The sequence below is a fragment of the Megalobrama amblycephala genome, linkage group LG13 (assembly GCF_018812025.1).
Source record: "Megalobrama amblycephala isolate DHTTF-2021 linkage group LG13, ASM1881202v1, whole genome shotgun sequence".
Taxonomy (NCBI): Eukaryota; Metazoa; Chordata; class Actinopteri; order Cypriniformes; family Xenocyprididae; genus Megalobrama; species Megalobrama amblycephala.
The window spans coordinates 20,634,159-20,889,621 of record NC_063056.1 but is presented as its reverse complement, the minus strand read 5'-3'; the positions used below and the strand labels follow the sequence as shown (position 1 = coordinate 20,889,621).

The window sequence follows — 255,463 nt, the reverse complement described above, 5'->3', positions numbered from 1 at the left end:
GACCTCTTTTAATCATGTGGTGATCTACCCGGTGTAATAATGAATAATTTATTTTGTTCCAACTGTAACAATTTTTATTAAGAAATAAAAAATAACTAGTACCACAGAATTATGACAAACATCGCGTGAGATGGGTATAGCACACAGCGGAAATTCATTTAAAATTTCGTATTTTTTTTATTTCGAGTTTTATTTCATTGTTTATTATTTCATTATTTTTAAATTCATTTTGTTAAAACTGTAGTTTTAAAATAGTTATGTTCAAAGCATCGTTTCCCGTTGTTTTTAATTCCTGTGTAAATGCATTTATGAGTCATTCTACGAAACGGGTGCCATTTCCACTTTGCACTTTTCAAAATTTTCATTAAGAGCAAACTTTTTTTTAAACAAACATACAACTTGAAAGATATGTTAATCCTCCAAAAAACACATTTTCCCACCTCAGGCACAAAATCTTTAATAACATTATCCTTTTTATTTAGGCAAGACAGCCATTCTTGTACCACCCCGTTACGGACAAAATGTATGCCATTGGAGTAGTAAAAGAAGAAATAGATTTTTAAAATCTAATGTTTTCCTAAAAGTAAAATGTCCTTTTTTTTTGGAAACCATCAATAGAAAGTCTGTAATTTATTTTTATTTTTTTTATTCTTAGATTTTTAATCTTGAAATATGAATTTGACCTTTCAATGGCCTCATTGTTTGTACTGAAATAATGAATTCACTGAAAAAATACAAATAAAGTTAAATTGATCTGATTAGTCCACACAACAAGAACATAATTCAACATTAATTTATGTACTATTTCATTTTCTTTCCATAAACTTTTAACAAAATGACCCTGTGACGGGGTGGTAAATGTGACGGGGTGGTATGGACAAAGTGTATCTCTATATGATCTGCTGGTTTTAAAATTTAAAAACTGGGGGAGGGGAGACATTCAAATTGAGTAAAAAGTGTGTGAGTGATATAGTGAGTGAGTGAATGAGTGAATTAATGAACCAAACAGTGTTGCCAAGTCTGCGTTTTTCCCGCAAAATTGGGCTAGGCTACTTTTACACTGTTGCCGCGGGTTGTTTTTCATGTCCACGGGTTGAAGTGAGCCCAAAAAACATGCTATTTAGCCCTTGGAATGCACATTTTACCACAGGAACCCAGCCAAAAAGAAAACGTTTTACCCCCAAGAATGTGATTTTTATCGAGGGACATTTTGAGATGAAATTTACCACCCCGTCACATACCACCCCGTCACAAAAATGTGACGGGGTGGTAAATTTCATCACAAAATGTCCACAAATCTCCCATGTGGTCAAGTTTCTCACCTAGCATACATGCATTCAATCTGAAATTTAATTTTCTTTGTATTAATAATGTGAAAAAATGAATAAAAAACAGTTTTCCCTATCTATTTTGCGTGACGGGGTGGTAAGTTTAAGCTTGACGGGCTCTGCCTAACATGAAAAAGCAACAAATAAACAATGTAAAAAAAATGTACATAGTTGCCTTCTTTTGTTCTTGGTGGCTATAAGGCTCAAATGATGTCACTTAGGCTTTGTGATGTCATTTAAAGGAACAGAGCATTATTTAAGGATAAAATAAGTTAGTGTGACGGGGTGGTAAGTCAAACTGAGGGACACGCACAAATCATAAAATATTTACAAAAAAAATAAGGTTTATTGTGAATAAGTATATCTTGTGTAAACAGGGACACACATATAATCCTGAAAATAGTATATGTTTGAAAAAAATATATGACTTATTTGGTGATATTTTAGATGCAAATGTCATGTTGGTTAACACGGACATGTGAAATTGGCTATATAATAATGAAAATTAATTAAAAATAGTATGCTAATCTTCAAAAAAAGCATTTTATCATACATCATGTTAAAAAGAACACTTGAATTAATGACCTTAAGCTTTGGAAACAGACTTTGGGACATTTTTTGTGCCTTATGCATCTGATCAAACGTTGCGGACCCAAATGGCACCCGTTTCGTAGAATGACTCTTGCCGCTTCAGAGAAGCATTAAACACTCTGTGTAAATGCACATTTTTTGTGATTTTATGCCGCTTCATGGTTGGTTTCTAAATCGAGGGAACGAATTAGTAAGTCGTGCGCATGATTTATTTATTTTTTTTCCCTCTTTCCCTCTTCATGTCATGTGCGAGGCTCCGTACCATTCAAAGACGCTGTGAAAGAAAACTTGTGCGCTGTAAGTGTGTGCGCGGCGGGCACGCATCGACGTCACTTTCCCGCCAGAACGCGCTCCCTCAACTCGACTGAATGGCAAAAGAACCTGCTGCATGACTGATTTAATAGGGGAAACTGAGAAAACACAAGTAAAACAAACGATTACACTAAAGGTAGGGCTTGAAAGTGTTTCTTACTTGTCAAATAAACCTAATCCATGGATATTGACATGCAGCCAGGAGTCGTGTTTCCTGACATTTATATGTGCCTGATTTCGATGCTGGGGAAATAAAGCAAATCTGCCTGTGAATATTTTCTATAACTACAATTTAGGTAGGTTTAAATCCGAGTAATCATAGTAATCCGAGTAATCTTATATCAATGTTATATATATCGTCATATTGTCCAGCTCTAAAACATAGTTTTATAGTATAGTTCTTGTCAGTGTTTATTTTAAAACACACAATTATGCAGAATATAACATGGAAAATATTTCATATAACAATACAATATATACGGTATGAATTTACCTCAAAATCCAACATTTTGACACAAAATGATAACTGCAAAGTGCTAACACATGTTTCTCTGCTGGAGTCCAGCTGTTTCTGTGAGTTCCAGTGATCCATTTGCTTTTTTTTTTCTGTAGCTTTCGGCAGTCTATAAATATATACCTCAGGTTTTGTGTCAAAGCTATTTGTGCAGTCAACCGCAAAGCTCTTTTACGTTTTGGATGTGTTTTGTGTGTTTTTCGCGGCATTCACGCTGAAAACCAATGCTGCTGCTCAGTTTTTGCCACTCAGTGGGCGTGGCCGCAGTCGTAACGGTCGACGGTGACGTCACGTGCATACCCTCTATCGCAGCGCGTGAGTTCTCTTCCACAGCGTCTTGTGAATTAAAGCCTCTCAGACTGCACTTGAGTAGGCCTACTGAATTATCTTTAGTGTCCTCTTGAGCAAATACACACAAAATTATGCCAAAATGCCCATTTTCGACAAGTATCCACATAAACACAGTCTTAACTGAACGTAAACAGTTATCGTATGTGTGTGTCATTATAACGAATCCGTGCTTTAAACAGTCATATACCTTCTGTTTATAATGTTAATCAAACACCAAAAGAAAAAGAGATAATCACTCACTGCTCTTCATAACTTTTATAGTATCTGTGTAGCCTATATTTACTTAATACAATAAAACAGTTTTCACAAGTAGGCCTACCGTAAAATCTTTAATTTGTATCTTTTTTTCTGTTGTATTTATTTGTGCTATTGCTTGTAATTTGAGAATTGTGACATTTCACTGGTATCTAAAATGTTGGTATAGTAAGGTTACGGTCAAAAACAACTAAAGCAATAACTATTTATTTAGGCAAGGCCAGTGAATGTTTTGGCAGGACAAATAAATATCTAATCTAAAAAATAGTGAGTTGTTGAATGATATAATGACAATTTTCTGTTAGTCAAACAGTAGCCTACATACTGATTTGAAGTGTACTGCAGAAAGACTGGTATCATCAATATATTATTTAAAAAAAAATTGTATTGACTCAGTACCAATTTAAGTACCAGTAGGCTATTTTTTAATTTACTATATAGTAATATAGTGGTGCCGATTTAAAGAGGCACCATTTAGGCGATGATCACTGAGGGCTAAGCCCCCTGAAGATCAAATCCTAGAACCGCCCCTGATAGGCCGATCATTTCGCCTTTTAAGACTTCAGTGTATCGTCAGGAGCCATCGTCATGTTTTTTTGAATCTCAAAGTGACTGCACCCATTGACTTCCATTATATGAATCACAGAGGACCACGGTTTCAGCTAAAAATCTTCTTTGGCCTGCGGGTGAGTAAATTAACAGCAAATTAAATTTTTTGGGTGAACTATCCCTTTACGTGTTACTTAAAAATATCTTGCTGTATCAAAAGTATTGGATGTATGTAGTGACATTATTTTACCAAAGTCAGGAGCCAGTCATTGAGATAAGATTAGAAGTGTTGGTCAGAGTCGCCCTTACATTTACAGCTACAATATTGAGTATTCAGTATTTCATTGCCAACATTATTATTCAGTAGGTAGAAACTGATTTCAGCTGTCTATATACGAAGCAATGGGATTGCCACTCAACATCCAGTAGACCTCAATAAGTTTCCTTCAGCCATGAAAAGTCATAAAATTACAGGATTACTAGAGGGAACATTTCTAAGGGCTAAGAAACAGAGACTATGTGGGTAAAACTGAGATACTGTAAGTTAAAGTAATAAAAGAGAGAGCTAGAGAGAAAAAGACAGAGAGAGGGGAATAGAAATTTCAGAGGAGCCCAGGGGTTGATGTTGTTCAACACCTTGTAAGAAGATAGTCCCATGCCCATGGCTTTAGCCCTATTTTGCATGAATTAGGTTGTCAAGGCCTGGAAGAGGCAATCCGATTCTGTTCATCATTCTGAGATTATTTCCAGTTGTCTCTGAAAGCCACAGGCAGGACCGTTTGAAAGAGTCGCATATTAAACCTGCACCAAAGGGGAGGAGCTGAAAGGCAGGAGCAGACTCTTTTTTTTTTTTTTTGAATGGCTCTTCTGACAACGTAATTTGCATTCTGTAATTAACTGTCTCTCCTGCTCAACCCCCCACCCCCACCCCACCATTTCTTCACCATTCTTGCCCCCCCCCCTTCAGCACCAGAGGTTAGTGCATGACAGTTCCAAGTCTGTGAATTAGGTCTGTGTTGCCCCGGTAACAGGTCTTTATCAAAGACCAACACACTGAAGTAGGAGGAAAGCTGATGTCTAAACGAAGAGGGTTTTTTGTGTGTGTGCGTTTTTTCAGTGTGCACAAAATGCTACTCCAAAAAGCATGGATAAATGCGATGCAATTTCAGAAAATATGAAATAATTATAGATGAAAGTAATAATAAAATTTGAAAATGTGTTCCAAAATAGATGATCAAAAACATATATATGGATGGATATAGTGACATTATTTTTTTCCCACGTCTGAATAATATTTCGATAATCGTTCATTACCATGTAATTATTTGATACCATCACTTTATTGTACCATGGTCACCGTGATTTTGCCAAGACATGTTCCAGGATCAACATTTTTTGTAACAACATTCCTGTCAGAAAATTTAGTCCTATAACCCTATCCCTACCCCTAAACCTAACCCTACCCATAACATCCTTAAATGGGACCTGTAATGCCCCTTTTACAAGTTGTAATATAAGTCTCTGGTGTCCCCAGAATGTGTCTGTGAAGTTTCAGCTCAAAATACCCTACAGATAATTTATTATAGCTTGTCAAATTTGCCCCTGTTTGGGTGGGACCAAAAACACAGTTTTTGTGTGTGTCCCTTTAAATGCAAATGAGCTGCTGCTCCTGGCCTGCTTTCCAAAGGAGGTGGAGCTTTTACAAGCTTGTGCTTCGGTTGCTCAACAACAACAAAGCTGGAGAATCTCACACAGCCAAAATGACGATTGTCAGTAACGATGTTCAATCTCCCAAAATATCTCACTTTGAATTGAACTTTGAGCATCATAACTTTGCAAATGTTGTTTATGCTCTAACAGCAACATTACACACTAACTAAATGTTAAAAAACTGAATTCATACTGAAATCATAATCAACCACCCCTTTAAATTCAGAGGGAAATGGTAGGTGAATAACACTGATGTAGAAGCACCTAACTCTGATTGTGAGCCTAAACTTGACATCAACTGTAAACTTGTCCCTCAAATCTGATTGATTGAATGATTGGAATGTTGATCCAGGAAAACATGTTGTACCTGTATTTGATAACTTATTGGTTTGGTAAAGCATTGGAGTCAAATGCTGTGAATTCAGCTTTCCTGACAAAGCACACTATATCATAAGCCTGAGAGCTCTATTGTGAACGCACACATGTCAAGTGCAGTTCTGACACTCATTTGAATACAATCAACTTCGCTGTGATTTCAGTCAGAGGCGACGGCTGTTTTAGAGCAATGTTAAATTGTGTATTTACGTCTCGCTCTTATTCAGGGCGAAGTGTTATTCAGCGGTTTAAGTGGATATGGATCCCTGTGTTTCACACACATTTCCTCTGAAGTAAAATCAATAGAATTACATGAGCATAGAGCTCCAAACACCATTCATTGTGGATCCTTGCGATAGGCACACAGACTTAAGTATGCGTCACGAGTGAGTCGCCACTGGAGTCTTCAGAAAACTCGGAAGACTTTAAAACAAAAAGATATAACAGCTTAAAGAGGGAGGGAATTCCAATTACCCCCCTCTGCTGACATCTATCACAAACCCCTGTTTTCTTAATTGTACAAGACAGGCTGCTCTGAACTAAAAATGAATCAAAGAGATCAACACATTTATTTTAAATTAGAAATCCATGCAGGCACACATGAATTTGTAATTACTTATGCTAATACTCTGGTGACAGAGGGAGGACACTGAGAAGAGACAGCCTGACAGAGGTGGTACAGATGGATAGATGGATGGATGGATCAAAAGAGAATGAATGGTAGCCTATCACTCAAAAATAAAAATTCTGTCATTATTTAATCACCCCCATGTCATTCTAAAGTTTTATATAATGAAAGTAAATGAGGACTGAAGTTGTCAAACTTCAAAATGACAAAAAAAAAAAAAACCCATAAATGCAGACCAAGTTGATATTACAAGTTTTCTGAAGCCTTAAGCTTTGTGAGGAGAACGGACTGAAATTGAAGCCATTGACATATTTTTTAGTGCTCTTTGGCCTGTTATGAGAGCTCATAAGAGACATAGGGAGTTATGAATGAATCATGCTTTTTAAAGGGGACCTATTATGCTCATTTTTACAAGATGTAATTTAAGTCTCAGGTGTCCCCAGAATGTGTCTGTGAAGTTTCAGCTTAAAATACCTCACAGATCATTTACAGTAGTGATCAGAATTATTGGCACCCTTGGTAAATATGATCAAAGATGACTATAAAAATAAATCTGCATTGTTTATCCTTTTGATCTTTAATTCATTAAATTAGCAAAAAATCTAATCTTTCATTGAAGGAAAAGAATTGAAAGTGGGGGGAAAATCACATTATGAAATAAATGGTTTTCTCCAAAACATGTTGGCCACAATTATTGGCACCCTTTTATTCAGTGCTTTTTGCAACCTCCTTTTGCCAAGGTAACAGCTCTGAGTTTTCTCCTATAATGCCTGACAAGTTTGGAGAACACCTGACGAGATCGGAGACCATTCCTTCATACAGAATCTCTCCAGATCCTTCAGATTCCCAGCTCCATGTTGGTGCTTCTTCTCTTCAGTTCACTCCACTCATTTTCTTTAGGGTTCAGGTCAGGGGACCGTGGCAGAAGCTTCATTTTGTGCTCAGTGACACATTTTTGTGTTGGTTTTGATGTTCGTTTTGGATCATTGTCCTGATGGAAGCTCCAACCATGGCCCATTATTAGATTTCTAGCAGAAGCGGCCAGGGTTTTATTTTTTTTTTATCTGTTGGTATTTCATAGAATCCATGAAGCCATGTATCTGAACAAGATGTCCAGGACCTCCAGCAGAAAAATAGGCTCACAGCATTAAAGATCCAACAGTATATTTAACCGTGGGCATGGGGTACTTTTTATCCATGTGTGCACCAAACCCATCTGGTGGGTTTGCTGCCAAAAAGCTCTTTTTTAGTTTCATCTGACCATAGAAGTCGGTCCCATTTGAAGTTCCAGTCTTGCCTAACAACTGAATATACTGGAGATTGATTCTGGATGAGAGCAGAGGATTTTTCTTGAAACCCTCCCGAGCAACTTGTGGTGATGTAGGTGCTGTTTGATCATTTTTTTTAGGCTATATGAGACTCGAGACTCAACTAATCTCTGCAATTCTTCAGCTGTGATCCTTGGAGCGTCTTTGGCCACTCAAACTTTCCTTCTCACCGCGCATTAGGACGATTTAGACACAAGTCCTCTTCCAGGCAGATTTGTAACATCTTTAGTTGATTGGAACTTCTTAATTATTGCCCTGATGGTGGAAATGGGGATTTTCAGTGCTTTAGCTATTTTCTTACAGCTACTTTCTATTTTGTGTTTCCTCATGTTTGTACTCCTGTGGAACAGCAAGTCATGGCTGGACAATTTCATGTTCATGATCACCCTGGTGTGATAATTTTTTTTAAAATATGAATGGGAATATACTTCAGAGATATTTTACTCATAAATATTCTAGGGGTGCCAATAATTGTGGCCAACATGTTTTGAAGAAAAACATTTATTTCATAATGTGATTTTCCCCCAACTTTCAATTCTTTTCCTTCAATGAAAGATTCGATTTTTGCTAATTTTATGAATTAAAGATCAAAAGGATAAACAATGCAGATTTATTTTTATAGTCATCTTTGATTAGTTATATTTACCAAGGGTAATATAATAATTCTGATGACCACTGTATAAATCCATGTTGTAAATACCCATTTCTGACTACAGTCAAGAACAGGCTGTTTTTTTATGCATGTGCCTGTAAATGCAAATGAGCTGCTGTGCCCCGCCCCCTCTCTACAATCACACTTCCTGCCTCATTCAGATTCCCTGCCAAATATTAACAAGACATTTACTTGGTTTTGATTATCATCTATATCACAATCACTCACACGGATAGCATAGTTCTTCTTTCATCACTAAAGTTTATTATTTCCACGCGTATTTCAGTTTAAACATCAAATAGATCATTTTCTGACACAGACAGCTGGCTGTCAGACGTCAAGTCTCGCGAGTAACTTCTCTTTCACATTTTTTGTTTTGTTTAAACTGTCAAATACACACAAGGTTCTGTCAAAAATACACATTTCACATAAACACAGTCAGTTATGTCTGTGAAAGTAAATAGCAGGCAACGTTACAGAAATCGTATGTGTATATTAGATCTGTGGTGCATTCCCTTCGAAAAATAAAACGAATCCACTGCGTTCAGCAACTCAGATGTAGGTAAATGAAGACTGTTATGTTCACTCTTACATCCAACAACAAAACATCTCAATTACTTACCAGACATTGTTGTCACTACAGCTGCTCGAGCACGGAGAAAATGGCAGACAGCATACAGCTCGCTGAGGGCAGAAACTATTGCTGCATTCGAAATCACGTATTGTTAAGTAGGTAGTACATTTGAATTTAAATTTACTTCCCGACCATTGAAAAAGTATGTTCTGTATAGTACGAATGCATGTAGTATGAATGAATTCGGACGTACTACTTCTGCCATGTTGTTTTTGTTGCATGAGTTTTGCATAATAGGTCCCCTTTAAACAAATCTTTTCAATGAATCAGTTAATTCAGTTAACAAAACCAGTTTGGGGCCTGTCCCAATACCCACTCTTGCGGTCTTGACCACTTGATAGCACATGCACACAACAGAATTAAATGCACAAGACTGTTCCAGGTCTGAATAATGCCAGGTAACACTTTATTTTGATGGTCCAATTTAGACATTCTACTAATTCTGTCAGGACCACTACTGTCAAAGGCAGCATACAGTTTGGATTGGCGGTATGGTTCCATTCTGGGCAAGAATTTCCTGCCCATCCATGCAGCCTAGATAAGAGCAAAGAGATCAGTGATAACCCCCCTTAGGGTAAACAGAACATAAACAACATAAATGTATTGCAGATATCATTAATGTTCAATAATTTAATGTACAGCGTAATTCAAGAAAAAATAGTCTGATTCGACAAGGAATAAGGCCAAATCCTGACTGGACGATAGGAGGAGCTGGGGATGGAGAAGGGTAATTAGCTCTTGAGCAACGTGATAAAGCTGCTGGTAATACTGAATGGACCTTATATTATATGCTGTGATAGGCATCATATTCCTATATGTAGACATGAATCAGCTGAGAGTCAGCTGATGCGAGCTTGACTGACGTGACCTGCCAGAACTAACGCTACGCTTGATCTATAAGTAACTTTGCAACTATGTCAACTAACTCTCATTGGAGTATTAGTAGACTGTTAGTAGATTGTTAGGGTTAGGTGTTAGGCTTCGGGTTAGAAGAATAAGTTGATGTAATTGCAAAGTTATATTAACTTATAGTTAAGTAGAATGTCTGCTGAATATAAGCTAACACTTTATTTTGATGCTCCCCCAACAGACATAACTGACAAACAATACTTTGTCAACATATTCTTCTAACCCAAAGCCTAACATCTAACCCTATCAGTCTACTAATACTCTAATGAGAGTTATGTAGTTGCAAAGTTACTTGTAGTTAGTAGAATGTCTAAAGCAGACCATTTAATTAAATTGTAACCTAATGCCAAAGCTCAGTGCTCTTAACCAACACTCAATCCACACTATCGCTAATATTGCCTCATAGTGCTATTTGAGGCTATATCCCATCAAACCACCCACCCCCCAAACCAAAGGTTTGAAATGATACTGTATAAAAGTGAGTAAATAATCACAGAACTTATAGTTTTGGATGAAATAACACTTTAAATGAACCAGTCGAACACGCAAGCCTGGAGTCTCTTTCTGCATGGCCCCTCTAGAGAACCGGAGCCATTGAGTGGTAATTACTGTTATCTGCCACTTGTTTTATTAACACGTGTCCTCAAAGAATGGAGTTCAACTGCGACGCCATGTGGGCCGATGCCCAGTTTGATAGGTCTGCAGGAAGAAATAATTATTATGAGGAAAGCTCTTGTTATTCCATATAAAGAGGGCTTTACGTGGAAACACCCACGTGGACCCTCACAATGCTTGAGGCATTTTGGCTAATGGAAGGATAGAAAGTATTAAACAGCACGAGAAGATGGAGAAGATATGTGGGGGAGGTGAAAAGGGAGAGTGAGAGAGAACAGGCCAGAACAAGAGAGAAAGAGATGACTTTGGGAAGAAGTTTTAGGTGCAGACAGAGTGTTTTAAAAAAGAATCCACAATAAAAAAAGTAAGACAGAGGGAGGGGTAAAAACAAGGACATACTGGGTCTTGTCTGTGCCAACAGCTAGTAATTACACGCCAATCATCCACCCCAAGGACAGCATGGGAATTAACTAAGCAGAGAAATTGTGGAAAAAAATTCAATTAAAAATTGAATTAATAAACTGCTTTGGCTTTCCGGACTGGTGTAAGTGGTTTTGAGGGAATTGGACAGAATGGAATCCTTTACCTGTGAAACACAGAGTGAAAGTGCATAAAATGTGTATGTGCACCTAACAGTTTCAATCTCAACAAAATATGTTTGAAAATGTTTGTTGACAGGGTTAGGGTTAGAGAACTGAAGTTTAAAGGGATAGTTCACCCAAAATAATTCTGTCATTAAATACAGTGGCATGAAAAAGTATGTGAACCCCTTGCAGAATCTGTGAAAATGAGAATTATTTTAATAAAATAAGAGGGATAATAAAAATGCATGTTATTTTTTGTTTAGTACTGTCCTGAGTAAGATATTTTACATAAAAGATGTTTGCATTTAGTTCACAAGACAAAACAATAGCTGAATTTATTAAAATAATCCCATTCATAAGTATGTGAACCATTGATTCTCAATACTGTGTGTGGTTACCTGATGATCCACGACTGTTTTTATGTTTTGTGATGGTTGTTCATGAGTCTCTTGTTTGTCCTGAGCAGTTAAACTGAGTTCTGTTCTTCAGAAAATTCCTCCAGCTCCTGCAGATTCATCAGTTTTCAAGCATTTTTGCATATTTGAACCCTTTCCAACAGTGGCTCTATGATTTTGAGATTCATCTTTTCACTCTGAGGACAACTGAGGGACTCAAACTCAACTATTAAAAAAGGTTCAAACATTCACTGATGCTCCAGAAGGAAACACAATGCATTAAGAGCCGAGGGGTGAAAACTTTTGAATTCAAATATCAAGGTAAATTGTACGTAATTTTTCTGCCGGGAAACATGCAAGTATCTTCTGTTGCTTCCGAAGGGCAGTACTAAATGAAAAACAATGATATTTAAACAAAATAAGAAAAATTGTGACATCTTCATCCTGTTCAAAAGTTTTCACACCCCGACTCTTAATGCATCGTGTTTCCTTCTGGGGCATCAGTGAATGTTTGAACCTTTTTTAATAGTTGTGTTTGATGTCCTCAGTATGAAAACACAGATCTCAAAATCCTACAGTCACTGCTGGAAAGGGTTCAAATATGCAAAAATGCTTGAAAACTGATGAATCTGCAGGAGCTGGAGGAACAGAGCTCAGTTTAACTGCTCAGGACAAACAAGAGACTCATGAACAACCATCACAAAACATAAAAACAGTCGTGGATCATCAGGTAACCACACACAGTATTGAGATTCAATGGTTCACATACTTATGAATGGGGTTATTTTAATAAATTCAGCTATTGTTTTGTCTTGTGAACTAAATGCAAACATCTTTTATGTAAAATATCTTACTCAGGACAGTACTAAACAAAAAATAACATGCATTTTTTATTATCCCTCTTATTTTATTAAAATAATTCTCATTTTCACAGATTCTGCAAGGGGTTCACATACTTTTTCATGCCACTGTATACTCACCCTCATGTCGTTCCAAACCAGTAAGACTTTTGTTCATATTCGGAACACAAATTAAGATCTTTTTGATAAAATCTGAGAGCATACTGTCCCTCCGTTGATGGCTATGCAACAACCACTTTGATGCTTCAAAAAGTTCATGAAGAGAATGTAAAAAAAAACTCTTCATTTTAGTCACAATAAAATGGATTAAAACGATTTTAAAATGAATTTGAATTTTTTTTTTTTTTTTTTTTTATAAAATTAAAGAACATTTTTTGTTAAAAGACAAAAACTATGAAAAAACAGCACTAGGTGATGAAAGAGTCAGCTGCATTACCCTGGTGTAATATGCACCTCAGTTACCTGCTGCGAGTAAACAGTAAAAAAATATGTATTTGATAGCAGCAAGGGCCATCTTTCCACTTAAAAGCATTATTAACCACCTAATTGGCCGATAATTAAAGCATTGTTTGTTTGGCACTTTCGTGAGTGCTAATACTGACCCAGTTTAATGATTAATGGCTTCATAATTTACATTCTACAAGTGTAATTATTTCCTCTCCACCTTCATTATTGCTGCCATGTTAATGGCATGCTTCTCGCCTGAGGGTATTCCCTCAAACAAAAAGGAGGTCCAAACTCATTTGGCATCCAATGCTGCATCTGCATGTCCTTGACAAAGGCAACTACTCTTTCCCAACATCTCAAATAAATATATCACCTAATCATGCACATTATTATAGAATGTCCTCTAGCATACGTTCCAGGAATTGATGCGGGTCAAACAGCAGGAATTGGTGTGGAAAAGGCTTCAAATACACCAGGACACTCTTTCTAGCACCTTTAATTGTGGAAGTAGATTTGTAGATGTAATAACTGCTCTATCATTGTGCTAATCCTGCACCCAGAGTCTCTGTCGGCCCCCCAGCGAAGGCTTGACAGAGAAATTAGTTGCTGCTGCACTGAGTAACTGTTGGGTGTGTATTAAAGCATTTAAAATCAATGCTGACAGTTTAATCTCAGCATTTGATATAACTCCATTGCAAGAGAGAAAATAATGAATTTATGAATTTGATTTTTACAGTGAGATATTGTGACACAAAACGGTTTTACTCAATTGCTGGTATGAGGGTGTGTTTAAATACATTGCAATCAGCAGTCATCTCGGCAAACAAAACAAAAAAAGAAAATCTCACTTTTAATAGTTTAAATTCAATCTTTGACTGTTCAAAGATTATGCAAATAAATATTGTAATGGAATACAGCACTCACTTTTAATTATTCTGTACAAATATTTGCATAATGTAGCTCCTTTAAATCTGTAAAAGAAAATCGACAGTAACTAAATGTATTTAAACAATATTAATAATAACGTGAGAAGGGTCTGTAAAAGAAATCTGGTCCTTAAATCTGTTTAATTCCTTTTATATCCAGCTTTTCAAAATAACCTTTTTAAAGCTGTCAAATAAGAACATATTATGAGTATGTACCTCAAAATAGAAACATCAATGTCTCTGCTTAATGTCAGGATTTTTTTTTCTACATATTCGTGCACTCAGGACCCGGACAAACACAAAGACCACTCTAATGACATGTCTGTCTAGCTTACAGCAAGACTGCTTCACCCGTGTCAAAGTGCGCTTCGCAAAGCCTGAGGTTTAACTACTCCAATGATGACTAATTATGTTGTCAAACAGTCATGAAAGTCATAGTAAGTGAGTGTGTAAAGTTCAGGACATACAGGAACATTTAAAGGGATAGTTTGCCCCAAAATTAAAATTCTGTCATCATTTACTCACACTTTCTGTCTTCTGTGTTACACAAAGGGTTGATTTCTATGTTTTAGTACCTAAAACATAAAAAAGTCATAATGAATCAATCTTTTGACAGAGTCAAAATGTTACAAGAATGAAGTTGTAAAATTATGACTTCCTGCTAACACTTTACAAAAGATGCACTAATATGCATTAATTCATGCTTAACTAATGCACAGATAATCTCGTGTTAATGTGTGACTCATGAAGATAAAACATTTATCGTATGCTAGAGGATAAAACATTTATTAATGATTACTGCATCAGCAACTAATAAAGATTCTACAGTGGGGATCGAAAGTTTGGGCACCCCAGGTAAAAATTTGTATTAATGTGCATAAAGAAGCCAAGAAAAGATGGAAAAATCTCCAAAAGGCATCAAATTACAGATTAGACATTCTTATAATATGTCAAAAAAAGTTAGATTTTATTTCCATCATTTACACTTTCAAAAATAACAGAAAACAAAAAAAAATGGTGTCTGCAAAAGTTTGGGCACCCTGCAGAGTTAATACCTTGTACTGCCCCCTTTGGCAAGTATCACAGCTTGTAAACGCTTTTTGTAGCCAGCCAAGAGTCTTTCGATTCTTGTTTGAGGTATCTTCGCCCATTCTTCCTTACAAAAGTCTTCCAGTTCTTTGAGATTTCTGGGCTGTCTGTCACGCACTGCTCTTTTAAGGTCTATCCATAGATTTTCAATTATGTTGAGGTCAGGAGATTGTGAAGGCCATGGCAAAACCTTCAGTTTACGCCTCTTGATGTAATCCACCATGGATTTTGAGGTGTGTTTAGGATCATTATCCATTTGTAGAAGCCATCCTCTCTTTAACTTCAGCTTTTTCACAGATGGCATCAAGTTAGCGTCCAAAATTTACTGAAATTTTATTGAATCCATTTTTCCTTCTACTTGTGAAATGTTCCCTGTGCCACTGGCTGCAATACAACCCCAAAGCATGATTGATCCACCCCCATGCTTAACAGTTGGACAGAGGTTCTTTTTATTAAATTCTGTGCCCTTTCTTCTCCAAATGTACCTTTTTCTCATTCCAGCCAAAAAGTTCTATTTTAACCTCATCGGTCCACAGAACTTGTTTCCAAAATGCATCAGGCTTGTCTATATGTTCATTTGCAAACTTCATACGCTGTTTTTTGTGGACGTAGAAGAGGTTTTCTTCTGATGACTCTTCCATGAAGACCATATTTGTACAAGTTTCTCTTTATAGTGGAGGGATCGTGCAGTCAAACGTGGGTTTTGACTTGCTTTTCTCACAATCCTGCAAGCTCTTCTGTCTGATATTTTTTTTTGGTCTTCCAGATCTTGCTTTAACTTCCACTGTTCCTGATGACTGTCATTTCTTAATTACATTCCGAACAGAGGATATTGGCATCTGAAAATGCTTTGCTATCTTCTTATAGCCTTCTCCTGCTTTGTGAGCGTCAACTATTTTCAGTTTCAGTTTTCTAGACAACTGCTTAGAAGAATCCATGGTGCTGATTGTTGGGGCAAGGTCAGATGAGTCTGGGCATTTAAAACCTTTGAGATTGACATCACCTGGTCTTTCCAGACGATGATTGAGAACAATCCATGACACTGTCAGGTCTTAACTTTCCAAAGGGGGTGGTGCATGCTATAAACTCTGCAGGGTGCCCAAACTTTTGCAGACGCCATTTTTTTGTTTTCTGTTATTTTGAAAGTGTAAATGATGGAGCGAACGCGACCTGTTTACATAAAAGCTTTAACATTATGCATCCTCGTACTGTACTATCGAGTTTATACTGAATGGACATTTCAGACTATAAAGGTAAGAATGAAACGGTCTCTTCTTCGCTCAAATTGTCACTTTTTCTGTCAGCATTTGACATTTTTCCTCTCAAACACTGAATTTACTGTTTATATACAATGTTCAGTGTTTCTATGACTGATTGTCCAGAGCAGGAAAATATGAGTATGCGATTGGTTGTTTGTTGTTAAGCATAGCTGTAACATTCCAACACTGCATCATTTCACACTGTACAAGTTTGGCACCGCAATGCAGGGTTAACACCGCAAAAGTGGTGCTAATTAACCCTGCTCCGGAGGGTAAACCGCAGTGCTAACCCCGCTTCTAAATTACAAGTGTTAAACATTCCTTTACCCGGTATAAAAGTGCCTTAAAAGCGGTGTTTAGAACAAAGATAACCCGGGGTTAAGACCTGTAATGCTGCCTGAATCATAATTACGCACTGTTCGTTGTTGGCCAGAGGAGAACTGGCCCCTTCGTCTGAGCCTGGTTTCTCCCAAGGTTTTTTTCTCCATTTTGTCACCTGTTGGAGTTTGGGCTCCTTGCCGCTGTCGCCTTTTGGCCTGCTTAGTTGGGGACACTTGATATTCAACAATGTTTTTGATCTGCCTGCATTGACACCATATTTACAAATGAATGAATCAATACTGAACTTACTTAAGCTGGACATTGACACCATTTTCTTCTAGAGCTGCTGTGCAGCCAAAATTATTTGCCAGTTATCACTGTATAGCTGCTTTGACACAATCTGCATTGTAAAAAAGTGCTATATAAATAAAGGTGATGACTTAAGCACAGTGTGAAAATCCCTCTATAGTATTAACTAATAGTGTAAATTAATGTGTTAATTACCACAATGGGTCGAAGTCATGTATTGTATATTAACTTCCAGTTGTCTGCTTTAATTAATCATTAGCTAATGATTTCTAAAGGTATCATTATGTTACGACTTTACTTGTTGAGGCACATGACTGTTAACTAATAGTTAAGTAATATGTCATTTTGGTTTTGACATCCAAGCAATGGATTTCAGTTACCAGCCATCTACAACCAGAATTCCACTGTGTCCAGATTAACTTTATTGTTCATGGTACAGGAAAATGTCAGGTTAAGCTTGAGGTCTAGGATTCAAAGGCAGAACACTGAGACCATGTGTCTGGGTATGCTATTTTGTAACACTGTGTTTAGACCAGACAAAGACAATAGAACACATTATAATCTTGATGTGGTGCAACGCTACACAACACAACAAAATCCCAACAGTAACTGATGCCACAATCTATTTCTGACGTATTCCAAACTTTTGCGCTACTTCTGTTATGAAGGAGGACAAATGGACTTGCAATGGTCTGTCATGTCCATAGTAGACAGCTGTTGCGGCATGACGCGAAAATGGTCACGTCCAGTTTAAACGTGGAGTAACAGAGGTCAGTAGTTCAGATTCTGGTGTGCTGATATTTGTGTGCAGCCCAACTTACCTATCCTTCAAACACATTTTCTGACATTACATTCACTGCATGTGCAATTGACCCACAGACCTTTAGTAGGGATGCCAAAACCCATAATCAATTTCATGCATTAATCATTTCATATAAGGCCTATTACTATTATTCTCGAAACAGACAAGTTTATTTTGAAATCTTTTTCTTTTTTCCCACATTTACTTATCACTAAATGCTGGACTACATGACCATTTCCTAGTTTTTTAGCACCGATTTGTAGTCTGGAGGAGTCAGTGCTAGTTGCTCCAAGTCATAGCCAGTCTGCAGATTTTAGGCAGTTGGAGTTGACATTTCACAGACAGATTTCTGTTTTATTTTTAACTTCAGACTACGAATCCATCCAGTCGGAGGACAACAAACATGTTTAACATTTTGAGGCGATTGTAGAACACACATTGTTTTCATTTGTCATATATCTCCAACCAATGAGGCACATGTTTCTGTTTGAGATTGTTTGTTCTTGTGTGCTTTATTTCTACTCAGATTTCAACAGTGGTGTAGTGTATTCCACCACTTTTCCTAAAAAATGTCACTTTTTCATTCAAATCCACAAAAAAAAAAAAATCTTCTTGATTTAAGCAAGAGAATAAAATGTAATTAAATATTTCTTCACAGCACAGTTGGTATTAAAAACCTGCTGATGATGCTGATGATTACCTGCAGTCAATAACCAGGGGAAGTACTTCAGGGGGGGCTGTTTTTGGCCACTAAAATCAGTTGCGCTCGACATACCTTGCTTTCACCACTGAGCAAGTGCTCTGAATGGTTCTGTAACTTTAATTATGTGATTCCTACCCTAGGCTGTGCTGCAAGCATATTCTTTATATCTGTGCTCCTTTTATTTGGCATCTGAACAGATTGTTCACTCCTGATGCACTGGCTGATGTTCACTTCACTGTACGTTCTGTCATTGCTCCACTGAGAGAGTGTCACAAATGCAATTTTGCATTGAATCCAGTGATGTGCTGCAGGCATATCGACCTCGACCCTGTTAATTTACCACTGGGGATGTTGAACAGGGAAAGAAGGGAACTCTATGCAACAGACTGAAGATGATTCCTGCCAACACTAGCTGTTCACACTCTGTAATAGAGTCATCAGTGATTTCGAGAAATTAATTAAAGAAAAAAAACAGGCTTCAGATGCAATTGAAGTGCACTGAACGAGTTTTCAAGAGCTACAGCTCTTCAGATGTCATCAATATTTCTGCTTCATTCATCTCAGGGAATAACTAACACACAATGTGCTCTATGTCAGATAAAATTTATTCCAGCTTTGCGAGTAAACATGAATTCAGCATTGGTTCTGTGGTGGTAATACAGAGTTTTTTTGTATGTGTGTGTGGTTTAATTTGCGGGCAAAGCTCAGCAACTCTTTTTATGTACAAGGCTTTTAATGTTCAAATGCAGCTCAAATTGAGTTTCTTTTCCTGCCAGCAAACAGTTACGAATAGGGTGTTCAATAGAGACAAAGGCACCCGAAAAGGTCCTTCTTAAGGGACTAAAAACACTTCATTAACTTGTATTTGCATGACTAACTCCTTTCATGTGTCGTCTGATTGTCACAAGACCAACAGACTGTAGGCAGTTCATTCCTCACAATTACTTCTCATAAAGCCGCTGAGACATCAGAGGGGGAGTCTCCTCAAGAAATGGCCTTTAAGATTGCTTAAAATAAACTTCGAAATCACACGAAATGACTTATAGAACAACTGTCAAAAGCTTTTACATTTTTAAGACTATATGAATGATGTAAAGCAAAAATTATGGATGTCAGAAGGTTAAAAGTAATCAAATTTTGACATGCTGAATATTCAAATTAATCATCAATATTTACTGAGAAACATCTCTATATAACATCTCTAGTTATGAATCCAAAAAAAGTTTTTTAACTATACTTCCAGTGGAGGAAACATGTTGCATTTATTTGCATATTGTTTATTATATAACTGAAACATTTACTTTGCTACATTTTACGCTGAGGATCTGGAAGTATTATAGTCTTGTTCTTTTTCTTACAACTGGCCTGTAGTGATCAACTTAATTTGACCTCATTTGACTTCACAATAAATGTTTTATATACATGAGAACCCTATGTGACCGACACATTAAACATGTCCTCTGTGGAAGTTCTGCAACTAGTCAGTTCTGGCGTTTTGTAAACACGCCCACCTTTGGGACAGACCAATCAAGCCCTGCGGCTGGGGGCGGAGTTACCGGGTGAGCCATTTCTTCTGCAATCAGAGTCCTGTTTTCTCTTCCTCCACCAGCACCCCCATTCTGTTGATGTGTGAAATGAGCAAGGGTCTTATCTCTTAGAAACACACCACTGAGCCAGAGGAGACACAAGCGAGAGAGAGACAGCGCGGGAGGGGTGAGGGCAGAGAGCGAGGGAGAGGGAGCGTTTGAGAGTGTAGTTGCCCACGTGGGCTGCACACTAATAGGCCACGTTTGGTATGCCACAGGCCACACGTTTATTTTCAACGGCGGGCAGTGCTAATCCAGCCGAGTATGAGCTCCATACTGCAGACGTGAGCCGAACGTACTGAAACGTTCGAGTGAAGTCCCGAGACACCGTTTTTTCACCCCAGCGCTGATCATTTTCGTCTGCGAGGTGGTAATTTTGATAGTTCAAGGGCTAGAAGTAATCGAAGAGGGCATTCTTTTGTGCTTTCGGAGTGAAATACCTTCAATGGCAGAGTCTGCTGAGTGAGACGCAGAGAAGTAGAAGGGGGGAAAGCAATAGGGCATCTGTGTGAAAGAGAAAATCGAGTGAACTGTAAGGGTCTCTGAGTGGGACATGGTTTTTATTACCACAAATCTTTTTCGCTTCAGCCGCTGCTGTCCAGTGATGTCTGTCTACTGTGTCTCGACTGAGAAAATTGCTTCCTTTTTCATGACAAACTTGATTGCTTCTCAATAAAGGGCTATCAGAAGTGTTGCTTCAGAAACAAAAACATATACACGTTTGGGGCTAAAAGCTTAAATGTTGAAAAAAAATGTTTTGAAAGAACAACTGAAGTGATTATTAGCAATTTAACATAACTTTTGGAGTAATAAAGTGGCAAAATACAAGGTCAGACTTACTTTGAGTGAATCTTCTGTGGTTGGATTTGTTTGTCATAGTAAAAGCCATGAAAACCAGTGCCAATGATACTGTGCTTCAGAAATCACTTAGCCTACCTTTATGAGTATGTCGACATACATAGACTCAAGACTGAGACAAATGTGCCTGAAAATAGAACAGAAGAAAAATATTGATGTTTTAAAAGGCTAAATATAAAGCATATAGTATTAGAAACATGTTTTTCATGCATATTTCTGCCAACCAACAGAGAGTCAAGGCTCTACGCACTGTATTTTAGATATGTCATTTGAATTTTTCAAGATACCAATTATCTTTTCCTCCCCGGGTATTCTTAATGCAGGTGTTAGAGCTCAGCCAGCAGACGTCAGAGCTAACCTGGTTCTGCGTGGGAGCGGCGAAGTTCTACTAGTATCGTCATTATGCGTTAGCATGGTATCAGGGCAGAACGCCCACACTGGATATGAAGTGAATATGGAAAAAAACTCATCCACAGATGGCCCATAAAATGAGAGCATATCATTATTACCATACCAACATCTCTATATATAGAAAAACAAAGAAGGAACTTTTCACTTTTCAAGAGGTCTTTTGGCTCATCCTTGATTTAATATGCAGTCAGATGTTGTAATGTCTAAAGCATCTGACTGACTGTATAAGAAATCTTTCAATTAAGTTACTTAATTGTCACATGTAGATTTCAAGGTTTAAAAAAAGAAAAGAAAAGAAAGAAAATCAGTGATTCATTCAGTTTGGCATAATCATGTTGAAATGCTGTTGGATTTGAAGTCCTTCAAAGATAAATAAATCCAGTGAATGGAAACCGCAGTGATTCACTTCAGTCACATATTCTCAGAATCAAGAATGTGTTGATGCCACGCATATTTGCTTACTTTATAAAGTGAGTCATAATGGAAAAACAAAAGCCTTTATCGAGAGTTATTTTGGACTAACAACGTAGGCAGTCTGATCATTTTGATAATTGAGTCTGTCTCCAATAAAACTTGGTAAAATGATGTGGATTGTTTTTGTTCACTAAATGAAGATGTGCTGCCATCTGGTGGTCCAGAATGAAGTTTCCTATGATATTGTTAGAACTCACAGATTTACACCCACACACTAACCATGTCTTTACCACTACAGTGGCAATTACACTAATGGGGCAATTTACAAGCCAGTCATCCTCAACATCATTGACAAAGCAGGTTTGGTTAATGTCACCACTGACATGGGCAGCTCTAACCAGGCATTGTGGAAAGCCTTAGTGAACCACAAAAAAACATCTGCCCCACATCCAGCAAGACCAGACAGGAGGCGATACTTCATGCCAGATGTCCCACATCTAGTGAAGAACTTGAAGAGTGCCTTAGTTTGTGGACAGCTTACAGGAATGGCAAGCTCCACCAGTCTGGTCATCGATCCACTAAGCCGCCGAAAACAAAGAAACACCCGCAGCACAGAGACACATGTCACTTTTGTTTAGGGGGGAAAAAAGAAACAAAGGAAAGTATTATTAAAGTTAAATTAAGATAATGTAAAATTAAATGTAAAAAAAAAAAAAAAAATGATGCTGGTACAATAAGAAAACGGTAATGTTCAAAATCTTTATTTATAATCAAATATAAATAAAACAAATAATCAAAGCCAGGCTGCAATTCCAACTCCAAAATATAGTCTATGTTTACATTTCTTTATGCACAAGGAACTGATGGATTTAAGTTTTTCTGGGAAATTAAATGAAAATATTTGTTATTTCCACATTCCTCAGTTCCTATGGGAGTCTAGGGGAGTGTCGTAATTCTGTTTTTCAACAGCTTTGGAAAAAAACTAAGTAAAAATAAGAAGAAACATGGTTATTTCAATGAAAATACATCAAATATGAAGTGTCACACAGGGGAGGCTGAAGACCTGAAGCAGGCAATTATACTGCCCTGTTGTTCCTGATGCGCCCAGTAGGGGGAGGAGGATAAAAGGTGAAATAACATCATTCGACACTCGAAACTTACACAACTTGTTGTAAATTTGAATATAAGCGTTACATTAATAAGATAGTGTAATGATCTGCACTACGGATTAAAATATTTGCAGATAATTCACTGTTGTTCTTCCTACAGGAGACAACTGAATTGAGTGTTTTTGTGAAATGAAAATTAATAATACACAAAGTTGGATTAAGATTTCCACATGAGACCCAGGAAAAAAAGGTTTTTGAATAGTATTTTTCATTACATTGTTTAGAGCATAATAAACAAATTTAAAAATATTATATTATAAATATATTTTTTTGTAAAATATTTTTAAAATATATTTTTCTGCATAATATTTTATATTATGCTATGTCCTCTGTAGTAAACACCAGGACTCAGTTGTTTAAAAAATAAAAAGACATTTTTTTTTCCATTTACCAATCAATTTTTAGGTTTCAGGATTTTTTTTTAAAACAAACTTTGTATAAAGCTGATCTCAACTATGTTACCAAATGTATAACGGAATGAATTGATATGCCATTTTACTTAATGCAATGCGGGTAAAATGGCCATAAATGTGTATTCCCATTCAATATATGTATCACGGTATAGTTTGCATATTAATGTGTTCTTGGAGCAACATGTAATGAAAAAATATATAATGGGAGTAATAATTGGCATCATTTTAATCATTTTAATCTACTCTGTTGATTTATTGCAAACAATTTGAAGCTTAGTCAGATTTAAATGATTAAAAATTGTATCATATTTCCATAAGAGTGCTAAATTTGATCACCAATGTCAGTCATTTATAAAGACCAATGAGTTGTTGTTGTTGTTGCCATGTTGAAACCTCCAAACATTTGGTATCTCTGAATGTGCTCTTTACAGGACATCCAAACTTAAAACTGTGACATGTATGGCGTCAGAAAAATTCACTAAAATATAATGTCTACTACAGTGGACAAAAGTCTATTCCTGGGTCCCAGGAGGATATGATCTACTTTAGCCTATTTATATTCACTGTAGGTTTTCATCTATGACTGTATTAATTTCAATTAATACAGGTGGAGCTGGGGAAGGTGGAGGCTTTGTGAAAGGGCGCTGCAACTACAGCAAATGCTAACAAAGTATTTGAAGGTTGAGCACACAAGTTCATTGGTTACTGATACAGCAGAAACCAATCAGCTGTGACCTAAAGAGAATGATGTGATTGAGCAGGTTGAGTTAAAGGATTAGTTCACTTTAAAATGAAAATTACCCCAAGCTTTACTCATCCTCAAGCCATCCTAGATGTATATGACTTTCTTCTTTCTGATGAACACAATCAGAATTATATTAATAAATATCCTGACGCATCCAGTCTTTATAATGGCAGTGAATGGGACCAGTGGGTATGAAGCTCAAGAAAGTGCATCCATACATCATACACATATTCCACGCGGCTCCAGGGGGTTAATAAAGGCCTTCTGAAGTGAAGCGATGCATTTGTTTAAGAAAAATATCCATATTTAAACAGTTTTAAAGTAAAATATCTAGCTTCTGCCAGACCACCTTCCGTATTCAACTTACGAAGAAACTGTAAAACTCTTGCAGTTCAAAATGCTATGCTTCCTTATTCAGTTGCAACTAAAGTTCAAATCATTCACACGTGCACACCTGAAGTCGTGTGCGTGAGCAGAGCACGTGAGCCACATCAAATATGAACACATTTATTGAACAGTTACAAACTTAATTTTGACGTTTAATACATGAGATTTATTCTTTCTGAACAGTTATTCTTATTATTATTATAATCCGTGGAATTATTAGTGTCCAAAATCCTCATTATTCTTAACTGAGCAAAAGTTGAAACATTTAAAGCATGAAGAAATAGAACAGTTAAAAAAATTCTAGGTATAATTCTGTTTGGGAAATAACTATTTTGTTACAATCATTGTAATTTGTACAATGATTGACTACATTAATGTGAAGGAAATTATACGAGGTAACCCATTTTATCCCCCAATTTTCCCAGCTAACTGATCACATGTATTTGATTCCTTGAATATGAAAAAAATTTTTTTATTAAATTTATTTAAACACAGAAGAACATATTGCTTTTCTGTACTCAGGTAAGAATTAATGGCGTTTATACTATCAAGTAATCAACTGCTTTAAAGTAAATAGATTCATACTTATAATCTGCAAACTATGTAATGTTCACTTCGGTACTATTTTTACATTCAAGTGCTGAATTTTCACAACTATTCCCCCAACAAATCATCAAAAAAGTTATTTTCAAATATTTTCAATTTTATCAGATTTGGTACACTCGGTGTTAAATACAACATATTTTTTATGATTTTATTTAGGTACCTTGTTTAGAATATATATTCCCAGCCAACATTAAATCATCTTCACTCAACAATGTCTTCAAAATTTTCGCACGATACGCTGTTTTTTTACGGTTGTGGCAACCACAGTTAGATGCTACGTCGTGCATTCGTCATCTTCAAGCGCCAACTAACACGCGCGTAGACAACAATCGTTAAGCAAGATGCTTGTTTTCCAGCGTTCCTAATGAAAAATGTGTGAAACAGCTTTTTCGTTGAGTCTTCAGGAGCGCATGCAGCGTTTGCAGCGTTTGCAGGAGCTCACAGACTTCACAGAGAGTTGTCAAGCCGAACTCAGGGATTTGTTTGACTCGCTGGGATGGAGTCAGGAATTAGATACACATGCAGTTCAGGTAGAGAAACAACAGCCAAACACAAAACTATCAAGAAAATGACTTATTTTGCAGTGAATGGATTTGTGATTCATTGTAGCCTTTGTGTTGATGGCCCTGAATCAATTTTATATCCGCTTACCACGGTACCACCTTCCGCCAAAAAATATCACACATTACTGTCATTTGTATTACTGCAAATTAATAATAAACTGTATGGAAAACTTGATTTTTATCTAAATCATCAAAATTATTATTACATATTATCTTACTACTCGTAGAAATAAAATTTAAATTGTCTTTAATTCTCTAAGGGATATTACTTAAGGGTGAGTAAATGATGAAAGAATTTTTTTTTTTTTTTTTTGAATTAACCCTTTAATGCTTCATATAAATTATTATATACATACAATTGGTTACTGTGGACACATTTTGTAAGGATAAATCTGTAAAATACTTGGCACCTGCTTACCTCTCTTGTGATTTGAAAGTTTTAAATACCTGTGTTGACTTCTGATTTGTCAGATGGAAGTGTGTCCATTCGATCCAAACCACACCGTACCGCGGGACAGGATGGAGAAACACAAAGCCGCCTGTCAGCTCAGTCAGCTGGGATACTCTAAAGCAGAGCAGGTGAATAATGAACAACCTTTAGGACAATTACAGCAAAAAGTCTTGTGATTTACTTAATCTCTTATTGGATAATATGAACATTTTACTTTTTTTTTCTGTCATCTTTTTCAGGCTGAAATGTTTGATCCTTCAGTGTACTATGAGAAAGCAAACATTCCTCCATTACCATGGGTGAGTTTGTTTTTGACTTTGTGAAAGACCTTTCCCACAACCATTTAATTTTAAGGTCTTAAAGAGCTTTGCAAGGCTGTTCACAGTTGTGTGATATTGACTGATATCACTTTCAGACAAAGACACATTTCACCAAGTAATTCTGCAGACCCGGGAAAATGCTCCTCACGTGAGCTCGGCAGGACTCAACACTCAAAGTAAGTATTAGACAAAGTCTAGACAGTGATTGGGTCATTTCAGCACTTATCAGGATAATAAGCAATATGGCTCATTTAAAATTGTGTGTGCCAGAATGTGTGTATCAATGATATCCATGCCTTTCTTTATTTTTTCCAAATATTTTCAACTTGTATCTGTGTTCTTTGTTTTTTTCCCCAGTAACAGGGGTGAGTATTAAAGGAAGTCTGGTCTAGACAATTTTCCACTCATACTTGCTGTATCCTTTGGCTCAATATCCTTTTAAAGGCTTGGTCCTTAACATTGTTTGATAGAAGTTTTTTTTTTCACGCAGGTACACAATAGTCAAACATTCATAAATTGCATAGGACCAAAAAAATGCAGAAATCTATAGGTCCATTTGTCCCATTACATGTTGGGAGTGTCTTTGTGACTCACTAGTTCTGCAGTGGATTTACTTTTTGCAGACTGGTCAATTAAAATGTTATTCAGAAACACGTCCCTGAAATAAACACACATTGACAACGAATCTTCATATTCAATGTTGCTGTTTTTTTGTATTTTATTTTAACTGTTTACTAATAATTGTGATTTTTGTGTAAAATCTGTTCTATTTTTGTAGGTGACACATCTACAGATCTCCCTGACATACCTCAGAATCATAAGCGGGCATTATGTGACCTCACTGCGGCAGAACGAATGGCCGTCTATGATCATGTGATACAAGAAGCCAGTCAACAGAGTGCAAAGAGAGAATCCAACAATGAGGATCTTTATGTAGATCTTGTTGCAAAGCTTAAAAAAGGTAATTCACAGTCAGACCCATTATATCACCATTCATTATGGGTCAAATTAAGGGGAAATATGTCTCCAAGGCATTATGAATTTATAAAGGCAAAATGAAAGTTCTGTCATTAATTACTCATCCTCATGTCATTCCAAACCCATGAGTTCTTTATTCATCTTCAAATCACAAATGAAGATATTTTTAATAAAATCTGAGTGATTTCTGTCATGCATTGTAAGTCTGTTCACCAAAAACTCAGACAGTGTAAGTGTAAGCGTTTCATAAAAAATCAATTCTCAGTCTGTGTAATTATGGCAGTTACCTATTAAATGACGGCCAGCAAATACATTTACACATCTGTAAAATGTCAGAACATAGTAACTTTGGGCTGGGAAGTGTTTTAAATATGTGGCTGGGGCTCACTGAACCCAGAGGTGGAGCTGCACCACAAGACCCACTCAGCCCTGAGGCAGAGATACACCATGGGGCTCACTGAGCCTTGAAGTGGAGCTGCATCACAGGGCCCAACCACAGCTGATTCACATAAGAACTAAGTTGCTCCAAACTTAGAGAAAATCTCATGAATGCCTCCACTTTTAAGGGCTTCACTACCAAGTACCTCACATATACTGTATACCAATTACTTGATAATATCTGGTTGATATAAGTAAAGAATGATGTTTTATTTGAAATCCATTCTATAGGGGAGCAACAGAGTGGGCCAAAGTCTCATCTGGAGGTTTTGGCTGAGATGAGGGACTACAGGAGGCGCAGACAATCTTACAGAGCGAAAAATGTTCACATCACCAAGAAGTCTTACACAGAGGTCTGTGATTTGTGTTTGTTTTTGCTCTAGGAGGACGTTAATCTACTTACCCACAAAACATATTTATATTTCACGTCAATATGTATGTTCTTACTGTAGGTTGCCTTCGAATTGAGTGTAAATTTCTTCACATTGTGGATGTCTTGAGAGCCATAGAGAATATTCTGCATAATTTTATGCTTTTTCCTACCTTTTCCAGGTAATTCGGGAGGTTATTGACATCCACTCTGGAGAACTAGGCAGGATTTGGCAGGAAGTGAAGGATGAGGAGTCCAGAGCATCACAGCCGTCATCTCACAGGTCACATGTCTGATTTTGGTACAGCAAATCTCTTTCATCCCTGACAGAAGCAGCACAGATTGACTAATATTGATTTTATGTTGGTTTTTTGTTACAGAGGAGCATCTGAGAAAGGCCGCTCCGCATCCGTTGAGTCACGTGAGTCTCGTATCAGCTCCAGAGATGAGCATGGGCATAAACAGCACCGCAAACGCAGCCGCAGTCGTAGTCGCAGTCGCAAGTGCAGTCGAGAGAGAAAACACAAGAGTAAGAGGTAAGGCTGACACTAACACTGACCTAAACAACATTAAAAGCATTTTAACTAATAATCAGAACTTAATTTATCCATCAGTCCATCATTCTTAAATTCTTGTTGTGCATTTTCAAAGTTCAGCTTGAACAATCCATCATAGTGTCATTTCGCTATTTTACACTCAAAGTTTGTGATGAACTGACTATATTATTCTCTCCTTTTGTTTTGTCATCAGAGATTCACATTCTCCAGATGTGGAGAGACATCACAAGAAAAAGAAGAAGAAAAATAAGTCTTAAAATTTGACTAATTTAACACATCACATATGAACCTGCTGTTTTGATTTTGAGTTTTATTTAGGGTTTTTAATTTTATTTCATTTTCAATTTTGTCCTCTTCAGTGTTTTTTATTTTTTATTGGATGATATGCTACAATAAAATGTGAATAAAATGTTATAAATGTGAATTAGAAAATGTTTCAAATATTTGTTTGTGCATTTCTTGCATTTTTTTATGTCCATGCCATGATAGATCTTCATATACAATACCGATACAATACGTTTTTTTTAATGATTTTGAAAGAAATGTCTTGTTTACCAAGGCTGCTTTTATTTGATCAAAAAATACAGTAAAACAGTAATACTGTAAAATATCATTATAATTTAAAAGAACTATTTTCTCTTTGAATGCATTTTAAAATGTAATTTATTCCTGTGATTGCAAAGCTATTACTCCAGTCTTTAGTGTCACTACATCCTTCAGAAATCATTCTAACATGCTGATTTGGTGCTCAAGAAACCTTAATATAACCTTTCATTCTTTGATGAATAGAAAACAATCTCTGGTTACTTATGTAACCCTGGTTCCCTGAATAGGGAACGAGACGCTGCGTCGATATTCCCAAGAAAGGGAACGTCTCAGGTTACTTATGTAACCCTGGTTCCCTGAATAGGGAACGAGACACTGCGTCAATGTTCCCATGAAAGGAAACTCAAAAGAACAGAATTTATTTGAAATAGAAATCGTTAGTAACACTGTAAATAGCTTTACTTGAACTTTTAATCAAATTAATGCATCCTTGCTAAATAAAAGTTTTCAGTTCATTCCCTGAACCTTATTACGGAAGCCCTGAACTGCATGGTGGGGAGGGAAAAAAGAAAAGAACTTATCTCGTTATTTCGAGATATTCAGAATCTCTGATAATGTGAAAAATTTTAAAATAAGAGAGATCATACAAAATACATGTTATTTTGTTATTTAGTACTGTCCAGATTAAGATATTTTACATAAAAGATGTTTACTTATAATTCACAAGACAAAAAAATAGCTGAATTTATTAGAATGACCTCATTCAAAAGTTTGTGAACCATTGATTCTTAATACTGTATGTGGTTACCTGGATGATCCACTACTGTTTTTTTTGTTTGTTTGTTTGTTTGTTTTGTGATAGTTCTTCAGGAGTCTCTTGTTTGTTCTGAGCAGTTAATCTGAGCTCTGTTCTTCAGAAAAATCCTCCATGTCCTGCAAATTCTTTGATTTTCCAAAAACTTTTTGACTCAAACACAACTATTAAAAAAAGGTTCAAACATTCACTGATGCTCCAGAAGGAAATACAATGCATTAAGAGCATGCCAGGCATGCATTCATTCCAGGGTAACCATTATTGAGGTTAAATTTATGTAGCCCATAAACGCTACATTTTGTAATATATACCCCATAAATACCCTATAGGCATTTATTCTATGTAGTTTTCATAACACTGGATATTCTACTAATTCATACTTTTCTGCTAATCCATACTTCTAATACGTGGCCTAATAATTAACTTATTTAGCAATTACATAGCTATAGAGTTTTGTGCTAATTGCCAGTATTGCTCTTTCAGCCAGCTTCATAGTTTATCTGTTAACTTTTCACAAACCTATAATGGAGTGTCTATTTACAGTAAGTGCAAATAGCGTCCCTTGTTGACAAACGCTATTTACACTAGTTCCAATGTCTGGTTGGGCCACTCAAGTTTAAAAAGGGATGGCGGAAATTCATTGTCTTCAGTGTCGCAACAGTAGTGCCTATTACTGATGTACAGGAGAGTTCTTGGAACATCAGAATATCGTTAGGGGAATTGTAAGATCAACAGATCCTCAGATACTTTGATCTCCTGAGATATGGACAGCACAAACGCATACAGCCATTTGTCTCCACACCCCTCAGCGTGAAGTTGCGGGAAGGCTTCTTTCCATCCTGTCCTTCCTTCACATTTGCTCTTCTCCCCCACTTCCTTCCCTTTACACATTCTTCCCATCACTCAGTTCACTTAAAAAGATTATATACAAATTATAATGTTCTGTCAATGCAAATGAATCATGTTTGGTATCGTTTGAAATGTCTCAGTGCAACTGGTACAATGGTCTCGTCTACATAAAAGTAAACCAAAGGTATTAAAGGTTTTAAGAGTTTTAGAGATACTTTGGTTGCAACCATGGGTGTGCCTCTTTCCCAGGGTCTTTCATCTAAATTACCTCCTGTTCCACAGCAAGGTGCGAACCCCTGAGGTCTGTGACCCTAGTCAATGCAAATTCTGATTGTAAGTTCATGCCCCACATTGGGGGATGTTTTGTCTTGGTCTGAGTATTTAAAGAAATGTTGCAAAAGGCTCAAGGCGCTTCTGTATTCAGACGTGCCCTCATTGCTGGGTGTCTAGGACACTCAGCAGTGTGTATTTTCCTAATGTCAGGTATGCATCTTACTCTATTTCTGAGCATTTGATGTTTGGTATTGATCACCTTTGAATTGATTATGTAATTGGCAGGATACATTTACCTGACTAATAAATTGTCACATTTGATTTATTCTGACTTACTCTGAAATTATTGACTTCAGTAGATTACGATGTATCCATTGTTACCGCAAATCTGCGTCAGGTTAGTAACGACTAAAGTCCAGTTGAGTGGAGCATAAGGGCACACTAACTGTGATTTTAGAGCTCCGACTAACACTTGGCACTAGTTCAAGTGTACTTAGACTGTAAAGGCTAAAAAGGGAATTCCGTTTAGGACAACTAATCGACCAACCTAAATAGGGTGAGCCTTACCTCTGTTTATTGTAATGTTACTCTAGCTAAGTGTACATGAGAAATCATGGCATAACCAAACCAAAGCTACTATAAGAGAAGTAATATTGGTCGGCTTACCTGTAGTAGTGGTTATGACCTCTGACTAGAGTTAGTGTTACTTTAACTCACAAAGAAGGCCCGCCCAATCGGCCAATGGCGGTTTCCCACCGGGCGGGAAGGTTTCTTGCGCGTTCCGTCTTTTCAGCGTGGCAAAGTAGTTTAATTCCAAATAATCTTTTATCTGACTCCATGTTATTATGACCTCGAATTTAGTTTAGAATGTCAATTGATTATTGGTCATTTGTATAATAATTTAGCTTTACATTTGAATATTCTATTTAACTCTTTACTCTTATTATACTCGTTCATTCGGTTCTCAGTGTCGCACAGGGTCCTCGCACTGGCCATTCATTAATATGCGGGCCCACGATCACAAACTCGTCAGTCTTGGTCACTAGACAGAGGTAATTGACCATACTAATAGAGTGCCGCTCTCATGCTTGCTTTCTCTAAAAGTATTTGTGTAGTCCCCATAGTTCTGTATACACTTGAATTAAAGTAACACTAACTCTAGTCAGAGGTCATAACCACTACTACAGGTAAGCCGACCAATATTACTTCTCTTATAGTAGCTTTGGTTTGGTTATGCCATGATTTCTCATGTACACTTAGCTAGAGTAACATTACAATAAACAGAGGTAAGGCTCACCCTATTTAGGTTGGTCGATTAGTTGTCCTAAACGGAATTCCCTTTTTAGCCTTTACAGTCTAAGTACACTTGAACTAGTGCCAAGTGTTAGTCGGAGCTCTAAAATCACAGTTAGTGTGCCCTTATGCTCCACTCAACTGGACTTTAGTCCGTTACTAACCTGACGCAGATTTGCGGTAACAATGGATACATCGTAATCTACTGAAGTCAATAATTTCAGAGTAAGTCAGAATAAATCAAATGTGACAATTTATTAGTCAGGTAAATGTATCCTGCCAATTACATAATCAATTCAAAGGTGATCAATACCAAACATCAAATGCTCAGAAATAGAGTAAGATGCATACCTGACATTAGGAAAATACACACTGCTGAGTGTCCTAGACACCCAGCAATGAGGGCACGTCTGAATACAGAAGCGCCTTGAGCCTTTTGCAACATTTCTTTAAATACTCAGACCAAGACAAAACATCCCCCAATGTGGGGCATGAACTTACAATCAGAATTTGCATTGACTAGGGTCACAGACCTCAGGGGTTCGCACCTTGCTGTGGAACAGGAGGTAATTTAGATGAAAGACCCTGGGAAAGAGGCACACCCATGGTTGCAACCAAAGTATCTCTAAAACTCTTAAAACCTTTAATACCTTTGGTTTACTTTTATGTAGACGAGACCATTGTACCAGTTGCACTGAGACATTTCAAACGATACCAAACATGATTCATTTGCATTGACAGAACATTATAATTTGTATATAATCTTTTTAAGTGAACTGAGTGATGGGAAGAATGTGTAAAGGGAAGGAAGTGGGGGAGAAGAGCAAATGTGAAGGAAGGACAGGATGGAAAGAAGCCTTCCCGCAACTTCAACCTGAGGGATGTGGAGACAAATGGCTGTATGCGTTTGTGCTGTCCATATCTCAGGAGATCAAAGTATCTGAGGATCTGTTGATCTTACAGAATGTTAGTATAACGTTAGAATAACTGACATACAGAATTACTGACATACAGGAAAGTTCTTGGAACATTAGAATATAGTTAGGGGAACGTTAGTATAATGTTAGGGGAACGTTATAATGCTATAATAACGTTAGGAGAATGTTAGAATTACGTTATAGGAATGTTAAAATAACGTTAGAGGATTGTTATAATAATGATAAGGGAATGTTATAAAAACATTATGGGGAATGTTATGACGTTAGGGGAACTTTAAAATAATATTAGAATAATTTTAGAATAACATTAGGGGAACTTTATAATAACGTTAGGGGAATGTTAGAATAACGTTAGGGGAACATTAAAATAACGTTAGAATAATGTTAGAATAACGTTAGGGGTAGGTTAGAATAACGTTAAGGGAATGTTAAAATAACATTAGGGGAACGTTAAAATAACGTTAGAATAATGTTAGAATAAAGTTAAGTTAACATTATAATAACGATAGGGGAATGTTAGAATAACGTTAGGAGAACGTTAGAATTATGTTATAGGAACATTATAATAACATTAGGGGAATGTTATAATAACGTTAGGGGAATGTTAGAATAACGTTAGGGGAACATTAGAATAACATTAAGGGAAAAACACATGCCACTTGATTGACATGCCTCATTTGAATTTGATTTATCATTTGCAGTGTCAGTTTGAGCATTTGATTTGCCTTTTGCGGTGTCGATTTGAGCATTTGATTTAGGCTATCATTTTGATTTCCCATTTTCGATGTTGGTTTGAGCATTTGATATATAATTTGAGCATTTGATTTATGATTTGAGCATTGAATTATATATTTAATTATGACAGGTTTATATTGGGTTGATAATGAAAATTAAAAATCAAATACAAATTAGTTTTAAGTTGATTTTTGGTACAGTTCATGCTTCCCCGAATGAGGAAATGAAATTGCATTTGAGCATTTGATATATCATTTGAGCAGCTGTTTTGAAACTTTGATTTATTAGGCTATTTTATCATTTTAAGCATTTGAATTTTTATTTTAATTTTGTTAGGAAAAAACTTCCATAGTTACTTTTAAAAGTAATGCATTAAAGTAATGTGTTGTGTTACTTTTTCTCATCTTGGCTAGGCTGTTTGTTTGTTTGTTTGTTTGTTTTTATTAAAACAAAAAAGTTCTGTTTTTGTCCAATGTAAAGGCCCTTTCACACCAAAAATGAAATGAATAAGCCTCAGGCTGAAGGAAATGCAAACTCACACCTGTACAGTAGAGGACACAGTTCAAACAAACAAGCCTTTCGGCTGCTGCCATTCTGGAATACAGAAGAATACGACGCAGGAGTAGAATAAATGAGTGAATATATGCTCACTTTTAGTCTAGATGAACTAGTCTCGAATAACCATCATGTTTACACACAATGCCTCTGCACTCACAATTTCTCTAAACATGGGGACAGAAAAGCTGTCAGTCAGTAAATGGGAAAACAAAGTAACTTGTGTTACTTATTTGAAAAAGTAACTCTGATGTTGTAAATTTAAAAGTAATGTGATACATGTTGTTACTTGAAAAAAGTAACCTGATTACATAACTCGCGTTACTTGTAATGCGTTACCTCAACACCGTTGAACAGTAGTATATTATCGGCAGCCAGTATAATCATATGCTAGTCTAAGGTAAGTGATGTAGCTGTATAATTAGGGAGAGCTCTACATTTTGACTAAGTTGGTTCACATGAGCCTCACATTTGTTTTAACCTGATTTTTATTCAGCTGTTCATTGGATATTTTCAGTTCCACTTTCTGTTGTTAAGAGAGAATAACCACCCGATATGGATTTTGAGAAATCTGTTACATCAGTGGCACATTTTTCCAAGTAGGTCAAAAGGCCATTGAAAATCACAGTCACAGCTTGCAATTCAGGTTTACTGATTATAGTAGTGAACCATGTACAACAAAAATTGAATGTAATAAATTGTAATTAATGTCATAGATTAAAGAATAGTGATGTCTCTCTGATAGGAATATTATTTTACAGTGCCTTTATTCCTCACTACTCTCTGTGTAGTGGAGGAGTGTGTTTGTTTGGGGAAGGCTCAGGTATTTCTCACCCAGATGAGGAGAGTTGGGAGCCTGGGAGATTCTGGTGAGGGACCAGGAGGTCTGTTGGTCTGTCTCAGCACAGGGGGGACCAGCATCGCACGCAAGGAGGCAGAATGCTTTGAGGACCACTGCAGCTCCTCATTGAAACAGTGCTCTCTGCGTTCTCTAAAAACCCCTTGACTGAGCTAATCCAAGAGATCAGAGCTCTGTGTCTGTAAAGCACCTGGAAACCTGAGCAGGAGGCTGCTGGCCATGGGAGCCTCCAGGGTGAAGGTAAGATGAGGATGGGTTACTAAAATGTAGGGGGAATTCAGAGGAGAATCATACTCATTTGAGACATGCAAAGCAGGAATCAAATAAGCTTTATTTATGCTTATTCGGTTGTTCAGATCATATGCTTTGGCGATATACAGTAGTTTTGTTGTAGGGTTCATATTGGTTGGTTTCAAGGACAGTCTTATTATTGAAAGCAAACAAATTGTGGGTCACTGAGGAGAATTCATTTTCACAATGCTTTCATCTATTTGGACTGTTATGTTTTTCATTATAATCTATCTTTCAGACATAGTGTGCTTATTTTTTAGCTAAGACTGTTAAATGGTACCACGTGCATAGAGATATCACAGGCTACAGAAAGAGTTTGATGTGCTTTTATGGGTCTTTACGAAATGTAGTTAGTTTTGTATTCCTTAATGCGTGCCGTCAACAACCTATTATTTTGGTTACTTGGCCTATCAGACCAGTATAAATCATGTTACATGAATACTCTGATTTTAGTACAATTATTCAGTAATTATTTACTACAATTATTTGGTAGTAGTTAAAGGCCAGTTTCAGATTTTAAGATAATGAAAATGTGTATGTATCACCCTTACAGCACCTCACTGTCCCAGAGGGCCTGTGGGTTGGTGAGGAATCCAATGCTTCGGCCCTATGAACCATTAGCTCTGCTCCATTACTCTTTTAGGTTGTGGAGAATTAGAAGAAATTAAACCGATATGCAAACTGTACAAGACATGGCTTTCTTAGTGTTTCTTTGGTCTTTGCCTTCCTTCTATATGTTTCAAGTGTTAAAAAAATGTTTCTGGTACTTACGTTGACTGTTACCATGGATATATTTTTCAATGTCAATGCATCTTTTTAAAACTGAGCCTTTTTCTTCTTCTCCTTCTTTGCAATTCACTTAAATAGACCTGAAGTGAGATACATTCTCAAAAGAATATTCCATTTAGTCCCTGGGTTAATGTGAGTTCATATGAACTGAGTAGTATACACTACCATTCAAAAGAAATCATTCTTATAAGCTGATTTGGTGATCAAGAAACATTTTTTATTATTATCAATGTTATCACAGTTGTGCTGCTAGTAGAAGGTTCAAAAGAACAGCATTTTATAAGGAATATTATAAATATATTTATTGTCAATTTTGGTAAATTTATTTGTGTCCTTGCCAAATAAAAAAAAAAAATCAACATATTGATACCAAACAAGAAGGTTGTGTATAATAATTATGCTAGAAACATTCCAATTTTTGCCTGTAACTTAATCCTGTTGGTTATCTGCCATTTAACAAGTGACCTGAAAAAAAGTCATTTGAATCTTTACATAAGCATTTTGTGTTTGTTGGAAAGGTCAAAGGTCACATGCTGTGTACTGTATGCCCGGAGACAAGCATGCAGTACTGCTGTCTCAGAGAGAGAGAAAGAGAGAGATTTTACAGACTATTAAGGGTGAAAAGAAAATGGGCCTTTCAACAGTCCAGTCTGGAATGTGAGAGCAGCATGAGAACTGTGATGCAATGCAGCATTCAGAGGACCTGATTGAAATCACCCATAGACCATTCATTTTATATTTACATACTGTATGTTCTTGGCTGAATATTTTACTCTATAAATTGCTATTACTTGAGCATGCAACTGACGAACAAACAACAGATAAATAAAAACTGATACTGACATGTCTAACACGTGATAAAAATCTAGATATCAGTTTGATATCTGTACTTCTCTGTTTTTTTAGGGAGTTTTGAATACGTACTCTATTTAACAATGACCACTAGAGGGAGTTATATACTGTATACAACAACAACATCCTTTGAGCTCTTACTAAAAGGGGGTCACATGTCTCTCAACATGATTTAAATACTATAATTATGTGAAAATAATCAATTACTACTTCTATATAATATATATATATATATATATATATATATATATATATATATATATATATGTGTGTGTGTGTGTGTTATTTCTATATATATATATATATATATATATATATATATATATGTGTGTTATTTCTATATATATATATATATATATATATATATATATATATATATATATATATATATATATATATATATATATATATATAACATTTTGGTGTCATTTTAACCAACTGATAACTTATAACTGTCTGTTTTAGTTGATAAGTTGGTCTTGATTTTTAAAAAATCATATATATATATATATATATATATATATATATATATATATATATATATATATATATATGTGTGTGTGTGTGTGTGTAATAGATTTTCTTATATTAAAAAAATCATGTTCCATGACCTCATTGGTGACATTTGAGCTGATCACATGAGGAAGTGTAAAATAGGAAGAAGGGTAATTTAAGCACAGAGGCGTTAAAACATAATAAAAAAAATAATAATAAAAACAGGCCTGCTTCAGTTACTGCATATATCCACAGAACAGAAGTCATGTAAATTAAAATTACTTTTAGCAAAGTGGAAACACCACTTGTAAATAAGGTGATAGTGGCAAGGAAAAAACCCAGTTGAAGGAAAAAACCTTTAGTGAAACCACATCATTAGGGGAGACCTCCTTGCACTGGCACAGCTGGTAAAATTATAACTATAATGACAGATCACTGTTCTAGATGTACACAGCTCATCAGTATTTGTTTTTTGTTTTTTATTTGTTTGTGAATCCATTTGTAACACATTAAATAAATTATGTTATTATATTATATGGTAAATCTTTCTTTTAGTGTCCTTGTTACACATGTTACATGTAGTTACTGAAGTAATAACTATAAATGATGCATAATTACATGCAACTAACCCTAAACCAAGCCCCAATCCTAACCCTAACCCTATAGTAAGTTAATTATTATTACACAGTACTTAAATGTGTAATTTCACTGTAACACGGACTCCATAAAATAAAGTGTAACCTATTAAATGAACTATAACACATTTGACATATTTAGAGTTGCCACCATGATGTGTTACTGTAACAAATTCCTATGCATTTGTTTGATTTGTTTATGTCAGGTATGGGCTGTGTCATTCAGCTCTGTGTTCCTGTTGTGTGTCCTGCATGCTCAGGCCCAGCAAGATTATTCTGGTTTACAATCAGGTGAGACAACCACATCACAAACATGCTTACATCTGTATAACTATGTATAAATAGCCAATAAAACATTAAAATGGCAGATTATTTTTTCTCTCTTTTTCAATCACAGGAGAAGAACACATGTATGAAGGCTCCTTAGTTGATCGATATGATGAACATTCTGGATACACTCACAGTGGTAAATAAGATGTTACTATTCACACTACAAAAACATAAAGAATCCCCTAAAATGAAACCTTAGTAGTCATGCTGTATCAAGTGAAAGTGAAAGTGATGTGTAGCCACACACACGGCGCAGGGGGCAGCCATTTTTGCTGCGGCGCCCGGGGAGTGATTGGGGGGGTTAGGTGCCTTGCTCAAGGGCACCTCAGTTGTGGGTAATGAGAGTGGAAGAGAGCGCTGTTCATTCACTCCCCCCACTTACATTTCCTGTCGGTACTGAGACTCAAACCTTACAAGGTTACAAGTCTGACTCTCTAACCATTTGGCCACAACTGCCCCATCCCCTATTTTTATTTTGATATTCACTTTTCAACAACGTTCAACCATCTTCTGTAAGTTGAACATTAATTACTGGTGTTGCGATAAAATGCAAATTTATAAAAAACAATAAAATATTTTCATAATTGGACACAAGTCATGAATCTCACAAATTGGTACATCATAGTATTTTAATTAATGCACAAACTATGCGTCATTTACCTTACGGAAGAGGATTAGGGCCAAGCAATAATAAAAAAATAAAACCATCTCGAGATTAAAGTTGTTAAATTTCGAGAAAAAAGTCAAGATAAAATGTTGAGAATAAAGTCATTAAATTACGAGAAAAAAGTCGTTAAATTACGAGAACAAATTCATTAAATTATGAGAAAAATGTTGTTAAATTTCGAGAAAAAAGTCGAGATAAAATGTTGAGAATAAAGTCATTAAATTATGAGAATAAAGTCATTAAATTACGAGAAAAAAGTTGTTAAATTACGAGAACAAATTCGTTAAATTATGAAAAAAATGACGTTAAATTTCGAGAAAAAAAGTCAAGATAAAATGTTGAGAATAAAGTCATTAAATTATGACTCGAAATTTAACAAGTTTTCTCGTAATTTAACGAGTTTATTCTCAACATTTTATCTCGACTTTTTTCTCGAAATTTAACAACTTTAATCTCGAGATGGTTTTATTTTTTTATTATTGCTTGGCCCTAATCCTCTTCTGTATTTACTTTATGCAATATAAATATAATTGAAATAAAAAATACAAAATAATTTATTACAATGTCCTATTTTTTTTGTAACAAAATATTAGGCATTTCATAGATTCTTACGTTTATTCACTTAAATATTATATTATATTAAATTATATTATATTATGGTAACACTTTACAATAAGGTCCCATTAGTTATAATATATATCATTAACTAACAATGAGCAATACATTTGTTAAATGTTTAAATTAATTTTAAATAAAATTAATTCATGCTTTATAAATATTTGTCATTGTTAGTTTATGGTAACTAGTTTAATTTACTAATGTTAGCAAAAGAAGCCTTATTTTAAAGTGTTTAAATGAAATGAAATGAATTAAATAAATAAATAAATAAATAAAAAAATTAAAGGTCTATTTTTATACCTATTAGACTATTAATCACCATTATGTGTTTTATACCAATATATCCAGCAGACTGCAGTCAGGAGTAATAGGTGCCTCAGTGTCTTTTATCTGCTTCCTCAGTTGAATATCCTGCAGAGTCCAAACGCAGCAATGAAGATGAGCACTCAGCATCTGGCTTCGACCCCTATGCGCCTGCAGCCACCCTGGTCACCATGATCACTGAGGAAACATACCCGTATGCCACAGCCGTGGATTCTTTTGATTACGCCAAAGAGGATAAAACCTTAATAACACAGGTGCCATATGGAGGAGATGCTGAGCTGGGGCAGGAGGGACCCACCGAATGCGACTGTGAAGCAGGAGAGCCGGGATTTGGAGGCTTCGCTGGACCCAAGGTTGATTATTGCCATGCCTTCAAATTTGAAGGTTTGTTTTCTTTTAAAGTATAACGCGTTCTTCAATTTGATTATGTTTGCTTTATAGGGTTCTAGGGGTCTGCAAGGCAAACAGGGGTTCCCTGGGGTCCAAGGAAGGGAGGTAAGAGCAAAAAAAATCAGATAATATTATGTAACATTAAATAACCAATGTAAAAGCAAGCACACAAACTGGATGTAATTTTATTAGGGTTACAAAGGAACCAAAGGAGTGAGAGGAAGAGGAGGAGACACCGGCCCTGAGGTGAGTGACAGAGGAAACACTTGTTGAATCTGTATCCTGTTCAGAGTACCATGAGTTTTTCAAAGCATGCAGTTGGCAAATAACTGGCTCACCTCAACAATCTTATTTGCCTTCTGTTTAGGGCGACTCTGGGCCTGATGGAGAGGACGGTGCATCTGGTTTCTCTGGTGCAATTGTGAGCCGAGACTTTTGAAAAACTTTACCATTACCTACATTATTTTGTGTTTAATTGGTAATTCTGGAAGAGTCTCTAATATGTAGTTTTCTTGCTCTTTTTCATAGGGTCTTCCCGGGTTACCAGGGGACCCAGGTGAAACTGGCCTATCTGGAATAAAGGTAATGCAGTGTTAAAAGGAATAAGTTGAGTTTACTTAGAGAACCTGTGGAAATGCATTGCCTCAAATTTTACAAGCAAATTAGTTAATCATTTTTGAGTTGATAAAGCTTACTAAGATTATTATTTTATTTAGTTATTATAGATATTTTTTTATATATAATTTAGATATTATGGCTTGCATTCATAATTGTGATTGAAATTGAGTTTGTTTGTGTCATGCAGGGTGATGTCGGAATAGAGGGTCCTCGTGGAGGACTGGGTCTCCCTGGAAAGACTGTGAGCAAAAAAGCATTTTCAGTCTCCACATTACTTTGAATGTTTTTTATTTCAGTCAGTGATGTTGATCACATAGCTGAGATGGTCCTGGCCTCCATCTTATAAATCAAAGCAGCATCTGTGTAGTCTAGTTAATGCATCTTGTTATCATATAACAGATTCCTGACAAAATCTCAGATTTGTCTATGAAATTAATCTGACATAATATTTTTCTGACTGACTACAGGGTCCTGTTGGCCCAAAAGGTAAATCAGGAAAACCAGGAGGTAAAGGTGTTAAGGTGGGTCACTTTACTCTTTTACAAATGTTATGTGGTGTACTTGCTGAAATGTAGCGACCAGAAGGTGACCAGACAGTTGCTGGTTCAAGGCCTGTAAGAAGCAGGTCAACATTTTCAATGTAATTGCTAATAATTATTTTGCTAATATGATCATGATTTCAGCTACCAATAAGAGTACTGAAAGAAAAATGAAAAGGAAATTAAAAAGAGCTCTAGGGCAGTGGTGCCCAAACCGGGGTACGCGTACTGTATCCACATATCTACATCTTTATCCACATAAGCAGCATGCGTATCAGAGCAATCGTTATGGTGCACTGCATGCTTGAGGGAGGCCCAACTCGCAAAGTTGGATCGTAAAGCACTAAGGGGTTCCCCTCCCCCCCCAAGGGATCCAAACGGAACGTGGGGGACAGCCCCAACCGCTTCCGCTACCTCACACTGGGTTCCACCCCATGCTTGGGATGGCGCTGGCGCTCTTCGATACAGAAACATACCCTATGTGAGTTCTTGTTTCTATAATGTTCATAATATATATACAAGAAAATGCATTTTTCCCAAATATCCACACAACTGCAAATGTGAGATTGATTTTATACAAGTTAAATAAAAAAGTTAATATTAAGTGATGTACGTTGTAAACACAGTATTGCCCTATTTTACAATTAAATAATAGTTCCAATGAAAGTCTGCAACACACAGCAGTGTTTCGTTAGGGACAGAATCTGCGGCTTTGAACAAATAGGGAGAGTCAATGATTCAATGATTCATTCTTAAATACAGACACTTGCTTCGTTATTGAATTTATGAGCGAATGACTCGCTGACAGTGACTTGCCGTCTACAGTCAGTCAATCTCATAACATTATTTATCCCATTGTATTGGCATTCCTGCCACCTATGAGCAGCATTAAAGAGTGTTTAAATACACCTAGATGCAGCTTGTGGCACTGCAGTGTGAAGATGGCTTTTGTTGATACTGATTACATTTGATTGAAATTGATTTAGTTTCATTTAATTTTCGTTATACAGCTGTACAATGACAATAAAGGTTTTCTATTCTATTCTATTTATTGATTTATTTATTATATTAATAATTAAAATAATGGAATTTTCAGAATATGACAAAACTTTATACATTTAATTGGGTTAGGAAAAAATGCACCTCAAGATCAATTTAAGGGGGCAAATATTGTCCCTTAATTGAAAAGGTGTGATTGCAGTCTGGGTGGAAGACATGGGGTACACAGAAGGATGTTAAATGCCTCAGGGGTTATACCATTCTAAAAAGTTTGGCAACCACTGCTCTAGGGGGACAGTCAAAAATCTAATGCTAAATGAATAAGTAAAGATTTATTTTTATATGCCGTTAATAGTCAGTTAATAGTCATAAATTTATGAGAAGTGCTTCCCTATTCTGATTAAGTGTCAATGTCACAAGTTTCATTTCCCATTGCGTGTGTGGGGGAGTTTTTCTGTTCGGTTTGTTTGTCTGTCTCTCTCTCGCTCTCTCTCACTCTATTTTTGCATTTGATATATCAACTGTGGAACTATATGTGGGTACTAGTTGACATGACATTTCAAGCAAACACAGCAATGCCGTGCTATTATGTATCATGTAGATATAAAACTGAGCTTCAACCAGCGGCGGTTCTAGGCCATTTTTAGGTGGGTTTTAGCCATAGACTGTAAAAAAATATGGACGTAGTGTCCGTGACGTCACCCATAGAGTTCTGAACAGCAGTTTTGAAGCGAAAATGAGGCCGCTGCCATCTTAGCTGCGCGTCACCGCACTTCACTCCCGGATAACTGAAAATGGGCAAAGAGGCGGGACGTGGTTGGAGCCCATGATGTGACTGGTTGCTGAAACCACGCCCGCCTAGCTCGACGTGACCATGTTAGCAGGAGCTATCTATCTTACTATCTAAAATATTAATGAAGATCACAATATCATTATGCTGCGTTCACACCAAACGCGAATAGAGCGTCAAATTCGCGTCTACCGCGTCTAGTTTGCCGCTTGAACATTTTGAATGCATTCGCGCGTCTAGAGCGAAATAGACGCGCGTAAAAAACAAGCGTTTGAAGCGAAATTGTCGCGCGTCCGAGGCGAAATCCGCTTCTTGTGGGAGAGGCAAGACAAGACGGTTGTCTGTTTGCAAGATGGCTGATGTTGATCGTGCGTTCATCGAGAGAGCTACCGCTTTGTATTTGCTCTGGAGAGCAGAACAGCGGCGTAGAGGTCTGTGTCGCGGGAAGGCACGATAAACGTGTACGTGACTCAAAAGTGAAATGTGTATTTACAACTTACCAGGTAGCCCAGTCTCCTCACCGACACTCTTCCAAGCGAGGTCCTTTTTATTCCTGTCTGAAGTATGAACTTGTGTCATAAATCTCTGGGTGACTGCTCACTGATAATATCAGTCGTTCCTCCATTTTGAATGAGTGACTCCGGGCGGGCCTGCCGCCACAGCAGCAAGCAGGCTCCTGATTAGTTAACGCGGCGCGAATTTACGCCAAAGTTCAAATTTTTCAACTCGGGCGTCAGACGCGAATTCGCGTCAAACGCTAAATGCACAAAAAGCACCATTCGCGCGTAACGCTCAATTCGCGTCATTCTCGCGAACTAGACGCGCGAATGAGGCGAATTCGCGTCTTCCGCGCCGCGCTAAACGCCTCATTCGCGCCGCGAGACCTCCAGACGCGCGTAAACGCGTCTTTACATTGACTTAACATTGAAATCATTCGCGCCAGACGCTCTATTCGCGTTTGGTGTGAACACAGCATTAGAAAGTACTAAAGCTTTACTGTCAATTTACGGTGTTTTTATTTTATTTTTTTCTATTATATAGATGCTCCAACACCAGTAATTAATTTGTATTGGGTGTGCAAATAACACGAAAAATCAAACGGAACTTCATACCTTTATAATGAAATAGAGATCGCGAGATGAATCCAATCTGTGGCACTTGGGTAAAATGTCCATTGCAAAACAAAAAAAACAGTACTTTTTTTGTCCACGAAAGCGTTAAATCCATGAAATATTGATATATTATCCATTGTTTGCATCACATTTCTTCTTAATGATCTGCTCTCCATCATCGTTCTTCAAGAAATAATGCAATCTGAGCAGCCTTTATGTTGTAAAACTGTGTGTGATCGTATCTAACAAACAAATGAGCCGTGTCCAAAGTATAATTTTTCAAAATAGTGCAGCAGTTTTAGAGTTGTGCAAGAGTTTTATATCCTCCTGCTATTGTCATTGTAGTAAATCTCAGGAACTTTTAGCCAATGCCAATCCAACAACGTGTGTTCTGTTCCGCATGCGAGCACATCAGTCTCGACTATTAATGCAGCAAGCCATATTTTATAATTGTATTAAAAAAGAGAGAGAAAAAAGCACAAATACGGCTGAGATGGCAAATTCAGCGGCTGGAATTAGTTGAGGTAACATGACGGCTCACAGACAGCAGCGGCAATCTACCTGTCACTCAAGTGACCACGCCCTTAATTATGCAGAACTGTAAGGCTTAGTATAATTTAAACGGTTGAGTTATAAAAAAATTCACCCCCCTCAGAGTTGTCATGAAGGGCAAAATTAACTATACAGATCAAAAACACAATTTGAACCAGACTGTAAACATGTTTTTTTCTGCTGTAAACTTGGCCAATTTAACATGGGACTCAATGAGATTCTGCTCTCTTCTGCAGCCTGTCCCTAGCGGCCAGTCGATGAATCGCAGTTTAAGTCACTTCCGTATCGGCTTCACGAGAAACTGGGGGAGGTTGCCGCTTGGTTTTAGCCCCCCTATCTGTCGTCTCAGCCCCCCTAAAACTATCCGCTTGTTAAGTCGTGACGTAAGGAACGCCATTTCTGGGTCCAAGCCTTAAAGCCGGGGACACACCTAACGATTAGATGAAACATTCTAAGACTGAACTGAACACACATACCAATTGTTTCCTTCGACTGGAGCCGATTTATAGCTATATTTACACATGGAATTTGAACACCGTCTGTAATCGCAGACTGAACGCAACTGGCTCTGACTGGACGCGTTTGAGCGTGATCAGTCATAAGTATCAATTTACATACATAATCGGCCGTTACAATTGTTAAGTGTGTGCGCGGCTTAACTCGTTTTACTTGAGAATGCCATCGACGGCCATTTATGAGAGCTATTTATTAAAATTAAATATCAAACATTTTAAAAAAGTAAAACATTTTAAATACAGTCTACACAACAGTCTACATGCTCACAGCGTCACAGACATTAATATTTTATAAAGGATGAATCACTGTCTGGCCATCTGGAATTTTAGTATGGAGATAAAGGTTATGATTATATATTTTTTGTAGTATATTAGTATATTTTTTGTATATTAGCACCATTTGTTGTTTTTCTTGTGGTATGATTTTCTTGTGGTATGGACCCGGAAGGGCTGCCGCGTGAAGTCAGACTTAACAACCAAATAATCACCTATCTGAATGATTGGGCTAGTGCTGCTTCCTCAATAAAGTTTATTGTTTTCATGTGTTTTTAAGTCTTGTAAGTTTAAACATTCAAGTGAATTTAAGCCATTCAATAAAAAGACACTGTGAAAGAAAACTCTTTTGAAAGAAAAGTTCTCTTTCACAGCATCTTGTGATTGAAAGCCGCCTCTCAGACAGCATTGGCGTACCGGGTTATCTTTTGCGTCTTCTTGAGCAAATACACACAGATTTATGCCATAATGCCAGTTTTGACGAGTATCCACATTAACACAGTCTTAACTGCACGTAAACAGTTATATTGTGTGTGTCATTATAACGGATCTGTGCATTAGGCGTTAAAGTGACAGTCATATACCTTCTGTTTCAATAATGTTAATCAAACAACAAAAGAAAAAGAGATAATCACTCACTGCGTGGTACTCTCGGCTCGGTTCGGTTCGGCACGGCACGGTACGCTTTACTTTCAGTTTGCTTTTCCAATGCAGTTTAGTACCGCTTCAAAGTGGGTGGGATTATGATCATATAGTTGCGCTGCCTCTACTGCTGCTCTTGGATCTGCTCCTCGGTTACCAACAAGTCTGCACATCGTCTGCTGACCACGATACAGCCATTTCTTTTTTCAAGTTGCGTGCGACGGTCATTTAAAGCAAGTCGTTTTGCGAACAAATGATACTGCGGTGGGTGTTACCAAGCGGCAACCTCCCCCTTTCTCTCGTGAAGCCAATACGGAAGTAACTTAAACTGCGATTCATCGACTGGCCGCTAGGGACAGGCTCCAAAAGAGAGCAGAATCTCATAGAGTCCCATGTTAAATTGGCCAAGTTTATAGCAGAAAAAAACATGTTTACAAGTTGGTTCAAATTGTGGTTTTGGTCTATACTGCTATTTTTGCCCTTCATGACAACTCTGAGGGGGGTGAATTTTTTTATAACTTATCCGTTTAAATTATATTAAGCCTTGAAGTTCTGCATAATTAAGGGCGTGGTCACTTGAGTGACAGGTAGATTACGCTGCTGTCTGTGAGCCGTCGTTACCTCAGCTGCCGCTGAATTTGGCATCTCAGCCGTTTTTGTGCTTTTTTTTCTCGATTATTTTATACAATTATAAAATATGGCTTGCTGCATAATATTCGAGACTGATGTGTGTCTGTGTAGATGTGCATGCATGGGGAAGAGACAGAACACACGTTGTTGGATCGTGGCATTGGCTGAAAGTTTTGATTGTGAGATTTACTACAATGACAATGGCAGGAGGATATCAAAATCCGACAGCAATGCTTGGATATTATAACTAAAACTGCTGCACTATTTTGAAAAAAGTATACTTTGGACACAGGCACATTTGTTTGTTAGATACGATCGTATACAGTTTTACAACATATAGGCTGCTCAGATTGCATCCTTTCTTGAAGAACGATGACAGAGAGCAGATCATTCAGAAGAAATGTGAAATGTTTTTTTGTTTTGCAATGGACACTCATATTTTACCCAAGTGCCACAGATTGGATTCATCTCGCGATCTCTATTTCATTATAAAGGTATGAAGTCCCATTTGATTTTCCATGTTGTTATTTGCACACCCAACACTACTGGTGTTGGAGCATCTATATCTTAAAGAAACACCATAGATTGACAGTAAACCTTTAGAACTTTCTGATGATAAAACTTATCTTCATTATTAATTTAGATAGTATCTAGATATATAGCTCCTTTGCTTGCTAACATGGTCACGACTCACGTCGAGCTAGGCGGGCGTGGTTTCAGCAACCGTCACATCAGCTCAAACCACCTCCCCGCCTCTTTGGCCATTTTCAGTTATCCGGGAGTGACGTGCGGTGACGCGCAGCTAAGATGGCAGCGGCCTCATTTTCGCTTCAAAACTGCTGTTCAGAACTCTATGGGTGACGTCACGGACGCTACGTCCATATTTTTTTACAGTCTATGGGTGTTACTAACTTTAAATCTAGCGAGTTTGGTGTGTCATGTTTCAAATCCAATGATGCTGGTAGTGACGATTCTCTCTGACCAATCAGTGATCTGCAGTGTTTACACGTCACATTTAGTATCGGTATGGCACTCTTGGAACCTCAACCCAGGTGGTACTGTTTAAGCGAGCCATACCATCCCGTAAAACAAAACAAAACAAAACAAAAACGAAAGAAATAACTTTATTTATTTAGGCAAGGCCAGTGAATGTTTTGGCAGGGCAAATAAATATCTAATCTAAAAAAATGTTTTTTTTTGTTTTTTTTTAATTTAGTGTTTAGCCCTGAGTTCATATTTTTGTTTTTTAGCTAGTTAATAGGGATACTTGTTAATAATAATGATATGATGACAATTTTCTGTTAGTCAAACAGTAGCCTACATACTGATTTGAAGTGTACTGCAGAAAGAATGGTATCATCAATATACCAATTTTTTTTTTTTTTAATTATTGACCAATTTAAGTACCAGTAGGCTGGTTTTGACTTACTATATAGTAGCCTAATAGAGTGGTGCCGATTTAAAGAGGCACCATTTAGGCGATGGTCCTTTGCTGCAGATTCTCACTGAGGGCTAAGCCCCCCTAAAGATCAAATCCTACACCTGATCCAGTTAATCAAGTCCTTCATGATTATTTGAAAACTAAAATGTGTGTTGGAGCAGGTTTGGGACTAAACTCTGTAGGACTGCGGCCCTCCAGGAGCTGAGTTTGGCACCCCTGATCTAAAACATATTAATATTTAATTTAAAAATCCCAGTTGATCTGTCCAGACTTGTCTTGAAACTTTAAATAAAAAAGTACTAAGGAATCTCCACATCTCTCAACAGGGTTCCGTTGGTAAAACAGGAAAACAGGGTCCTGAGGGACGACAGGGACAGAAGGTCAGCAACAAGACTTACGGGCATATCTAATTCATAGACTAGTCATTATTAGTCTTTATTACACCTATAATTACTACTGCTGACTAAACCTTCATTCCCTCTTTGCCTCATCAGGGTCAGATGGGAGCACCTGGATTCTCAGGAGACCATGGAGAGCAGGGTTACTTGGTGAGTAAACACTCATAACCTTTCTCTTTCTTACATTTAAAAATTCCCTGTAGTAATCTCTATATACCACTATTTTTTTATCGTGTTATTAGGGTTATACAGGAGTTCCAGGAGACCGTGGGGTGACAGGACCAAAGGTCAGTTTTATGATGGTTAACATACAGTAACTAAGAGAGACATTAACACAGTGGAATTCCCCCTTATCTTGTCTAGTTTTTCTTTTTCTTTTTTTTAATATTTGGAATTTTCTATTAACAAACACTTCATTTTTGACACAGTTCCAACTAAAAGCTTTTTCTTGAATCGGTACTTGGTGATTGACGTGTTATTACAGTAGGAAAAATTTTCTTTCTGTCTGCTATCATCTTCAGGGTGCTAAAGGTACAGGTGGCTTGCCAGGAAGTGATGGGGAGCCGGGAGAAGATGTGAGTAGCAAACTGTTACTGTAACTGGGGGGGGGGGGGGGGGGGGGCTTTCTGAAGTACTGAAGTACTTTGTTTCTGAACTAATAATAATAATGATAGTAATAATATATTTTCCAGGGTCCTCTAGGTGTACCAGGAGTTGTGGGGATGCCCGGGCCTTTTGGACCCAAGGTAACAGGAAAAAAGAATAAGAATAAGAAAAAATATATATATTTTTTTTCAGTTGTAAATAAATAACTTCAAATTTTAATGTTTAAGTCAACGTGCCACTTGCCATTTCTCTGTAATTATTTGTGAAATTTACGATATCAATTTCTAAGTTAAAACTGTTTCAAAGGAAAATTTGCAAAAAATTTGCAAAAAATTTGTAAATTTCCTTCTTCCTCTCCTCAGGGTTTGAAAGGTGATCGTGGTCTGAGGGGGCCATCTGGAAGAGTAGGAAGTGTGGTAAGATGATTTTGGCCCATATTACACTTCCCTAATATTTCAAATGCTCGTGACACAAACAGAAACCATGAGAAGCAAAAACAAGAGAGGTTAATCTGTTGACTGACATGTGATCTTTTCTAGATCAAAACAAAAGCCACCTTATTATTCTGTTGGAAGATACCATATTATTTGTTGGAAGATGGAAATTACCAAAAATCTAGATTATCTGGTTATATTGGTTTAACAGTAATCCAGAGGGGAAAGTACCTAAAAGGTGGGGGATTTACCAGACTGTACTCTAGTCCCGCGACTGAAAGTGAAACTACAGTCAGTCTGTAGGGCTACTAGATTCTATTTTTACCTTCAGCAGTTTCACTACTTTTAATTTGCTTCCTGAAACAGCAGTGAAGGCATGTTTACTTCTCAGGTTATCTGGATTTTCCCTTCAGTATTTTCCCTAGGAACATTAGACTCTACTATGCTAAGCATAGCATGTACATTATAAAAGGCAATAAAAGATTATTCATTTGTATGAAACAAAAAACACAAAGCTTCAAGTGGAACTGTAAACATTGTTCAATACTGTATGTTTTGGAACATCCACTTGGATTTCTTCCCTATCAAAAAGAGCAAGCAAGTTTGAGATTTTATTTGAATCTCTTTACATTCTCTTCATAGGGTCCACAAGGAGACAGTGGGGATGCAGGAGTTCCGGGGAAACCTGGGCCAAAAGGCTTGCCTGGGCCCACAGTATGCTACTATTTTTAGTTTCTGAATGATTAACCTGTCTATTAATTAAATGCTTAGTTTCACTATTTGTGACCCTGGAACACAAAACCAGTCGGGGTCATTTTTAAAAAAAAATTGAGATATATACATCATCTGTTCAAAGCTGAATAAATAAGCTTTCTATTAATGTAATGATCTGTTAGGATAGGACAATATTTGGCCGAGATACAACTATTTGAAAATCTGGAATCTGAGGGTGCAAAAAAATCTAAATATTGAGAAAATCGCCTTTAAAGTTGTCCAAATGAAGTCCTTAGCCATGCATATTCACTCACAAATTTTTATTTTTATATTATGTTTACGGTAGAAAATTTACAAAATATCATCATGGAACATGATCTTTACTTAATATCCTAATGATTTTTGGCATAAAAGAAAAATCGATAATTTTGACCCATACAATGTATTGTTGGCTATTGCTACAAATATACCCGTGTGACCTATGACTGGTTTTGTGGTCCAGGGTAACATTTGTTGCTTTCCAAGTCTGATTGATGACACATGATTACAACGACACTTAGAACAGGGGCTGTTAGTTTAAAAAATTCCAAAATTATTATCAAATATTCTGATCTACAGGGTGCCAAAGGGGAAACAGGACCAGATGGTGAAAAGGTAATATAAAAAGCATATAATATCAGTATAATATTAGCCACAGACTGTTTATAGGCATTAGATGAAATGATGATGTCACTATTAAAGTGATTTATTTGGAATTAATTATTTATTGATTTTATTGAATTCATGACTCTCTTAGGGGACACAAGGACGAAAAGGAGGGAAAGGTGCTAAAGGAGATAAGGTATCAGCCGTCACAGTTTCTCTTCCTGTTTCCATTACACTAGCCATGGTTTTTATTTTAACCACAATTTCGTCATTGTTTTACTTCACAGGGAGATGCTGGATCTCGCGGTGACAAAGGCCAGGTTTGTCATCACTGTTGAGTGAAACTATTTTACGTCAGAGATGTGGAACAGTGGTTGTCCACAAGCTCATGACGTACAAGGATGCAGGTTTGAATCCGGATTGCATTGTTTCTCCACAGTATTTCCTCTCAATTTTCACTATCCTTTTTAATAAAAGTAAAAAAAATCCTGATAATAATAATAAGTTAAAAAATAATAGTAATAAAATATATATGATTTTATATAATTGTCTTTTTTTTTTTTTGAAACAGTAATAGTGTGAAATATTATTACAATATGAAATAACTGTTTTCTATTTTAAAATGTAATTTATTCATGTGGTAGCAAATGTGAATTTTCAGCATCATTACTTCAGTCTTTAGTGTCACATAAATCATTCTATCATTCTATCATGCTGTTTTGCTCAAGAAACATTTCATATTATTATCAATGTTGAAAACTATGGAGGCCCTAAAGGGACATGGTGGTTGGAAAAATAAAAAGTCTTACAAATGTTTTGCATTCCTGTCATGCGTGTTTTCAGGATTATTTGATGAATAGAAAGTTCAAATTAACAGAGATTTTTTGTTTGTCACACTTTAAAAACTTTGTGTCACTTTAATGTAGTAAAAGGTATTTAAAAAAAAAAGTATAAAAAATTTGTCACTTCAAGTAAAAGATTTGTCTTATGTGTAGCGTGGAGTGAAGGGTCGTTTCGGCCGCGACGGGCTTGTTGGTCCCATTGGACCTCCAGGTCTTCCAGGTCCCAGAGGAGATGAAGGACCTAGAGGAGACCTGGGAGGGAAAGGACAGAGTGGGCCGAAAGGAGAGCCAGGTGAACCTGTGCGTATCATCATGATTATTTAAAGAAAGAAAGAAACATTGGGTAATTTTGGAAAAGTGTTTACGCCTGAACGCAGAAAACATATTTGTACAACTCGCTCTTTGCAGGGTCCAGGACTGACGGATGAGCAGATATTGCAGCTGTGTCAAGGTGTGGTCACTGCTCAGATCTCCCAGTATGCTGCATCTATACGTGCCAAATGCGTACAGGGCTGTCCGATCAACAACCGTACCCTCATCGGACCCCCAGGTGTCACAGGACCCTCAGGAAGTCCAGGCAAACCAGTGAGCTGATATATGAGTTGCCACAAATCTGTCATATGAAAGCATATAAAATAAATAAATAACACTGCATTTCATTCAGGGTAAAGCAGGAAAGGCAGGTGCTAAAGGAGAAAGAGGCCCTCAAGGCATGAAAGGTGTAGAGGGCCAGAAAGGAGCTCCAGGCGACAGAGGTACTGCGCCGACATCACTATTAAAAGTGTTTTAACTTAACAAAAAAGCAGTTTATGCATACAGATGAGCTCTCTGTGTTTTTCTCAAGGTACTAAAGGTCAGAAAGGACAGAGAGGTGATGCTGGCAAAGGTCTTCCAGGGCATGATGGCCACCAAGGCCTCAGAGGTAAGATATTTTTCTGTCTGCTGTTATTTCAGGGTGTTTTCACACCTGGTTCACTTAGAACAGTGGTTCCCAAACCTGTCCTGGAGGACCCCCAGCACTGCACATTTTGGATGTCTCTCTCATCTAACACACCTGATTCAACTCATCAACTCATCATTAGTAGAAACTGCAAGACCTGAAGTAGGCGTTTCAGATAAGGGCGACATACAAAATGTGCAATGCTGTGGGTCCTTCAAGGACAGGTTTGGGAATCACTGACTTAGAAGGTTTGTTTTGGAAAATGGAGTTTTCACCCTTAGCTTAGTTCATTTCGGATTATATGAACATGCTTGGATCTGCACCAAATCAGTCGGGTTGAGACCACCTTGTTCAGACGATCTCAGAACTATTATTATGGATTGAAGTGTGATTACTATGTTCATATAAAACTAAACAAACTGGGGGGCTAAGAAAGCAATCTGACTGGACAGACCAATGTATATACACTGATGAGCCGAAACATTATGACCAACTCACAGTTGAAGCCATGTCAAGGTTAAGGTCTGGGTTGATCAGATGGTAAGTGAACACTCAATTCTCGTAGTCAGTGTGTTGGAAAATGACCTGAGAGACTGAAAATGACCTGTCCGAACTGGACAAGATGTGGGAAGATGACAGCTGGTGGAGGGAGTGTGATGCTCTGGGCCAAGGGTAGGCACGTTCGGTCCTAGAGAGTCACTGCCCTGCAGAGTTTAGCTCCAACCCTGAAAAAAAAACCTTCAGCTGCCTATAGCCTTAGTGTGGCGACCAGGGCGGGCAAGAGCCGTGAGGGAACGGTGCGAGGCCGGTGGTGCGAGAGTTAACGAGCTCCACCTGGGATGCGCACCGGCCTTGAGTCTCTCACGGAGGAGCTCCGGAAGCATAAAAGGAGGAGCGACGACAGTGAAGGATGAGAGAGGACCAGGCCTGGACTTTAATTTATGTTTTATTATGTTTGTGTGGCCGGCAGACGTCCGCGAGGGTCTGCTGGCATTACTTTCATTTTGTATTTGTTTATTTTAAATTAAAGTTTTGTTGGACGTTCGCCGGTTCCCGCCTCCTTCTTCCCATACTTACGAACTCTGTTACACTTAGTAATCCTGAAGAGCTTGATTAGCTTGTTCAGGTGTGTTTGATTAAGGTTGGAGCTAAACTCAGCAGGACAGCGGCTCTCTAGGCCCGAACTTGCCTACCCCTGCTCTGGGCAATGTTCTGCAGGGAAACCCTGGATCTGGCCATTCATGCGGACATCAATTTGTTATTTGCCTATTTACCTAAATGTTGCAAACTAGGTACACTCCTTCATAGCAATGGTATTCCCTGATGGCAGTGGCTTCTTTCTGTAGGATAATGCACCCTGCCACATGTACGGTAATGGTTTTAGGAACATGAGATCAAGCTGTTGTGCTAGCTTCCAAATTCCCCAGATCTCAATCTGATTGAGATTGTGGATATCAGTCAGATTGAGAGTAGGATGTGCTGAAGCAACAAGTCCAATCAACTGCAGCTCCACCTCACGATTTACGGGACTTGAAGGATATGCTGCTAGTGTCTTGGGGCTAGATACCACAGGACACCTTCAGATGTCTTGTAGAATCCATGGTTCGGCAGGTCTCCTCTGTTTTGTTTGGCACATGAAGGACCAACATCACATTAGAAGTGGTCATAATGTTTTGACTCATTGCTGTATGTACGCTTTGGTACTCTTTGAAATGTTGCCTTTATATAAGTGAACCGAACCGAGAAGTAAATGCAACATTGTTTGTTAAATTGTTATAAAGCAAATGATCTACAGGACAGCTCCCTCAATAATGGTGGATTGGATGTAGACTCAGTAACTTCAGTGTATTTTTTTCAAACAGGACTGCCAGGCCATCCAGCAGAACCTAAAGATGGCCTTGAGGGGCCACAAGGACCTCGTGGGTTTCCCGGGCCTGTGGGTCAGCCTGGCATGGCTGGTGATGCAGGAATACCTGGCGTGTGCGAGGCGCGAGACTGCAGCATTCATGCGCCTGTAGTGCGCAAAGAGATGGGATTGGTCAAAGGCCCCCTCAGCCAGGCCTGATAACAGGATAGATTGTGATTGACCTGGGACAGAAGGGCCTTTCCAGCAGAGACCATGGGTGCCATGGGTGCCTTTCTGCACCCAACCATACTGTTGGATGCAGACTGGAGTCAAGACAGACTGGAGTCAAGACTTGGAGATCAAGTTTCTATGGGTTTTGTTTTACTAGTTTGATTCTTTGAAGGCCTCAAATGAAACTACACAAATGAATACAACCAGCACTTTTGCTTTCATTCAACAATGTTTTGGTTTCATTATGTATACAGTACAGACATGTAAATAATTGTGTAAAGCATCTTAAATATACATCTACTGTGTCCTGAAATATCATGTTTTATTTTCTCTAAAAACAATCCTTAAATTATTTAGACAATGCAGTTATTTTGCCCAGTAGCTTCAGGGAAATATTTCTTTCCCATTTGAATCAAGCTGAATTAAAGATAATTTTTTTGTAAACAGTGTATGATTGAGTGACGTGACTGTAGAGAAACTACAAAATTTTCTGATCAGTGTTCAAGCCATTATCAAACATTTTTGAATGACTGTAAAATCCATTTAGGGAAATACTTTCTCTGATGTTGTAGTCCATTCTGATTAATGTATTGTGGACAAAATGCATTCGTTTATAGAAATAATGTTTATTCACATCACTAAACATTTAATTATCTGCAAATTCTATAATCTTCAATGTAAAAACGGACAGTTTCAAATTCCTAAACACGTACATTAAAGTAGTATTGCTACATATAACTTTGCAATGTGTTTAATTTGGTTCTTATGGTCTTGTTTTATACAGTGGCCCTAAATAATATTTGAACAGGTTTAGCCAAAATTAAAAACATTTAAAATGTATAAGTATAAAACAAGTTATCAAAACAAGCAGCATTTATTTTAAAGATATATAGCATAACATTTTACAAAATGACAAATTTGTAAAAAAAAAAATAAAAATAATGATAATAAAAATTATAAAAAAGAGCACATTTAGAACATTTTGTACAAATAATACTTTCATTTGAATTTTTGTTTTATGTATCAGTCCAGTGACACACAGTTTAAAAAAAAAAAAAAAAAAAAAAAAAAAAAAAACTAGCAATGAAACAATCATCAGAGGTAGATATGAAGAATAAAAAAACAAAGATATATTAATTTAATACTTTGCTGTTCCTCATTTTTGTGGGCAGCTTAAAAAATTCTGAGGATGAGACATCAAACCTAAATTAATTGTTTTCATGTGTCTCCATTAACACAGCTATAAATGTGTAAAAAAAAAAAAAAAAAAGTGGCAAGTATCACAGTTATATTAAAAAAGGTCAGAGGGTGAGACATCAAACCCAAATGTGTTTTCATGAGTCTCCACTTACACAAATTAGTGTGCAAAAAAAAAGTTTTATCACATTAGTTATAATAATAAAGGTCAAAAAAGTGAGACATCAAACCAACAAAGTGTTTTCATTTGTCTCCATTTACACTTAGCTATAATAAACGTGTAAATAAAAGTATTAAGTATCACTTAGATACTATTATAGGATTTATTAATATTTTGAATTGGTGTTTATTTTTATATTTTCTACTTTTATTTAAGATTTTTGTATGTGTCTATATAGTTTTTAAATAATTTTAATTGTAGTTATTTTAGTACATTAAGTTAAACTTGCTTTCTTGGCAACTAGCTGAAATGAAATGTGTAATTTTTTATATATATTTTATTTCATTTCGGATAACGGTTATTTTATTTCAAGTAACAAAAGGTTTTAGTTAACTGTAATACTCTGGACAAACCATCTATAAAGTTGATTAATAAATAGTTGATATATAAATATAATTAATAGTTCCTATTAGGGATGCACCGATCGGCCGATTATATCCTGCCAATCAAAAAGGGGGTGGAAAAAGAAACAGTGTCATAATAAATGGCGCTTTGAATCTCTTAAATTTGACATGACAGACTGTTCTACCATCTCAGTTCATGCTGCAGTTATAGTACGAAAAAACATGCATGATCAAAAGGTATGTTGACAACTTACCGAAATGTATCATGTCTCATGTCAAATGTATCATGTCTCAAACAATGATCACTCAATCATTGTTTCAACCGCGTAAAGAAGTCTAAAACAGCTTGTGAGCAATGTCACTTAACATTGCATTTACCTCAGGAAAGTCATCCAATGTTCAGTTTATATTGCTATAAAGAGAGGAGCTTATTTACTGTTAATAATATGTGTATGTTTGAAAATATGAGCAATTAAGAGAAGCGTTTATGAGAACTACCTTATGTGCAACTTTTTGAAGAAAAAAAAATAGCAGCTGAATATAATAGTGCGGTTGTTAAATTTTAACTTATAATATTAATGTATCAAATAAGAGGGTTCCCTGTATTAGTTGAGTGAGATTTTTTTTCCTTAAGAAAACTCAAACTATCAGTATCAGCAGATATCATTTTAAATAATGGGTTATCTGTGGAGAAATTTAATATTGGTGCATCTCCAATTCCTATGCTATATACAAATTTGAATCTGTGCCATAATAACGTTAAAAAGACTGTAAAAAGCTCAAGAGAATCTCTGCTGAAGGCTCTCTTCATCCCTGCCTCTGTTGTTTTTGTATGCACATCCAGCACCTAGAAGACATGCAATGGCTATGACCAGCAAGGCAATGGTCAGGAAAATACCTAAAAAAAAAAGACAACAAACAGAGAATCCTCTGAAATGAAACCAAAAATATTTCTGTACTAAACAGTACTATTGACTGTAGTGCCCCTCCACCCCACACATACAAACACACACAGTGCTTTTTTTTTTTTTTTTTTTACCGATGTGACCTCTCTTCATAGGGTTGTGCAGTGATTGAGGGACCGGGACCATTATGCCTAAACCAAAACAACAACAATAAACAAAAATTGGTGTAAAAACATTACATTGACAATAAACAATATATTATTAATAGAAAATAAACTTACCATAAAAATGTATACGTTGTTCCGTCAAATAATCCTTTACAATTTAAAGAGACACAAATGCCGGTTAATGTGCTATTTAAATGCGGATTCATAAAAGACATGACCTGTAGCGCACAGAAAATGACTCACTCTTGTGCATATTACAGCCAGGGTGATATTGACACATTCAGTCAGTATGATTCTCCCAGCGAACAACTCTTTACATGGACTGTGACACTCGGGGGTGGATCTCACAAACGTTCCAATGGACTAAAGGAAACCACATAAAGGTCAAGTGAGCTGCAGAGTATTTTATATATAGACTCTAATACTGAACTTCAATCAATTCTTCATTCTACTCACATGTTCCTGTGCAGACCAATACTGATCACAGTCTGGGTTTTCCATTGCATATTCAGATTTTACATGGTGTAATTCTTGCGTGCAGTTGTAGTTTTGTGTTGCCTCTGTGACTGTAGTCCACACTGAGGGAAGAGAGGAATAAGATATGTCATCCCTTTAATCTAGAATAATTTAATCACAACCTTATATTTATAAAGTCATTTTATGCTAACTTTTCTACATAGTGAAGAAAGAAGGCTTATCCAGGTCTTATATATACACATACATACATATGTGTGTATATATATATATATATATATATATATATATATATATATATATATATATATATATATATATATATATATATATATATATATATAGCATTCTAATATATAGAATATGTTTCTGTGGTATAAAGTGGCTAAAATGGCTACAAGGTTTAAAATTACCATGTAAACAATAAAAGGTGCTTAATCACAACATTAAGTAACGGAGGAAATTTAATCGAAAGTTATATATATGTGTGTGTGTGTGTGTGTGTGTGTGTGTGTGTGTGTGTGTGTGTGTGTGTACATACATACGTATAGTAGTCAACATTTGAAGTGGATCCACTTCAAATGCTGACTACTGCATATGCAGTAGTAGTCAACATTTGAAGTATTCTACACATAAAATTGAAACTGCCGCGTAAATAGGCTACTCAAACAACATTACGTAATGGGGGAGATCCCAAAAGGGGATTTTCCAAGTGATTCGTTTAATAGTATGTTGTCTATCAAACATCTTTTTAAACATTAACTTCATGCATAATTTAACAAGATTAAGATGCATTGTTATTGTAAATTAAGAAGTTTCGAAGAAACATGTTTCAGCGTTTCTCACAGTTGAACTGGCGCAATGGTAAGAAAAAAAAAGAGAGACAGACAGAATTACAATCTAGAAACTGATGACAAAACATTATATGTGCATGTAAATAAATAAATAAATAACACCAAGCATTTATCGGCTTGTGCCTACATTAACGCGAATGGACTGTGAAAATAAACAATGCATTTCGTTTCATTTCGTTATCGCACTAAGTTTTTAATAACTTCAAGATTCATCGATTAAATTCGAGATAATATGTGAAGCGATGAAGCTTTGCATGTAACATATCTTACCAGGCCAAACAAAGAACGATAGTGATATTAAACCCACGTAAACTTCTTTGCTCCTCATCGCTTGGCTGTTATCCTTTTGGCAGGTGGCAAACAATGATGAAATTATCACACCATAGACTAACGCACATCGTGGTTCCGGGTTTGAAGCACAACAGACCTAACACTTTCTCTTCAGAGCACCGTCATCGCGAGGGATTTCCCCAACTTCCCCAAAAGTCATGTATAAAGAGCATGTAAGGAGACTCATAGCCTATAAAAGCGGCGTGTCGACACCAAGCTGCTATAGCCAGAACCATGAAATATTTATCGGAATTCATCTTATGTCTTGTAACTTTCGGTAAGCCTCCACCCATGTTCCCGAGAGTGTTTTCACGCAGACTCTGTTGATCCAGGTTGACATTAGTTCTTTTATTTACAGCTGTGGTGGAGGGTGTAAAGCCTGATATTGTCGTAATCACCGGTGAGGACGCCGTGTTGCCATGTGCGGCGAAATCAAAGGAGGGAGTCCAGTATCGCTCGGTGATATGGTACAAGGTAAAGTTCAACATTTGTATGTATTTTATTGAGAACCTTGTGTTTTTGTCCTCACATCTTCTTGTTTACTGGATGTTCGTTTTGCTTAAAAAACGCTAAAAAAAAAAAAAAAAAAAAGATTCAAAAATACAAAAAAGATTCACTTGAATAAACTAAAATAAATTTAATTGTACATTTTTAAAAATCATTAAGCAGTTGATCAGTTTATTATTAATACTGGAAAAACTTTACTGAATTTTAGAAACATTAAGACAATATTTGAAAATGTATTCTGCCAAATAAAGATCAATGTGATATGTAGCCTATATAGTGATTGTGTACATTATAGGTTATTCAAGGTGCATTGAAAGTACTTGCTTTTACATTTTTGTAAGGGTACTTGGTACAAATTAGTCTCTATATGTGTTTAGCTACTTGATAGATTTATTGTTTTAAATGATGTCATGTTTAACTTAATGAATTAAACTTCTGTTTTACAGGTTGCTGAAGGGCCTTCCCGAACGTTAACTGGTCTTGTAATGAAAAGACTAACTGAAAACGATGGCAAAGTGCAAAAATATAAAGGTGTCGAACGAGAGGTTGAGCTGCTTGAGAGCACAAAGAGCCTTATTCTGTCTAATGTAACTGCAGAAGACAGTGGAATATACAGCTGCTTTCTGTCTGCTCCTCTTGGACATCAGAACCAGGAAGGCAAAATTATTCTGAATGTTAATGGTAAGTGTGGGGATTTATAATGGCCACACAGAAAGTATTTATACACTTAAGCTTAAAAACATAATTTTCCATAGCTTTTAGAATCAAAATTAAGTTCACTGGGTTGATTTAGCACATTATTTAAAGCTGTAGTTCATCTAAATGCAATAACATTCACACGTTTAATCTTCCACTGTATCTACTGTATTCTTCAACAGCAATAGGCAATGAATGATGAAAGTGGACAAACTAACAATTTGATGTTGATGTGTTTTGTATTTTCAGAGTATCATACAGTTGAGCAAAATGAATATAATAAAGGTGATTACCAAAACACAATACATGTTATGGCTTTCGCAGTCCTCGGTGTGGCATTCCTGATGTTTTGCATAAGCTATGTAAGTAATTTGTTCGTTTGATTTAATATGTAATGTATCTATATACTTTGAGTCAAGATATTATGCATGTATTTTTAAGATATTTACCAGAGACATGTTTATCTCAGGTTTGTTCAAGAAGTATATTCCAAAGCAACAAGAAGCTCTCAAAAGACTCTTTGCTGAAAATGCCACATCAAGGCAAGAACTTGATTGTCACCAAGCATTTGGATTGCAAGACTTTACCTGAAGTGTTTGTGTGATGGTAAACCAGAGTTCATGGGGCGGTGCTCAGTAGGTCAAACTAAGCTTTGTGTACAGGACACAGATGGTCGATAGAGCTCATGCTGAAGAAGACCACTGGCAGATACAGGGGAAGTGGCATGTTACATGCTACTTAACCTACTTGATAAGCTGGTAGATGGTCACTGTGCAAAGAGTGAGGAAAGCAAGCGCAAAGGTTTCAGCATCATCAACATCTTTTGAAAAATGAATCTTTACGTAATGAAACAGTCAGTGAGACCAAGAGAAATATTCTGCATTAGAATTGTGGTTGCTTGTTTGTGAATGTGACCACCATGGAAGTGGAGAAGGACTGACCAAAATACAGAGCACGTTTGAATGCTGTGCTGTTATCAATGTTATTGTCTGGTATGCTTACAGATTTTCTACTAAGTTCTCACAATACAGCTGGTAAATACTGTATATTTTCAAATGACTTTTGAAATCATGTTTTCAATTCCGTCATTCTGTCATAGAAAAGCACAAAAAAAAAACTACCTCATATGATAATGGATTTATTTAAAAATTCATTCGTTTTATTTCTATTTTATCTTTATGATACGAAGTTATTGTATGTTAATGCATATTGAATATAGAATAAAATGTATGAAAAAAGTATAAATGTTATTCCTCCTTTTTTGTTAAATTTCTGTTAAGACTGCACATCTATGAAGTCAAAATCTAAATACAGTACTTTAACTGTCAGCACTCAAGAGCAGAGTTTTCAATTGGCTTTTTATTAATAATAAAATAAAACAAAATAAATCAAAACTACCATAGGGAAAACAGACTAGCAAGGCAGTGCTAGACAAGCAGGGCAAGGAAGGACAGGACAGGATACAGTAACACCTAACGGGAAAAACATCCACAACAAACTGGAACAGGACAGAACAAAGGAAGAATAAATAGGGAAGGAAATCGGGAGGGTAACAAGGGAGAGCAGGTGGGGCACATAAACCAATAATCGGGTAACGAGGGTGGGCCAAAGACTAGAGACTGACAGAAGAGCACATGGCACACAGAAACAAACAAAAATTTACAAAAGATACATGCAAACTAAAATGACAGAAGCCATGTGCTCACACAATCACTCAAAACATGACAGAAGGACACAGGACAGCCACTAAAATTCATGTGCTCCAACAGAAAACAGTACACAGGACAGAAGAGCACATGACAAATCAACACCACCAAATGTCATGTGCTCCAACAGAAAACAACTCAAAGGACAGAAGAGCACATGACAAATTGATGCCACTAAAAGCCATGTGCTCAACAGAAAATAACACACAGGACAGAAGAGCACATGGCAGACATACACCTCATCTGCCATGAAACAAAAGTGTCAGGATCCAGACACTATAAGAGAGCTCACAACCCCAAAGCCGTACGCTCACACAAGGACAAGACAAACATATGAGTGTCAGGATCCTGTCACCAATCTAATGCTGCCTTCACTTGTGAGTTTTATCAATTTATTGTAAATGTGACTTTGCTAGTTAAAAATTGGACGGTAAATACACCCTCTTAAGTGGTATTTACCACTGGGAAGCTCAGGAATAATTTTGATATACAAGTTCCAGAGTTGGGCGTGCCATAAACTTCAAACATGGTCGGAGTGAAGAACAAATGCTGCTGTGACTGGTATCCTTTATTAGTTTTTTCCACAACAGCTACATCACCTTGACTTGTTGTTAAAGTAGTGTATACTTACAAATATGTATAATCTTTTAACGCGTATATACACAGATTGTATTTGAGTGAGTTACAGTGGCGTAACGTTGTTTTAAATGCTAATCAGATATATGTACAGTAAAAATTGCAAAAAAAAAACCATTATGATGTCCAGAAATCAATTTTATATATTACATTGGGTTTAATTTATCAACATAGAACTCATGTTTAATGAGTTTTATCCGCTATAATGCAATATCTTTAGTGTCGAGATTTTTCATGTGAATAAATCCATAGATCCGCAAATTTTGTTCTTGTACCCTAATGGTCTAGTGGTAGAACTTTTGTTAAGTGTGTCAGAGGTTCTGGGTTCTAAACCGCACTTGTATGTTTGTTTTTTTCCCCCTCTCTCATCAAAACCAAATATGTTCATCAGTGATTGTATATCAAGAGCAAGCTCACGTTTGCATGCATTTTGTTTTGTGATTTCACTGGAACGAATAGATAGTCTCCGCAATGGCATTAAGCGATGGATTGAAGCGCTTGTCTGTGTGAAGCCTCAAGAGATTTATTTTATTAAAAATACATGTTTTATTTGTATTAGGTACATCCTTGCCGCAAGATGTTTCAGAAAGTGGTGGGGACAATATCGACCCCCTGGTGGGGGCATGTCCCATCCACAAATTACGGCTATGATTTGACCGAAATTCCAGAATTGTCAGCAAACTGACTATGTAGATAGCGCTGTGAATGTTTATTTGGTTGTCAATGAATGGCTTTAATAAGATTTTCCCAATAAATTAATTAAAAAAACAAGAATTAAATAACCTGGTGTCCTCCATGATTCCTGTTCTTTCTGACAACAAAGCACTTAAATGCGACATTAAACTACTACATTAAAATATGTAGTGAAGTTCATATGTTCACTGCTGGTTTTATATCATCGTTAGGCCTACTTCTTTACTTTTAGTTTCTTATTTTTCCATGTAGGTAAGTTTCAATTTTCATTTTCTCATAAATATCAATTATTTTTATATTAGGCCTAATATTATTCTTTTAAACCATCCTTTAGGAATCATTTTGGCACCTGGGAATCAATTATATGTTTTGGTGTTAAAATTATATAACTCTATTTAGAAGGATCATCATCACATCAGGTTAGTGTTTTATTTCTATGATTAAAAAGCAGAATTTAACAAGAAAAGAAATTATGAAAAAAACAGGAAGTAAAATGCTGTGCTACCAATAAAGACAATAAAATATACAAGATTCATAGCGCTCTCTAGTGGCTGGCAAACCAATAAGCACTACTATCCTTTCATATGAAGAACAAGTTGAGTAGTTCATTGTGTTCAACTTCACACACTACACCTGTGCACTTCTAAGGAAAACTTAAAACCAACACTCAATTCTTTGTATGTCATCGTATTTAAAGTTTAATGTACACATATTTTCTAGGGGTCCCCTAGAAAATATTTTTTATTATTATTATTATTATTATTTATTTCTAATTATTTGGAATATATATTATTTAATCTATATTATACAATCATTGGGTGTTATTAATATATATATATATATATATATATATATATATATATATATATATATATATATATATATATATATATTTAACTTCTATATAACTATATAACTTCAATGGAGCTGTAAATTCAATCATTTTAAATTGTCTTGAGCATGACCAGACCTGCCTGCCCATTTATCAAGCTCGCAAATGAGCTCACAAACCTGTCTGACATATCGTTATTATAAATTATACAAACATAAAAATTGTGGATGTTATGGATGGTGGTGATGACGAGGTTCCTCAGCTGTCATTCTGACTGTAATTGTAAGCGCGCTTGAACATGAAAAATAGACAAACTACTTTGCCACAACCACTGACCCACAACATAAGAAATGACTTTCACCTCAAACACTCAGTTAGCATTTGAGATCTTATTTTTTCAAGCTCAAATGGAGTGTTTCATTTTTAAACTCATGTTGGGTCTGACATACTTTTATGGAACAGTAACACAAACCAAACCGCATTTTATATAATGTTCCAATGGAAACCTGGCAGTAAGGGAAATGCTAAATGAAGTCCTCCTGATTTACGTAAACCTTGAATTATAACCATCAATGACTTACTGGATTTGATAATATGACTGGCACTCAATCAAGCTATTCACCACACCAGTCATAGTTATGATATCAAATGGCTTGGCTGATTAAGTATGTGTTAAGTAAAAAATGTGATTCTTATCCAGTCAAGCACAGATGTGAAGGAGCGGGTAAACACAAGCTGATAAATTATTCTTTTCTCCCTTTTATATACATTTATATTAATTTAGGTGCTTCCCAATTTGCATACTTATGCACTATTCTATGCCATTTTGTAGTATAAATAGTGCAAGTAATGTGTTCACACTGAAAATTCCAAAAAGAACAAGAACACTTTAAATGTCCGGATGATGCACCTAATTAACTGAAAAAAGTGTTAAATGTTGGACACTTCATGCACTCAGTTATCGCCGCATTAATTTGAAAATTGCACCAAATTGTCCCAAATTTCACACTTCATGTGCACTTGCAGGTTTGTGGAATTACAATGGCTGCCGTGTGCACATTTGTCATTTTAGGTTTCACAAAGGTGTTCGCGAGCATCCCCTTTGCGGCCGACATGATCCCTTGATGCACACTTATGCCGAGCCTGCGAGCTCCGCAGCAGACTTCTACCCGACAGTCAAAGTGGCATTACGTCATGAAAGTGTGGACTCTGAGGAAGACTGCAAGGGCTAAGGGTTCCTTTTGGTACAGAGCTGTTGAATCACAAAATAATTCATACACTACACTAGGCTACATAGTATATAAGAGCATAGTGCATCATTTTGGACACAATTGTCTCTAAAACACACTTGTACACGGAATCTCCTGATAAAAATGTTTGTTCAGAAGTGCTTCAGTGAGTGCATTCATTTACAATTTTTGCTTATAACAAGTCATATATCACAACTGCGCTTTGCTTTAATGAACGGACATTTGAATATGTAGGCCTACACAATGATTTAATGTTTTGAAAGAATATTTCTGCCTGTTTGAAAAAATAAAAAATTAATGGTTCCAACAGGTCACCCAAACAATCTTTCCCTTACAAATCAATCTAAACAATAATTAATCAATAATATTTTGTAAATGTTGTAAAATATTTGAATGCTTTTTAAGAAAATTGCTAATCTATTACAATTATAAAACTATATGTGTTTTTAATGTCATATAAACAACTAGCTGACATAGAACCCGGAACCCGCTGCACTGCATCTACAATGTCAATATAGGAGACTGACAGGGAAGAGAAGAAATTGTTGAATAAAGTTATTTTTGTTTGGTTTTTGCACACAAAAAGTATTCTCGTCGCTTCGTAACATTAAGGTTTAACCACTGTAGTCAACAAAAATATCTTAATTTGTGTTCCGAAGATAAATGAAGGTCTTACGGGTTTGGAACGACATGAGGGTGAGTAATTGATGGAAATTTCATTTTTAGTTTTTCATGAAACTTTTTGACTGCCTTGTTCAAAAGAACTGATGCTTAAGAGTCATTTCTTTGCGATTCAGACATCGTGTCTCCAGCTGTGTTCATTTGAGGTTGCGTGGTATATTTCAGTCAGAAATAAATGGCAACAAAAAAGACGACAAAACAGGCACATGTAGCACTGTGGGCCTAAATGTTATGTTGCACTCCACAATAGTGTCTTAAAATAGACGCATATTTCTACTTTTTATCTGTTTCGACTTTTTAATCCCATAATTATGACTGCATAATAATGTCATAATTAGGTCCATGACTTAGTATGTCATAATTATGACATTTTATATCATCAAAATAACTTGGTATGTCATAATTATGATTTAGTAAGTTATAATGTCATAAATTTGACATTTTATGTCATAATTATGACTTTTTATGTCATTTAATTAAGATTTAGCAAAGCATGATTTTTTTTTATGTGGCAGAATGGGCTCGTAAGAGCTCTGTGATGAGACTTTCCACATCCACCTCCGGATTAAACATCATCTGCTTCATTAAGCCAGAAGAAGCCCACCATTGTGTGAGGAGCAGTCTGGGTGTAATCCCTGGATACTGCTGTTACTATGACTAGGCTGCTGTCTCTCGATCCTTTAGGTTGGCAATGACAGAGGGTCCAGTGTTTGACTGACCGGAGAGAGACAGCAATGTGGTTTTCTACTTACTGAGAAGGCATAATAACGTTGAGATGTTATTGTGAGTCTGCTACTGTAGCTCTAATGTGGTGGAGACACTGTGGCTTTGGTTGAAGAGGTTTCATTAGACAGATGATTTGCCAGGCTCTAATTAACCACCATGAGTTTGAGCGGGACCACAGTCCAACAATGATGCTCCACCTCAGACTGCAAGAGAATAAAGGTGTCCATCTGCTGAACATTCAAGGCTTTCACTCACAGATATGTGAGATGCGTGACCGCGGGCCTCAATTACTATTTCTAAACCATGAAATATCGCTGTTTACCACAGCTCTGATAATCAGGTTTTGAGGTTCTTTGTAAGGCTGAAGTTCTTTAGATGCCAGGGTGTTGTTATGTTGATAAGGTGTTTTGATTATATTGCTAAGTGTGTTCTGGTTGATTCTAGTGAAGCGCCCACCGCAAAGTACTGAAAGAAGTAGGCCTAGACAGAAGCTTATCAATAATTTGAGTTTCTCCATTTAGCGGTTGAACTCACTTTCACCACAAGATGGTGCTGTCTGTTTAGTTTGACTGGATACAATACAGCAACTACACGCCTTATAGCCAGGGAAAATGAATGAAACGAGGCAATTAGTGTTGATAACACGCAGTCAAGGCGACTTAAAACACCACCAGCTTTGATTCTCTGTCACGAGGCGGCAATTTATAGTTGATTATCTTAGAACAATACGAAGAAACAAAAGACAGAAATGTCTGAAAGCAGCCTTACCAAGAAGAAAATGAGTTCAGTTAAAGCTGTCACAGTCTGGACCTTTCAGTAGTAAAAACGTCAGCATCTCTGTTATTGGTATATTAAATGTTTCTTCTGTTGACATCATTGAAAAGGTATGCCTTACCTGGTACTCTTACCTTGCTTCTTCCTGCAGCCCTCCACCTTTTTTCTCACTAATTTTAAGCCTACATATTTACATTGCATTTTTGCTTATTAATTAGCAGGCTACACGAGTATAGAACTAGAAAAAAATCTCGTCGCTACATTTCACATCAGTCACATTGAGAGCTAAGGGTCATGCGGATATGCAACATGACGGTGAGTAAAACATTTTCATTTTGAATATGATTTCACATAATAGGCTACTCATTTTACAGTATACAGCAGCCTATATACAACCTGTAGCATGATAGGCCTGCCTAAGTGCTTTCCACCCATTTACTGACTAGAACTTTCTTCTCATGGAAAGTTGAGGTTCAGTATAGGGCTAAGGAAGACATACAGTAGCCCTGTGACTCTCAGGTTAAACCTGCACCATAATTTTTCAGATCAATGTTTGTTTTTCTTGGGTTTTCTTCTCCTCACGCACATCTCCCCTTTGCACACTTCTCTGCCCACCTTTTTCTTTTTGGAGGACGGCTGTGGATGGTGCTGTGGCTGTCATCCGGCAAAGCTGCTTTATTGCAGGTCGGGGGTCTGGGCTCTTCCTCAAGCCTTCAATCCCTCATTTCCACAAGCTGAAAACAAGAAATATAGAGCCTCTGGAAGGAATCGCCACTGGAAGCTCATAACCATAAATACTCCCACAATATTTATGTTGTTGCTTTTCTCATCAATTTTTATTTTTTTATTTTATTTTTTTATTCACAAGATGGTTGAGGTTACAGTGTTCTGTCAAAGAAAGTACAGAATTTTGAACAATCTTTTACCTCCCAGATTTTTATCAATGCCTTCTACACCATGATGGTATAAATTTAACTATGTCAAACAAATGGTCCTAATATATCAATAAATAATTATTATAATAGCTGAAATTGAAGACTCTATAACAATATGATGATGATGCAATTCTGTGGTCATGGCCCATGAAAACCCTGCTTTCTTTTGCAAGCCAGGTACAAAAAGTCATCCAAGACACACATCAAAACTTATATAAACTGTCAAGTTTCTGAAGACTTGTTTCAGAAGCTTTATCATCACTGGAAGTTTATAGAAACACTGCGTTCAACACAATGCTCCTTTCAGTAAGCTATAGCAAGTCATGTAGATTTAAACCTCCATTCTTTGGTCCAGGCTGCAACCAGAGTCTCGAACATGATTCACTGGGACTTGTCCATACAGCCCAACATAAGGAATGTTAATTTACAGTAATCCTTTGAAGCAAAGAACTGATGGAAGCCTGCTCATTCGACATGCCGTGTGACACGTTTGACTCTGGGAATGAAACAAGGAATGCAGGTTGCCAGGTATGCACCAAAGAGAAGATCACGCACGGAAACATGGTCCAGCGTTAGGCAAAACTTCAATAAAATACCTTCTGCACATTTTTAAAAGCATTAGTCCGAGGCAAATTAAAAAGCAGAGTGCAATTAAAAGAAATCACTGTGTAAATGTTAGCATGTGGAAGTTTTCCTTTTCCTTTTGCTCATTTTTTTTTTTTTTTTTTTTTTTAAATGTAAGGAAAAGCCCCGAGGCAGAGTTATGCAGCTGCCTATTATTACTGCATACATCTGGTTTTGATAAGACCCTATTACAATCAAAATCATAAAAAAGGTAATGTGGTCCTCTTGAACATTTAAATATAAGAAACACTATACACACAAAGTTCATCTGTACGTGGCCCCTCTCAGTTCCATGAATGAAGAAAAGGAAGGGATCACTTTAAAGTCTATAACTTGGAGTAATTTGCACTTGGTTGAGCCTGACCATGTTACGACATACTCTCTAAATGAACAAGAACTGTGAATATGATTATGTGTCTGCTTATGTGTTAGGTTTTATCATATCAAAAGCCTTATGATTATCAGTTATATAATATGATTTACATTAACTTTCTTTCTGTCAGCTTGTGTTTAATGTGTTTAATATCATGTAGATGTTATTGTGCAAGCCATCAGTCCAGGGTTTTTCAACCTTTTTTGGCACACAACCCATTTTCCAGAGTTTCAAAATTCTTGTAACCAACCCACGTAACAGAATTAAGAGGAAAATTTTAGGTTCTCACAGACGAAAATTACATTTTATAAAAAAGGTTTTTGGTCAATTGCATTATAATTGACAGTCATTTCTTACAGTGTGTGTGAGAGGGTTTTTTTAAGCCTTGAGATTTACATTTGTTTTTTTTCTCGTTCTGGCACTACGATTCACCAATAGTCCACCTAAAGTCTGTTCAATCGGCGGCCATATTTAAAACGCCTCCGGGCAGCTATTTTGGGCATCCAAGACCAAGTCCTATCTAGTTGAATGGGGGAATCCTGAAATCTCAAAAACTGCTTGCCGAACTCACAATTAAATAACATATGTGACCCTGGACCACAAAATCTGGAATCTGAGGGTGCAAAAAAATCTAAATATTGAGAAAATCGCCTTTAAAGTTCTCCAAATGAAGTCCTTAGCAATGAATATCCACTTACTAAAATACATTTTTGATATATTTACAGTAGGAAATTTACAAAATATCTTCATGGAACATGATCTTTACTTAATATCCTAATGATTTTGGGCATAAAATAAAAATCGATAATTTTGACCCACACAATGTGTTGTAGGCTATTGCTTCAAATATACCTGTGCGACTTTTGACTGGTTTTGTGGTCCAGGGTCACATATTTCAGCAACCAAATCTGACATGAACTCTCCCATAAATGTTGTTTCTTATGCTCAGATAACATTTAAAAAGCTTTTCCAGGCTCAACCAGGGTAACTGACTACTTTTTCAAAACAGTAGCTTTACTGCACTAATTGTATGATAAGTATCTTGTAGCTTAACAAGAGTTTAAAAGTACCTTAAGCAAAACTGCCATGGTGCATGCTGGTAACCATAGTCCTGAATCTCTTACAGTTGAAAGCATGCATCTCATCTCTGCCGTTATATTTAGCTTGGATCAGTATGCACCCAATGCAAACAAGAGTGCTAGCAGTAGTAGCATTTTTAGGATGCTCAGTCAGATTCTGCATATTCACCTTTTTGCATCCAGGTCACCCTTGCTTTGTTGCATAAACGTAATAGGCTATCATAAGCACAAGAGAAGCTGCATATTTAATTTATTGGTCTAACTTATGTCAAAAACAGTATGCTAAACTTTTTAAAAAATACCCCCCACAACTCTATAGTTGACGGCCTCTGAGTTTAGCCAACTAAAGCCACTATGTTTTGAGTGAGAAATGTGAGGGTGTTCTTAAACTTAAACTCATGAGCTTAGCTTTTATTTGAAATAAGGAATAGGATCATCAATATACTGATGTGCAACATTAGTATTATTTTAAGACACAATTCATGGAGAAGTTTTCTCTGCACACTTTACTGCTGAAAGGTCCCTTCACCTATAAATGTGTTTGGATAGCAGGTTTCATCTGTATAACCTGGCAAATAGTTTAATCTCTGGCAATTGCTCAGCATTTCCTGACAGGTTGATTTGACAGCTGTAGCTCCGTTTTGGAGGGACCATGGACTGTCGAGTTTCCACTAACCAAGAGATGAAATCGTCTGTCCAGACCTACTTTCCCCAGCATTAAAAATGAATATTTCTCCACTGTTAGAAGGGTAAAGTCTGGGTTTTGTGAACGTTTCATTGGCAGGAAATTTCCTCTATAGATTTTTTATACAAAGACCCCCTCCTGTGCGGTGGATGTGGATCCTCTGCAACTCAACACTTCAACAAATCTCATAATGCTATTCCAGAGTTCCAGCTGAGAAAATATATTAGATGCTCAATGTGTAAAAGGTGCCATGTTAAATTATGAAAGCTGGTTGTCAAACAGGATGGATAAAACATGCAAAATTTCAAGTAAGTCTATTCAAGCTTGCTAGAGGGGGGTCTTGTAGAAAGATGAAGATGAAATACTGTATTTTCTCTGTAAAACTCCTCAAGTGACTCCTATTGCAAATGTTAATGTAAATGCATGTTAAATGGCAGTTCATCCAAAAATGAAGATTCTGTCATCATTTACTCATTCTCATGCCATTCCGAACCTGTATTTCTTCTGACTTTAATTCATCTGAACAAAAAGAAGAAATTGGGAAGAATGTCAGATGGTCCAAGCAACACTGGACCCTTTGGCTTTTAAAGGGTTAGTTCACCCAAAAATGAAAATGCTGTCATATTAAATATCTGTGTAAGATACACTAAAAAATAAAATGGATAGCCAAATATGTAAGCTTCTTAGCCTGTTATTTGTCAGGATTTCTCATTAGTCATGATTGCAAAGCCAAGCACCAATAATTAATGCACTTTTTTTGAAGAGTTAAAGGGTTAGTCCACCCAAAAATGAAAATAATGTCATTTATTACTCACCCTCATGTCATTCCAAACCCATAAGACTTTCATTCATCTTCGAAACACAAATGAAGATATTTTAATGAAGAGAGATTTCTCACCATCCATTGACAGTCTATGCAACTACCACTTTGACACTTCATAAAGAGAACACAAAAATAATCCATATGAATTGAGCGGTTTAGTCCAAATTTTCTGACGAGACACTATCATTTTACATAATGAACAGAATTAGCCTGCTTGACGCGAATACAAACCACACTGGTTCTTGCGGAAGCTCAAACATGCTGCGTAACCATTCGAAAAAGTAGGCTACCTGTGTCAACATTTTTGCAAAACGCAAAATATGATGCATTGTGCACATTTCGTGACAGTTTCAAAGTGAAATAGTGGTAAAATCGCATTTAGTTTTTTTTCTGGAACAGAAGAATGTGAATATGGAAACGTTTTATTGTGTTGGAGTTTGTACGTATCACCGCAGTTCTGAATTGAAATGTCCGGAGAGTGGCGCTAAATGCTCCATCACGTTTAATAACGTACAACTAAACCCTAAACCTACTTGATAAAGTTACCAAAATCAAATGTGACATAAAACTGCAATCGTAACCATGGTATTTTAGCTTGAATTTGAACTTTAGCTTTGAATTTTAGCTTTGTGCTCTTTTACCGTGACTCGTCTTTCACGGGATTCGTACCCAAGCTCTTCGCACAGCAAGTAGGCCTACATTTCTGTACCAGCTGAGCAACCGAGCAATCTTGTTACATCAGTTAAACCAAAGACTATAGAATAACACAAGACGTGTCACTCGTATTGTTTTGAATGGGAGAAAGTGTAACGCGCAATATGGCGGAATAAGTCCCGCCTTCTAAACAAGAGCCAATCGCCGACTGGTAAAGTCATCGCGTCACTTCAGCGGCCGTTAGAATCACCGGTTTCTATAGAAACAGTCAGAAGCGCGCCTCCGAAGAGACGCGCATATAGGTCTGCACATGCGCATTAGCTTGGTCCAGCCTGAAAAATAGTTTTTTTGTCATGATTCGAGCGTTTAGAAACTAAATTTATGAGCGTTTAGAAACTAAATTTATAAATTGTTAGATTTCATTGGTGATTTCAAATATGAAATTTAATCGTAAGGTTGGCAAACAGTTTTGGAGAATTTGATGTTTCCCCATTCAAAGAGATAGGAGCTGCATGATGCCCAGGATGCCCGAGAGACGTTTCAAAGATGGCCGCCGAGTGAAATGACTTGTCTTAAAGTTCTCAACCTTTTTTGGGCCAACGCCCCCCTGTCCATTATCCAGGTCCTTTACCGCCCCCCAAACACCATTAGCCTACATCATGAATCCATTTTCCAAACCGTGTTTTTGTCTTATCCTGAATCACTATGACACACCTATAATAAGAGTTTATATTTTATATTTTTATTGGGACTATTAGACTGGTTCGAGTCAGCACCGCTGCAGAGTACAGTACAAGACGCCTGCAATTTTGATTATTTACCGCTAGAGCTCCAAAAGTTACGGACTGCAGCTTTCATAATTAAAAAGCATGTCACTGAAAGCCAAATAACAGATTTGATTTGACTGAACAGTGGCAGGCAGCCTGGACAAGCTGGAACCGGAACCTCCGAAATCTGATCCGGCACCTCATTTGGGGGATCCCCCTCTCATATAACACCAAAAGTGGTCCATGCCAGGTTTTGTGTTTTCCAACACATAAGCAACATATAAAGCAGTGGCTGTCAAACTTTTTTTTTTTTTTTTTTAAAGAACGACCTTTTTTTTTTTTTTTTCAAGTCAAGCATTAGAATACTAAAATGTATAATATACATATACAGAACAAGAATAAAAACTTGTAAGTAGCTATAAACAAGCCCAAACGAATTAATTTGAAGCGAAACTGAAAGTAAAAACCGGTGTTCTCAAGCAGCCTCTCGTTCATATTAGCAATGTATTTGGATGCTGAACTTTTATTTATTGTGTCAAATAGGATTTGTACTTCACTCCCGTTTCAATATCAACGAAAAAAATCATCCTCTTCAAATGAGCAAAAATGTGTTTGGCAGGACCAGTTTCAGCGGTGGTCACGCTGAACGGCACAGATAGGATATTACGGAGTATGTATGAGCAGTGTAATTTTTTATATGTTTGGCTGACGGTATTTTATTTTGATAATGAACAGTCTGCGATGTCAAGTTTGCAATGAATATGTTGAGTGCGCACGCGAGGCGCCGGCGCAATCACTTCAACTGGTTTCCTAGAAACAACTTAAATACTCCGTAATTTACAGATATGAGTAAGACATTATTCGATACTGCGAAGTTTACTTTTATACACTCACACTAAAAACAGAACATGCTTTTGCAAAATAAAGAATACAGGATGCGCTTTTTGACATCTCGGTTTCCTTTCCTTGAACTTGTTTGTGGAGCGCCGCGCCTCACAAAAATGAATCAAACTCAGCAGTATATAGGCTACTATTGGGCAGTTTTTTTCTTTCGCTTTGTTAATCAATTAAGTCAAATATAAAGAATAGGCTACATATAAATTATATAATTACATGAATTATAGACATATAAATTTCGATGACGATGTTTTCTGAAACAAGCGTGCAAGTCGCTTTGCATTATGAAGGGAACTTGTGACTACAGAGAGAACTATTTGTGTTGTTGGATATCGTTTTATTAAAATGCTGTGAGGAGACACAGAAGAACTGATGAAATACTGGTTAAACATGCCCATACACTGGCAGTTTCCACATGAACGCGCTCGCGCACAAAATAACTACGAGTTTAAACATCTGATTTCTATGTTGAGGGCTGTTTGTCAGACTTTGTTGGGCCTAATACATAATGCCATGGTGTTTTACGCACAAATGGTCACAACACACCATGAGTATGCCAATAAATGGTTTCCATCACCTTAACGCGCATTTGAACTAACGCAAAACTCAAGATAATCTGCGTCTGCCTATTGAATTTCTTTGATAATTCTGGACAGTAAAAACAACCATAAGCTGCTATACGGTCATTTCAGCGCTAATGTGTGCACTTAGGATTTATTACGCATTTAGGAGAGTAGGCCTATTGCAAGAAGCTGCTTACATTAATCTTACTTTGGAAAAAAATAAATAAATGCAATCATGATTTTTCATAACAAATTATGTTATTATTATAGGCTTAAATACCTTGGTATCAGCTTAATGTTATATCATCCATGGTATAATTAATTCAATTCAAATGTATTTGGTTTGTCATGATTAATTTGTGTCCATAATAAGTAAAAAAAAAAAAATCTTCTAATAAGAATAAATACATATGAACAATTATTAAATTATTAATGTATTATTAATTATTTTTAACTAGCCTATCTTGAAATTATCCAAGCAGCGTTTTGCGCTCAGATGTGACGGCGAAATTACCTAAATGTGATTACAGAATATATTTAAATTAATTATCCATCAAATTGTCATTTTCTCCTTACAGTCTTGCGAGTTAACAATAATGCCCAGTAAATTACTTTGTGAACAAAGAAAACTTTTTGGCATTGGGCATTAAAAATGTAAAAGTTTTACCTTACAAATAGAATTTAGTTTCATTCATTTTAAAATTCGTCACCGGAGTGAATGGGAACATGATTTATTGAAAATATTTGAAAATATAAGTGGTTCTTAAGTCAATACTTTTTTAATGGCTTGTCAACTTTCCATTCCTCCGCTGCGTGGTTCAGCGCTGGATTCAAGCCACCACCGGATTGTTGTCAGCGCGAAACACATTTTTGTGCACGTGAATTCATGTCAGCGCTTGAGCGCTGGTCTATGACTGGAAAAATAATCGTTGCAAAAGAAACAATACATAGCCTAGCTTACATGTTGCGTTAAACTGGCAGATTTTAGAATGTTGTAGGCAATTCTTTTGCAAGTAATTACACGTTTAATCTTGTCTTGACTGGATCTCTGGTGTAAACTCGTGAACGCCCCCCAAGAACACCCGAACGCCCCCATTTTAAAAATCTTGCTTCCAACGCCCCCCGTTGTTCTCTGAACGCCCCCGTTGAGAAACACTATCTTAAAGGAACTTTGGTTAAACTGAACATCTGGAGCTGGGTAAGTGATCCAAATTCCAAAATATATTCTTTTACAAATCATGCACTATGGTAAAAAGTGTTTTGAGGTCATAACATTATTGTACAAGGAGCCGCGTAAAAAGAAGTCTTAATTAATCCATAATCTGGCCCTGTAATCATAATTGTGTGTGAAAACGATTAAAAGTGCTTGCTGTTTTCGTGCTTCTAGTGTTAATTTCTGTTAGAAACTGCATTTTGCAAAAATGTTGACACAAAGTGTTTTTCCAATGAGCCTGTGTTACACACAAGAATAAACCTCATTGGTTCTCGCACACGTCAAGAAAACATGCTTGAGCTTTCGTTGACCATAACTGATGTGTGTGTTGATGAATGTTATATGTGAATAAAAGACTAAATTAAATCCGTTCATCATATAAAGCGATTATGTTTGTATTAAATATGAACTAAATCACTTAATTCATATGGATTAGATCTCTTTATATGGATATGGATTCATATGGATTAGATCTCTTTATGAACTTTTTGAAGCATCAAAGTGGTAGTTGTGTAGACTGTCAATGGAGGGACAGAAATTAAAAATATCTTCATTTGTTTTATGAAAATGAACAAAAGTCCTACAGGTTTGGGACAACAGGAGGGCGAGTAAATGATGAAATGATGATTTCTGGGTGAACTAACACTGTAATGGTATGTGTTCCAAAGAAGTAATTGAAAGTCATACAGGTCTTAATCTATACATGAAGATGGATCAACTGCTAATGATTATCTGAACTGTTATACAGACAATTTAAGTTAGCCGATTTCAAAACACTGATTTGGAGCTTTACAAATCGAATCAGTGGTTCAGACTGCCAAAGTCACATGATTTCAGCAGTTTAGCCATTTAATAGGAGATCCGAATCACTAATTCAAAACAAAAGATTTGTAAAGCTCAGAAGCAGTGTTTTGAAATCGGCCATCATGAGATATTATTGAAAAGTCATTATTTTGTTTGTTTTTGGTGCACAAAAAGTATTCTTGTCGCTTTATAATATTAAGGTAGAACCACTGAACTCACATGAACTGTTTAAATATGTTTTTAGTACCTTTATGGATCTTGAGAGGTTCAGTGGCTTTGCTCTCAATAGTGGCCTCACTGAACCATCTTAATTTGTGTTCCGAAGATGAACGAATGTCTTAAGGGTGTAGAACGACATGAGGGTGAGTAATAAATGACATTATTTTCATTTTTGGGTGAACTAACCCTTTAACTCTTCAAAAAAAGTGCATTAATTATTGGTGCTTGGCTTTGCAATCATGACTAATGAGAAATCCTGACAAATAACAGGCTAAGAAGCTTACATATTTGGCTATCCATTTTATTTTTAGTGTAGCTTACACAGATATTTAATAAGTGGAAATTGTCTAATTCATCTCTTATTACGGCTTGTGTAAAGTGAAGAATTTTTTGGGGGGAGAGATGAAAAACCTTGAGGGCAATTTCACTTGACAAACGGATATTTTTACAGCTCTGACAGTCAGTAACCCAGCAGGCCAAGGTTCACAGTTACTTCCATAGCAACCACCTCAGAGTGGCATGCCAGACAGCTAAATATAACCGTCCCAATCAAAATCACCAGGCAGTCGTTTCTGGTTTGGTCTTTGAGATTAATTAACCAGCCCAGGACACAGTCTGTGCAAATTACAGAGCAATGTAAGCTACTGTAGGAGGTTGGATATACTGTACAGTATACACATGGAGGCCATAATGCAATGCTAATGCAAACATCAGGTTACCTGTCTGGCTCTCCAATTTAATCTTATTTGCTCATGCTGGGGCCTAACCCCAACTTCAGCCTACCTACCTGTAAGCATCATTCATGTGGCAATGATTTGGTCTGCCAGCAACCAGTGGTGTATGAATTCCTGACCCACTATGCCACTTTTTATTCCCCCAACACTCTTTGAATAACCACATCTTTAATAAAAATTAAAAAAAAAAAAAAAAAAGTTGGGGGAATGCGATATGGCGGCCCCTGGGTCATTAAAGAGGGCCAATCGGGTCTAAAAAGGTCCTATTCTGTGGCTGAGGCCAAACCGGTCCTATACAATAATGAGCCAGACTCCTCAGCACCACATCAAACCAAAAACACACCACCTTCATTTATTCTGCAACAGCAGCAGGCACATTTTTAATGGATGTTACACAAAATGTTTCACACATTATCATAACATTGTCAAATCTATGTGCTTTAACATTGACATTCACTCAGTCCCTTATACATATCTTTAATCAGGATTTATATGCTCATAAAATGGGTTTGAATTAAACAAAATCCTCATGCTAATTTTCAAACATCCGTCGATTATAAAACAAGAAAAGCAGTTCCACATTTCTTCCTTCCTTAGTAGCAAAAACGTTTTCTTTTTTTTTTAATGTTAGAGCTTGAGCTCCCGTTAAATTGTTTCATTGCTACACTAAGGACGCCCTTTGACTCAGAGTAGAAGACATCATTCGCTTACAAGGTCTCGCAATGAAAGCCATGCACGCTGCAATAAGCCCTGCTTTGTTTCCAATACATCCATGGTAAAACATTTATTAGTCTAATTACAGCAGGCTCCCGTTGAATTTTCTTCCTGTGTTACAGATGCGTTGGCGGAGTTCCCATGTCCTGTCACAATGTCGTTTTATTCAGCACCGTGCCACTGGGAAGAAACTTTGGCGGGATGTGGTTTAACTAACAAAAGTCTCAAATGGCCTTCCGCACCTTTTTGCTTTATAAGTGTTAGTGCGTCACTTGTTGGCGCAGGAAGTTTTGCTTTGTATTTCTTGGATGACGTTACACTAATCTTTGGGGAGCTAGTTAATGAGTAATAGGATTAAGAATGAAGAAATTTTGTATAATGGCTTTGCAGTTTCCATGGGGTAGTCTGAGACTGAACTGGTTTGCTGTAGCTGTAACCAGTGTGTGCTGTGAAGGAAAGCTGCCCTCACCATGTCATCTGCCTCAGTACAACTGTCTTTGTGTGTGGGCACTACTCTCTTTTAAACTATGGTCTATATAATCCTGTTTTGATTGGAGCTTATGTCTCCCCTGCAGAGACTGGTGCCTCGTAGCCGCTCTCTCAGACAGGGAGGCCCCCGAGCGGTGGGCCATCCCCCGAAAACAGTCTCTTTAAGCAGCATGGTAGATCTCGGCTTCATGCCATGCCTTGCGCCTAGACTCATGCCTATATTCTACACTACAGCTCAAACCACAAACAGATAGCAGAGGATGAGACCGTGAGATTCATTTGATCCCTCTAATTAATCTTTCTTTCTTTCTTTCTGTACAGAATTATAGCTCAAATTATATTGGTTTTTCATAGTTGTATAAGCTTTTATAACTTTTATAATTTTAGTTTTTTTTTTTTTCTGCTGCTGATAATAATAATAAAAAATCTCATTCTCAAATCTCATCTGAGACATATAGGTACCAGAATATAGACATATTATATATATATTAGTGTTTTTCAGTGCATCGTTCTGAAAGTTACACCAGTAGGTGACGACAAGAGTGAGTCATTGATTAATTCACTCAACCGTTTTGTTCAAAAACACTGATTCATTCAGGAATGAAACAAAAGACTTGTCTTTTTGAGTGAGTCATTGATTAATTCACTCAACCAATTGTTTCAAAAACACGTATTCATTCAGGAGTTGTTAATTCGGCTGTGACTTTCTTCAAAACCATTTTCGTATGTGAAGACAAGGATAACACATTATTTTGACTGAAATGTACTTTTACACATTGTTTATGAACTGGTAATGGTCTAAATATCTGTAATGTAATGGTAATATCTCGTAATGTGTGATTACCTGTGTTGTGTGATTATTTTAAAATATCAAATATTACAAATGGAAACAAAAAATGTATTGCAGTCTCAGTCTGATGTCATAGCAGAGCGTTTTTAACTTGTCTAGTCCTTCAAGAAAACATTTATCTTGGTGCTATTCACCTCAGTTTTCAATGCAGAAGTAAGCTATTTCCTGTAAATATGTGTAGTTTGATTCATTAGCCTTTATGTAAACAAAAAACAAAGTGTAGTAAAACTATTTTTGCTACAAGCAATTGTTCATGATTATGATAAATTAAAATAATATAATAACAAATACGGGTTTGCTATATCAAGCAGCATAACGGAGTGTTTTGTTTTAGCTAAAATAATTGAAAGAAAAATACGTTCTAAGTATATTTTGCTAACATTCCCAATAAGTTATGAAAAGTCAAAAGTGTTTTTTCATGGTTATGTGAAAATTAGAGAAAACATTAAGGGAATGTCAAAGTTCTGAGAATGTTTCCTGTTAGCTAGGTTAACACCTACGATTTTTTAAGTTAAAATAACCATGCACACTCTTTAAAAACAAGGTAGATAGTGTAACTTCAAGAACTTCAAAATATTTCTTAGGGTTCTTTTCGGAAGCTTAAGTGTTTCAAATAACACCATTTATTAATCTTTACAGCAAGCATCCACTTAGAACACCCTACCAACCCACTGTAAAATATTTCCCGCTAATTCAACTTGAAAATCTAAGTTTCAATTTCAATTTTTAAGTAACCAAATTGGCTGTCATTTCAGCTCATTTTTTCTTTTTAAACCTTAGTTGAATCCTGCATAACTTAAATATTAGTTAAATTATTTAGATGAGTTAAAGTAATGGAAAGGCATGATTTATTGATCATAGAATTTTTTGAATGCCCTGGCAACCACCCGTAACACCCTTGCATGGTGGCGAGTTTAAAAAAAAAAAAAAAAAAAAAATCTTGTTCTGTTCATTAGAAGGAAAAAAAACAAACAAGAAAAGTAAATATGTCTTGTACTGGCTGAAGCTGGTAGACAGACATACACAAAATACACATAAGATACATGGGAGGTTGTGTAAAGCTTACAAACATTCTGTGAAAAGGTTAAAGGCTAAACACATACTGTTGTAAAAGGTTTTGAATTAAAGGCTTGCACAGAACACTAGCCATTAATTTAGAGGCCAGTGATAGCATGTATTCAGCTGGTATTCCACTCCGACAAACTGCCTGTCATTGCTTCAGACACACTGATGAGAGGAGAGCGTAATGAACGCGTAATGTGGGGATAAATAGCAGACTGATGAAAAAAGCAGATCATGTCTCAGAATAAACTCACCTGGGCTGATATTCTATTTCAGTCAGCCATATAAATACCACAGCCGAATGATATTTATGACACTTCTCAGGAGCTAAAAAATGAAAAAACTGTATTTGTAAGTGTCTATACTCCATGTATCACTAAAGAGATAAACATCTTCATTCACTCTAGTGAATCTTATTAGTAGAACATTGCACCTTGCTGTCACTCAAATGGTTTCTGTTAGCACTTTCTGTTTGCATTTTTCTACCACTGTCCTCTGCATACTACTTCACTGGGTATTCAGAAACTAAAATAGATTTTTAAAAAATGGCTGACATGAGGCTGTTAAACAATGTTATAGAAGCCACTTTTCATTTTTCTGTACGTATTTAATGATTTTGTAAACCTTGTAAATAGATTTTATTAGTTAATTTTGCAGACTGAGTATTTTAAAACTGAATTTAAAAAAAGACAGTAAACCGTACCATTAACACAGTAATAATTGTTGGTCACAACCTTATAAAAATCTAAAACATCTGCAATAAACGACTGCATGTGTGTTTGACTGAGTGCAATGGTGGATATAGGTTGTGAATAAAATGGCAAATATGCTCAACATTTTCTAAAAAAATATTATGTGACACATTTCGATGTTTAAAAGTGCACAAGCCCATATATTTTTTAAGCAGAGTTGAAATGATCTTGTGTGCGCCACAACACTGAGGGATAGTAAATAATGATGGAACTGTAATTTTTAGGTGAACTATTCCATTCAGGGCTCAACAAAAATTGATTCATTCCAAATTCCAATTCCCATTGGCCTGGAATCAGCGTAAATGACGATTGGGATGGTAGATGGAACTGTAACTTGCCAGATCGGGCCAGCGCTGCATAGTCATTTGTACGTTTTTTTAAACCTTGCCAAATTAAATATTCAAGTGCAAGAAAGAGAACTCAATCCTGTACTCTCACGCTGCGTGAGAGTGCACACCTAGAAAACCACCTCTCAGACAGTGCACAAATACTGAACTGAGTTTTCTTTCCCGTCTTCTAGCGCTTGAACGGACATGTTCACGAAAAATTATGTCAACGTGCCCGTCTTGGCGAGTAATAAATATAGTCGGTTACGTCTTAAGTGAAAGTAAACAATCTTGTTACTTGTCTATAACAAATATTTTTTTTAAGTAAATATATGAGTTAGGACTCTCAGTGCTGGGTTGTGGCAGTAAGGGCATCAGGTGTAAAACATGTGCCAAATTGTCTGTGCGGGTCACTCCACTGTGGCGACCCCTGACAAGAAAGGGAGGAAGCCAAGAGAGAGAGAGAGGCTAGTAGTTTTTGGTTATTTATTAAGATTACATGGGTCAAAAATAGTGAAAACAATAACTAGGCCTATTTTATTTTACTTATTACTTTTTTTGTGGTGGGGCCATTGGGGCCATTGAAAATGTTGGCAGGTCAAGTAAAAATTTGAACCACTGCCTCAACTGGGCCAGTAGGAAAATAAATCCATTAAATACAAAAGTCACATTATTTCACTTTATGGATAATTATAATAATATAATGATATAAACTAATTTTGTAGCATTAAAATGTACAGAACATCGAGACATTATTTCATGCACCATTTAGAAACAAGCACAGAACCTCGGCCTGGCAGAGGCCGAGTTGGGTGTTAGACTGAAACTCCAGGTGTTATGGCACCAGAAAAGTGTGAAAACAGCAGAGACCGTAGACTGCAGAATGGTGTGGCCACCCCATTCTGCACAAAAACCTGTCAATAATACAACTAATAAAACCAGCATTCTTTTTAACTCTACATCAGCAGTAGTTTGTGTTTCCTTTTGTAATCTGTGGTTATGTTAAGGGTGATTTTTATCAGAGACCACCTATAAGTGTGAGTATGTGAGGGAGGTGTGATTTAGCAAACTACTCGCCTCAAAGAATTGCTATGTGGGAAAAATATTCAGGTTTTACACCTCCAGCCACTTCCTGTACATGGTTTCACCTCTATAAAAATCCTTGCTGCACGTTAGCAATGTTATGTCCAGGGGTTAAATTAGGCCGGAACAATCGGTAACAGCATTCTGGCACCATTGAATAGAATAGAATTAGAAACAACTACTGGGGAATCATTTCGCAATCCAATCCACATTCTGCATGCTCCAGGCCAGGTTTTTTTAATGATCCATTACATATATTCCTCAAAAAAAAGAAAAAAAAGTTAATTTCATTAAGCATTACGCAATATTCATTTAGCAATATATATCGTTAAGCAATGTCATTTCTTGACACTTTTTGGAGGATCCCCACCTCCAAAATTCCAATTTAATTCCTGGTTACTTTCCTCGTCCAAAGCAAAGCATTGCCCGTCATTCCTCACAGTTATTTGTGTCCGCTATGGGATTGATATCGCCCTTCTGGGTCCTTACTGGTAATTCTATAGGCAGCAGTCTTTCTATTATGGTTTAATAAGGGCTGTTTTGTATTAATCCTCCCTTGAAACCACTAGCTAATGTAGCTACTAGACCCCTATAAAATTCAATAAATGGAGAGCTGTTGCCAAACAAAAAGGAGAACGCAGAATCATGATGAAGGTTTTAATTTCGTCCACAGCAACAGGCACGGAAGCTTGGCCAAAAGTGACTTTTGTCTCCACATACCGCTGTCTGGCCATAAAGGGAGCTCAGAGCTCTAGCTAATGTCTTTTAAATATATGTAACTGTACTCAGCGGCACTGATAAAGAACATATGTTAAAGATCCTTCTGGTAAGACCTGGAGTCCAGAGGAAGGTGGTGATGGTGTGGTCGACTCACGGTTTTGACCTCTCATGCGATTACGAGACTTCAAGGCCTCAACGGAAGACGCAAGGTCTTGTGCGGTTGTCTGACTGAAATAAAACAGCTGACTTAGTGTGGCGGTGCATTGGTCATTTGCAAGGAAACTAGCCATGGCGAGGGAAAAGGCGCTAAGAATAATATCGTATGCCCCATAATAAAATCATACCCCATGCCAGACCTGCCAAAAAACCTTATTCCTATGGGAATCATATCAAGCCCATATCCAACGCTGCACCTGCTATAATGAAACCAAGATGACCAGGCTCAAAAATTAGGCCATAAATATTATTTTACTCCCTCTTGACTTCAAGGCTGAAAGTGAACATGAAGAGGGCCAGGCTTTTAAATTGACAGAAGCATAAAAGAGGATTTCTCCAACCTCCATAATGCATTAATACACCAAAAATGACATAATTCTCACAAACTGTATTCAGATTGAGTTTCATTAAAACCACTCGATCGAGCTACATGTTGGTCTTTAAAAACCATTATTGACTAAATACAATAGTGCCGCTTAAAGGTGCCGTCGAACATTTTTTTACAAGAAGTAATATAAGTCTAAGGTGTCCCCTGAATGTGTCTGTGAAGTTTCAGCTCAAAATACCCCATAGATTTTTTTAAATAAATTTTTTTAACTGCCTATTTTGGGGCATAATTAGAAATGCGCCGATTCAGGCTGCGGCCCCTTTAATTGCTTGTGCTCTCCGCCCCCTCCCAAGCTCTCGACTCTATCATTGCATAAACAAAGTTTACACAGCTAATATAACCCTCAAAATGGATCTTTACAAAGTGTTTGTCATGCATGCTGCATGCATACATCGGATTATGTGAGTATAGTATTTATTTGGATGTTTACATTTGATTCTGAATGAGTTTGAGGCTATGCTCCATGGCTAACAGCTAATGCTGCACTGTTGGAGAGATTTATAAAGAATGAAGTTGTGTTTATGAATTATACAGACTGCAAGTGTTTAATAATGAAAATAATGACGGCTCTTGTCTCCGTGAATACAGTAAGAAACGATGGTAACTTTAACCACATTTAACAGTATATTAGCAACATGCTAACAGAACATTTAGAAAGACAGTTTACAAATATCACTAAAAATATCATGATATCATGGATCATGTCAGTTATTATTAGGGCTGGGCGATATATCGCATGCGATTCTCACGCGCATTTCGTCAGTAAAGCCGGTTCCCTGATTACTGCTAAATCGCCATCACCTGCTTTCAAATGGAGCGCCATTTAACAGACAGAGCCATAGTTCACTGATAAGCCACGCAATATCACGTTCATATCGCAGATGAATCGCCTTCGATAATGATTGCGATATTTGCGTGGCTTATCAGTGAACTACGGCTCTGTCTGTTAAATGGCGCTTCATTTGAAAGCAGGTGATGGCGATTTAGCGGTAATCAGGGAACCGGCTTTACTGACGAAATGCGCGTGAGAATCGCATGCGATATATCGCCCAGCCCTAGTTATTATTGCTCCATCTGCCATTTTTCACTATTGTCCTTGCTTGCTTACCTAGTCTGATGATTCAGCTGTGCACAGATCCAGACGTTAATACTGGCTGCCCTTGTGTAATGCCTTGAACATGAGCTGGCATATGCAAATATTGGGGGTGTACATATTAATGATCCCGACTGTTACGCAACAGTCGGTGTTATGTTGAGATTCGCCTGTTCTTTGGAGGTCTTTTAAACAAATGAGATTTATATAAGAAGGAGGAAACGATGGAGTTTGAGACTCACTGTATGTCATTTCCATGTACTGAACTCTTGTTATTTAACTATGCCAAGGTAAATTCAATTTTTAATTCTAGGGCACCTTTAAAAAACTTTGCACCTCAAAAAACGACATAATTATACCTGACATTACAGAAATTACATTGAAATTGTATAAGCCTTTAATTACATTGAGTTAATATTGAAATTTCGAAACACTTATGTAATGAAGCCTCGCTTACTGAAATCATGTGACTTTGGCAGTTTGATACACGCTCCGAACCACTGATTCGAAACAAAAGATTCGTAAAGCTTCAAAACTTCATGAAGCAGTGTTTTGAAATCGCCCATCACTAGATATTGTTGAATACAAAAAGTATTCTCGTCGCTTCTTAACATTAAGGTTGAACCATTGTAGTCACTGTTTTAAATATATCTTTTGTACCTTTCTGTGCATTTGAAAGTGTTAATTAACTTGCTGTCAATGGAAGCCTCACTGAGCCATCGGATTTTATCAAAAATATCTTAATTTGTGTTCTAAAGATGAACGAAGGTCTTACAGGTGTGGAACGACATGAGGGTGAGTAATTTAATGACAAAATTTTCATGTTTAGGTGAACTAAAACTTTAAGGTTAGTCTGAGACTAGATAGACAGAGACATAAAGATTATTTGATTGAAACATAATTTGAAAGAAAGAAGAAAACAAAAGCATGACAGACAGAGACAGATAAATATTTGTGTGAAAATGAATTATGCACCCTATATCTCTTTTAGTGATTTTGTATGTTTTGGCCATTGATAGTTTGGATGGATGAATGGATGGAGGGATGGATGGATGGAATGATCTCCTTCTACCTTCACATGGACATGCACAGCGTTGTGCATGACTCAATTTCTTTTCATTGATGGATTTATTCAAATGTGGGATTTTATTTGGTCAGTATGAGCACGCATTACCCAAAATGACTGGGACTCTGGATAATATTTGTGTGAAAATGAATTATGCACTCCCTCTCTCAGTGATTTTGTATGTTTTGGGCATTGATAGTTGACATATGGTAAAGTTGTAAGCAACACTATACACCGGCAGACACTCTTGGCCTATAACATCAGAGCATATACATCGACCCAGGATCTCCCGCCAAAAAAAAGTCATTTTCAGCGAGAGGGCTAATGATCCCAGATTTCCTTTGCCTCGGTGGGCAACCAATGCCCCATTACACAGTTATTGAAAACAGCAAATTATTTCAACATTTATTGTCCCAGGCAAAGTTATTAATCTGGCGATGCAATGTCATAACTTCCATCTCCGGCATCTGCTTTGGAACAAATGTGTCATTCAGGCAGCATACGTTCTGTACATGACAGAATGATGAGAGGGAAATCGTATTGCACGAGAATGAGGACCGCTAGCACTCAGGCCTCACAAACAGCATTTCCTGTTTGTGGTTCCACTTGTTCAGTCTTTGAAGTGTGCCGTAATAATAGAACCAAATGGAGCTAATGAAAACGCACTCGCCAGATTAAAAGGAAGCCGTAGACTCAACTAGACCAGAACCTCATACCACAGGCAAACACACACACACACACACCAGGAAAATACAGACATCCTCAGTACGATACTCCGCCACATAGTTTACAGAAGTGGTTTTATGATGAAAAGAGAATCGCAAAATGGCAAGAGGAAATGGGCAACACACACTTCTGATGTATTAGATACATAACATTAGCAAGTGCAGTGTGTTCTGGTCTGGATACAAATGATTACTTCACCCAAAAATAAACATTCTGTCATCATTTACTCACCCTTATGTTGCTCCAAAAATGGCTTTCTTCTGTGGAACACAAAAGGGGACTGTTTTTTCTTCACATTCAGTTACAGTTGATAGCAAGTTGAGCTTTCAATCTTTAAAAAGGTGAGGGACAAAGTGATTTAAGTTGTTTTTTACTTATATCATTTTGCTCTAGTGCAAAAAATCACATACTCAGAATTACTATCTGTTTTCTTTATAAATTAACAATTTCAAACAATGTACAAGTTTATAAGACAGTATGTAAGACTATGTGAAAAAAATATTCAATAAGCTACTCAATCAAAAGAGTAAACAACTACAAGCCAAGTCTACTTAGAATACTTAATTATATGTATCTCGATGAAAAGATTGAGTAGCTACAAGCGCACAGCCATCTTTAGAATTTTGTCTTTGAACTTCCGTTTCTGCGGTAGCCCTGTATATTTCTATGGTATCGCTGTCGAAGAGTAAGCTGGTGAAGTGGATTTACTTATTGTAGAGTTAACGAAAGTTATCTTAAACATTGTAATGTTTGAAGCATATGTCATAATAAATGTCAGACCGGGAAGATTTTAAAATGAGAGGTTCATAAATCCATAAGATCTTACCTTTATGCTGTGGAAGACAGAACACAACGAGCGCGAAGCTGAAAAGGGGCGGGGCTACATAGGTTTTTTTTTATAGGCTACTACGACTTTTCTGTCAGTTTTTTTGTAGGCCAACCCGGAAGTTTGCGGCCACGGGTTCCCTCGATCGAAAGCATATGTGACCCGATCTGGCGAAATGAGTCGGAAGTCGCAACGTTCTATTTTAAGATATGGGCCGATAATGTGGAAAAACAATGAAAAAATCGATTTTTTTAAGCTTATTTCAAAGAACAGACTTTCAAAAATAATCTCCCAAAGTTTCGTAGTCCAGATAATTGAGTAAAGGTATTTAAATGGCTATTAAATTTGACATGGTTTTACTAAATTAGCTGGAAATGAACTTCTCAACTCCTCTCATCACTTATGAGCATTTCCCGGTATCCCCTGAAACGTCATTATCTCTGCTCTACAAATATGGTGTTACACGTTGTATAGAACCGATCAAAAAGCTTAGAAATGTTAACACACTGACCTAAACGCTGATTTTTAACAATGGGAAGCCCCGTTTCGACTGACAGGCACGCGATCGGTCCAGCCATCCTCCTGTCAGACTAGCGCGCCTTATAAAATAAAACTCCCATTTGCGTGTCTCTCTTTAAAAGCCAATAAAAATTGAATCCATATAGGTAGCACAAAAATTCTTTTTGCATACAAAACCAAAGACTTTAAACTTTCATATCAAGCCTCCAACATGCTTCTGTTGCGTTATTTTCACCCTCTAATGAGTCTGAGAAATATGCGTTTACAACAAAAATAGCACAGCAGCTAACTGAATACAAGTATGTATCTCACGTGCTCATAACTTCATGAAAAATGCACAGATCATAAAAATCGCACATCAATATTTAAAGCAGATTCTCAAGATTAAAATGAATCCAAAATCAATATAATATATTGCGTTGATCACAAGATATTACTCACGAAATGATTTAACATAACGTTACTTGGCTAAAAACATGTCTCCCATCTCTCCGGGATGCAGTGTGTATCCAATGTTCCCGGACCCATCCATGTTCGTTTTCCAAAGTGGAATAACACAAAATAGATATCATTTTAAAGCTTAGAATCTCATCTTTTTAATGCATCTAACCATTTTGAAAAACTCCTAACGAGTGCTGCTGAGAAGCACCTCTAAACCGGAGTTTACCGCCCGTTGGCGCCACCTGGCTGCGGAAAAAATTAACAAAAATTTTTCAAACTATTCTTTATAATATCACCACGAAATTTGAACCAGATGCAGGAGAGCATCACCAAAAAAGAATTTTTTAGCGATCTTATTGTGTTCCTGAGTTATTCCATGTCAAATAAAAAAAGAAAAAATATTTTTAAAAAATTATATATATTTTTTGTCTTTTATCAGCTGTTTCTCGGCAAGAAATGTCCAAATGTAATGTAATTTATATTTTCTTAAAATTTAAAATGTTTTGTATCGAATGATACCTACCCTTTGACTCTCCTTGCTAGAGTTTTGGAGTTATGAGTCTTTACTTTTGTGTGTGTCGCTCAGAAAAAAAAAAAAAAACGAACTCTAAAAAAGCCTTCAGGTCTTAAAGGGTTAATTCAAATAAATACTTTAAAATAATTTGAGCTTCAGCCTGGTTTAATAGCATTTATACATATATAAAAATGTCTTTGGTCAAATTAAGCTGTAAAATAAATAGTTTATCCCTTTAAATGCAATGGATTTTGAAAGATATCAACAAAAAACGGGCAAAAAACTTTAAAAGCGATTTTCTCAGGTTTTCAATTTGAAAAAGAGGGCAGACGACCATAATTAAAATGGGTATATCTTTAAAACCATTCAAGGTATGACTTTGACTAGGATATCATTTTAAAGCTTATTGTCTCATCTTTCCATTGATACCAAAATCTCAATTTTGAAATTTGGGTCACTGTGGCTCATTTTGCTGGATCAGGTCACATATGCATTTTTCCCATAGACTTGGAAAATTGCAAAAAATAAGCTCTGTGTTTAACAAAGGGTTATGACACTTACACGTTTTGTCTATCAAGATAATCTTTACACGTTAACACAAAATGTATACATTTTGAAGCCTAAATAAAGTCGTCAGATATAAAAAGCTAACAGTAGGCTATAAACGGACTACAGCACACCATGGTCACGGATGAACGTTACTGCCACCAAGCTTCCTCAAACTTTATCTAAAAAACAACTTTAATTAAAAACATGCTCGCTGATTATGATCTGCACTGTGTATGAATACTTATCCACTTTTTTCATGAGAAATGCTGTCCAAATGTCCTGTTTGTCATGATGACGTCTAAAGTCCCCGCCAAAGGAAGTAGTCCCTTTTAGCAATTTGTTAGCAACCGCTGTTTTTTAAGACAAAATAAAGGTTTAAAAAATCACAAGCGGGTTATAACTGATGTGTTTTATGTCATAGATCAAAACGTGAATATATTTAGAGGCTTTGTTAACCACAGACCTTATTTCAGGCGATTTAGCAAAAACCCATTAAAAAAAACCCATTGACTTTAAGGCGATGGAACCTGAAGTCCTAAAATGCTAACTCGCTTCCGGGTTTTGCCTATAAAAACATGTCATCCCTGAGGTACTCTATAGCTCAAGTACACTTGAGTGTAATTTTTAAGTAGCCTATATTTCTGAGAAGTGTACATAAAAAGTAGACTAAAAAGTATACATCTTTTTGTTAGTTTAAAAGAAGTATACTAATAGCACACTTGAATAAACTTCTTTTTTGTAAGGGATGATAGAATTTCAGTGTTGCGATTAACTATTTAGAGAAAAGTACTTTATATTGTAATATATATTATAACTACACACAGCAAAAAATTATGTAACCTAGTGTTTTAATGAATACACTTCAGTGTGCCTCTTTCTTGACTGCAAATTTCCAATTTGGTTTTGTGATGGTGTGGCCCCCGACGTGACATCTGTGAGGAGTTCATTAACTTGTAACCCACAGCAGATGGGTGTTTATACACAGTAAGTTTACATATACATTGACTACATGGAGACTTTATGGGCCCCACTCCTACTTCAAAGTTGGCCCAAACTGTACAGCTTTTAAAGCATAGTTTTGTTTTGTTTTTTGTCTCAATCAACATTTTTGTCCAGGTGTTTCAACACAACACTCATGAGGATAACGCATAAAACTGTGAAACACGCAACGTAACTTAAAAAGTAACTGTGGAAATATCCGTAACACGTTCCCTCTGGAACCAGCCATATTTCCCTAAAATTAAAATGTAATGCATTGTGCATTAGTATATGACTTAGTACATCAATAATGATCATTCAATTCAAATTTAATTTAAATTATTTAATAAAAAACATGCATTTCATTAATAAATGATTTATTAGTTTTCATTAAAATTTTGTACATTTTGTGTAAGCCTACTGTATATGCTTCTTATTCCCTTCTGGAAATCATTTCTAGGTTCGCAGGTGCATTCGAATCTGGACGCCTGCTGTCTGACTCTTCGTACATGATAAATGGAGTCTGTTTGGAAGATCAGGCTTGTTTTGGTTTTTTCCCCAGAGGCAATGATTATACAGCACACAGCACTAGGTTAATTGTCCGTGACTCAAATTAAACCGTTTTGGCAGAACCTACCTGAAGAAAATGTTTATTCATTTTCTTTCTGAGAGGTTGTTTTAAGCGGTTGCAGTGCCTGTAGCGACGGACAGAGTGATGCCATTTGCACCTGTCAGAAAGACTTACAGCTGCTCTGAATGATGTCACATTCCAATAAGGGCTCTATTCTCTGCTGCCAATTGGCCATATCTGTTGGTGTGCTGTGAAATGACAAATGTTACGTAATAGAGCTTTAGGGCTTGACGAGAGGTTGGCGAGGTTCTGAAAGCATACAAGGGCACGAAGTGCAACATGAACTGCGTTTTAATAGCACACAATATACACATTATCAATCAGTTGACGATATACTTCAGCTGCTGCAGGATGTGTGATCAACATAAAGTACAAGATGTTAAACCAGGATTACACAGTGATTTGAACATTTACCAGCAAATCAGACACGATCGGTATCCACTGTTAGAGATATTTTGTATTGTTATAAGTGGTTGAAAGAATACTTCAGCACTGAGGAGTATCAGGTACAGAGACATAATTTTCACCAAACATAAAAATAATAATAATAATAATAATAATAATAAAAAATGAATCAATAAATAAATCAATTATATACCATATAAATGTAAATGCTATGTGGAGGCTATGTTTTTTATTTAGCTTTTTTGTTCTTTTTAAATTCTTTTAACTGTAGCTGGTATTATAACCCTTTACACATTTAAAAGCTGAAGGTGTCAATACTGAAAATACAGTAAGGATTTTTTTTATATTTATCATCAATGTTACCATTATTAGATAAACTCACCGACTATGTACACATGAGTTTGTGGCCATGCTAGTTGAACAACTAAGATTCTTACCCACAATATACAGTTAAAGCATAAAGCGGTCTGGACGTAAACATCTTGTGCTGAGAATAATAATTTCGCAACTATGCATGGTTTGCAACATTGCTATGAAAAACAAAAGTACCTATTTGACAAGAAAGGCCATTCATGATGCACTCTGCCTTGATTTTTAAGGAAGGGGAATGGTGTAAATTGTACATAAATACAGATAAGTCTCTCTCTTGTTTTTCAGGGCATCATAACCAGTCAATCACGTAACCTTTCCAATCTCTTCTGCTCCTTTCGCCACTCTGTGCTCGTTCTACTCCTCCAGGTCTCCATGTCCAAGCTTTCTGTGCTTCCAGCTCAGTCTCTCTCTTCTTCCTCCTCAAATAGGACGAGATATGAGCTATATGAACAGCTGCTGTAGTGTTCCATGATATCACAGTGGGGTCATGGGTCGGGGGGACGTGTCACCGGTGAGGGAAGCAGCAGGAGGCACAGAGACACAGTGTGACCACATGAGTATGAATAATCCCTTTGGGTGCGTGTGTGTGTGTGTTTTCATTTGGGTAGGTGTGTGTGGAGCGTGGCTAGCAGCTTTGTGGTCTTTGTTCCATTTTAAAGTCTTTTTTTTTTCTTCTTTTTTTTTTTACTGGGCAGCCCGAACAGAGGCGAGGTGGTCGCTGTGTTGGTTCTGGGCCCGGAAGCGCAGCCTCTGCTTGTTGGACTTCTTCTTTTGGTCTTTGGTCCGGGGGCCCTTCCCCGAACTCCCTATCGCAAAACAGACAGGAAAGAAAAATGCATTAATTCTACTGTTGATTGAAAGCAGAAAAAAAAACACTTAAAATAAGGACAGCTCTGATTTGCTTATTTTCTGATTCATGATCAGGGGTGTTTCAAACTTTATGACGTCACACCCATTTTTAGAAATTCCTTAAAGGCTTTTTGAGTAATAATCAAAAAAAAAAAATAGTTACATAAAACAACAGCTTTAAGACCAAGCAGAAGCTTTAGTTGCAATGGAAGTTGATTAATATTCATGTTTAAAAACATAATTAAGCCAGGCTAATCAAATCCACGCCCTTAGTGTTATTAGGCAGGAAAGCATCTGGTTGTTTGAATCGTTTGAATAAAATTACATTGAAACTAAAAACAATATAATGTACATTACCGTTTGTATTTTTTTATGTTTTTGAAATAAGTCTCTTATGCTCACCAAGTATGCATTTATTTGATTAAAAAAAAAAAATCAGTAAAAACAGAAATATTTTGAATTATTACAATTTAAAATAAGTGTTTTATTTTTAAATATATATATTTTTTTAAATATCATGTGTCATGATCCTTCAGAAATCATAATATCCTAATTTGGTGCTGAAGAAACATTTCTTATTATTATCAAAGTTGAAAACAGTACTGCTTAATATTTTTATGGAAACTAGATGAATCCTGAATAAAAGTATTAATGTCTTAAAAGATAATCCCAGCCTTTTGAATAGGAATGTATCACAAAATACATCTCAAATGATGACAGACAGACAGATATATGTTGAAAGTGAGACATTTTGAAATGTCATGCCAAATATTGGCTCATTTTGGATTTCATGAGAGCTACACATTCCAAAAAAGTTGGGACAGGTAGCAATAAGAGGCCGGAAAAGTTAAATGTATATATATAAGGAACAGCTGGAGGACCAATTTGCAAATTATTAGGTCAATTGGCAACATGATTGGGTATAAAAAGAGCCTCTCAGAATGGCAGTGTCTCTCAGAAGTCAAGATGGGCAGAGGATCACCAATTCCCCCAATGCTGCGGCAAAAAATAGTGGAGCACTATCAGAAAGGAGTTTCTCAGAGAAAAATTGCAAAGAGTTTGAAGTTATCATCATCTACAGTGCATAATATCATCCAAAGATTTAGAGAATCTGGAACAATCTCTGTGAGTAAGCGTCAAGGCCGGAAAACCATACTGGATGCCCGTGATCTTCGGGCCCTTAGACTGCACTGCATCACATACAGGAATGCTACTGTAATGGAAATCACAGCATGGGCTCAGGAATACTTCCAGAATACATTGTCGCTGAACACAATCCACCGTGCCATTCGCCGTTGCCGGCTAAAATTCTATTGGTCAAAAAAGAAGCCATATCTAAACATGATCCAGAAGTGCGTTTTCTCTGGGCCAAGGCTCATTTAAAATGGACTGTGGCAAAGTGGAAAACTGTTCTGTGGTCAGACGAATCAAAATTTGAAGTTCTTTTTGGAAAACTGGGACAAGGAGGACAAGGACAACCCAAGTTGTTATCAGCGCTCAGTTCAGAAGCCTGCATCTCTGATGGTATGGGGTTGCATGAGTGCGTGTGGCATGGGCAGCTTACACATCTGGAAAGGCACCATCAATGCTGAAAGGTATATCCAAGTTCTAGAACAACATATGCTCCCATCCAGATGTCGTCTCTTTCAGGGAAGACCTTGCATTTTCCAACATGACAATGCCAGACCACATACTGCATCAATTACAACATCATGGCTGCGTAGAAGAAGGATCCGGGTTGAAATGGCCAGCCTGCAGTCCAGATTTTTCACCCATAGAAAACATTTGGCGCATCATAAAGAGGAAGATGCGACAAAGAAGACCTAAGACAGTTGAGCAACTAGAAGCCTGTATTAGACGAGAATGGGACAACATTCCTATTCCTAAACTTGAGCAACTTGTCTCCTCAGTCTCCAGACGTTTGCAGACTATTATAAAAAGAAGAGGGGATGCCACACAGTGGTAAACATGGCCTGGTCCCAACTTGAGATGTGTTGATGCCATGAAATTTAAAATCAACTTATTTTTCCCTTAAAATGATACATTTTCTCAGTTATAAATTTGATATGTCATCTATGTTGTATTCTGAATAAAATATTGAAATTTGAAAAGTGGAAATGTGGAAATGTAATATGTTACAGATTAGTTACCCTATTTAAAATGTAATAAGTAGTGTAACTGTTTAAATTACTTTATTAAAGTAATGTAACTGATTACATTTGATTACTTTTTGATTACTTTTCTAAAATTCAGGCAGGGTTAACCTTTCAGTTTCAAAATCCTTCATCACTTGAATTAAGATTATAATAATTTAACTTTAAAGCACAGCCACCACAAAGTCAGACTTTAGCACCTCGTTCTGAGTGTAATATAAGAAATAGTTTAATAGCTATGATACTGTATTTGATATCAAATATTTGCATAACTATGACAGGAAACACTGGCATCTAACAATGCCTTGGGGGGAAAAAAACAGTTAATTTAAAAAAAAGAATGCATATACATAAACCCAGATCGGAAATAAAACAGTTATTGAATAAGCATGTGTCCTATTATGTGTCCTAAACTCCTGAAATATTGGCATCTCATATTTTAGAGCAGTCAATGCAATGTGGGAAAGAAATCAAGTTCAAATTCAAATTCATATTATTCAACATATCCTAGCTTTTTACAGAAAATATTGAAATTTAACCCCCTCTGTAATTGTTAACATTTTCATAAGTAACTGTACTTTAATTACACATTTTTTTCTCAGTAACTGTAACAGATTACAGTTACATTTATTTTGTAATTAAATTACGTAACTCTGTTACATGTAACTTACTCCCCAACATAGTCAGAAACAGACAGACAGACAGACAGACAAACAGATAGATAGATAGATAGATAGATATGAAAAAAGTAAAAGAATCTTTGAACTCATTCATTAATAAAACATATTTTTGTCTCGTAACCATTTCATGCAGTGACATTTAAAGGGTTAAAATACCAAGCAAGACATTTAACTGCCTGTGAATGATATTATTAATGATTTAAAGACAAGCAGAACCCCAAATCAAATGAACCTTTCCTCACCCCTTCTCCCCTCCTCACACTCCAGTGGAGCAAAGTGCATAACACTCGTTCACTTCTCAGCCAGGCTTCTCAGACCAGAATTAATGCAAGCCAGGTGTTGCAGGCAAAGCATTCTGGGAAAGACTGTGTGGCATATCGCACACAACGAAGGGTGGCTTGCTAAATCCAACAGTGGCAAATAAGATAACGAGGTGCGTATGATTGAGTGTGTGTGTGTGAGTGTGTGAACGTTCGAAGGAGAAAGTGTGACTGAGAGGCACAGAAAATTTGTCAGCAGGGGGAAAAACGAGTCAGACTTGGATGCCGGGTGGTATCTGGATCCTGATCTGGCACACATTCTCCGCTAGCTGTGCTACGGTTCACATACAGGCTGCAGAAAAGAATCTTTCTATAGCTGTATTTCAAAGCCTGGCTCACAGTCTTATTATTGCACTTGTTCAGGCCATTTAGCACCACAAAATGAGGCAAGGCTGCATAATGTGTGGTGACTTTATCTCAAGTGGGGCCTCTCTCTCAAACACGGTCCCAGCTCTTGGCTCGCTCGCAGCTGCCCGACTGCTCAGAAAATTCTCAGAAAATGATTTTCTTAAGTGGAAACAACCCTGAGAAAATGCTCTCTTTTGGTGGCATGAGAAAAAAATCTTAATCTTCCACCAGTAATTTCCTGCAATTAATACAATCGTTCTATTTTTGGGCCTTATTTCTTGCGGTCTCGCAATTTGGAACGATGCAAAAATGTTGTCTTTACACAACGGCTCGTTATGCCTTCAGAAACACCTCGAAAAGCCCTCTGGGTCCGATTGCACTGAACCGAATCTCCATGCGCCTCACATAAAAACTACAGCAACAACGAAACCGTTGAACCCCTTCGATAAATGTCGCTTCCAATTGCTCCAAGCGAGCTATAATGGATTTACTCAGGCGCAATATGCAAGTCCATAATGACCACAGGCAATATCTTTTCGTTTTCCATTTTAAGAGGCCATTTTGATTCAAAACTGTGCGCTTTATAAACATAGTCTGCAATGCGATCAAATTGGGGGGTGCAATTTGATGGCAGTAAAGAGCAGAGGTCTACATTAAAAAGTCTACATTGTTGCAGGCCAGAGCGCATATGTTCTTTCCTCCCAACCATTAGAACAATATCCTGTCTCATTAAGTTCTGTTTATAGTAGTGGAGAGCAGTGTGATTAACTACAAGAGAACTAAACCTCAGGCTATTCCACTATGACTGATCAAATCATTACAAAGACATCAGTCAAAAGGACAGGTTCTTCTAAAGAACTATTGTAGTAAATATTTGTCCAAGGCATTACAAGTTACCAAGATCCCAGCTAACAGGGAATCTTCTCAGATCTTTGGCTAACGTTCTCTCAAAGTTCTGAACAAACGTTCTTCCAGTAACGTTAATAAAATGTTTGTTCAAAGTTATCTGGGCTTTAATACTGTTCTCAAAACGTTAGCACAAAAACATAATTTTTTAACATTCAGAGAACATTCAGAAATGACGCATCATAACTTGAAAGGTTAGCAAAATGTTCTTAGAACATTTTTGATTTGTACCTGGATCCCTGTTTTTGGTGGCCAGTGTTGGGGAAAGTTACTTTTTAAAAGTAATGCATTACAATGTTGCGTTTCTTCCTAAAAAAAGTAATGCATTACTTTACTAGTTACTTGAAAAAAGTAATCCGATTACATAACTCGTTTTTACTTGTAATGCGTTACCCCAACACTGTTGTTGGCCTTTCCTAAGCTGGAAGTGTCCTCAGAAATGTCCTCATTTTTATTGTGCATTTAAAAATGGAATTTCATGTTTTGGGTGCACATTGACGTCACTGTCATTCACCAAGCTCTTTACAGTTCATAAGTGTGTTGATGACTAAAAATAAGTATTATTTATATACCATAGTTTATGACAGTACTATATTTACCATGGTCAAAATACAGTAAACTTGTTGTCTTTTTTTGACTGGTTCCATCTTTAAAAAAAAAATAAAAAAAAAATGACTGTTGAACCTACTGTAGAAATGCCTCTGATTTAATTTCAGGAATCTGTCTCAAGAAACGGTCACATAGAAATTCCTACAAGTAACCGTTATCAATTACACATCCCATTGGATGCTCAAATCATAATTCATTTGTAAATTCTGAAAAAAATGCTGTTGGAAATTTCACAACATTTCATAACTGACAGCTAGAGGGCAACCAAAACTAACTGGAAGCCTTGTGTCTGTGCAGGTCAAAACCTGAAATGGAAAATCATATCAAGATGTCTGCAACTATTTAATGCGCCTCAACCTGAATTGATGTCAGGCATACGATTGTTTAAATTAGGAGCGTGTTTGCAGTTTTTATCTGATATTTACAATTAATTGCCAAGTCCAATTAGCAAGGTTCACAGAGTTTGAATTACAGTTTGAACAGTTTGAATTACCTCGGAGAGACATGAGGGGGAAAAACTGATGTGTTTTTAGCATTTCTGATTGGGAAGGCTGAAAGCAAACATATGCCAGAATGGTTTTTATCTATAAACACTGTTTCCTTTTTTTCAATGGAATTAAAAAAAGAAATCTTTCCGACACTGATTGCTTTCCTTTTGTAGATAAAATAAGCATCTGCCAAAAGACACTCAGTTTTACATGACTTTCAGCATCAAACAAATAAACAAGTTAGTGCTAATCAGAAACAGTGCGCTCTAATGTTCTGATATCTGCACGGAAAATTGATTACCATTCCTTGGCAACAAAAGAGAGAGTTTTCCCATGAGTGTATGAGTGTCAAGAAAAGAAAGCAAAGCAAAGAGAACACAGGTGTAAGCTGAAACACATTCTGTACTGTACGTCCACGTGATTTCCTCATAACTTTCTTTCTTCTCCTGGTTTCTGCCACACGCATGGATATGATCTGCTGAAACACCTGGCAATGTGAAACGGTAGACCGCTGGGTGGAAGTTCCACTCCCAACCACAAATTCCTTCAGCGCATGATTTGACATATTACTCTCTCCTTTCAACCCTCTACCTGTCTCTGACTGCATGTTTTTATTTTCTTTCATGTCATCAAAATACCACATAATATCAAATAAATGTTAGGGTTTTTTTATCATCAAGATGAAAAACTCTAATCACATGCTTGTGAAGCTAACAACACCAAGGTCATGGGTTTGAATCCCAGGAAATGTAATTTATGCCTGTGATGGCAAAGCTGAATTTTCAGCATCATTACTCCATCTTCAGTGTCACATGATCCTTTAGAAATCATTCTAATATGCTGATTTAGTACTCAATTATAATCAAGTATTATTGGTGCTCAATTATTAATAATGGTTAATATAATTATTATTATAAAATTATAATATATTTAAATTATATATTCAATTATTTTATAACAAATGCATATAAATATATAAATACATAAATATTACAAATAAGAATACTTAAATATATAATAAATTAAACATATATAACATTTTATGCCAAACGCATATCAATAAATATTCTCTAATGTTTTTTTGTAAGTTAATTAATATATAATAATATAATATATATATATATATAATATAATATAATATAATATAATATAATATAATATAATATAATATAATATAATATAATATAATATAATATAATAATATGGGCTAAAAAGAACAAAATACAGTAATGTTGATGCCTCTCCTTAACAATTAAAAAAAAAAAAAAGTGTAAATTCTAGAGTTTTTTCCTGCCAAAACAGTGGCAAAATGCATAAAAAGGCCCCATATCCCATCTAGGCCTGGCACTGACCTGCTGAAAAGACACTAAAGAGGCCCGTGACCAAATGAAAAGACGTCCTTCCAGCCTTAAAATCCAACCCAAAGTGACTTCATCTGCATGACTCAAGTAGTTCAGGAATCGAAAGACCTAATCTTATCAGCACAGCATGTGGTTTAAGGAAATCGATGCCTGACCTCAGGAAAGCATTACGAGCGAGCGGTAAATGGGCCTCTCTGCAAAGGTTCTTCTTCTGCTCAGAACCTTCTCATCTTTCAAGGGATCAACAATTAATAATTGCCTTCTCTGCTGATCCTTAATCTCATCCACTACCCCCACCGCCCCCCAAAAAGAGAAGAATTAAAGAGAGAATGAGGAGGAAAGACGCAAAATGGAAAACAGGGCATGAGGCTTCTTGTGGAAGTAAAAGATGATAACGCTGCTGTTTTGGTGGTCCATCATTTTCATAAAGACACCAAACGCAAAGTCATTATTTGTGAGTGAAGGAGAGGACCACTGGCGCCAGCGAGATTTGATTTCAGTAGCAGAAATTGGATTAGCAGCCATTAAGGGCCTCCTAACACATACATTTATAATGCTGTGAAGAGATGCGTAACTGCAACCAGCTCCCCTTGACTTACACTGTGGACAATGTGTCTGGAAGGAGATCCAGTGAACCTGGCAGAACACAGAGGGGGAATTCACTAAACAGTTGTGTCAGTTTTACACAGCATTTCAGCACAAAACCATGTTTTATTCACTACCACTGCAATCCAGTTTTACTGGTCTCATAATGTCTTGTTTCTAAATAAATTAAGCTAATTATATATTATGCCTTTTTTCAAAGGCCAGAACTAATTCCCTGGTGCAATTAATGTTGTAATTAACCAAATTTAATGATGTGCCTTTTATAATCATCAAAGCAGCAGTTATTCATCATATGTTAGGAGATCAAAAAAATAAATAAAATAAAATAAAAGGCTCTGCTTATTATCAGATAAATTACAAAATTATTATAAGTCCTTTCAATTAATTGTATGATCTCTTCATTTTATTCTTTTTTATATTGGAATATTATAGTGGCACTATATTGTATTTCAAATAAAATTGTTAATTTTGTATTTTGGTATGTTTATTTAAAAAAGAAAGAAAAAAAAATGCATTTTGAACAAAAAGTTGAGAAAAAACAAAAAGTTTTTGTCAAAGACTACATTTGGATCGGATTCAGATCAATGATGAAAACATAGATGGAATAGATAGAGTCCATCAACACCCCCAAAGCTTCACAGTCCTACACCTCATCCTGGGTAGACATTTCATTCGGCAACGTTAAGGAGTTTTGATTTGCATGTTCTTTAATGTTTGATGATCACGTTATTTTAAACTTGCATAAGCAATGCTTTTATCGCTTGTTTCTGCTTCTTCGCCTGTGTTTTGATCCAGAGATTCTGTACCATTTCAGAAGATGTGTAACAGCACCCCCTACCATATAACAGTGAGAACATGAATTGCCGGAAATTTCCGTCAATGGTGGGAAAGCGTGGTGTCATAAATGACTGAAAATTCTGTTAATGGCTGGGAAAAAGTTATGTTTTTAAGAGAAATAGGCGGACATTTTTTACAGTGTAGAAGCTTCAATGCAGTTAGTGACTTTTTGTTAGCAGCTTGTAGTGTTTTTCAAAAAGGTAACTACTGTAAATTATGATTATCTTGTAGCTTAATTTACAGTTTCAAAGCAGCTTCCCCAACACTTCCCTGAGAAGACAATCCTTTATAGGTAGAGGTCCATCTTGCTAACCAGCTGACAAGAAGCTTCTCTGCACAGTGTCACTTAGCCTAACAAGGTTACTCTGAATCATACTTCTCTCCCCTCCTCTCTCTTCTCTCTCTCCCTCTGAAGCTCTGCTTACTATCAGAAGGAATGATTTAAAACACATGCATTCCAAACTCAAAGCTAATGTTGAGATTAGGTGGGTCATTATTGTCTTAATTCTGCTCAACTGTAGAAGTGTAGAGAGATTAAGGAGCAGGTGAGTGTGCCGCATTGGTTCTTTGAAGATATCCACGATGATATGTCCATTACCTTTAGATCATCATCTTTAGCACAAAAACGCGCATGACTGGTGCAGTGATTTATCTGATGGTTATTACTGCGCTGTTATCAGGTCATGGGCCAGAGCTGAACTGGAAAAGTCTGAACACATTATCTTTAATGCAATACAAATAATGCATCCAGACTTTTCCCAGATCAGACCTAGATATCATTTAAGACTGATGTATTTTTGTCACTTTATAGATGATAGATAGTGTAAATGATTGTACATCAACATAAGAACTGTAGCTCAATATGTTGCAGCCTGTACTCTAACCGAAAGGCAGCTGCTAGATCATATTTATGCTTTAAACAAGACAAAACAAATTTCCAACGGGCATTGTTGAGTACCAAGTCATATGATCTTAAACAATTGTGCTTAAACTTAAAAAATAATGTTCTTGTTTTAAGGATGCTTCAGTATTTTAGCTGGAAACAAAAGACCAAAATACAGCTGCACTTTATTTCAAACGTCCACTTTGGACATTATACTAACTATACACAACTTTGCAACTACATGTCGACAAACTCTCATTAATTTGCAACTACATGTCAACTAACTATCATTAGAGTAGTAAACTGTTAGGGTTGACATGTACTTGCAAAGTTACTTATAGTCAGTAGAATGTCTGTTGGGAGACCATCAAAATAAAATGTAAGCAGATATTGAGTCAGTTTACTAATGCTCTAATGACTGGTAGTTGACATGTAGTTGCAAAGTTACTTATAGTTTAGTCTCAAGTAGCCAGACCTTCAGACTGATGGTCTGGACTCCATAGCAGCTTTCATTGGCCAAGGACTGCCCAAGAACCCATCTGACTGACATGTAAAGCAACCAATCACAGTTTATCTTGTTCAGTGTTTTGGCATCACGACGGCTTTGTTTCCAGACGGACCATTAAAAAACGTGTCACACACGTCTCCCAGAAATCCTGAAGAACTCAACCAATCAAATCAAATTAAGTGAAGTGTTTCCGATTTTGTGTGCCATATGCATCAGACGTTCAGCCAATAGTCCGTAGGTGTGACGACTGAGGCTGAGACAACTTATAGTTAGTAGAATGTCTCATGGACTATTGAAACAAAGTTTTAGAATTAAAAAAAAACCTAGTCAATCCCTAGAGAGGTAAATTAAGGCATATATATTATTCTGACCAATGCTACTGTGTAGTCTGATTACAAATATGTATCATTCTATTGAGAATTCAGTCAAATCACCTGCAGACTTGCAGAGTGATGTCCACTACGAGTTACCACAGCGATGCCAGCTGCCCTCTACGCCACACACAGAAGCTGATATGCCTGCCACCACAAACCCATAGAGAAGGCTGCAAAACAACTTCTGTGGTCTCCTATCTCACTGCCTGACTCACTCCCACATCTGGGCATAAGTACATAGAGCTGTAGTCTTGTGTCCCTCAGAAAATGAGGCGTAATTAGCTTTAGTTTCATTTAATTACTGCCTAAATGTTATGTTACATTTCTGACGAACAACATAAAAAGCTTCCACAGCTTTATCAAAGAGAACCTCTGCGCTATTTTAGCAAGCATCCAATGCTATTACCAACCAGGAGTGAGAAAACGGCAGTAGGATGATAAAAAAAGATCAAGGGAATACCAAATATTCATAATTTGTGTCACATGCCACAATTTTATAAATCATTTCTGATAAGGCAAATGATGGTTACAGCCGAGGTAAAACTATTTGCTTTTTCTGGAGTCACTTATGTGTATTCAAAACTTCAGCGCCTCGCTTTGATCTGTCAGATTTACGTAAACATCTGTTTCGTGCTGATAGAACGGAGGAATGATATACTAGGAGTGGTTCTTATCAAATCAGCTATCATCGGATTGCAAGGAAAGGAACTGATGTGCTGTTCTACTCGCCCCGGCATTTTGTGATTAACATCTCGGAATGTTTAGTGTATTAAGAACATCTTTTGTTTATATGTACAAAAAAAAAAAAAAAAAAAAAACGGTTGCTACAATTAGCTTATGATTAAGGCTTCTGTCTTTGCTGACCTACAAACCAGCAGGAAAATGTCTTGTCCCTGGAATCCATCACTTTTCGCTCGCTCCAGGAGTGCACAACTGTACGATTACTGTATGTTAAAAAGCTAATTTTCATGTTTGTCCTGAAAGTGAAAAAAAGAAAAAAGAAGAAAAAAATTCAACAGCTTTGCCAAGGATGTGACCTCGTCACACTACAATTACACAAACTATTTGATGGAACATTTGTTTTCGATTTCACTCCTGAAGCTGCATTTCCTGCGAGTGCTGTGGGTGATGGGAAGTACAGCCTATATGTGTGTGCGTCATGGCAATTGAGAACATCGTAGCCCCCTTATATAGGGGCCAAACTTCAAATTTTTTCATGTACTGTACATATGGATGCAGAGGTAGAACTATTTTACACCACAATGTGCGGTTGTCCTGGCAGGAGAGCGAACATTCATTATTGTGGAGTTGTGGGAAACATTTGGGGCCACTGCCACCACTGGGGCTTTTCAAACAGGGGTCCATGTTAAATTCATACAATCTAATCTGTTCCTTATATAAATACACTCCGAGGCGCAACCATACTATAAAGCAAACCTGTAGGCTACATCTTGTGTCGAGAACGTACCTGTCATAGCCCTGTCGGGGCCATATGTGTTTCTGAGTTATACACCGACCGTTTCAGATCTGTTTGCTCCCCAGGGGCGCTTCTGGAGGATGTAAGAGGAAATTGTGTAGCATGATGTGTTCTTTATATCTCATTTCAAAAACAAGGCCTTCAATCTCCATCTCCAATGGGGAACGGAGAGGAAATCTGCCTCGTGTCTCCGGGAACCAAGCAGGTTTCTACATAAAGAGGAAGTGCCCATGAGGCAGACGAGCTGTGCCAAATCAGACAGGCTTACACACTAAAACTGAAGAGAGCAGTATGCGAGTGTGTGTTTTCGAGGGCAGTGAAATGCTTCAAGTCAAGGGGCGTCAAGCCTGCTTTCCTTTCCTTACCTCAATTTATGAAATTCCCTTCAAAGAGCTTTCATCGGTCTAAATGGTGTGCTTGTATCCTTTCGAGACAACTTGACTTTAAAGAATAGCACTAGAAACTTTTGTGCTTGCATCTGTGGGCCTTTGGGGCTGTGAGGTGTGTTTATTGTTTTGAGGATCTAGGTACAAAGGTTCCTGTCAACCCAAAACCACTCACCTGAGTGAAACTGACAGCTTTTATCGTCTTCCTATGGAGCCGCCCCGGTGCAAGTAATTCCCCTGGTTCAACTACAGTACTTCTGCTAAGGTCTTTCAAGGCCCAACGGGGTCAGGAGTTTCACACCGCAGCAATGGTTAGAAAAACAGGAACATGTCAGGGAAAAGATCCAAAAGTAACTAGAGGTAGCAGGGGTTTGTCCTACATCCAGGTATTAGGTATAAACACTGGGATATGGGGACTTGGGACCTGGATGAACGTTGAGAGGCAAACAAACCAGCTTTATTAGCTGGTTCATCTGTTTATTTTGTTGAATTTACCCAATTGAAAATTGACACAGTCTCTTTTGGCTATTCCCTGCTGGGTGTAAGCAAGCTTGGATGTACAAACACCTAAAAACACATGCATCCAGCAGCAAACGACACTTTGTTTTGTCTGGGTGTCTGTTTCGTTGGTCCAAGCCGCTGGATGTGATTGGGTCAGAAGCCACAGCTTCCCTCAGTATCGTGAGGCTCTGATTACAAGCTGTGATGTCTCAATAAAAATGCCCGAGAGAGGACAGAAGATTTTAGCGGTTGAGTTGGTGCAACTGTGCACCAGATGTTGAAAGTCATACCCCGCTCCCGGCTAGCCCCGAAGAGGGGGTGGTCTAGGACATGCCAGTGTCCCACTGATATTGCGGGTACATGAAACGGAACCTCGGCATACACACTATCAAAATTTGAGCTTATACATTAGTGCTTATGTGTGGGAATGTATGAATGCATGTTTATTGAAGGCTGTGTGGAGGAAGTGTCTTGCCTGTCATGTGTGATGTGTGTACGGCTGTTGTGTGCGTCTGTGGAGATGAAAGCATGTGTGGGGCCTTGCGGAAGGGCTTGCAGTGGGCTACGCAGAGGCCTGGAAGACAGAAGGGCCACATTCAAATGGCAAACAATGAATGACTGCAGCCTAATTTGAGTAATGATAAACCTCTGACGCTATCATGAGACAGCTGAAAGTCAATGTCGCTAGAATGTATATTGTGAAATAAACATAGACTGCCTTAATCTGTATCTCAACTGGTAGAGAAGGAAGGAAGGAAGGAAGGAAGGAAGGGATATTTTCAAACATTTTGATGCCAAGGACCCCTAAATATAATGATTCCTTTGCAAGAGACCCCTTTTTTAAAATATAAAAGCAGCTATATATTTTAATAAATCCCCATTTATACTGTGTAATTGTGAAGACAGACAGATAGACGATAGATAGACAGACAGACAGACAGACAGATAGATCCCCTCACCCCAGTCCCTCTTTCACAGGACTCCACGTTTATGGCTCATGCCTGTGGAATGACGACGGATTCTCCATATAAAAGCCAGCGGGATCATGGGGTGTTTCAAATATTGCTCTCTGAAGACAGTTGCTGACAGAATGACAGGGGCCATATTTATTTTGGTCAGGGAGCAGGGCACTTTGTGGGGAGTTAATCAGAGACTCCTCTCTCACCCCTACAAGGAATGTAACTGAGGAAAAAAGTGAAAAAGATGGCCCAGGACTACTGGTAATGACTTTCGCTCTTTGTGGAAGATTTAGCACCGGCAGAACTCTTCAGAGATCACATTTAGGCAGAGAGTGTCACGCAAATTGTACAGCAGGTGAGACGTTGCCTGAACTGATGCACTCCCTGACTGACAACTATGACTTTTATATGGCTTCTGACTTGAATGACCTGGTCTCTCCAGTAGGGAATATCATTTTTTTTCTAATTCTCAAAAGCTGCAAACTTCTGCTTAATCAAGGGGGAAATCAAAGTGACTTTAAAGTTAGAGGGTACTATGTAAACAGTGCTAAACATCCAGCAAATTCTGGAGTGAGAACGAGACTCATCATGAAGCTCAATAGTTTGCAAGTTACACATGTGCCTTGTTAGCAAAGCTAGATAAGCAGATGATTGCTTTGATTATTACTCATTCTCCAAACCTTCGGAAGCTTGTAGATCTACAAAAGTATGGAAGCCCTTTCCCACTTCAGTAAAAAATAAAAAAGTATATTGTGAAATAAACTCTAAAATAATAAATTATGTCACATTGTAAAAGTCATGTGAGATATTATGTCTCAATTATGAGCAGCAATAAAGTCACAATTGTGGGATATACACTGTTACAATTTTGAGCAATAAGTTCGCAACTGTGAGATACAATTTCAGAATTATGAGCATTAAAGTTGTAATTGTGAGATATAATGTCGCAATTATGAGAAATAAAGTTGCAATTGTGAGGTATAATGTCAATTATGAGATTTAAAGTTTCATTTTGAGATTTAAATTCACAATTACAAAAAAAACATAACAACATCTAATTATGAAATATGGATCGTTTTTACAATGGGACAATTGGAAGATATGAAGTCACAATTACAACAGAAGTTACCTTTTAATTTTGATGGAAAAGGGCTTCCATATAAAAATTGTAAGTTATCACTTAATCAGTAAAACGTAAAAAATCATAGTTCGAGTTGCTTTAGGTCAGTTAAAAATAGACAGCATTGATTTCAGATTAAACAATGATGAAAAAGTAATTTCTTGCAATCAGACACCTTTAGAAAAGCCAACCGAAAATCCGGTAAACTGCAATCAGTAGACTGGGATTTCAATATCTCAATGAGTTCTTATGAATAATTCAATAAGAATCATTAAGGATCAATAACTATTGACAAACAACATTTACTGTTGACCTCAGACCAGATGTCCAATCTCAGATGCCTCATCTTCAGTGAGGCTTTAAATGGATATTTATGTTTTGCAGATACTTTTATCCAAACCGACCTACAAGCGAGAAACAAGTGAGCAATTAATCATACAGAGTCAATAACATTAGCAGTGCCGCAATACAAACTTTAAAAGAAGATCAAAAGGGTACAAATGGACGTAGCGGGAGAATATATGGGAGCTGTTGTGTGAATGCAGAAAAGCGTGTTGGCTGTGAAACAGCGGCCCCCTGCTCCCATGTCAGTCCTGCAGAGTCAGCTAATTAAAGAAAGATTAGTCCATTGGCACACCAGTCACAACAGACCTGGGCGCAAGGCACGGATAATCACCCAACACGGCAGCCAATTAGTGAGCTCCACTTGCCCTGGGAAAGCAGCGCACGCTGCGCTCCTGCTCTATCCAATGATAGCCCGCAATATTACCCAGACGTAATACACCATTTATCATTCCTGAATTTCAACACCGAGTCAGGATCTCATCGGGAGTCGTCATCTGCGGATCACTTTCTCCTGCGAGAGGCCCAAGTTTTAGTGGGAAGCGCAAGGCAGCCTGACAGTTATTAAATAAATAAGTGCAAACACACACTCTCTGCAGCGGTGGCGAGAGGCGTCCGCTATTTGTTTTGGAGGGGCACTCGGCACAGGGCGAGTGTAAAAGACTCACATAAGAAGTGAATTAGTTGTCTGTGGAAGCTCGCATCTGTAGCAGGAATGTTTGACACTCAAAAGACGTTCAAATATGGATTTGGATTTTGGTTTTCCAAACTAAACACAGGCCCAGAGTCAGATCATAGAGCGTAATTAAAATGCTCGGAGGACAAGGTTATCCTGCCAAGCCCCCAAATTCAGTCCGCTAACTAACCATAAACACACCAGTGCCACACAAAGCCGCGCACACATTAAAACGAAACTCCGCCAGTGTTTTCTCTGTGGCACAGAGGGGCATGCCTTGCTGCGGGTCTCATCCTGCTTCCCTCAATAACAGATTAAAGGCAATTACTCCTCTGTGGGCATCACTTTACCATAGTCTCCATCTGGCTCCCAGACTGGACTGACAAGCAGAGGATTTAGGGGGGGGGTGGGTAGAGCTCCATCCTCATCCGAAGACGGGAAGGCAAATAGCACCTCTGGAGCCACTGATCTCCCCACAACTTCTTAAGGGAGTATTAGATTTACGATTCAAGAGAGCTTTATTGTCACACCAGCAATATACAGATATTAGTATACAGAGGGGGTGAAATACTGTTCCTTTAAGGCTCTATGGTGCAACATTTAAAATTACACAACATAAAGAGACAAAGTGCGAATATCAATACAAGTAAAATTAAAAGGATAGTTCATCCAAAACCTGAGTGTTCCAAACCTGTATAAACACAAAAGATAATATTTTAAAAAATATTTCAGCTTTTTTGTCCATACATTAGGGGCTTTTGCACTGGGTAGTTCTAAGAACTAGCCACCAGGGTGGTTCCCTGAGAAATAATAGTTCCCCTAGGGCCGTTTTCCTGGTTGCATTTGCACCGGCAGTAGGAACTATGAGGTGAGGTAAGCTGCGCTTGTTGTTGTGACTTTTATTTTGATGGTGTGTGGGACCTTTATTGTGACGGCACTGAGAACGCCAGAGTCTGAGCACACAGCACTCACATTCTGCACCTTCACTAGTTTACGATTTGTTTAAAAGCCTAATATGTTATTAGATAGAGCTGTTATAAGAAAGACGACAGTATATGAAAAAGTACACTTGAGGTACACTTATGTCACTGGTAGTTACTATAGAGCAGGTTTGGACCCTACTCTGAAGTAGGAGCTAATTCAGTTCCCACAAAAGAAGTTCCTAGAACTAAAATCGTTCCTAGTTCCTGCAGTCCAGACACGGCAAAATCTGGGTACTTCTGCTAATAGTTCAAGGAACTATGAAAAGTTTCCTCCGGTGTGAAAGTCCCTATTAAAGGTCAGTGGTGTCCAAAATAGGGGTCTGCACAGGATTGATTTTTCAGTCCTGTGCCCACTAAAAATACGTTTATTTCTTCCTGCTCCTACCCGTAACTTATATGTTTTGTCTGCTCGCAAAATCTACAGGTAAAGATCTACATAGATTTGTTTTAGTCCCATTTCAGTATGATTCTGTCTGAAGTTATCTTTTCCAATTCCCACACTGTCGCATATAACCGAAAAACATGTCTAACCCTGTGCCTGTAAAATACTTATTTTTGTTAAAAGACGGTAACATAAATATATTTGAGTAGCTTTTATTTTTAGATATTTTTGCGGGAGTCCAACAAGTCTTTTTTTCTCTCTCTTCCTCTGCGCACATCAGTATCTTCCCTACAGCACCTGCATTCAGCAATTCAAAACTTGTCCCACAGACCTTTAGTACAAAACAATATTGGACCTGATTGACTTGCATGGTAAAGACAAAAAACACAGACATTTTTCAAAATATCTTCCTTTGAAGTTTGAATTGCAATTGTTTTTGACCTGTTTGCTAGCTCAATTCAAATCAAAAGTATTAATTTTATTTGAATTTTACAGGCATTCTCAATTCAATTCTGCATAGGGTACAACTCTGACAAGAAGCCAAAGTGTCTAAATGTTACATTTAGGAGTGAGAAAGGATCATGAGCAACCTAAGAAGGACAAGGAACTGTCGCAGTTATCAGGGCATATAGGAACAACTGTATGTTTCTCCTGTTTCAAAAATGGGAAATCAATTGCACCATGCAAGGCTCTTTGGCCCTGAGCTCTAGAAACCACAGAAAATCGTTACAAGAAGTTGAGCATGCATATCAGTGCGCTATGGAGTCTTACTTGTTCCTGAAGTAAATTTTTTCCCGATAGTGGCACTCATAAGTGGCGCAGACGTGGTTATGTGTGTACCAATATCCCATTCAATACACCATTTCTAGCTGTCTGAGAATCTGAAAGCTGCTTTGCTACGAAGCGAAAAAATTATCCAATAAGTCTCAATGTCATGTTTGCGTCTGAACCTCAGTCACACCAAATACAACGTTAGGGAATTACTACTAGGATTAGTGAGATGATTGGAGGCAATAACAGTCTGAGTTGTTTACACAACATTTAATACAATTGACATTAAGCAACCTGCAGCTTGTTGGTTACAGAAAGGCAGAGGGCTAACAACCTTTGAGCAAAACCTTTGCTCCAGGAAGGAAGGAAAATCTATCCACAGAACAACAGTTCTACTGACAGATGCTCCCTGCTGGAATATCACTCTACAGAGCACTTTCATGACAGAATTGTCTTAGCATTGCTCTCTCTCTCTCTCTCTCTCTCTCTAGTGTGGCTGGTCAGTCAGTTGATTTGATGACAGGGGCTTGGTTAGGTGAAAGCTGGAGCTCAGCAGGCATTTCATTTTCGCGAACAGCCGGGCGACTATTAATAAATTGTGTTTACAGCCCACTCTATACACCACCCTGAGGAGTCCCGTCACGCTGCCAGAAAGAGGCCGTCTAGCCTGCTGGGAGAGCGTCGGCCCGGCAACCGACTCCCAGATCCTAAATAGAAAAGTGAACGATGGTGATATTCAACAATAGTCAGCAAGATGTTAACTCAAAGTTCATTTGATCTGATTCATTCAAATCGATAACGTGAGAGTTTGAGTGTTTTTTTTTTTTTTTTTTAAGTGATTCATTTAAAAAAACGTCATTTGTTTGTGAAATTGACTACACCATATCTGTAATGTTTTGCCCTAACATTATTTAATGAATTAGGTATAAATTAACAATGAATTTTTCACAGCATTTAAATGAAAAAAAAATTCTATACTTTATAAAATAGTTCACTTTATTTCAATAGTCTACTTTAGACAGTATACTAACTATAAGTAACTTTGCAATAACATGTCAACTAACTCTCATGTCAACATCATTAGTAAATTGTTAGGGTTAGTAGAATAAGTTGGCAAAGTTACTTTGGCCGCATTTATTCTTGATGCCAAATTCAGATTTGTTGACTATATCCAATGACCAGCTTACATCATCTTTTAAAACTGACCTATATCCGATATCTACATTTACACTCTACACTTGGCAAAATAACCCAAAGTAGACGTACTGACCCAGAAAAGCTTAGGCCAAAAAGGAAGTAAAAACAGCACAATTTGCAATGGATGCAGACAAAATGATAATACATTATCTTTAAAGGTCAGCAAAACACTGGGTTGAGCCTTCGTCCTTTATTGCGCCATTGAAAAGAGTCATGTGGTCGTGGTTGGCATCCATCAGATTTATTTCCACGTATGAACGAGGCCTGAAACCAACCTGAGAATATCATAATTCATGTGCCAGCCCCCAATCTAAAGTAATTGTAAATATCCACAGAAAAAGGGCGTACTACTTACTGTTGCACTGGTGCATGTGAGTGGTTTAAACGACTGGTGTCCAGATGTTTTCATCTTTTCTTAAGTCGCTTATGCATCAAGTTCAAGATAGGGTCCGTATATGACGTCCAGCGACATTTAAGCTCACAGAAACGGAAGCTGGATGATCAGATAAACAATGCCAGAAATATATTCACATGTAGAATTCCTCTGATGTTATTTACCTTCTCATATTTCCTGCCTTTGTCTAATCCATAGCAATCTGCAAAGTCTGCTGTTACGTAATCTTATACCTATTTCCACAGGCGGGTATCTAGTATCTATAATGTTATGTGCATTATGGTAACAGGGTCGTATTCTAGCACACTTCCCCACAGTCACCTTTTACCTCATTTTTCTTCTTATGTAGAGTAATTTGCCCAGCAGCAGGGCATACATAAACTTACACATGCGTACATGTTTATAGTCTGGCTGTAATCCTATTTATGTCTCACAAAGTAATTTGTTATATTGCAGAGCAAAGCTGTCGTATTAGGTAGCATTCAGGGACTTATTCACAAAGTCCTTGGAATCCAGTGTAATGTAAGAGGTGAGTCGAGGGCTATGTTATCCTGGCCTCTCGTTTAAAGGGAACCTATTATGCAAAATTCACTATTGCATGGTGTTTGGACATAAATGTGTGTTAGCAGTGTGTGTACACAACCACCCTATAGTGATAAAAATCCACCCACTCCTTTTTTTTTTTAATCCCCATAAATCATAAGCAGTTTCTCCCAATGACCTGTTTTCAGCCATGGTGCTATTATGACATCACATTAACCACAGGCCACTGTGTTTATGTGAAATGTGTATTTTTGACAGAACCTTGTGTGTACAAAACAAAAAATGTGAAAGAGAAGTTACTCATGAGATGTCTGACAACCAGTTGTCTGTGACAGAAAACAATCTATTAGATGTTTAAACGGAAATAGCTTTAAAACGCGTGGAAATAATAAACTTTAAAGGTGCCGAAGAACATGTTTTTAAAAGATGTAATACAAGTCTAAGGTGTCCCCTGAATGTGTCTGTGAAGTTTCAGCTCAAAATACCCCCTTTTTTTTTTTTATTAATATTTTTAACTGCCTATTTTGGGGCATCATTATAAATGCACCTATTCAGGGTGTGCGGCCCCTTTAATTCTAGTGCTCCACGCCCCAAGAGCTCGCGCTTGCCTTAAACAACATAAAAAATGTTCACACAGCTAATATAACCCTCAAAATGGATCTTTCCAAAGTGTAGATGCAGCATGTCTAATCGTGTAAGTATGGTATTTATTTGGATGTTTATATTTGATTCTGAATGAGTTTGATGATGCTCCGTGGCTAAGGCTAACATTACACACTGTTGGAGAGATTTATAAAGAATGAAGTTGTGTTTATGAATTACACAGACTGCAAGTGTTTAAAAATGAAAATAGGGACGGCTCTTGTCTCCGTGAATACAGTAAGAAATGATGGTAACTTTAACCACATTTAACAGTACATTAGCAACATGCTAACGAAACATTTAGAAAGACAATTTACAAATATCACTAAAAATATCATGATATCATGGATCATGTCAGTTTTTATTGCTCCATCTGCCATTTTTCGCTATTGTTCTTGCTTGCTTACCTAGTCTGATGATTCAGCTGTGCACAGATCCATACATTAATACTGGCTGCCCTTGTGTAATGCCTTGAACATGGGCTGGCATAGGCTATGCAAATATTGGGGCCGTACACCCCGACTGTTACGTAACAGTCGGTGTTATGTTGAGATTCGCCTGTTCTTCGGAGGTCTTTTAAACAAATGAGATTTATATAAGAAGGAGGAAACAATGGAGTTTGAGACTCACTGTATGTCATTTCCATGTACTGAACTCTTGTTATTCAACTATGCCGAGGTAAATTCAATTTTTGAATCTAGGGCACCTTTAATGATGAAAGAAGAACTATGCCATCCGTGAGAGTGATTGTGATATAGATGATAATCAAAACCCATAGATCAAAACCAAGCAGACATCTTGTTAATATTTGGCAGAGAATCTGATTGAGGTAGGAACTGTGATCGTAGAGAGGGGGCGGGGCAAAGCAGCTCATTTGCATTTAAAGGCACATGCACAAAAACAGCCTGTTGGGTATTTACAACAAGAAATATTCATATCCATATCCATATCCTTATCCAGAGGCTTTGGCTACTTTCTGGTCACCCGTGCACAATATTTTCTCTGCCGAACCTGCACTAAGAACTTCGCAGAATATCTAAAGGGCCTATTTACGCCTGTTCACTTCATGCGTTTTTACTGATCGGATAATGATCTGAAAACTATTCATTTTACATAAACATTACATATGTGCCTTCAAAAACCAGATGCATTTATACTTATACAGTTTCATTTGGAATGCAACTCAGGCGTTTACACCTGGTTTTTGACAATCGGATAGCTATCCGATCAGAGAAATGCATGAAATGACCAGGTATAAACAGGCCCATAGAGTATTATCAATATTTCTATAGTATATCTCCTGAACATTTCTAGTGCACTACCTTAAATACAACATACAGCAAGATCAGTGTAGTCAGATTCACAAACAAATGGCTCTTATGAATTGGTTATTTTCAGTGATGTAACTGCGTCTTTTTAGTGAATTAAAAACACACAGCATGAACACTGTAGTCTGATTCACTAACAAATAACTGAGTTCTTTTGGTGAATTAAATACATAATGCGTGACCAGTGTAGTTCAATTCACAGACAAATGATACAGCATGACTAAGTGTAGCCTGATTAATTAACATTTTTTAATTGGTTCTGTACACCATGCCCAGAGTAGTCTGATTCCCAAACTAATGACTCTTAAGATATTAAAAAAAGTTTTTTTTAATGAATTGTTCAAAAATATTTTACTGCTTTGAATCAATCTGACAAATCCTTCATTGAACTGAACTGATCAGAGTGGTTACTACATAAACATCTGACTCACGTTCTGAACTGTAAGGCATCATCATTGTATTCAATGATATCTGTATCAAAATAAAGTATTGTGTCACTATCATTAATCACTGACTGTCCATGTGACAACATGCTTTTAAACATTTCTTGGTTAAGTTCAAATGCTATAAAAGTTTTTCCACACAGTTATAGTCTATCTCAGAGGTACACTCTGTTAGTGACTCATACTGACCATATTACCATGTAGGACTTTTCCATAGGCTTACTTGGATGTTGGTTTCTAGATGTAACAAAGGAGGGCCTCCACTGCATGTTCAATTAAGACTTTAACAATGGCTCCTAATTACTGACCTCAGACGAAATAATTGAGACCAGGAACCATGCATCACAATGCCAGTTTTTAATTAAAGATGACTATAAAATACGTTTGGAAAAGGTCAGGAGGAGCTGAATTAGGGAGGGAAAAATTCCTGTGGAGAGAGCCAATGTAGGGTACAGAAGGAAGACATGCCAGAAAATCACTATTTCCAACCTTTGCTCTGCACCTTACAACCACAGAAAGGGCAAAAGAGCCATGTGACATGTCAGAAATATATTTACACATTCAGCACGTCTCTAAAGCAGCTGTCAGAGTGCATATGTACAAAAGCAGACCAATTTTATTTCTTCCAAATGAATTAAATGAAGATGAATGGATTCAACTTTAATGATACACTCCTCAAAACTAATAGCTTATGGAGCAAAATTCAGTGGCTGTGACATGATACTAAGGTGTACATTATGGAAATTTAGATACAGTACAAGACTGAGGTACCTAAATAAACAATGGAAACTGAGTAAGTTCAGCTTTATATTGCATCAGGTCTCTGGGTTGACAATTAACCTTTCCATAATCAGTCAAAAACTTTCACAATGTGAAAGTGTTGTCCTTTACTGACCTCCGAAATTGAAATTACATGTGTACTCAGTGTGACAGTATCATAAGTCAGTGACCGCAAAAGATTTAAGTTTGTTCAGGTGAGCAGAATGAAAAAAAGCTGCGAGGAAATGTCTCGATTAATTATCATCGTGAGTTTTCCTGATAAGCCCTTCTGAATACGGCAATTATTTCCACGAGTAAACCTGGCCCATCTCTTCTAAAACTAAACACTTTATAAAATATGTTTCCTTGGCTCTATTTACTCAAAAAATATTTTCCCTCCGATTTGACTTCTCGTTTTAGTGGTAAAATACATGCACCACCTACCGCAAATAACTCTCTTATAGAGAAAGGAAACAGAGTACCATTGAGGAAACCTGCACTTCATACTTTAAGGAATTCCACTGGGAGGAGAGGAGAATAAGTGAGAGAACACATACGCTCTCAAGAAAAGAGAGAGAAAAAAACCCTAAGGCGAGCTGGCTAAAGTGAGCATGGAAAAATACTAATAAATCATGAATGAAAATGCCAGTCGACACTGAAAACCCAAATCGAGGGGTTGAGGTTGGGAGGCTGACTTTTCAATCCAAAAATGCAGAGCTCAAGATTAAACAGGTGAGATGCAGTCAAAAAAGCCACAGTTATATTTCCTCCTTCGAGCGGAGGTTTGGAAATCTAATGAAATTGATGATTTGCAGAAGGAATTAATGATTTGCATCTTAAACAAGGGCTTGTATTCAAGGCATGAGCAGACCTAGATCCACATATGCTGATCCAATCACACACACACACACTCACCTCTCCTGCAATGTCGCATAGCCATTTTGCATCTCCTGGACTCTGCGATGGTTGGACATGGTATTGTGTCCTTTGGTGGTTTCTTCACAATATGCCGTGTTCGGGTTTCCAGACCCCACTTGAAACCGCAGGTTTTGTTTCTTCTGGTGCAGGTTCCCCACTCACTCCACTGGCCCACCTCACAACCCTCTATTGGGTGAAAGAAAACTATTATTTAGTGAACTAAATGAAAACCAATAATAATGGCTATGAAGGTTTGGATATGATAAGATACAGTGCAGTAATATTATACGTAATGAACAATATATTTATTTAGAGAAGTTTTAGGTTACCAAAAAAAAAGAGAGATTTTAATGTCTTTTGTTGAATGAAGAATTGGATATTAAAGGTGCCCTAGAATGTTGTTTCACAAGATGTAATATAAGTCTAAGGTGTCCCCTGAATGTGTCTGTGAAGTTTCAGCTCAAAATACCCCATAGATTTTTTTAAATTAATTTTTTTAACTGCCTATTTTGGGGCATCATTAACTATGCACCGATTCAGGCTGCGGCCCCTTTAAATCTCGCGCTCCCTGCCCCCCGAGCTCTCGACTATAATACAGTGCATAAACAAAGTTCACACAGCTAATATAACCCTCAAATGGATCTTTACAAGATGTTCATCATGCATGCTTCGGATCATGTAAGTATAGTATTTATTTGGATGTTTACATTTGATTCTGAATTAGTTTGAGGCTATGCTCCTTGGCTAAAGCTAACATTACACACTGTTGGAGAGATTTATAAAGACTGAAATTGTGTTTATGCATTATACAGACTGCAAGTGTTTAAAAATGAAAATAGCGACGGCTCTTGTCTCTGCGAATACAGTAATAAATGATGGTAACTTTAACCACATGTAACAGTACATTAGCAACAAGCTAACAAAACATTTAGAAAGACAATTTACAAATAACACTAAAAATATCATGGATCATGTCAGTTATTATCGCTCCATCTGCCATTTTTCGCTATTGTTCTTGCTTGCTTACCTAGTCTGATGATTCAGCTGTGCACAGATCCAGACGTTAATACTGGCTGCCCTTGTCTAATGCCTTGAACATGGGCTGGCATATGCAAATATTGGGGGCATACATATTAATGATCCCGACTGTTACGTAACAGTCTGTGTTATGTTGAGATTCGCCTGTTCTGTCTTTAAAACGAGATTTATATAAGAAGGAGGAAACAATGGAGTTTGAAACTCAATGTATGTCTTTTCCATGTATTGAACTCTTGTTATTCAACTATGCCAAGGTAAATTAAAATTTTGATTCTAGGGCACCTTTAAAGAAAGACAATATTTGTAAAAATCCGGCTTAAAATGGTAGCAATGTTCGTGGAATTTAGTAGTTTGTTCTAGCTGGTCTAAAAAGTTCATTAACTGTTCCAAGCTGGTCATTATCTAGCACAAGCTAATCATTTTCTGATTGACCAGCCACTATGTCCCAGAAGCCAGCTTGACCACCTTGAATTGGTTTGAACAGTTAGTAGCTGGTTTCTTGCTAGTCTAATGCTAATGACCATCTTGGAACAGCTAACGAGCATCTCAAATTACTTACAAACCAGTAATCATGTTCCAGAACAGCTACTGGATTTATCTGGATTTTCCAGATAAATGATTTACTTACCTCCACACTCCATGCTGTCCTCCAGCGGAGCAAAGCCCTCCGGACACTTTTCGAAGCAATGGCCCTTGTGCAAGTAAAAACCAGGCTTGCACTTTGTGCAGAAGTCTTTGCTAAAGCAGGCCTCACAGTTATCTATCCTACACCCTGTGAAGAAATAAGAAAGACAGACGTCAGTCGGGACAGCAGACAAAACCTCCTCAATCTGGAGCAGACTGAAGGGTGGGGGAGGGGATTGATGTGAAAGAGGTATTATGGGTTGGGAAAAAGGCATTTTGATGCCTTGTGAAGCTTTTCTCTTCAGGGGAGTGAGATATTCCAGTGCAACTTCCACTGACATGCATGTTGAGCCAGGGAGTGTGGGGTGTGAGAGTTTTTAGGGCTGCATAGAACTCCAAAGATGTGACGACATCCGGAATGAGGAATTACCTCACCATGACCCCTTCACAGAAGAAAGGAAAGCAGAACATCTCAGCATCCAAAAGTCCAGAGCTAGAAGAAAAGTTTGGCTCTCATTCGCTCTCCTGACTGAGCAAGTGGCGGCACACTTTATTAGCATAAAATCATTATCAGCAAGTTTAAACATGAACTTAGAATAAAATTATTTTTAGCAAAAAATCTTAGTAAATTTTCAGCAAGAACTGAATATAAAATCATTAATAGCATAAAATCTGAGTAAAGTTTAAAGAAGACTTTCTTCTTTCAACCAAACATAATCGGAGTTATATTAAAAAAAAATTATAAACTATAATCACTGGCTCCCGGAAACTGAAGAACACGAGTTGAGTTCCGGCCGAAAAGTGAACTCTGACCTGACACATGACGTACCGACAAACGCGGAAGCACAGAGGATAAAGAAAAACAAAACACTGGTCACAAATTAGAAGTCTTAAATGAGAATGTTTAAAGAGCCCTATTCCACGAGAGGCCTCTACTGTCACCTAAGCTTACGCTACTCCTATGTCATACGCCGGGTCACAGTTCACTCTTCGGCTCTAACTTGACTTGCGTACAGCCGTTAGGCAGTAAGCCAGTAATTATAGTTTATAAAGTTAGAAATATGGATATTTTTCTTACAAAAAAAGCATCTCTTTACTTCAGAAGGCCTATATTAACCCCCAGGAGCAGTATGGTTTACCTTTATGATGGGTGGATGCACTTCAAAATGAAAGTTCTTAGAAGAGCCAGGATTTTTTTTTATATCCGATTGGGTTTGGCTGAAAGAAGAAAGTCATATACACCTAGGATGGCTTGAGGGTGAGTAAATTATAGGATAATTTTCATTACACAAATTATAAATAAGAACTCATCATAAATTCATATGTATCATAAAATTGTACCCACATTTTTGCAGGAGCTTAGCATAAAATCATTATCCAGATCAAATTTTCTTCAAGATCTTAGCATACAATCATTATTAGCATAAAATCTTAAAAGGTCATAGTCTAGGCCTAAGTGAAATAATCTAGTCTGGCACATGATGAAGTTCTCCTGTGTTAACATCAGTGTTGGGTGGAAGAGAAAGAGGGGTCAAGACACTCTGTGAAGGAGGCAATACCGCCGCACCGATCCTCCCACGCCCCGCCTTGCCACAGCATATCAAGGGCAGCGTGCCAGCATGTCATCAAGCTGTGACTCTGCAAATAGCACGTCAGGCTGAGCAAAATTACATGAGCCACACCAACAGGGCGATGCGCTGGCCTGGATAATTAAAAAGAGCCACTGGGAGCTGTCTAATTTATGGCACTTCTTAAAAGCTTCTTCAGAGGCCCAATTGCCAGATAGGCAATGGATCTCAGATTACAGCTATCCACAGACATGTGAAGCTGGTTGCTGGTTCCACTCAGGTCTGTTAAGGCACCTGTTTGTGGCTCTTTAGTGGAAGTTTTGTAACTTCTACCAATCTACAGGTAAGCATGCATTTAATAAAAGGTTTGAAAGAGAAAATCTGGCACATTACAAAGAGATAAGGCTTGGGCTTTAATCTCTGACCTCTATGGGTTTCGTGAAGGTTCTCACCATCACACCCCCCTAATTAGACCATCTCCAGTTAACCAGCCTGTCTCCTCAGCTACATTCTTTCCCAACAAATGAGTCCTTCCCCTTCTCCCTTTGAACCCCTGAAGACTCCGCCCACTTTTCCTGATCTCTCACGCTTTCTTTATCCAGTCCAAACAATCTCATGCAGAGAAAATAACACACATATACACTGCACTCCAATAACCATAATCACCATCATTATCACTCCCAGGTCAATAATTGTGATACAGAATTTTTTGATCTTTTTGAAACTTTTAAAACCTGTATGGTTTGAGGTTGTAATTTATTGTGAATATAGGCATGGCAAGTGCGCTGCATGTCAAGCAACACTCCTTTAGCCTAATTACATGCGCAACAGGTTAGACTTTCATACTTTATTGCTTAATTATAGTAAAGAGATGATAGGAAATCATGGGAGAAATTATGGCACCACCACAAAATAATTTGTATTATAATTAATTTAATTATTTTTTGTACTATTCATTTTTATTTATCTATTTATTAATATATATGTATGTATATATATATATATATATATATACATTCCTTAAAAACAAGTTCTTGACAAAACATGTTTTCATTCATAATTTCTTTCTTTACTAATTACAAAAAGCCAGCAGGCCATCCTTATTGTCAAACCCTATTGCGGGAGCCAACTTGTGGTGCCCCTATGATCACCCATGATCAATGTGTTCACATGCGTTCAAACTGCTAAACCATAGTATGCAACAAATGTAATACACACTGAACTGATGAGACACACAGATTAAAGAGACGAGCTGAGTTGGCTCGTAGCTTTGCTGCAGGGCAAGAATGTAAATCACGCTATTCAAAAAGAAAAGAAGGACAAAAAAAGTACATCTTCATCATGTCGTTGTTTTTAACACCCTTGTCTTTACATCAGCCAAGACACCAGGGCAGAACTGCATCTTTTGTTTGATAAACATGTGCTCTGGCTGGTCAAGTTACGCTGTGCTGTAGAGATCTTGGCGCAGAGTCTTAGAAGAAGAAGGCCACACAGATGGATCTACTCGCTTTTGTTCCCAAAGTAATCAGAGCTCTGGGAGTCTCTGTGTCCCTACATGTCCAATCTATGACAGGGAGCAACAGCTAATAAATGAGCTTTGTAACAGAAAAGCCGCCTCTGTCCTCGGTCTTATATATTGTAGCCATAGGGAGGCTGTCATCACCTTTAGGATCGCTTACTTCAAGAGGGAATTGAGGACGAAAAGAAAAAAAAGAGCAACTATTGGCACACGACTCAGACAGTGACTGGACTGACTTGACATGAAATGTCATTTGTCATCCATGATCATCTGCAGATGCTGCAATACCAAAAATCACTGTGTTGGAATATCAGTAAGAAATTAGTAACGCTATCTGTGTATCTGAATAAGGTTAGCTTGGGTTAAGAAGCCTCATATTGAATGAATAGCCTGACCATCAGTGAGAAGGTCGACTAGGGTCTCAAACAACTAAACTACTAGTAAGAGATTATCCTTAAATCCAGCCTGCAATTCAAGCAATATTTTGTTACATTACAATATATTATTTACTTAGAATTAAATACTAATATATAGTATATGCATTTTTATATATTGATTTTTGAAGATATTAATGGAGAAAAAGGCCACCGACAGAGTTTGAGACCATTGTTCCAGGATTAACATTGGTGCCACTTTTGAAGGCCTAGATGATAAGAGGGGGCTAACATGACATAATTAGATCACTTGTTCTTCTACAGACATGGGAATAAGGACAAGCGGTGGGAATCTGATGAAAGCCCAATGCAAGAGGGACAAAAAAAAAAAAAAAAAAAAAAAAATCCTAAACAGAACATTTAGGAAATTGCCTACTCCAAACTACAAACTGTTGCTTGAGATTTATGTTTGTCCTTTTTTTCCACTTGGCTTTCAATGTGGTTTTCAAGTCAAGTGCATGTTGAGTTGAATCATCAAGCTTTAGGGGTGATCTAATCCTGAAAGACTTGTGGCAGGAATGCCTCTCTGCTGTGGTCTGGATGAAACGGGGAAAAAAAACAATAAAGCAAATTATACTGTGGACATTCGAGCCAGCGTCATATTCAAGCGGCTGCGAACCACGTTGGCCAGGGCTGTTGAAAGTTTACTTCATTTTTAAGCAATTAAACATGTAATGTTTAGTAACTTCGTTTTCAAATAAAAATCTACTTTATATCCTATATGACAGCGCCTTGTAAACAAGGGGTAAATTTGGTAGCCGGTCATGAGGTTACAACAACCATTGCATAGTATTCGGCAGCCATCTGCGGTGCAAAAGGGATGCCCATGCTTGGGGAGTGCTAAATCCAGCCACATTTTTCCATTTCTCCTACCCAGAGAGCTTTGCTGAAAGAGTCTGTCCCGTATGACCTGCTTTTTTGGTGAACATATTATGCGGTTGACTTTCTCACACCCAACAATGTCATCTTGCTGTGACAGTGGGTGCACCAGACCAAGCCCTCTTACATTATCCTCATGCAGCTTCCTGCAAGAGAGGGCTGTTGATGTTTTGTCCATACATACAGAAGTATTCGGATACTTAAAAGATAAGATCGCAGATGTTCAATCAGTTTTGTATTGCTACAATGTTGATAGTTATTATGAACAATGTGTACTCTATCTCCATGCTACCAGCACCCAGATAACCCTATTTATTTGTCAGCAAATGTCTGCTGGATGATGCAGAACATCATTTTGAGTCATCCAACGGACTTTTGACAGCTCCAACTTTATGGGAGTTGAAGTCTTTGGCAAAAGAGAACGCCACAACCCATTTTCTCTGTTTGCTCTAGTCATGAAGCAACTTTTTGTGTTTCTAATGCATAGACAGCCAAGTTTTTTTAAAAGCTCATCAAACCAAGTGACATTAGTAGATCTAAAGCAAAAGATATGATGTTATATCTACACTATATAACAATACTCAAATAATAAGTAAATACATTAAGTAAATAATTTAAATATAAATAACATTCTCGTTGTCAAACATTAGTGGTTAAAGAGTTAATTCACTCAAAAATAAAAATTCTGTCATTAATTACTTACCCTCATTTCGTTCCAAACCCGTAAGACCTTCGTTCATCTTCAGAACACCAAATTAAGATATTTTTGATGAAATCCATGAGCTTTCTGGCCTCCAATAGACTGCAACATTATTACCACTTTCAAGGCCCGAAAGGTAGTAAAGACATTATTAAAATAGTCCATGTGACTACAGTGGTTCAACCTTGATGTTATAAAGCGGCGAGAATACTTTTTGTGCGCAAAAAACAAACAAAAATAACAACTTTATTCAACAATTTCTCCTACGCTGTTCACATTAAGGTTGAACCACTGTAGTCACGTTGACTATTTTAACGAAGTCTTTGCTACTTCTCTGGACCTTGAATGCGGTAATTTTGTTGCTTTTTTTGGGAGATAATCCTCTCGGATTTCATCAAAAATATCTTAATTTGTGTTCCAAAGCTGAATGAAGGTCTTGTGGGTTTGGAACGAAATGAGGGTGAGTAATTAATGACAGAATTTTCATTTTTTGGTGAACACACTTTAGAGGTCCAATTGGCTGAAAAGTCATTCTAAAATTGTCAGAGAAAGTCTAACATCAATTGTTTGCAGATATCGCTTGGTTTTGATGTTTTGTTATTTAATGCAACAGGAGTCATTCATTTTAAGTTTAAGTGTAGGCCACTATAATGATAACAAAAATAACAACTATTAAAGTGTCCTATAAATGTCTAAAATCTCAAATGATCACTCAGACCTGTAAAACTGGCTGAAGGATAGGTATACCGCTTACACTGTGAGACAAATCGAGCTCTTTGGTGTGAGAGTAAGACAGAGGGGCCAACAGCAACTGTTCTTTTGCAAGTCCCAAATGACATCACTTTAATTGCAACAACTCATTCTTTTCCAGAGGGTACAGGACTCATTACCTCACTGGAAGGACACATTGTGGAATTGTGTTGATTCTTTAACTATTGGGTACCACTTCAGGCAACGGTCGTTTCGTGTGGCTGAGGTCCACATCTGTCCCACTGGATTATCAAAACTACCCGTAAAACTCAGAAGCTTAGGAAGGTTTCGAACAGACTTACCCAAACGCCTGCATTCGCCCATTTAAAATAGTGACAAAGTGGGAATAATTACAACAACAGTACAATAGGAACAGATTTTACAACACCAGGGACAATAAAACATAATATAAAATTGGATGAAACAATTATCCTTGACATGAGGGCTCTCATGTGGCACATATACTAGTCCTGGATGAGCTGTGATACTTGAACTACACATCCAGGATATTGGCAATCAGAAAGCTCTAACAAGGGTTTCCATATGAGTAAAGAGATGACAGGGTAGTTTACATATGGACAATACAGAAGGTCATCTGGGGCCAATATCTTTTCATATCTTCAGTGGAAGGCTGCTCATGGGCTATCAATCAAGTCAAAATATTTCATAAAGTCTTGAAGTCAGCATTAATACTCAGCCATGACACTGTGAAGTCACATGTCCATAAAAGAGATGTATCACTAAGCTGATAAATAGCTTGAGGGCTGCTGTAAATAAAGGTTATGACTGAAACTAGTCTCACTGCTTGCATGTTATACCCTAATTCTCAGCCTGGAGCCTTTTCATGCATTTATCTACTTGCGTATCCGTGAGAAAGAGGCTGTGGGGGGGTTTCCTTGTGGTGACATTGAAAGACTTAAAATGTAAAGGGAGAAAAGGAGGGTTCAAGATGGATGAGGAAGAGGGCTTCCACTTGACAACCTGTGGAAAAACTGATGGTACCAGCACACTAGTTCTCTCTGCATTCTGAATCTCTTTTCCAGCGTTTATCTCTCCTTCATCCTCCCCACAATCTCTTTTTATCTGGTTAGCTTAAGTGGTAGGGTGCAGCAGTGTTTGGGAGCAACTAGCCAAAAGCAGAAAGGCTACTAATTTATGTCATATTTTATCGCACACACAGTCAAACAATCTTGTGAGATCAGGTAATAATTAAACACGCTCACCAAGTATGTTTCTCTCAAATAATTCTATGAATCATCACTCAGATGAGTTATAGCAAAACAGCTACATCCAGCTTTCTGTTACAGTTTTCGAATCAGTTATATAAATTAAGTTTTATTAGTCATGTTTATTGTAAATTTGAGTGTATTAATACACTAGGTGTGATGCTGTTACCTTAATTATTATCCTAATGATGTTTTTGTGGCAGGTAATTTTGGCATTTAAAGGGGTAATTCACACAAAAATAAAAATGTCATAATTTAGTCAAACTCGTGTAGTTCCAAACCTGTATGAGTTTCTTCTGCAGAACAGTGTGGTTTTACTATTCTTTATATACTATTATGGAATTTATTAATAATTAGAATTAATAATAATTCTTCTTTTTTCAGTTTTATTATTTTTATTTTTATTTCAGTTTTAGTCATTTTAGTACTTCAACTTAAACCTATTTATTTCAGTTAGGTAACATTTCTCATTTTTTTAAACTAACTTTTTCAGGCTATATTTATATTTTAATTTCAGCTTCATTTCAATTGATTTTTAAAAGTTTTAGTTAGCGATAACAACACTGCTGTGGAACACAAAAGATAAATTTGTTGATGAATGCTAGCGTTCAAATAACACAGGACCCCCATTGAATTTCATTGTGTGGACAAAAAAAAAGACAACTTTCAAAGTATCTTCCTTTGTATTATACAGAAGAAATTCAGGTAGGTTTGCATTGATATAAGGGTGAGTAAATGATAGAATTTTAATTTTTGGGTGAACTATCCCTTTAAGTCAATTATACAATCTCCCTCTACACATTTGTGATGGTTGGGTCACGCATATGATGCTCGCCAGAGGTAGGTCAGTGTTCAATGTGGATTTCAAAAGCGCTCGACCCCACCCCACGGCTCCAGCGGAAGAGTCTGCACTGATGTAGTGCAAACCTGTCTCCTCTTTGCCTTTGTTTTCGCTCAGGCCCGGCGATTCTGCAAAGCATTCTTAAACGAGATAGGATCACACACACACACTCAAGGTCTAATGATAAGCAGCTGCTGCTTAAGTGATTTCAGAGCATGTTTTTTAAAAACACGATCAACTCCAATGTAATCCACCATTTCAGGCTCTTAGAAGAACGTACTGTAGTTGTGCTGAAAACCCGGACAAGAGAAAACGCGGAGAGACTTTGAACGGCTGCCGTGTGTACGAAATTGTTCCCAGTGACCCGACGATTAGTTCTCCGGCTAACCCTGATAGAACATCCCATTATGACTGACAGACATGAAGAGCTTAGCGAAGATGACAGAAAAAGCATAACTTAAGGAGGAGGGTCAAATGCGAAGCTGGATTACAAAGTCATGACTGAAACAGTGATTACATCAAAGTAGGCTTTGCGCGGAGATTTGATGCTACGTGACAATGTGAGGTTTTGTTCTGGGAGAAGTTCTCCATGAAAGGAATCCAGATTAACTGGCCACATTTCAGTATCATTTAAAATCAAAATTCAACTAGGACAACGAATGGTCGGAAGACACAGTCTCAGAAAACAACATGTCTTTGTCCCTTTTCCACAACTTAAGAACTTATAAAATTTAGGTGCAAAGACTTTAATTACTAGTTTAGAACAGGCAAACTCTATACAGCCAAGTAGCCTCAATTGGTACATCCAGTTTATGGTAAATGAGGCGTTTTAGGCGTTTCCCCCCCCTTTTCTTTGAATAAAATTGGCAGATAAAGCTGTATCGAGTTTGCTGAGTGAGAAGGGACATGTTTTTATACAGGGGTGTCTGTACTGCATCTGGGTTTATTAGCATTGTAGGTCCTGACACACTCCTCTGAGGTTTCAAGTCTGTCTGTCAGGAGTTTGGCTCGAACAATCCAAAGAGTTAGAGTTTTGTTTTCACATGAAGTACAAAGCCAACACCTCAGGCTTTTCACTTAACCTCAAAGGTCCGGAGTGTCTCAGGCCTGGCGCAAATGTTAAAATAAGGTTATAAAATACAGAGCATGGAAGAGGGGGGGGATACAAAATTCCAGTAGGACTATTATATTGCTCTTTGCAGACAAATATAAGAATTTTGTTTTCCTATTTCACACATTTGTTTCTAGGGATGGGTGACATCCAACATCTGACCAGTCAATTAAATCCTTTTAAAGAATCCCATCACAGACACCACATTTTAATGCAGTAGGTCAAGTAAAAAACTCATCTCAAGACCCTTGCAAAAACACATCTTATGTAAACGCACCCTAGAAAATGTGTCCAATCAGGTCAAACCGAAAACTCAAGTCAATACTGCATTCAGAGTATAAAAAAAATAGTGAAAAAAGATGGTTGCCTAAATGACTAGTTGACTTTGGAAATACACTATATTGCCAAAAGTATTGGGACACCCCTCCAAATCATTGAATTCAGGTGTTCCAATCACTTCCATGGCCACAGGTATATAAAATCAAGCACCTAGGAATGCAGACTGCTTCTACAAACATTTGTGAAAGAATGGGTCGCTCTCAGGTGCTAAGTGAATTCAAGCGTGGTACCGTGATAGGTTGCCACCTGTGCAACAAGTCCATTTGTGAAATTTCCTCACTACTAAATATTCCACGGTCAACTGTTAGTGGTATCATAACAAAGTGAAAGTAATTGGGAACAACAGCAACTCAGCCACAAAGTGGTAGGCCACGTAAAATCACAGAGCGGGGTCAGCGCATGCTGAGGCACACAGTGCGCAGAAGTCACCAACTTTCTGCAGAGTCAATAGCTACAGACCTCCAAACTTCCTGTGGCTTTCAGATTAGCTCAAGTACAGTGCGTAGAGAGCTTCATGGAATGGGTTTCCATGGCGGAGCAGCTGCATCCAAGCCTTACATCACCAAGTGCAATGCAAAGCGTCGGATGCAGTGGTGTAAAGCACGCCGCCACTGGACTCGAGAGCACTGGAGACGTGTTCTCTGGAGTGACGAATCATGCTTCTCTGTCTGGAAATCAGATGGACGAGTCTGGGTTTGGCGGTTGCCAGGAGAATGGTACTTTCCTGACTGCATTGTGCCAAGTGTAAAGTTTGGTGGAGGGGGGATTATGGTGTGGGGTTGTTTTTCAGGGGTTGGGCTTGGCCCCTTAGTTCCAGTGAAAGGAACTCTTAATGCTTCAGCATACCAAGACATTTTGGACAATTTCATGCTCCCAACTTTGTGGGAACAGTTTGGGGATGGCCCCTTCCTGTTCCAACATGACTGCGCACCAGTGCACAAAGCAAGGTCCATAAAGACATGGATGAGCGAGTTTGGTGCGGAGGAACTTGACTGGCCTGCACAGAGTCCTGACCTAAACCCGATAAAACACCTTTGGGATGAATTAGAGCGGAGACTGCGAGCCAGGCCTTCTCATCTAACATCAGTGCCTGACCTCACAAATGCGCTTCTAGAAGAATGGTCAAAAATTCCCATAAACACACTCCTAAACCTTGTGGAAAGCCTTCCCAGAAGAGTTGAAGCTGTAATAGCTGCAAAGGGTGGGCCAACTCCATATTAAACCCTACGGATTAAGAATGTTATCTCATTAGTTCATGCGCACGTAAACGCAGGCGTCCCAAAACTTTTGGCAATATATAGTGTATGTAGTTTGGCATATCCCTACTTGTTTCATACACTGAATGCAATATAAAAGTTTGATCTGTTTTGATCGTAGTTAAGGAACGACAGTATATGATCTTAGTATGTCAAACAGCACTTAAACATATAATAGCACATGGAAAATGCTGGAAAAAGTGTCTTCACAAATCACGGCACTCTTCAGGAGAAATACAAAGTGATTACAGATTTCAATAGTGCATATCTTATATGCAATGTCTTAACTTGCCAAATCGACAGTTGGATTTGTCAGTTCACTCACCACGAAATTACAATATACAAGCATTTTGTATCAAATACAAGGCCGAATTACTTTACTTTGCGTATTCACAGTATGTGACGTGATAAATATATTCTTTACAGAGCTAAGCTCAGGCTCAAATCCATACTAAAGCGGCATGTCTGTGCTTTAGCATTCACAGACCTGTGCTACAAATAGGCAGTGTGTGTATGCATGTATAGGTGAATTAGGAAGTGTAGGATCTTACTGGAGCACATGTTGATCTCTGTCCCACGCATTCCGTAGTAGCCTGATGGACAGGCGTGGAGACACTCTCCGTACTGCCTCATCCTCTCCCTCCTCAGGAACAGGAAGAGCTTGGGCTGGCAGTTCATACACCCGTTGTCCTTTGAACACACCGAGCAGCCTTTACAAATGGGATAAGCTCCATAGCTAGCTGCAATAAAGCAAGACACAAAACAGACACATTTACCAGCTAATAACAGCAAATAATGTTAAAGTGACATCTTGACAAGGGTTGCCAACAATCTCCATTTCTTTATAGCACATGCCACTTGAGATTTCAGTAAACCATTGATGATAAGTGACAATTGATCACAAAGTAAAAAACAAAAACAAAATACCTTTTATACCTTCATAAACCCTTGCATGCAGTCTGTTTTCCATTCTAACATGCGATAGTTTAAATATGGCAATTGTATGCAAATGTATACTGAATAGTAAATCAATTTAAATGCAATACAGAAGCTTCCCCAAGCGTTTTAATGTAAGACTCTAAAATACGGGACAAATTGCATCCCGTATGGACTGAATATGGAATGCAAGGTTGTTTGCTTAAATACAGGACTATCAGCAACCATAACCTTGACCTACATGAATGCAGAATGTACTGTAAGTAGCAAGACAAAAGCATACATTTTTATCAAAAACAACTTACTGTACACTTACACTTACTGAGGTTAAGTGCCTTGCTTAAGGGAGCAAGGGAGCATGGTGGTAGTTCATGACTCCTTTCTTGCAATCAAACCAGCAACGTAAAGTTGTAACCACTTCACCACAGAGCAAGCTAACTACAAAGTGCTCTGTTGAATGGTAAACGTGTGCTGCTATAGAACTGTCTAAGACATTTTCATTGACACATAAAACTTTCATTGACTAAAGAAACTGTCATTACCGTGACACTAGTGAGGCCTGACGTTTTCGCAGTACAGTGATTTGATTCAAAGCTCAACTCCTGTATGTAGAGTTCAGACAGCCGCTGAAAGCCCAAAACCACATCGACTCCAAGAAGGATCATGTTGCTGGTAGAAGACAAAGGAGCCAGTAACGACCATACTGTTTCACAATAAAGGTCTCTTAATGTAAGCTCCTTAGCGTCCTCTTTACAGGAAAATGTCCTTGGGCGCACACAATAGCTGCAAACCAGAGACATTGCTATTGATTGGAGCCAAGTTTTAAATATCACAAACCAAGATAGAGTAACAGTCCGAAGTGGACAACCCACCACAATGCTTTATAAAATATCAAGCATTTCGCTGACCTTTTTCCCATTCCCTTTTTCCCTCATCTTTTCTCAGTCTGAATAAATAACGGTGCACCATTTAAAAAAAAACATCAAAATTTCTGCATGGTTTAAAAAGATGTTACAGAGTTACAGTTAAAAAGATAAATAAATAATTATAATTTTTATTTTATCATTCTCATACTCCTCAATCTGTTCCGTAAATGAGCCATTTCATGTCAATATCTTTGCGCACTAAAAAAATTGCTCATTGGATGGTTGGAAATACCCAGAATGTACCCTAAAACCAGTGAGCATTAGGCCACTGTATTTGCTTACTGTAAATGTCATCATGTTTATGTTAATGTTTAGTTGAATAAGGCCCAAAATTGTATTCAAAATATACTTGGGGGCAGAATAAAACAACCTTAGTCTTTAATCTAGATTTCTAATGGTCATTAGAACTGAAACTGATAAAGGACTGAAAAGTTTAAGAAAAAATGCTTGACTACTTGAGATCAGAGCCTTTAATAGGTGACAAAAGACATACAGGAACCAGATTTTATACAATATACAACAATCACTACCTATTTATCTATTGTAGTGGAGGTAGTTCTACCAAAAAATCAGTGATGTTGAATTATAACAATACATTTGTAATCATCACAACATTTGTTATCTATATGCTAAACATGTGCTATACACATTCAAATTTACACTGTAAAAAGGCAATGTTGCCAATCAACTTGTCTGCAACAAAAAGCCCTAGAACTGATTAGGAATATTTATAGCATTTTTTGGGGTTTTTATCATGCTGTTTTCATGGTAACCAAAAATAGACAGCATTATTGTATAGCTTGTTTCATGCCATGTGACCTCTGTGTTTCTGTGACAAGGAAATGATCTGGACTCATTTTTTCCCCAACCACACATAAAGACATATGGTGTACAGTTTGAACATGTTTATAGAAACCTGACATTCACCGTAAATTGGTAAAAATCTCCCCAACTCAGCCCACACACTTCAGACATGATTGCGATCGTAGTGCAGAGAACAGGCGGAAACCAGGACTGGCGTGAGGTTGGAACTTCAAAAAGCCGAAAACTATCAGAGTGTTTCCCTTATTGAATTTCGTTAATTGAGGGTGGTATGGCAATATCACAACCCGTTTCCCCTGTTCCTTAATCATAGGGGTGTTATTCCTTTCATCCCACTGTCAGAGCTGTTTCAGCAAAGCCTTGCGGCAGTTAAATGATTTCTTTAACTGCTGCTGTCAACATGAGCTTGAACAATAAGATTGACCATGACCATCACATCAGCGCATCGATTGCCCTACATGATCATGCCGTTTCCCCCATCGCCTTGTGTTTGGCAGGGTTTTGCTTGTTATCAGTTGTATGGCATGCCATTCAGACCTGTATTGATGGGAAGTGCTCTCACTGGCCTAGTAATTATAAATGGAAAGAGTAAGGGAGACGGCACAGCTGACATTTTTTGCCTCATTCGAGATTTTTGGAACAGCAGCATGTCTGAGGACGGCTTTCCCAGCTCTGACCACAGGCATGTCAAAAAGGAGGCTGGGATCTAGTGCGTCTAGGGCAAGGGTGTCCAAGAGCCACCCTAGAGGGCCCAGTGCTTCCACATTTTACGGAAATCTTTTCACCGCCAGCTGATTTATACCTGGAGCTATGACTGGAGTCTTCCATTCTGCATCGTATTTTCATCAATTCATCAAGGGGATTAAATTCAAGCTCTAAACCAGAAAATTTGATGGCTTTCCAATATCACTGTCAAATCAGGCCTTAAAGAGATACTGGGACCCAAGAGGGGAAACAGTGGACAGAGGGAGACCATTCATTTTCTGCATTCAACTGTACTTATACTTAAACCCAAGCTAAATAGAAATCAAAGTTATGTCATAGCCATCATGTGGCATTTATGTGTCTTATTTGCACAGAAATCTTCAAAAACTGTTTGAATGATAAAAGGCCATCCAAGAAAAACCGAATGATCCAAGTGGCTTTCATACATGTAAACAACATCTCTGGCTATGTTTTTAAGTCACTCTAGAACGCTAATTATCTAAGTGTGTCGGTCTGGCAGAATTTCTAGTTCTACGTAAATTACAGTGGGATAAGCCTAATTTGGCTGCTAAGAGTGTTTTTTGTTCCAAGACTCATACCAGCGTGAGCTTTAAACTTTACCATAAGTCTGTCATGTTAACCTGCCGGAGTGTAACTTATGCTGGCAAGCGACTGTTTCAGAACTAAAACTATGATGATTTTTTTTTTAAAGAGAGAGGAACACATTTCTTGTTTTAACTTGACAAAAATCCACCCCTAAACCCAGAAATTTTTTTAAATAAACATTTTTTTCTGACTTCGATTTGATTGCACAGTTGAGCATGAACAAAATAATATATCAGGCTTTATATTCAGTCAATATTTTATCCATGTTTCAATTTGTGCACATTACCGAGCCAATAAAAAGAAAGGATAATACCCCTTCAGGAAACTAACACAAACAGATGTTAAAGGAATAGTTCACCCAAAAAAGACAAATCAGTCATTTCAAATTTCTGTATGACTTTCTTCTGTGAAACACAAGACATTTGAAAGTCAATGAGGTTCACAACATTGGGGGGGACGCAGCAAGGAACAAAAGTCATAGGTTTTAAACAGTTAGAGCAAATGACAACTGTAATATTTAGATGAACTATCCCTTTAAGTAGACTTAATATCTATTAGGTTTGCACATTAGTGACAGAACATATAATTAATTTTTAATTTAATTAATAATTAAAAATTATTGTGTAAATGAACAAGTGATCATCACAAGTCAAGGCGCATTACAGCACATTTTCAAAAATATACTTAAAGTAAGAAAAACTGGGGAAGAAACCAACAACAGTTTTAACAGTTTTATCATTTAAATTGTGCATTGTCCGCTTCTTTTGCAAGTGCATGTGGATAATCTGAGATGGCCTCTAACACATTAGGTATTATAATAGATTATTAAATTTCATAATCCATACAATGATGCAAACCCATGTTCAGCACATTATTCCAAAGAAAGAAAAAAAAAACTGTTTTTGTAATATTTTCTTAAAAGTAATAAGAGGCTCAGTCCAGCAAATGCACGTTGACTTCAATGTGTCCCTGCTACTTTGAAACGGTTCCAATGGCCCTGACATCAACCTGACAACCTGTGCACCTCTCTTTGAACTGTCCTTTCCCATAACAAAGCAAAATAGTTTACACCGAGAGCACGGGACAAATGTTTCACAAAACCAAAATATGCAAGTGCCTTCTTTCATCATGCATTAAACGATCCATCTACAACCTAAACAACTGTATTTACAAAGCCTTGTCCTCTTTGAACATCTTTGCTAAAGACACCACAAGGACTCCATTTTATTGTAGCCTGACCAGAAGACAAGACAATTTCTGCAAATCTTCTAGAGTGTGACACTGTATTGTGTAAAAGAACCAACAGACAGCTCGGTCATACCGTTTCCTCCATATCTATCAGCCAAGACACAAAATCACCAGTACAAACGGATTAGAGGTGGATGTCTTGAATTGTTTGGGGAGCAAAAATGAAGGGTTGTTATTCTTTTTGAAGATGTTATTTTGTTCTTAGCTATGTTTTCATTTCTTTCCCTAACTCTCTCAATCGTTCGCCACAGTTTTCTGGGCACTTACTTTCTTCTCTCATCTATAATAGACACATCACTGTTGACATCGCCTCTCAGGATCATCAAATGACAGGTAAGGCATCCAACTGCAGACAAATATTCATCTGCAGACATTAGTGCAATGAAATGTAACTTATGAGGAGTAAAATATCTCTCCAAAAATATTTTGTGCTAGTTTTACTGTGCCCAGTTTCTGTGGCGAGACTGTGGTTCATTCAGGTAAAAGCTAAATTCTTGGTCCTTCATTCATGCGAATCTCAAGCTCATAACACAATGTATGACGGCATTGTTGGACTGTGTTGCCTTCATTCAGCTTTGGCTGGCTTTGTTTTGAATCCTGATCAACAGTAATTACAGTGCAAGTGAGATCCGACAGAAAAAACGGTCTAAGGTACATTTAAAGTCTCTCAAACAACCGTGGAGCTCATCGCCTCAGGCCACCAGAGCTGGGAAGAAAGGGCAAACCTCACCTCAAACAAACAATCACAACACTGCCAACAACTCCCAGTGATCTCTCTTTCTCACACTCAAAAATACCTATGACATCATACAATGACATCATCCCTATCCCTATACTCTATGATATCATGCGTTATACAATATGTCAAGATTCAAAGCTGTAAAAAGTTAAAATACAAAAAAAACTCTAGAAGAGAAAGAGAAAGCAATAGTAGCTTCAACCCTGAGGCTAATTCAACGTTCATCCAATTAGTAAGAATTGTTTGAGAGACAGACGAGAGATCATTCTCTGTATCTCTCTACTTAAGCCATAATACTGTTACTGTTAAGCAAAGCAAAAGTGGAATCAATTACAATCTGATTTGTCTTAATGTTGCATATAAACTAGATTTACAGGAGCTTTACATGCCATTGTCACAATTAACTCAAAGAATACTAGGGCCCTATTATACACCCGGCATGACGCAAGTGTTTTTTGCTAGTTTCAGCCCTACGCAGTTATCATTTTCACATCCTGCGCCACGTTGTTTAAATAGCAAATGCATTTGCACCCATTTGTGTGCCCATGGGCGTGCTGGTTTGAAAACGAGGTTTGCTCAGATGCATTGTTGGCGCGTTGTTATTTTGAGGCAAATGAAATAGACTGTGCCACTGATTAACTGAAACCTGGTCTAAAGTCAATGCCGCAATATTTTTTTGTTATTTAAAGGGTGCATTAGTAAAATGCACCTATACTGCTCTACAAAGCAAAAAGGTAGTAACTGCATTTTTGGTCAAAAATTAGTTATTGTCATTTTCATGACATTCAACGCATCCTTTGTTATGTGACAAAACATCTTATCTGAAATGTGTGTCGTTTTGGAGTAACATAACAGCAACATGTCCAATAATCTACCTACAACTACTTAGGCTGGATGACAGGATAACTTTTAAGTCATTTTTCTCAGTTCTGCACTCTGCGTAGTTACTGCCTTTTTGCTTTGTAGGGCAGTATAGGTGGGTGCACAACGTGTGTAGACTCTCCTTATTACACACAGGGACGTGCAGCAGCACACATACATTTTTAAATATTAAAAATAAAAGGATTCCTCTCTGGAGAAGCATTCAGTTTTTCCGCTTGCAAATTGTGCCAAGTAAATATCAAATCCGACATGGTGTGAGTGCAATTGGCTTTTAAAGGGAATGGGAGATTAGGCTCTGATTGGTTTATTGCATGTTACGCCCAAAACACACCATTTACTCATTAAGAGAATAGGAACCCTTTTAGACCATGCACCTTGAGCACCGACCATTTTTCCCATCGTTAAACTAGCAAAAGTGGATTCGGACATGCCTATGTGCACTTGCGCCATGTGCTTTAGACCATGTACTTAAATCATTAAAATAGGGTCCCTAAAATAACTGAACTTTAAAGTTAAAGCCACCAACTGAAATTGTAAAAATAATGATTGGTTAAAGTTGACATTTTGGACCATTTAAACAAACAAGACACATGGGATAGCAAACTGGGATAAAAAAAATTATACATTTTACCTTTAAACCAGTGTTATTTTAGTATTATTTATAAAGTGGTATAGTTTTTTAATATTTTGAATTAGTTTTGTTTTTCTATTTCCAGTTTTCATTTTAGTTAATAATTTTGTATTTGTCATTTTTATTATTATTTTTTTTTACATTTCTAGCTTTATTTTATTTCAGTTTTAGTAACTTTAGTACTTCAGTTTAAATTTACTTTTTCAGTTAGTTGCCAAAGCTATATTTCTGCAAGTTTTTTTAGTTTTCATCTAATATTTATTATATTTTATTTCCAGTTTGTGAATTAACGAAAATTATTTGTAATAATTTTAATATTTTTGTAATTATTTGTAGTTTGTGTTTTAGTTAACAGTAACGAGGCTTTAAACCACCATACAAAATCAACCATAAAGATGTATTAGAGCACATAGAATAACAATATGATACAATATACTAAGCCCAGTAAGTCAGTCAGCTGTCTCATTTTGAAATTTTGTCATCATTTACTCACCCTCATGTTGCTCCAAGCTGTATAACTTTCATTCTTTCTTCAATGGAACACAAAAGAAGATGTTAGTCTGAATGACGGCCTCAGTCACCATTCACTTTCATTGTAATCTCCATTTGTGGAAGGAAGAAAGTCATACGGCATTGGAACAACATGATGGTAAATATTTTTGGGTGAACCATCCGTTTAGAATCAGAAATGCTCGCCTCTTATAATGGAAAAGAAATTGGGAGTATGCAATAAAACTTTCAGATCATCCACTAAAAGTGTGCCAGTCCCCACATTGTTCCACATGGTTGAAGACAGTACATGGAAAACTGCATCAATCCACCCGCATTTGTTGCATCTGACTTTATTTGTCATGGTCATGGGCATGGAAATCACACTTTGCTGAAGATTAATACACCAGAGCCAGAATGGTGGGATATGGCAGGGGTACGTTTTGCTCTAAAGGCACATTTCTCCTCCAATTTAGCAGAAAATATGCTGGACCTCACCTCCGACAACTTTGCAGCTGGAAATAGTCAGGATTTAGGCATCCATGTTTTTTCCCCCAACTCCAGTTTACTTTAACAGATTGTACTGTATGCATATGTTTACAATTTAGGGCAATCCCATTACTTATAATGATTCTGCACCATGTGTCTGAGTAAACACATTTGTTTCACTGCACCGGCTTATTAGCTTAGTGAGAGTGTTCCTGTGATACAGGCCCGGGAGACATGGCAAGCACAGATAGATTTGTAGATTGGATCACCACGATTGAATCGGTGGACTTGATATCCAAACATGCCTTGTAAGCTCGGGCAGCCGGTACTGGTGTTAGTGTTTGTTTGCAGTTGGTGCAAGACAAAAAGGGATTCAGAGGACCTGAGGGCAAACCTGCTGACGTGTATACTAATACCTTGGCTTGGCTTTTTAGTCCGCAGAGAGATCGGAGAGCATGCATACGGGCTGATTATTGTCTTTCATTTAAAGTAGGAAATACAGTTATTTAAGGTAGCCAATCATTTAAACTGTTTCTAGAACTTGCCTATAGTGTTTTCTAATTGATTAAACATTTATTCATTTATTTAGTTAAATGTCTTTAAAGCTTGGGGTTGGTAACCAAAAGTTTTCTGGTTCGATCACTGCAGGGAATGAGACATGAGAAAGAGTTTAAAGAAAGTGAATGTTGGATTTCCATTAACTTCGGGCAAACTGCAATAGTGTGGCGGAACTATGACGTCACTTTGTAGGCCAATCAGCAGTTAGCATCACGCTGGTTCCCTCGACAAAAACCCAATAAGATTTTCCCATAGGCTTTTGGATTATCACAATAAAATAAGCTTTGTGATCAACAAAAGTTTATAATACTTACACGTTTTGTCCATCAAGATAATTTCACAGATGAACACAAAGTATCTTGAGCTTGTGTTAACCATGGACGTTATTTCAGCCATTTAACCCATTCAAAAAACCCATTGACTTTGGGACGATGAAACCGAAAGTCCTAAAATGCTAACTCGCTTCCGGGGTTTGGCCTACAAAAATTCATCATAGTTCCACCACTGCTTTTAAGCATGAAAAAGCAGCCATTTTGATTAATGTAAATTACCATTTAAAAAAAGCAAATGCAATTGAAAAATACAATGAATAGCAGCACATATGCTGCAGTTCTACAATTAAAGTTTTGATTGAGAGGTCAAATAGCACTTTAACTGTAATGCCTCTCGTAAACACACACACACACAAAAGTTCTTTATGTGTGGACCAAAGACAGGTGCCGTAAGGTGCAAAAGGCAATCTGTCATGATGGGCTATGTGTGAGAAGATATGTTTCATGTTTCTGAACAGCTAGCTCTTTTTTTTAGAATGGAATTTGGAAGTTAGCAGCTTTTTCCACTCCATGATTTTTTTTTTTTTTTTAGTGTGAGATGTTCTGTTATGGTCTCAGGTCTGTAGAGAAAGATCAGAGGTGAGGTCTGAGAAGAATCAATTTCTCGATCAATATTTTGGTCTCATTTCCAGTAAAAATAACTAAACATCCTTAATAAAAGTTAAGTATGCGTGATTCACAAAACTGTGCCCAATAGTAAGACTTGTTCAAAAAGAATTTTATCTGTTATGAGCAGTTTTTAGTTTTATACCATTGGCAACATGTTTCAATATTATTATTTATTTAAATTATTATATTAAAATGAATTAAAAACATTCAATTTGTATTAAATTGTTTGGTAAATGCTTATATAAACCTTTAAAATGATAGAAGTGTAAAAAGAGTGGCAGAGAAGCAAAGACATGAGGGTGGTGGTGGAGAGGGTGGGAAGTGGAACGGTTAAAATTAGCACACCTGTTGGTAATTTATCACACATAAACCTCACACCTAATTTTCACACCTGTGGCACAATGGGTTCTGAATCCCACAATTCAGTCACACATGCTGTTCTACACACATGCTAAGCAGCTAGCAGTGGGTTTTCGGCGTGGAGAAAGAACAATGTCATTGCCAAAAGATCAGAGAAACGACGTGCCTGGGATTTTTTCACAACATTGAGCATTAGCGGACCTAACAAGACCCTCCTTTTCCTCCTGCCAGTGATCCGATCTCATGCCACATCATAAATACCACTGCAATCCCACAATCCAATACAAAGTTATGCAAAAGTTAAAAGGATAGTCCTCCCAAAAATGGACATTCTCTCATCATTAACTCACCCTCACGTCCTTACAAACATTGGGGGTTGTTCATCAAAACTCAAACCCTAAGTATGAGCACTAGTAATTGTGAAGCTTGCCTTAACAAACACCTCTAAAAACAAAGTTTAAAATTATGAGTGCACATAAAAACCCAGCAGACCTCCCTCTACACAGTATTGTTTGTCTTCACGCCTGAGTCTGTGCTATGCTGAGGAACATGAAAGGTATTACCTCATTAACCCTTTAACGAGACCTCTTCTCCACCTCCTTGCCTAAACTCTTCCCTACCAGGCCAGATCAGAAGTGATCCACAGGGTCAAAAGTGGAGAGCACCACGGGGGTGGCAGGCAGAAACATGCCGAGGAACCTCATATGGTCCCAACCACTGAGAGGGGACTTCAAAGCCTGATGCCCAAGACTGAGTCTTCTACTCCATAAATAGCTTCAGCAGACCCTCAAAAACTTCTATTGAGATAATTAAGCAAAAATTCAACAGGATACCACGCAACACCCATGCCATCAACTTCAAAAACGGTACACATACCATAAGCATAAGCTTGAAAATAACAAAAACAGGTTCTACAGTTGCGGTTTCCTGCACACATGGGTGGCACAATGTATAAAATCTGCGTGTATTGTTACAAATTTGTCAAATCCCCGTGAAAACCTGGCAAGCGAGGACATGCCAGAACACTTCCAGATACAAATGAACACCAGGGCAGGGTTTTATGTAATGGCCGCTCATCTCATCTGCTCCCCAGGGCAGAGCTTACACTAAAGAGCTCTGTTATAATCACTCAACTTCAACCTCTTCTTGCTCTTACCAAAACAAACCTGTCTGGCAGCCAGATACATCTCAGATACGGCCCCTGTATGGCCCCGTACTCCCATAAACACATTGGCCACACCATGCAACTTTCTTCTTTTGCTTTTGAGACTTATTGACCTTGTCAAAGAAGTTCTTGCTAAAAATGTTTGTTGACAAAAAGTGATAATGAAGATGAGGCGAAAAAGCATCATTATAATAATTAGATGACTCATTTAAAAATATTACTATTACTATAAATTTGATGTTGATTCATAGTATCTTGGGAATTGCCCTGTTTGAGATGAAAGAGCTGAATTCTGGTAAACTGAACTGCTTTATTTAAAACTCAATAGTCCTATAAAGAGTATATGAGATTAATTAACTATACATACAAAATTAACATAATATTACACCACTATTCAAAGGTTTAGGGTTTAAAAATACATGCTGTTTAAAATACATGCTGTTCTATTGAAATTTCTATTCAAAGTATCCTGCAAAAAAAAAAAAAAAAAAACATTGATCAATGTTTCCACAAAAAATATTAAGCAAAACAACTGTTTTCAACTTTGATAATAATAATTATTGATTCTTCAGCAGCATATTAGAGCATATTATTTTCAGCATATTAGATTCAAAGATCAAGTGATATTTAAGACCGGAGTAATGGCTGCTGAAAATTCAGCCTTGCCATCACAGGGATGAATTATTTTTGAAAAAAATATTAAAATAGAAAACGGTTGTTTTAAATGTTAAATGTAAATGTTTCACTGCATTTTAGTTTAAATAATGCAGACTTGATGAGCAATAACCTAAACGGTCTCTAAAAAACACAGTGATTGTTTATGCTGATAAATGACATGGTCTTTGATTTTTATATCTTACAGTGCTTTGTAATTACATAATGCTATTTTTTGACAACAAAAATTGCCTTTTTACTAAGATTATAATTGACTAAAATTAATGGATATGACATACAGAATGCATTTGAAGAAAATTTTCATCAAAAGACTATGGCCCTGTTTGGTATTAAGATCAGATCACAAGTGGATGACACTAAATATATGCGAAAACAGGGTCTAAAACGTTTTGAGCTTGTCCACTTTCAACCCTTTCCAGAGATAATGCATTCAGCCGGATTGCTTTCGTAGTGTAGATGCTCATGTGGTTGAATGTGTTCAAACAGCCACAAAAGACCCCCTTTACTCTCTAACTACTGACCTAATGCGTAAACATTATAGGAAGCTCCCTAGGCAGGCGGGATTTAAACTTTGTTGGCTGAAGATCCAAGTTTGGTTTGAAGATGGAAAACGTACCAAGCACAATGTTCTCTCTGTTCTTGTGGCTATCAGAGCAGAAATAAAAGCTGATGTTCTCCATATGTTTTCCTTCATCTCTGGGCGCATTCATATGTAAATTGCACAAGCTTATTTTGTCCATTAGATCGAAAGATCTGAAAAGCCCCAAACATTTACCCACTCAGACCCTCCCCTCAAAGAAATCATGACAGGAGTGGTTGAAAGTGGACAAAAGAAACAGATTAAAACACCAGGAATGTGTCTCCCTCATCCACTTGTGATCCGATAAACCAAAAACACATCTTAATACCAGGTGTAAACAGGGCCTATGACAAAAAACCAAAAAATGTTTGCAAAAACGTATTTTGCTTTAAAGACACCAGACCTTAGTTATAGTGACAAGCTGGTATTGTCCATTACTGGAGTGCCACCACCAAAGCCATTATTAACACATGAACATGAAACTACATGTGACCCTTGCCTGTGGATACCTTCAACGTACCGTCCCTCTCCGTGACAGCTGTTTACACAAGAGAAGACGGTGTGCCTCTGAGGTCTGGCTCTGGTTCAAATAAAATAATACGCAGTTGAAGTCAGCCAAGATGTAATACAAGTGGATAACTGAGTGGATGAAAAAAGGATGAATTTGTGAAATGTACATGGATATTTTCTCTTTCCCCAACTCCCAAACCTTTTCTTTATCATTCTCTGCCACCACTGGCCTGACCGCCTCTAAATATCTACATACCACTGAGCCTAGTGCGTAAGGACAAACGGACAATAAAGTGACAAAAACAGAGATATATTGAAGTCGCACAATACATTCATTCACCACAACTGAAGTCCTCTGCGTTTCAAAACTTAAGAGTCTGAGGAATGCGTTTTAATGCCACATGCTTATTAAAATCATAACTTGCACTTAGGAATTTCATCAAATTATGCGCAACAGATTACAAAGCATAAAACAGGGCTTTTTCCTCTTCAGTTTTCTATTTAGGTGGCACAATGCCAGACTATTACATGCATGCACACGACCCAGCAAAGACAATGCAAAAACAGACTACAATAGAATGGTGCAGGGATGACGTATTATGGTGCGTTCAAGTCATGTCGGAAAGATCGTATTTACGAGCTGAACGCACATGAACGCCACCACAATGTCGTAAATACGAGTGGGAAGCTCGGGATTTTCTTTAAACCCCGATCTGTACGAGTTGGGGGCGTGTCAGTGTGAAACATGTACATGTGAACAATACTTAGGTATTTAGCAGTGACATTGTCAGGCTTTTCTATTTACAACGAAGTAAGCTGATTCCCAGCAAAAAATACGATAGCATCATAATATAAAAATGTATGTAACAATAAAATTTACAATGGCTTCATAAATTAATTAAAAACATAAAAAAGCTCTACATTTTCAAAAAGCAGAAGTGTTGTTATTTTGTGTAATTAATTTAGAGAAGGCACACCGCCATCATACTCTGACGAAAGTGACTTGAACGCACCTACCGTTGTACACACGACTTCCCACCTCATAAATACAAACTTCCCAGGAGGACTTGAACGCACCATTATTGTAGGGCAAGCCGGAAGTTAGCATCACCTTGATTCCCTCGACAAAAAACCCAATAGATTTTTCCATTGGCTTTTGAATTATTGCAGACAATAAGGTCTTTGACAACAAAAGCATATGATTCTTATACATTTTATATAATAGTATAATCTCAATCTCAAATACACACTACTATTTAGTTTGGAGTCAGTAAGATTTTAAAAGTTTTTGAAAAAGTCTCTTATGCTAACCAAGGCTACGTTTATTTGATCCAAAATACAGTAAAAACATGAATATTATATATTATTACAATTTAAAATATAATTTATTCCTGTAATGGCAAGCTGAATTTTCAGCAGCCATTACTCCAGTCTTCAGTGTCACATGATCCTTCAAAAATCATTGATTTGGTGCTCAAGAAACATTTCTTATCATTATCAATGACAGTTAAAAAAAAACATTTGTGCTGCCTAATATGTTTGTGGAAACCATGATACTTTTTTGAGGATTCTTTGACAAATAAAAAGTTTCAAAAGAATTTGAAATCTTACTGAGCCCAAACTTTTGAATAGCGAGCTAATTAAATATTTTCTTAATTATATATATATATATATATAGCTGTGTCCCTCATATATATATTAGAAAGGTTCTGTTACTCTTGGGAGAACAAATACCTCTGTGAGAGAGAACTTATAAACCATGTTAGTGACGGCATGATAGTAATGAAGTTAATTGAGCATTTTATACTCCTAGCCATAACAAATTCATAAGATTGACACAAAATGGTCTGAATAATAGCTTACAATGATTATTTCCCATTGCAAAAAGCACACAGCTTATAATATAAAAGAGAACAGAATGTTTTAAAGACCTTTTTGTTTAGTTTCTTTTGCATTAATCCAGTTTTGCGATGACTCATGACTCCGAACAAATACGCCAATTACAGATACTGCTGGCTACTGCTCACAAACCACTGACACTCACTTTCTCATCAAGGACTAGTGACCCTTGAGGACCCCTTCACATCCGAGTTGCATGTTGAATCCTCACAGAAAGAGAGGGAGGGTGAGAGACAAAGAAAGACAATGAGCTTAGCGCCAGGGCACTATAATGACTACCATGCCTGGCCTTGATTAAAACCACACCAGGACTTCTGGGTTCCACAGGCAGGCGGGCAGCAGGCAGGGTGTCTCTGCCTCCCTTTCAAGCTCTTAGAAGGTCCAGACGTCCTCGACCTAGACCCACGATGGAGACGGGCACAATGACAGGGCAAAGGGGACGAGACCCAAGCTCGATTCACAAACAAATTACAAGCAAGAGTTTAGCTTTATTGCCCCTGACCGTCTCACTTCCGCACCATGCTGAAAGCAAGGCGTGTGGATGGCTGTTTTGATGTGGTGTGGATGCGTAATTAGAGGTCCTATCAAGCGCAGGGGAACAGAGGAGGCCTGTCCATCTGTCGGGTGTTAGAGAGACTGGGAGGGGGAAACAGCAGCCCAACGTTCCCCCTTGTTGTTGTTCCAGCGATTTGTGTAGGCGTGGATGTAAATATCTATCAGAGCCAAAGACAGGCCACACACGCCTGCATATGTATCTCTGTGCATTTCTGTCTGAGGAAGCCTCTAGAGCTCAAATTACAACAAGGCCCTCGCCGATCGATTCAGACTTGGTAGGAGGCCTGAACGCATACGGACGGACACACTCGCAAACGGAGAACAAATGCAGTACAGAATAGAACCTGGCAAGGCCTGGGAACACAGAGAGCCTACTCAATGCAGTTCGATTCCTCCAACCCTTCCACGGCACTTTGAACCACCAATTAAATTCTTTAAAATGTCCAGCACACTCAGCTGACACCCCATTACCCTGTCTGTGCTCTCCCGTCCTTTCTCATATAGCTGGTTCAAGATGAGGTGATTCAAATGGAACTGTATGATGCAAAAGAACAGCAGGTTTGTTTTTACATTGAAGCTCCGTTTCAAAAGCTATAGTGAACTTCCTCGCTGTCTACTACCTACACAGGCAGCTGCATTCTAGAGCAGCATCCTAACTAAAATGTAACCGCCAAATCTTAAGTGATTTGGAACACTCTACAAAGGCAGGAATTCATCATACAAAATGCTATGCATAGGACACTCGACTCAGTTTCAATGTAGGAAACTCTAGAGGAATGACTTGATATTTCAGTGAGCAGAGGGATATATATAGCCTATATATATATATATATATATATATATATATATATATATAGGCTATGGCTTCTATATGAAGGACACAAGCAATGCTGTCATAAAAAATGGGTATTTTTGGCAAATACATGGGTAAATGGGTACATTTTTGGCAAATATACATCGCACATATGATGCCTTAAAAAGTTGCCTATAGAGGAATCTTACTAGGATTTGGAACAGAGCAAATATCTGTCACAGAACAGGCAAAACTATGTCCGTTACATGCACAATGTTTGTCACACTTCATCAAATGTCCAGATGATACCAAGTAGAACCAGTACTTAATGTAAAAAGCAATGCTTTTGAATAACATGCATGGTACAGATGTGCAAATGTAAATTACGCATTCTTTCAAAATCAAACGGACTGAAACAGAAAGCACGGGTCGCAAGATGTACCTTTTAAAAATGAACTACATTTAACTTGACATGCCATCTTAAAAGTGCAAAGCTCTTGCTCCTGATGGTGAAGAAATTGAGACATTGTAAAGGCCAAATATGTCCATCTCATTTACATCTTCAGATATCACTTGTGTCATTGTATGATTCAAGTTACTATTTTAAACAATTTGTTTAAATGATAAAACAACTTGTGTTATGTTCACCTCTTGTAAACAAGTCCCATTTTCAAAAGTTTTATTGCTCAATAAACTCAAGAGAATCAAACTCAACTGGCTTACCATATTTAGTAGCCTTACAAGAAATGCATTAAAGTAAAATTACTTTAGGGGACTGGCTGTTGTGGAAATAACAGAGGTGAGAATAAAAAAAAAAAAATCTCCCTGGAATTTAAAAGGCACAGTAGACTTTTTGTCTATGGCACTAGAGTTTTCAATCACCATTGGGAAATATGTAGCGTATTATAATAAGATTTATATAATAAGTCTATTTTATTTCACGTTTCCGAAAATGAACTTTTACAGTGTGGTAAATTGTAGCCTGAGAGCAAACCATCTGTTTGGCATTTAGCTTTGCCAACATATGGGATCTTCTGATGACAATGATTGAGGCCAGTGTACAGGATGCCACATTACCAAAGTACATAAAAAATTTAAAAAAAAAAAAAAAAAAACTATGAACGCACAATGGGTATTTCTCTGCCGCAACATTACGAATGAAGGTGGAAAGTCTTACGAAACCTCTCTCAGCTGCAATGCTCACCAATTCTCCATATTGAACATGAGTACCCTTGGTGACAAGGAAAGCGTTCGGACACAGGACGCCTGGTTTGGGACTGATTAAATTAATTAGTTCACTGAGTTAATAGTGAAGTGGATGTGGACACAGTCTTTTAGTAGTACATTTAAAAGGGATAATTTCTTTTTTGTTCTGTGCAACAAAGAAATTCATACAGGTTTGGAACTTTTCAAAATTGTGTAACACTTAAAGGGTTAGTTCACCCAAAAATGAATATTACCCCATGATTCACTCACCCTCAAGCCATCCTAGGTGTATATGACGTTATTTTTCAGATCAATACAATTGGTATTGATCAACTTTGTAGTAGCAGTGAATAGAGGATGAGATTTTGAAGCCCAAAAAAGTGTAAGCATCCACATAAAAAAAAATATCCACACAGCTCCGGGGGTTAATAAAGGCTTTCGGAAGTGAAGCGATGCGTTTGTGAATTTAAAACTTTGAAAAAAACCTAAAATAATTAGCTTTCAGGAGACGGCCGTACGCACGTCGACTTATGCCAAAAGAGTAACCCCGTCACTTGATGTAGGAGTAGTGTAAGCTTAGACACCTCTTGTGCGGTTCAAACAAATAGGGCTGGGCAACAAACTCAAGCTCCTCTTCTCTTATATTGAAATCCTCTGACATTTCTCTTTAAAGGTGCCATCGAATGGAAAATTGAATTTACCTTGGCATAGTTGAATAATAAGAGTTCAGTACATGGAAATGACATACAGTGAGTCTCAAACACCATTGTTTCCTACTTCTTATACAAATCTCATTTGTTGAAAAGACCTCCGAAGAACAGGCGAATCTCAACATTACGTAACAGTCGGGCTCATTAATATGTACGCCCCCAATATTTGCATATGCCAGCCCATGTTCAAGGCATTACACAAGGGCAGCCAGTATTAACGTCTGGATCTGTGCACAGCTGAATCATCAGACTAGGTAAACTAGCAAGAACAACAGCGAAAAATGGCAGATGGAGCGATAATAACTGACATGATCCATGATATCCTGATATAATTTTTTTAATGATATCTGTAAATTGTCTTTCTAAATGTTTCGTTAGCATGTTGCTAATGTATTGTTAAATGTGGTTAAAGTTACTATCGTTTCTTACAGTATTCACAGAGACAAGTCGCTATTTTCATTTTTAAACACTTGCAGTCTGTATAATTCATAAACACAACTTCATTCTTTATAAATCTCTCCAACAGTGTGTAATGTTAGCTTTAGCCACAAAGCACTATCAAACTCATTCAGAATCAAATGTAAACATCCAAATAAATACTATACTCACATGATCTGATGTATGCATGCAGCATGCATGACGAACACTTTGTAAAGATCCATTTTGAGGGTTATATTAGCTGTGTGAACTCTGTTTATGCTGTTTAAGGCAAGCGCGAGCTCCAGGGGTGGGGAGCGTGAGGAATTAAAGGGGCCGCAGCCTGAATCGGTGCATAGTTAATGATGCGCCAAAATAGGCAAATAAAAAAATTTATTAAAAAAAAAAACTATGGTGTATTTTGAGCTGAAACTTCACAGACACATTCAGGGGACACCTTAGACTTATATTACATCTTGTAAAAACGTTCGATGGCACCTTTAAAAATTCTTGTTTTAGAATTCTAATTCTTGACCAGTGTTTTGTTTTGCTCTATCCTCTGTGCTTCCGTGTTCATCAATACGTCAAGTGTTGGGTCAGCGGTTACTTATTCGCCGTAAATCGAGGCATCGAGGTCTGTCTGAAGCTAGTTATTTTAGTTTTTAAAGTTTTAAATATGGATATTTTTCTTTCACCAATGCATCACTTCGCTTCAGAAGGCCTTTTATAATGGATGCTTGCACTTTTTTGGGCTTCAGAATCTCATCTTCTATTCATTGCCATTATAAAGCTTAGAAGAGCCAGGACATTATTTAATATAACTCAGATTGTGTTCATCTGAAAGAAGAAAGTCATATATACCTAGGATGGCTTGAGGGTGAGTAAATCATGGGGTAATTTTTATTTTTGGGTAAACTAACCCTTTAAACTGTGCAGCTTATTAATTGTGCTATAACTTTTTTACGCAATCAGTCCCACATCTATCTATATGCAGTATAACATGGTGAGGCCTGTTCTGAGTGGAACCTGTCCTGTTATACCGCTGTATGGTCTTGACCACAGTGCTGCAGCTCAGTTTCAGGGTCTTGGCAATCTTCTTATAGCTTACGCCATCTTTATGTAGAGCAACAATTATTTTTTTCAGATCCTCAGAGAGTTCTTTGCCATGAGGTGTCATGTTGAACTTCCAGTGACCAGTATGAGAGAGTGAGAGCGATAACACCAAATTTAACACACCTGCTCCCCATTCACACCTGAGACCTTGTAACACTAGCGAGTCACATGATACCGGGGAGGGAAAATGGCTAATTGGGCCCAATTTGGACATTTTCACTTAGGGGTGTACTCACTTTTGTAGCCAGCGGTTTAGACATTACTGGCTGAGTGTTGAGTTATTTTGAGGGGACAGCAAATTTACACTGTTATACAAGCTGTACACTCACTACTTTACATTGTAGCAAAGTGTATTTTCTTCAGTGTTGTCACATGAAAAGATATAATAAAATATTTACAAAAATGTGAGGGGTGTACTAACTTCTGTGAGATACTGTATACATAAGCACCACATTCTGCAGATATTGTAAAAAAAAAAAAAGGAAAAAAAAAAAAGTTATCCTTCAGGATAACAGAATGGTGAAAGAGAGAGACAGAAAGAGAGAGGGACATCTTATCAGTTCGCTTAGAACACCAAAAGATTTAATCCTTCTCAGGTGATGGTGCTCCCATTAAACCATCTCTAACTGATCTCCTCAAATATGCCATCCATCCCTCCCCTCAGTCTCTCCTGCCCCAGATCAAACTCTTTGTCTAATGATATTCTCTCTCACGCACACTCAATTCTCAGAGATTCGCCAAAGCGATCACAAGCTATGGTGCGACAGGAAAGGGACACAGTGAATACACCCAACACCATCTAACCTGCTGGAATAAAAAAGTCACTCCTGGCCAGAGGAATGAATGGCTGGGTGAGAGAGTTGGCTGTACTTGACGAAATTAAATGAACATCAATTCCATAGAACATCACTTCCATTATGGATTAGAATGAAAAGGCATGTCACATTTTCCAAAAGAAGAGTGGCAGAATGTTTTTCTTTTTGTTTAAATAAAGAGGCTCTGGAGCAGTCACCCATCCTGTCACATACTTCATCAAGACATTAAATGGCACGAACATAGCAAGAGCCAACATTAACACTTACACCCATAAACCTGGGACCTTACATAAACTTGTAGAAAGCGTAGCTCTAAACAGTTCTCTGTCCATACTCTTTTTAGACGTCTTCCCGAACAGATTTTAATGACATGATCACTGTAAAACAAAGAAGTCTTTTACATCCTACACTTTCGCAGTTTCACCACACAGGCCATTTTTTCTTACATATATTCTTTAATTATATACAATGAGCTGCACACACCAAAAGTTCATCCAAAAATGAAAGGGTAACACTTTACAATATGGTTCATTAGTTAACATTAGTTAACTACATGAGTTAACTAATAATGAACTGCACTTATAAAGCATTTATTAATCTTTGTTAATGTTAAATTCATCATTTACTAATACTATTATTAAAATCTTGTTGCACTGTGAAATGAACTAACATGAACAAACAATGAATAACTGTATTTTCATTAACTAACGTTAACGAAGATTAGTAAATACAGTAACAAATGTATTGCTCATGGTTAGTTCATGTTAGTTAATACATTAACTAATGTTTAACTAATGAACCTTATTGTAAAGTGTTACCAATGAAAGCTCTGTAATCATTTACTCACCCTCACATTGTTCCGAACCTGTATGAATTTCCAAACCTGTATGCAAAACATTGACTATCATTGCATGGGAAAAAAAAAAAAAAAAAAACACAAACAAAAAAATTGTTCAAAATGTCGTCTTTTGTGCGCCACAGAAGAAAGAAATGCAAAAAGGTTTGGATTTACTAAACTATGAACCATATACACTGATCATCTCGCATTTCATTTTTATGAAATATTTATCTATACAAAACAGTTCCTGAGGCATAATGGGACAGATCGCCATTTGCTGCCAGCAGATTAAGATATAACTGTTCGATAGTGTTAAAATACAGGTGCTTTCCCCCTAATCCCTTCAGGGTGAAGCTGGGGAGCTCAGGGATGGAGCTAAGCCTTTCCTCTCTTCCACTTTCCCATGGATTACCGCGACTGTGTTTCTCTGGAAACAGACTTCTATTAGTTCCATTACTGTGAGCTTAATCGGGCCGTTCATCAGAGCTAGCCGCTCCTTAACCTCCTGTAGTGCAAAGTTTCACTTAAAGTGCAAGTAGATGGCTTATGCACAGAGATTGGCCGAATTCATATTCATATGTTCTTATGATACTAAAAAGTCGGAAGTTGACGCATTTAGAGCAGTAGCTCTGAGGCAAAAGTATTAACAGCCCTCCTGAGCCTGGCTTGTCAAACCTGCAAGTCCTGTATGTGAATGTTCTCTAGTCTGCGCTGGTACGCAAGCCCACAGTTTTATGTAGTCAGCAGGTGGCATCATTAGCCAGAGAATAAAAATGAAAAGTATTACCCCTGGGCCAAGCAATGATATCATTGCAAACTCGCTGGCATCTGTAAAGCACTGAATGGGGGGTACAGAGGTGCAAATTTAATGTGTCTTGCTGCTGGCTTTGTTATATTCATTTGAGGAAGGCTGTGTGAATACAAAGCCAATCACGGATAAAAACACAGAAAAAATATGATTTGAGCTTCGATTTAAGTCATGCGTTCCTGCTCAGCTTTAGTAGAGTATCTGTTGAAAATAAATACAGTTGTGGGGTGGTTAAGACAAAGCCTTGTAAAATACGGTTCAAGAGGATTGACTGTGCCGCTGGGGTGATGTGGGATTGTAGAGTGCACACAAGCATGCCAGAAAAGACTGCATATAAAGCTGTCTCAAGTGTGCCGAGGGCAAGAAAAACACTTCAGCATTTTAGACTCAATTGAATAGCGATACAGCTCTCAAAAAGTATGATGAATATAGGAACGAAGCAAATATAAAAGCTTAATGGCATTTCAAATGACCAAAGCAAGCCCCGTATGTACACGCACCTTTCAGTCTGCAGGATCAAACTCAAACAAATAGAGTTCACTGCTCCTCCAAGGCATGATTTACAAACGTGTCACCATTTACACATACAGTACACAGGATCCCGCTCACCTCCAGATGCACTTCTGCCACCATTTTCCCCATCAAACTCCCCCAATCCTCCTGAAAATGCTTAACTAGTCTGCCTCTGCCAACAAGTTTGATCCTATTAAGAAAATTATATTACGTAGTATCTGAAATCGCAAATCTTGTAGAAAAACAGTGGGGCTGAAAACTTGTGTGTGCCAGTTCCCTACAGTGTCTGGCTGATTATTTGCAGATGGGCAGTGGTTGGGGCTCTCAGCCGGAGCAGAGGTTTCCCCTGGCATGCCATGCATGTGATTAAATCTATGAATGCCTCCAAATTTACATCTCTGCGGATTTAAGAGCGCACATCAGCATGGTGTCAGCAAGTGTCTTCATTTGGGCTCAATTTCAATTGGGAGACATGTAGGCGGTTGTCCTGTCACATGCAGTGAATGATGTTCAAGAGTTTGAGGCTTAGGGGGGGACGGTTAAGTTTGAAATGTTTGACCCCTGTGTCCATATGCGTTGGATAAGCAAGGCAACCCTCATATTTACTGATGGGTTAAATCCCTGTGGCTCTTAAGTGTGGATTGTTATACTTGCAGCAGTTGTTCAAAGCTTAATCAATGCCTGTCTGTGAGATCAATTAAAAGCGGCTTAGGGCAAGAGAAGGGTCAGTGCATTTGAAAAGGGGAAAGGAAAGCTCAACTATTCATCAGATGGCCACCAGACAGCGCCGCACTGTGAGGGTCTGTTCTACAGTCAGTACTTTTGAGAATAAATTGCCCATATTATTTAACATAGCCTAGTGTAGGCTACACAACTCTCCAAAAACACTAACTAACCAACTCATTACAATCACGATGAGATATTTGACATTATAAAATCAAGGCTTAAGTAAAGTGTGCGAATTATTAATTGACTTTCAGGGTGTCGACTTTTTAAAAAATGGCAGTAATTTTCCGAACGCAATTATCTTATGGCGTCCCTAGCACACTTATCCAACCGGCTCCTATCTTTTAAAGCAGAACATTAAAGATTAAATTTATGATAAATGTGTGAATTTATAATAAAATGATACATAAAGACAGTAGCTACTTACGTTTATAGACGTAGACGAAACATCTGTAGACGAAAGCAACTTCTGTAGCTATTTAGCGCACTCTGTCAAACTTTTCAGCTTACTGGTCTATTCATTTTTTTAAACCGGCTCTCTCAGTTGTTCGTGTCATGTTGTCTACTAACGTAAAAAGAGCGTTTATACAGCTCTTTAACAGAGCTGGATAATGGGCGCCGTAATTTATAACAAATTAAATGCGTAATTAGTTAGACAGGATGCTGAATTCACGTTTGGACCTTTAAAACGTCATCTTTACGCATCATTTGGAGACACCGTAAAGAACTTACATTCTCTGACAGGATGCTGAAACACAATCTTGAAGGTACAACAACTCTTTTCTTTTTAAATTCAGACAGTAAACGTCCTAAAACACCTTAAAGTATAGGGGAAAACTGCATTCTTGGATTCACTTCAGTATGCCAAAAAATAAATACAGCAAAATAAATAGGCTACAAGGACGAGTAACAGGTTATTTATTCAATTTTATGTTAAAAGTGTCTCATTTTTTAACGTTTTGGCAACATACGTGTGACTAAAACTACGGTGCCCTGAGGTACCTACCTTAATAGGTATTAATCGAAATGTTGTACGTTTAAACGTGAAATGAAATGATCCATGAACATCCTTGAGAAAGACAGCGAACCTCATTCTACCTCATTTTTCGCAAAAATAACAGTTAAAACTAGTTATTTTTGCTGTTGTAAAACTAATGCAACTCGCCACCGCTTCCATCAAAGTGTTAAATAAAATGACAAAAAGATTCTGAAAGCGTACTACGGTTACCATGGTAATTTTTTTGTGATGAGAAGTAGCGTAACATCAGGTGGGACTGTCCCTGTCATACGCTTACCGAAAGTCTGTCCATGTGGAATCGTCAGCTAAATGGCTAATTTGTAAATTAATATGCTAAAGCATCTATCAAAGCCACATGCACAGTTCACTCACCTCTTTTGTTTCTTCTCCAGCGGTGAGACTGCTGCGTCTGACAGTGGCTGTAGTCCACACAGTTCAACACGATCAGCGCAAATGAGAACAGGCGAAACTGCATCTGGGCGGCTGTATGATTGTCCCGACTCACGGTAGAAAGCGTCAAAGGTAGCCTACTCGCCGCGAGCCTTCAATGTCCGTATAAGAGGTTTCAATATGTATATTTTTCCACAGAGGAGCAGGGAGTTGAGGAGTCCGGACTCGGTTGTGTCACACATTAGAGGGGTAGAGAAAACACCATTTCTCACCACCGGTTAATGTCATTTTAGAGAGCGAAACGTGCTTTTTTACACTAAAAAGTGTCTCGTTAATGTCTGTGGAGAAAGAAAAAGCTTTTAACTTGAGCTTCTTTGAGTAACAGTTACACCTTGATGGATCAATGTGTTTGCGAGTGAACTATTTCATTCAAAAGAACTTAAGGAATTAGCGAATCTCCAAAAGCGCACGAGACGCGGGATGCCCTCAAAAGTAGATGCACGGAGCGAAAGAAATATACCTGCGCGAGTCCAGTCCAAAAAAAGAGAAGAGAAACTTAGCCTATACATCAAGTTCCTTCCGACTGCCAAAGTGGACTTGGAACATCCAGCATCCCTCTCGCAGGAAAAGTTTAGTCCTTTCGTCCCCTAGACAGAGTGAGAAAACACATGGATGCAATAGTCTGCAAAAGCTCTAGAATAAACCCTTGAGGTGCATGAGGATGTGTGTGTAACTGTGGCATATGCTGCAGTGCTCGGCTGGTGATGGAGTATCACTCTACTGGTGCTGATGCTATATAGGCGCTGCTGTCACGTGGAGACTCCAAGATCTTGTGGGGCTTTTCGGAGCACTTTCAGAAGCCCCTCGGCCAGAGAGAGGGCTGTTTCCCCCCTCCTTGTTTAAGTTTTAGAAGATGACAAATGGAATTTCTCCTACTGTATCTATACAACACAGATTAGCTTCCCCAGGGTCCTAGTGCATTTGTTTGAATTCAAAGTAGTGTACGTTTTATAATTTATTTACTTTTTTTTCCTCCTCTAAATCATGAATCTGAACCGTTTATATAAAACACAGTAACATCACATAAAATACAACTTATGATACTGCATATACAATACCTGAACTGCAATCTTCATTCTACCGTTTCATCCTGTTGGGAAAACAAACAAACAAACAAACAAACAAAAAATTAAAATAGCCTACGATGGTTTTGCTGGTCTTTACTAGTCTCTGTGAGCAATTTTCAGATGGGAAGACTAGCTTGGCGACCCAATAAACCAGCTGAACTCTTGCTTGGCTAGATGGAGAGACCAGTTTAAACCTACTTGGGATGGTTTCATTTTATTTATTTATTTATTTTAGCAGGGATGAAACCGCAAAACTAAAAATATACAGTATTGCAAGAAAAAATATGCATACTCGTATGATCCCAGGTATAATGGTGTAAATGTCTCAGTTTTGGAAACTGTAAACACTCAAAATTTAAAGAGTGCAATTTATTTGATATATTAGGATTAATACAACTTACTCTCTCTATTCAGGTCGATTATAACAGCTTTCGTTTAACATACTATAATTAGTTTAAACAAGTTTTTAAAACCATTTAAAAGTACAAAAAGAATGAGTGCTGAGGCAATTTTCCTTTAGAAGCTTCTTTGCCAAAATGGACATTAATTGCTTTGAAATGCAAGAAATGTCTTACCCAGCCTGACCACTAGGTGTGGCACTTAATCTTTTATTTATATATCAATTTTTCCATGTTCTTTGACTACATCTTAAAATGTCTTTTCCCCTTCTGTCAGTTAGCTAGAAATCTTCCAGGTTAGGTTAAGGTGTGAAGCACCTGATTCAGGTACCAATACACTTATTTATAGCAAACAGGTGTTATTCAAGGCAGCACTTTGTGTATTTCACAGAAAAGTCCATCCGTCCTTAAAAACAGTCCGCACAGACCCTCCGTTACCCTTCTCAGGAAAATAAAAAATAAAAAAAATAAACGAAAACCTTGTCATTTCTAAGTGATGACACTCTCTTCTCCAGAGCCCTTTGATGTTCAGATCAAAGTGAAATTCTCCCAAAGTCAATGTTAATTATATGACAGCTATTTGTCTCTATCAGTACAACACAATAGAGTTTCATTTCTCATAAAAAAAAAAAAAATCTTATTGAAGATATGTATTTATTCATCTGCCTTCATTACTAGAGTTGTATCAGGTTGCTTTCAGAGTACCTGAAGACTTTCCATCTCGGTTTACTATACCCTTTTACTGGATAGACATTTAAGTGCATACTATACATAAAACCTAAATATAAAACCGAAGCACCTGAAGTGATTCCCTGACAATGTAAAGCTTCTGCATTAGGACAGACTCTGTAATGATCTCTCGTATTACAGAAAAAAGCTACTCTAAATATAGGCCTGCCCTTGTAAAAATGCATTTGCAAGTTGGAAAACAGGACTCAAGGAATAATCCCGACAAAAATTTATTAGGGAACATGCGTTGTATATTTTAATTATGTGGCCTGTTTTTGAACAAATGCCTTAACCTTTTCACGTAGGGGAAAAGGAATGAACAATGCGAAAAAGGGAAAGATTATGTAGCCCTTTTAACCAAAACCTACGTTGACCTTTTCGTTTGGGTGTTTGTTTATTTATTTTAAGTGAAGTGACAGACGTTGTGGTGGACAACCTTCTCAGCCGCACGTCTGCTGTTGGTCTGGATGTCTTACTAAAACAACATCTGAGACAGCACTCCTAAGGTGAATGTGATAATTAAGGGCTAGGAGGGTTTTATTTTCGTAATGTGTCATGGCACAGGACCGGTAAACCAATCACTTTAGCCCACCCCCCCTTCCTCCCCGCCTGCTCGCTCCCTCGCTCGCTCGCTGGGAAAGTAAAGGTGACGTCAGTTGTTTTAGATGTCTGGCTGAGAGCCCGAGCGCTGTGGCAGCTATAAGCCCCCTCTTCACTCGTCCAAAGAGACAGGGCCCATAAACATGTCAGCTGATAGAGAGGCCAAAGCAGACATTAAGACACGCTTCGAATCCCAGCCTGCAGCGTCTGCGAGCGGCAGGGATAGAAATAGAAAACGTATAGAGCGAGAGACTGTAGGTGTCATGCGCGGAAGATGTGATGAGATGGGAAAGGTGGAGAGGCATTACGTTGATTGTCTAGCGCAGCTGACGTGCCCGTCTGCAAACAAAGAGGACGGGCGGCATTGAAAATGACAACGGGAATCGGGACGATCACCTTTCCGTGCCCTCTTCGCCGCAGCGGAGTGGGCCGCTACATAACAGCGCCGTAAACGCAGCAGACTAAACACTCATTCATCATTACGGCGCATGCATGTGCAGCGCACAAAACCCCCCGTCCCACTCAGTGACTCAGAGCACATTAAAACTTCATCTATTACACTAAAGATCACAACCACTTAACCCTCAACCACCATTCGTAATGTCCAGGAATAAAATGCAAGCATGAGGTGAAGATGGTTTTGTAAGGGTTTTTTTATTTAATACCAGATGCATTGAACCCAAGTGCAAAAATAAGGCCTCTGTCTCGCTCCTTGAGGGACACGAGAGGGAGAACAGGATGTTCGGCCGCAATATGGGAATGCTGGAAGGTTAGATGGGAGCGTACGGTCTGCAATGTTCCACTCAAAAGCCAGTCTCCTGTCCTGCCCAGTTTGGAGTCTGAATAGAGAGAAAGAGAGAGCCAAAAAAATGTCATTACCCAACACAAATGCAGGTGAGTTCATTATAAACGACTGAACATGCAATTGACACAAAACCACAGTCATTTCGTAAGTACAGTACAAGCAGTTCAAGTTCACGTTCGCACCTTTCCGTTGGGAAAGAGAAAATGTGAAATTAAATTGCGTCTGGCCAAACGTATCAAAAATACAGGACTGTGTGTTATGGCCTTTGCCATTGTGGTGTTTGTGTCAGTGAGTCAGTTAAATGACGTGGTTTGAGAGACCGAGACATTTAAAGGCCGTTATTTTGAAACGTTCCATTTCAAACAAAGCGAAGGCACGTTTGTCGTGGGCCAATCAGTGCACGCATACGAGATCAAACGGAGACCTACTGGACCCCAAGCAAAACATCTGTGGTGACTCCTAAACGCAGGGAACTCCACGGAGCGTGTGTGTGTGTGATTGTGTGCGAGCGTTATTTACTCTGCAGCGCTGAGTCATGGGACTCAGACCCTCTTCTTTATGGCTGAGCTGTGCTACCTTGTCATTAGGCCTTTGAAGAAAAACGGCATGATGAAAGCGCTCGCTGTGTTAAACTTGCTCTTACTGGTTTACGCCGCGTAAAGACAGTTCTGGGCTGATTGCCGCTCGGCATTCTTCTGGATAGATCATTTGCGTGTGTAAACTACAGGGCTCGAGACAAAATGAGATGAGATCAGATAAAAGAGAAGGAAAGATGCTCTGGTGCTTTGACCTCATTCCTGTTTGCGTTGGTCTGCTTCTTCTCGATGTTCATGGCCAGCATTTGGCTGCGGAACGAAAGGCTCTTGGTTTTCTCGATCACCTGCTGATATGGCGATACAGCATTGTTGCCCATCACCACGTGTCCCTGCCAAAGGAAAGAGGAGAGGAAAAGAGTGTCAGAGCTAAACTCAGGGAACACCAATCCTTTTCTGTTCCCACAGACACACAGACCTGTATTCACAACCGCCTTACAGTCAGCTCAAAACACACAGGAGCTAATTCTAGGTCATTCCGGTAGAATATCATGTGATTTGTGAGATCAGAAGTCTCGTTACTTGTTTGTGGTGTTACGACATGCAAAGTTCCTAGATCGTTTGCCAAAAGAAAAAAAAAGATGATAATGATAATAATAATAATAATAATAATATGTCTGACTTTTCTTTTGGATAACCTCTCACACAAGCATTAAATGATATATACTATTGTTCAATAGTTTTGTGTCAGTTAAAAAAAATAAATAAATACATGAAATTAATACTTTTATTAAGCATGGACACATTAAATCAATCAAGTTACAGTAAAAACATTTATAACATTACAAAAGATTTCTATTTCAAATAAATGCTGTTCTTTTTAACTTTCTATTCATCAAAAAATCCTGAAAAAAAATATCAGTTTACACAAATATATTATAATATATAATATGTGAGCATGGAATCATGGGAGCTGTCGTTTGCACCTCCACAGCCAATGGAATGCAATCGAACGGGGAATCATGTTCATGGACGAGCTAATGTATTAAAGCTTTATTAACGTTACTGTGGTATGAAGCATGCTGGGGGTATCCAAACAGTTGCTCATCTGTCTAATAAAACATAATATATTAAAGTCTATAATATATAAAATCCCCCTGTGGTGAAAAAGTTTTTAATGTTGTTTGTGTGTCTATGTGGTGTTTTTAATATGCTTTAAGACAAAAGCTTGTGTCAACGAGTGGATCTCTGAGCTGGTGCGAGTGAGTGGAGGCGGGACTCATTTGCATATTCATAGAACCAGGTATACTAAATGAGGCAAGGGTGTCGAGTTACATTCAAGCTATTTTAAGGCATGAAGATTTTTTTTTAAAGAAAAATTTTTAAATGTTATTTTGGTGATCAAATATGAGTTTAAGGAAGAAAATTACTGACTACAGGGGGACTTTAAAGCGTATTTGGTGATTCCATGGATATGACAAAACTGTGGATTTCTCTGGATTTAAACATTGTTGGAAACATTTAATGTAAGTACACAAGTCAAAAAATATATAATATTGTTCTAGTGCTTTTTGGATATTTTAATCAAAAAACCTTACATATTGTGCCTTTAAGCTTTGCCATCACAGAAATAAATTACATTTTTAAAATAGAAAACAGCTTTTTTACAATATTACTGATTTTACTACATTTTTGATCAAATACATGCAGCCTTGGTGAGCATAAGAAACTTTCAAAACATTAAAAAAAAAAATCTTACTGACCCCAAACTTTTGAACAGTAGTGTTAAACATTTAAAGTTAATAATAATAATAATAATAATTTATTAAAATTTAAATGATATAATAAACAATGAATTAAGTGGTGTGAGAAAATCACCAGGTGCAAATTTTAATTACCTTTTCAAATTCATTTTCAAGTAGTTTTTAACACTAATGATACATTTAAAACCATTTATATTACTACTTATAATTATTACTTGTTTTGTATTTTTCTACACGTGTTAGTCCCTGCACTAATGCCTAACCCGGACACACAAAATGAGTAAAACCAAAAAAATTTAATATATATTTTAAATAGTTTTATAGAATGTTAATAGTTTATAGAATATTAATCTTTGTCATGACAAAAAAGTAAAGCTACATGTTTGTCACCATATTGAGAATGACCCTCCTTCAGGACTGTAATGACGGTCCTCTTACCCTCGAGGAAGGATATGGTGAGTAAGCGGGCACTGGGCAGAATTACTGACGTAATTGATTGCCTCTCCTTTATGTATTAAAGCAGAACATAATCCCTGCACAAAAGAGGCTGAATTTGATTTTCGGACTAATTAAAGGACACTAACGCAGCATCTATCAATCGTTCGCTATTTGAGGAGGACGGCAGAGAAACGAGAGTGAAATAAAATATGAGAGACTCTCACCAGTTTTGAGTCGATTTTGGCATCCAGCCTGGCATTGCGAATGAGGTTCACGATCCATCTTTCTGCCTCCTCGGGAGTCATATTCAGCTTATCGGCCAGCATACTGCGAGGCAAACACAGTCCATTAGGACAAACTTAGGTAAAGGGAGAACATTATATACACTGATGGTATTACGTGAAAATTGTGAGGTATATAACAAGCTTGTGGAGTGTGTGTGCATGCAGGTTTAAAGTGCTGATCGAAAGTACTGGATGATAATGGGTTTACTGTCATACCTCAGCATTTAGATGTCTGTTCAAGAGTGACAAATGCTTTGCATTATGTAATCAAGTCTGTGATCCTAAACGTACTAAGAAACCCATAAAAATGGAGTACAGTTACATCACTGCGCTTTCACGGGTATGAGGTCGAGGTAATGATGAAACAAACTTTGCAGACAAGAATAAAATGACACAGCTTGGGCTTGCATGACTTCTACCGACCATCCTATAGCATCTTAAAGAAACGGTCCATAAATAAAGCCAGGTGCCTCCTCCACGAATGTGTCATTGAGGGAAGAAAGTGGCAGCAGGGGCTCTAGCGTTCTTTGATCCAAAATCCTACTATACTGCAGCTGGCTCTCTTTTCGACTAAGCTCATTCCATGCTAGTCAGAAAGAGCAGGCTTGTCTCATTGTGTTCAGTAAGTAAAGCCAACACACCAGGTTTCCAATGCTTTCACAGCGAAAGGTTAACTCAATCACCCACCGTGGCAACAGCATGGGTCTGGAGACGGACAGAGATGACAGCTTATATCATTTCGCTCCCAGTGAAACCCTCAGAAAATTATGCGTGACAGGCTAGATTGGTCATAAAGCTCATTATTTAAGAGCTAACCGCCAACGAATGTGCCGGTTGTCACATCACGAGTTCCAAGCTGGTGATGGTTAACACATGTCCAACATCAAGCAGTGACACTCGGTGCGGGAAAAAGGAATGCCTGTCGACTCCAGAGGTTAAAGCAGGGACATGAAATCCAAGCTCTTCAGCAGCCCCAAAGCACTCCGCAAAGCATGCGGCGTGCTGATGAACAATTACAGCCGAAAAGGAACAGGAAACCAATTAAGACACTGGGAAGTTTAGATAGCTGAACATCCATTACAGGCCCACAGACCTAGAGGTCTAGACCATGTCTGAAATGAAGCAGACAGACTGTGAGCTTTAAAAAAAAAAAAAAAAAAAAAAAAAAAAATCAATGGAAATGCCAAAGACAATGGTTTTAGAAGAGAATCACATGACAAACAAACAGCTAAAACAAACTCTGATGATGCAAGAGACAATGAATATTATTTCTCTGATTTGATTAAGTGGTGACACATGTCAGTCAAGCCAAAGTCAAAGATCAACTCCAAAAACAAATAAGATCGAGTTTCCTCTTAGGGGAGCTGACCCTCCGGACGAGCTAAACCAGAGACCAAGGTCAACCACTGCCTCGGTGCAATGAAATGGCCCACACACACACACTAATCTAATTTTACCCAGAAGTCTGACTTTAAAACAAGAAGGGGAAAAAAAAGTAGTACTTACACATGCTTGCCACTAATATGAATGAAAGTCTGAACTGAAACCAAAAATATACAAACGCTGAAAGAAGTAATTATGGAAAAGAAAGAGGTTGGGTGAATGAGCCACTCAAGCATAAGTGCCTGACATGGAGGTTTAAGCCAAGTTGCTTGACTCCCCTTCACTGCAGTCTCATTTTACACAGGTTTAAACCTGGTCCTCTGGGGTTAGGAGGTGAAGGGTAAGGATCGTTTTCACTTCAATCCCTTACATGTACCAACTCCTCGCAATTGATTTATCCAATTCCGATTCCAGGCCTGTGGCTCTGAGGCAACCGGTCTCACTCGAGGAGCCGTAGACAGTTAAAAGGTCAGCTGCGAATTCATACAGTGCTGACCTGGCTCTACAGAACTTTTTGACATAGCAGACTTAAAACAAATGCACTGTTAAAGGGATAGTTCACCCAAAAATGAAAATTTTATGTTTATCTGCTTACCCCCAGCGCATCCAAGATGTAGGTGACTTTGTTTCTTCAGCAGAACACAAATGATGATTTTTAACTCCAACCGTTGCCGTCTGTCAGTCAAATAACGCTAGTGGATGGGAACTTCTACTATAAGAGTAAATAAAACATGCATTGACAAGTCCAAATTAAACCCTGCGGTTCGTGATGACACATTGATGTACTAAGACGCGAAACGATCGGTTTCAGAGCGCTGTCAGAGCGCGATCAGACCTTACTAAGCGAATGCTGAACGCGGTTGGACATAGTGGTGTATTAGAGTTAAAAAATGATATAAATACTGTTCGGTTTATCGCACAAACCGATCGTTTCGTGTCTTAGGACATCAATGTGTCGTCACGAACCGCAGGGTTTAATTTGGACTTGTCTATGCATGTTTTATTTACTCTTATAGTAGAAGTTCCCATTCACTCCCATTATTTGACTGACAGACGGCAACGGTTGGAGTTGATCATCATTTGTGTTCTGCTGAAGAAACAAAGTCACCTACATCTTGGATGCGCTGGGGGTAAGCAGATAAACATCAAATGTTCATTTTTGGGTGAACTCTCCCTTTAAACATTTCCATTTGAAGGCACAAAGAGATTCACATCATTGAAAGTCACTGGAAGTGACCCCTGCTTCATAGGTTGGGGTAAAATTGATCCCCCTCTTCCCAGTAAAACAACCTCCCTGTTTTTCATAAATGCAACTGCAGTTATTTGCGGAATTATCCTCTTTACATGGGTTGTGCATCACCGCAACTCCTCAGCACGAATTAATCTAATGTTTGCTGTCAATCACCACATCGGTGTGGATTCTGTACTTCGGAATCACAAATTGTAGTCTTGAAGTATGACCAAAGTAAGAATTTTCACCAGTAAATGTCATCTGATCAAATAAGTAACGTGTCTACCACTTTTGTTCTGACCAACTGAGGGAGGGAAAAAAGCATTACAATAAACCACGCTGCCAATGGTGATTAAATCTAACGATCGTTTAGCTCATATCACATCAAACCATGCACATTATTATTATTGTTGTACTTTGTTCTCAAATTGTTAATGTTAACATCAGCATTGCGTGACCGTGTATTTAGTGTGTATTAGTGTTACCTGTAGATTTCAATTTCTGTACAGTCTAATCTCTAACGTTAATTTGTCATACCATACAATCCGCCATCCAAATGATAAGTTTAATTATTGAAGCTGCCGTGAGAAAAGGATAAATGATCCGCCTCGCATGCGATATAGCCTAGTTAACTGGGACTCTTTACTTTATGTAAACAGCCGTGACGCAAAGACAAACGGCGACATGCTCGAATTTCCCACGAAAAAACCCACCAGTACTACCTGAATTATAAAACATTATTACAAGCTTACCGTTGTGAATCGGGCTAAGGTAAGGAGACAGTTTTGAACACTGGATGGTTATGTACTTTCTCAATAATTGATTTTTGATCATTTTAACCCAAAAAAGTTACGGACAGCAGCTTTAACAAAATTAGTAAAAAATTAGCATCAAAAATAGTAAAAAATTAACAAAATTCCAGGCCAGTGGGACTAAGGGAATTACCAAAAAAATTACCCACCCCCCCTCCTATGTGCTTAGCCTCACAAATCAACTGCAAAATGGATTACAATGGACTGTAAGAGATCACATTAATTTACAGATTTTAAACATCCAACTAAAAACTAAAATTATCACCAAGTGCACACAGACTCTCCACTCGAATAAAGACCAATGAATTTAAAATTGGGAATTTAAGACTTTGAGGGCAAAAGACAAATACAAAAGCCATCATAAGTGCAAGTCATAAAATCAGATTTCAAATACAGCCTTCTCAGACATTTTTATATATAAAGCCATTTGTAGTTGTGGTTTTTTTTGGTGTAGGCTGAGGGCAAAAACAGGAAAGAAAAAAAAAAATTTGCCTACCCGTTCAAGGCCAACAACTGTAAACATAACGAAACTGCTACAAAACTTGCATATGTTTCATTTGAGCCCACAATTAGTTGCAGAGGCCTTCTGCGTAATGTACCAATGACATGCACTTGTAAACCAAAAATGGATGTTTTCCAATCCTCTATACACTCTAAACAGACATAACACTCTTTCAGGCGACTCCGTTGAGCTACTAACCTGAACAGATATACAGCAATCACAATTCAGTTTCCTAGTTCAGCATTACCTTTGTCGCCTTTGACAAGAAAATGGATTCAATTGCAACAAGACTGCCAAAAAAGAGCCAAGACTCCAAATCAATTCCAGACTATCTGCAACTGGAGATCTGGACAGAGCCTGATCACATTCCATGTTTCAACCTTGACTCCAGCCCTTCTCAGTTATATACAGCTCAGAAAAAGTGAGCAAGCAATTAGGCTGTACAATGAAGCATGGAAATAGTGTGAGAACCTGGGGATAGATGGTTTTTGATCACCGGGTGTGCGTTTAGAAGAGAAATAACAGATTCCGAACGGCTACAACTATGTTTGCACGTGCACTGCTGGAGAGAGAAAAAAAAAACTCCACAGGGCTTTCATCAAACATGGTATATGATATTGTGTCGGATGAGCGTGTGCATTCGTGAACATGGACCCTTTCGGGATTTACAGAATGTCATAAATCCCCTGAGGTAGATGCAACCTGTTAGCGGATCTCCAATTTGCCGTCAAGTGCTTTTTGCTTGGTGCGCAGAGGCGGTGGCGGGAAAAAGAATGCAGGACAGATGCTCAAAGACTACTAGTTATGAAAGCTCATTAAACAGGCAGGAGGGCAATGCGGCCTCTCTGCTCTGCACTCCATCACTGGAAGGCTAATAGGAACCAGGCACAGGGAAACCAGTGACACCCGCCCAAACCTCCCTTTCCATGCAGACCACTTCTTTTCCACCAATGGAAAATGTTGGGGACTGAAACCATTGCATGTCTTCTCTGGAAGCCTACGATGCCGTATAAATACCGTAAAAGGAGCAATAAAAAAGCGCAACTAGAGTAAAGTGGTAATAAAACACCTGCCGTATTCAGCCGAACACAGACAGAAGAGTCTATGAGGAGTTCAGAAGATACATTGTGTCAGTGATAATTGAACTGTGTGGATCAATGAAAAACATAAATCACTGTAAATTTCTCAACTATTCTCTTTAACGGGTTTAATTAAGGCAATATTCCTTTTTGGTTGTGCTCTAAGTGAATTAGCGCTGACAAAAATTCCAAACGCCACCATCTTACGGTCCTAACAAGGACATGACAAGACGACAATAACGAAGTAAGAGGCGCTTAGAAAAGAAAAATCTGCCGTATTATCCGCAGACTGGGCGCACCCATTAACATCCTCCCGAGGGCCAATATGTAGACCCTTTAGACATGCTTCAAAACAGATGGGTGGATGTGCCTGGGATGTCTGGTTCTGAATGCGTGTCTCCATGTGTGAGATTGAGGTGCTGGCAGCCGGTCTCTGGACATGCTTCCTCCAGCACACTGGGTAATAAAAACTTATCAGAGAGTGAAGTGGGAATGGAAGAGAGGAAACAGGAAGCTTTCCCACATTGTGGACACATTTTCAGACCTGCTACCTTTTTTTTTTCTTTTTGATCATTCCTGACAACAATTTATCCATCAATTTGTCCACTTTAAATGGTATTTCAATGTTTTGTTACATGATCCAGCAGTTATTTTGTACTACATTGAAATAAAAAATACTTACTTTATACTGATGCATTGGTGAATTCGGCAGAAGGTCTCGAAGATGAACAGACGAGCATTTTCGATGAAATCCTCAAGGCACGCCACAAGAAAGAAATCATTCACCAGCACCTTCAAAAGATTTAAATGGTTACATTAGACACTGAATGCATTTTCATGCACAATCTTTCACTGGTTGTGCTAAAACATGCAAGGTCAAGAAAATGCCTTAAACCAGGGGTTTTTGATACCACAGACCCACCAAATATGATGATTCCTTTGCATGAACCCCTGAAATATTTCTTTTCATACACTACATTTCTGAAAGAATCTCTTATCCAAGGCTGCATTTAATTAAAATAGTGAAAACAGTAGTAATGTCAACTAAAATTGAAATTTAAAATTTAAATCAGCCACTTCTCCAGTCTTCAGTGTCACAAGATCCTTCATAAATAATTCTAATACACTGAATTGACGCTCAAAAATAATTTCTTCTTATCATCAATGTTGTTATAAATTATTTTCAGTATTGTTTAATGATAATAAACTTGAAAAGAACAGCATTTAATTTAAATAATTTTTGTTAATGTAAGTAAAAGTTTAAAATTTTCATCAGTTTAATGCATCCTTGAATAAAATTATTAATATTTCAAAAATAAAATCCATGTTGGTATTATATACATATATATATATATACACACACATATTATATACATATATATATATATATATACACACATATATATACACACATACATATACATATACATATATATATATATATATATATATATATATATATATATATATATATATATATATATATATATATATATATATATATATACATATATATATATATATATATATATATATATATATATATATATATATATATATATATATATATACATATACATATATATACATATATATATATATATATATATATATATATATATATATATATATATATATATATATATATATACACACACACACACACACACACACACACACACACACACACACATACACATACACACATACACACATACACACACACAAATATTTTATTATTTGTAAACACCCGTCTACATTTTGACATCAAAACTGGGAAAAACTGTTTATTTCATGTAAAGGTTCTTGTGTTAACCTATTCATAAACATATGTAAATGCACTCATTGTTTTAGGAGCAGTGTTCAGTCCAAAAGTTTACTGGAACACGGAAAACTCTGTGGCTAACCTGGACAATGAACAGAACAGGAAGTTTATATAAACTCAGAACTGAAATAAAAACAGTTCCACTTCATCTGAGGTCTCTGTAATAGCACCTGGTTGGGGAATAACGATATGGGAAAAATGCCAAAAGTATTAATAAAACAGAATTACATCAAATTATGGAAATTAATTCTTGCTTTAAGAATTCAGCAATTCGTAATTCCATCATTTGATAGGGAGGCCTATAGTTAACACATATAAAACGGTGTTTAATACTATCCTCAGGAGAAAACCATTATCTGGAAGCACAAAAAAAGAAAAATCTGGGGTCATTCTCTGCACTCTAAACTAACCGCAGATCTTGGAATTCCACAGTCCCCACATGAAACAGGGCAGGAACAGAGCCAGCCACCGAATCCACCGCAATGGCTGTGACTTATCGCCGTTTGTCTTGCCCATTGCCGCAGGGTCCACCGGGCTGCGTGGTGGAACCAATTTACAGTGCCACTGCTTTCAAACATCTCAACTACAGTCTACTATCAATCTTAGACGCGCAGAGCAGCTGAGCTCTGATCACCGCATACTAACCTCCAAGTCCTACAGAGACCTGGTGTGCTTTACCTTGCAGTCAAAACGCAAATAGTGCGGTGAATTCCACTCAGCAGAAGAAATGTGCGAGCCCCCGCTGTCTCTGCACGGTTCACATGCAGTCCCGCGTCTTCGTGTGCACGTCTGCGCTCACAGCCCCCGCTTTGTTTGCTTAGGCTATGAGAGCTACTATCTCTGTTGTTCTGCTTGAAAAAATCCCAACTACATGGCCATGGCCCTATCAACCAACACACATTTCATCATTGACATTGTCTTATCTTAAGCTGATAATGATTCGCTTAAGTGCTATAATTACTGTAGAGGTTTTTTTTAGTAAGAGGGGGAGAGAAGGCGGCTACGACAACTTTGTAGCAGTACAAAAAAGTAAATTTGATCTTAACTTACTGGAATCTAAAAGTGCAGCTTTTGGTTTTTTTTTTTTTTTTTTTTTTTTTTCCAGTCTTCAAAAGACTGAAAACAGGGCTATATAAGGTTGTGTCTACGTTTTATGCATAGCATAGACATTATGAGCCCAAACCATTGTGCAAATGGCCCCTCTCCGCTGAGATGGATCAACTGAAGAGGGAAAAATGACAAAAGCTGACTGGATAAGCAAGATAAGGTAATCACAATGCAAAGTAAGCAATGTGATGATCCACAGCTTGAAGAAAATCCCAGAACACTTATGCGGTCAGTCTCTACAGATCCAGGACCGTGTCCAGTTGGACTGAATCACAGGCCTGCAGAACCTCTGGAGCCATGGGTGCCGATTATATGTTAAGGAATTGCTTGTAAACAACAGTACTGTATTTGGGTTATTATTTTAGACATCAAGTTTGGGGTCAGCATGATTTATTAAAAATAAATACTTTTATCCAGCATTAGATTAAATCAAAAGTTACAGTAAACACTTGAATAATGTTACAAAATATTTCTGTTTCAAATAAATGCTTTCCCTTTAAACATTCTATTTAATCAAAGAATCCTAAAAAAATGCACCACGGTTTCCACAAAAAAAAAAATAAATAAAATAAAATAAAATAAAATAAAGAAGATCTACAGTTTATATACAATGATAATAATAGGAAATGTTGAGAACCAAATAATTTCATTTGTGTGACACTGAAGACTGGAGTAATGGCTGCTGAAAATTCAGGTTTGCCATCACAAGAATAAAATTATTAAAAATATATTAAAATAATTAAATTAAAAAAATATTTTAATTGAAAATAACATAATGACCCTTACTGGATCTGCATGAATTTTGTAAATTACATTATTTTTATTTAAAATGGTGAAAAGTTAGCAGCATTCAACAGACAAATATGCATATTCCTGAGGGAGAGAGAACAATTTTGGACCTCTAGCATCTCCTCTCAATAATATTTTCTTTATTAATAAAAAAAAAAAAAAAAGTATCCCTATTAGAGAAAAGTAACTTGTTTTTTTCTTTTGCAATCACTTAACCAAATAGTTACTGTAATGAACTTGTTTAAAGATGAGGGGATGTTTGTTTTTGTATGAGTAAAGGCGGTTGAGAGCATGTAGTCCAATGACTAGCAAGGCTTCGGCAATCTAACAGGAAAAGCCTGGGGCTGTTGTAGACGAGCAACTCTGATTTTGTAAGTCACCACTCAATCAGACTGAATTTGTGAGCATTTAGAGCGGACATACATCTGAGCCTAGCTAGTTATGCTCACATGCCACATAGTTGAACTTTTTTTTTGTGCAGCTTGTGATCTCAATAATGCCTTAGGCTTTCATAATCAGGGTCAGGACTAATTAGTGGCCATTTACGCAGTGTCTGGGCTGAACTCTTGTTGTAGAATATGCCATGGTTCTGGAGGTCCAGTAGCCGGAGGGCTCTCACGAGATCTCACAGATGCAGGTGTGCTAATTACTGCTAGCCTTACAAAGCCGGGACTCCAAGCATGCAAAGTGTAATAGAGATCACCCAAATGACTCGATCATTTGGACCAGCACAGACCCCCCAAAAAAACTTGACTTCTGGTGATTTAGGACTCTATGCTTCTTGACGATAAACGTCTAGAATGAAAAACAGCTGGCCAGATCAAATGGGCACTCGCACAAGAGTAAATGTTTATAAATCATGTCAGCGTTTTAGGAAGGTTCCCATTTCAACCTTAAGTTGGGTTTATTTCATTCTCCTATAAAAAGCCTGCTATTTAACATACGAGGTGATTGTTACTAAACAAAACTGAATTGTTTTATTTTGGACAATTGTAGACGATGGGCAGTACGACTGGTCTCTGAATTCATAATAATTTAGAGAATGGGAATGAGCTTCGACATAAGTGCACACTAGGCTAAAGGCACTCAAGCTAATTATGCTTGGGATGAATCTTTGTAATGTAATGTAATGCGTTTACTGCAACCAAGAATGCGCCTGAAGGCGATTTCTGGCTTTTATCACACTGAGACTTTCTTATAATACTTTTTGCCATTTAAGATTTGGCACGTTTGTGGGGAAGCTTACCAAATGCATTTTGGTTGAAATGTAATGTTTTCCAGGGTCAGGATGGCAAACAAATCTGCCAACAATGTCTGTAATCGCATAGATGCAAGTGTCATTTGCACTTTACTAAAGCCAAAGCGTGATTAAAATATACATTCAGAATTCCATATGTTGTTCCAGCAGCTCTAAAATCTTCTAAAATGAAAAAAGTCACTTATTCACCTTAACTTTGTTCCAAATCTGGCCTTTTTTCATTTACATAGAACCCAAAAGGATACATTTTGAAGATGGTGAGTGGATTAAAGCTTTCAAGATTAAAACAAAAATGTAAAAGCACCATAAAAGTGGTCCTTATGACTCATACACCATATTCAAAGACTTTTGAAGCCATACGACAAACAATTTAAATCATTATACAACTACAATATGCAATATATCCACCCTTCTTGTAATCTGAATTCATAAGAAAAATAGCACCTTGTCACTTCATGCGTTTACTCTGATCAGATATCTATCCAATCGTGAAAAGACCAGGTGTAAATGCCCTCCGAAACGCTTTCGAGACTGATTTAAATCACTCAAACCACTTCAGGAGGTGGTCTGGGATGCATTCCAGACAAAACTGGACAATTCACCCTTCGCCGGTGAATTGACAAGCAATCTGACCAATCATGACGCTGAATCTGCCATTTTGTCCCAGAAACAAACCAGATGGGAGAGTAAATAAATTAAAGTTGGTGGACTTGAATTTAAAAAATTGTGTATTGATGTCTTTCTGCAGTTAACAACATACCTTCTAATGTTAATTCATGTTTATTACTATAGTTGGAAGAGATGATTGGTGTCGCTTGAACTGAGACGCTACAGCGATCTGTCAAAAGCCACAAAACGGTAATGTTTGAATTTTTAAAGCGAAACTTTGTTTCATACCAAAAGTAGCCTGCTCTGTCTTGTCTGTCAGCGCATTGTCAGTGTCCTCTTTTCTCCGCGATGTATTTTTCACAGAGCGCCATGGCTTGTCGAACAAAGTAACAAAGGGGGGTGGGACTTTGCAAAGGGTCAACTGTAAATGCATCTGGCCGTTGAAACCACATATGTAAATTTAAAAGAATAAACGTGTAAGCGTGTTATAGGCTATATAACGTTATAACCAGGTATAACTGCGCTACTGCAACACACATCGCCGCAGATGAGCAGCTCAGTATTTCTTCAGCAAGCCAACACTCAAACTGCTTCAAATGAAACTGAAATTAAGTTCCAGATGCTTAAAACACAATCATCATTAAAAGTAATGAGACTAAATGATCGCACCAGCGCTGATGCCGATGATTTTTTCAATTGCAGTCTTTGATCTTGAAATTAGCCGATGATAAATAAAATGCAGCCAGTATCTGTAGCTTTTTTTTTGTTTTTTTTTGTTGACGTGAACTAAATTTGCATATAGCGTGAGAACTGAAGATCGTATTTACACACTTATGTGGCCAAGTGTAAAATTGCCATCCGATCAGTAAAAACGCATGAAGTGACCAGGTGTAAATGATTCATGAACAAATCGTTCTTTTGAATCAGATCTTTTCAATGAATTTGTCTAAAAATGATTCTGATCTTATTCTTGATTTCAAATCACTGACTCCAACAGCTCACTGCAGGAGAAGATGTGAATAGACAAATTTAATTTTGGTCCTCACATGAAACTACCGTATGACTTCAACAGGCTTGGAATACAGTTCACAAGTGGCATGCACCACTTTTATTGTGCCCTGGATATTTTTTTTGAAGCTTAAAAGCTTCAGTCTCTTTTCAATAAAAACTGCATGGAAAAGAGCAACCGTCTTCACAAAGATTTAGAATGATTTACAATTACAATTTTCATTTTTGAGGTGAGCTATTCCTTTCAAACAGAGCTTTTTGCTCTATTCTGTTGTGTTTTTGTTTAGTTCGGTGCTGTGCTGGCACTGGAAGTCAGTAGTTTAACTGTAAAAACAGAAAGAATGACACAGCAGGGCAAGGGTGAAAACTGATGAAGTGACCATTATGGAAGGCCATTTATAAACAGGAACAAAAATACAGATCACTGGCTTGTCTGTACCACAGAAAGCTCTTTCCAGTGCGTGTGTCCGCCTCTGCACACCAAAAGCACTTCTTGTTAACCATCCCACTGATCTGACAATTACCGGCTATCATAAAAACATGACAAATGGTGAGTCAGAGGCTCTCTCAGGGGCCCACTACCACAGCTGCCCATGACACTGCGGCTCGCAGAGACCGGCTGAGCTTTAAGACCCCTTTCAGGGCCCAAAACAGAAGGGTAGGCTGTTTGTGACTGCAGAAAAATGACACAGCATCGCTAATGACTATCAACAGTTATGGTAAAGTTCAGAGGACGCTTCTGACAAATCACAGGTCGGAGACTTAGTGTGATGTCATCACAACTCATCATGAGGGAAATTGAGACATCATCTGCGTAAATTACTAAGTTAAAGGCTTTTTGTGGCCAGACAAGAAGTGAAGGATGAGCTCAACATCTTACAAGAAGGATAGTCTCTTCAAACGCTTTCACTAATGGAACCTGTTATGAATCTTATGTTATGAATTTTATGCTTTTGGAAAAACAGGAACATGGCAGAAGATACAATCAATCTGCGAAAGTCCCTATAAAGAGGAGAGCGTGCCGTGCTTTTAAGGACACACAAAGAAACAAGCTAATAAAAAGGTAACAGGAAATGACAGCTGGAACTTACCGCCTCACACTCTCGCAGCTTCTTCTGAGCACTATCAAAGTCAAAGTTCACATAGAGACACTCCACAAACTCTGTGATTGGATCTTTGTAGGTATATGACTCCTATAAAGAGAACAAAAGATAAATGAATGCAAAATAGTTCTTCACAAAAAAAACTTCCACCATTGGTTCTTAAACTGGGGTGTTTTTAATTATGAATTTGTTTGTTTTATTAACAAATAAAGTTTTACATTACAAGCACAACTTGTACAAAATCAGCTGCTCGAGCACAAAATTCCTGCTGCTTTCATCTTGTGGTTACAAACATGGTTGTCGCCAAACTGTTGCATCTATTTTCTTAATTGGCACAAGCTGACTACAGTCACATATATGGATGATTTAATGAGAATGATTTTCAATAGTAAAACTGCCCTTGAGAAGACTTGAAAACAGTGCACAAGTCATATACTTTTATGGCACTTTTTCTGTCCTTGACAGCAGCCTGGTTTTTTAACCACAGCCTGGTTTTTTTTAACCATTTTAATGCAGATTTTGGGATATCACATTAAAATGCTGGATGGAAACGCTAAAGCGTGGCTAAAATAATAATAAAATATAATTAATTAGTATAATATAACTAATAAAAATGTTAAAATCAATGTAAAAATTTGCAACTTGGTGAAACACAGCTAGTCCGAACCATTCACTTTTGCTGTTTATGGAAATCAATGGCCTTTACATTCTTCAAAGTATCTTCTTTTTTTGTTCCATAGTAGAAAGAAAATCTTACTGGTTTCAGACAATATAAGGGTGAGCAGATTGAACTATCCCTGCCTGGTTGTATATAATAATGAGCACAACCTCTGCTTAATGTGCCATGTCTATAAACAGCCATGAGCTGAAAGACTTAGTACAGTACAATCCCTTTAGCAGAGGACCTGATGGGATGAGTCCCATTTGGATACGTGATAGTCTTTGGGTCTTCCCTGGATCTAAATACCATAGATGCTTGAGTAACCATGAGAGGAGAAACTTGTGCAGGGAGTATGGTGAGCACCTCAGGACACATGTTTAAGTGATTACGCAAAGGCTGCGGGATGCACTTATTTGGATTTCAGTGCCATTGATCTCTGAAGAAGCTACTGTTGTTGGACACAGACATCAGAACACTACAATCAGACTGTCCAGCACCATTCATCAAATCTAATGGGTTCAAGACTCGCATGGCCTGAGGAGGCACATAGATAAACAGAGCTTTTATTTTCAGGCCAATATACACCACTCGTTCATTCATTCATTTCCACTGACGCAGCGAGGTATAAGATTCCCTGCAATGTTCTAGATGTATTAAATTCAAATAAAAATACATTTTATTTCAAAGAGAAAGAAAGCATTTTTTAACTGGTGATGGGTAACCTCTTATTGAAAACATCTTTCAGTACTTGCAAGGCCAGTGTGGATGATTGAGGGAAGACCAACAGAGTATGAAACGGTTATCAATAGAGCACCACCTGACAAATAGGATTGCTCACACAGAATTAAAAGGAAAAAAGGCTTTAATTTAATTTAATTAAGAATTTATAATAAACCTGAGGATACACACAAAGTATCATACAAATGAAAAAGTTTTTTTTTTTTCTCTAACCTAGGCACATATGAGACAATTCCATTTAATGTGTTCATAAATTAATAAAAATAATAATATAATATAATATCATTTAATATAATATAATAATATATTTCTCAGCAAATATTGACTACATTTATTTAATTACATAATTCAACTGACAGCCCTAGTATAAACATTTGAATTCAATGTTAAACAATAATTATAATATATATTTTAATATTTATATATACATTTATAATGTTTAATTTGATTGTTTTTATGGCACATCACTGCAATGATCAAATTAAACATTAATATATTATACATGCATGTATAAATATTACAATACTCATTAAATATATCAAATATATATTTATATATTTAAAATGTTTATACTAGGGAAGTCAGTTGATTTAAAAATGTAAATCAAATTAATTTAATACCATTAATATTTTTATGAATATTTTTCAATAATAAATAATACAATAAAATAATATAAATTGACAATGACATAGCAAACCAGGACATACATGAAAAACCAAAGTCCTGTCAGATACCTGCTGGATGACTTTCACCAGATCCTTTAGCACCTGCCTACGCTTGCGGACGTCCTTGTTGGTGATGACAGCTGTGGTCAGATAGCGCAGTATGTGTGGGCACATGGTCTGAATAGCATTTAGGTACCTGCAAACAAAAACAACAACAGTCACACGCTTGAAGGACAGCTATAATCTCTACAGTGAAACAGTCACATGATGTAATTTGTCGAGGTTGGACACTGTTTTCACAGCAAAAATGTTCTATAAGAACGATGAACTATCAGTTTCACTATTCTCATACAGTGAACTTGCAGATTCTCGTTAAACAGAAGAACAAGAGTCAGACCATGTTGAAAGCACCTCTGTTCATTGGTCCCACTGTGGAGGGAAGGGAAAAGGAAAAGCCCCTTTCTAGACACGGATCACCAGCTACAGGCCTGCAAAGCAGTGAAACACTATCCACCAGGGATTTGTTTTTCAGCCACAGGTCAACTAGCTGTGGGCTTCACCGAGAATGAAAGCTACATAGCACTACTATTACAACCCAAGACAAAGTTTCCTCTCTACCGACTAGAGACGTGCAAGAGCTTTCTTATATGGACAAAAAAAAAAAAAACATACAACAGATGCCTTGTCATAGGGCTAAGAGCTCCTGTTAAAGTGCACTTAACATTTCGAGACAATTTGGAGGACGGCCTCCGCGCCTGCGGTATCTGTACGAACATCTTTGACCCCCCCTCCCCCCAATCCCTCATACGAGGACCAAATTAAATTTCAAGGAGGAAGTGGAGCTGCTCTGCCTTGGCCAGGCCCTAAAGCTCCCTTACGGATCAGCACGGAGAAACACATGTCACATGGAGGAAAAGGAGAAGGGCTGCCGGATGGTTTAATTAGCCGAAACAATTAAAGGGACATGGGGGCCTGTGGCACTTGTGATGTTGGAGCTAAAAACAGCAGCGGGCTTCGGCGGCGTGTGATCCCAGTTGGCGCAGCCTTCGGTCTCTCCTCCCTTTGTAGTTGTCTGACTTCATGGCAAACCACAACACTTCATGCTGTGTTCCTGATTAACTTACACCTACTCGCTCTCCCAGGGAGGCTCCGATGGCCAGACCGCTCACATGAGTCATGATGCCATATCTGGGCTTCGCACAGAAAAAAAAAATGCATTATCTAACGGAGCCCGACAGCTACGACCAAAGCCATGATATGGCTTAATCGGTTGCTAAATGACTTTGCAAGGAAAAGGGCAAAACAGGAAGTAGTAGTTGAATATGAGTGCGTCACTTTCTCCTCAGGGATGTAGGGATTTAGGATAGGGCTGCAACTAAAAACTACTTTGATAATGGATTGAGGCTTTGATTGCGTTGTTGACCTGGGTTCAAGTCTGGTCTGGGTCATGTAATGCTCCCGTTCTCTCTCTCTACTTTCCTGTTGTAGAGCAGTTTAAATAACCAAAAATGCACCATTATTAAAATTCTGGGTCATACCACTAAGATAATTGGTTATTGACAATAAATGATAAAAGAGACAATTATTCTATTCTATTTCATGTAAAAATAAAACAAATATACAGTGGTGAGAGTAAGTATTTGCCCCCATCCTGATTTTTTATTTGTTTGCATGTTTGTCACACTTTAATGTTTCAGATCAAACAAATTTAAATATGAATCAAAGATAACACAAGTAAACATAACATGCAGTTTTTAAATGAAGGTTTTTATTATGAAGGAAAAACAAAATCCAAACCCACATGGCCCTGTGTGAAAAAGTGCTTGCCCCCTACACCCAATAACTGGTTGGGCCACCCTTAGCAGCAACAACTGCAATCAAGCGTTTGCGATAACTTGCAATGAGTCGGTTACAACGCTGTGGAGGAATTTTGGCCCAATCATCTTACATTGGATGGTTTTCGAGCATGAACCGCCTTTTTAAGGTCATGCCACAGCATCTCAATAGGATTGAGGTCAGGACTTTGACTAGGCCACTCCAAAGTCTTCATTTTGTTTTTCTTCAGCCATTCAGAGGTGGACTTGCTGGTGTGTTTTGAATGATTGTCCAGCTGCAGAATCCAAGTTCGCTTCAGCTTGAGGTCACGAACAGATGGCCAGAGATTGTCCTTCAGGATTTTTTGGTAGACAGCAGAATTCATGGTTCCATTTATCACAGCAAGTCTTTCCGGTCCTGAAGCAGCAAAACAGCCCCAGACCATCACACCACCACCGCCATATTTTACTATTGGTATGATGTTCTTTTTCTGAAATGCTGTGTTACTTTTACGTCAGACGTAATGGGACACACACCTTCCAAAAAGTTCAACTTTTGTCTCATCAGTCCAAAGACTTTTTCCCAAAAGTCTTGGAGATCATCAAGATGTTTTCTGGCAAAACTGAGACGAGCCTTAATGTTCTTTTTGCTCAGCAGCGGTTTTCGTCTTGGAACTCTGCCATGCAGGCCATTTTTGCCCAGTCTCTTTCTTATGGTGGAGTCATGAACACTGACCTTAACTGAGGTAAGTGAGGCCTGCAGTTCTTTGGATGTTGTTGTGGGGTCTTTTGTGACCTCTTGGATGAGTCGTCGCTGCGCTCTTGGGGTAATTTTGGTCGGCCGGACACTCCTGGGAAGGTTCACCACTGTTCCATGTTTTCGTCATTTGTGGATAATGGCTCTCACTGTGGTTCGCTGGAGTCCCAAAGCTTCAGAAATGGCTTTATAACCTTTTCCAGACTGATCTCAATTACTTTCTTTCTCATTTGTTCCTGAATTTCTTTGGATCTCAACATGATGTGTAGCTTTTGAGGATCTTTTGGTCTTCTTCACTTTGTCAGGCAGGCCCTACTTAAGTGATTTCTTGATTGTGAACAGGTGTGGCAGTAATCAGGCCTGGGTGTGGCTAGAGAAACTGAACTCAGGTGTGATAAACCAGAGTTATGTTATGTTTTAACAGGGGGGGCAAGCACTTTTTCACATTGGGTGATGTGGGTTTGGATTTTGTTTTCCCTTCATAATAAAAACCTTCATTTAAAAACGGCATCCTGTGTTTACTTTGTTATCTTTTATTAATATTTAAATTTGTTTGATGATCTGAAACATTAAAATTTGACAAACATGCAAAAAGAAAAAAAAAAGAAAAAAAAAATCAGGAAAGGGGCAAACACTTTTTCACACCACTGTATACATAAAAAAAATGTAAATGCTTTTAAAACATTTTAGTTAATTTAGTCACAAAACTGTTCAACAATGTAAAAGTGTTAAATTAAAATATGTAAAAACGTTTAGGGTCAGCAAGAATTTATGATTTTAGTGATGAATGATGAATGTTCAATAGAACAGCAAACATAGAAATGTTTTATCCATTTTATTCCTGACGAGCCTACTTGCATTTTGAATTATGGGTGGCACGTCCGGTTTGGGGAACTTGCATTCAAAAAGACAAACTAATTTCAAATCATAAGGTTGCCCTACAAATAAATCTCATCTGTCAGTTTGACTGAATGAGCTGTCAATTTTCCTTCATGTTTTATTTTTCAGACATCATGAGAATAACGTAACGCTTGGTATGGCAAGAGCTCTTTTCAGTCGCAGTATTCTTTTCCTCATGATTATTTTCTTTTCCCCCTTTGCATTCTGCTGTAATAGTATGAAAAAGGACAACATATACTGCACATTTGTGGTCTGTCCTCCCCATTTAATTTATGATATATCCCATTAATTCACTGAAATGCACAAAAAATCTCTTGTTTTTCTCCTCAAATCCTCACGTCTCTTTCCAGGTTTGTTTCACAGGTAAATACAATTAACTATCTGTCAAAATGATGGAAATCACTTTGAAACAGCATCACTGTGCTAAAGTTAACGAACATTTTTGATTAAGGCAATGTATGTTACATAATGCAGATATATATTACTAAAGTGATATTTAACCATTCCGTTATTGCTGTGTTTTTTTTTTTTTTTTTTTTTTTTTTTTTTTTTTTTTTAGTATTCATAGAGCGAGTCTTTCACTGATTGTTTACAAATTAACAAAAGTGGAACCCATAATTCATGCAAAGCGTCATGGAGCGCAGGAATAAGCTGGATAATGTCTTCACAGTCACTTTTAAACAAGAAATGCACAATAAACAAGAAATGCATTTTTTACTACTTTAAAGTGGCTTCACTAATGGAGTCTCTGTTGCAGCTCTAATTTGGGTAAGGTAGAAATAAAAGGTAGAAAATGAAGCAAAGGAAGGAACAGTGGTGCAGTTCCAATTTCATGATGCATCTGAAGGGAGGAGGGGAATTAGAGGTAAATCAAGTGAAACTCTGAATCCACTCTGCGCTGCCCGGGATAGTGTTTCTGCGGTATTAGCTTTCCTGTTTGCACCTACATCATAGGTCATCTTGTGACAATATTCTTTCTCGAACTGCCCTTGGAGTTAGTTGGAACGTATTATATGATAGCCTATCTTTGGTATCATTTTTCCTGCAGTAAAAAAATTTCGGTTTCTGTTTTTGTTTTGGCCGTCTGTTCGACGGCACGACTACATCATGTACAATCTTCAGACTGAGAGCACTGGATCATACCCTGTCCTGAACAACAGCCAAACAACTAAGAATTGAACCTGAACGCCACAGGCTGATGTCAGCCTAATTGTCAACAAAACTTCAAGAATAACAAAAAGGAGAAGAACAGAAAACAAAAGGTCTTTTCACAGGGTCAAATACAGACCGTGATGCAGTTTTCCAACTAAAACATGACAATCAATGTATCTACCCTCCAAGAATGCAATACTGTTGTGGTACATAAAACACAGTGTATCTAATGCAGTAAATTACACTCCGATTCAGATTTATGGGGTCTGATTGCTCTTCGTGGCCACGGCTCTGCAAATAAAAGCTGAAGGCAGAAGAGGTGAGAGAACAACACAAAAAACGAAAAGTGAAAAGGCGGCTGCCAGCATTGAAAGACCTCTGATCTGACGAGCCCAACCGCAATTTAGAAGTACCTTTTTGGACCGGTTTTAACGAAGCATAATGAATGTTCTTGTATAATGAGCACCTACGTCCAAAGGGCTGCTGTTAAGCCAGCCGATTGTCTCAAAGGCAGGTCAAACATTCACTCCAGTTTCACAGCCACAGGTCATTGGCCCTAAAAAAACAGCACACAGCGGTCATGACCAAAGAAAAAGCCAAACCTAAACGTGGTTTTCCAGCTACCGACAGAGCAATAAGCCACCTCAATCTGTCTTTTCACCCACTATGGTCAGGTTCTAATGACTAATTTATGGTCTGTTCATCCTTAATCATCTATTCTGGTGGAAAACAACATCTTACAGGCAGAAGTCCATTTTGTCTTTGAATAGTGTATAGGCATTAGGCTCCACAACAGAGCATTAGGGGGAAAGTGTGGCCTTAAAATAGATGGAATGTAGAATTATTTAGTAGATTAAGTTTCCTACCTTAGGCACCAGGTGTAAACCCACTTAAAAAAAGCTAGTAGACCCTTGAAGCTTCTTTTTACACAAGTGCACACAACAAGACTGAACCCTGTTGCCATGTGTTAAGACCCAAGATTACCCTTCTAGTATGCGTACTTGTGAGAAGTAAATGGGGGTGTGTGTGTATTTTATATTTTGGGTTTGTGACTACAAACTACCACTTTTTCCTCATGGAACATTCAGACCTGATTGGGAATGAGAGTCAGGGGTGATTCATTAAGTTATATTTTTTCCCGTCTGGAAACATTTTTTTTTTTAAATGATTAAATGATTACATAAAGATCAACTTGTTTGTTCAGGATCAACAACATTGCTTTAAGAAGCTTAAAACATTGAACCCGTGAGTTAAGCAGCCCATTTGCCATTGTCAGCATTCATCCGTGCTGCCAGACTCATTTTCGCACTGACCACTGGGGTCGTGGGTCTGTAAGCGGCTGGCTGGTGAGCCCAGCATCAGCAGTTTCGTTTGCGGACTGCGGTGGGCTTTCCAACCTGGACCCGTGTTCTAATCCTACCTCATCCATTTTTATTAGAGTCAAACCAAAGCAAAACCAAAGCAAAACCAAATCCCAGATGGAAAACGAGCAGCTGCAGAAGGTGCTTACTGTGGCTGGTAGAGGAAAAGCTCGATGATGTTGTCTCTCCCTTTGGGGTGGTTGAAGAACACAAAGAGTGACCAGTGGATCAGCCAAGTCCTTTGCTGGAGAGACTGGAGAGGAGAACTTACGGTCTGTAGAGATATAACAAAAATGGAGGAGAAAAGATGTTAAAAATCATTGTAAAAGGGATAGTTCATCCCCAAATTACAATATTACTAAGCATCATGTCATTACAAACCTGCATGACTTTCTTTTTCCATGGACAACAAAAGGAGATTTGATTATTTGATTGTATTTGATAAAAAATACAGTAAAGACAGTAATATTGTGAAGTATTACTATAATTAAAAATAACAGTTTTCTATTTTAATCTTTTTAAAATGTAATTTGTTCCAATGAGGGTAAAGCTGAAATTTTTAGCATCATTACTCCAGTCTTCAGTGTCACATGACCCTTCAGAAAACATTCTAATATGCAGATTTGGTGCTTAAGAAACATTTATTATTATTATCGTCAATGTCGAAAACAGTTGCGTCGCTTAATATTTTTGTGGAAACACGATACATTTATTTTTCAGGATTCTAAATATATAGAAAGTTCAAAAGAAATTATTCGAAATAGAATTATTTTATAACATTGTAAGTGTCTTCACTGTAACTTTTGATCAGTTTAATGTGTCCTTGTTGAAAAACTAATTTCCACTAAAAGAATATAGTGAATAACTCAGGAAGTAATGATAAAATGTTCATTTTTGGGTGAACTATCCCTTTAAAGGCTGACTTGTCTTGATCGTGACTTGATCATAACAAGATGAACTTCTGACTCTGAAAAACCAACACTTGGCTTCCGCTGCCTTCCAGACTCAGTTCAAATCAAAGTTCAGAATAGAAATTTACAATGTCCAAAGACTTGAATTTTTTTATTTACTCATACTTCTCCCAAAGCCAAACCCTTCTTTCCCAGCTCAATTCCTCCAATTAAAAATCAAGCTGTGCCGACATAACACAGCAATTAAGGTTTTGCTTGACTTGTGAGTTGCGGTGAGAAGGAATCGAGGAGATGGAGCAGAGGAGGGGAGGCAACAGCGGCGGTGCTATGCTCAAACACAAGGCGGTCAATATTATGGCCTATGTAAGGGAATCCGAGTGTGGTATTGAATTCTGAGTGGCGGGGCATTACATTGTTATCGATAGTCTCTCTCAGACGGGTGAGGTCCTCCATGGCAGCTTCCCAGTTCTGCATCAGGATCTCAGAGGCCAGCTTGCCCCAAAGAGAGTTCAGTGCATTTCTGTCTGTGGCGGGGACCTGCACAAACACACAAACATAGAAAAATACATTGAACCACTGTAAACAAAAGTAGACAATGAAATCAACTCAATTCCAATAAAATTACACTGGTAGGCTGGCAGTCTCGGTCCTTTTCCACTTTCTAAATACTGTATTTCTGACATCTGCCATTTCCCACAGCTAAAAGTTAAGCTTCTCTCGGCAACGCTGCTCGATGGACTAACTTCTTTATTTATTTACAGTGGATAAACAGATTAAATTATGTCATCTTCGGGAATCGGGCTTGTAAGGGAAAAAGAAATGTATCCTGAAAGACTATTTAGCTTTTTATAAAACTTCATTTGCAGTATTTCTGTGATAAAGTCACTACAAACTCGTTATTAACAACATCTGAGGTAAAAAAAAATATATATTTTTTCTGTTTTGTAATGTTAGGAATGACCTAATAAAACTAACAAAAATTTAACTGATTATTTATATTGATTAATGTAAAATATATATATATATTTTTTTTTATTCAAGAAAGAGTGTTTTTGAGGTGGTTGAGTCAAAGAGGTCCTCAGACAAGGGCCAAAGGTTAAAGGCCAACTTGTCTGTGATATTGCTGGGAAATAATTACGCAAGTTAAACAAGTGCTCTTTAACTAGCCTGGGGTCAAGTGCTATCTTGAGGGAAAGAAGGGTCACGTCAAAAGATGAAAGTGGCTTAAAATCACCAAAACACGAACTGGAGCTGTTTTTTTATTTTTTTATTCAGGATCTAAAAATGTAAATCAAAGTCCTTCAATATAGGTTACTATTAATATAGTAATTCTTTCTGATATCCGGTGTGGAGCATCATCAAGCACAAATGGGGAACAAAAGCTCCCCCAAGTTCATGTGAACTTGTGATGACCTTAGTGCATTGCCTTTGCCTTCGGTGAGGCTCTTTAATGATGTGTGTTGCTACCGCTAGAGCCTCTGTTACTGGCCCTAACACATGTCTGCGAGCTTTGATCACCCCCAAGATTTGGACAGGACTGGAGTGGCAGGACACCAATCAAAATGTCTCTTCGTGGAGGAGTGAGAGAATGAGGTCCAGACATTAGGTAAAGAAACTCAACTAATCAAATCAAAGACCAAACTAAACACAAACACTGGGTGAGGATGGATAGTTGTGTGGTTGCAAAGTAAATGAAAACCATTTGAGTAGGTTTTTGCTGGACAAATAATAATCAAATGTATTATTTAATTTACATTTACACAGACAACACATTCAAAAGACTGCAATGTCTTAAGGTTCTATGTCACGTCTACGTCGACTAAAATCTGCAGAAGCCAAAAACATAAGTCTTGTTAAACAGAAACAGGCCCTTGAAAATAATGTTTAGATAACTTGATTAACTAGTAATTGTGATAATCTCCTGAACATTTGGCACAAAAGAAAAACATCCTGCGGAATCAAGTTATGAAACCCCTGAAAGATACATGCCCAGCTTCTTGCATGGAAATATGAACAAGATTTAACATGGTGCATCTCTACAGAGACAATCAGCCTCAAAGGAACATAAGCTGTTTTAAATTATGACTAAAAACAAAAACAAACAAAAGGGAGGAGATAATGTGTTGCAGATTAGCGAGTTGCTGAAGTATCTCCGTGCGTTTCATGAAAACAAGGGGGATGAGCTATAGCCAAAGGCTCATGGGAAATGGAGTGATTAGACTGATTCAGCGTGCACGAAAATGACCTGGTCTGAATATTAAAAAGAGCCCTGCATACACTAAAATCTGATTGGATGGAAATACCACTCCTCACGTAGATCAACCATTAAATATAGATGGGGAGAAACATTGGATATTGTGTGACAAATCCTTCATATTCCAAAAGGCAAAGCATAAATAGGATGCTGTCTGCAGAGCATCATAGAATCAGGAAACTACAAGGGTATTAGGGATGTGTCACGATTTTCAAATATTTGATTAGTTGATTTAATTATAGAATATCGAATAGGTTGTGCAATTGTCGTCTCATGTTTTCAATGGGGACACGTTCATGTAACCAGAGGGTGGCGTGCGCTGTCAATAACGCACCTAAAAAGCTGTCAATCAACTCTTGACAACAGTAGAACACAGACTAGCATGGCATATAACAGATACGTTAAAATCAATGTTCACACGACACAAGTGCCGCCATTCAGGATGTTCGCAATGTTATAACGCGTTTAGGCAGCCTAAACTCAATATGGCTTGAGGTAGGCTTGCTGCGATAGTCGGCAAGCCTGAACACCTGATAGTTGTTCCTGAACACCGGCAACACCGGTATCATCACTTGTCTCCGCTCCCGAATTGGCGCTAATTTGAAAGTAAAATCCCCTCGGTCATTCATGGTGCGTGTCCACTGGCGGAGAGCGAGCGTTTACAGTTTATTCCTATGGGAGCTCAACGTAGGAATTAATTGAAAATGCTCGCTCTGCTTCGCACCGTTATGAATGGTCGTGTGGATTTTACTTTCACTTATATTAATGTGTTTCAGCACATTACAATCATAATATGGCTTGAGGTAAGACAGAATATTCCCCAATGAATTAAACAGTTTATCAATATCATACAGATTGAAAGCGTGAATGGTATCTCCCCCTCTCTCTCCGTTTGTGTGTGCATGCGTGCGTGCATGCGGGGGAGGGGTGCGGTTTTCGAATAATAATCGAATACTTCCCAGCGATCTTCAAATATTATTTTTGCTTGAAATGCTCATCCCTAAAGGGTATACGATAAAATAAAAAAAAAAGATAAAATACATGAAATATTTGGGGGTCCAAGTGCATCATTTCAAAAAAAAAAAAAAGATAAATTCATGACATATCACTTTATTCTATAAAACCTATTTAGTTTAAATTAATTTTTAGTACATTTAAATAATACATATTATTTTATGTTTTGTTATCTTAAACCCCCAAAATGTTAGGTGGTGCAACTGTCCAAACAAATGAAGAGACTAAGAAAGCCATTTAAAATGGTGTCTTAATTATAAAAAATTAAAAACTAAATTCATTTTAGGTTTGAAACCTTTCAAGCCCAGTTGGTCCATTACTATAATAATAAAAGTTAGAATTAACTGATTTGTATTGGCTACTTTTTATTAATTAAATTACAAATAAGCAATTATAATAAAAAACAACACAACAATATTTTTATGATAAACTGTTTCTTCTCATTTTTGAAATATACACATTTGGCTGTCATAAAAACATGACGCATTAAATATTGAAGAACAGGTTAAATAAAAACACGATGAATATGCAAATATACTGGCAATATATTTAGCAAAACGCTCCTCTCTAGAGTTATTTTTTCTAGCTGACTAACAAGTTTTGAATGGCTTTTCTGAGGTAAATGTAAAGTTGTGTGACATTGTTTACAGGCTGTTTTACTGATGTCTTTCCGCGGTTGAAACATGTGATTGAGCAATTACATGAGACATGATGCGGATTTCGTTAAGTTGTATTGTATCTTTCAACATACCTTCTGATGTTCATTCATGTTTAATTTGTGCTTTAACTAATAATAAAGAGGGAGAGGTGATCGGTTCATGAGCAAAAGTAACAATGGACAAAGCTTACTGCAATTTATTGGATGGGAGGCATCAACTGAAAACAGAATGGACTAGAAAATGAATTCTTGGGATTTAAGAATCAATATCGATTTATCAAAATAAGAATCAATTAATTGAAAAATCTTTATTTTTAATTCAGCCCTAAAATAAATACTCTGTAGAAATATGGAAGGATAAAATCTACTTCTGTAATATTTGCATAGTGAAACAGTAGTATGGAACAGTTTTAAAATCAATAGAGTACAGAAGCAATTACCCATCTGCTTGCAACAGTGGAGCACTTTCATCAAAATTCCCAAGTTAGATGTGTCTAAACAACAGTCAAAGCCCAAAAACTCTGAGAGATCAGCTCGGAGGGACAACCAGGGAAAAACGCCATCCCTGCTGCCAATATAAAGGTCAACGTTTCATTTCTAAAAGTGTTTGTTTTTTTTTCTTTTTTTTTTTTTCCTGGAAGTCCCTGCCTGCTACATTTGGCGACGCTCCATGTCATTATGGCAGCTTTCTGCACACTGACTGGCTTTCAGCACTGGCCATGCAAGAATAGTTTCAATACCTGGGTTTTTCCACAAGTTACCTTGAGTTTCCATTGCCTCCCGAAATGGGCACATTTTCACTGACTGACCAGCAACAATAAATTTACTGTGCTGGGGATCCGACGGGACACTCAATCTTTATTCTCAACATCCAATCCCTGCATTAACAGATGATATGAATAAGTTGCTCTTTTCGCACCGGGCCCTCACTGTAACAGGACCTCGGGTCTGGATTTTGCAAGCCTGGCTTCCTTCGTTAAATGGCTGTGTTTCCCACGCTAGAGGAGTTCTAGAGCCTGACATCTCCCATGCTAGGAGCCATCCAAGGAGATGGGAGGTCCAGCTTGAACAGGGGTGGATAAATAGTAAATAAGAAAAGAAAAAGGGGTAGGTATTCAGTGAGAAAGCTCCATTAAAACCATTTTTACAGGTAGTTATAAAGCTAGTTTTAAGCTAGTTATAAATTATTTTATCTGACAATTATCTTAAATTTGAAATGAAAGGATTAAAAGCTTCAAAACATGCACAGGGAGAGAATTTCTGGAAGCCATTTCCTTTTATTTAGATTGAGCAGTGACAGCATAAACAAGGCTAGTTGCTGTGTGAACAGTGTAATCTACTCAAAACGCTTGATGTGTTCTCAATATCAATGATGTGGTTTTCCTAGGATGAGTAAGCTCTATTGTATTTCATCTCATCCTAAAAAAAACCTTGAGGAAAACCTAACATACATGTTTACAAAGCTCTTTGCACACTTAAACAAGGAAAAGTTTGCACAAAAATAAAAATTCTGTCATTTACTCAACCTCATTTTGTTCCAAACCTGTATGAATTTCTTCTGTGGAACGCAAAAGAAACACTCCCATTCAATGTTTTTGTTTGTTTGATTGTTTGGTTTGTTTGTTTGTTTGTTTGGTTTGTGGAAATAAATTCTTTTTTCTAAAAAAAAAAAAAAAAAAAAAAAAAAAAAAGATCAAAAGTGACAGTAAAAATATACATACAATGGTTACAAAAGATTTCTATTTTATTTCAAATAAATGCTGTTATTTTTATTCATCAAAAGAATCCTGTAGAAAATTTTAAGCAGATGTTTTCAATACTGATAATAAGAAAAGTTTCTTGAGCATCAAATCAGGATATAGACTCTTTTCACAGATTGTGATGACGCGTTTTGATGGTCATCAATATCGTAAATCCTGCAAAGTTTTTTATACATTTCATTTTATTTTTTTAAAACGTATATATATTTATATTTGTAACACTATACTTTGTATTACATCACCTTTGCATCAAATTACAAAAAACTAGTTAACGCTGCTGTGAGGGTGTTTCTAATACAGCAGCTATGGGAGTGACAGTAAAACGACATCTTTCTCTCTTCTGACTGCCGTTATCAATCTCTCTCTATTTTTTTCCTCTTTTTGAAAGTTTTGAAAACACTATTGTGGAGTTTTTCTTTTGCTATTTGAGGAAATGGAAACACAAAAAATATATTTAATGTAATCTCTCATTCACCGCTATAGAATTATGACTATGACGACTTCCGCTTCTGAGAATCCCGGAAATGTGAAAAGGGTCAATTAGAATGATTTCTGGAGGATCATGTGACACTGAAGACTGGAGTAATGGCTTCTGAAAAATCAGTTTTTGCATCACAGGAATAAATTTCATTTTAAAATTATTAATATACAATTTTTTTTTATATATATTTAAAAATATATTTATTTTTAATTTATATTTCACAATATTACCGTTTTTACTGTGTATTTGATCAAATAAATGCAGCCTTAGTGAGCATACATATTTTGAAAGTCTATTAGGTCCTGTGCTGTTTTGGACCCCATTGACTTCTAAAGTATGGGCAAAAACATTCTTCAAAACAAAAACAAAAAAAGTGTTCTGTGTTTTCCGCAGAAACAAAAAAAGAAAGTCATACGTCTTTGGAATGACATGATGGTGAAAAAATTATGACAGAATTCTCAAGTATGTCCTTGAAGCATCTATAACTAATGAATATGCAAAAAAAGGGTGACAAAAACTGAAGGGTGTAATTCAAGGCTTGTCGGCCGTTCCTTCCCTCGGCTCCCACGAAAACCACAGGGACACAACAAACAAACAAACAGCGTGACTGACGCTGCAAATCATTCACAAATGGGAAACATGTTGCAAATCTAAACAACACAGTCTTCATCACACCTCTGAAATGCTAAAACCAAGATTATTTAAAATCAAATAAAGGGTTTCTTTTCGGTCACTTGTTGCCAAAGCGACACAGCCTGGCTTGGCAAATGTCTGGCCTTTTTTACAGCAATGTAGGCTGAGTGAATCATACGTGAGAGCTGGTCTGAAGAAACAGGAGTGCATTCCATGTGAGAAGGCAGGCTATGTGGTTACGTGAGAAACACTCGCCGGCAAGGGAGTCTGATAACTTAGCCAGGCATGGAGCCTCTCGCAACACTCTTGGCCCAGGGCAGCATTGACAATGGGCACCTCTCTTTAAGACACTGGACTACCTCCACACTCTGCGGCCAGGGAGAAAGGAGCGGGTCAATTTGTTCGTTCCCAGCCGTCATTTGCCCCCCGCCCCACTTGCTAGACAGCACTGCGCTGGGCTCTGAGCGTCCGGCCGCTTTTCCCCATAAGTTCATCTTTCACTCATTTCTACAGGCAGTGGGAGAGAAGCCACAAACACCAGAGCCCCAGCAATGAGCCCTTTGTTTACAGAGGAAATAAGAAGTACGCACGTGTAACATGGATACTGCCAGTACTCTCAGTGAACTGCAATTATCTTCCCCCACAAACCTACTTTGGTATTATCTGATTCCAAAAGTATTCCACTGGTGAAAATTATTTAATCCAAGGTCCTCGGTGTATCACTGCCTGGATCTTTATCCAGACAACAACATTTAAAAAAAGGTAAAGAAGTAAAGGGAACTTAGAGGAAGATGTGAGTGTTTGTGTACGCTCTAGGCTAGTTTCACACCGCAAGACAAAACATCTAATTCCAATTCTATGCCGGAATATATATATTTTTTTTGCTGGTGAGGTTGTTCACTTAACCTTTTAAAATGTAGTCCATATCAGACATGTATGATCAGGTGACAACTAATCAGCAAGTGACAATCTTATCCTAAGGGGTTCATCGCTGAAAAAAAATTTTGTAAAGAGAGTTTTACGAATCTTTTGTTTCGAATCAGTGGTTTGGAGTACCAAAACAATGTGATTTCAGTAAACGAGGCTTCGTTATTTCATAAGTGTTTCGAACTTTCAATGGTTCACATGACTTTGGCAGTTTGAGACATGTTTTGAACCACTTATTCAAAAGATTCGTAAAGCTTTAAAGCTTCATGAAGCAATGTTTTAAAATCGCCCATCACTAGATATTGTTGAATAAAGTCGTTATTTTTGTTTTTTGGCGCACAAAAAGTATTCTCGTCACTTCATAACATTAAGCAGGGTATCTGCAGATATGAACAAGTTAAATTTAAGACTTTTTAAGACCTTTTTAATACCACCTTACATGAAATTTAAGACCAAACCTGCGATGGAAACACACACACATTATATATATATATATATATATATATATATATATATATATATATATATATATATATATATATATATAAAATGTACGTTAATACATATATTAAATGTCTTAATAGAATTGTTATTATTAAAGTACCTGCAAAATGTTTGGAAACAATTATTGATTTTAAAATAAGTCCCTTCTGCTCACCAGGGCTGCATTTATTTGATCAAAAATACAGTAAAAACGGCAACATTGTGAAATATTCTTACAAATAAAAAAAAAAGTTTATATTTTATAAAATGTAATTTATTCCTGTGATCATTACTCCAGTCTTCAGTGTCACATGATCCTTCAGAAATCATTACAATTTGATTTGATGCTCAATAAACATTTCTGATTATTATCAATGTTGAAAACAGTTGTGCTGCTTCATATTTTTGTCCAAATGGTGATATTTGTTAGTTTTCTTTGAAAAATAGGAAGTTCAATGAACAGCATTTATTTGAAATTATATTACATGTATTTATCAAATATATTATTTAAGTATTTATTAAATAGAAATATTCTGTAACATTTTAAATGTCTTCACTCTTCACTCACTTTATCACTTTAAAGTATGACGAATTAAAATATTAATTTTTCTATTTTTTAAATCTTACCACAAATGTTTAAATTGGATTCCCACAACAATTTTAAGCAGTAAAACTGCATTTTAACATTGATAATATAAATAGTGAATGTTTCTTGAGCAGCAAATCAGCATTTCCGTAGAATCATGTGACACTGAAACTTCTCTTTGTAAACAACCGAATTAAAAACGATTCAAATGACGAATATTGCGTTCCCAAATGCAAATTTAAATGTCACAAACAAAGGAGCATTTACAGTTAATCGAAAATGAAAACACCACTGTTACAGCAAGCATGCAGCGCGTCAGACTATTATTTATATAATTACATCACAGCCGTTGCAAATTATATATTAAATTCTCACCACCATTCATAAAAAAAGTTACCGAACGCGTTTCAGCGCTGATTCTACTCGCATTTGGTGCGTTGAACCATTTGAACTCTTTTAGGGACCGTTCATATGTCGCGTCTAAAAACGCATGGAAAACGCGTCGGCGCCGCTTTCTCCTTTCCAAAGCGCTCGGGCGCTGCGGTAGCGTCTGCCGTTACTAAGAAACCATGAGCTGCGCTCTCCATGTCGAGTTTGTTTCAGCAAAGGATATATGGATTTCCAGCACTGAAATTCACTTGCAGTAGCTCTGCTACAGCATATTTATTTAAAAATGTGTATCCGTGTACAGATCAGATATTCCTACATCTTTGCTGAGCTTTGTCCTGCAGATGGCGCCGCGCAGCGCTGGACCATTCAGTCGGAGGTGTATTAGAAAACAAAACATCCATAAAACATTTTTGCGGCATTGCAACGAAAAATATTTAAGACCTATCCAATCTGAATTTAAGACATTTTAAGACTTTTTAAGGCCTTTTATTAGGAAAAATATATTTAAGACTTTTTAAGACTTTTTAAGGACCCGCGGATACCCTGATTAAGGTTGAACCACTGTAGTCACATGAACTGTTTTAAATATATTTAAATACATCTGAAAGTGTTAATTATCTTGCTGTCAATACAGGCCTCACTGAGCCATCGGATTTTATCAAAAAATATCTTAATTTGTGTTCCGAAGATGAACGCAGGTCTTACGGGTGTCGAACGACAAGAGGTTTGTAAAAGATTTTTGGGTCAACACACCTTAATAGCTTCAACAATTGATTGCCAATTAAGTTTAGAATACAATGAACCAATTAGAACCCAGTTTAGGTCAGATGGCTGCTAATGGTGGATATTTTGATGAATATGGATATTTTGATATTTTGATGAATTTTGATGAAGTTTTTTCTATGTATAAACTGTTTATGTGATAAAATATGTTTTCGTAGTTTGTGTTGACCCTTATCAGTGCAAAATTATCAAATTATATATATATTTATTTTGCTTTTCACAAATGTAATTCAAAAACAAGGAGGAGTAAAAAAAAAAAAAAAAAAAAAAATCTGGGCTTCATTTAAACTGCATTGTGAATGTGGCCTTAGTATACTGTTATCCAATGAGATTTTGGATCAATAAAAGACTCAAAATGGTTTGACTGTTGGAAGAACACAAATTCTAGTCATCTTCTGTTGAAAAGCCTTTTTTTTTTTTTGGTGTCTTGGGATTATATGGTGCAAGCTGTGTAACCTTTAACCCTTGCAAAAACTGGGGAATCCTGTCAAACCAAGAGTGATTAGGCCACAAAATCCCCACCAATCATCTATGGGGAGTAGTACTGCCCATAAACCCATAAGCTTATGAAGTCTGCCACTAAACACAGCCCTGAAACAACTCCTAACCAAGTCCTTGAAGAGGTTCTTTTCAGCACTCAAGACATGCAAGGAATTTAACAAGCCATGGGATGGCACTTTTCAGAAGTAATTACAGATCAGGAGCTTTTAGTTCTTCGGATTGCCTCAAGTGCAAAAAAACATTGCCTGTTTTGTGGAGCAATGAATAAATGACACAATATTTCATGATAAAAGGATTTGGATTCTAATTTGAGAAAATCTACCTGTGAGCGAGCCATGTCTACTTTTCATCTGCGTCATTTAGAAAAACACAACATTAAGTGCATGCGTAATGCTCATAACTCACGGGATTTGGCAGAGTCTCGTACTAAAAAAGCAGAACCATATTAAGCAGAGACAATAATTCAAAATCTCAATTGGGCAACCGTCTGGCTCAATTAACACTCACGGGGGAACTCTCCATCAAAATAAAACTGTTTGTCCATTAGACAAGAACTTATTAAACAAGAATGCATTTAATGGCATCAATTTGCGAAAGAGAAAATGAAAGAGTGTCGTGATGAAAAGAAGCTCTTGAAAATTGCCCCACTGGGAACGTCCCAGAGGAGAATGCTAGAAAACACAACTCTGTCATCTGTTAAAGACAGGGGTGTGGTAAGACACATACCAGGACTCTGAAGAAATAGAGGTACTCCGCTGCACCTGAGTAGTTCCCACACTCATACTGGAACTTGGCGTATCGGTACAGGGTGTCCAAATACTCCTGCCGGAACTGCAAGGAAAGACAGACATTAAACAAAAACGCAAAGTGGGGATGCTCATAATTAACTGGTTAACAGTTCACCGACAGTAAGACTTTTAACCAATTAAATGATGTAAAGAATACATATAATACACAATAATGTATAGGCCTACCAGTAATTGAGCAGTGTAACTTGTTTTGTTGTTTGGTTGACTGTATTTTATTTTGATAATGAAAAGACTGCAGTGTCAAGTTAGGATTGCTAGAAAATTTTATGTTATATAATATATATAAGGCATCTGCGCGATCACTTGAATTGTTTCCTTATAACAGTGGAAATAACTTAAAATACTTGTCATACAGGGTCATACAGAAAAGAGTAAGACATCATTCGAAACTGTAGGGTTTACTTTTATTTGTTTACACTTACACTATAAACAAAACACTGTGCTCTTGTAAAATAAAGAAAACAAACAGGATGCACTTTCTGACTTCTTGGTTTCCTTTCCGTGAACTTGTTTTTGGAGCGAGTCACAAAATTAACCAAAACTCAGCAAATAGCCTACTACTTGTCGCACAGTTTTCTTTTTTTTTATCTGTTAATTTAAGTGAAATATATTTTGAGTATTTATTCTTTTTATGTATATGATTTTAATCATTTTTTCTCCATTCACTGAAGCACTGCTTGTGCATGATTAAATACACAAAATGTGTATCTATTTATGTGCAATTGTAATGAAGATTGACATTAATAAAATTTCTGCCATATGAAGAAAATGCTGGATAAGCTACTTAAATTATTTCAACACTTCTAAAAATAAAAAAGGTTTAAATAATCTTATAAAAATCACTTTTTTATTTATTCGCAAACTGAATTTATCACCCCCCCCCCTCAAAAAAAGAAAAGAAAAAAAATGCATGTTAGCTCATGCAAATCAATGGAACTATCACTGGGCTCAATTATTTCTCAGTGAATTCCCCCTTTGAAAAAAATTCATAATAATTTGGTAAAAATCTTCCCCTCAAACAAAGCTCTCGAAACCAGCATGACAACATGCATCTTGCTAGGTATTAGGCACAACATGTTTATTACTTTAAAAATCAAATAAGCTTCTTTAAACATCAAATATGTTCTGATTGTCTGTGATTTTGGTACTTGGTGCAGTATTTTTGCAATATTCATTTCTAGTGAGTACAGACAAACTATTTGTACATCATCATTAGCTACGTTTCCATCCAAAATTGTGAATTTAACTGGAATGTTGCATAAAACATTTGCGAATAAAGCACAGTTTCCATCCAGTGAGCCGAAGATAATAATATCATCACTTCCTGTTAAACTGGCGCTAAATATCACTAAGAAAAATGGAAGTTGCTGCAGCAGGAATATATTCGGTCGAGTAATTTAATTTTTTTATGTGCATTTTGGCATTTCCATTCAGCGTTTTTCTATGCAATATCCCAAACTGCACATAAAAATAGGTGGATGGAAACATAGCTATTGTAAGTCTTCAGGAAACTGTTTACATGTGAACCTACGTGACCTCAAGATTATCTGTCTCAAATACGATCCTCAATTTCAGCTAACAGCGATGACCAGAGAGTACCAGCAGTTTGACGGACAGTTCGATAGAACATGCTCGGGAAACCAGGGCGTTTTAGAACAGGGAGCTCATTGTGTGTCTAGTTTATGTCTGTGTGTTTGTGTGCTCACAGTAAACTAGAGCTCTGGTGCGGATGTCGTTAAGGCTACAGGGGCCTTCCTGGGGGCGGCGACGAGAGGGTTGTTAAGGCGAGGATCGTGTCGTAAAGACGGAGTAGCCTGTGCAGTGAAGGTGCACTGAGGACAGGCCTCAGGTCAGTCTCAGGATGCTGGGGTGGGAGTGCCGTCAAGTCAAATATAGAATCCCCAGCATTCTTGAGGCCATACCCACGGGTCCCGAGCTGTTCCGTTTATTCTTAACAATTCGCCACAGAATGTAAATGTCCACAGAAATTTCTGCAAGCCATAAAATCCCCGAAAATGACTTAAGGTTTTGGGAAGTCATTTAATGTCTCGCTGCTCAGGGCCACCCCTCCCGTTGGCCCCCCAAAACAACACTGGGTTCATAGAGGAGTCATGAGAACTTCTCAGAAGGGTGGAAGAGTCAGCAGAAGTACTTACACCATGCTTGTCAGCCAGATAGTCAAACAGCATACGCCCATCCCTGGAACACAGAAACATTTTTTGGTGAGCAAGAGTGGATGAAATACACTTATTTTTAAAAGGTATAAATAATCATATTAAATAAAATCACTATATTTTATGGAATTCCTACATTTCAATTCCAAAAAAAATAGATAATAAAATATAAATGTAAAATAAAGTATAAAATCGATTTTAATTTAATAAAAAAAATTATATATAAAATATAAAATAAAAATAAAATAAACACCCCCCAAAAACTAAGAGAGAAAGTTTGAAGCTACAGCTTAGTAGTATGCACTCTGACACGTTGATGACAAGGGCAACAAGTTCGAAACTGGAACAATAAATTTCCTAACCCTGTTTTCCTTCTCTCTTCCCTTCATTTCTTGACTCTTCTTTACATAAGTCTCCAAAAAAAATAAATAAATAAATTTGGAAGAAAGTTGGAAAACTACAAGAAAATTCGAAAAAATGTCACACTTTCTGAAGAAAATGTGATTTCTAGATTAGGCTTGCTGCGATAGTCGGCGTTACCAGTGTTCAATGATTTTTTTTTTTATAGTAATAAAAAATCATTTAGTTCAGTTAGAGGACAGCCACTACATTAAAAACCAAACACGTCTGCTCATTTGAGCATGTGGCCGAACAAGATTTTCAGCACAGATCAGCAGCAGGAGTTAGATTTCACCTCACTTCGCCCATTTCACCTCACTCTTGACTGACAAGACGATGGCGGCAGATTTGGTTTCAAAGCGAAAGGGAGTTTGTCATTGTACTGTTTTGTTGTTGTGTTTTTCATTAAGAGCATTTTTCATTCAAGCAATTGCCGCGCCCTGAATTTCCGCAAATTCAAAAGTGAAAGAAAAATGTGCATGGCCGTACGGGCATTCATAATGGTGCGTGTTCACTAGCAAAGCGAGCATTTTCAATTAATTCCTATGGAAACTCAACTTCCAAAGGAATTAATTGAAAATGCTTGCTCTGCACCAGTGGACACAAACCGCAAGTCCCTACAACACCACCTCAGTGATCCCGGTATTACTGATGTTGTCACACGACGATTAACTGGTGGGGAAATTTCCTCACCGTCACATCCCTACACTAGATATGACTCATGGTTCTCTTCAATAAAAGTTTATCACGTTTTTTGCCAATGTCTACCAGGCAAAAATACTATAGTAAGTCTGATTACTTATAATAGCAGACATTTTTAAACCAGCCTCGTGATTTGAGGTATCATTCATATCCGTAAAAACAAACATTGTGGGATGAATTACACAATGACCTTTAATACTGGGGTTTAGAAAAACCAATGAGCCCAAATATGAGCCTAGTAAGTAACACCACGTAGGAAACGGCACTAATTAAAGAAAGAATAAGGTAATGAACAACAAACACATTGTGTCGTCTCCTCAGGTGAGATGGAGTAAGAATCTACTGCAACTTGTGCGTATCATTTTAGTTTTGTCAAAATGCTCAGCACAGGGGGCTGGTAACCAAGCTTACCGCACGACCACCTCCGCCAAATGTGGCCGGCCTCTAAAGAATTCGGCAAACGAAGCCATGCGTCACTGTGTGCTCCAGACAGAATTGCACGTTTATTTTATTTGTGGGGAGGTTCAAAGGCTGTTTATAAAGGCATTCTCCTGCAGAACTGCTTCTGTTCCATTATACTATCATCTGACAGATGCTGGGACTCTGGGTGGAGACAAGCCACCTCCCTTACGCCGCATCCTAACCAGTGATAAGTGCAAAAACCTACCTATCTCTTCTATGTAAATCAGATTTTAATGACTTAAGCAGACACAACCACAAACAGCAACAGTACATTTCTGCAATTGTCTGATTTATATTTCTGTGCCGTTGTGCTGGCGAGCCTCACCCTTTGTGAAATCTCATTAGTCTAAAATCTCGCTCTATGTAAGAACATCAGGAAACAAGGAATAGTCCAACCAAAAATGACTCACATTTCAGTCTGTTCTTCACACAAAGTTTTTGTATGGCTTCAGAAGACTTGGAATATAGACCCACAAGTCATATGGACTACTTTTATGATGATTTTATGATGCATTTTTGTACATCATAAAGAAACGTACGTTTTTTGGAGCATAACTGCCCCAGTCCTAGAACTGCATGATTGATGAAAACTGACAAAAAATAAAATAAAATAAAAATTGTGATTTTGATTTTTTAAAAAAAAAAATTTAACTCCAGGTTTGATTTGCTTGTTTGTAGGGCCACATAATTTACACAACATTTCTGTGATTATATCAATATGACTATATAATAATAATAATTATTATTATTAATATTTCAATTAATCGTGTAGCTCTACCTAATCCCCAATTCACTGTCACTATATGGAAAAGAGCAGTGTGAACATTCTTAAAGTCTCCTTTTTTGATTGACGAAAGAAATAAAGTCATGCAGTTTTGGAAACAACACATTTTTTGATGATATAGACAAATATAGAGATTGCCCTTTTCAAATTTTTTGTCTTGATTAGGACACAGTCCTTACTGAGCATTTCTGCATTCGTCCAACCTCCTCAGCTCTCACCTAGTATCTCCAAAAACTAACAGTCAGTCCACGTTTATCTGTCTGCTGAGGAGGACATTACATCTTTACTCCGTCAGCTCTCACCACCTCCCGTCTGGGTTGAAATGAGGAACAGACAGGGCAGGTTTCACCATGGAGGTCAATGCATTGGTGCTGAGGGAACTGCGAGATAACTCGGCCCTCAGCCATTCAGCGCAGCTCATCCATCCATCACGCTCAGTCTGTTAAAGAAAAGATCCATCGCCACTCCATATGTCCTAACACTCCTGAACAATGGTCCTGACAGATTTCCAAACATGATATCACCTGCTTACAGCATCCGCCCCGTAAGCGACATTGTCAGAGAGTTGACCCAGTAAACATCCGACTGACGTCTTTTAAAAGAAGCATGTTGCAAACAAGCAGCTATTAACAAATAAAAGAACAAATAAAGACGAGTCCTGATCCGCACTTCCTCGTGGTCGTCTCGGCCTGTGAAACACCAGACACAGAAAAACGCCCCCCGAAACCCGAAATATTCAGATCGAACAAGTAAACTTCAAAGTCGCTCGTTAATGAAGAGCAGACATCCATTTGAGTTGGTTAATTAAGACTGTGCCTGGTTCTAAGGCCACAGACTTAATCCTAAACTGTGATAAAAGCATGTTTTGGAGAAACGAAATGCAAACTGGTGTTTAAAAATGTCTAGGGAAGGCAATACCACCTACTGAGATTTCTCACTTTAGAGACACCACAAACACACATCGGTAGCCTGATAAAATATATGGAGGCACGGTTCTGTATTAACGCTAGTCAAAGCCAGCAATTAAACAATAACTAAGTGCAGATCGTGGCCTCAGCTACTGCCTCTACCTGCAGGGGCCAAAAGACAGAGAACAGAGACATAAAAAGATGCAAAACAGCTACAGAAAAATGTGATTTTAAGTCAACTGTTAAAATTAGCAATGATTGCTATGGCAAGCAAATTTCAACAAACCCTTAACCCCAAATATTAAATTTGAGCAAACCTTGTAATATATATAGGCGACTATATCATGGAGTAGCCGCCTTTTTCTGAGCTCCTCTCCACTGACATTTTATTTTGAATATTTTTGTAAGTAAAGTACCGTCAATCCACTTCACGGTCGATAATGACTAATTGATAGTCAACTTTAGTAAGTTGTTTTGGATATTTAGGGAAATTTAAGTGCATTAAGGGCGATTTCCGTTACTTCGCAGACTTGTTCTGTCAGAAAAATGGCGTCTAAGAAATCTTCAAAAACTGTTGCAACTAAGGAGGACGCCAACCCAGGGGATCCTATCTCACGGGGAAATGTGAATGCGATACTTGCCGCAATTGGTGCCCAAGGGATGATTTAAAAAAGCTGATAGAGGACAAAATGACAGCATTAAGTGCTCGCTTGGAAACGTTGGATGCTACGCTGGTCAACCTGCAGTTAGAACAGGCTGGCGTTAAACAAAAAAATGGTGGAGATAGAAGGTGCCCTGAAAGGTACTGATTTACACCTTGGAGAGTTCGAAAAGGTGTGAGAATACTTATGTGTGGAAAACAAATATCTCCGGGCTAAACTGAACGACTTGGAAGGACCCTCTCGAAGGCTGAATCTCAAATTTGTGGGAATAAGCGAATGTGAGGAGCGGGGGCACCCTTCAGTGTTCATTTCCGACTTGATTATCGAACTTTTTGGCCAAGACAACTTCCCCAAACCTGTGAAGATTGACCAAGCTCATCGGGCGCTGTTACCCAAGCCGTCTGAAGGCCAGAGAAACTTCGCACCATTAACGCATGGATCCACAATGATCGGGATAAAGACTTAATCCTCCGCCTGAGCTGGGATAAGTTTCCTCTGGAATATAAAGGGATTCATATCTTCCCTGATTATACACCGGAGATGACAGCGCGGTGACGTGCATTTAGTTCGGTAACGAAAGCTCTGCGGGAGGCTGGGTTGAAATGGTCCCTGCGTTTTCCAGCAAATGCATTACAACGGTTGCAAGCTCTGTCTTTCAAATCTCCGGTAGAGGCCAAGAAGTTTGTGGATAACTTGTCGAATGACTCAGCGTAGCCTCTAAGTATGCTTTAACTCAGCTTGGTAATGGAAGTGGACTATTTTTGGAACATTCTGTTAACTTTCACTGTGGATTCTGATTACTGACTATTTGTGTGGCAGAGAACTTGTGTACTCCGGAGAACTCCTTGTGTGTTTTTCATAATTTCTGATCTTCTTTTTGGCTAAGGTAAGAGGGGAAAAATTTTTTCACATTTAAATTCACTGTCGGCTGACATTATTTTCCTTCAGGAAACCCATATTAGACCCAATGAACAGATGCGACTTAGGGCAAATTGGATTTCGCAAGTTTATCAAGCCACTTTTTCCTCTAAAGCTAGAGGTGTGGCTATACTTTTTTGGAAATCAATTCCTTTTCGAATGCACTCCATGGTGTCTGACCCTGCGGGAAGACATATTATATCTCAAACTGGCTTCGTCCCAGGAAGATTTTCTTTTTTTAATTCACGTCGCCTGTTAAATATTTTGTATAGTAATCAGAGTAAGAATTCCAAGGCAGCTGTTCTTTCTTTAGATGCCGAAAAGGCCTTCAACCATATTGAATGGAGTTATATGTTTTCTGTCCTGGATCGGTTTGGCTTTGGTGAGAATTTTAAACTATTGATAAAAATGCTTTATTCTTCCCCCAAATCTGCAATACTTACTAATTCGGAAAGGTCTTATTTTTTTCCTCTTAAGCGTGGTACACGACAGGGCTGTTGTTTAAGCCCACTGTTATTTGATCTAGCTTTAGAACCCCTGGCCATCAGTCTTCGTAATCATTCTGAGATCAGGGGTATGTCATACGGTCATACTGAGGTTAAGCCGTCGTTATATGCAGACGACCTGCTTTTATATTTGAGTGATCCTTCTCCTGCTTTGCCACTTTTAATGGAATCACTTGAGGTTTTTGGCTCTTTTTCTGATTATTCTGTTAACTGGGCTGCTAATGCAAGGGCTATGATGTTCTGGCGAATTAGCGATCAAGCTGCCGATAATTTGAGGGATACACTACCAAAGTGGCTGTATATTGAGGCGATGTCAGTTGTTGGTTGCTCCTTAGCTGCTATTCTTTTTTCTATCTTTAAAGAAATTACAAGTTATTGATATTAAAGGGTTAGTTCACCCAAAAATGAAAATTATGTCATTAATGACTCACCCTCATGTCGTTCCAAATTAAAATTAAAATTAAATTCATGTCGTTTATTCAGCATTGTATTTTCTTCTGGGTCTGTTGTCAATCCGGGTTCACGACTCCGCAGTGACGCTGCTGACGTAAGACGCTGCTGACGTGTTATCCGGTGCGCCCGAGCTTCGTTTACAGTCTGAGGGAGACGCACGCTGTATTCAAGCTATTCTACATTGTTTGTATTTTGGTATTGCTATATTTTTTAAAATGGTGCATAAGTGTGCATGTCGCGGATGTCCTAATCGCCAAAAACGACGACGTAAAAGTGCATTACCAATGCCGACAGATGAAAAGATTCAATGGAATCAGTTCAATGGAATCAATTGAATGGAAAGGATTCCGGAAGAGAAGACAATGCTGAATAAAGTCGTAGTTTTTGTTATTTTTGGACCAAAATGTATTTTCGATGCTTCAAAAACTTCTAACTAACCCACTGATGTCACATGGACTACTTTGATGATATTTTTATTACCTTTCTGGACATGGACAGTTTACCGTACATACACTTTCAATGGAGGGACAGAAAGCTCTCGGACTAAATCTAAAATATCTTAAACTGTGTTCCGAAGATGAACGGAAGTCTTACAGGTTTGGAACGACATGAGGGTGAGTCATTAATGACATAATTTTCATTTTTGGGTGAACTAACCCTTTAAAATTGGATCTACAGGCAGTTGAATCAAAGGGTGCCCTAACTTTGTTACCCATGGTTTTAATACCGTGGCTTTATTTTTCACTAAATAAATAATGTCATGGCGTGATATGTCATGTGTTGTTGTTCATCTGAGGTTTTATTTTCCAAAAATTAAGACCTGCCAAGCACTAGATGATTTTTTATTATGTCCTGATATGGAAGACCATGGAATTCAATAGGGTGTCCTAACTTTTTCACATGACTGTATAATATATACACTTTTCAATTGTAGCCTTTTAAAAAGCCATCTGAAAAAATAAACTAAGTGCAATGTAGCCATAAATATCGATTTTTGGATACTGAAATATCTGGAGTGCTTCCAATACTCATTTTCTGCAGAGCAGATACACGATACCAAAAATCTAGTTTGTAACTAGGTTTAGTTTAATATACCCACAAAAGCATAAAACTGCACTAGGGATAAAACTACTAAGATTCACAGCACCCATATTTACAGTAATAAATGTAAATTAATCTGTAAATGTAAATTATTTCATTAATAACCAAACAATATTGACAAAAAAAACTCAATCTTTATTTATTACCGTTTTTGAATATTTACTCAAATTAATATTATTTAGGAAACAACTGAAAGCTACATGTCATTGTATTATGATTTGCCATTTTATTTGTAAATTATTTGTATTAACAGCATATTTTGCAAGATTTGGCTGGGTTAATGAAGACACTGTATGAGTTAATGAAATGCTAATTATTACTTAAATCATAAAAAATAAAAAATAAAATACAATTTTAAAGTTTAAAATAAAAATAAAACACTTCGCCATATATGACCAAATATGGCCATTAATGAACATCAGAGAACCATGAACATGTGAATGTGTTGTTAATTTATTAAAATATTAACTTGTCAAGGAGTACTTCAAGTAAACATTTTAGGCCAAAAAGGTTCGGCTGACAAAAAAGGGAATCCCTGGTATAGAGGATAGGCAAAGATTCAAATATTTAAACTCTTTGACATTTCAAGGCTATAAAGGTCTCATGATCAGGTCTAAATTCTCTCAAATATAGTGGCTAAATCAGTCACTAAGTCATTGCTATTGCAGTCTCTTCTGTCTAGGTTTGATGGCGACTGATTGTGAGCAGAACAATGTCTTTTCAATCCAACATAATCAACAAGAATCCACTGTCTCTAATCCAGAAAATCCCTCCAACTGCTAATGGAGACAACTATTTGAGAATATCTACACTGCCTCCAGTGATCAGTGCAACAACCTTCTTTTAATTAAGTAAAAACATCTCTAATCCCTAATACACCACTTATCTAAACCTAAAACATCTAGATTGGCCGGCGGCTAAAAATGAGGCACATCCATCAAAGAAAAGCAAGCATTAGATGGAGGACCGAGTTTAACCAAAATATTTTAATTACGGCAAAGTCAGCATCACAGAAATCGAAAAGGAGCCTCTGTGAAACTCACCACAGGATGCTCTAACATTCTGCGCTTCTGAAATTTGCAGAGTGAAACCATATACTCATCCACATGGCAATTTCAATCAAATGCGAAACGATTGTGATTGCAAATGCCTGCTGATGCTCTGCCATCCACTTAATTAAAAGGCACTTAAGCCAGACCATCCAGAAAAAGAGCCACAAATGTTCTGTTTGGAGTATCGTCTAGCATCGAGCAGGGCTTCATCCCACATCCCTGAGGACTGTCTTGTCTCAAATGTGCAATTGAACACTGTTCAACTTGCATTAGATGAACAACAAAATAACTAAAGTACCATCTCAGCTGTTGCTTGGAATAGACAATGACTAATCTACTGTCATAACATTAAACGATTCTCCACAGTCTTCTTCCAGTAAAAACCACAGACATGTAAATGTCTACACGAATGTATTGTAAAGTACAGAAAGATCAATTTTAATTTCTTTCTTTCTTTTCTTCCTTTAACCCCATTCCAGCTTCTGTGGCTATGTCCATGGCAAGAGCCAGGTTTAGTTATTCAAAAATAAATCTAAATAAGATGTTTAAGATTATTTAAAAATAAATAAATAAATAAGAATACATTTGGATTTACATGGTTAAAAACCTTGTACCAACAGAATAAAAAAAAGATTCTCAAAGGGGTAGAAGTATTACAGTCCAGCAAAATCTGTTTAAATGGACAGTGGATTCTGACCAGATGAACACTTTGGTGAGTTCTCCTGATAGTAAAAATTACGTGCGAGTCTTGAATGTCCGATCCGGCATCGTGTGTAAATGACCTGATCCCAGCCATTATTTAAATGGAATATATGTTTTTTCCCCAACATCAAGATTTATTTCATGTAATTTGTTGTTTAAGCCCTGATCCCATTCCAAATGCCATTTATTTTTGGTGTATGCACTTAATGTTCTCATATCTGTGAAAGGTATAAAGCATTTTATGGTTCTGTATAATGCTTCTTTGGCAGCACTGTCTGCTTGCTCATTACCAGAGATTCCTCAATGGCTAAGTACCAGCAGAAAATAATATTAAAATTCTTTGATTTTTTTCCAAGAGATGACAATTTCAATTTTAATTTAAAGACAACCACAGTACAGTCTAAAGTGTGTACTAAATACCTCATTGGTACATCCAAAAAAAATGGCCAAACATGTCTGAATATACATGAATGAGCCTCAAAAGAGCATTGCTTGACTGACTGAATGAATGAACTGAAATTCAAAAGCACTGACAAAGCAAAAACAGTAATAAATTAATTATATTAATAATAATAATATTATTATACACAGATTGTTTAAAACAACAATCTTTTGGTCTAACTGTCAAGTAATGCTTTTTGCATTCATAGTATAGTTTAAAAAAAAAAAAAAAAAAAAATCAATTTCCTAAAAGAGAATTACATTTTCTAAAGACTCAGACAAGGAACTTAAATGAAAGCAGCGATCACAATCTAGACAGATGTATTAAAAGGAACATCTCACAAACAGCTAATGTCTGCAGATATTTAGATATGCAGATACAGAGACAAACCCTTTTATTAAATGGATACTTTACCCAAAAATGAAAATTTGCTGTTAATTTACTCTGACCATACAAAAATGATGTTTTTTTCCTTCAGAAGAACAGTAAAGAAAATCTTTGGCTGAAACTGCGGTCCTTGGTGATTCATATAATGCGAGAGTCAAACAACATATACAGGCAAAACCTGACAATACATTGAGGTCTTATGAAGTGAAACAATCAGACTGTAAAAGAAACAGTACAACTTATTACCCCTTCTCCACAGCCTCGGCAAGTGGTCCTTAGCGAGTTCACGACAGTCTGGAGCTCGAGCTTTCTGTCACATTATGTCGTATGCGTGGAAGCTAAAACTTTTGGGAATATGTGAAAAGTCAATCTTCCCGACTGAGATCGCGCAAGTGAAATTAATATTAATTTTTTATATAGGTTGTGGCATCCAAGATAGGCACAAGTACCATTTTGATGAACAATATAAAACACTCATTCTCCCTCTCTGTTGTAAACAAACACAGCATCAGCTCACGAGCGAGTTTGCTCCCGCGCATACGTTATTATGTGACAGGAAGCTCACGCTCCAGACTGCCGTGAATGCTCTCAGGACCATTTTCCGAGGCTGTGGATTACAGGTAATAATGTTGTAAACAATGTTCAATCGTTCATGACCAATCGTTTTTCTTCATAAGACCTCAATTTTGCATCAGGACCCATGGGAATTAATTTTGTTTTGCCTGTATATATATTTTTTTTTAGACTTTCAATGACTTGGACCACGGTTTCAACTAAAAATCTTCTTTACTGTTCAATTAAAGAAAAAAGTCACCTACATCTTGGATGGCCTGAAGGTGAGTAAATGAACAGTAGTTTTTTATTTTTTGGTGAACTATCTCTATAATAAACAATAAGACAGTATGTGATAGAGACAATTGAAAAGGTAATTTCAGCATTTACTGTACCTCGTAGACTGCATCTGCCTCGTGGTCTCTGGGTCCTCAAACACCTTCACAATCGGCTCTGTGTCAGCTTGAAGTTGTTTCAGTTGAGCCACAACTTCAGTCCTCTTTTCTCTGAGAGCTGCAAATAGGTGATACATTTTAGATATGAATCTCATACAGTCAACTCTCATGTATCACATTAAGTGTCTTTGATCACTGAGGACCATTAGAAGTGAAACCACTCACAGCTGGGTATTTCTTTGTCAGGATATAAATTCCTGTATACATCCATGGCAAAGTCCACCATGTTGGTGTCACTGAGGAGATCCAGCTTTCCATGGAGGAGCTCATTCTCATTGTAGATCTATATAAAAATATATAGAACAAAAGTTAGGAACAATTTTATTAATGTTATTGAAAAGTCTGCAAGTCAGTAAAAACAGTAATATTGTGAAATATTTTATTACATTTTAAAATAACTTATGTATTTAAATATTTTAAAATGTAATTTATTCCTGTGAAGACAAAGCATCATTACTCCAGTCTTCAGAGTCACATGATCCACACATATCAGAAATCATTCTATGTTGACTTAGTTTTCAATTATTATTGGCGCTCAATTATTAATAAAGGTTATTATCAATGTTGAAAACAGTTCCTGCTTAATATTTTTTTCAGAATCCTCTGATGAATAAAACATCATTTATTTGAAACAGAAATCTTTTGCAACATTATAAATGTTTTTACTGATGTTTTTCTTTTAAAGACTGATTTTATCCTAAACTTTTAAATGGTAGTGCATCACAGATACAACAAAAATATGAAGCAGCACAACATTGAATAAATGCAATAAATATTTTTTGAGCACCAAATCAGCTTATTAGAAGGATCATGTGACACTGAAGACTGGAGTAATGATGCTGAAAATTCAGCTTTAACATCATAGGAATAAATTATATTTTAAAATATATCACAATTATTATTTTAAATTGTAATAATATTTCACAATATTACTATTGTGCTATTTTTACAAATAAATAAGGACTTGATGAGCATTAAGATGATTGAAATTATATATATATATATAATTTCAATCATCTTAATGCTCACCAAGTCCTTATTTATTTGTAAAAATAAATATATATACTACAACACTCTTGAAACATTATTTGTTCATTCATTTTAATATGTAACAACTATGTTACATATTAAATATGTATTACAGTATGTAACTAATATGGCACACTTGGAATGATGGAATCTAAGGCAATTACTGACTGGTTCGCTGTTTTAAACACATTCTTACTGGTGGTTTGAAGACTGTAACAAGTAATTTTTGCAAATTCAACAAAACCTCATCTGTGACAGCCAGTTATCTAGGTGTAAACTCAAACAATGTAAACAAAATACTAATAATAATAAAAAAACAGGCCGTAGAAAATAATAATTGTAAACATCGCAGCACTGGCTTGAATGTGATAAGCCAAGACAAAGTGACAGTTTCTTCAGCTGGTCCGAAACTCTTTCTCACTGCTTAGAAAGGCAGTTCACACTGTTTAGCTAGCCTACACAGCTAGCAAATGACTAAGAGAAGAGTTACACAGCTGGCAAATAACTAATAGAAGAGTTAGCTACATTATGGTTAGACAAACTATTATTCAGGTCAAAGTTTTTTTAGTTCTGTCATTTTACTCGGTATTATTTTATTACCGGCTGAACTCACGAGTTATGTGATTTACACACTACCGGACGTACCGGTGCGGCTCCACTATTCCGGCTATCGTAACGCGCGCACGTGGTATTACCTATGCCGCCTTCTACAAACAAACAGTACTACAAGACGCCTTCAAATATGAACGAATGTTACACATGTACCTCTTTTACTGAGAGGAATTCCAGCAGTGGGAAAACGAGATGCCTGTCCAAAAAGTGGGCGATTTTGGTAGTCAGATCGTATTCCGCCATGTTGACAACGGAAGAGGACGCGCTTCAAAACAGGAAAAACTTTATTTAATTCAGTGTTCACACAGTACAACGCGCCTAGACTGCATATGCAGGTGCTAGTGAAAGTCACATAGTATCAGAGAGAACATACTGTTTTAAATTGATAAATGTTTGCTCTTTGCAAATAAAAATATTATAGAATAAAGTTACAAAGTAAGTAACAAATAAAACAGAATACATATATATATATATATATATATATATATATATATATATATATATATATATATATATATATATATATATATATATATATATATATACACTGCCCTCCAAAAGTTTGGAAACACCCCTGGCAAAGTGTGGTTTTGGATGATATCAGCATAAATCCTTATCATTTTTTGGTGCAAATACATTAAAGTAACTTGACATTATCATTGAAGACCAGCAATAATAATTTTCATTTTGATTACATAATAACAGCAATATATACATGTCAAAGTCAGAAATGCCCCTTTGTCAGCTGTGATGCCTGGTTACTGGTTGGCCCAGGTTTGTAAAAGATTTTTGGGTCAGCACACCTTAATAGCTTCAACAATTGATTGCCAATTAAGTTTAGAATACAATGAACCAATTAGAACCCAGTTTAGGTCAGATAGCTGCTAATGGTGGATATTTTGATGAATCAAAAATGTAAGTTTTTTCTATGTTTAAACTGTTTATGTAATAAAATATGTTTTCGTAGTTTGTGTTGTCCCTTATCAGTGCAAAATTATCACAAATTTAAAAGGATTCATGCCAATATTGTCCAAAACCCCACTTTTCTAGGGCGTTTCCAAACTTTTGGAGGGCAGTATATATATATATATATATATATATATATATATATATATATATATATATATATATATATATATATATATATATATATATATTAATTTAGCCTACTCGGCTATTCTCTGTAGGCCTCTAAATAGATTAAAAAACTACTAAAATAAAAACATTAATATAGAAAAAATAATAAAACAACAAGGTTTAATAATATAACACTTTATTGTAAAACGGTAGAAATTTAAGGAATAAAATTAAATTTTATTAATAAAATTTACTTGACTATTCTGTGCTAAAAGAATTGAATAACATATGATGCTATATAAAATATAGTTAAAGTTTTGTGTCAGTATTGTAAAGTATTGTACTCACAAATAAAAGAATAGAATAATATATAAATAAAAACAGTTTTAAGTTTACTAAACTCAACGTGAATACAATAGAACAGAATACAACAATCTCCTAAGTGTGTAATTCTCTGATATTTATTAGAGTTAAGTAGGGGCACAGTTATGCTATAAACCTTTCAAGACCATATAATTTGACTGCAGAATTGATACAATGAAACATTTTATTTAAAGAGGTCATGTTTTGCCAAGTGAACTTGCTGAATTTTGAAAATCCTGCTGAAATAATGGGCCTCTTCCAGAACCCACTGAAATTCCTCCAGCAGACAAGTATCAGCGAGAGTTCAGCGAGAGTTCCAGAGAGAAGTGACCTCTCTGGAACACAGTGCTACCTTCACTTCAAGATCAAAACAAAAGGGAGGTCCAACAGGAAAAAAGCTCACTCAACGACATTACTGTCAAAATAAGCACGCGATATGGGCCTACCTCAATGAGAAATTGAAGACAGGAGCAGAAGAGCATCCAGCGGGTTTTATGCTCCTCACTTCAGCAGCTGCCTCATAAAGATGCCCATGTGTTGGCCATACACTGCAGAGAAGAGCCAATATCAGCTCCTAAATGGTCCATCTCTAATGGGTTCCACAAGCGCCATGTTTACTTGACAACCACACGGCACTGTCCTGGATCCCAAAACAATTTCCCTCTTGTAACGTCAAATCCTTGTTTTGTTCTGACTGTGGAATGAGTCACAAATATAGTCACTTTGGCCAAGTCTGTTTAACTGGGCAACTCTGGCATTCCTTAAACTTTGAGAGCTGGAGGGAAAACAACATTATGTATAGTTAAAGACATCTTTGTTTAAGAATCCGAACAAAGCACTTTATATTTAAACGTGTCTTGTTGTATTTTAAACACTTCACACATTTAATTCACACATTTTGAACGGTATGACATCTTGTTAGGGCTCGAGCACCCTATTGTAATTGCTCGCCCAATTCTTCTTCTTCTTCAAAATGAATCGCATTTTTGAGGGCCTAAACATGCTCGAAAACTCATGAAACTTTGCACACGCATCAGAAGTGCTGAAAATTTACGTTTGATATGGGTTTCAGAATTAGGTGTGGCAAAATGGCTCGATAGCGCCACCTACAAAATTTCAATTAAGCGCCCTTTGCTCTACGTTTCACATACAGGTATGAAATTCGGTAGACACATCATGTAACAACCCAATACCTACAAAAAAGCCCCTGGGTGCTGTAAACTTTGGCAGTTTTTGCCACGTCCAGACGTTGTACTTTAACGAACTCCTCCTAGAGCTTTAATCAGATCAACGTCATATTTGGTCAGTCTAATCTAAAGGCCTTTGAGACGTTAAATTGCGAAGATCTAGAGTTTTCGCTGAAGGGCGTGTTGTAAGAGGAAGCTGTTGTAAGTCAGGCATACAATGTACGATCTGCCCCAAACTTCACGTGTGATGAGAGTCCTGGCCTAAGACATCTATATGCCAATATTCAGTTAGTCATAGCGCCACCTGCTGGCAACAGGAAATGGCTTGCTTTACACTGTAATTCACTCCCAGAAACACATTTCAATATGCCACGAAGTGCCAAACATACTAGAAACACGTTATATCATGCAACACTTGGCTAAATGCTAATGTATTCAGTTAACGCCACGAAACAGGAAGTTGTCTGATCTGCTCCAAACTTCACATGTTTGATAATAGTCCTGGCCTGAAGACATCTACATAGCAATATTCAGTTACAGTCAAAGCGCCACCTGTCAGCAGGAAGTGTGGCACTTTGAAATGACTTTGCCATATTTCCCTTGTATTTACTCGCTTACATGCATGTCGCCCACTGTTCACTGTTTTCCTGATGCCAACGGATGGTGGTGAGTCCGGATGCGAGGGCCCTTTCATCGCTGCTTGCAGCTTTAATTAGTTTTGTGGTTGAAAGTTTAACATGATTTTTAACTTCCCTCTTTGGGAAATATAACATCAAAATGTCACACTTGCTTTAGTTATAAGCCAGTTTTCACAGTCTTTATGTGAGGTTTTCTTTGCAAAATAATCATGTTTTTGAGTTGTTGTTTTTGTTTTTGTTTTTTTGCAGACACACCCACCATACGTTCCCAGAGTTCATGAGAAAATCCTTTTGTCCAAATAATTCAGCATCAATAATGCATTTCTTGCATGCGAGCGTATGCGATGTGGCAGCCTTGGAATTTTTACAAAAGAAAAGCAAGGAGCTTATTTATTTAATGCTCTTATTTTATTTATTTGTTTTATAATTCTCAATTACAATTTTTTGTTTGTTCCCTGTTTCAACAATTTGGCACATCAAGCTGGTACTCGGCTTGGGAAGACCTCCATGAAAATTCTTGTGAAATAATTATCCATGCTGTTAAGTGGTTTGGTTTAACTGTGCAAATAGGCACCATGTCGGGGATTGTAAATGCTCCACTAAAGGAATTTTTATTTTTCCTCACTGTCCCTATTTATAAAGTACATAAGTGTTCTGTCTCTCTCAGGAATAAAGGTGTATTTTTTTTTAATGAAAGGGATAGTAATTATAAGTTTTATCACATACGTTTTATCTTCTAAATTTGAGACGAAATTAGCGTATTTGGTGTTTTAAATTCATCTTTTTTCATTTCCAAATATAAGTGCAGCAAAGTTGGTTTATTAGTTATTTCAGAGTGAATACAACCAATATGCTGAAATCAGCAAATAGAATCATCAACTGTTTTGCTTGTAAACTTGATAAGGCAAAGACTTCCAGAAAGAGTCCAATGCTGGCAAAGGCTGTTGGAAAAGGAAGGAGCAATAGGTTAAACACCGCAATAGAATACTAGACTAATTGACATTAAGACTACTTTTGAAAAATTAATTCTGAGGCCAAATTGCTCTGGTTTCTCCTGTTTCAACCAGCCAATCATTTTAATGAAGGAGGCCCTGGAGCACAGCATTGGAAAATCCACGTTTACCCTCTCCACCAAACAAGACTGAGGCTAGAAGAGACAGTGAGCGTGATGAAAATTCACTTTTTAGTTCTCTTGCTTGTCCGTTTAACCCAGCTCGTCTGTATGGGGCAGAGCCGGCAGAGCCCCACTAAAATATTCATCCAAATACAGACCTCTATATACACTGAATTAATAATAAATTATACATGTGTTCAGCATTCTGCAACAAATGTTTTTCTGATTTTCTAGCCTATTTTAAGTCGTAAAGTGAGCAGGATATATTAAAATTAGGGTATGGATTCGGCAGGCATGAATTATGATACTATGGCCATGTCCCAAATGGCACCCTCATAGTCTTCCTCTGAGTCCGCACTTTCATGACGTGATGCCGCTTTGACTGCCAGGTAAAGTCCTCTGAGTAGCTCACAGTCTTGTGGGCTTAGCAGAAGTGCGCATCGAGGGCGCATAGCAGCCGCAAAGGGGGCGCTCACGAGCACCCTTCGACGAATGGGACACCCTACGGTCTTGTGGACTTAAGGCTGATATATACTTCTGAGTCAGACTTACGCCGGAGCCTCTACGCTGTAGTCTATGCGTCTGTTTTCATTTGTACTTCTGCGTTGTTGTCCGTGTCTACGTGCATGCAGACCACTAGTAGGTAGTGTCCGCGATCATGTTGAGTATCAAGTCATAAGCCAAAGAATAAGCAGCTTGTCATGAACGTTGTCAGAGAAGCTTACAAATAGAAGCGGCAAATAGGTAACGACTTTTGTTGCAGTTTGACTGTATGTGTTCCCTGAAACAGAGCATTTTTTCATTCCTATTCTCTCTTCTCTGATCACTCCGCTCCAGTTTTTTGACCTGAGGGAGGGGTTCTAGCAGACCAATCACAGTGCTTGTGGTCCACGTAGAATTGACACGTTGTTACATTTTTGACGAGGTGCACGTCATAGGCTACGCATGCTACACACAGCCTACGCCGTATAGCTACGGCGTACACTTGACTCAGAAGTATAAATCAGCCTTTAACGGGCAAACACATGCAGCGGCCATTGTAAGTCCACAAGACCGAAAGTGCACATGAAGTGTGCCATTTGAGACGGGCTCTATGTATGTGGAGCAGAGCCCTCCCCAGCTCTACAGCGCCCCACAATTTTCCAATGTAAATCTGTGGTGAAAAATGGAACTGCAGCATGCTCTAACTGAGAGCAATTTGGGCAGATTTCCCCCTCATTTTCACGTTATCTTACGTAAACCTCCCTCCAGATCAAGTATATGTGATACATGTATTTCAAATACCAAATAGTATTTTGTAATTTGTATTTGATAGGGTTGATTAAAATGGCTTTGTATTTTGTATCAAAATACTTTAGTGTTTTGAATTTTTGTATACTGTAAAATACTTTATAAGAAGTCTACATGATGACGTCATAAAAATGTGGCCTCTGATTGGTGCCTACTCAGTGGTTTGCCCAGACTTGTTGAGTTCGGAACAGATGTTAAGTTTTGGTGTTCGTTTTAGTAGCCTAGGCTAAATAGTTTACCAATTTACATAATGTTCTTGAAAACTATTATACCAAGCAGCAGCCCCCTATATTTATGATTAACAGTCAAATGATTAATTAGTTACAAACGAGTTGTTATGAATACAGGTGCCATCAGTTGTCTTCTTATGAATTACTTGTTTGTCATTGAGTCAGTGTTGCTGATGCAAAGTAGGCCCTTCATTACCAAACACCAAGTAACTAAATTAGGATACAATTATGAGTCATTCGCAACTGTTAAACATTAAACTGTTGGTTACTTTAAAACTAACCATCATCTGGGAGATCACAGGGATTTGTGAATATTTGATCCGTTAAAGCCACAATATGTAAATTTTCGCCACTAGAGGTCACTTATTCAGTCGCTTATCCTTGATTTTGTGGAATCATGGGATGTGTTGTCTTCACGTCTACAACCAGCGGAAAAGAATCGGGACGGAATCAGAAATCATGTTTATGGATGAGAGTATTAAAGGATTAGTCCACTTTCAAATAAAAATTTCCTGATAATTTATTCAGCCCCATGTCATCCAAGATGTCCATGTCTTTCTTTCGTCAGTCAAAAAGAAATTAAGGTTTTGCTGAAAACATTCCAGGATTATTCTCCTTATAGTGGAGTTCAGTTGACCCCAAATGGTTGAAGGTCAAAATTACAGTTTCAGTGCAGCTTCAAATGGCTTTAAACGATACCAGACGAGGAATAAGGGTCTTATCTAACAAAACGATCGGTCAATTTGTCAAATAAATATGATTTATAAACACAAATGATCGCCTTGCAAGTGCTTCACCATTCCGCCTTCCATATTCTTCAAAAAGCTTACGCTGTATGTCCTGTGCCTTCCCTATTCTACTTATGGAACGAACGCAGCGCCAGTTCTGTTTTTCCGTAAGTTGAATAGGGAAGGAGTAGGACATACAGCGTAAGCTTTTTGAAGAATACAGATGACATGGGGGTGAGTAAATTATCAGGAAAATTTTATTTGAAAGTGGGCTAGTCCTTTAAGGTTACTGTAGTATGAAGCAGAGCAGGGAGAGTGATGTTGGAGTTGAACGAGGCCGCTGGAGTGATTGCTAATGAGAGACGAACGCGACAGAGAGCAGTGGAATTTTTATTATGCCACAGTTGCCGCTTCTGCTTTTTTCAGTCTAGTGTATGTGGGGTAATGCAGCGCTGATTATCATATTATACACAGTTGTTATAATGCTACTCTGTGTTTGCCCGGCAGCTGCTATGAGTCACTTGTTGCACACTGCAGTAAGCTAGATTGATATTAGTCATGGTAAAATGTGGTACTCGCAGTAAATCAAGAAAATGAGATTTTAACAAGAAGCTATATAACATGATTAGTTTTCTGTCGATGAATGAATCCAAACAGTTCCTCATCTGTCTGATAAAACATATAATATATTACATATAATGTATTTTATTAGACAGATGAGGAATATAATGCATCTTTGGTGTTTCTATGGTTTCTACAAAATAAAAGCAGAAACCGAGGGTAACGCGGGTATGATGTCATTGATAGGCGATGCATGGGCACAGCCTGTGTCCTGGTTAAAATGGCTTATTTCTCTGGATTTAAACATTCTTGGAAATATTTGGGATAATGTAAGTACACAAGTCAACAAAATATGTTGTTCTAGTGGTTTTCGGATACTTGAATCCAAGAATCCTGCTGTACATATTGTGCCTTTAACTGATTTGCATATGTCAGATTTATTGCATGACTCAGGCAGAGAAAAGCTATCAAACATTGTTTACTTAATCAGCTGAGTCAGTGTAATGGTGAAGGTGTAGATCAAATTAGTAGGCCAATTGATGGAAGGTTTGCGAAGAAATTTCATGCTCTCTTGTAAAAGTATTTTTTAGTATTTTTAAAATACAAAAATACAGTAGTTTATTTTGATACATGGTGTGGCTGCTGTATTTTGTAGTTTATACACTTAAAATGAAGGTATTTGGTATTTTATTTTAAAATACATTTTGATGTATTTTTGCCCAACCCTGTCCACTGGGTTGAAGCAACCCAAGATAACATGATATATAGCCCCTGGAATGCAACCAGGGGAACCCCGCCAAAAACGCAGATTTTACCCCCTGAACGTTTTTTACCTAAGCTACATTTATAATACGAAACCCCTCATATTATAGTATGACTGTACATTCCTTTGAAGCAACCTATTTCTGACATGTACGGAAATGGAGCAATAATAGTTCCTGAAGACTGACACGTTAGCTAACACACCAGAACATGTGAAACCGTTGCTTATTAATATGTGGTTACAAGTCAAGGTGACGTTGGTGACCCATAATTTAAGCGGTACAAACGCAATGGCACACAAAAAAAAAGTTCTCTTGGCCTTGGTACCTCCTTAACAGGTCATTTCAACACAAATAGAGTCATTTATAAAGAGGAACTGTGTTTTACAGTGAATCATACCAAATTGTGGCTTTATTAATGCACAGGAAACTGTGAGCGCTACTGTAGGTGATTAAATTGCTGATGTTCCTTTGAGGGAAACATACTGCTCTGGAAAATATAGAGACCTTTCTGCATTTGCAATTGGACGAAGTTAGTAAACCCAAATCCCTCTGGATCTTTAAAGTTAGTGTTTTAAAACGAGGCCTAAATCTAACCTAAATTTTTATAACCTTATTTGACTGACGAAGTGTTGAATGAGCTCATGGTTATATTTCCCTCCAAAATGCTGCAAATCAATTTGATGTAAAAATTGACTCAATTAATATATTTGCAGAAGTATCTTTCTTGATGTTTTTGGACATGCAATGTTTATGTAGATGGAAATGGATGGTTTAAATGTCTGTGGTAGACAGTAAAATGTTTGTAGGAAAAGTTCTGATTGCCCCAGATGTTGTTGCTGCTTTTTTACAACTCTTCTGTCTGGAAACTACACTATGCAGATGCTCCACAACACGTCGGAGTGAATACTGCACACCCACGCTCCATCTCCACCCATCCCAACTGAGAAAAGTGGTGGGTATGACCACAAAAATAATAACTTGCACAATTAAGTATTCCACTCCGAGTGCACACGCACAAATGGACATCTTTCTTCCTTTCACTATCATAAACCTCAAGCCTCAAAATAAAAAACAGCACCTTACATAAGACTTGTAAGTAAAAACCACTGCTGCATTTTGTTTTAAATCTATCACACTTGACTGTTACACATAGAGGCTACCATTTTTACATGACAAAATACTGTGTTCAACCCTGTGAACACTGTGTGCTATATCACTTCACAAACAATAAATAAATAAATGTATTAATTAATAAAAACATTAAACATTGTGTTATACCACAAAACAGTATTATACCACTTCACAATAAGTAAAAAATACATACTGTAGATAAAGCAAAACAAATTTGTGTTATATGGAGGGCCAAATTAATTGTGGAACATTTATTTATTTAATATTTATTTATTTAATTTAAGAATTTATTTAATTTATTTATTCAACATTTATTTAATTAATGAGTAATTTGGCCCTCTATAGTTATACCAAATATTTATTCATGAATAAATAAGTAGAGCAAAACATTGAACATTGTATTATACCACTTCACAATAAAAATAAATAAACCTCATTGTATGTTTGTATTATGTGTGAGTGTGGAAAGGAATGTCATGAGAGAAAAGAGGTGATATGTTCAGAGGAAGTTTATAAATAGCCCACGGAACGGCCTGGCATCGTACCCACTTCATGTGTATGAGGCCCCATTGTCACCTCATTAACTGCAGGGAACTATTGTTAAGTAAAGTGTCATGGAGACACCCTGTTGTTACTTATCTGACTCCGTCAGGGGGAGGAAGATTGGAGGGTGGTCCCTAGAGCAGCCGTGTCTAGCCAGTTTCTCCACACCTTTGTGTGGGCTGCTGCTGCCAGGCGCTCTCTAGTCTCCCCAACCTTAATGAGGAGCCATGGACCACACTGTGAATAAGATGGGGAAATGCCAGGGACATAGTACATTTTGATTGGACACTCGTAAAAAAAAAAAAAAAAAAAAAAAGAAGAAGAAGAAGAAGAAAATATTTTTTTCCCCCAACCCCCCACCCCCAACACACACACACACACACACACACACTACGTATGCCGACTGTATATGTAGGCTATTTCTGCTAAAATCTCTACACAAGCTACACAAACTTCCGGTATAGCATTCTGCCATAGCAAACTGTGGTAGTAAAAAAACGTTGTCATATTTCTAATATCTGTTGATCACAAATTACAATATTGTTTATTATATACATTACTAACTATAGTTAACATAACATTTTAGTGTATTATATTAAAACATAACATTTAAAGGGATGGTTCGAATCGGACATCACAGCTCGCGCAGTTTGCTCCGTTTGTGCTACAAACCAGCGTATTTATAATTAAGACAATACACTCAAAAAAAATGAATTGTCAAGTGGTTCCACGCAACAATATTGAGTAATTTGTACAAGAAACTATTTAGTTGAATGAACAAAAGAAATTCAAGTACAAAATTTATTTTAGTAAATACAAATCATTTGAATGTCACTGTTACATAATATTTATATGTGCAGTTTACTTAATAATGTTATGTTGATTACGTAAGGTGAACACATTTTTTTTTTTTTTTTTGAATAATCATTTAAATAAAAAGGATACAACATATCAGAATGCAGCCCCTCACCCCAAAATGCACTCAAAAAATAACTCATTGAACAAACTCAATTGAATTGAGAGCAGGAATTTCATCCTATAAACATGCACATATGAGTGCGCACAGCCTAAACACAGGCGACACTCTTCTGCATGATGGTAACCACAAAATTCAAAAACATTACAGAAACTACTCTAAATGTCCAACATAACTGAACATTTAAACACTAACATAAACTAACAACATCTTTCCCTTTACTGAAAAACACATAAAATAACACTTTAATCCCTAAATTTACTCTCCTAATGCAGTCCCTTGCAAAGCATGCTGGGAACTACGGATCCACTGCACAGTTAGTTATGTCAACAATAATGTGCGCGTTTCACATAGCAATGTTAAGTTGACTGAACTAACACTTACTAAGTAAAGCTGACAATACTCAATTTTAGTAGAAACAACGCAGTTAAATTACGTTCATGTAGTTACATGATTTTTTTTTAAGTAATGTGAACAAGGGTGGTTTGAGTGAAACTAACAACAGTGAAAGTTCATTTTTTTGAGTGTACATTAAAATAATATGGTATATAATACCAGTTTGCAATATCAAGCAGCATAACAAACTGTTTTGTACAGCAAAATATAACTGGAAATGAGTGACACTGGAAGCTAGACACATTCAATTTTCAAATGGCCGCACCCGTTCTTAAAGGGATAGTTCACCCAAAAATAAAAATTATCTCATGATTTACTCACCCTCAAGCCATCCTAGGTGTATATGATTATCTTCTTTCAGAAGAACACAGTCAGAGATGTTTTTCAATCCATATGGCTCCAGGGGGTTAATTAAGGTCCTCTGAAGTGAAGCGGTGTTTTTTTTGTAAGAAAAATATCCATATTTAAAAATGTATTAACTATAATAACTAGGCTGTACACATTGATTTGCAGCCGTACACATTGAGACGCGTGCTGAGGAGCTAATGCCACCTCATTAGATGATGTTTGATAAAAATCGCATATAGACGTACATAAAGTTTGCTACTAGACTTAAAGTTATTGTTGCAGTTGTTGTTCATTTTAGTCGGAAGCAGCGGCCTACGAAATGTCATTGGGAAAGGAATGTAATTTCAAGTAAGTTATTGATTAAAATATGGAGTTGATTGAAACAATACAATGGTAATTCAACATTCAAGTTTAAATTGCTCTTTGAATAGCACTAAATTAACTTGTTAGCCTATATTGACAGCATAATTGCCCAACTGTTTTTTTCTTTAAAAAAAGAAAAAAAAGTGTCTTAATGCAATTCATGACATGCAATGAAGAAAATGAGTAACACATAGACAAAATTTTCATGAAAAACCATTCCCCCGTGATAGCTGATCATTAATACACCGCCAGACAAGTCTCCAGCTGCTTTTCATTGCAATATCAAATGAATCCAAATCAACTGCCTCTGAAGATGAATGCCTCCATGCATGATACCTCAAAGTCAAACCTTAGCTCTGGGCCTCTGTGCCAGTGAAATGAATTTAAATGATTTTCCCCTTGCTTTTTAGATATGCATCACCTCGCTCTTTGGACGTGTCTAGTGATAAATCAACATCCCAGACTCCTTATCCCGTGCCCGATGCTGACTTCAGCACTGTCGTATTCGATGCCATTGGACTTGGGTTATCTCTGGAGCCAAGGGTGAGCAAACAATGCAGACTCACACAGAACCTCCTATTGCACCGAGCACAGTAAGACAACATCTGCACCGCACATGTAAGCCAGAACACAATTGCTTGCTCTGAGAATTCAAGTCAAGACTGCATTTTAATCGCTTAATGGAAAAGCTTAATGTCCAATAATGTTTTTCTGGACGTGCAAATGCATTTGAGAGATTGTAAAAACATGATTGAAATAAACCTCTTCTATTAAATACTTTTGCTAACAGCAATGAAATGCATTTAAAAATGTCTTATTCTATTTCATATCTATATGGAAAAAGTATTTTTTAATAAAATTTTCAGTTGAATTAAATTGCATTTCTGCTTCTGTTGAATTGTCAGCCATGATTATTTTATTTTCCAGAAACAAAGATATCCACTAATGGGGGTTATTTGTGTAGATTTGTTTGTTCATGTTGTCTTAATGTCTACACCCAAGGGTCCCTCTCTATGCAAAATCAAAGCAACTTTTATCAAGCCAGTAATATTACTTTGTGTTCATCTTATATGTGAGTACATCATTTTAAAGTTTTTGTGAATGTTATTTTCAACCCAGATTCTACCGGATTGTACCAGATTTGGTACCAGTTTTGATTTCATGCACCAACTGTCAAAAATCTGAGGTTAGTAGGATTATGATTTATGATTATTTTAAAAGAAATTAATTCTTTTATTCAGCAAGGGTGCATTAAATTGATCAAAATTGATAGTAGAGACATTTATAATGTTACAAAACATTTAGATTTCAAATAAAGACTTAACATTTTTTTAACATTATTCATCAACGTATCATGGTTTCCACAAAAAAAAAGAAGAAGAAGCAGCACAACTGTTTTCAACATTGATAATAATAAGAATTGTTTCTTGAGCATCAAATCTGCATATTAGAATGATTTCTGATGGATCATGTGACACTGAAGACTGGAGTAATGGCTGCTGAAAATTCAGCTTTGCCATCACAAGAATAATTACATTTTAAAATATATTAAAATAGAGAAAAGTTATTAATATTTCACAATGTCAATGTTTTGCTGTATTTTTGGTCAACTAATTCAAAAACATTAAACCGACTTCAAAGTTTTTAATGGAGGTGTATATTTTTAAGTGGTAGTCATTTATTTATATATAAAATGTTCAATGAGCAAAAGTTGATTGCTAGTATATTGATTAAGGTATATTTTAGCATCACTTTGCTCTATGATGTGTAAAAACTGTGATAGAAGGATACGGGTTAGGGTTAGGGTTAATGCTAACATTGAGAAAAAGCAAGATGAATTTTACCATAAACTTAGATGTCAGTGCCTGTGTAAATATCATATAGATGAGGCAAATATGAAGTAGCTAAAAATGAAAATGAAATGGTGCTAACTTTGCATGTTTTTAATGCACCAAAACCTCAAATGATTGGCGACCCCCTGAGGACATAGACGTCTTCAGTTGCAACAATAGCAGAGAAGGGCCAGACCGCCACTACTTTGGATACTGTAACTTTGGATAGACCTATTTCTGTGGAGAATCAAGCAGTGGTCTTGTGAAATCATTGTGCTTCGGCTGCACTTCACCGCCAGAGTAAAGTTGAGGAAATTACAGACGTGCTATAAAAACAAGCTGTATTTCCAGCGGTTTCTCGTAATTGTGCTTACTGTTTACAGAACTGGTGACAACAGTCCTTCCTTTGTATTGGCGTTGCTACAGTAGGTGTCCTGTATCGTTTCTGATGTGGCTGCGCTTTGCCAACCCCAAAAGACACACGGGAAGACTCTAAAACATCTTTATAGATGTTACGGACTGAGTCCAAGGAGTGACAGTGGCATGGGTGAGTTGTGGGTCATGCTCTATTGCCCACACATATTGAGGGCAACTGAGGCGTGACCCATTCAGTCTCAGGAAGTGTTTTGCTAAACGAAATGTGTTCCAATTGAGGACGGGGAATAATGTGCAGTGTCGTGAGCCTAAGAAGTATTTCACAACAGGAAAAAGGTTTCCAGGCTGTCAGCTTAAATGAGGTGCTCTTTGGTTGTGGTTTTACAGCTTTAGAGCACATGTTGGAGTGTAGAGAGACAATGCAATAGCTTTTCAACAGGCCTTTGTTTCTGCAATCACATCTCCAGTAAATGTGTCTGTAAATTTTTGTGGAGATATCACAAACCGAGACTACAAGCACATCCATATTAGCATACATGTCTACTTTCGTAGTCACAAGAAATAGTTTGGAAACTTTTTTTTTTTCATTTGTAAGTATTAATTTTAGAAGATTACTTGCAATTAGTATAAGACATCCTGGATCAACATATTTTGTTGATCCTGGAACAACATTCCTGTCAGAAAATTTAATCCTAACCATATCCCTACCCCTAAACCTAACCCTACCCATAACGTATCCCTAAAATCAGAGGGTAAAGGTAGGTCAATAACACTGATAGAAGCACCTAACCCTGCTTGTAAGCCTAAACTTGACATCAACTGTAAACTTGTCCTTCAAATCTGATTGGTTGATTGGAATGTTGTTCAGGAACATGTTGTACTTGCTGAAATCACATTCACCATTAAAAATTGTTAAAGATTTTGCAAGCATATTTGTGTTAAAGCAATGAAACATGCCAAATTGTGTTTTTTTTTTTTTTTTTTTGCATAGTAAAATAATCCCTGTTGCTGTAGTCTACAGAAAAAAAAAAAATTGTCAGATAAATAACCTAACCAAATTGAGTGTTTTGTTCTTCCCTCATAAAAATATGAAATATTTTCCTTATATTTTCATGGTTTAATTGAAGACTTCAGATGCAAAAGCCTCTAAGTGCTGTCTGAAATTTTCTTCTAAAATTCTAGAAGTCACGGAAAAACCCCTTAAATGTTAAAAGGACAGGATAATAACTCAGACATTCAAACAGTTTTTTTTATTATGAACATAGGACTGAGTCACAATACTCTTCTACATAATACAGTAAGCTTCAATGAACAATATGAGAACAATGAGAACAAACAGTTTACGTTGTGGTGTTGTGTAGTGATGAACCGTTGGGTGAAGCAGTCATGGCCTTGTTTTATTGTGAATAAAACACAGCTATTGACCAATCAGAATCAAGGACAGGAACTAACCATTTTATAATGATCATTATGGGCATAAACTGAAATTTAAACTGCCATTTTATGTCTTCGAAAATTGAATGTGATATTATTTAAAAATTGCATTTTGCTGACTATGTAAATTTCCCATGAAAACACAAGAAAAACCCTGTAAATAAAGACATTCATATACTGTTACCTCCTGCAAACACCTCATTTTTATTACAGCATACATTATACAAGCAAAAAAAAATAAAGAAACCTTAATGTTTAACATCTAAATGAATTATCTTCAACCAGAATACATTGGACTACATCAATGAAAGTCATTTTAGGAGTCACATCAGGAAGAAATAACTCTTTAAGGTAACAACTGCCCATTTTCACTTTCACAGTGTAGTGTCATTTGAGACCCAGTTTGAATTGAATGTAATGAGAAAGAATGACATCCATAAACTCAATCCAGCAGCATGTAATGCTGTTCATGTGTTGACAGACATTCTACCATGAGCAATTACACTTTTAGGCCAGGTTTTATGTCACAAGATCAACTGAGAGCTTGATATTATTCTTGGCACTGGAACAAGAGGTGTGTGACACACTTGTTAGTGTATATGTATATATGTGCGTGCTGGAGCCAATAGAGAAGGGGAGAAAGAAAGTGTATTTGTGTGTTGGTGGAGATCTGGTGAAATAATTGTGATTTGCCACAACGTCCAGGTCTAGAGGTCAAAGGTGCCATGGAAGAAGCTTCAGTACGACAAACCAGGCGCACAGTTGAAGTCATGAGTATGATTTGTCTAAGATTGAAAGCGATCCTGTCAGACTGGGGTCAAAATTTGCTTTCAAAGCAAATACTGTTGCAAATTGCATCTGCCTCCATTTTCTGTAATTGGAAGATATTGCTTGAAAAAAAAGGACTGGAAAAGCGCAGCGGTTGTTGAAAGCCGCAGAACACCTCACCCATTCCTCCAAATTGCGTCTTTATAACTGCTTGTGTCAGAGATCAGTAGCCTTGACTACTTCTGTCACAAATCAAAATAAAATATCTGAACAGAGTATTTCAGAGAATGCCCTCTTTCTGTGGAAGCAGGCATATGAGGGGAAACACAGGTCTACCTCATGTCACATGTGGTGCTCCAAAGGCACGGAAAACTACGCACACAGTAGTTAAGCAGCACAATTTCGGTTTTCAAAAGGCTGCTATTGATCTCTCCTTATGGTGACACTTCTGGCGAGAAGCGGAGCTCCAAAGTAAACACAGAGCATGTGCTACCTTTTTCCTCACTTTCTGTACACAGTTGTAAGAGAATCTGATGCCTGTGAGGAGCTTGTAGAACCTGTGAACATGAGGTGTCTTCTAAATGTATTTTATTGATCTTTTTTGTGAACGACTCATCCATGAATCGTTCCATGAACCAAAGAACTGATTCTTTAGAATAAATTGGAATTTCCAACACTACATATGAGAAAGAGAGGACTGTTTATGATGAAGCGATACATAAAGCTATAATTTTCCAGCAACAGCTTCTTCGCACTACACCTCATTGGAAAAAGCTGCTTGTTACTGGAAAAGCTACAATATTAAGATGAACTACTTTCACACCACTTGAAAAATGCTGTTACACTACACTAAATGTATAACTACTGTTCAAAAGTTTGGGGTCAGTAAGATTTTTTAAAATGTTTTTTAAAAGAAATCCCTACTCACCAACACTGAAAAAAAGAATTGTTGGTTTAACTTAAAAAAAAGTAAGTTACCTGGTTGCCTTAAAATTTTGAGTTCATTGAAAAATTTGAATTTGAGAAAAATTTGTTAATACAATGAAGGCAATTGGTTTAATCAACAGAAATTCAAAATATTATGTTATCTGAACCTCATTAATTATCTAAATTCATTTGACAAAAGAAAGAACACTCTAAAAAATAAAACATTAGTTCAACAAAAAAAAAAAAAAAATATGTTAACGTTTTCCACTAGAACTTTTAACTTAAGCCAATTATTTTGAGTTGATCCAACATAATGTTTTAAGTAAGGTGAAGACGTTTTTTTGCCACAATAAAAACACATTTCTAAGTAACATGAACTTAATAATTGTTAACAGGAATGCAACTATTTAAGTTGATCCAACATAATGTTTTAAGTAAGGTGAAGGATGCGATTTTTGGATGCAATAAAACGCATTTCTAAGTAACATGATCTTACCAAGCACCGCTTGTCACCATGATGGTAAATCTCCAAAAACCCACATTAACAGAAACTCTTCTAAATTAGCATAACAAAACACTAATTACTGCTAAATCTCCCTCACCATTAATCTTGTGCAAAAAACATTATATAACACTTAATTTTAACATTTACTCTCCCTTTCAAGTGCCATGGGCAAAGCATGATGGGAAATATAAATCCCAGTCAAGTGTTCATACAACTCAAAACAATGAAACACGTTTACACGTCATCAGATTGTATTTTGCATTAACAGAATTTAAAATTAAATACATTTTTGATTAACTGAAAATGTTAAACTATGACAAGTCATGATAGTATATCGAATCAATAGGCATAATTTGTGTGTCATCCAAGCTCAATAAAATAACAATTACAAGTAAAAAGTCTAACAGCATTTCAGAACTTGATTTTTTATTTCACAACAATATATATATATTTAAGTAATGACTAAAGGTCCCCTGAATTATTTTTTAGAGTGAATGTAAAAACAGTATCAATACAATTTAAAACAATGTAATTTATGTCTTTGCTAATGTATTCCTGTGATGGCAAAACTACATTTTCTGCATTACTTCAGTCTTCAGTTAAAAAAAAAAAATATGTTGAATTTTTTTTCAGGATTCTTTGATGAATAGAAGTTCAAAAGAAAAGCATTTATTTGAAATCAACATCTATTGTGTAATTTGTCCTTGCTGAAACAAAGAACAACAACAACAACAAAAAAAATCTTTCTTTCTTCTTTCTTTCTGACCCCAAACTTTTGAAAGGTAGTGTAAGTTAGAAACATTGCCTTTTAGTTACTTCCCAACACATCAGCTAGTGCTGGCTTGTTGTAATGTGGTTGTTATAGCTTTCCAGCAAAAAACATTACCCACATATCAAGTGACTGCCATCTAGGAGACCTGGAAATTATAAATCCACAAGTCACTCAGAGCACAATGAACCACACAAGTGTTTTTTGCAGAGAGAATGACATTTTCTAGATGCCCTTTTATAAGCTAACAGTGTCTTTTAGAGAACAAAAACCGTGGTTTAGCTTCGACAATGCACGAGCAGCCACAATAGGAAAGACACTGAGTTTTGGTTGTGCTCCTATAAACAAGCATGTGCTGAGTCCACTTGGTGAGTGCACTGTGTGGTAGACACAGCAAAGTAAACGCACACACTGAGCCAGATCCACAGCTCCTAAGAGACCAATTGAGCACATAGAGAAAGAAAATAGAGAGCATATAAAGCCACAATAACCTTTAGAAAGGCTACGAAGACTCTCTATGCTAATAAAATGGACGAAAGCTTATGAATTTACTCCAAAGAGAGATAAAACAAAATCCAATGTAGTTTACAGAAAAAAAAAAAACAAGAGAGAACATTAGTAATGATTATTGATATTATTATATATTATTTATATCAAAATTATTTCAAATATTTAATTTTAAATCATTAAAAATGAATGAATAATTTATCATTATTAATTATTTCATTGCCATTGATTTTTGGCAGATTTTGTTTTAAAGTAAATAGCCTATCCATCAAACTGTCTATTTTCCCCCATTATCTTTCTAATTAATTCGTTTTTTTTTTTTTTTTTTTTTTTTTTTACTGTTCTTGCTGCTGCTCTTTTCTATGTGAGGAAAAAAATGTAAGGTCTGTTTTTGTATTGTTTGAATAAAAAAAAAAAAAAAAAAAAAAACCTGTCTGGATTTGGCCTTTGCCCTTTATTGACCGTTCTCATGGCGTTAACGCTTACGTCACTGTCATCCACCAATCAGCTCACAGAAGGTGGAGCTAGGAAAACATGTCGTCTATATCGGAGCTCTACGATGTCACTTGGGAAGGTAAATGGCTCTGTTTTCGTTAACAGCTGTTATTAGTTGATTCAGTATTTATCTGTAGTCATTCAACCGTTACCCAAGCTATACATTCTGTAAAGGTTTGCGAACTAAATGCCGTATTTTTTGTGCTTTTCATTAAAGACAACAACAGGCGGTCTAGGTAGCCAGTTAGCTTCTCTTCAGCTTAGTAACACAATCTGTATTCTAGAAAGACATAATTATACGTTCACATAATAGGTTACGGTGTTTAGGTTGCAATCTGTATCCAACTATCATATTGTTTTTTATAGAAATTATCATGTTGAAATATATATGCGGTGTACCTGCATGTCATCTACAGTCATATAATAAAGAATGAATCAGTTCTCTTGAGACTATAATCATCTCCCGTTGTTTTTATGATATAAATCTTTTGTTGCCATAGATCTGACATCCTAATTCAGTGCAATAATACAGATTTAGATTAATACTGACATTAACAACTGGATATGACATATGTCTGGCTCTTTAGACGAGATAAAACATGTCCCACAACTCGATTTCTTAAATAATGCTGCTTTCATTATAGAAAAAACAAATTCTAATGGATATCAAATACTAAGACAATGTAATTTTTCTATTCAACTTTTCACTTATATGGATTTTCTGATTATTTAATTTCTAATGTGGAGAAAAATAAATTAATAAAAATTGCAAAATAGTAGTATTTTCATTAGTCTTCTCAGATCTTTATCCTCCACTGTATGCTTGTATTTTAAGTTAGATGTGTAATCATTTTTTTTTTTGGCCTTTTAGCTGTTTTGATGCAATTATCAGGGTGTTTTACTGTTTAAGTTTACTATATTGAAGTTATACAAAGTGTAGTAGTCAGGAAACATGTCAGTATTATTAAAGATATTTTTTTTTAAAAGTAGGAAGGTGATTAAAGAAAGTACAAGTTATACTCGCAATAAATAATTGATGGATGGTTAAATAAATTAGTGATAAAGTTTCAGCCAAGGACTAATGTGTTTCTTTACTGCATTTCAGAAATGCGTGACAAACTCCGTAAGTGGAGAGAAGAGAATTACAGGAACAGTGAGCAGATCGTGGATGTTGGTGAAGAGCTGATTAATGAGCACGCGTCTAAACTTGGAGATGACAGTAAGTACATACAATTACAGTAAACAAAAGCAAACTTACAAGAAGTAATAAATAATGAAGTACCTTCGGTTTCTATAGCATTATACAGTTCTTAAAGTTAATGGCTTTTATAGTTGGACCGGTTTAGAGTGATTTCTGCCTGACACCGATCAGATGTGTTTCGTATGCACATATACTAAGCGCAGTCCTTCAATAGAAGAACTGACAGATATTTAATAAATAAATAGGCTGAATAACTATAACTTTTTATTGCATGGAACCATCATAGTCCTAACAAAACATTGAGGTTATATTCCCATTAGACAGTTAATAGGAACATTTCCCACAGCAGGCGATCTGAAGTTTGACAGTAATTGTCTTGAAATTTATTAAAGGCACTGATTTTGTTACAAAAGTTATGCTTTAATGGCAGTTACGGCAGTGATTTAAAGAGGATGAATTAGAGTGCAACGTCTTGGAAAGGGTGTACTCTTTAAAATGTGACATAAAACACTCTCTGAGAAGTTGTCTCTGAATTCACTCTTTAAACTACTGCCACTAAAAAAAAATAAAAAAAAATAAAACAATAAAGTTAAACCTCATTAATTGACTAGAGACAGTTTTGCTGTCTTTAGCACAATCTGCGTAACAAAAGTTCAGTGGTGGAAATATTATCAACATAGTCTTTTGAAAATAAGCAGTTTATGTCAAATTTCAACATTAAATGTCTGATTTTTTTAAGTGCGTTTGCTTAAGTATTTTGAACAAAAATATATTCAGTTGTCTCAAAAGCAGCTTTTTTTGGCATAGCTTTTGTATCTGAAAACCTGGAGAAAAAAAAAAAAAAAAATTTATGAAAACATGAAGTTGCTGAACACTGAATTATTTCTTTCTCTAATACAAGCATTTGTCTTTGAGTTGACTATCTGACCGCTTGAATATAACTAATGCAGAAGGCGGGAAGAGCACCAATTCTTTTTTTTCTTTCTGTCTTGATTTGTCCTTAAAAATCTGATAACAAAAAGACTTTTCTCTTGACATTAAAATGAGGTTAAAGTGAAACAGAAACATTTCAGAGGGCTTAATATTTATTTGCTTTGGTCAGTTATGGGTTTCTAAGCCAGACAAGCAGATGAAGTCCTGCAATCGTGTTGTCAAACATAGCCACTAAAGCCAAGACTCTCTTCAGCTAAAGTCATTATCTCAGAGGTGATCCAATCCTTCATACTGGCTCTAAAACTCACTCCTATAGTTGACAATTTTTGGTTTACCAATTGGAGAAATTGGGCTTTTTTTTCTACTCAAATCAAATTTAGGTTTTTTTTTCTTCGTCCATATTATTATTTTAAAACCTCATGTAATCTCAAATAACTATTATTAAACGTCTTTTGGCTATTCATCAGATAACAACACTGCTGTTTGAGGAACCTTAGCAAACAACAATGAAAGAGCCAAGCCGTAAGTTACCAGACAGCCCTCAGAAAGGCTTTTACTGCAATATATTTGCTCATACAAGCAAGCAAAAAAGAAAAATATATTAACGATGGTTTTCATGGTGGAAGCAGATTTGCAGATTTGTTGGTGGGCCTGTTATCTAATTAAGGAAAGAATGAAGCAAAGACGAGTAAAAAGTCTTTGCTCTTCTCGTCTCTTTTGCCATGTGATGAGTTGTGTTTTATTGATGCATGATGTCGAATTTTTACTGAAACCTTTATTTTTTTATGTTGTGATTATGATTCATACTGTCTGTAAAGAGCAGGGTAAATACTTTACACAGCTTGTTTTTATTGAAACCAGCTCTTAAATTGGCTGTGAAACAAGATGGTAATTATCAAAGCAAGACTTGGAATCATAAAAACAGCTCAAAAAACTTGAGGCATTTGTTTGCTTTGGCATATCAGTTTTTTTTTTCTTGTTCGGTGGATTTTATTGTGCTTTCTCAATTAGCACGTTTGAAATCATTCAGCCGATAGACTTGGGCATGCTTGTCAAAACACACTTGACTGTCATGGAGCATTAATTTCATTAATTGGATCCATTAGCCAAGCCCACTAATCAGTTTTCTTTATAGTAAATAGAGCAGCTAAAGCCAGTCGCTTTGTTACAGTTGCCAGTTGAACGTTAAACGTTGCCATCTTGGAAATGACTTAAGCATTTAATTGTAGGAATTTAAAATTCCTATAATCTGTCAAAGTAACGACACACTTTTTGGACCGAGACGACGATAGCTGCGCAATTTCAGCACGTAACGCACGTCATGACGAATAGGGGGTGAAATTCGCTCAACCTTTGCGGTGTTTGACTGAACTGATATATAAAACTGATGAATACGCTAAGGTTTTCTTGTCAAAATTCAGCGAATTCGTTTTGTTTGGCATGAATTTCCTGACCGTTTCCATGAGACCTGCCAGCTCGCCCACACCCGGAGATTACGAAGACAAACTGTGTCGCTGACGGACGCTAAAGATTGTCTTTTCTAATGATACAAAGAAGAAAGTCACAGTTTGCTCGAAAGGAGTTCACAAGGGTTAGATGTTCATTCATCATCTTTGCTACCATGTTGAAAAATAGACTTACTAATATGGTGTCATTTTATGTTTGTCTCCTATGCTCAGTTTGGATAATTTACGAGCAGGTGATGATCGCAGCGTTGGACTGCAGTCGTGACGATCTGGCCTGGGTGAGTTTTCTTTAAGTAACTTTCTCACAGTCTCTCATCTATTCAACTGGGCACACTACTCATCAAGCTTAAAGGGATAATTCACCCAAAAATGGTTTACCCATCCTCAAGCCATCCAAGGTGTATATGACTTTCTTCTTTCAAACGAATACAATCGGAGATATATTTAAAAATATCCTGGCTCTTCCAATCTATATAATGACAGTGAATGGGGGGGGGGGCTGATTTTGAAGCCAAAAAAAGTACATCCATCCATTGTAAAAGTACTCCACACAGCTCTGGGGGATTAATAAAGGCCTTCTGATGCAAAGCGATAGGTTTTTGTAAGAGAAGTATCCATGTTTAAAACTTTATGATCTAAAATAAATTGCATCCGGCAGACGACCATACGCATACTGTGCAAGTCGACTTGCGCCAAAAGAGTAACCCGTGACGCGATGTAGGAGTAGCATAAGCTTAGATGCGTCTTACGATTTAAAGGTGCCCTCGAATGAAAAATGTAATTTATCTTGGCATAGTTAAATAACAAGAGTTCAGTACATGGAAATGACATACAGTGAGTCTCAAACTCCATTGTTTCCTCCTTCTTATATAAATCTCATTTGTTTAAAAGACCTCCGAAGAACAGGCGAATCTCAACATAACACCGACTGTTACGTAACAGTCGGGGTGTACGTCCCCAATATTTGCATATGCCAGCTCATGTTCCCAACATTATAAAAGGCATTAGACAAGGGCAGCCAGTATTAACGTCTGGATGTGCACAACCAAATCATCAGACTAGGTAAGCAAGCAAGAACAATAGCGAAAAATGGCAGATGGAGCAATAATAACTGACATGATCCATGATAGCATGATATTTTTAGTGATATTTGTAAACTGTCTTTCTAAATGTTTCATTAGCATGTTGCTAATGTACTGTTAAATGTGGTTAAAGTTACCATCGGTTATTACTGTATTCATGTAGACAAGAGAGCCATCGCTATTTTCATTTTTAAACACTTATTGTCTGTATAATTCATAAACACAACTTCATTCTTTATAAATCTCTCCAACAGTGTAGCATTACCCGTTAGCCACAGAGCACTATCAAACTCATTCAAAATCAGAAGTATACAATATAACAGTATACAATACTCACATAATCCGACGCATGCATGCCGCATGCATGACGAACACTTTGTAAAGATCCATTTTGAGAGTTATATTAGCTGTGTAAACTTTAAGGCACTGTTTAAGGCAAGCGCAAGCTCTGTGGGCGGAGAGCATGGGATTTAAAGGGGCCGCAGCATAAAATCGGCGCGTTTATAATGATGCCCCAAAATAGGCAGTTAAAAAAATTAATAAAAAAAAAATCTATGGGGTATTTTGAGCTGAAACTTCACAGACACATTCAGGGGACACCTTAGACTTATATTACATCTTTTAAAAACATAATCTAGGGCACCTTTAAACAAATAGGACTGTGCAACAAACTCAAGCTCCTCTTATATCGAAATCCACCGACATTTCTCTTTAGAATCTCTTGTTTCTTTAGACTTCTAATTCGTGACCGGTGTTTTGTTTTGCTCTATCCTCTGCCTTGTGGAGTACTTTTACGATGGAACGATGCACTTTTTTTTGCTTCAAAATCGTGCCCCATTCACATTATAAAGCTTAGAATTGCCTGGATATTTTTTAATTTATCTCTGATTGTGTTCGTCTGAAAGAAGATGTTTTTTGCCCATTGAAAATGCACGGTTTTGCCTGTTGCTTTTGGAAAAACAATTTGCTTGAGATTTAAATCAGGCATGATTTTCAGCGATCGGGGATCGTTGTTGACTTACAGTAGTCAGTTTCTGAGGTTCTTACCAGCAGCAGGAAAACAGCGGGATAAACCGTCTGTGAGCATGATAGGTCAGCCGGGCTACGCCACAGAGCAAACTTTCCATCCTAACCAGGAAAACATTGGATTTGACAGTAACCATTCCTCACCAAGTCATGAGTGTGTGAAAAAAAAAAAAAAAACAGGGGTCTGTTCTTCTCAGTGGGAAAGAACTGGTAAAAGTAGCATCCTGCCCCTGCTTTTTATAGTAGCCAGTGTGGAATTGTGGGATCCCGCTGTGCAGTGTTCTGAATTCTCACCCACGTCACTTGCAATTTTTCACGTCTTCCCTCACAGCTGTATGGCCGACCTGTTTATCATGGCACCCACGGACAGGAAAGTTACTGTTTCATTTTATGGTTAGCAGAAACCTTCGCTGTAATATTGTCTTGTCAAACTAGTCACTTCACACTTTTTAGAGTAGATCTATAAAGTTTTAAATGTTTGGATGAAAAAAATGTACAAAGCCCACATTTCATCACCCCTGAGAGTTGTAGTATAATTTTCATATGTCTGTAATCCAGCAGGTTTTGCATAGTCACTCAAGCTGTGGTGAAAAATATATATGAATGTATTTCATATTGGGCAAATAATCATGACTGATGTTTAAAGTTATGTCTGTATTTTGTTGATGTTAGGCCTGTAAAGCCTGACATACGAAATAATAGTAAAAAAAAAAAATTGAATTGAATTAAACAAAATATATATATTTTTAAATAAATGTAATTATTCTTTATTATTTTTGCATCAGGTTTACTTTATTGATCACAACACCTGAAATGCCAATCTTTGAAGTATTTCTGTTGATTTAATTATGTTCATAAACTTTTAATCTGTTCTAGTCAAAAACAATATATGAAAACAGGTTCTGTATAAATAATATATTAATAAAAAAAAATCATATAAAGTTTGGTGTCAGTTACATTTTTTTTTAAAAGAAATTAATCATTTTATTCAGCAAAGATGCATTAAATTGATTAAAAGTGACTTTTTTTTACATTATTTACAACTTAATAATAATGAAAATCCAGCTTTGCCATCACAGGAATAAATTACATTTTAAAATAGAAAACAGATAATAATAATATACAAATATTTCACAATATTACAGTTTTTACTGTACTTTTGATCAAATAATTCAGCCTGATTGAGAATAGACTTTTTTCAAAAACATTTTAAAAACCTTACCAAATTCCAAACTTTTGAATGGTAGTGAGTCATTTTGAAATGTATACATGTATTTTTAATATTTTATCTTATTATGGAGAAAAAAAAAAAAAAAAAAAAAACTATGCTGTTTTTGGTTGATACTCAGATTGGTTCAACCAATAGCATGAGAACAGGATTGGCAATGGCAGACATGGAGAACGTTTGGAAAACCTGTTTGTGGAGTAAAAGTTAAATTTTTGCATGGTCAAACCCCACCATTATTGTTGTTGTTCTTTGCGTAGAGTTGCCTACAGGAGCTGAAGAGGCAGTTTCCAGACAGTCACAGAGTGAAGCGATTAGCAGGGATGCGGCTGGAGGCTCTGGAGAGGTAAGATACACACACCGCAGCACCATCTTAACACCAAGGCCTTGGATTAGCTACAAGGGTGGGGGGTATGGGGGGATCTGGGACGTAAGTGGCAGGATGCGTGGGAAGGGAGGCTGTTTATTTTGCAAGCCACCATTCCTTCTGCTAAGTGGAAAAGCGAGAGAGAATGGTTCAGCCCTCGGTAGTCCTGTGGCTCTTTTGCCTGAGCGAAGAATTCCGAAGACGGAAGTGGTCTCTCCTGCTATTATTCTGGGGGTCCCTCTGTGCTTTTTTTCCGCTCTCTCTTTTTTTGTCTCCCTGGTTGTGAAAACAAGGCCAGTCAGACCTGTAAACATAGTACCTATGTTCTGCGTTTCCTCTCGCAGAGAATTTCGCCTTCTCTCAGTGTTTGAGCAAACGATTAAGAAGATTGTAAATTGATGTTAATGTATAAAATTTCAGCAGGATTTCAGATCTGTTTCAGTCTGGTCACCATATCGTCGACGTGTTTATCAGTTATGCCAGGGGTTGTTCCGTAATTGTGAGTGATTGCGCCTGCACGGTCAGATTAAATAAACTGCAAATTGGAGTCTAATTGCCATCAGACGCTCAGCTTAAACGAAACTCTCCCCTCTGCTCCCACATGGCTGAATCCTACATAAATAGAGCAAGTCAAAGCGGCTGGTGCCATTTGAGATGTGCCAGAGAGTGATTGAACTCTAATGTGGATGTGAGAAGAGGAGTGGCGTTGGAGCTCGATGATAATAGGAACCAGAGCTGCTTCTGTTGTTGGTTGCGGGCTGAAACAGGTTTTGATCATAAGGCCGGCTGCTTTGGCTGTGCTAGCGTTAACTGTGCAGGTTGTCCCTCGTAAAAAAACAAGCTTTCATCCTTCATTCGACATGACAAGTGAAGTGCTTCTGGCATTGTCCTCCCATTCTTCAGAAAACTCTGTATGAGATCAGCATCGTAATTCATAACGTCTTTTCAAACACATGGTGCTGTCCAACCCTTAGTTCAGGTTGAAGGGCCCGTCGAGTGTATTTATTTATTTTTTTGCATCTGTAACTCATATACGTCTTGCTTCGGAATGCCTTTTAAGCGAATGTGCTTCGAAACGATGCCTGATTTGTGGTGGAAGTTCAGGCTGATTTGTTTAGAGGTAAATCAAAGTGCAGGGAATCATGTTTGTGGATTACGCTCTTTGTGAAGCTAGTAAACCTCGTACAACACTGGCTATTTGAGCTGCTACGGTAATGGTTGTTTATTTCTGCTTCTTGGATACGTAGCCTCTGTCATTTATATAAACAAGCCGTTCTGTATAAAAAAAAAAAAGTTAGTTACTGTGAACTTTATTTGATAGCTCTACCACCTCACTTAAACATGATCTCTCTGTTGAAGGTATGAGGATGCCAATAAGCTGTACGACTCAATTCTACAAGATGACCCGACAAATACGGTAAGAAAAAAAAATGTGTTTGAAACTTGCTGTTTAAAAAGTAAATTTTTGTACTCTTTCTCCCCTCTGTGACCTCAGCCACTAGAATCACACACACGTAAACGCAGTACACACTCAAGTGTGTGAGGTAACAAAGACCATTGATTTATGGACTTTGGTTGCATTAAACACGGCTGGGGCAACCTCAGCAAAAATAAATGCCTTGTCTTTTGAAGAAAGGAATTTATCGCTTTTCCTGAGACTCCATAGAGAGGTCTCAGGGGTGCTAATTTTTTTCCCTTCGTTTTTTTTTTACCTTTAACCTTTAGATAACCTAAAGGAATAGTTCATCCAGAAATGAAAATTCAGTCTTCATTTAATCACCCTCATGTCACTCCAAATGCATAACATTTTATTTATTCACAAAACCAATTTTTTTGGTAGGGATGCACCAAAATTTTGGCTACTTTTAATTTTGGCTACTGCTATTTTCGGTTTTAGAGGGCCGAAATCAGTGACTGAAACATTTTGACTGTGTTCAGCGTCTATTTCGTGCACACAACCTGGATAAGCTACAAGTTAAACATGTCCGCTGTGTGGACACAAGCTCTTGATTGACAGTATTTCAATCAGTAATGATATGTTTTTTTTTTTTTTTTTTTAAATTTACAATATTTTAGTCTGCTCTTTTGTAGTTTTTTTTCTGCTGATGCATAAACAAAACTTCACCAAACATTTGTAGCACGCCTGCCGCCTGACATTCAATAATCGCAAAATGCTTTGTGCTTTCTTAGTTTAAATATAAAGCAAAGTCTCAACTTTAAAATTCTCGATTTTTATTTTTTTTATGAAATTCAAACAATAAACGTCTTTTTGGCTGTCTTTAATATGGCCTCACCGATCACTGTAGCCACCTCAGTTTAGGCGGCAGCACGGATCAAGCATGCATGAACCGATCATCTATTCTCCTCTTTACTAGTTACAGTATGAAGTGGGTGAACACCAGAAGGTATGTTGAAAGATTTAATTACAACAAATCGAAATAAATCCTGTCTCATGTAATCGCTCAATCAGCGTATCACCCGGGGAAAGACGCCAATAAAACAGCTTGTAGGCTATACAATGTCACTTAACGCTACATTTACCTCACGAAAGCTATTCAGTGTCCATAAACTCATTAGTTAGCTAAAAAAAATCTCTGGAGAAGAGCATTTTGCTAAATATATGCACTGTATTTATTATATTTTTACTTAGCGATGTCTTCATGTATGTTTGAATAAATCTGTCATGATAAGTTATTACAGTTTATTGTCATTTAAATGTTTATATTTCACTAACAAACTGGAGTAGAACAATTGTTATTTTAAAAAAATATATAAAAACAGCTTTATGTGGAATTTAAATGTTTGTACAACTCAGTTTTTTGATTATTAAATAAGTTTGATGAATTAATTCATAATTTATTTACGTTTTGGTTTTGGTTTTCGGCCAAGTGCTTCCTGAAGTTTGGGTTTTGGACCAGAATGTTCATTTCGGTGCATCCCTAGTTTTTGGAGTCATCCATCTGTTAAAGAGAGTTTGTTCACAAAAACTTGATGATTCTTCCACAAATTGATCAATTTGGTTCTCGAGTTTAACTCGTGACTAGTAGAATGATCCAGTTAACAGTCCACTAGAGGTGAGGAATAAATGAAATTCTCCCATTCAAAATTGTCTTGTGCTTACCATCAGTAAAAACAGTAATATTGTAAAATGTTATTGCAATTTAAAATATCTGTTTTAATATTTCAAAATGTAATTTATTCCTGTGATCATGGCAAAGCTGAATTTTCAGCAACCATTACTTCAGTCTTTAGTGATTCTCCAGTCTTTTGATCAATTTAACGTATCCTTGATGGATACAAGTATTAATTTCTTTTTAAAAAACATACATATACATTTACTTTGTGTTCCATGGAAGAAAGTCATTTACGTGGTGAGGTTCAGAATTTTTATTTTTGGATGAATTATCCATTTGCAGTATGTGGTTCAGTCTTAACTTATTTATTATTTAAAGATCACTTAGGTATTAAAGGCCCAAATGTAGTTCGCCCAGTTCGCTATTGATTTGTCTTGCCTTGGCGTAACACATGAAGCCTGTTTTTTATTCACTGATTATTTATTGAGTGAAGTGGTTTACGGAATCCAAGTATGCTCCATGTTTTTCCAATATCTTTCCACCATCACCTCAAAACATATTGTACCTGCCCTTCATTCTTACATAAGGACTTTGCGGCCATTCAAGAAAATAAATGTTTTGAAGTGTTTTCATAACCGTATTTGTTTTGGCCCTTCTCTGTAGACGCAAAACACTTTCTTTTTTTTTTTCTTCTTTTTTTTTTGCACTGTCTCTACACATGGGCTTGCTTAGATGTTTTAAACATTTTCTCTGGGCTGGCAAAGTGCGCATGATGAAGCGGATACTTCTGTTCTTTGGACATTGTGCGCGGATTCCACACCTCGCCGTCCATCTGTTTTGAACACATGGAGGCTTTGCTGGCAAAGTCAATAAACCCTCATGTGTGCTCCGGCAGGACCCCCTTCCCCCCGGTGATCTCTCTCTCTCTCTCTGCTTGTTTTCTCCGTTAAAGGGATAGTTCACCCATAATTAAGATTCTGTCATCACTTACTCTCCCTCATTTTGTCCCCAACCTGTGCGACTTTCATTCTTCCATTGAACACAAGCAATTTTTAATAATGTACCAGGTACTCTTTTGCAAACAATTGCGATGAATGAGGAGCATTTAAGCTTCAAAGAGAATATAAAGCCAAAAAAGTAGTCCATTTAGTTTGTGTACTATTTTTTTTTTTTTTAATCTTCTGAAGTCATGTGATAGATTTAAGGTGTTATTCACTGAAAATCTTCTCCTTCATTGTGCTGTTAACCATTATGACTGGATCATTGAGTAAGTGAGTTGAACTCAAGAACCACATCAGTCAGACTAGTTTTTATCAACTGATTCATTGAAAAGATATGACTAGAAAGAAAAAAGTTTGTTCACATATCAGACATCGCTACTTCTCTTATGAACTAAACCTGCCAAGGAGAGCAAGGACTATGAACCACTTTATGGTGCTTTTTTATCATTTTGGAGCTTGGCAGCTCCAGTCCACATTCTGTTTTGCTACATTGATAAGTGGCCAGGATATTCTTCAAAAATTCACTTTTTGTGTCCCACCAAAGAAAGTCAAGTGGGTTTGGAATGGATGAGTAAATAATGACAGAATTTTCATTTTGGGTTTTCATTTTAAACTATTACTTGAAGCTATCACTGTCTTCATCTTGCGGGCAAAAAATGGCCTGTCCTCCGTCCTCTCGTCCCTGCATTTGTTATATCATTACCATTTGATATTTATTTAACTATCTGTTACTGTTGGACTGAACCGCTCCCATCCGTCTTTCCCCCTCTGAAAACGAGAGGTCTGTTCTGTTTGTTTTTTGTGCATTTCAACCGAGGCACTCTCCCTATTCCCATGATCAAGGTTAAATTGCAAGCACATTTAATGGCGTGTAAATGGGAAGTTGAGAAGATCGGCGCAAAATGGATATCATCAAACCAGTGCGGTTACATTATTCTTCACAATCTAGTAATCATATCGCTTTGCCCCTCTGTTAACATCCAAAAGATATGAAACAAATTTCCCCTCGGGGAAATATGTTTCCCCGTGTCCTAGTGTTATCCAAGCCAAACACTTTTGGGAAAGAGTGTGGCAATAATGTGATTTTTGCAAACGTCCCCATCAGAGTTTTGCGTTTTACGTAAACTTTATCTGCCGTAGTAATGAAATCCATGAGGAGAAATATGATATCCCATTACTAAACACCTGCAAGTAGAGATCATTTGTGAAATATAGTATTTACAGGCAGTTCTATGCAGACACGCATACCTTTTGTGAAATCTACTGGGTAAACTTTTTTTTTTTTTTTTTTTTTTTTTTACTTAAAATTGTTAAACTGGGCTTTTTATTTATGAACTGTCATTTAACCCAAATTTGAATTGTCATCATCAATATAATGAAATGGTCCTTTTACACTCAGTTCAGCAGAAAAATCACTGGAAAATACTGTCCAACCACGTCTCATTACCTCATCAGTCTCTCGCAGAAACCGGCTGCAGCCATCATCTCCTAAAAGGAAATGTGCATTTGTGAATGATCACTCAGACAGCCGTCTTTTTTTTTTTTTTGCACCAGGAAGTCTGGGAAATGAAGTGAAATGGGCTGACAGATTCTTAAAGCTTTGCTCAATCGCTCTGTGAAATGCCGTGGGATTTTGCTCTTTCAGGATTTATCAACTTTATTAGGTGGCAAAACAGGCCATCAGTGTAGCCATCAAGGGCATGTTTTCACTGTGAAACGCATAAATTTCCCATGTCTTATCTTCATGCTGAACGCTCTTTGACGGGAGCATTGGTAGGCTTGGTAGGATGCACCCACTTGTGGAAAGGGTGTAGGCGAGAACCATGTGAACCACCCTGACACAATTAGGTTCAGCCCAGATATTTCTGATGGCCCCGAAAAGGATTTGCCCGTTTCCTGATCTCCAAATACGAGTCACCTCCCGTCAAATCCTGTACGTTTTGAGGAGGGGAATGGAAGAAAACGGGGCCATTGTGCAGTGGCAACTAGACAGTATTTTCCCACAATCCAATCCCCTCTGGCTGGGTATAGCAGGCGGGGTGACGAGGTTGTGGTATTGGAGGGATGACATCATCTAGGTCACCTGTCTGTAAATGCAAGGCTTATCTAAACGCTGTGTTTTTTAACATGTTCAGTGGAATGGGATGAGGGCACGATCCAAGAAAATGGCGGAAAATTGGCGACTTCTGTGAGGACTTGTGAGGCATCCCAGCATGCGGAGCTGAGATTGGAAACTGAACTGTTGTAATTATAGGCTGTGGAATAGATGTGGTACCCATTAACCAAAATTGTTGAATCAACAAAAATTGCTCAAGGTTTCTCTGCCATGGCGGTGTCCAAAAAATGTTCGAACTCCTAGCCCTTCCATTGCTCATTATGGTCCAATACCTACAGCAATGATTTGGAGAAATTCTTCCTGGCTCATATCAGTCTGTCTTTTTATCTCTCTATCTCTCTCACTGTCTGTCTGTCTATCTGTCTGTCATTTGTTCCATCTATCCGTCTGTCTCACTGTCTGTCTGTCATTTGTTCCATCTGTCGTTCATTCTATCATCTGTCTCTGTCTGTCATTTGTTCCATCCATCCGTTGTTTGTTCTATCATCTCTCTTGCTCTCTGTCTGTCTGTCTACCTATCTGTAATTTGTTCTATCTGTCTGTTTGTCTGTCTGTGTTATTTGTTTATTCCATCATCTGTCATTTGTTTTATCATCTGTCATTTGTTTTATCTGTATGTCGGCCTCTATATTTTGTTTGTTCAGTCTATCATCTGTCTTCCGTTCTATCCTGTCTATTTGTCATTTGTTAGTTACATCTATCATCTGTCATTCATTCTATCCATCTGTCATTCTACCTGTCTGTCTATCCTTTTATCCATCTATTGTTCCTTCCATATATCCATCTGTAGATTTGTTTAGTCTATCTATCTATCTATCTATCTATCTATCTATCTATCTATCTATCTATCTATCTATCTATCTATCTATCTATCTATCTATCTATCTATCTATCTATCTATCTATCTATCTATCTATCTATCTATCTATCTATCTATCTATCTATCTATCTATCTATCTATCTATCTATCTATCTATCTATCTATCAACACTGATTGACCCAGTAGGCTTACTCGATTCACGGAATTTCAGCACTCTCGCTCTGCCTGTAATTCAGCAGGATAAACATGGTTGTGCTTGTGAAAGCAATTGAGGTCAATGAGAATTCTCCTGAGGTTGACCTCTAGAATTACATGCAATTACAGTGCAGAACAAGATGTAGTTTGTAAAGGTCAAACAGATTTTTTTTTCCAAAAAAATTCTGAACGGACTGTATTTCGGTCCAGTGACATTTTTGTCATAGTTTTTAGAAACCTTTCTTCACAAAAAGATTTTTTTTTTCTCTCCATACAATGAAAGTCAGTGGGATCCAGTGTTGCTTTGCACCCATTTGACCTTCATTGTATAAACACAGTTGAAACATTCCTCAAAATAATACATGACATGAGGATGAGTAAATGATGACAGAATTATAATTTTTGGCTGAAAAACGCTGCTTCAGAAGATTTGGATATGCTCATAAATTTGGACTTGCATTTAGAATTTATTTTGAAAACATGACCACTTTCTTCGAAATGACACTTTGATGTTTTTGACACTTCTAATCATTTTGAACACTGTTAGAAATGATTCGTGGCCTGTTACCGATCATGCTTATCTTTAGCCGTTGCTGAGACCTTAGATTTGGTCTGGATATGTTGAAACCAATAGCAGGTAATTCTCTTATTTAAGGATGAATATGAAGTCAGGTCATGTCGGTACACCACAGCGCTGAGAGTCAACTCCTCTTCACCCTGTGGGAACGACGGTTGCCTTTGAAATCCCTGGAGGTGGGCTCTCAACAGCAGTCTGAAAGTGGAGCCAGGGGTTGATGGAAGCAGCCAGGTCCTTCACGGTGAGAGGCACTCAGAAATGCTTCAGAAGAAAGAATCACGAAGAGAATGAAAATGAGATGCTGGCCTTTCCTGGATCACATCGAAAGAGAAGGGAGAAGGAGGGAAAGACATAGAGAGACTGAAATGGTTTGGAATAGCTCATTGTTTAATAAAGTTTCGTAAGACTCTCCGGTCTACCAGCCTCCGAATGTTTCTGTCGGTGCCAAGTGCACTAAGAGGAAACGAAAGACAGATATGGGGTCCGAGTAAATAACCTGCGGTTGCAAACAGTCTTCCGCCTTGTTCAGTGCAGAGTACAAAGAAATCAGTTCGTTGGCAGAAACTGAACATTAACAATAAAATTTGATAGCTTAAACTATTTGGAATTATTACCGTTTGATTCTGTTCCACAGTTTCTTTAAATACTTCTGGAGGATAACGTTATATAGCGATACAGAACTCGTGCAGTAATCCAAACAGCTTGAGGTTGTAGCTGTAGCCTTATTTCACCTGTCATCTGCAGCCTGGTAATGTGAAACCATGTCTTCCGCTGATCCAGTAAGTACTATCAGACTTGCGTACAGTAGGGGTTTGGCAGTTCATCAAGTCCTTAGCTCGAGCAGCCAGTGGAGCAGGTTCGTCTGGCCGCCTGGTTGATGGATAAGTGGATTTGGAGTGGCGGTGGTATCATAGCAGTTCCAGATTTATGGCCTTTCAGACGTGACTCATGCCCGGCTTGATGGAGTTTGGTCCATGCTGTGGTAGTAGGGAAGACCCACTCTATCAAGTGCCAGTTCATAAATAATATCTGGGGCACATCTAACGGTAAAGCTTCTGCTCTTTGCTCTCCTTTCACCAGCGGAGAGAAAAAAAGAGGCGCTGCTGGAAAAGTCGTCCGACTTGGCGTAATACTTTCTGATTCAGATTGATGAGATTCTAATCCGCCTGAAGGTCACTTTTGCGTCGGAACAAGGCAGGACGTTCTTTGCGGCTGATTCGAGCTGGGCTATGCAAGTTTATGTGAATGCATATGGCCCATGGCTCTTTGGCAATGTGTTATTTTCACCACTTGAAATGGGTCTTTACTTGCTCTTCCAAATGTGAGCAGCATCCTCGCTGATGCTCGTGCGCCAGAATCCACAAGCTTTCTAATCTGATAAAGACATTACTTTTTTGTATCTGCTGCTATATTACTTACGACTTGAATGCAGTAATAATATGCTTTCAAGGAAACGTCATATTGGACAATCTGATGGTGTAAGGGTGTTTATTGTAACACTGCCTCAGGGGAGGAAAAAAGAACTACACGTGCTGTTCTGCCCAGTAACTGACAGCATTTAATTGACCTCCATTACGTCCTGTTCCAGAATTCATAAAAAAGGATGATGTTGTAAAATTTTAAAGCATACCGTATTCCACAATCCTGGTCACGGGTTGTATGCTTAAGTAGTTTTTTATTTTATGTAATTTTTTTTATTTTTACCTGTTTTTTATAGTGTTTTTTATACATTTGTCTTTTCCTCTCTTGGTGTTTTTCATGGAGCTAGGAGATTTAAAAGATTTGAATTTTGTAAATTTTACTTTTAAATAAATGTAGTATAATGTAGTTTTGAATTTTGTTAATATGAATTCTAGACATATGACATTTAACAGTTTTTTTTTTGTTTTTTTTTTAGGTAAAATGCCACACAAAATCTCTTTTGTAAAATGTCCCATCTAAAATTTTAAACATTCAAAACTAAAATATCCCACAAGAATATCTTTTTTTTTTGTGAAATCTAAAATTCGAATTTACAAAATGCTCAATCAGATCTTTTGATCATTTTTTTAGTTCTTTGCTAAAATAATTACACACGAGGACATTTTGCCACAAGTCAGAAGTCTGCCTTTGCAAGACTAGGTCAAAAATTAACAAGAACCACCCTAAATGTGCTATCCGTAGCATTATTCGGTGATAATCTGACAAAGTTTAATGTCATTGTAACGTGTATCTAAATCAATTTCTTATGTGTATAACTCTCAGTCAGTATTTGTCTGATCGAAACTCGTAAGATGGAGATGGAATCCAACTCTTAGCCTGTGGTGCCTCTGCCATCCCTGTTGTCTTCACAGTCTGATCACCAGAACCCCAGGGGATTATTTACACATCCCTCTTTCTTTCCTTCTTTGCTCTTTTCTGTTGCTCGCAAACACTTGAAACTCTAAAGCCCTAATCCTCTGTTGATGTCAACCCAACAGGCAGCAAGGAAGCGCAAGATCTCCATCCTGCGAGCGCAGGGCAAAAGCAGCGAGGCCATTCGCGAGCTCAACGAATATCTGGAGCAGTGAGTGTTTTACAAGAGGATTTAGACACCCCTCCCTCCCTTCCCCTCTACTTTTTAATTAAAAGGGGTTTTGCATTTGATTGAGTTGGCCCCCAAGCCTTTCCCTAACCCCCTTTTGTCCACAGTGACCTTTCTGATGAGCTAACTACCACTACTCTGTCTTGCAGGTTTGTGGGAGACCAGGAAGCATGGCATGAGCTGTCAGAACTCTACATCAATGAGCATGAGTAATGATTTCTTACCTAATTTCTTTTGTTGATTCTTTTTTTTATATACTTGATAGAAGTTGATAGAACGTGAGGGTTAATCACGTTAATCAATCAGAAACAACATAACTAGAACATATACCAATCATGTTTCTAAAAAAGTAGCCATATTTTATGGCTTCAATAATATATGGGTTTCAATTTGTTCAGATGAATTTATTCTTATTTACTCAAGAATTTGATGAGGAGATAAGAGATTAATTTTAAACATACATCACTGTGTGTAAAAAAAAAAAACAAACAAACAAACAAACAAACAGGCATATTTGTAGTGTAGGTAGGGAAAAACTCAATTTAAATCAGCTAAAAATCTATTTATCAGGCACCAATGTATCCGTAAGATGTCCAGAAGTTGTCTGTACGGAATGTGAAGTTTACGAGGGTTATGAGGTCACATTTACCACCATCTCGCAGGTCATTCTCAGGACCTTTGTTTGACATGCGACGGTTGCTGTAGAGTTGTGGGACCTTCTGGAGTAAAAGACAGTGAAATGCCAGTCTCAGCCAGGGGCCCTGCTTAAAGCTCAGTGTCTGTTTGTCCCATGGAGTAGGGCCATAATAGGATTTGTTCCTTGAGCCCCCTCTCCAACTCCTGGGATAAGACTGCGCTCCCCTGCTGATATCTCTTTTGCCAGGGGTTACTTTCTGCCAGGCATCAGGATTGTAGGAAACTACAAGTCTGTGTCTGTGTCTCCTCTCCTCCATCCTTCTTTAATTGTTTTGGTCTTATTGTTCATGAGGGGGGCTATAGGGTGTTAGTATGTGTGTGTGAGAGAGAAAAAGTTGGTTGTCCCGGTCGGAGGCTGCTGGCCGTAGGAATGCAGGCGCTTGGTGAGAGCACCGCTTATTAGATACCTCACGGTTTTGTGTAAAGGGCTTTATTGCTGTGGCAGACAGAGGAAATCCAGGGGTGAGAGGATTATCTGCCTGCTTAGACCAACTTTTCTAATATCACACCATTCTTTGACAACCCCTTATCTATAGGCGTGTCAGTGTCACTCTTTTTCTTTCTTCCCCTTTCTCTTTCTATTCTTTATTTCAGGTCACAGACTCACTTTTTCCCCTTCCCCTCCTCTTCCGGCAAAGCCCGCATTATCACATCTCTCTTCCACGCTGTGAAAAAAATGGAAGTAAAGGGAAAAAGAGAAATTCCCAAGAGAATGAGGTGGCACCCATTCTCCCAACCAGTCAAAACAAGATGAAGAGAAACAAACACCACCCAAACAGCTGATTACACAGCTATGACGTGCGGCTATCTACTACACTAAGTCCGTAGTACAAATTGACTACTAGTAGATCATGCTTTTCAATGACAGTTAAATACTGGTAAAGAAATGCGTCAAAACGGTTTCGTGAGTGAATTAAATGCTATATTTAGGTAGGGATGTCCAAAACTACATATTTTCCACTGATCAGTGGGTTGTCTAAATAACTAGTAAACTAGGTATTCTTAAGGAAGCATAATTACGTTGACTGATCAAATCAAATCAGTAGGATGGAGCTCAATAGAAAGCAGTCTTTATAAACTCACCAGTCAACGTGACTGATTGGCTAGTTGGTTGTTGGACAACTAGTCAGTCATCTTAACACAGTTTTAGGTTTAGGTTCATCAGGAGATGGATGTGGAAGTCTGTTTTTTTGCCTCAGAGTTTAAAAATTAGGTAATTATTTCTCAGATTTAATATCTTACAATGTAACTTTTTATATATACAGTATATATCTCACAATTTGACTTAAAATCTCACAATGTGACACTATCTCACAATTTGACTTAATATTTAAAAAGTTGACTTTATATCTCAGAATTTGAGTGTCTCCTAATTTGACTTTGATTCTCACAATGTGACTTTCTCTCAAAATGTGACTTTATATCTCATAATTAGATTTTTAGATCTCAAAATGTGACTTTTCCCCAATTTGATTCTCACAATGACTTAAAATCTCAAAATGTGACCTTATATCTCACAATCTGAGTTTGTTGCTTAATTTGACTTTAAATTTTTATATTTTACAGTTTTATTTTAAGATCTCCAAATGTGAATTTTCCCCAATTTGACTTTCTCACATTGTGACTTAAAATGGCACGTGACTTTATATCTAAAAATTTGACTAACATTTTAAAGGTACCCTCGAATGAAAAATTTAATTTATCTTGGCATAGTTAAATAACAAGAGTTCAGTACATGGAAATGACATACAGTGAGTCTCAAACTCCATTGTTTCCTCCTTCTTATATAAATCTCATTTGTTTAAAAGACCTCCGAAGAACAGGCGAATCTCAACATAACACCGACTGTTACGTAACAGTCGGGGTGTACGCCCCCAATATTTGCATATGCCAGCCCACGTTTCCAACATTATAAAAGGCATTAGACAAGGGCAGCCAGTATTAACGTCTGGATGTGCACAACCAAATCATCAGACTAGGTAAGCAAGCAAGAACAATAGCGAAAAATGGCAGATGGCGCAATAATAACTGACATGATCCATGATAACATGATATTTTTAGTGAAATTTGTAAACTGTCTTTCTAAATGTTTCGTTAGCATGTTGCTAATGTACTGTTAAATGTGGTTAAAGTTACCATCGTTTATTACTGTATTCACGGAGACAAGAGCCGTCGCTATTTTCATTTTTAAACACTTGCAGTCTGTATAATGCATAAACACAACTTCATTCTTTATAAATCTCTCCAACAGTGTAGCATTAGCCGTTAGCCACGGAGCACTATCAAACTGATTCAAAATCAGAAGTAAACAATTAGCAGTATACAATACTCACATAATCCGACGCATGCATGCCACATGCATGACGAACACTTTGTAAAGATCCATTTTGAGGGTTATATTAGCTGTGTAAACTTTAAGGCACTGTTTAAGGCAAGCACGAGCTCTGTGGGCGGAGAGCACGAGATTTAAAGGGGCCGCAGCATAAAATCGTCACGTTTATAATGATGTCCCAAAATAGGCAGTTAAAAAAATTAATTAAAAAAAATCTATGGGGTATTTTGAGCTGAAACTTCACAGACACATTCAGGGGACACCTTAGACTTATATTACATCTTTTAAAAACATAATCTAGGGCACCTTTAACTTTATATCTCAAAATGTGACTTTGCCTCCCAATTTGACATTTTATTTCACAGTGTGACATTATATCTTTCAATGACTTTTTCATTTTAAACTTTTTCTCACAATTATAGTCACATTGTGACATACAGACACAGTTACATCTTTTTATTTTCTTTTTTTTTTACTCTGAGGCAGAAAACAGGCATTCATAAATGGAGCGCTGGTAGAGTTGGCCGTGTATGTTGAATGCTCAGGTAGTAGGCGTTGAGTTCAGCAGTGATGTGGGTTGATGCCTGCCTTGCTTTCTCTGTGTCTCCATCTGTCTATCTCTCTCTCTCACTCTTTGCATTGTTCCACCACAGTTTACGCCATAGTAGGAGCACATCTGAAAGTCTTTATGGAGAGGAAATGGTAATTGCAAGCAGCATTCAACCTTCTGAGTGGCCTGATCTCACTGGCTCACTCCTTCAACCTCTTTGACTGTCTGTGTTGTTCTCTCACTCTCATTCTCCTTTTTTTTTTTTTTGCATTTTAAAGTCCCTTGAACATTTCCTAAACGGCTAGATAGGCTCATCATCTCTTTGTGAGTCAGCAACGGCAATGCCCTTTTTCCACAAAAAAAGTCTCGTTTGCGTCAACACGTTTTTTCTGCCAGTTGTTAGCCATAAGATTAGCATCCACAACTCTATTGGACATGCTCCAGCTCTGTTTTAAGATTTGATGTGTTGTGATAAATTGATATGTGTGCACGAGCACGTACATTGCGAGGCCCGACGTGTGGACCTCGCATGGAATGAGATAGAAAGCTTGCCTAACGGTAGCTAAAAAAGCTGTGCGGTTTCGTGGAATCGAGACAGTAACGAGTCTTTCAACCCCGTCCACAGCTTTTAGATACATTTGGCTCATTTTTGTGTCTTGCGGCTTTGTCGTAATAGTCCTGCAGTTCTTTTTGAAATTGTTTGGGTTTTTTTTGGTGGGAGCAATGGGGAAATGTGCAGGCCCATGTTGTATACTTATAAGGGAGAGAGTGTCTGAGACATGAAACTGTAAATTAGTATGAGGTCAGTGGCTCAGCAGTGATCTCATGTGGGAACGGCTTTTGAGAATGACCTCAAGACAGCCTCGAGATGTTAATGAAGAACCCAGGAACAGATTGTTGCTCATCTTTAAATCCAGGGTAGAAATGTCACCTCTGTTGCAAAGCTCCGTTCATCATTTGACCATATTGGGCGTTCATACATTTCCATTAAAGGGATAGTTCACCCAAAAATGAAAATTCTGTCATCATTTACTCAGCCTCAGGTTGTTCCAAACCTGTATAAATTTCTTTAAGGAAGATTTTTTGAAGAATGTTGGAAACTGAACAGTTCTGGGGTACCATTGACTTCCTTTTTTTTTTTTTTTCCTACTGTGGAAGTCAGTGGTGCCCCAAAGTGGACTGGTTACAAACTTTCTTCAAAATATCTTCTTTGTGTAAAGCAGAACAAAGAAATGTATACAAGTTTGGAACAACTTGAGGGTGACTAAATGATGACAGAATTTTCATTTTTGGGTGAACTATCCCTTTATCCCTCATAAAAGCTGAAACTGTCCAGTCCCAGATTGTAAACAAGTCTGAGCTAGGGCTGCACGATGTATCGTTTTGGCATCAAATTCGCGATGTGCGCATCCGCGATAGTCATATTCTAGTATAGGGATCGACATCACGGTTCAAAACGCAGGTGATTCTCTGATTAATTGCAAAGTCTGACCGTCATACAATGAAAGTTTATCATTTGAACGTGTTTTAGGTCCTGTCAGTTTGAACATTCAAACACAATTGATGATGGCTTAGGTGAACGAAACATTTGAGAAAGAACCAGATGTGTAACAGTAGTTTGGATCCGCGCCGCGCATTCGGTCTTAAAGTGACAGAAACCCCTGCTGCTTTCTGTGTCATGAATGTTAATCAAACAACAAAAGACAAAGAGAAACATCACTTTTGTAATTTTAACACAGATTAATTGTTCAATTTATACAGTGAGACTATGTATTATTTTACACTGTATTATTTGACACTATGTTTATTACATACAGTATTATTTCACATTTGATTATTCAATTTCTGTACCTGAATACTGTTAGACTTACCTGGAAAATATAAATTACTATTTATTTCATTTGCATCTTTGTTCTATTATATTTATCTGTGCTTGCTCATTATTTGCTCATTATTTTCTGTGTATTCACTCACCTACAAAATTATCCCAATCATTTTTTTTTAATATCGCAGAAAAACAAAATATCGCAATGTCAATTTTTTCCAATATCGTGCAGCCCTAGTCTGAGCATCGCTTTGTGTAATCAGCCACAAAGCTACTGGGAGATGTTTTATGTGTATGTTTGTTCTTCATTGTTTTTTTTTCACCTCCCTCTCATTTTGTTTGACTCCCACAGTTATGCAAAAGCAGCTTTTTGTCTTGAAGAGCTGATGATGACAAACCCACACAATCACCTGTACTGTGAACAGTACGCTGAGGTATGATTTCTTTCTCCCTGCCTGAAACAAATGTTCTTTTTAGGGATGCACCGAATGTTCGGCAACCGAAATTATTCGGCCGAAAATAGCCAAAAAAAGCACTTTCGGTGTTCGGCCGAATAAGTAAAAAGGCCGAATAAATTTTGCCGAACAATGACGTTAATGACGCAATCAAATAACCCGCGTAGAGTGAGAGGCGCGCGCTTTATGCAGCAAACATGTCAGCAGTGTGGAAGCACTTTAAAGTGTCAGAGAAAGAGGCAAAAACGGCCGTTTGCAGACATTGTTCTGCTGAATTATCCAGAGGGGGTGCATCTGCAAAAACGTACAGCACTTCAAGTTTAATTTATCACTTAAAATCAAGACACCCTGAACATCATGCAGAGTACGAGAAAGACACGGCGGCGGCAACGGCAACAGCAGCAGCGAAAAGAAAAGTAGCTCCCAGTCCTAGGACACCCACTCCATCTGTGGCTGACTTCTTAGAAAAGGCAAAAAAGTTTGCCAATGACAGTGCCAAAGCTAAAGGTATTACTAAAAGGATAATGGAATTCATCGCATTGGATGATCAACCATTCTCTGTTGTAGAGGATGTTGGATTTCGCAGGCTTATAGACCATATTGAGCCCCGTTACACCATCCCTAGTAGACGGCATTTCTCAGACGTGTGCTTACCTGAGATGTATAACGTCGTTTCAACTAACGTCCATGAGCTTTTGGCTACAGATATTCCAGCCCTCAGCTTCACGACTGATATTTGGAGCTCGGATGTGAGCCCCACTAGTATGCTGAGTTTAACGGCGCAGTGGATCGACAAAGATTTCAAGCTACAAAAGATTGTGCTTCACTCACAAGAGTTTAGAGGGTCCCATACAGCTGTAGCCATATCTGAGGCGTTCGCCAACATGTTTGACACTTGGCGTATCGACCGATCTAAAGTGCATGCGGTAGTCAGTGACAACGCAAGAAATATGGCTAAAGCCATGGAAGATAGCAATCTGAAAGGCATACGGTGTATGGCACACACAATTCAACTGGCGGTCAACGAGGGATTGTTGAGTCAGCGCAGTATAGCAGATGTGATAGCGATAGGCAGGAAAATTGTTGGCCATTTTAAACATTCACCGCTTGCCTATGCGCGCCTACAATCTATCCAAGAACAGTTCGGAATGCCGCAAAAACGTTTCCAACAAGATGTGAGCACAAGGTGGAACAGTACATATTATATGCTGGAAAGCCTTTTTGCGCAAAAGCGAGTCTTGGCTACATACATAGCAGATCATGACCTGCCCGCGACATTCACCGCATACCAGTGGGTGTTAATCGAGAACGTTCTCTCTCTTCTCGCCCCCTTTGAGCAGATAACAAAAGAGATAAGCTCATCTGATGCATCTGTGGCAGACGTCATACCCTTACTTGCAGCACTAAAGCGTCTTTTAAACAAAGAGGCTGAAACAGACCACGGAGTGAAAACAGCTAAAAGTGCGCTCTTAGAAGCTGTCAGCACACGATTTAGTCAGGCGGACTCAGAACCCCTGTACTGCATCGCGACTGTGCTTGATCCAAGATATAAAGATCATTACTTGGATGTGGGGAAAAAGATGCGCACACGAGAAATGATCCAGGCCGAGTTGGATTTGGGAAAGCCGCTAGGTGATGGAGACGGTCAGGTGATGCACAGCGCAGGAGATGAAAACAGCGCAGAGAGTAAACGGGCTCGTACTACAGATGAGCCGCGCACAGTCTCGCTGTCTGACATGTTCGATGAGATCCTCCAAGAGAATAACCCATTTGCAAGACAGAGGACAAGCTCGACCGCTCAACAGTTAGATGGGTATCTCTCAGAAGTCCCCATCCCCAGGAGCAATAACCCTCTCGAATTTTGGAGGACCAATCAAGGCCGCTTTCCCGACCTGGCGCAGATGGCACGCAGGTAGGCTACTTGTATGCTAAATTAATTTAAGATTTTATTTATATTTTGGATTATGGTAACACTTTATAAGTAGTTTCTATTTTTAACATTAACTAACAATGAAAAACCCTTATTAAAAGCATTTATTAATCTTAATGTTAACATTTACTAATACAGTATTAAAATTAAGTATCACATTTGTAATTTTTTGAATTAAAAAGTATCAAAAGTGGTAGGCCTATTTGTTAAAATTGTTAATGCACTTATACTAACATGAACTAAATATTTTTTATTATCTTACATTAACGAAGATTAATAAATACCATAACAAATGTATTGCTCATTGTTAGTTAATGCAATAATGTTAACAAACATTGTAAAGTGTTACTACCTATATTTCATATTAAGTATTTTGTGAAAATTTAACTATTTTCAGTGTAGTAAAATAGTAGGCCTACACTGGGTTTCAACCATTTCATTATCTTGAAGACATTGTTCATTTTGAAATGAGCAACTGTCAGAAAACTGCAATAAAATTTTCAACTATTCTGCAGGTACTTGTCTGCTCCATGCACAAGCACCGACAGTGAGAGACTGTTTAGTGCTGCATCTCATGTCATCGATGAGAAGAGGAACCGACTTTCATGTGAGAAAGCAGAGAAGCTACTTTTCATAAAGAAGAACCTGCCACTTTTCCTGAAGAAGTAGGCTAAGTAGGCTTATGTCTAGGACAGTTATTCATTTGTTGTGGGTTCATCCACATTTTTTGCACTATTCAATGCACATTTGTTGTTGTAGACATACAGAGTTACATTCTTTCAGCAGTCAGTTATAGGCCTAACATAGGCTATTCAAGAAGGGGGGCTTCAAAGATAGCCAAATTTTTTTTTTTTTTTTTTTTTTTACTAATTTATTTATTTT

At 37.3% G+C, this 255,463-nt stretch overlaps 7 protein-coding genes across 9 annotated transcripts; 5 read left to right on the top strand and 2 right to left on the bottom strand.

Moving 5' to 3' along the window:
- The first annotated feature begins 25,252 nt into the window (after positions 1-25,252).
- snrnp48 (small nuclear ribonucleoprotein 48 (U11/U12)) lies at positions 25,253-29,151 on the top strand. The gene is given in 10 exon segments (XM_048153915.1): positions 25,253-25,565; positions 26,070-26,177; positions 26,289-26,331; positions 26,334-26,348; positions 26,465-26,545; positions 27,148-27,330; positions 28,017-28,138; positions 28,338-28,438; positions 28,536-28,691; positions 28,906-29,151. Coding segments are annotated over 10 exon segments (1,032 nt in total). The 5' UTR covers positions 25,253-25,406; the 3' UTR covers positions 28,970-29,151.
- Positions 29,152-35,384: 6,233 nt separating this feature from the next.
- zgc:113232 (uncharacterized protein LOC541546 homolog) lies at positions 35,385-56,467 on the top strand. Of its 2 annotated transcripts, none has more exons than XM_048152967.1 (25): positions 35,385-35,814; positions 38,843-38,927; positions 39,037-39,102; positions 40,654-40,928; positions 41,017-41,070; positions 41,158-41,211; positions 41,333-41,386; positions 41,494-41,547; positions 41,771-41,824; positions 42,051-42,104; positions 49,403-49,456; positions 49,571-49,624; positions 49,717-49,761; positions 49,996-50,049; positions 50,167-50,220; positions 50,443-50,496; positions 51,157-51,228; positions 51,847-51,882; positions 52,025-52,069; positions 52,161-52,193; positions 52,869-53,015; positions 53,124-53,300; positions 53,380-53,470; positions 53,560-53,637; positions 55,518-56,467. In XM_048152967.1, exons 1-25 carry the CDS (start codon positions 35,794-35,796, stop codon positions 55,718-55,720), a joined length of 1,968 nt encoding a protein of 655 aa, XP_048008924.1. In that variant the 5' UTR covers positions 35,385-35,793; the 3' UTR covers positions 55,721-56,467. The 2 variants fall into 2 exon arrangements, with proteins under 2 accessions (XP_048008924.1, XP_048008923.1); XM_048152966.1 differs by having other exon boundaries at positions 39,034-39,102.
- Positions 56,468-60,359: 3,892 nt separating this feature from the next.
- cd83 (CD83 molecule) lies at positions 60,360-62,667 on the top strand. Its single transcript, XM_048152968.1, has 5 exons — positions 60,360-60,500; positions 60,582-60,697; positions 61,177-61,411; positions 61,676-61,788; positions 61,896-62,667. Exons 1-5 carry the CDS (start codon positions 60,458-60,460, stop codon positions 62,028-62,030), a joined length of 642 nt encoding a protein of 213 aa, XP_048008925.1. The 5' UTR covers positions 60,360-60,457; the 3' UTR covers positions 62,031-62,667.
- Positions 62,668-93,310: 30,643 nt separating this feature from the next.
- rspo2 (R-spondin 2) lies at positions 93,311-156,807 on the bottom strand. The gene is made up of 5 exons (XM_048152093.1): positions 155,888-156,807; positions 131,394-131,582; positions 120,224-120,367; positions 118,555-118,743; positions 93,311-94,620 (listed from the first exon to the last, which is right to left on the bottom strand). The coding sequence occupies exons 1-5, from the start codon at positions 155,988-155,990 to the stop codon at positions 94,499-94,501; spliced, it is 747 nt and encodes a 248-aa protein (XP_048008050.1). The 5' UTR covers positions 155,991-156,807; the 3' UTR covers positions 93,311-94,498.
- A 2,587-nt stretch (positions 156,808-159,394) lies between these two features.
- On the bottom strand, positions 159,395-210,130 carry eif3ea (eukaryotic translation initiation factor 3, subunit E, a). The gene is made up of 13 exons (XM_048152092.1): positions 209,980-210,130; positions 208,351-208,468; positions 208,126-208,243; positions 197,683-197,725; positions 195,444-195,548; positions 184,659-184,784; positions 183,486-183,610; positions 177,422-177,548; positions 175,277-175,378; positions 168,272-168,381; positions 162,523-162,625; positions 160,355-160,489; positions 159,395-159,598 (listed from the first exon to the last, which is right to left on the bottom strand). Exons 1-13 carry the CDS (start codon positions 210,067-210,069, stop codon positions 159,563-159,565), a joined length of 1,338 nt encoding a protein of 445 aa, XP_048008049.1. The 5' UTR covers positions 210,070-210,130; the 3' UTR covers positions 159,395-159,562.
- An 18,977-nt stretch (positions 210,131-229,107) lies between these two features.
- Positions 229,108-252,686, top strand: LOC125243601 (ER membrane protein complex subunit 2). 2 transcript variants are annotated; one of them, XM_048153371.1, is made up of 8 exons: positions 229,108-229,226; positions 230,253-230,366; positions 232,961-233,025; positions 236,341-236,426; positions 237,807-237,864; positions 246,690-246,775; positions 246,943-247,002; positions 252,549-252,686. In XM_048153371.1, the coding sequence occupies exons 1-8, from the start codon at positions 229,187-229,189 to the stop codon at positions 252,634-252,636; spliced, it is 597 nt and encodes a 198-aa protein (XP_048009328.1). In that variant the 5' UTR covers positions 229,108-229,186; the 3' UTR covers positions 252,637-252,686. The 2 variants fall into 2 exon arrangements, with proteins under 2 accessions (XP_048009328.1, XP_048009329.1); XM_048153372.1 differs by lacking the exon at positions 252,549-252,686 and having other exon boundaries at positions 246,943-247,006.
- Positions 252,687-252,842: 156 nt separating this feature from the next.
- On the top strand, positions 252,843-255,416 carry LOC125243600 (zinc finger BED domain-containing protein 4-like). The gene is made up of 2 exons (XM_048153370.1): positions 252,843-254,563; positions 255,097-255,416. Exons 1-2 carry the CDS (start codon positions 252,849-252,851, stop codon positions 255,248-255,250), a joined length of 1,869 nt encoding a protein of 622 aa, XP_048009327.1. The 5' UTR covers positions 252,843-252,848; the 3' UTR covers positions 255,251-255,416.
- Positions 255,417-255,463: the final 47 nt, after the last annotated feature.

Excerpts from the sequence above, each read along its gene's own strand:
- zgc:113232 (XM_048152966.1), top strand. The coding sequence starts at position 35,794 with ATGGGAGCCTCCAGGGTGAAG. Across the intron at positions 41,548-41,770 it reads CTGGCCTATCTGGAATAAAG|GGTGATGTCGGAATAGAGGG; the intron begins GTAATGCAGTGT and ends TGTGTCATGCAG. Across the intron at positions 41,825-42,050 it reads TGGGTCTCCCTGGAAAGACT|GGTCCTGTTGGCCCAAAAGG; the intron begins GTGAGCAAAAAA and ends GACTGACTACAG.
- LOC125243600 (XM_048153370.1), top strand. The coding sequence starts at position 252,849 with ATGTCAGCAGTGTGGAAGCACTTTAAAGTGTCAGAGAAAGAGGCAAAA. Across the intron at positions 254,564-255,096 it reads CTGGCGCAGATGGCACGCAG|GTACTTGTCTGCTCCATGCA; the intron begins GTAGGCTACTTG and ends ACTATTCTGCAG.
- LOC125243601 (XM_048153371.1), top strand. The coding sequence starts at position 229,187 with ATGTCGTCTATATCGGAGCTCTACGATGTCACTTGGGAAG. Across the intron at positions 246,776-246,942 it reads CTCAACGAATATCTGGAGCA|GTTTGTGGGAGACCAGGAAG; the intron begins GTGAGTGTTTTA and ends TCTGTCTTGCAG. Across the intron at positions 247,003-252,548 it reads CTCTACATCAATGAGCATGA|TTATGCAAAAGCAGCTTTTT; the intron begins GTAATGATTTCT and ends TGACTCCCACAG.
- eif3ea (XM_048152092.1), bottom strand. The coding sequence starts at position 210,069 with ATGGCGGAATACGATCTGACTACCAAAATCGCCCACTTTTTGGACAGG. Across the intron at positions 183,611-184,658 it reads GAGAGACTATCGATAACAAT|ACCGTAAGTTCTCCTCTCCA; the intron begins GTAATGCCCCGC and ends ATATCTCTACAG. Across the intron at positions 168,382-175,276 it reads AGCTGCGAGAGTGTGAGGCG|GTGCTGGTGAATGATTTCTT; the intron begins GTAAGTTCCAGC and ends AATCTTTTGAAG.
- rspo2 (XM_048152093.1), bottom strand. The coding sequence starts at position 155,990 with ATGCAGTTTCGCCTGTTCTCATTTGCGCTGATCGTGTTGAACTGTGTG. Across the intron at positions 131,583-155,887 it reads CTGGAGAAGAAACAAAAGAG|CTAGCTATGGAGCTTATCCC; the intron begins GTGAGTGAACTG and ends GCTTTATTGCAG. Across the intron at positions 94,621-118,554 it reads TATGCGACATTGCAGGAGAG|GGAGTTCGGGGAAGGGCCCC; the intron begins GTGAGTGTGTGT and ends GTTTTGCGATAG.
- cd83 (XM_048152968.1), top strand. The coding sequence starts at position 60,458 with ATGAAATATTTATCGGAATTCATCTTATGTCTTGTAACTTTCG. Across the intron at positions 60,501-60,581 it reads CTTATGTCTTGTAACTTTCG|CTGTGGTGGAGGGTGTAAAG; the intron begins GTAAGCCTCCAC and ends TTTTATTTACAG. Across the intron at positions 61,789-61,895 it reads TGATGTTTTGCATAAGCTAT|GTTTGTTCAAGAAGTATATT; the intron begins GTAAGTAATTTG and ends TGTTTATCTCAG.